Raw genomic sequence first — 243,793 nt, 5'->3', positions numbered from 1 at the left:
ACTCAATTCCTATTTTTTAGTTAATTTTTTAGTTATGATTATATAAACTTGTTTTATTTTTATTTTTATTTAAAAGAAATTTATATATAAAAATATATTAAAATAAATGATATTAAAAATACAATCGCAAATATCACGAAATTCTAAAAGCATATGATATTGCACAATTAATTTCATTTATAAATTAAGTATGAGAAAGTAAAATATAGATTAGCATTAATATCTAACAAAATAAACTACAATATTTGCTTGGTTTAAATTATTCTTATTATTTGTTCCTTATCAGAAATCACCTACCTTTAGAAATATTAGAAATGATAGATCAGCTTCATAATTATTTATTTTTTCACTTTTATTGAAGACATTACTTGAAGTACGAAATTGTTTCGAAAACCAAAATTAAAAAAAGAAATATCATTCATCAGAATCAAACCCACAAACCCACACCAATCCACACTACCTACCTTTAGAAACATCTAGCAAATGCCGATCATGTCACATAATTTTACATGACATTAAAAATTTTATATAGCAAAAATATTGTTTGCAAATATATTATCGCTGTTGGTTGAAACTCCGCCTAGTCGATCAATTATAATAAAATACAGAAAACTTGCAACTGTGCTAATGAACCATCATGTTTCACGTGACTATGTAAAATATTTTAATCGATATAAGCCACTACCTGTATTACTTTTACAATTTTTTTTCATTTCCGTCATGTTTTACTAGAGATTACTAGCGATTTTAACTTATTTAACTGGAATACTTGACTGAAATATTTATCAACAAAGTTCTTGCCAATATTTTAGATTGTAAAGTTTAACGTTATTTTAAAAGGCAAACTAAGTTTAATTATTTATATTAAGTATTGACTATATTACTATCAAGTAATAACTACTGATTCTTATTTCGCTTTATTATATAGATCTTATTAAATAAACAATATTTTTATATACAGCTAGAGATTATGTATAGATATTTATAACTATAGATAGATGCGTGAGTTAAGGAAATTTTTGAGTTGTTAGAAAGAGATTTGTTTCTTCCTTCAGAAATTAGAGAATTACTTGAATTGAGTTACAGAACAATAAGTCATTATGTTTTTTAAATTTTGTAATATCACAATTTCTTATAATTTTGATTTGAATAATTTTCGTTTAAATAGTTGGTGAAAATTTTATTTAATTCAATATTTTGCATACTTCATTCCGTTATCTGAAGCTTTTTTATACCAAATGATGGCTTTTTCAATATTTATTTCAGTTTCTTTATCATACTAATAATAATATATATGCTAAATTGTATTAATTACATCCATCAATAGATGATTGAGTGTACCATTTAAACGCCATATCGTAATCTTGTGATATCCCTTCACCATATGCATAGCAATATCTGCACTTCCTGATTCAGCATTTTTTAAATAACATTTAAATGATTTTTTATAATCTTGTGCTATTCAAAATCAATTATAATAACAATGACCCAAATTACACTGACCTTCAGCAGAACCATTTTTGGCTGATTTATAATACCACTCAAATGCTTTAAAGTAATCTTGTTCTATCTCTTCACCATATTCCCTATAAAAAAATTCTGGAAAAAACTCCGATAAATGATCATTTTTCTAGTTTTTTATTCCGAAGAAACACAGACACGTGATCATTTTTCTGAAAAATTTTTTATAGGGATTGATAACAGCATCCGAGCAATTGGATCACCTCTTCTAACATATTTTAAATAATTAATTGTAGCTTCGCTTTACTAAAATTTTATCGTATCTAAAATAATATCTTTATAATAAAAAAATGATAACAAATACTTTCCAATAATAATATCAAATATTTTATAATATATCACATTCATTATCAATATGTGTAGAATTTTGTTTTAAAAATTTTTCATTATTAATAACTAATAAATATAATTCTAATAATTTAACTTTATTATTAATATCACAATCAATACCATATTGATAAAAAAAAAAATTCCCAATTATACTAGAAAAATCAAAAATTCATTTTCTTTATGATTTTCATTAATTCTAAAAATTTTTTTAACCTTTTTTTTATAATTATTCTTTATCCACTCGATTAAAATTTTTTTTAAAATTTTATTAAAATTATTTATATCAATAATTTTTTTGATAAAAATTTCTTAAAAAATTCTTTTAAAAAATTTTTTTTTCATCATTGTTGAAAATATTTGATAATTTGAATAATTTTTTCATTTAAAAGATTTAAAAGATTTAACATTTTGATAAAATTTTAAACGTTTTACGAAATTGTGAAATTGTGTTTAAATAAAAGTAAGAATTACTAGCCAAATTAAGTCAACAACTGATTTTTTTGCACTCCCATGATATTGTAATATCACGTGATATTGTTAACGTTTGCCGAACCATTATTATTTTAATATTATATTATTGTACAAAAAATTTATATAATAAAAATTAGATAAGCACCTTATTAATAAAATAGATAAATACATATGTTAAAAAAATAAGAAAAAAAATTATAACGTTTTGAATTTAAATAATATCAATTAGATTAGTAAAACTCATATAACGACTACTGAACAATCCTTTCAAGGAATCAAACGTAAATATTTATTCAAGCTAAATTGGTAAATATAAAGTTTAAAGTGCAAAATATTTTTATATTTGCAGATCTTTTAAAAAAACCCAAAACCCCTGTAAGATAAAAGATACGTTGTACCGTTTCATATATAAAGCCGAATTGTTTTTATATTTTATACATTAAAATAATATATATGATATAGTGTAAATCGGAATTATAATTTGACCGTTTGAAGACAAAGTTTCAGTTTGTCCATTCAACATTAAATTGGTTCACAAAGATCCAGAGCAATACATAAAAAGGTAACAATACTTTATAGTCATACAAAATTAATGTGTAGATCCATCCTTTTTTGTATAATTCCAGGTGGTATTACGTAGTTCTGGCCCTGAAAAGATGCGTAGAGCTTACAGTAAATTAGTGCCGATCTCTCATTACCTACAGTATTTATATATCTCGGGTCCTGGTTCGCAACTTTTAAAAAAAATTTCAATTTCCTCGCCAACTTTCATACTTGCTAAAATGTCCAAGCAATTTTTTCCAAGTCTAAGTAAAAATTACATTGAAATTTTGAATGATGACGAATATTCTGATATTAATATTGAAGTTGGCAAAGATACAAATATGAAAATATTTCGTGCACATATGGTTATCCTGTGTTACCGTTCTCCATTTTTACGAACAGCTTTGGCTTCCAACAAAAAAAATGTCGATAATGGTCTCTTTAAATTGCCAAATATCTCACCAGAAATCTTTTGGATTATTTTAACGTAAGTTATATTTGTTATATTTTCAATAAAGTTTGATAATATTTTAACTTGACGTAAATTTATGTAATATAGATATATTTATGGTGGTATTATTCCATTAAACGAGCAAGAACCTTCAGAAATTTTGAAAATTTTGTCTGCTGCTGATGCACTTCATCTTAAAGAACTAGCTGATGATTTACAAGAATATTTAATTGAAGATAAATGTGAATGGATGGAACGACATTTTGAACTTACACATAGAACAAGTTTTCAATCTAATTCTTTATCGAGACTTCAGAAATTTTGTACAGATTTAATGGCTAAATCTCCTAAAAAAGTATTTAAATCATTTGATTTTACCTCACTTCCTGAAAAATCTTTAGTTCAACTCATAAGAAGAGATGATTTACAAATGAAAGAAGTTGAAATTTGGGAATATGTATTAAAATGGGGTCTTGAAAAGAATCATACACTTCTACCGGACCCTAAGACTTGGTCTGATAATGACTTCCAAAGGATGAAAAATACTTTACAACATTATTTACCTTCCATTAGATTTTTCAGTTTATCTTCTGATGAACTTGTACAAAAAATCGATCCATATAAAAAGCTTTTAGGTGATCAACTTTACGACGAATTAATTAATTCTCATATGAGTTCCAATAGTAAACCAAACGATAATATTTTGCTTCCAAGATATAGAAACATTGATGGAATCATTGATTCAACAATTGTAAATTTAAATATTGTTTCTTTAGTTTCAAGATGGATTGATAAAAAAGATACTATTAATAGTAATTTTTCATTTACAAGAGAGTTTTATTTGCCATATAAATTTAAATTACTATTAAGGGGAAGTCGAGATGGATTTACGCCTAAAAAGTTTCACAAATTATGTGATGATAAACTTTGTACTGTAACATTTATTAAAATAAAAGGAACAGAAGAAATTATTGGAGGATATAATCCATCAGTATGGAAATCAGCTGGTAACTATGGTAAAGCCAAAGATAGCTTTATATTTTCTTTTAAAAATAAGGATAACTTCAAAGATCCAATTTTAAGTTATGTAAAAGATTATGATCAAGCTTTATACTATAACTCTAATCATGGTCCCACATTTGATGATGATCTTGACATTTATGCGAAAAGTGGAAATAATAATATGAACAGTAGTAATAAAAAATATAATTTTATTCGATGTAAACAACAAAGTTATGAAAAAAAGATAAGAGATACAGAAGACAAATTTTCGATAAAAGATTATGAAGTATTTCAAATTTTAATCTGATAATGATGATTTAATAATATTATAAGGTATTGTGAACTTAGAAATGTACATCACTAGGTACTTTATTGGTTAATTATTGTCCGAAGGACTAAATCTCAGTATCACACTTTTTCCACATGATTTTTGTGACGCATCAGCCTCATTGACTTTTTTTGTCGCTTTTATCCCTTTTCTATTTTTTCTTATAAAATTTATTTATTGAATTACTAGCATATTTTTAACTACTATATTTTTATACAAATATTTATAGCATAGTTTTGTTACTTTGAACGAAGACTAAGTGAAATTGTTTAAAACTACAGAACTATAGAACTACTCTAGACATTTATTTTATTGAGTTATCTTACATATTTATGAGGTATAATTATATTTTGTAACAATATTAAGACGCGTTATGCATTTTTTATATTTAGGTGATACGCGTTTTTATATTTATTTAGATAATATGTATTGTATTTTAATTATGAAACTTTTTATTGAAACTTGTTAAAAATATGAGAATATAATTTTCTTAATATTCAAGCAAAATATCACTGTAAACGAAACTGATGCACCACAAAATCACATGGGTGGAAAAAGTACCAAAGAATCGTGACTTTGTACTACTAATCTAAAAATAGTAGATATCGATCGCAATGGAATAATATTTTTCCTTAGTATTTTAGTATTTTGGCGTGAATTCATATTATTCTTTTTTACTATAATTTATTATATTTTATATTTTATTTCTTTTTTTTATTCTATTTTATTACGAAAATAAAAATGCGTTCTTTATAAATTAAATATAAATTTATTGAAAAACTTTTTGCAACATTTGGAATATAAAAGTGAACTATCAAGTTTTAAAGAAGTCTTTTTTTTGACATTATAAAAATTTTTTTTATAATTATTAAATTATATACCCTATAAAAAATAAATGTCCAGAAAATGTCTACGAAAATGTCCGGAAATTGTCCAGAATAAATCTGGCATGTCCAGAAATTGTCCGGAAAATGTCTATTTTCTGCTACAAATTTGATACCTAAAATTTTGACATATCCGGACTTTGTCCAGAATATATCCAGAATTTGTCCAGTATAAAATTTTGGACAAATTCCGGACGGATAAACCTGGACAAATTCCGGACATAGTAAAAATTCAGATAATTTGAGCTGGACAAATTCCGGACATGAAAAAATTCTGGACAAATTCTGGACGCTACTTCCAAAAAAGGATAAATTAATTTTGTAGAAAAATGCAAAAAGCACAAGACTGACATTCATAACCTTCTTTGTCATACTAATTAAATTTGCTGAGCAGGCAAAAATACTATATATCTATGATATAAAACTTTAAGTTAAAAGCAATTATAATGATGGTCACCTGTTGATCATCTTTTTGTGCCAAATTTTATGAAAAAATATTTCAGGTCAATTTCCGGACAAATTCTGGACAAAATGAGTGTCCGGAAACGAGTGTGTTTTCGGAACAATTTCTGGACATGGTACCTGGCATTTTCTGGACATTTTCCGGACAATTATTTAGACAAATTTTCCGGACAATTTCTGGACAATTTCTGGACACTTATTTTTTATAGGGATAGTGAATAATATAAAGATTTGTAGTTAAATTTCTAAATAATGAAATAATTTATTCAGCTTATTTTAATAGAATAAATTCTATAGTGAGAAGGATCATAAAAATATTTAAATAAAATTCCTTTGTATTTTCTTTTTTATTAAAAATTATATTTTTTACTTTTTTTTTTCTTGACTAAAAAAACTGTGAAAATTTTTTTCCAAAGATAAATGTTCAGTTGTACAAAATAAATTTGATTGATAAAATTCACCAATTCACGTTACCGGAATTTTTTTGGCAGTTTTTTTACTTTTCTCTTGTTTTTTTTTATAAAATCATTCTCCTTCCAAAGTTATATTGAATCATTATAATTTTTTTTATCATGCAATCAATTAAGTTTTGACAAATGACTATTTAAGTATGAATGATTTTTATATTTGCAGTGATCGCTTATCCACTATATGCTCTTTCTCATAAAATAGAGCCGAATTGCTTTTATACTTTACTAGGAGTTGTAAAATTCGTAATGCAAATATTTATTCGTACAAAATATGCAAAACGTCATCGCGTGCGAACAGGACAAACTTCGCATGTGATCTTATTAGTGATAACTATGTTATTACACTCTAAACTAATAAACTTGTAAACATACTGTATAAAAATAAAAAATAAAAATAAAATAAACTTTTAAACATTGTAAATTAAAAATATCTTAAGTACAAAGTATTAAAATAGTAAGTCTAATTTACAAATATGGAAATCAGTTTGTCAGCTGATCATCAATTCATCATCGTCCAACATTAAATTAAATTGATGCACAATTTTGAAAAAATTTTTTTCTCTTTATTTTCTTACTTTCGCAATTGTAAAAAATGTCCACGCAATTTTTTTCAAGTTTAAGTCAAAATTTTATTGAAATTTTGAAAGATGATGAATATTATGATGTTACTATCGAAGTTGGAGAAGACCCTAATGTAAAAATATTTCGTGCACATATGATTATCTTGTGTTACCGTTCTCAATTTTTACGAAGAACATTGGCTTCCAACAAAAAAAATGATACCAGTGTGTTAGCTCACATTAAGCTATCAAATATATCTCCAGAAATTTTTCAGATTATTTTAAAGTAAGTTATATTTACAATAACTGAAAGTTCGTTAATGTTTTAACTTAACGTAAATTTTATGTAATATAGATTTATTTATGGTGGTATCATTTCTTTAAATGAACAAGAACCTTCAGAAACTTTAAAAATTTTGTCTGCTGCTGATGAACTTCATCTTCAAGAACTAGTAGATTATTTACAAAAATATTTAATTGAAAATAAAGTTGAATGGATGGAACAACATTTTGGACTTGTTTATCAAACAGGGATTCAGCGTAATTCGCTATTAGAACTTCAAAATTTTTGTACAAATTACATGACTAAATCTCCTCATAAAGTATTCAAATCATTTGATTTTATTTCACTTTCTGAAACATCTTTGGTTTCCCTCATTAAAAGAGATGATTTACAAATGAAAGAAGTTGAAGTTTGGGATCATGTATTAAAATGGGGCCTTGAGAAAAATCATACACTTCTTTCGGATCCTACAACTTGGTCAGATGATGATTTCAAAATGATGAAAAGTACTTTACAACAATGTTTACCCTTAATTAGATTTTTCAGTTTATCTTCGGAAGATTTCTTTCAAAAAGTTCGACCTTATAAAAAACTTTTAAAATGTCAACTTTATGAAGAGTTATTAGAGTCATATTTAAATCCTAATAGTGAACCAAATGATAATACTATTTTACTTCCTCGATTTAGAAATATTGATGGAATCATTGATTCAAAAATTGTTAATTTAAACATCATAGCTTTAATTTCTAGATGGATTGATAAAATTGATGTTAATAGTAAATTTTCTTATACAAGGGAATTTTATTTACCATACAAATTTAAATTATTATTAAGAGGAAGTCAAAATGGATTTACTCCTGAAAGGTTTCATAAATTATGTGATAATAAATTTTTTACTGTAACATTTATTAAAGTGAAAGGAACGGAAGAAATTATTGGAGGATGTAATCCATCAGTATGGAAATCAGTTGGTGACTATAGTAAAGCTAAAGATAGTTTTATATTTTCTTTTAAAAGTAAAGATAACTTCAAAGATTCAATTTTAAGTTATATAAAAGATCATAATAAAGCTTTGTACTTTTGTTCTAATTATGGTCCCACATTTGATGATGATCTTGACATTTATGTGGAAGATGGATATGATAATAAAAATTATAATTTTATTCGATGTAAACAACAAAGTTATGAAAAAAAGATAAGAGATACAGAAGACAAATTTTTGATAGATGATTATGAAGTATTCCAAATTTTAAAAAGAGATCATTAATATTGTAAGATATTATTTTAATTCGTGATCCGCAAAGGATCTGCAGAAAATGAGAATCTGGCGTGGCGTCAAATGAAAGAAAAAAAAATTATGGGAGAAATTTATTTTAAGAAAACAAATTATTTGAAACTTTGGGATGAATATTATGTATTAAAATATGTTGGAGTTGAATGGGTTAACATGAAGAGCATTACTTAGGCCGGATATCGAAATCATGTATGAATTTTTGCAGTTGACTCACGGAGAACGAATTAAATTTATTTAGTTAAAATAAAAATTGGATTAGTGGAATTAGTCTAAACATTTCAAATTATAGATTATAAATAAAAAAAAATAGATTTTTTATATATGGGACTCATAGTCATTTATGTAACTTCAAAATTAGAATTTAAACTACTTAAAAATGATTTGTAGCTGAGCTTATAGAAATGGTATCACTAGGTCTTTATTGGAAATTTTCAGCTGTACACCATACTAAATAAACGTGGTTAATAAAATTTTAGCTTTTGGTTAATGAATAAATTTTATAAGATTTTTACAAAAAAGTATTTGTTCGAAATATTAGACGATGTGCATATAATTAGTATAATTAAAGTCCAAAAATTTGTTAATAAATAAAATATCACTATAATTACTTCATGAAAAGTCGAGATAAAAATTGTTTATTATAGATTTTAAAAAGTGATCAATAAATTCAACGCTTTCTGTCAGTTCTTTCTTTTCATTTTAACAAATAAAGAAATTTCTTATTCATAAAATAATATTAAATTTGGTTTTCCTAAGTTAATATCATCATTAGTGCTTTTAAAATTCTTTAAAATATTCTTTATTATATTACTATCAACTTAACTTTAATTAATCAACTTCATAAATAACTCGAGCAGCCATTGTGACAATTTCAAGTGTGTTTACTGTAAATAAATGTCACTAGACATATTAGCTTGCATGCAATTTCACGTGAATATTAGTGACGTTAATCAGAACGGTGTTTAATCAGATTAAGGCCGTTCCAACGTGATTGTTTGTTTAACGTAGTACCTCACCCATATATTCGTTTAATCCATGGGATAAAAAATTTTAATAGCTTGCTTATTATTATGAAGGATGAGATATAATTTCTTTGATATTTTATTATTAGAAAAGATAAGGAGAATATATATATATATATCATGAGATATAAAGTATCCTTTATATTTTATTATCAGAAAGGTGTAAAAATATATAAGGTACAAAACTCCTTTTATATTCTATTATTAAAAACCGGAATTTTTCAGGTTAATATTAAAAAAATTGAGAACATTAGAACATTTAATTTAAATGTACAAAATATGTTTTAAAAAATTATTAGTATGTTTCGACACCACTATTATAGAAATTTTTGTTTTTTTATAAAACTATTCTTCTTCAAAAATTACATTGAATCAATATAATTTTCATAATAAGTATACAACCTATTAAGTTTTGACAAATGACTAACTAAAGAAATTATTTTATACTTGCAGTGCTTGTAAAAGACCTCTTATCCACTATGTACATTTCATATAAAAAGCCGAATTGCTTTTATATTTTACTAAGAAACGGAAGTGTTTGCACAAATGTGCAAAACGTCACGGTCGTCATGCGACAAACTTGCACGTGATTTTAAACATTTGACAAAGGTAAGTCTAATTTGCAAATATGGAAATCAGTTTGTCAGCTGATCATTATCGTCCAACATTAAATTGATGCACAATTTTGAAAAAAAAAATTTTTCTCTTTATTCGTTCACTTTGCACTTGCTAAAAATGTCCAAGCAATTTTTTTCAAGTTTAAGCCAAAATTTTATTGAAATTTTGAAAGATGACGAATATTATGATATTACTATCGAAGTTGGTGAAGATCCAAATGTAAAGATATTTCGTGCACATATGATTATCTTGTGTTACCGTTCTCCATTTTTACGAAGAATTTTGGCTTCCAATAAAAAAAGCGATAATGGTGTCTTAACTCACATTAAGCTTTCAAATATATCTCCAGAGATTTTTCAGATTATTTTAAAGTAAGTTATATTTACAATAACTGAAAGTTCGTTAATGTTTTGACTTAATGTAAATTTTATGTAATATAGATATATTTATGGTGGTATCATTTCTTTAAATGAACAAGAACCTTCAGAAATTTTAAAAATTTTGTCTGCTGCTGATGAACTTCATCTTCAAGAACTAGTTGATTATTTACAAAAATATTTAATTGAAAATAAAGTTGAATGGATGGAACAACATTTTGGACTTGTTTATCAAACAGGGATTCAGCGTAATTCATTATTAGAACTTCAAAATTTTTGTACAAATTGCATGACTAAATCTCCTCATAAAGTATTCAAGTCATTTGATTTTACTTCACTTTCTGAAAAATCTTTGGTTTCACTTATAAAAAGAGATGATTTACAAATGAAAGAAGTTGAAGTTTGGGATCATGTATTAAAATGGGGTCTTGAAAAAAATCCTACACTTCTTCCGGATCCTACAACTTGGTCAGATGATGACTTCAAAATAATGAAAAATACTTTACAACATTGTTTACCTTTAATTAGATTTTTCAGTTTGTCTTCTGATGAATTTGTACAAAAAATTCGTCCATATAAAAAAATTTTAAACGATCAGCTTTATGAAGAATTGATATGTTCTTATTTGGATTCCAATAGTAAACCAAATGATAATATTTTACTTCCAAGATATAGAAATATTGATGGAATCATTGATTCAAAAATTGTTAATTTAAACATCATAGCTTTAATTTCTAGATGGATTGATAAAATTGATATCAAAAGTAAATTTTCTTATACAAGAGAATTTTATTTGCCATACAAATTTGAATTATTATTAAGGGGAAGTAGAGATGGATTTACGCCTAGAAAGTTTCATGAATTATGTGATAATATACCTTGTACTTTAACATTAATTAAAGTAAAAGGAATGGAAGAAATTATTGGAGGATATAATCCAACAGTATGGAAATCACCTGATGGATGTGGTAAATATTTTGAAATCAAAGATAGTTTTATATTTTCTTTTAAAAGTAAGGATAATTTCAAAGATCCAATTTTAAGTTATGTAAAAAATTATAGTCAAGCTTTATTCTATGAACGCAATGCTGGTCCCACATTTGATGATGATATTGACATTTATGCAGAATATGATGATGATGAAGATGAAGATGATAATAAAAATTATGATTTTATTCGATGTAAACAACAAAGTTATGAAAAAAAGATAAGAGATACGGAAGACAAATTTTTGATAGATGATTATGAAGTATTTCAAATTTTAGAAAGAGACCATTAATATTATAAAATGTATTTAGTTAAACCGTTAAGGTAAAAATTAGAATTAGTCTAAACATTCTAATTTAATAAATTATAAATAAATAAAAAGGATGACTCCGAAGTTAAATTCATGTGAAAGTTACTTAAAATCGATTTTACAATGTTACACTTTGAAGCACGTCTGAAATGTGTGCCAGGTTGACGGCGCAGTGTGGCGCAGTAATTTCAAAAAAGATTTAAGTTAAAGATTTTCTTTTTAATGTAAAGTTTTCAAATTTACACATTAGATGTATTTTCATCTGTTATACAAAATTCACTTATAAATGGAAGGAGGTTTTAGAAGTAGATTTTGACTTTAGTATATAACAACCGATTTTATCGTCTTTGCCGATCATTTCCAAAATTGGATTTGTCGCAAGAACAGTTTTTGTTAAATAACTCGAAAATGGCCTTCTAAACCACCCGTATATGCTCTAAGTAAATTTGCAGAGCGGACAAAAATACACTTAATGCAGGAATTTAAAGGTTTTATTTTAAATAAAAAAATTGCAATTTAAATTTTTTTGGAAAAAATCGCTGCGCCACACTGCGCCATAACATCATAGCTTTAATTTCTAGATGGATTGATAAAATTGATATTAATAGTATTTTCTTATACAAGAGAATTTTATTTGCCATCCAAATTTGAATTATTATTAAGAGGAAGTTGAGATGGATTTACTCCTGATGTGTTTTATAGATTATGTGTTGATAAACTTTGTACTATAACATTAATTAAAGTAAAAGGTACAGAAGAAATTATTGGGGATATAATCCATCAGTATGGAAATCAGCTGGTGACTATAGTAAAGCCAAAGATAGTTTTATATTTTCTTTTAAAAATAAGTATAGCTTCAAAGATCCAATTTTAAGTTATGTAAAAGATTCTTTATTCTATGCATCCAATTATGGTCCCACATTTGATGTCGATCTTGACATTTATGTGAGAGGTGGTCAGGTGGACATGTTAATAAAAATTATGATTTTATTCGATGTAAACAGCAAAGTTATGAAAAAAAGATAAGAGATACAGAAGAAGAAATTTTGATAGATGATTATGAAATATTCCAAATTTTAAAAAGAGATCATTAATATTATAAGACTTTAATTAAATTTATTTAGTTAAAATAAAAATTGGATTAGTGGAATTAGCCTAAACATTTTAAATTTATAAATTATAAATAAAACTAAAAATTTAAAAATTATTCAAAAATGATTTGTAACTGAAGTACTGAACTTAGAAATGGTATCATTAGGTCTTTATTTGACTACACCATATATAAAGGTGGCTAATGATGAATAAAAAAAAAAATTTTAGATTTGTAATTTATTAAGAATGTTAGCTTCAGTTAATATATAAATTTATAACATTTTTATTAACAAAAAAAAGTATTTAAAAATTTGATTTTCTGGCTCTCACAATGTTTTAATGTTCTGTTAATTGATAATAAAATATTATTATAATTGTTTCATGGATTCATGGAAAGTCAAAACAAAAATTGTTAATTGAATAATTAATTTAACACTTTCTGTCAACTCTTCATTTTAACAAATTAAGAAATTCTTATTCATATTAAATATTTTTAAATTAGGTTTTACTCAGTTAAAATAACTATTAATGCTTATAAAATTCTTTTGTGTATGGACTGCTAGTGAGTTTTCAATTGCACATGGGTTTTGCATGAGCTGCGCATGGAATTTTTTACTACGCATGTGTGACCTCGTTCACGTTGAAATTAAAAATAAAAATAAAAAATAAAAAATAAATACTGCGCATGGGGTTTTTGTAAAAAACCTTGTCTGAGATTAGAATCTTTATTTTCTTTCCAAATCTCCCAAATAGCTATGTAAAGAGCTGAAATATTTAGCAACGAAGTTTATTAATGTCTTCTGTTTAAGACGGAAATACTCTATCTAACATCACTATTATTATAAAATTTTGGTCCAATAGGGAAATCATGCGCTTTTTGAAATGTCATACGATTTGTTTGAATAGGTAGTTTTTAATTTTGTGTACTGATTTTTTAGACTGATTTTGTGTGACTTTATGGCTAGCAGTAGATTCATAGCAGTTTTTTGGACATTTTGGTTTGTATATTATTGGATTTGTTTTTCGAGAAATTCAATAGGTTGTGATATTGCATTGTTGGTATTGAATTGTGATTCTTGCTGTTTTTTAATTGAATCATGTAATTTTTTTTGTTTGGTTTGTACAGTATATAAATGTGTAGGGACTGATTTTAGTATATAAGTTGTTTTTCAATATCATCGTTAATTTGAGTATTTAAGAAATAATATTTTTTCAAACAAGTTATTGCAATCTAAATGATTAATATGGCTCTCGGAGTTTAAATCAACCGGTTCAAAAAACTCAGCTTAAGAACCACAATGTTAAAGCTATTCTCCCTCTATCTGTATCAATTGAATAAAATAAAAACTACATTCAAGTAAATAAGGTAATAACAAACAATAATCAAGCTACTTAATAACTATTCTTCTTCCAGAATTCCGTTGCTCACTATCCTAGTCAAATTCACGTTAAATTTAGCTATTTTTTATTACTAATTTATTTTGTGTTCGTGTATTTTTTTTTTAATGGTAAAATGTGTGAAATTTATTTTTTATGATTGATATTCAAAAAATTCATGACTTTTTTTACATATAAATAAATAAAACAACAGATTTTTTAAAGTTTTAACAACAATAATCATGTTACTGATAAAGTAAGAATAAATTCAATATCTAAAAATAAATGTAAAAGGTCACGGTAGAAAAATTCATACATAAAACTTATAGTAACGCATCGTAATTATATCTATATTCTGTTTTTCATTTCTACCTTACATTTTTATTTTTTTATTTTTATTTTATCTGAGGTTAGAAAAAAATATTTACTATTTTAATCAAAAAAAAAATTAATTGTTTCGATGATAAAAATAATTAAAAATGTTGATTCGTAATTTGAAATATTTCATATTCTTCTAAAGAAAATTTATCGCTACTATTTCTGATCGGTTTATCATAAGAAATTTTGCTACAAACACAATTATCAAAAAAAGCTCCACGCAAAACAAGATCACTCTTTCCAAATGATAGGCCGTGACAAGTGTGATTAGATACGGCAAAATCACTGTCCAATACACGACTCAAAATATAATTGTTGATACTTTGATTTTTATCAAAAGAGAATATAAAACTATCATAAGTGGCGGCATAGACGCCACCACGTTTCCATTCAATCGGATTATATCCTCCAAGAATTTCGTTACTCTCCTTCACTTTAATAATAGTTACAGTACGAGATTGATTATCACAGATATTATGAAATGTTTTAGTTGTAAATCCATTACGAGATCCACGAAAAATTAATTTAAATTCATATGAAGCATTAACATCTAATCCATTAATCCATTTTCGAGATTAATCTAGCATGTTCTAATGTAATAATTCTTGAATTAATATTTGTAATATTGGCTGACCTAAATATCATTGGTTGGAATGTTACTTATACTTATCGATTGAGTTTCAATCTTTTCAAATGTCTGAGCTTCGGATTCAATCTCTTTAGTCTCCTCCGATTCTGGTTGATCAGTTGATTTGTGATCGTGATCCGAAAAAAGTTTTAATAAATCAATAAATAAATTCTCGGATAGAATCTTTCTATAAGGAAATACATTATCTAAAAATTCTTTTGAACTAAAATTATCGAACTTAATTAAAGGAATACATTGTTGTAAAGTATTTTTTAATGTACTAAAATCATCACCAGAAAAGCTTTCAGGATCGGAAGGAAGTCCTGGATTTTGATCGAGTCCCCATTTAAGAACATGTTTCCAAACTCGAACTTCATTCATATTAAGGTTATCATTTTGAATAAGAGAAATCAAAATATTTTCTGGAATCGAAGAAAAATTATTTGAATTGAATATCTTAACTGGTTTCTTTGATACAAGATCGTTACAATAATTTTGAAGTTCTGTTAAAGAATTATTTTCTAAACTTGTTTGATACATCAAGCTAAAATTTTCTATTATCCAGGATGTATTTTTTTGAATTAAAAAAGATTGTAAATGATTTACTAACTCTTGAAGATCAAATTCGCTGGCAGCAACCATGGTTTTAAAGAAAACTGAAAAATCATATCCTTCAGAAAAAAGTTTAAATATACCTAAAAAATTATTCATTTTTAGTAATTGTAATAATTTAAGATATTTATTTTATTATTTTGAAACTTATTACCTCAAAATTATTTGAAAAAATCCAGGTAAAATATTTGGTGATTTAATATGCGTCAAAGTTCCATCACTTTTATTTTTATCAGATAAAATTTTACGAAAATAAGGAGAACGATAACTTAATATATTCATATGAGCACGAAATATTTTTACGTATGGATCACTACCAACTTCAATTGTAATGTCATAAAATTCATCATCATCTAAAAGTTCAAGCAAATTTTGTGATAATTTTGGTAAAAATTTCATTATTATCTTTCTTTTTTATAAAGAAAAAAAGGAAAAATGAATTATTTGTTGGTCGAATTTATATTTTAACTTGTGCGACGTGAAAACGTAATAGCACATTTAACTGCGGATCACGGATACTCAGATTTTACTAAATACGGTTAATTAATTTTACAATTTGAATCATATAGCCATTTCCGAATATTCCCATTATTCCTCCGTGTCCTCCGTAAAAATTCCGTGAAAATGATACATTCACGGATATCCGTGTTAGCGAGATGAAAATTTCCATGATTTAAGGCTATAAATGATACGTTTATGGAAAAAACATGGAAAGATAAAACACGGATCAGATTTTTTACAGGGCGAGGTTGCACATTATTTTATATTGTAGTAGTTAAAGTAGGGCTACAAAATCATTGTTAATAATCGTTGTAATAAATTTGATTGAATACAAATTGAGATTTGCTAAGCATAGGCTCTATAAAGCATTAATATAAATAATATAAATTATAAGAAAATTTGAACTTGTCCGTAGCATTTAATTAAAAAAAAAAAAATTATTTTGTATTATCATATCTAAAACAATATTGTAATAATCTTATTAATTTATTAAGCACTCAAGTTCATCATTTTCCTATTTATTTGTTGACAAAATTACGGAAAGCTTTCGCATAATACAAGAAAATAGTTTTCATAATAATAAATTTATAATCTCCTAAATTATTTTTGACTGAAGTTATATAAATTACTTGACTATAATTTTACAAACTCCAATTATTAAAACTAGCCATTATAAGTTCAGAGGCAAAAACGTTATCATTTATAATTTTCAACGTAAATATCCACATGACTACCATTATTTGTTTTATATACATATGGGGCTGATTGAAAAATAAAGCCATTTAATATTTAAGTTCAGTTGATGGGTTCATTATATAACTGATGGGTTACTTATTGTCATTAGCATATAAAATTATGGGGGCTTTTCTGATCAACCGATATGAACAATGAAAATTTTATGATGTTATAATATAATACCTATTTGAATTTAACATGTTGCTGGCTCGTATAGATAAGAAATTCTATTTGCTCATTTAGATGTGAAAAAATGAAAATTTTGATATCTAGATACAATATTCCAGAAATAATTTTGTGATTAATGAGACTAATGATGACTTTAAGTTTATTGCAAGAGTTTTCGCATAGGCACTAATACCTGTTTTAACAGAGCAAAAAAAAACTGAATTATTAATTCAACTACGCCATAATATTGCAATCTGTCTCCCAATGCCCGATTAGACGACTAGTTTGATGGAATTCATTTCATTCAAAATCTTCCAAGATGAACTTCTGAAGCAATACCGTATCTTACAATAAGATCTTCTACAAGGAGTGAATTTTTAGATTTCTTCATGAAAACTTGAAAATAAAAATTCCTTATTTTTTAAATTTTATTGCAAGCGAATACATATTAGAAAGATTTCTTGAACGCTGCAAGCGAATAAGTTTTTTTTTTTTTTTTTTGAGTTGAAATAATAGAATAATCAATAAATATTAATGACATTGTAAGGCTAATTTTACGTCACAAATATGTTATGAATGTATAAGAAATACTTTTAATAAATTTTGGACTTGTGAAAAAAATTAAAAAAATGAATGAAATGAGCGAATGGAATACTAATGAATTCTCAGAGCTTGACGTGAAACTTTCCTTACAACATATATTATTAGAAATAAAGAAAAGACGGTTTAATCAATTTAAATAATTACAACTAGTAAGAAATATTTTATTTGAATATTATTTAAAATTTGACCACTGGAATTGTAGAGTATTATCCTTTCCCTATAAAATATTTTTCAGAAAAATGATCACGTGTCTGAGTTTTTTCGGGTTAAAAACTAGAAAAATGATCATTTATCGGAGTTTTTTCCAGAATTTTTTTTTATAGGGCTTTCATCTGTAGATCAGTTTGTAATCAATTATAAAATTGTTCATTTAATATAATTTACTCAGATTTTGTACAAAACTTTGTTATGGCTGAATTTAGCAATTTTGAATAAAATCACTTTTGCTTGATTTCTGAGTGAAGCTTATATACTGTAAATCTTCGAAACATACAAAAGTAATTTATGAATTTATTTTAACGAGATTTATCCGATATAACAAATAATGTTTACCATATCTTTCATAAGAGAAAAAGATTATAATAAATATTAAATGTAAAATACTGTATATGAAATTTTTTGTTTATCATTATGTTAAGGATAAAAGTCTAATTTAAATACTCTTTCATATACTGTATTTTGTGGTTACAGTCGATCCTCGATATATTATCGTGTCCAATCGATAAGATATAGTAAAGCATGCATGAATCGTTAAAATCGAAGATTAATACGGATATTTCTTAATATATATACAGCTAATAAGCTTATAACGAAGTAGGCTTCGGGCCAATTAGGTTTCCGTTATGAGAAAATTTGGTATAATGTGGTAAAATATACATACATTCATTTGTAAAACGTCATGATCATGATGCAAGGGAAACTGCGAGAGATATAAAAATCATCCAATAGATTAAAGTAGTAAGTTTTACTTATTGAAGAAAATTTCAGTAATCTTGTACATGCAGGAATAATATATATCTAAATTACAGTGTCAAGTCTTGGTTTGATCATACTTAGTTCCTTTCATATTCTATTATTCAAAATAGGATAAATCCAGAATTTTTTAAATTTAAGATCGAAAACAGAAATTCTGAAAACATTTAATTTCAATGTGTTTAAAAATAGTTTAAATACATTTAACCACTATTCGACCTTATTATTATTAAAATTTCTTACAATATTAAGTTAATTAAATAATCATCATGCAACCTACTAAGTTTTGGCAAATGACTATTTAAAGTGCGAATTATTTGTAAAAGTTCCCTTATCCAATATGTACCTTTCTCATACAAAAAAGCCTAAAAAAGACGTAACACTTTTATACTTTACTAGAAACCGGAAACAGTTGTAAAGTTCGTAGTGCAAATATTTATTTGTACAAATATGCAAAACGTCACGCATGCGAAACAGACTAACTTTGCACGTGATCTTATTAGTGATTACATGATTACATCAAGTGAAATTAGTTTGTCAGCTGATCATCGTCCAACATTAATATTGATGCACAATTTTAAAAAAAAAATTTTCTCTGTATTCGCTCGCTTTCGCACTTATTAAAAATGTCCAAGCAATTTTTTTCAAGTTTAAGTCAAAATTATATTGAAATTTTGAAAGATGACGAATATTATGATATTACTATCGAAGTTGGTGAAGATCCAAATGTAAAAATATTTAAAATATTTCGTGCACATATGATTATCTTATGTTACCGTTCTCCATTTTTACGAAGAACTTTAGCTTCCAACAAAAAAAATGATAGTCACGTCTATGCTCACATTAAGCTGTCAAATATCTCTCCAGAAACTTTTCAGATTATTTTAAAGTAAGTTATATTTATGATAAAGTTTGTTAATAAATTTAGTTTAACGTAAATTTGTGTAATATAGATATATTTATGGTGGTATCATTTCATTGAATGAACAAGAACCTTCAGAAACTTTAAAAATTTTGTCTGCTGCTGATAAACTTCATCTTCAAGAACTAGTTGATTATTTACAACAATATTTAATTGAAAATAAAGTTGAATGGATGGAACAACATTTTGAACTTACACATAGAACAAGTTTTCATTCTAGTTTCTTATTAGAACTTCAAAAATTTTGTATAGATTTTATGGCTAAATCTCCCGAGAAAGTATTTAAATCACTTGACTTTATTTCGCTTCCTGAAGAATCTTTAGTTTCCCTCATTAAAAGAGATGATTTACAAATGAAAGAAGTTGAAGTTTGGGATCATGTATTAAAATGGGGTCTTGAGAAAAATCCTGCACTTCTTCCGGATCCTACAACTTGGTCAGATGATGATTTCAAAATGTTGACATTGTTTACCTTTAATTAGATATTTCAGTTTATCTTCTGATGAACTTGTACAAAAAATTCGTCCATATAAAAAACTTTTAAACGAACAACTTTATGAAGAATTAATATATTCTTATTTGGATTCCAATAGTAAACCAAATGATAATATTTTACTTCCAAGATATAAAAATATTGATGGAATCATTGATTCAAAAATTGTTAATTTAAACAACATAGCTTTAATTTCTAGATGGATTGATAAAATTGTTATCAAAAGTAAATTTTCTTATGCAAGAGAATTTTATTTGCCATACAAATTTAAATTATTATTAAGGAAAAGTCGAGATGGATTTACTCCTAATGAGTTTCATAGATTATGTGATAATAAATTTTGTACTATAACATTAATTAAAGTAAAAGGTACAGAAGAAATTATTGGAGGATATAATCCATCAGTATGGAAATCAGCTGGTGACTGTAGTAAAGCCAAAGATAGTTTTATATTTTCTTTTAAAAATAAGAATAGCTTCAAAGATCCAATTTTAAGTTATGTAAAAGATTATAATAAAGCTTTATTTTATAGATCCAGTCATGGTCCCACATTTTTTACCGATCTTGGCATTTATGCGAAAAATGGACATGTTAATAGAAATTATGATTTTATTCAAAATAAACAACAAAGTTATGAAAAAAAAATGAGAGATACAGGAGACGAATTTTTGATAGATGATTATGAAGTATTCCAAATTTTAAAAAGAGATCATTAATATTATAGGATATTATTTAAATTTATTTAGTTAAAATAAAAATTCGATTAGTAAAATTACTAGCCTAAACATTTCAAATTTATAAATTATAAATAAAAAAATGAATATTTATATATGGGCTCATAATCATTTGTGCAACTTCGAAATTAAAATTTAAAAATTACTTAAAATGATTTGCAACTGAACTTAGAAATGGTATCACTAGTAGGTCTTTATTTGATATTTTCAGTACACCATAAATAAAAGTGGCTAATGATGAATAAAAAAAAAATTAGATTTGTAGACAAATTTATTAAGAATGTTATCTTTCAGTTAATATACATTTTATTAACAAAAAAAAAAGTATTTGAAATTTGATTTTCTGGCTCTCTCAATGTTTTAAGGTTCTGTTAATCAATAAAATATTATTATAATTGTTTCATGGAAAGTCAAAAAAAAATTGTTAATTGAATCAATTAATTTAACATTAACATGTTAATATCACATATATAGCTAATTATTTTTCAGAAAGTCATTTGAACGGGATTTTAATTCAAAAGTTGTTTAAATTACTTTATTGTACAGCGCGCAGGAAAAAAGCCAAGTTGCAACCTGCTGATATCAAATTACAATTCAGTTAAATACAATCATTAATAATTTAAGATAGTATTAAAAATACGTAATACAAACAGTAATCAAAATCAGCTTACTTTTAAGTATCATAAATTAAATGGAATAGAGCAATCTAAAATAAGGTCTTTAATACAATGCCATACTTCAATTAACCAATTCATAAGCTACCATTTTTATGCTAGTTATTTATTTGATTAATGTCACTAATATTCACGTGAATTGCATGCAATATCACAAGCGTGGCAGAATTATAATATGACTAGTAAATCATCTTACAGTTAACACCTTTTGTAAAACATTAGATTATGTCACAATGTCTGCAATGTCCGCCCGAGTTATTTTTAATCACTGTTATCATGATTGTTAATCTAATTAAACTTTGTTGTAAATGTATTCTGCTTGAATGTAAGATTTAATAACGCTATTAAACTTTATTTAGATTGATAATATTGATAATCTATTTCATTAATTTTCGCTTCGTTATTCAAAAAAATTTTATTTTTTAATTATATTACTTTAACACACAATTATTATATTATGAATTATTATAAACTTTGTTATGTTTGAAGTTACTCGCCATATAAAATCTTATTAAATTTTTGGATGTTAAAAAATATACACACAGGCTTTTTTCCATTCCGTTTAGCTCGTTTTATTTATCTTGGTCGTGGGATAGGAAATTTTTAATAGCTTGCTTGTCATTATGAAGGACAAGATATAATTTCTTTGACATTTTATTATTTCAAAAGAGTATCCTTTGATATTTTATTATCAGAAATGTGTGAAAAGATATAAGATACAAAATTCCTTTTATATTTTATTATTCAAAATAAGATAAATCAGGAATTTTTTTAATTTAAGATTAAAAACGCTAAGAACATTATTTTGAATGTGTTTAAAAAAATGATTTAAGTACGTTTAGCTACTGTTCGACCTTATTATTTTAAATTTCTTGCTGCTTTATCTATACCAATATTTAAATATAATATTGTAACCTATTAAGTTTTGACAAATGACTACTTAAAGTGCGAATTATTTGTAAATGTTCCCTTATCCGATATGTACCTTTCTCATATAAAAAAGCCGAAATGCTTTTATACTTTACTATAAACCGGAAAACTGTTATTAAGTTCGCAGTGCAAATATTCAAACTTTGCACGTGATCTTTACTAGTGAACAATATTTTGTTACACTCTGTGACTCTGAACTAAATCATTTAACGTCAGTCTGAAGGACCAAGTGTTAAATGGTAAGTCTAATTTGCAAATATGGAAATCAGTTTGTCAGCTGATCATCGTCCAACATTAAATTGATGCACAATTTTGAAATTTTAAAAAAAAAATTTTTTCCCTATATTCGCTCATTTTCGCATTTGTTAAAAAATGTCCAAGCAATTTTTTTCAAGTTTAAGTCAAAATTATATTGAAATTTTGAAAGATGACGAATATTATGATATTACTATCGAAGTTGGCGAAGATCCAAATGTAAAAATATTTCGTGCACATATGATTATCTTATGTTACCGTTCTCCATTTTTACGAAGAACTTTAGCTTCCAACAAAAAAAATGATACTCATGTCTTAGCTCATATTAAGCTGTCAAATATCTCTCCAGAAACTTTTCAGATTATTTTAAAGTAAGTTATAATTATGATGAAATTTGTTAATAAATTTAGTTTAACGTAAATTTGTGTAATATAGATATATTTATGGTGGTATCATTTCATTAAATGAACAAGAACTTTCAGAAACTTTAAAAATTTTGTCTGCTGCTGATAAACTTCATCTTCAAGAACTAGTTGATTATTTACAACAATATTTAATTGAAAATAAAGTTGAATGGATGGAACAACATTTTGAACTTACACATAGAACAAGTTTTCATTCTAGTTCCTTATTAGAACTTCAAAAATTTTGTATAGATCTTATGGCTAAATCTCCAGAGAAAGTATTTAAATCACTTGACTTTATTTCACTTCCTGAAGAATCATTGGTTTCGCTCATTAAAAGAGATGATTTACAAATGAAAGAAGTTGAAGTTTGGGATCATGTATTAAAATGGGGTCTTGAGAAAAATCCTACGCTTCTTCCGGATCCTACAACTTGGTCAGATGATGATTTCAAAATGATGAAAAATACTTTACAACATTGTTTACCTTTAATTAGATTTTTCAGTTTATCTTCTGATGAACTTGTACAAAAAATTCGTCCATATAAAAAACTTTTAAACGATCAACTTTATGAAGAATTAATATATTCCTATTTGGATTCCAATAGTAAACCAAATGATAATATTTTACTTCCAAGATATAGAAATATTGACGGAATCATTGATTCAAAAATTGTAAATTTAAATATTGTTTCTTTGGTTTCAAGATGGATTGATAAAATAGATATTAAAAGCAAATATACTTATACAAGAGAATTTTATTTACCATACAAATTTAAATTATTATTAAGGGGAAGTCGAAATGGATTTACTCCTGAAAGTTTTCATGAATTATGTGATAATAAACCTTGTACTTTAACATTAATTAAAGTGAAAGGAACGGAAGAAATTATCGGAGGATATAATCCAACAATATGGAAATCACCTGGTGGGTATGGTGAATATGGTAAAACCAAAGATAGTTTTATATTTTCTTTTAAAAGTAAAGATAATTTCAAAGATCCAATTTTAAGCTATGTAAAAAATTATGATCAAGCTTTTTTCTATGGATCCAGTTATGGTCCCACATTTGATGATCTTGACATTTATGTGGAATATGAAGATGATGAAGACGAAGATGATAAACACAAAAATTATAATTTTATTCGGTGTGTACAACGAAGTTATGAAAAAAAGATAAGAGATACAGAAGACGAATTTTTGATAGATGATTATGAAGTATTTCAAATTTTAGAAAGAGATTATTAATATTATAATTTATTAATGTATCATTTAAATTTATTTAGTTAAAGATAAAATTGGATTTACTAAAATTAGCCTAAATCATATAATGTTTTATATTTGATATTCTAATGTGATTCATGTGAAAATTATTCAAAACCGATTTTGTAGTTAAACTTAGAAATGTGTAACAGTGTGTTTATATTGGACATTTTCATCTATACTCCATAAATAAGATGGGTAATAAAAAAAAAATCAAGAATGTTGGCTTTAATATATAAATATTATAACATTTTTGAAAAAATCATTTTTCGAAATATTGTATATACTACGTGCATACAATTCTGGTTCATACAATTTTTAAGGATCTGTTAGTCGATAAAATATTATCGTTATTATAGTTTCCACACGAAAAGTTACGAAATTGGCGGAATAAACTTGTTTATTGTTTATTAGGGATTTAAGTGAATCAATTAATAACCACTTTCTGTTAAACTTGACATCTTAACAGATCAAGAAATTCTTATTCATGCTTCAAATATTTTTAAATTAGGGTAAATATTATCTCCTTATTTGTAAACTCTTAATACTGAAACAATTTGCTACGCACATCGCACATAAAGTCAAGATTTATTATATCGTATATATATTTCTATTTTTTTTTTCCAAAAAGGTCCTTTACAATGCGCAGAAAAAGTTATAAATAGACAAATCATTTGTTTACTTGCTAATAACTAATTACTTACTTTCAAGCAAATGTTATCTTGACGTAGATTTACAATCTAAGATGATATTTTAAATTGTATAACTGAGAAAAAAAATACGTAATAAAGCAGTAGTTCGGGATCATCTTTCAATTTTTCACAAAGATAAAGGCATAAAGCTATTTACTGCAATTTTTTAAAATTTTAATAAAATAAAAGCTATAAAGTAAATATTTTAGAAAAATAAATTCAAGTAAACTTTTTTTTTTTAACGCAAATGCTTCATTATATTAATTAAAGCCTCTAAATCACTATTTTTATTGTTAAAACTATCCGATGTAAAAATTGAGTTATATATATATTACATAAAACCCTAAACGTAATATAAATTTCTTGGAAATATTCAAATTTTAAAGAATTTAAGATAGCCGTTATTCATATTTAAACATTAAACATTTCTTTTTAAAATTTGAAATACTTCATATTCTTCTATTAAAAATAAATCTTCTGACTCTCTTATCTTTTTTTCGTATCTTTTTTGTTGACACTGACAATGTTTATAACTTTCTGAATCATTACTTGTACTCACAACTATTGCAATGTCATTACTAAATGCAGGACCATATGTACTGCGATAAACCAATGCATAGTCCATATTTTCTATATGACTTAAAATTGGGTTTTTAAAATCATCCTTATTTTTAAAAGAAAATATAAAACAATCCTTTGTTTTACCATTTTCAATATATTTAGTTGATTTCCATATCAAAGGATTATATCCGCCAATAACTTCTTCTGTACCTTTTATTTTAATAAATGTAACAGTATGAGGTATATTATCACATAATTCATGAAACTTTTTAGGAGTAAATCCATCTCGACTTCCCCTCAATAATAATTTAAATTTATAAGGTAAATAAAAATCTCTTATATGAACAAATTTGCTTTTTATATCAACCTTATCAATCCATCTTGAAACTAAAGAAACAATATTTAAATTTACAATTTTTGAATCAATGATTTCATCAATATTTCTATTTCTAGGAAGTAAAATATTATCATTTGGTTTACTATTGGAATCCAAATAAGAATTAATTAATTCTTCATAAAGTTGTTCGTTTAAAAGTTTTTTATATGGACGAATTTGTTGTACAAGTTCATCAGAAAATAAACTAAAAAATCTAATTAAAGGTAAACAATGTTGCAAAGTATTTTCCATAATTTTGAAATCATCATCTGACCAAGTTGTAGGATCCGGAAGAAGTGTAGGGTTTTTCTCAAGACCCCATTTTAATACATGATCCCAAACTTCAATTTCTTTCATTTGTAAATCATCTCTTTTAATCAATGAAACTAAAGATTTTTCAGAAAGTGAAGTAAAATCAAGTGATTTAAATACTTTTTCGGGGGACTTGGCCATAAATTCTATACAAAAATTTTGAAGTTTTAATAAAGAATCTGATTGAAAACTTATTTGATATATAGAATTAAAATACTGTTCAATCCATTCAGTTTTACTTTCAATCAAATAATTTTGTAAATAATCAACTAATTCTTGAAGGTAAAGTTGATCAGCAGCAGCCAATAATTTAAAAATTTCTGAGGATTCTTGCTCATTTAATGAAATGATACCATCATAAATATATCTATATTATGAAATTATATTAATAATTAACGTAAATTAATAAAAAAAAAAGTTAAATTCAACTTACTTTAAAATAATAATAAAAATTTCTGGTGAGATATTTGGTAATTTAATATGAGTTAAAATATTATTATCATTATTATTTTTATTAGAAGCCAAAGTCCGTCTTAAAAATGGAGAACGACAACATAGGATAATCATATGAGCGCGAAATATTTTTACGTTCGGATCCTCACCAACTTCAATAGTGACATCATAATGTTCATCATCTTCCACAACATCAATATAATTTTGACTCAATCTTGAAAAAAATTCTTTAAACATACTTTTATAAAATTTATAAATGTGAAAGGAAATGAATGAGGAAGAAAAAAATTTTCAAAAAATAAAAAAAAAACAAAGTATTTAATGTCGAATGATGATCAGCTGACAAATTGATTTCCATATTTTCCATATTTGCAATATTTGCACACTTTGTCATTCCTTGCCGATCAGCTTAGCCTATAATATTATACCTCTATAAAATTTGAATTTTAAAAGTATAAAATTACGAAAAAATACTGAGATAGGTCCCATTTATGAATGATATATTGATTTTTTTTAAAAATAATTGACCAAAATATTCTTTCAAAGTTTATTTACATTTTACGAAATCTACAAAATCCAAACCTATTGTAATATAGAAGAAAATATACTTGGAGAATATTTTTTCATACTTAATAAATAAACTCTAGGAATTTAAGTAATCACAAGATAATGACTATTGCATCGTGAATATCGTAATAAACAAAATAATAATGATAACATCTTTAGATAAACTAAGTTTTGTATTTTTAAGTCCTCGCTAGATTATTGTCCTGTTACTAGGCATCATTATGGGATCACATAATTCAAAAAGAACTTCGTTAGCAGGTCCAAGAGCGAGTAGCCGAGTACTACATTTTTGGAAACAAAGAAGTTTGAAACAAAGAAATTTCCATTTTCACAAAATAATCAGCAAACGTTATTATTATGTAATACCTTTGATGGATCCTTTCTTTGAAACTCAAAAGTCAGAATAATTCGTATGGTTAATTAAAAAATCCGATATTGAGTATTAATGTATTATTTTGGGAATTAACAAGTCGTAACTCACTTTTTAATTTGAAATAATGATTTAAATATAGCTGATAGGAGCATAGGAGGTGTGTATAAATTTGTATTCGATGCCTGATATATTCGCATTAATTATACTTTGTAAATATAAGGGTTAAATAATTAAGCTATTAGTAAATTTTAAGTATGTTTAATTATTCTTAATAAGTTCAAATTCGATATAAACCGATTGAGAGAATATTAATTAAAAAATGATCACGAAGTGATATTTTGGAATCTTTTCAAAATATTTTTTTTTTGATTTGAATTTGGTTAATTGAGATGAAATTATCATAATATTTTTGAACTGTGTGATATTTATATATTTTTGCATGATAAAACGTTGAAATATTATAATACAATGATATTTTCATATATATTATGCGTTGAGGGGCCTAAAAGCAAGATTTTTAAAGAACAATTTTTGCTTGTTATTTATTGTATAAGAAATTATTTCATTTTAAATCATTAAAAATAAATTTTTTATTATTATTAAGGTAAAAATTCCTTTTATCTTAAAGATTTGCGTACATACTAACGCTAATATTAATTTTTCTGATGTGATCATTTAAAATGAATATTTTCCAGAAAAGGCCGAAAAGGATTGGCTGTCTGGTACATTTAGTACATTGAAATATAGAGAATGTAAATTAAAAATGGTTAAATAATAATCTAAACGTCGGATAATCTTAAGATTAAAATGTTTTGAAAAAAATTGTATCCGAGTATTAATTCCCAAATTTATTCAAATTTATTTAGCAAAAGATCCGTTAGAAGATATTCGCGTGAAAAAAATTTTCAGTTATGTTTTTGTAATTATGACAATGTGACAAATGAGGTAAAAAGAAAGAAACATTCTGAAAAATATTTCTCAAGTATTTTAAAATTATAGTCCGAGTACGATTCTAATTTTTTTACCTTGTATCATGTGACTATAAATTAAAAATCTCGGGCACGTGACATAAAGTGTGACGTCTCAATTTTGACGCTTTAACTGAGAAGACTTTTAATATTTAAGTAACTTTGTAGTAAAAAAGTCAATAGAAACAAAATAAATTTTTTTAAGTTTTAAATAGTTTTATAATATTTTATTGAATAATACTGTGAACAATATAGAAAAATTTTACTTTATATATTTATGAAATAAAATTTTTTTTTTTTCTTTGTTTTTAAAGTTCTCTGTATAACTGATAAAATAACATATACATAACTAAAAAATATATAAGTTTGTGCTATTTATGCAAAAAACGTCAAAATATATAAAATTAATATATATAAATACTTTAATACTTGCTAAAACAAACTTTAAAATTTCAAAGAAACGTAAAATATTATATAATATATGTGATAAAAATAATAAAAAGAAATAAATAAAAAGAAAAGACAAAAAGACAGTATTTATATAATAAAGGTTTCCAAGGTTTTCAAAAAATAAAACGTATAAAGAAATAGATGAAATAGGTGAACGGATCACGTACCCGAGCTTTTTTTTGTTGGTTACATGGTTACACCGGGGAGTTTTAATGAATGTAAGGATCGCTACGCCGCAAATTTAGATTTAATTATATTCGAGTATGAGTCTATTTTTTTCTTCGCATATGTAACGGAATGTAGTATAACGACTTAATTTCTATGCCACAAATTTCGATTTAATAAGAATTATAGTAACTTTTTTCGTTGACGTTTCAATCCGTATTATAAAATAATTTGGCTATTTTAGTTAATCGAATATTAAATTATAGTTCGAGTACGACTCTTTTTTTTTTCTTGAACTATAAATTAATGAATGTATAGGCAAATTATATCGCAAAATTAAACCGGTTGCAGTATAACGACTCATCGCTACGCCACAAATTTAGATTTAATTTTTTTAATTTGATAATGGAATTTAATTTGGTTCTCATGAAAAGACTGCTATTATTTATTATTATTTCATGTCACACCAGGAAATTTTCCGTATAAAAAAATTAATTTAAAATTTGAATAATTTCTTCATGCATGGTATTTGATCCCCTGAATCTTCATATTATGGAATTCTAATAATATAGTCCTAACCCGAATAAGTTAGAGGAAATCCTTTTTAAAATATTTTTTCAACGGATATTTCTGAATATGTCCAGATAATGATTTATCTTTTAACCCGAAAAAATATCAAACAGGTTTTTCGGATCATTTAAACATCCGGAATTTATCAATTATATAATTTTTAATTGTTTTTTCAATCTATAAATTAATATGTATAAATAAATTTTTAATCTGGAAAATATCTTAAATATTCGTTTAAAAATCCGGAAATTTTCCGATCTATCTAATTCCGGTTTAATTCCAGACAAATATTAAATATCCAGTTCTGGGCAAAATTCGGACAAATACTGAATAAATAATGTTTTTTATATATTAAATTTTCCGAACTATTTAATTCCGATCTAATTCCAGACAAATATTAGATATCTAATTCTGGACAAATTCGGGATAAATAATGTTTATAATATACAGTAATTATTTAATAACTAATCGTATATTTAAGCAATTTAAATTATTTTATTAGCTCATTACCATACTACAGATGCAAGTAGACATTCTTTAAAAATACAAATTAAATTTTGCATGATTAAATTCTTATTATATTATATTTTGTTAAATATTACGAATTTACGATACAGCTAGTCCGAAGCATTAATATGAGGTCGGAATTCTTGGTGTTTGCCATCCGGGACCATAAGTAACCTGCGGTGTGAGTTGACCTTGTTTGTGCGACAGAAAAAAATAAATATTTCCACCACCATCTAGTCCATTTATGGTCTCCTCCTTTTTTCTCAACAGACGCGAGAAGAATTTGAAAAATGCTTTGTTACGTCACAGAACTACCCTATAAGTCAATATTGACGACAAAAGCATATGTTTTGAAGGGTTAAGGACTTTGCAATTCCGAGATCGTCAGGCGCAAAGCTCCATTGAGTCTGGCGAGGAAGATCTTCATGTGAAAAAGGTTTGAAAATTCCGTACACATGTGCTTTCATAGTTTTATTAGCATCATGGGACTTCTTTGACTTGACTGAAGAAAAGCTGTGAATGTCAGGTGGACCTGCTATGTGACTCGTGAAGTACGGGGTCGATAGCAATGACACAAAAAAGATTCCGCCTTTCGTACCAGCACCTGTGAAAATTGACGATAAGGACGAGGTGCATAACCAAGATAAAACGCAGGATGGGAATTATAGATTCGACAACAGGTAGTAATGAAGCCGTGCGTTGCGAGTATATTTCCCCAATTTCATCTACATTTCCAGAAGAATAACCAAGAAAGGAATACTATGGACCCCAATTCGAAATTGTGGGCGAAGAAGCGACAGGCCGAATCGACTACGCGATCAAGAAAGTCATAGATGTCGTTAATGAGGAGTTAATAGCCATAACCGAGGGTAAGCAAAAGGACCTGGCAGCGGGATTCATGCAGAACGTGATGCAGCTCGAGAGCTCTTAGTCTGTTACCAAGGAAAAGGAAAGCGTCTGCGGCGTTCGATGATGAATTCGATTACCCCTATGGGATCGTAACAGGTAAAGCTTTGCGAAGCCTGGTCCTGTATTCTTTTATTCATACTTTATCTATACTAACCCACTCTCTTTCAGTCTTGGACTGGTACTTCCTCATATATACACCGGAAAGGATCTATTGCTCGAAAGCCGACTATCACATAGATCTTACCGAGGATATTGTGGAAGACTTCGACGAGATGTTAAGAAGGTAATGGAGGCAATCGTTGGGCTGTTGAATGACAGGGCCGAGGTTGATGATTCACCGGATAGTAAGATTGTTAGGACGAAAAAATATATTAAGGAATGAGTATTTAATTTCCACATGTATTACGAGCGTGGACCTGGTATATATTTATTTTTCGTGTATTAATTAATAAAGCAAGTCTTTCGTTTCTCACACAACATTGAATAATTCCTGTCGTGTATAAAATTCCATAATGTCAGTTAGCGAACCCATCCGAGCTTGAAGTATTGAGACAACGTAACTCTGAGCTTGAGGCGAAGAACGTCGAGCTTGAGGCTAAGATTGTTGAGCTTGAAAAATGGAGGCAACGTGCTATTCTGAACGAGGAAAAGATTGACGAGCTTAATGCTGAGAATGCTGTCCTCGTGGATGAGATTTTCGAACTTAAAAGCGAGAATGCGAAGCTCAGGTGGGATCACAAGTCTACAGTCGAGGATCTAAAACGAAAAGATACAGAACTTGAGAACAGACTCGCGAAAATGGAACAGGTTCACTAATACCTCGCTTGCTCCTGCGGAATTTCAAGCAATATATTAACGTGCATTTTTTCTACTCCGTATTTCACCCTACTCGTCCGTATATAGGAACCCAGAGGCTAGGTATTACAGTATGTCTCTTTCCAACATTCGAAACCTCGCTTACAGCATCCTTGAAAAGCTAGGGGACGATATAGTGAATGATGAAGATTTTACAGAGCAAGGGACCTGCTCGCAATGAGAAAAAGATATCTTTCAACTAGTAACTTAGAGCATTCACTGTATTGCCATGTGCTCGTATTTTCCATAGGGAATGTATCGAATAACACGTCAAAGCTACTGCCCTGTCGCAGATTGCACCACATTATTCCTGAAGTCTGTGTTTCCTGAGCGAACATTTCCGTATCATCACAACCGAGTACTCTATCGATTGCTAGTAAGGTGAGCTCCCAACTTCAGTTAAATTCTCCTGTAATCCAAGAATAGGAGCGAGGATTGGAATTGGGTGTGAATAAGGAGGAAGTAGCAGTTTAACCTGACGGTGACAGCAATAGGAAGCGGACTAACGAAGCTACGGATTCTTCTCCAAGCAAGAAATCTAAGAAACATATAGCAGAGCGTCACCCGCATCTTGAAAAATCTTATCCGGGAGTTTCTTCCGACACTACTCGAATTTCCGATATTAAGGAAAGGGAAGGGCTTCATAAGAGATTCTGCACGTGAGGACGAGGGCGTCCGAACCTTTTTGACCTTTAATTACCAAGGCTGAAAAACGAAATGAAACGCACGCCTCGAGCCGATAAGGAGCTATTATTTTTTCGGAGAGGGACTAGAGAAGCGCATCGTCCACTATAGAAAAAACTAACGAGGAGCATGAAGCCTTAAAGAAGCTCTATGACGAGATTAAAGAACAGCTTCCCAAAGAAGTTACCAGAAACGCTCTCCGGAAGAAAGCAGACAGGGCGAGGAAGGTTTATGATCTATTTTTTCGTATAGGCGATGATAAGGAACAACGGATGATATACTGTACATCCAACGAACCAAAACGTTTTCTGAAACGTCCATTTGTGTTTAAGCGTGGACGATATCAAATATGTAGCGAGCCATGTTAGGAAGAATGTTGAGTGTAGCGAAAGGTATAGTCACGTGATGTTGAAATTCTTAATATGGCGCGTTCTCAAAGTTTAGCACTTTTTTATAAAGCATTACTCTATTACGCATAATAAAAAATTAATAAAGATTTGCCTATATCAGGCTAGTATGTCTAATCAAATGTATTACAAATTTAATTTTCGCACATCTCCGGCATATCCCGGAACTTCCTCGTTACACTCCCGTAACATAAATCATTAAAATCGCTGTAAACAATCGTAAATCAATTTGCAATATAGATACAGTGAGCGATGCTGAAGCACCAGAAAGTATCCATTTGCATGCACGCAAAGAATCTGGGCATCATGTTTCATCCCGATTACAATTATATTACTGATATACTCCCAGAAAGTCTAGTGATGAGGGCATACCATAGGCTCTTGTCTCATTCCCGCAATCCTATCTCTCCGATCAGATTTCCAAATAATGTGGCCGGATAGAAGGTTATTAGCGCCATACATTAGAGATTTATTAAACCTCATTAAACCAGAAACGCAAAACTATGAGATATAATAAAACATAATAAAGCATTGCGACCTCGAAGCTGGCTAGGTGATGAGGATGACGCTCTGCGTATTTCACCTCTAAAGTTTTAAGAAAATCAGATCGATATATCTTAGATGGCGGTCCAAGATACTTTGACAACACAAATTTTCACGTTTGAAATTGTATTTTTTATATGAGAAAGACTGATGATTTTTATCACATCTCCAGAGTAACTGGCACACCTAGTCCGATGACTTATCACACAATTTTTAACAAAAAAAAAATATAAATATAAATACTAGTTAATCATATGGGAGGATATCCCCAACACCCCAGTATCACCCAAAAACTTTCGCCCTTGCATGACGCTTAAATTATTAAATATTTATTGACTAAAATTTTGAAGTTATTTTATATTTAATAAACTTTGTATTTAATAAACTGAAACCATTTCCATTTTTCATTATGTATAAAAAAATTTTTTTGATTTGTGAAACTAAAGACTTGTTAATAAAGTTTATAAATTATGAAACATAAATAAATAATAATTTCACATGACTATTACAGACTAGCAGCTAGGTTACGTTGATCAGTTAAATATTTGATTGATTATATAGTTAATTAATTTTTTTCTTAGACTCTTGCATGGTCATTTAACTTCATATTTTCTTTATTTTATTTTATTTTTTTTTTTATAAGAAATATAATTTCAAATAAAGTATTATTTAATATTGAATATGTAAAATATATGTAAAAGTGTAAATTTTCTTAAATAATATATGAATAAGATTTTTAAATTATAAAAATATTAATTTAAAAAATATTAATTTATTAAGTTTTACATGAACTTTGTTTTATTGAAAAAAATTGAAAACAAAAAACGGTTTTGGTACGAAATCTCGAAAATCATTCGAACGATATAATGACTTGTCGGGATTTGAGATTTTGATTGTCAAGCGATCTTGTGCAAGTGGCTGTCGAGATTTTAATCGGATACCACAAAAAACATCATAAAAAATTCTCTGTCAATATTACATAATTAAACTCATATTTCGCATCACATATCCAAGCTTTCTTTAGTATTACAGAATAGTTCATAATTGAATCATTTTGAAAAACACAAAAACTGTTGCATATAATTATGAAATTTTTCTGAAGGAAATTTTTTGAAGATCCAAGACCAGAGCTCCATCTTAAGCTTTTTTTTTATATTTTATTTATTATTATTTAACTTTATTATTTTTATTTATTCAGATTATTATGAGTGATTGGTGATAATTAATATTTAAGTATGCAGATTACGAACAAATTTAATTTAATTTTTTTTTTCCTTTATTAGTGCTGTGCCCCAAGTTGACGATTGCCCCAAATCAACGATCGGCCTAAATTATCGGCCCATCTTTATAATGCCTTAAGAATTTTCAAAGCATTACCTTTCACATATAGTAATCATCGATGATTATCGTCAATTTGGGGCATATTGAGATTTGGGGCACAACATTAGTATTATAAAAAATCATACAAAATAATCAATTATAACAAGAAAAAATTTTACATGGAATAATATTTTATTATATAATAAGCTTTTACATTTGGATTTTCTGCAGAAAAGTATTTAGAACTTTTATCTTTATACAATAAAAAATCAAATCACGTGATTACGCAGCATATCTTACCGCATGATTTATAAATAATATGATTTTAACTGAAGAATGTAAGCACTTTAGTAATGTTTTTATATCGTGGTTTATAGCCGTCATATAATATGAAACATTTTCAACTAGTAATTTTTTCAAATCTATCATATTCAATCCACTCTAAGAGAATTTGAAAATTTGAATTGCTTTAAACTTTAAAGTAATGAATGCAATTTTCCCTTTTTCAATCTTTTTATTCTAAATTTGTAAAAATTCGTTAAATTTCAGATATTTATATAGATTAATATTGTACTATACAATAAAATCGATCTCATTAACAACGTTTTGTCATATGCATTATTTACTATAGAGCACTCCGAACCAGTGTTTGGCAAATGACTTGAAATGACAAATGAATTAAATGACAAGTCATTTGTCATTTGTCATTTGCAAATGACCAGCCATTTAAATCATTTGACCAATATTAAATATTTTGAAAGTATTTATTGTCCGGACCGAATGCGAAGGACTATATATGTCTACGCACTATGAAAAATGACCGATCACGTGCCCCGGAATTCCAAGGCGTTACGCTGTTAATCAGTAGAAAATTGCGATCACGTGAGTTTCTTTGTCCAGGAATTCCAATGCATTATGCTGCTAATCAGCAGAAAATTACCGGAATTCCAAGGCATTATGCTGCTAATTAGTATAAAATCGCTACCATTCTTGGTATATATTAACATCTTTATTTATTATGATACCTCGCTCCGGACTTACAACAGTTCCCGTTTCCTAGTCGATAATCTTATTTAACATGAAGTAAAGAAACAAAATATAAAAAAAGATCTTGTTTTATATATGTAAAAAAAAATTTTTTCATAGTGGCAAAAGATTTTCTTATCACGTGATTTATAATTTATATTTAACGAAAGAAAATTTAAAATTTAAACATTTTCGTTCGCTTTTCCAAATAATTTACTAATTTGGCAATTTCTTGCCTTAACAATCAAACTCAAATTTACTGACCAGCCAAATGAGTCATTCTAAGTTTTAAAATTTCTACATAATTAGCAGCCTTGAATCAAAATTATCCATATAAATTTTATTTAATTTTCACATTACTTGATTTATTTTAGCATTATAATTTAAAGTAAATAAATTATACAATCATTTATATAATGAAACTAAAATTAAAAAATTATACTATAAGTCAAAATTTGGATTATTTAGCTGAAATTGCTTTTTAAAATTTGACATTTAAATGTAATTTTTTTTATTGGCTTGTTTCTAAATTTGTATGAAGAATAACACGCACCATAACAACAAATTTAAATTAACCTAATGATATTATATATAATAGTTATGCAAAAATGATTTATGGAAAAAAAAATATAAGAATTGTTGCTTAGTATTTTCCTCAATTAGGAATTGTCCAATAATCTTACAGTATTATAAGACAAATGATCGAATGACAAATGATTGGTGTCATTTGCCATAATCATAAATCATTTGGCATTTGTCATTTCGCAAATGACCTAAATGACAAATTCCAAATGATTTATGATTATGACAAAAGATTATTAGGCAAATCCTTTGAATGGTCAAATGACTAGGTCATTTCCGAACAATGCTCCGAACAGGTGGTTCTGTTCGGGTTATTGTTAACCCGAACCGAAAAATTTTTTTGGGCCAGTTTGGTTCGGGTAACCTACTCTGACCTGACCCGACCCGTTTGACCCGAAAGTATTCGAGTCACTTCAGGTAATCAGGTGCGTGACCCGATTAACCTGAAGTTTATTATGAATAAAATGGTAATGCAACGTTTTTTAATTAAAATTTATTATCAAAAAAAAAAACGTTGCGAAGAATGTCATCCATTTATTAGATAAGTCATCAATTGTCATCTGCTATATAATTATGCAAACTTGCTTTAAGCCAAATATTAACCAAATTCAGAGTAAATAATCTTGTAAATTGTGTGACTCAAATTGTATGACTCAAATCTGTGGCTTACAATAATAATAAATAGAGACTTATGAGTTATTGCTTATGGTATCTTTTTTTTTTCAACATTTCAATATTTTTGTATTTTGAAATATGACACATCTCGTTGAAGATTGTCTTAGGATTATTTTTATTGAATTGAAATATGTTCCAAGTTCTTTATATTCATGTATTTTGGTGAATAGATTTTGGTGTATTATAGGAGTACAAATATTATGGAAAAACCTTATGAGTTACTTAAATCAAATAAAGTTCGTATAAAGAATGATAGATTTTCACAAATTATTAAATTTTTTAATACAATAATTGACTTATTACCAACATTTTCAAAAAAGATATTAATTGAAAATGATGTTGTTTCAATTTTAACTCCTTTTACAAATAAATCATTATTTAATTATGTTAGTTTTTCATCCGAAATTTCATCAGATCTTATCAAAGATATGGGGATTATGGTAATTAAACAATGTAATAGTTCTTATATTCATGAGCAAAAATATAAAATATTGGAACAAGAATATTATAAATTATTTATCAATAATTGTAAGAATATTAAATACTTTCGTTGGTGTACAACATTACCCTTATATCAATATCCTGGGGCATCAACTTGCTTTTCTCAACTCCGTACCCTTGTTATTACATGTAATCTAAGAGATAAATTATTAGAAATAGCGCAAATTTGTCAAGATATTGAAAATTTGAGTTTTGATGGAGATAATCCAGGATTAATCAAATTTATTGATAATCAAAAAAATTTACAATCACTTCACTTAAGTAGTTACTCTAAAAATAGTGAAATTAAATGTATACAATTAAGTGAAACAATAGAAAAAAAAGCAGATACATTAAAACGATTTACTTTATTTGATGTCTTGCTCTCACCAAAATTCTTGCCCTCATTAATAAATTTAGAGCAACTAAAGCTTAGAATTTATTCATCAGATCAAAATATGCAAGAATTGAAAAAGTATTTATTAATTGCTTCTTTTCCAAAACTTCAATATCTCGATACACAAAATTTATCACCTCATGGAGTTTGTAGGTTAATTGAAAATTCTCAAAACATTAAAGAAATTAATACATGGAATAAATTTTTGGGGGAAGAAGCTGTATATAATATAAAATTATTCAAAGTGATTGCTAAAAATTGTCCAAATATTGAAAGCCTACATTTTAATACCCATTTGAAAAATTTAGGTGGTGTGAAAGAAATTATCTTAAATTGTAATAAATTAAGAAAATTAGGCATTGATATAATTTATGAAGATGATGGTGATGATCATGAACGTGAAATTATTTGTGATGAAGTATTAAATTATTTATTAAATTATTCACCAAGAAATTTTGATGAATTTACCTTTAATAGAAATTGGAGATTTTCGGTTAATAATCTAAAAAAATTTTTTGAAGATTGGAGAGGTAGAAAACAAATTAAATTTATTCCATGTTTTAATGAATGTGTTCATTTTACCCAAAAGCATATTGAAATTTTACATAAATATTATAATGAAGGAGTAATTGATATAGATGCTAGTCTTTCATATGGTATGCACGATTATTAATGTTATAATTATACATTCTATTTTTTTTTCATTATATATTCTATTTTTTTTACTAATTAAGTTTTAATTAATAATTATTAATAAAATTGCTTGTCTTTATGGGAAGTTGTGTCAAAAGTACAATATATGTACTTAATTTATGCAGAAGCGTTATTATACAAGTAATTTTAAAATCAATAATATGTGGAATACACTAAACATGGTAAATATATCCCAATTTACCATACATTTTTCAAAAAAGTCATTTTGATCTGCAAACAATTTTTCTTTAAACGTTGTGTCCCTAACACATTGGGGTACAGTTATAAAAATAATATCTCATCTTTTCTCATCACTTTCATGAAAAATAACACAAGTAATATTCAAGCTCCGAATTACTTACGAAATTTAAAAACTTTATAACAATATCTTTAATGAAGAAATTGAAAATATACCTCGTTGATAAAAATATATTATTGATGTATAAATGCAATAACGACAGATTACAAGTGGTAAGCGTATCTGAAAAATTATCTATTCTAACATAAGGTTAGGCGTTAAACCACAATCACGGAATCACCAGAGACTGCTAAATAAAACAAAGTAACAAACAATCAATTTAATCATTTCAATAAAAACTTGATCACGTGACATTTTAATTTTGTGCAGGTGTTGCCACCGATTTACGTTAAATAAAGTGATGGTTGTGTTTGTTGTTTATGCGCAAAAGCAGTATGCCGATTAGATTTATGTTAATAATCACAAGAAAATGTCATTATTGCCATAATAAATTTTCAAGCAAATTTTTCTCAGTGTTGCAATAAAATAAAATTTATTAAGAAAATAAGTAACGTTAATTTATCTCTATTAGTAAAACTACCTGAGAATGCGGTAACTTATGCCGGGCAACTTTCGCAGGTCTTGGAACGGCTGCGGTTTTTTTTATATAAAATACCTTTCCATCCCACCCTCAAAATTTTTTTTAAAAAATTCCATCCTCTCTCTTTTGTTCCGTTCCTTCTCTTCCCACCTCATTTTTATCATTTCCTCTTTTTATTTCTGAAACTTCCGTATTTTGCAGTTTTCTTATCTCCTTTTTTTTGGTGTTTCAAGCACTGCGTGGAGGATATTTTTTTCAAAAAAGTTTCTTTTTTAAAAAATTATTTTATGGTTATTTTCTCTCACACACTGAGGAGACTTTATATTTGACGCATTGTAAGTTATTTTACGCGTTGTTGGAGAGAGAAGTCCTGTATTATTACCAACTGACTCTTTAAGAGAGAGCCCAAAAGTAGTCCTTTCACTTCGCAATCAAAGGTGGGTGCATTACTTGTATTTAAGAGGATAAATTTTATGTGTAATATGATGAAACAATATACTAGGCGTTTGAATTTTGAGATTGTGAATGTTGGGGATCGTTTCTCAACTTTTTATTCGCAACTTGAAAATGTGAGGATCGTTCCTTTCATTTTTTTAAATTTAAATTTTATTTTTTTATTTTAATTATATTTCAATAGTTTTCCGATTTTTCACACTGACTATTAAAATTGTATATTTTATGATATATTTTATTAATACCTCTTTTTAATTCGTCAGAAAAGCATATCAGTCTTTTTTAATATAACAATTTATTTAAAAAGACATACTTTCCATACATCAATTCTCCTTCGGACACTTTGTTGCAGTATAGAACCTTGCTCTAAGTAAACTCATCCTTAGTATGATTTACAGGTGAAAGTAGAAAGAGGTAAGAGACCTGTTCCTTACTGTTAACACATGCGTCATCTCAGGATACCGAATTATTATAATTTAATGGTTAAATTATAATGAGGGTGCCGCAAAATCTTCGCTTACATGGCAGGACCATGATAAGGATCCTTATACGCATATTTTAATGGAGGTTGGAGGAAAGTATGTTAAGTGGGGTGGTTGTATCTAATTGGCGGTCCCTAATAAGGGTGACGTTAAATTCCTTAATTCCTATTCGTTTTCTTGATAGACTATTTATAAATTTCTTTTTGCTAATTAATCGTTACAGTGATCCGTGTTACTCATACATCAGTGCTTTTTGATTTTGTAGGTATTTTCCTGATAATCAGCAGAACTCGGGTCAATTCAAGTCAATATGATTTAGACAAATCAGTAATTTTACTATATTTTTAATTTTATCGAAAGTATACACTTTCAGCATTTTTAATAAAAGATGTTACAGTACATTAATAGCTGTGGATTTTAAGCAAAGCAAATATATATATATATTTATATTAATTATTAAATGTTAATTGATAAAAAATTAGTAATAAATTATCTAATATTTGAAAATTTAAATTTTAGTAATTAATCTGTGAAAATGTGACAAGTTTTCTATTTGAAATAAATTAATGCTTCTCTTTTATAAATAATTAATTCAATAAATTTTTTTTATTCTTTTTTTTTAGAATTTTGAAACAGATGAATCGAGAATAATTTGATAACTTAATGCTTATTTTTTCATTTGATTTATTAATTAATGATACTTAGACTTCATTTTTTTTTATTCCTGAGAACAATCATTTATATTTAAAAAAATCATGAGAGTATTAAGAAGATAAAAATATTTCTAGAATAAATAAAACACAATATGAATATGCACTACTTGTTTTTGACGTTATATTTATCTCTAAAATCAGTTGGCTTATCATCAAATATGTATATATAAGTATATCCTTTATAAAAATATTAAAAAAATTTGGTGAAAATTCGGGTGAAAAATAAACATATTTAATATGTTACAGTACATAGGCGGAGAATGTAAAACCTATGTATATTGTATACTAAAATGATAAAAAAGAAAAAAGGGTAAATACTTTGATATTCTGATGTATAACTTTTAAGATGATAACATAAAATATTAATTAGGGATGGGCAAAGAAAGTAGAATAGTTATGGTGTTTGGTATTTTCACTTGGAAATACATCGTTACAGATACATTTATTTATTTATTTATTTTAACGAAGTCATTATTAGGAAATTAAGAAAAATTACAAAAAAGGAAAAATATCTACATCATATAACATTTAGTAAAGAACACGATCAAACTATACTAGAACATTAGGGACTTAAAATTTTATGTTCAAAAGAACTAGTATCTACCATCCTGTCCTGCACGCCCAAATAGGTTCACTAACCCGCATAACTACTACTATTCGTATAAAAAAACACGAAAAAGATCCGCATTGTGATTGGGCGTTCATTTATGTTTCTTAAAATTTCTAATAAGCGTATGTTCATTTTGTCAAACTTTTGTTTCAATCATTTAAATAAAGATAACAAGAAATCTTTATTAAAAAGGAAAAGTTCTATAGGCACTTACATTTAAAGTTACCAAAGAAATCATCATTATTCTGGCTTACCACTGTATAACAACTGCGAAACATTTATATACTGTATTTATTTTTTAAAAAAAACCCTTAATATGTATAAAGAAATAGGTTTCCTTTTCAACTAAAAATAATCAAAGAAAATTTTTTAACCATCACAACTGTTGTCTTGTGAAACGTGGTATGATAAAAATTTTTTTATTTAATGCTAGACCAGAAAAAAAATATATATATATAATTTTTTCTGTGTTTAATATGAATAATTTTTTAATGTGATATATAATATAATAAACATAAGTATATATTTTCCAAATATATAAACCAACTAGGCGTTTCGCCTTTGCTACTTCTACCTGCACCAAACTTTTCATCTTATTATTTTCGTCCACTACCTATGTAATAAATTTAATTTAAATGCTTTATGTGCTTTATGAAATGAGTGATACGAATAGTAGTAGAGTATGGTGGATGTGTTGAGTAGAGTATAACGTGGATGTGACATTATACTCAAGTGATAAATAAACACCTCGGCCCAAGCTCGGCCCAGCGGTTTAGCCGGATGTCTATTCATCACTTGAGTATGGTTCACACCCTTTATGTTACACACCGCTACTCTACTACTTTTCGTCTTACCTTTATGAAATTATGGTAATGATGTAAAGGTTTACTCTGTATCAGTTGATCAACCACTTTGGATGTAACTGATCATTTCCAAACTAGGGACGGCAATTTTCAGTCATCGGTCGGTCATAACACTGTCATAAGTGTAGGACATAAGCCCGTCATTATGATGTTTGCCACCTTAAGCTACAAAAACTAGTGTTTCGATCCAGATGGGGTTTAACAGATCAATCTGCGGTTTACTACGGTTTGGCAACGGTTTATTTGAGTTGGAGCTATAAGTTTGGCAAAACTAATAAAATTTGTAGAAGAATAATTTTTTTAAATCTGACAAAAATTATAGTTTGACAAAAATAATAGATAAATGTGATGCCAATCAACAGATCAATCTGTACGAAGCACTACAGTAACAAAAACAATCCTTTATTGAATGCAATATAATATCAATATATCCCGAGTTACATCACAAAATAAAGTAATAAAACTCTAAAATTAATCATTTATAAATTATTTCCTTATAAAATAGTCTAAAATCAATTTGCAATAACTTCCCCTTATTAATAATATTGATAAACCATTAATTAAAATAAAAAATGTAGCACTTTTCATCATAAGAAAAAGGCAAAAAGAATCGACCAATCAAAATTAAAGTATGTGGATTTAGTTAATTATTAAATCCACTCGAACTTGAAGTATATTTATACTCTATCATATGATGGCATAAGTCCCCATTGAATATGTGTGACCCATTAATACGAATAAAATATAAATAACAAAAATTCAACAAATAGTTTTATATCATTACGGACGTGGTACATTTAAAACACTTAAAATATTTATACACTTAAATTAAATATAATATTGCGCCCCAAAATTAATAATTTCACTAGGTAATTTCGGCCCTTACACCGGCCAACTGAAGAACTTTTAACCGACCGACCATCCTGACTGACGACCATCCTGACCGACCGTTTGACCAACGTTTGACAACTGTTTAATTGACTGTTTGTTAAAACACTTTAAAAAAAGCGTTTTTATCATTGCGAAACTACTTTTTTTTTATTAAAACATTTAAACGGTTCGCAACATTTTTATCAAATATTTAAAAAAATCGTTGTGAACTACTTTTTTTTATTAAAACATTTGAAAAAACCGATTCACAACGTTTTTATCAAAAATAATTAAAAAAAACTACTTTTTTTTTATTAAAACAAAAATAAAAATAATTAAAAAAAAGTTGCAGAACATTTTTATTTATTAAAACACTTTAAAAAAAGTTTTATTTTTGATAAAAACGTTGCATAATTATTTTTGATAAAAACACTTTATTTTTTTAAGTAAACCAGACCGATAACCGACCATGAATGACCGTTGCCATCCCTGAAATTTTTCTGATTGGTCAAATGGTCAGTTTAACGGTTATTCGGAAGTTTTTGACTGACCGATACGGTCATGACCGGTCATAATTGGTTAATGACCATGGCCGTTGTCATCCTAATTATGTGTTAAGAAATTTTTCTTTGTTTTACGATTTTGCTGTGCAACAATGAGGGCTTGATACAGTACATTTCAGATATTATTCCAAATATGCCGTCATACATGCGATGCTTCAATGCTTTTGCACATAATGTATTTTGCATAACAAGGGGTCAAACACGGGTCTCCAAAAAAGTAAATTTTCTATGATGATCATTTAATGTTGGGCAGAATTAAATTTAACAAAAAAACAGTAATTTGTTAAATAAATAAAAATTGACATTCAAAATTAACTTTGACGCTTTAAGTAAACTTGCGGAACAGACAAAAATATATATACTGCCTGTTCCTTTTTATTTTTACATAACTTTTTAATAAAGTCACGTGATACGTGTATAAACACCCAGTGTAAATTAAGAAATTTTCTTTCATAATATTATTTTTTCCAGTCAGAGAGAATTTTAATATATTTGTATAGTAATGGCTCTCAGTAATGATAAAGGTAATAATCATGTGTATATTTAATACAATTGGAATTCTAATATTTTTAAACAAATTTATAATATAATAAAACTAGTTTCTAGTAATATTGAATTTGAAGAAAGCAGCACTGAAGAATTAGAAGGAAGTGGCTCTGAGGAATTCAAAGGAAGTGATTCTGAAGAATTTGAAGAAGGTAGTATCAAGGAATATAAAGGTATATTGAATATGTTAAAATACTAAATTGTTTCTTTGTAAATACATTTAAATACTATCTAAAACTATTTATACCTTACATGATATACAAATATAATTTAAACTAACTATTATACACAAATATATTAAATAATTTAGCTCGTAAGTAAATAAATTATCTTATAATTGAACAATAATGGAATTACTTATCATTTTTTTTACATTTCATGCAATTAAATAATTTATTTCAATGATTAATATAATACTATAGTCAGTAAGTTATTAGTTATTTAAATCTTTAATTCTTTACTTTATTTTATTAATTTTACATAATATGCAAATAACTAAATTCTTTATTAATTAACTATTTAATAATTAATTGTATTACAGATGGTTAGTTACAATATCATATTATTTATTTAATATTCTATATAATTCAACTAATTATATTCTTTAATTAAATAACTAGATTGTAAGTGATATATTTAATTTACTTTTGTATTATATTTATATTTAACTAATAGTAATTAATTAATCATTCTAGGGTGTAAGTTATAGATGTTTATATTTCTATTATTTATATAATTTAAGCTAATTAAATTCTTTATTTAAAAATATTTTGTAATTTCTTTTAGTTGGTAAGTTATAAGTTATTTATTTAATTTTATTATTACTTATTTATATATAATTTATAAATTTAAACTAACCTAGATTCTTTATTTAAATAGATTGTAAGTTATAAGTTATTTATTTAATACTATTATTACTTATTTATATAATATTTACATATAAGATAAACTAACTAAATTATTTATTTAAAAATTTTTTTTGTAATTTCTTTCAGTTGGTAAGTTATAAGTTATTTATTTAATTCTATTAGTATTACTTATTTATGTCAGATATAATATTTGCATATAATTTTATTTTAATAATATAGGGAGTAAGTTATTTATTTAATTTGATTATTTCTTATTTATATAATATTTACATATGATTTAAACTAACTAAATTCTTTATTAAATAGATTGTAAGTTATAAGTTATTTGTATAATTCTATTATTGTTTATTTATATAATATTTACATATAATTTGAATTAACTAAATTCTTTATTTAAAAAATTAAGGGAGTAAGTTATTTACTTAAGTCTATTATTACTTATTTTTATAATATTTCAGTTGAATATAATTTAAACTAACTAAATTCTTTATTTAAATAGATTGTAAGTTATGAATTATTTATTTAATTTTATTATAACTTATTTATATAATATTTAAACTAATTAAATTCTTTATTTAAAAAATTATTTAATAATATAGGGAGTAAGTTATTTATTTAATTCTATTATTACTTATTTATATAATGTTTATATATAATTTAATTAACTAAATTCTATTTAATTAGATTGTAAGTTATAAGTTATTTATTTAATTCTACTATTATTACTTATTTATATAATATTTACATATAATTTTATTTAAAAAAATTATTTAATAATATAGGGAGTAAGTTATTTATTTGATTCTATTATTACATCATTTATATAATATTTACATATAATTTTATTTAAAAAATTATTTAATAATATAGGAAGTAAGTTATTTATTTAATTCTATTATTACTTATTTTTATAATATTTGCATATAATTTAAACTAACTAAATTCTTTGTTTAAATAATTATTTAATAATTAATATAGGGAGTAAGTTATTTATTCAATTCTATTATTACTTATTTATATAATAATTTAAATTAACTAAGTTCTTTATTTAAATAGATCGTAAGTTATAAGTTAATTTATCTAATTCTATTATTATTTATTTATACAATATTTAAATTAACTAAGTTCTATATTTAAATAGATCGTAAGCTATAAGTTATTTATTTAATTCTATATTACTTATTTATATAATATTTACATTCAATTTAAACTAACTAAATTCTTTATTTAAAAAGATTGTAAGTTATAATTTGTTTATTTAATTCCATTATTACTTATTTATATAATATTTACATATAATTTAAACTAACTAAATACTTTATATAAAATATTTTTAATAATATAGGGAGTAAGTTATTTATTTAATTCTATATTACTCATTTGTATAATAATATTCACATATAATATAAACTAACTAATTCTTTATTTAAACAATTATTTTGTAATTTCTTTTAGTTGGTAAGTTATAAGTTATTTATTTAATTCTACTATTATTACTTATTTATATAATATTTACATATAATTTTATTTAAAAAATTATTTAATAATATAGGAAGTAAGTTATTTATTTAATTCTATTATTATTTAATTCTATGATTACTTATTTATATAATATCTGCATATAATTTAAACTAACTAATTTCTTCATTTAAAATTATTCAATAATATAGGAAGTAACTGAAGTTATTTATTTAATTCTATGATTACTTATTTATATAATATTTGCATATAATTTAATCTAACTAAATTCTTTATTTAAAAATTATTTAATAATATAGGAAGTAGGTTATTTATTTAATTCTATTATTACTTATAATATAATATTTACGTATAATTTAAACTAACTAAATTCTTTATTTAAAAATTATTTAATAATATAGGAAGTAAGTTATTGATTTGATTCTATTATTACTTATTTATATAATATTTGCAACTAACTAAACTCTTTGTTTAAAATTATTTAATAATATAGGGAGTAAGTTATTTATTTAGTTCTATTACTTTTTTATATACTAATATTAACATATAATTTGAACTAATTAAATTCTTTATTTAAATAGATTGTAAGTTATAACTTATTTATTTAATTCTATTATTACTTATTTATATAATATTTACATATAATTTAAACTAAATTCTTTATTTAAAAATTATTTAATAATATAGGGAGTAAGTTATTTATTTAATTCTATTATTACTTATTTATAATATTTACATATAATTAAACTAACTAAATTCTTTATTTAAAATTATTTTTTAGGCGGTAATTTATTTATTCTATTAATTAATTATTTATTTAATATTTACATTAAATTAACTGAATTCTTTATTTAAATAGATTGTAAGTTATAAGTTATTTATTTAATTCTATTATTACTTATTTATATAACATTTACATGGAAATTTAAACTAACTAAACTCTTTATTTAAAAAATTATTTAATAATATAGCTTGTAAGTTATTTGTTATTTCTATTGTTGTATACTTTATAAATATTTATTTGTTAATTGAATCCTTTCTTATAAATTTCTGTTACTTTAGTTGGTAAGTTGTGAAATATAGGCATTATATGTATTTATACAAATACTAAAATATGTATTATATTAAATTTCTGTTTAAATTTTAGAGTAAGTGTTGAACTCAATCTTAAGTTTTAATGTAAGCTTTAATAATAATTTTAATTGTTTAAATTTATAGATTTGGAAAAAGTGGAAATACAATTATGGATAATTTTATTTTTGAAAAAAAATTAAAATGGATTCCCTATGATAAATTTAAAAATGTTGAATATCTTGATAAAGGGGGATTTAGTACTATATACAAGGCTAATTGGCTTTATGATAATAATGATAATGAAGTAATACTTAAACTTCATAATAATTTAAGTGAAAATTTAGATGAATTTTTAAATGAAGTATGATAATACATTGTTTATTTTTTTAATTTAAATTATAATTTATTTATATTAATAATGTATTATTTTTATTATTTTATAGTGGAAATATCATGAATATTGTTTAAGTTCATATGATATTATTTATTATTATGGGTTTACAAAAGATCCAGAAACTTTGAAATATATGATGGTAATTGATTATGCAAACAAAGGTAATTTAAGAGGAAACTTAGCAAGGATAATTAAAAGTAATTGGAATCAAAAATTATATATATTATTTGAAATTATTTCTGGACTTAATGATATACATAAACAAAAGCTCGTTCATTGTGATTTTCATGATGGTAATATTTTAAATCATAATGAGAGTAAAATTTATATTAGTGATTTAGGATTATGTAAACCTGTAGAATCATTTTTGAAAAAGTATAATATTTATGGTGTTATACCATTTATGGCTCCTGAAGTTTTAAGAGGCAAATCTTATACTTCAGCTAGTGATATATACAGCTTTTCTATGATTATGTGGGAGTTTACATCTGGGGTACCACCATTTAATAATAGAGCACATGATATTCAACTTAGTTTAAGTATTTGTAAAGGTGAACGGCCTGAAATTATTGAAAATACCCCACAATGTTATGTAGAATTGATGAAAAAGTGTTGGGATGAAAACCCATTAAAAAGGCCATCTTCTGAAGAAGTGTTAAATATTATTGAAAAATGGATTGTTTCTCCATATAATGTTAAAGATATTAATGAAGAATTAAAATACAATATTATGGAATTGATAAATGCACCAATTGGGCATAACAATGATCTTGCTACCGAATCTCATCCACAGGCATATTATACAAGTCGCTTACTTGGTTTTACTAGCAAACAATTGAATGAAATTCTTGAAAGTAGAGATTCACAAGCTTATTATTCAAGTCAATCTGCTAGTGGAAAAGTGAATGAAGTTCTTGAAAGTGAAGATTCACAAGCTAATGTAAAAGTGAATGAAATGCTTGTAAGTAAAGATTTGGATGATTGTATATTTAATTTGAAGTCATTAGGTATGTAATATATATAGTATATAAAAATAATTAATTATGCAAATTATTTATGCGAAATTAATTTTAATTATTATTTAGATATTAAACCAGATAAAAAAAACTATAAATTCTTATAAAAACACAAATAATTGGTTATTTTTTAAGTGGTATTTGATGTTTAAATATTTAACATAAATTGTTGTTTAGATTTATTTAAACACTAAGGCTAGAGTACTAGTAAATATTTTACAAAATTCTTAGTTTGTAATTTAAATAATTCCTTTTTTTATGTTTTATCTATATTTTTTAGGGTTATTTAAACACTAAGGCTTAAGTAGTAAATATTTTACAAATTTCTTAGTTTGTAATTTAAATGAATCTTTTTCTTAACTTACCTAGTAATTATTAAAAATAAATGATTAAAATAATAATATAAGTATACAAAATTATTTCCATTGCATAAAATTAATAAATAATATAAAATTTTTATACTCATTTCAATGTCTAATAATATGATTTAAATTTAATATCTGCAAAAATATTCTTTATTTTTTTAAGAATTATAATATTAAAACAAGACATTTCAACTAGGAATCATGCTGCTCAGTTTTTTGCAGTTTAGACTCAGTCTTAGCTCAGTTTTTTCATGCAAACTGAGGAACTAAGGTTTTTATATTGGTTTGAATCAAGTTTCTGAACTGGTTTAAAACTTTCTTAAACTCAATTTATAAATAGTTTATGTATTAAATTAATAAAATTTACAAATGTTATTAATTGCATAAACTTTGATTAATGGACTCATTATAGTAAAAAAATAAAATTCAATTAAATTTACTACATTTTTTTCTAATGTACTTTCAAATCCATGATTTTGCACACAAAGTTGCCTTGCTGTTTTTGGATTAAGACATTTTCTTGTTTTGGTATTACTAGTATTACCTGCTACAGAAAAGCCTGTTTATATGCTCGTTGCTTGTATAACTAAATAATCACACAAAATCTTAGCTAATACTCATGCGCTTTCCACCAAAGAAGCGAATTTTTATTTTCATCAACCTGTAATGCCAAATATCTATCCAACTCTTCTGGAATATTTGGAACAGAACTCATAGAGCTTGCTATAGAAGAATGTCTAGAAGTATCATCATGATTTAAATGACATTTTCAATCTTTGAAAATATTGATGAGGAGCAGTTCACAAAGGCATAAGGCACTTGACATTGCTATTAAGAGAAGTTTAACCTAAAGTTTGATCTGTATAAACTAAAACTGGCTTTTGGTTGAGAAAGAACTGCCAGCAAGCTTTCATAAAAATTTTGAATGTATATTGTTATGTAATGTATCACCATTATTATATCTCCTTTTTTTAAAGACATGTCACATATATTTATCAATCACATAAAAATTGAATCACATGACAAACCAGTTAGCCAATAACATGGATTTTTACCTACTACGCTAATCAAGATCAGAAACCCTATAGAACAACAAATAAAAAATAAAAAAATTGAACAAAATCATTATTTTATTAATGCTTAATACATAAACATTAAAATAAAATTTAATTCTTTATCTACATGTGAAAAAAATAAATCTTTTACTTTTTTATAAATTTAAAGGTCGGTAAAAAAAGTTCTTAAAGTATACTATGGAATATCCCAAAATCCAGATACAAATGATTACATTTTAGTTCAAAGCAATTTAGTAAATTTGATTAGTGGAAATGAAAAAATTGATGATTTCGTTTAAGAAATGCAATTAAAAATGGATGACTATTATGATATAATCTTTGAATGGATATCATACAATCAACATAATGAAATTAAAGAAATAGGCAAAGAAAGTTCTATTACAATATATTCAGCAATCTGGAAAGATGCTTTACTATCAATGTAGACTTTTTTGATAACCATATAAAAAACCTATCATAAGTATGTTATAAAATTCATGAGCGCCAACCTGCTATTATAGTGGTAAATATATTAAAACACTATGTCATATATGTATTATAACATGAATCTTACAATATGTTCTACATGGTTTATTTCGCATTACAATAGATATATTATACATAATTACAACATCAATGTTTTATATTTATAACATGTATATTATTATTAATAATTAATTAAATAATAAAATTCGTTAAATGTATTCCATATTATTTTTATTATGTAATCCTTCTCCTGTACATCTGTGTAATGAAATGCATTCTAGGTTGCTAATCAACAATTATTAACGGGTGAAGATGAAACCATAAATTACCATCAATACATCCATAATCTTCAATTTGAAACTTATCTAAAGAGCAGACCCAAAATCGAAGATGTTGCCTACAAAATAGACAAAAGAAGAAATGGTTAGATCTTCAAAGCAAAGTTAAAAAAAAGTTTCAACCTATTTTGAAACTTACTGATCATAATTTAGAAGTCATACCTACGAAAAAAGAAAAAATTATTAACAAAAAATAATTAAAATTTAGAAGTTTCGAGAACGAAACATATTTTGGAACTTACCGATAATTCAATCTACCGATATCTACAAAAAAAAAGGAGAAAAAAACCTTAAAAAAATTTTGTTTTTTTTAAAAAAAATCCAAGAAAAATTTCGATCTAAAGTAGACCTAAAAAAAAAAAAATTTTTAGTTAAAAAACCAAAAAAATAAGTTTTGAGCGAAACTTTTAAGCTTACCAATTGAAAATCAGCCGCACGTCACAATGTCACATGAGGGTGCCGATCAAAATAATTCAGGTGTCAGCGAAATGGAATAAGGTATGAATATTTCAGTCGTGATTGCATTTGCAAGAAAGTGACTCAGAGCTTGCAAAGCTAATATCTACTGATTAGAAATTCCGCACCGATATCTAAAAAAAGAAAAAAAATTAGAATAATTTTTTTATTTTAAAAAAAATCCAAAAAATTTTGAAGCATTCGCTTCAAAAACTTACCATCCAAAGTACCAAAGAAATAACCAAATCTAAAAAAAATAAAATAAAAATTAAACAATTTTAAAAAAAGAATTTACTGAAAAAGTTTGAAACAAAACACTTCAAAACTTCCCAAGAAACCAAGCCAAAGCTGAAGACAAAAATCTACAAAATAGACAAAAGAAGAAACAATTAGTTTCTTCGAAATTAAAAAAATATATTTAATAAAGTTTCGCTTCAAAACTTACATCTAAAAACCGAAGTTGATAACTTACAAAATAGATAAAAGAAGAAATGATTAGTTTCTTCAAAATAATATTAAAAAAAAATTTAAAAAATGTTTTGAAATGAAACTTCCAAAACTTACTGATCCAAAGCGAAAAGTTGAAGCTGATTCATATCTAAAAAAATAAAGAAATTAGAGATTTTTATTTAAAAAAAAACAAAAAAAAAAGTTTCGAAAGCGAAACTTACAAGACTTACCAATTAAAAGCACAATGACAAATCCTAAAAAAAATAAAAAAAAAAATTTTATTTTATAACCCAAAAAATAAGTTTTGAAACAAACGAAACTTTTGAAACTTACCAATTCAAAGCACCGATGATACTAAAAAAATAAAATACAATTTTTTGATTTTAAAAAAAAATCAAAATAAATAACGATAAAGTTTTGAAATGAAACTTTCAAAGCTTACCGATCTAAAGCAAAAGTTGAAACTGATACATAAAAAAAAAAGAAAAAAAAGTTTCAAAACGAAACTTTTGAAACTTACCGAAAAAAAGTTTATCATTTGCCGCACAGACTATAATTGACTAGTCCCGATCAGCTGATCCTTCATTTTGACTAGTATCAAAATGTGATGATTCATATGACCGATCGGCAAAATTTATTTAACGTAAGTTTTGATTAAAATGTATAGATAACATAATAAATTTTATCATATTATAATATTTGTGTAATGCATTAGATCTAAACAAATTATATCAACATATATATCAAAATAATTATTTATTAAGAAAAAACTTGACAATTATTATTTTGTAATGGTTTATTACATTATTATTATAATTCAAAAACCTGTCAATATTCATGTTAACATACATGATAACATGTATATATATGTCAACATTATGATTACATGGATGGTATAATGATTGTAAAATCATGCCAAAAAAATTGGCCTTGACAGTAAAGTGGTCCGTTACATTATAGTAATCAGTATAGTGATTATATGAGAAAACCAAATAGAGAAGTTACTTTAATATGTTTACTTAATTTAGAAAAACCAATTGATTTCATAATAAATGAGGTATTAAAATTTTTAGAAATAGTTTATATTTTTTTAATATTATATACTTATTTTTTTCTTTGTTTATATTTCAGGCCAAAAAATATTTAACAAGAATACTTGGTAAAAAAGTTCTTAATATATGGAATATCCCAAAATCCACAAACAAATGATTATAATTTAGTTCAAAGTAATTTAATAAATTTGATTAGTGGAAATGTAAAAATTGATGATTTTATTCAAGAAATGCATGATTATGATGATATAATATTTGAATGGATACCATATGATCAGTTTAATAATATTGAGGAAATAAGTAGAGGTGACTCTTCTATAGTATATTCAGAAATATGAAAAGATGGTCCATTAAGAATATGACGAAAATAAAGAAGTATATAATAGGGATCCAAATAGAGTAATTGCTTTAAAATGTTTATGTGATTCACAAAATATTACTAACAAATTTTTAAATGAGGTATGTAGATTCTTTAATCATTTGTAGTAGAAAAATTCTTTATCAGTTTAATTTTAAGCACAATACAATTATTCAATAAGTTAAAGAATATTCAATAAATAAAAGAAGTAATATATTTAATATATATGGAATATCTCAAAATCCTAATACAAAAGATTATATTTTAGTTCTTAATTATGCAAAAGACGGGAATTTTAATAATTGGATAAATGAAAATTATGAATATTTTAATTGGTATTAATAATGGTCTTAAAGAAATTCACTAAAAAAATATAATTCATCATGATTTTCATACAGGAAATATATTATTTTTAAGTATTATAGATGATTTTGGTAATGTATATCAATTTCAGACATGGAGAAGTCGAAACAAAGATTTATGTAGTTATGGAAAACCTTATATTCAAGCAGTAGATATCATTTTGTAGCAACTAGAAGACAACCTTTTAACAATCATGCACATGATACAGATATAGTTTTAGATACATGTGAAGGAGTTAGGCCTAAAATAAATGAACCGGAAGCACTAGGAAGTTATACTGATTTGAAGAAAAAGTGTTGGGATTAAATCCAAATAAAAGACCAATATTAATGAAGTAAATGAATTAATTACATCATTTCATAAGTCAAGAGCGGAAGAATATAGAAAAGGAAATCTTTCATCTGTTAAAAATTACCAAACCACTACTCATTCACAAGCCATTTACACATATCGATTACTTAACACTTTTACTGATTGTTTTGATTGTAAAATCTAAACTACTCAAATAAGATACAAATGAAACATATAAGTTTTATTTCTCACTTGGTTTATTTATATTTATATAATTGTTATTTTATAAAAAATTTGCAGTGCCAATGCAAACAGAACTGCAAATCGATATAAATTGTTTATTTTAAATAAAAAAAATCAGTTTGTAATTGGGTAATTGAATTATAAAATTATTAGAATAATTTTTATTATGTAATAAATAAAAAATATGAATTATTAATGCTGATATTTTTGTTTGTTATTCATTTGCAAATATATAAAGCTTTTATTTCTTATATAACAACATTGAATAAAATAACTATTGAAAATTGTAAATGATGATATTTTTTATAAAAACATAGTTATCATTTAAATGAGATAAAAAAGTTTAAAATTTTTGTCTTTTAATACAAGGTTATAAAATGTTGAAATTTTAGGGATTAACCTGCTTTACTTTGAGGTATTACTAATGTATAGTACATATTATTTAATCGATTAATTTTTAAAATCGAATCCCAATTCCAATTCTTTCTCTTTTAGTAATTTTTTCATTTCAGCGTGAATAAATGTATAATAAAAATAAATATAAAAAAGGGTGTACGTTAAATAAAATCAGCAAATTTGTAGTAAAAGTAATTTAGACTAAATTATAGTATACAGACAATATCCACCATTAATAATAGTAATATGGGCTATTCGTTATCCTAGTCCAAAAAATGTTGTGAATAGAGTGATTCTCAAAGTAATTATGGCATTGGCTAGTATATCTTATTAGTATAGATGAGCTTACAAAAGGAGTTACCCCATAAGTAACAGATTAACCAAATCTTCTAATAATTAATATATCAAAAGTAAAAAAATATTTATACTATAAAATTTATATAATGATTTATAATAAAGATTGATCTAATTGTAAAAAACCTATGGATTAATTATACTGACAATTTATCATGCACATGAATTCATTTTATTTATATGTACAAATGCATTTAAATGTGAGTTATAATAGTTTTATCACTTGTCAGATAATATTATTATTGCCGCAAATTATTTTTATGCACAATCTAAAATTTAGCTTTGATTGTTTAGTTAAGTTCTAAGTGCAAAATTAATATTATAATCTATTTTGGAAAATACTAAGAAATCTTTTTTGTTACGAGGAAAATAAAAGATTCCAGGTCAAATTTTCGTTCAACCTTTTTTGTTCTATTATTTATTTTTTTGAAAAAATAGAAACGTTTACTGACATTTCTTTTTGCAGATATCGTGTTTGGAATTTGTTGCATAACTTTACTTCTTTTTTCAATATTTTTTAAATAGAAACGTTCTTATTATGTATTGCTTTATAGATTTCAAAAGTAATTACACTGACTAAAATACCAAAATGGTAAGTTTCGTAACACTTATTGCGAAACTTCATAGCATATTTTAGTCAGAATTAATATAATTTTGATAAATTGATCTTTATAGATTAATTACTAACTATAGAAGAATGTTAACAATGTATTATTTATCCTTATTTGCTAAAATATAAATGGAAATATTTCTATAAACAAACTGTAAACATTGTATGTGCATTATTATTTTAGTTAACAGCAATAGTATTATTGTCTCAAAGTTAATAACATATTCTGATTAATCCGTCAATTAAAGTAAATTCTTTAAAGTAAAAAATTTTAAAGTAAAAGATTTCAATAAAATATAACATTAAAATATAAAATATAAAATATCTATAGTCTATTAGTCAAACTTATAGTTTAATATCATAATTGACATTTATATTTGATGAGAATATTAGAACATTTGGTAACTCCATAAATAGGAGTGCTTCTATTTAATAATAAATATATAATATTTATTGTACAGTACACAGTTTTCCTGAGATCTTTATCTGACATTGATCAAAAGCTAATATTAAAATATTTCATATTTGTCATATTTTTGCATTTTTATTATCTAAGTGAAGATTGTAAGATTATAAATATGAAAAAATCATATTTGTTATATTGATTTTGTCTAATATAATAGGAGTAAAGATGAAGAAGCATTTTTAGTGCACTTCTTTCTTCTCTTGACTGAGTAGATTTATGGTTTTCAGCATTGAGAATATATATATCATTTTTTTATTGATCCTTTAATTCTAGAGTGTATACTATGTTATATGTTTTTAATATAATATAAAAGATTCATACTAATAACTAGTATTAATAAATATGTATATAAATGTAAAGTATGATTATAGATTTATAATAGCTTCATTTTTTTACGAGAATTTAAGATGCAGAAAAATAAAAAAATTTTTTGAAGTTTGTGTAGTTAATGTAATAGATTGATTTTTTTTTTTTATGACTTGTAAAATAAAGTTATAATGAAGCTAAAAATGAAATATTCCAAGATATTATATGTAGAATGTTTCAATTAAGTGTTTGAGATACTTTGCAGGAAGTAAATCATTAAATCTTTTACAACTCTGGTTATTAATTATTTTATAGCTGATCATCTCCCAGTTTTTATTTTTAATTATTTTTCATGAGATTAATTATTATGAAATAGCATTGTAAGTTTTTGATTAGATGATTTCTAGTACAGTATTATCCTTATTTGATCGTTTTTCATATCGAGCTCCGATGGCAAGGTCTTTCTTTCACCTCGGATTAATTTTGAATAAAAAAAGCTATTAAATATAAATGTGAACTAATATAGAAATTTATGAGCCCTTTTTTCTTTTAATTCTTTAGTTGCCATGTCAAAAATCACTTGCACATCTTTTATTGTACTAAATAAATAAGTTATAAGTAAAATTGAATTATAATAATATATTTATCTGATGGGATTGTGTTTTTATTTTTTAAAAAAATTCTAAATTATCAAATTCTAAATTATCAAATAGTCATACTGCAAAATGTGATTGATTTTATAAGTTAATCTGACATTATAGTTCAACAAATTCTAACCATAATATGCGCACTTTATTAAGATATTATTTGAAATACTGAAAAGTGAAAATACATTATAAACCAAACTATATGATAAAGATGATTATTTTCCTAAAAAAAAAAGTAAATAAAATGCTATGCTAAATATGGATATGAATATCATTCTGATAAAACTTTTAGTCGTAAAATGAGATTATAATAAGATTTATTTTTTTTATTTTTAGGTTGTCTCCTTAATTTTATATATCATTTAGAATCTTATCCTTATTTTTGAAAAAATATAAGTTTCTATTAACGTGTCACAAATAGTTTATTATTTAAAGTTTAGACTATTTTCAATATCTATAAATAACGTAAATAACCCAATTGTTAGGGCTATTTTTAAAAAAATAACATATTTTTGGATATTAATGTATTTTTATAAATATATATTTTGATTATTTTACCAGAACAGAAATAATTTAGAATAGATTAATTATTTCAGTAAAGAATTATCTTTTAAATTATTAAACAGTATTATAAAGCTAATAATCAAATTTCCATAATTAACATAATTAAGTAGACTTATAATTTTATTATGACATATTATTGAACAGAAATGATACTTTATAGAAATATTAATTTTTAGCACGACAATGACGACATTTATTAGTGTCAACTTTTAAAGAAGAATACTTCTCAATTTATAACAAATATGTATAAATTTGCAAAGTATTTATAGACATGAAAAATTAAAGATTAGTTGAATAATAATTAAATATTCAAATATCATGTATCATTTAGATACTAAAATGTCAACTAATAATTCAATGAAAACAGATATAACAATGAATTCAATTTTAAAGAAGCTTTCTTAATTTATTACCAAATCAATATCCGTCATACTTCCTTAATAATAATGCCATTAAACGAAAAAAAGATTATTCAATATTTCAACTAACTCAATATAGAAATATTATATATAATTATTTTTACTAGTTCATTGGTTTTGTTATATGTAAATATTATTAAAAGCTTTTCTATGCTTTTTATTGATTTATAGTCGTATGATTCATTTATATCCTAATTACAATTCGTAAATTCTGATCCATATATGGAGTTAATAGAATTTTCTTTAAATCTTAATAGTAAATAATAGTCTAGATTATACACTATAAGAGTCTTTCTTCATAATATGAAATACTTCATAATCTTCTATTAAAAATGTATCATCCGTATTTCTTATATTTCTATCATAATGTCGTTGTTTACACCTACAATAATTATATTCTCTTGAACCATCACCATCTTCAACATATATATCAATATCAGTACCAAATGTAGGTCCATATTCTCTATTATAAAATAATGCAAAATTCTTATCCTTTACTTGACTTAAAATTGGTTCCTTAAAATCATCTTTATTTTTAAAAGAAAATATAAAACTATCTTTGGTTTCACTCCATTTGAAAGTTGGTTTACATGGACTTTTCCATTTTAAAGGATTATATCCTCCAATAATTTCTTCTGTTCCTTTTATTTTAATGAATGTAACAGTATGTGATATATTATCACATAATGTATGAAAATTTTCAGGAGAAAATCCATTCTTACTTCCTCTCAATAATAATTCAAATTCATAAGGTAAATATAATTCTCTTGTATAAGAAAATTTGCTTTTAATATCAATTTTATCAATCCATCTCGAAATTAAAGAAACAATATTCAAATTAACAATCTTTGAATCAATGATTTCATCAATATTTCTATTTCTTGGAAGTAAGATATTATCACTTGGTTTAATATTAGAATCTAAATAAGAACCTAATAATTCTTCATAAAGTTGACTTTTTAAAAGTCTTTTATACGGACGAACTTTTTGAAAAAATTCCTCAGATGAAAGACTAAAAAATCTAATTAATGGCAAACAATCTTGTAGAGTATTTTCCATAATTTTAAAGTCATCGTCTGTCCAAGAATCAGGATCTGAAGTTAAAGTTTTATTTTGTGTAAGACCCCATTTTAATACATGATCCCAAACTTTAACTTCTTTCATTTGTAAGTCATCACTTTTAATGAGTGAAACCAAAGATTTTTCAGGAAGTGAAGTAAAATCTAATGACTTAGAAACTTTTTCTGGAAATTTAGCCATAAAATCTGTACAAAATTTTTGAAGTTTTAATAATGAATTACATTGAAAACTTATTTTATGTGTAAGTTCAAAATGTCGTTCCATCCATTCAACTTTATTTTCAATTAAATATTTTTGAAAATAATCCACTAGTTCTTGAAGATGAAGTTCATCAGCGGCAACCAAAATTTTTAAAGTTTCTGAAGATTCTTGTTCGTTTAAAGAAATGATACCACCATAGATATATCTATATTACAAAAGTTTATGTTAGTATAAATTGTTTAATAAATTAATTAACGCTATTGTAATTATAATTTACTTTAAAATGATCTGGAAGATTTCTGGTGAGATATTTGGCAACTTAATAATAGCTAAGATACGACCACTATTCTTTCCATCAGAAACTATATTGAAAACTAAGGACCGTCGTAAAAATGGTGAACGGTAACATAAGATGATCGTGTGCGCATGAAATGTTTTCACATTTGGTTCTTTACCAACTTCAATAGCAACGTCATAATATTCATCATCTTCCAAAATTTCGATATAATTTTGACTTAATCTTGAAAGAAATTTTGTTGACATTTTTTTTTTTGTATTTGAGCGAGTGAGTAAACAGGTATTTTTATAGTGAATTTTGAGTAAACAAGTATTTTTATAAATTTGAATTTAATTTACCCATCTATTAAATGATTAAATGATCATGACGATGATCGACAATTTGCATTAATAATTGTTTTCTATTTTTCTTTATAATTATGTAAATACGTGGTAATAAATGAACAATTATATAAAAGTCGGCATAATTAATATATATATATAAAGTGACGTAAACCTGTGATGATCGCGCCACATTCGATTCTTACATAATAAATTGACGTTAAAAAGATGACATATTCGCACAGTGACGAAATACAGTATTAATGTCAATAATAAAACACAAGCACACAAACAACTACAACTAAAATAAATAGAAATCTTAAATAAAACCAAATGAAAAGTTCTGTATATTCTTTTACTAACAGCAGTTCTAACAGTTAAAGAATTTTTAAAGGACAAAATTATTATCGGTTAAATAAAAAGTTATAAAAGTATTGAACTTACTGGCTGAATATCACACTTGCCTTTTTGAAACAAGTTTATCTTTCATAATTCAATCAATATTATACATGTATATAATAAAATTCTAAAATGATCTTTTATTTAATATAATAAATGTCATACTAAAAGTTTACTATAGATTATATTTTATATATAAATGTATCAGCAGCTATAACCGCAATATACAAATAACCAAACCCATAATTACTACTTCCGTCATTTAATTAACGTTAAATCTCTACAATATATGTATTCAAATTATTCCTAATTGTTTTCTCTTTGTATTTGCTATATCTCACCAGTCGCTGTCTAATTTTATATACAGTATATTAATTAATTTATTTTGTTCGGTCGTGGTTTAATCGAAAGAGCATGTATTTGAGAACGTCACGTTATAGTCGTTACATCGTTACAATAATAGTTTAGATTTGTTGATCTGTAAGAGAGGACAAAATATTAAAATGGTAAGTCTAATTATGTCAGCTGCTCATTTGTTCAACGTTTAAAAGACCAATTTTTTTTTTGAAAAAAAAAAATTCTTTTTCATTTGTTTGTACTCACTTCAATACTTTATACTGTATATATACAAGTTCAATAAAAGAAATAAAAAAGAAATGCCAAAACAGTTTTTTTCGAAATTAAGTCAAAATTATATTGAAGTTTTAGATGATGATGAATATTATGATATTACTATTGAAGCTGGTGAGGATCCGAATGTAAAAATATTTCACGCGCATATGATCGTCTTGTGTTATCGTTCTCCATTTTTACGACGAACTTTGGCTTCCAATAGAAAGAATGATGATGGTAGTTTAACTCATATCAAGTTTCCAAAAATTTCACCGGAAAATTTTCACGTTATTATAAAGTAAGAGTTTATATATTTATGAATTTTACAAAAAAATTTTATTAAAATATTTCAAATATTTCAAATTTAACAAATTTAACGAAAAAAAAAAAAAATTTTTTTATTATTATATTTAGATATATTTATGGAGGTGTTATTTCGTTAGAGGAGCAAGAACCTTTAGAAAATTTTAATATATTGGTTGCCGCTGATCATCTTTGTCTTCAAGAGTTAATTGATTATTTACAAGAATATTTAATTGAAAATAATTCACAATGGATAAAACAAAATTTTGATCTTGTTAATCGAGTAAGCTTTCAATCTAATTCTTTATTAAACCTTCAACAATATTGTTCAGATTTTATGGCTAAATCACCTGAGAAGGTTTTTAAATCACTTGATTTTACTTTACTTCCTGAAAATTCTTTGGTTACACTCATTAGAAGAGATGATTTACAATTGAAAGAAGTTGAAGTTTGGAATTATGTATTAAAATGGGGTCGTGCACAAAATAAAACTTTGACTTCAGAAACTTCAGAAACTTCAGAAATATCAGAAGATCCTAAGGATTGGACGGATAATGATTTTAAATCAATGGAAAAAACCTTACAAAATTGTTTTCCTTTAATTAGATTTTTTAGTTTATCATCTGAAGAATTTGCACAAAAAGTTCGTCCATATAAAAAACTTTTAAAAAATAATCTTTATGAGGAATTATTAAATTCTTATTTGGATCCTAATAGCGTACCAAATGATAATATTTTACTTCCTAGAAATAGAAATATGAATGGAATCATTAATTCAAAAATTGTTAATTTAAATATTGTTTCTTTGGTTTCAAGATGGATTGATAAAATTGATACTAGAAGTAAATTTGCTTATGCAAGAGAATTATATTTACCATATAAATTTAAATTATTATTAAGAGGTAGTCGTGATGGTTTTACACCAAAAAAGTTTCATACATCATGTGATGATAAACCTCATACTATAACATTTATTAAAGTTGAAGGTACAGGAGAAATACTTGGAGGTTATAATCCTTCAGTTTGGAAAGATTCACGTCATGGTGAATATGGTAAAACAAAAGATAGTTTTATTTTTTCTTTTAAAAATAAGGATGATTTTAAAGATCCAATTTTAAGTCTTGTAAATAATATGGATGAAGCTTTATTTAATTGTAGTGATTATGGTCCTACATTTGATAATGATCTTTTAATTTGTTCAAAAGAAGATAATTCAAAAAATTTTAATTCTAGTAAATGTAAACAACGTAGTTATGAGAAAATGATAAGGGAAGCGGATGCGGGAAAATTTTCAATTGAAGATTATGAAGTATTTCTAATTATAAAAGAATTAGATGAATTAAATAATTAAATTTTATATATTATTAGTAAATTATTATTCTTATTCTCGTTTTTTTTTCATTTTTTTCGATTTTTTTTGGATAATAATTTTTGTATACATATTTTTATTCAATAAAATATTTATATTTGTTATATATATAAATTAATTTTGTGAATCAGTTATCTTTTTTTGCATGGATATAACGATAATTGCTTTGATTTAACGATACCCGCTTTTATTTAACGATACCCGCTTTTATTTAACGATACTCGCTTTTATTTAACGATACTCGATTTGATTTAGCGATATTTGTTTTTGATTTAACGATATTCGCTTTTGATTTAACAATGAGAGTAAAGAATTTATCTTTATTAATTATGTTTTCTAGATCTACGACGCAGCAATACATATTTTGCTTCATCGCACCTAGGATAAATCAATGATTATCATCATCCCATCAATGTCTTTGCCTTCAAATGGTTCCTGAGATCATTCAGCTCATATAGCACAAAAATAAGGAATAATAATATACCTGGGAAACAACATCACCGATCGAAGATATGTCTAACATGGTATCTGGCAAGATAGTTTCATCTTCAATATATCTCATGGACGAAAATTCTGATGATACTGATATCCTTTATACTAAAAATCCACTTAATTGAACTAATGTATCAGTCGCAAAATTTGTTCATGAATTTTGAATTATTTGTATAAATTCTGGTGTCTCACCTTGATAACGAAATCAGAAGTTTAAGGTTCACTATAAAAGATCCGATGTTGTTAATCCAAATTTCAGTCTTTAGGTATCCGGTACCTAAGATTTCTATCCAACGTTGTCATAAAATTGAGCCCTCTTAAAAGGTAATAATGACACCACCCTAACCGAGTTTGTACATTCCAAATTATCCTATGAAAAGCAATTTCTGTAGCAACAGTTTCTAACTTTCGAAGTATGAATTTTTAAGCTAGTTGATGTAGAGTTCAAATTTTTCAAGGTGTTTAAGATTGTTAAGATCTAATTCGGTATGGTCAGTCATGTTATACGGCATATTTGAAAATTTTGGAAGAAAAAAAAAACAAATAAAAGTGGTTTTAAAAAATTTAAGATTAAAATAAATCACCTTTTGCACCGTCAAATTTCCAGGGCTGAACCGATCTCTTTTAGTACGTAACGTAAAATTTTAATAGCGTGAACTGTGAAGCAACACGCAAAAACAAACATAAATCAAGTATACGACCGGGATGACATGATGACGCTTCTATCCCAACTCTACTTCTGTTTTTCGGCAATAATCTAGTTGAATAAGATAAATAAAATATAAATTCTACAGAAATAATAATCGAATATTAAATTATGCGATCAAGAATTAATTTAATCTAATTTTAACTTCAAAATAAAATTTGATAAATTATATATATGGAGTGGCTTGTGATTTGAGCCAGGTCTGCTGTGGCGCATACTTTCGGACAGCGGTTTAACTTGATAGAGCGCTCATCTTGGTTTGAGATATTGTAATCAGCGGTAAATTACCTTTTGTTGGTTGGTATGGCTATGATGATGAAAATCCGGTTTTGGCTATTTGCAATCGTCAAAGTTAAAATATACATTTATACATTTAAACCACATGTGACATTAGTGGAACGTTATCGTATTCTGTTCCTAACAATCGTCCAAAAGCTCGGAAATTGTCCAACAGTTTTCAGGTTTATTCGACCATAAGCTAGAAATTTAGGAAGACAATCGTAAAGTACGATCAGCAGAACAAACTACAAATCCAATACTTCTAGAATAAATTTAGAAATTTAAATGGCTTTCACAGTATCTTTCGAAAGTTCAATTTTAAAGTGGGGTCTGCCTTTGTGCGACTAAATATGGTTAGTACGACGGTACAATCTGAAATCTTTCCTATTTTAGTATAATATGAATAAAGGTCGGGGTATACGGGTAACCCGTTAAATTTAATGATTGAACTTTATCATTGTGAATGTATCAAGTGCGTTGTACGAGAGTTGCACGATCGTTTATTATGGGTTTTTATAACAATCCTTAAAAAAAAAAGATCTTATTATTTACCAAATTCGATTTCACATTAAAAATTTTAATAAAAAAAATGGAAATATTAAAATCATAAATAACTTTATTTAGATTTACAATATACTTAAACTTATTCAAGAATTCATCGACATGATTTTAATATTGAACAGTAATTATAGATAACCATAAATAGGATGATATAGTGATTGACGATACGTAACTATACCGTAAATAGTAGTTTATTGTGGTTTGATAACGCAGTTATAATTTATAAATTCATAAGATATAAAAAATGTATATATATACAAACTTTTAGCGTACGTTTAACGTTCATTTTTTTCTTTAAACAAATAAATAAATAAATTCGAAACTCCTATTTACGTTTTAAATAACACTTTCAAAAATGTCTAAACTTCCCGCTGATTGCCTCTTCGAAATTTTTGAATTTTTGGCAAATGACAAAGAAAGTTTATATTCTTGCTTATTAGTAAATAAACTTTGGAGTACTATTTCCGTAAGAATTTTATGGAGAGATAGTACGAATTATAATTTTCAAACGCTTAAAACTTTAATAAAATGTCTCCCAAACGAATCAAAAGAAATTATTTCCAAGACTGAAATTGATTTTTCAATCTCAATTTCAAAACCCATGTTTAATTACCCATCATTTTGTAAAATTTTATTAATTTGTGAAATTCATCGTAAATTTGAATCCCTCTTTCCTTCACCAGAAAATTTAATTAAAAATTATACTTTAATTGAAATATATAAATTATTTATGAATATTACAGAATTAAAAATTTTTTCAAGTATTAATCCTGAAATTTTTCATCATTTAATTCAATATTGTCATAATATAAAATCACTTACTATAGAATTTTGTGATAATACTATTTCTAATGGTTTAAAAGAATTTTTATTTTCTATTCAAAATAATTTAAAATATTTTAATATTATACAAGATAATCAATTCAATAATAGTCCTGATATCACAGATTTGATTTCCTCATTTACAACAAACCTTTATAATACTGTAAATGAATATCATTATTATGCAGATAATATTTCATTCTCATTTATTAAGAATTTCATTAATTTACAAGTACTTGAATTAGAAAATTATGATATAACAATAGATGTTTTTGAAAAATTATCAACTTTCATTTTTCCACATTTAAAAATTTTTAAAATTGATGTCAATAATGTGAATTATAATTTTGCAATAAAATTTTTAATGAACAACGGAAAGAATCTAAGAGAACTTTCTTTTTGTGAAATAATGGGAGAAAACGATAATTTATTAAATTTAATGATAGCAAAGTTTTGTGTTAATCTTAAAGTACTTTCTATTGGATTCTTTTATGATGAATTGGAGACATTTAAAATTATTTTAAACTCTTGTAAATATTTAGAAACTATTAAAATTTGGTTGGATGAAGCTGATTTATTATATGAAAAGGTAGCTTTGGAAACAATTGCAAATTATTCTCCTGAAAATATGAATAGAATAGAATTATTATACTTTCCTCGTCCTTACACGAAAAAATTACTTCCAGAAGAGTTAGATTCGTTTTTTATAAATTGGTCCAAACGTGTACCATACTTTCCAATCACTATAATTATTAATAGATTTCATCATACTAAAAGTTTAGATACTGAAGAAGAAAATTTGAATATAATTGATAAATATATTAGATCAAAAGTTATTAAGAAATTTATAGTTTCAATAGAAAAGGATGAAGGTGTTGTTGAGTGTTTCATTAGATCAGATGAATATTAGCTAGATAAATATAATAATATTGGTATTATAATGAATTAGATGGTAAATTATTTGTACTGTAAAAATAAATAACTATTATATGAATAAATATTATTAATTTATATTTTTTTTTAAAACCAGAAAATGTAATAACGTGTATAAATTAAATATAAATGTCAAAACACAAATACCTTATTCTTCTGAAAACTTTTTTGCACATAATGCTGGTCAAGGTCATCATAACGTTGATCAAAATCGATATATTTTCGGAGGAATTAGACAAATTATTTCACGTGACGCATAAATATCAATGATTTTCACGGCGCGTCGGCGCGACCAACTGGTAAACATGAGATAACCCAATCTCGAGCACATTTTTATTGTTGATTAATATTAAAATATATGTACTTGTCACAACAAAATAATTTAAATTCAAATTCCTTCTATCATTTAACATCCAAATATTTAATTTTACTGCTTAAATTTCATATTTTCATTTGGAAAAACTAAAAAAGGTAAATGAGAGTCGGTTCAAATTGATTGAATAATCATAAGACAAGTCGTTCATTCAACTATTATTTCATAATATTCATACTTCCTTTTTATTCTTTTACCATTGGTTAGTGTGAGTCATTCTCAAATCGACTTATTGTTCAATAACATGGCGAACGAAACTTTGTAGTTGATGCTCTTTATCGAAAATAAACATTTTAGTACTATTTTTAGACTAAAATTTCACCCATGTCTAATATATTTGTTTTAAAAAATGTGTGACAAACTTATTGGATTGATAGTTAAAATTTTGAAATCTCCCATGATGATCGTGTAATTATGTTTGTTTTGTTTGGATAGTATTGCTTTGAGTTTGGCTGTACAAGCCATTTTCATTTCTTTATCTTTGCTGAAACTTGCGAAATCGGGACTGTGATCTATACATTTCACATCCACAGGTTCTAAAAGGAAATTAGATTTGTAATTTTCGTAAAGTATAATGAATCTCTTGAGACAGCTGTTACACTTCTTAAAATCTCAAATCAGAACAAAATTATTAGGTGAGGCATCTTAAGAAACTTAATTACAACATGATTATAATTAACACACAAGTAATTGTTATATACAGATGAAATGTTCTTATCTGAGTAAGAAATATGAAATTAGGTGAACTAATTAATAAAAAATCACCTCCAAGAATTGAACTTGGACACAGCAATTGTGGAACCAACGGTGATGGATTTTGTTTGAGTTAATAAGTTATTAAGGAAAGAACTCAGCAAAGGAATGAAATAAAGGGTATCACATGTGAAGAAGGAAATCACATGAGATAGATCAAATGATCACAAGAAAGGTAAATTTTACAAGACAAAGGATCTCTCTGACACCAATTAGCACAGTGCAATGCTTCATGGGCGATGCAAATGATCCCCTTATAAAATTTATCTATCTAAGAATGGTCAAATGATCAAGAAAGGGTAAATTTTTACAAGACAAAGGATCTCTCTGACACCAATCGCTATGCTTCATGGGCGATGCAAACGATCCCCTTGTAAAAATTATCCATCTAAGAATGGTCAAGTAATCCCAAGTTGACCAAAGGGGAAAGATTACGTCTCCATGCTATATTTGGTAAGCAATGGGCCAAGCTACGTAATATAAGATAATTTATAAGCTATTGGGAGATTAAAAGGAGAATAATATTGAATAAATGGATTATGTTATAAAGTAAAGCATAAAAAAAGAGAAGAACACGAATTATAAAATTAAGAAAATAAAGAAAAGTAAGAAGAATTGATAATAATGTGGATAAGATATAAAAGAGAATTGATAAAGAGATAGATAATAATAAATTTTTGAAATAGTGAAATATATTAGAAATAGAAGGAAGAGAAGGGAGAAGTTTAAGAATAATAGTAGTTAAGAATTTCAATGAAATAAAAATTAAAACAATGATGTTGTTGAGGAGATTGGTATTTATGAGAATAATAATAAAAAGAATGTAAAAAAGTAATGGTAGATATTGAAGTAATGATAGATGGTGGAAAGTTTCAGGATTGTTATAACATTTGTTAACTGGTATTTCATTGAAAATAGTGGTGATAATATTTGGACAAAGTTGATAAGACATTTTGTAAATTTTGATATTTGAAAGAAATCTTGTTATTTGAAAAATAATATTTGAAATGAAATTTTGGATTTGATACAGTTGATATTGATATTTGAAAATTTGATTTTTTCCTTAAGGAAATTTAAGGGTATATATACTTGTAAAAAAATTTTTTGTATTACATAAGACACTAATTATAAAATAGATGATCAGTAACTTGTCATGATTCAAAAAAATAAAGATCATGTATGAGTCATATTTTGTTACAATAAGAATTAGCTAGTAAAATGATTAATAATATATAATTGTGGCTTATAATATATACTATCAATATGATTTACCCCTATAAACAAGTAACACTGATATATTCACTTATACATATTGGTTAATATATCATTTGACTAATATCCCTTAAAAAAATTTTTTCAGAAAAGTGATCATTTATCGGAGTTTTTTCCAGAATTTTTTTATAGGGATCTATTACAACAGAAATTATAGAAAATTTATTGATTTTATAAAAACTATTATCTTCAGTTTTAAAATTACCTTCATCAGGAACTTTAATATATGAAGTACTTTGTAAAATTTATATGATGTAAAATTACAGTAAAATTAAAATTAGGGAGTACTTGAGTACTTAGAATTATGCATAATAATATTTAGTTATTGTATTGTAGTTAGAAAAACACTTGTAAATAATATTTATAAATATGAGTCACATTTGTCATATTATTGATTCATAAGCTAATTGATCTGAAACTAGTACTGATAATGAATACTTATTATTTATAATATCGGAAAACTACATATTAAAGTAATATTAAAATTATTTTATCTAGAATATAAATTATATTGCTTGTATAAATTCGATTATAGAATTATAGATTCAATATTTTGCAAATACTCATAAAAATAAAACATTGAATATAAAAAAAAAAGTATAATTTACATTTTTCGTTAATTCTTATTTTAATTAAAAAATTTTACAAAAAAAAAGATGAGATTTTTAATTACGATTATCTTTGGAAATTGTATAACAGTACCGATTTTTTTGTAAAATAAAAAAATTAATTTAGTATATTACACGTGAAAACTGATTTTAAAAGTACGGATATTAAAAATCACTTGCTTGGATAAAGTTTTATCAAATCAATGTTATCCATTTTTTTTCTCTTGATAAAGTCTCTAAATTTTTTTGATAATATTTTTGACGTTAATCATGGGCTATAAAATTTAGGAATATACGTTTAAATCTTACTAATATTGTATGGTAGTCCATATTATGTATGTAAATAGTATAATAGCGAAAATGATAACAAATATACTGTTTTATTTGGTTATTTGGTATAACATTAAAAACTATAAAAGTGTCATCGGGATATCGGTAATATGACATGAGGTATCAATCCTATATGTAACTTATTTCCGACTATCTGCGCCAAAAATTGGTTAGATATCGGAATTGCAGATCATTAACATATCAGATCGCAATATAATAACATATCGTACAGATATCAAGTATATGATATCGGAGAGATACCTCATCATTCAACCCATTCAACCCGTGATAATATTGTCATTTACTGTAGTAGGAGAAGTAGAAAACGGAAATAATCCTCAAGCAAATGGTGGAGCTGGAGATTCGAAAAAAACAAAAGAGTTACAAGATGTTTACAACGATTTGTCTCCAGAAACGAGGACTTATTGTAATGGTCTTAGAAGCAACAAAAAAAGGAGGAATATTTGAAATTGATTCTAGCTGAGAGAAGTGTGGAAAACTAGTATGTTATATTTTATTTATTATTTTTTTTAAATTAGCCAAGCTTTTATCAATAAAATAGGTATTGGTCATTAATAATTTTTTTGCCAGTATAGCTGTTCTTTTTATAATCACCGGTCTTATTGCACTATTCAAAGGAAAATTGAATTATAATAGAACGTGTTTCCTTTGTATTCAAATAACTTTTTTATATAGTTCTATTAAACGTAAAATAGTAATCTTGTAATACGAATTATTACCATAGGAGGAAAGGGTACTTCATATAAATACTTTGAATCTGGAAGGTTCGCTCTATATGTGTTACTCGATGAAAATAGATTATCCTAATGGATTGTGAATATTAATGGAGGTCTCTCATTTCCAATCAAGTAAACTACTAAATGGCAAATCCATTCGATTCATTAGAAAACTTATACTTGACCATTTGGTACAGTCTTTATTGTGGCTGAATCACAACCGGAAGTCCATATTCCAATAATCCATGATTAAGAAGTAAAAGATGTCAGTTCCGCTTTGGTTAGTAAGAACGATTGTGGTACTTTAACATAGCAAGCGTTACTGATTACTTGTTGACGAGAATGTTAGAATTGAGTTTGTTGATTGAAACAGAACTATTAAAAGGTATTAAGCTTAAAATTATCACGAAAGTAATAACAAAAATTTTAGACATTATTGATATAGTTGTTTTAATAATAAATGGATGATGAGTGTTAATTCATACACTTTTATATATTAGTCCGTGAACTTGATAATTCAGAAACAATAAATATCCCTAAATTGAATTAATTGAAAAAATATTAGGTAAAGTTACCATAATATCTCTATATATATTTCCTATACCTTTCATATTTTCTTTCACCTAAGTTATCTTTCATCTTTATTTTAACAATGACTGATTATTACACTATGTAATCATTGAAATATAATGAATTGCAAAAAAATAATATTAAAGTTCGAAAGAATGAAAGTGAAGTATACATGAATGATAAAGTATGCGATCAAAAGACGGACCTACTGATTTCAAACATAGGTTGTTTAAGCGATACATTAAAAAGTGCATTTGAATTGGTAGATAAGCAGGCAGAAATCACAATTGAAATATTGGATCATATGAAACGTCAAGAGGCTCGGCTTAGTGAATTAGAAAGTCAAAAAGTTCGAATGGATCGTATAGAGGCTCGTCTATATCAACTAGAGTGTAAAATGAATAAAGTCGATTTTCTAAGTGACTCTAGAGATTGGGTTGGTATGTTTATGACAAACTTAGCAGGAAAGTATGGAGAGAGAGAATTGTTTGATGCTGAGACAGTTCTTGAGAAAGAAATGGATTTAACGGATCATGAGATTAAATCTATTCAAAGTTACATAATTATCTATTAAATATTGGAATGTCAACCAAAGATATCAAATTATTACGCGAATTGAAAGACAAAGCAATGAACTATTCCATAACAATGGGCAAACTTTAACAGAGGCTTTAAAGCGACTAAACGATCTGCTTCCAAACGACGTGGACAAATACAAGACTCCATTACAAAGAACTCTTAAGAAAATTGACACTTGGCACGGCACTTGGCGTAAATAATTTTTTCTTGTTGAATATATTGAAATTTTAACACTAGATTGTAAAATTTATTTTCGTTGATTGTTATAGATGCAGCTAAATCTTTAATGTTAATTAATTAACTTGCTTGTAAATAAATGCTTTATATTAAATAAAAAGATTTATTCGCTATTGCTTTGATTCTTCAATATTTACATTTTCTTGTAGATTATAATTTGGCTTGCATTCGTAAAACGTTCAAAAACGGCTGTTTTATTGTGTAACAAGCGAAACATATGATATTATCAAAGAAGTTTCTATGTTAATATACAGTACATTGATTATAAACACCTATTTTTTCTTGATTATCTCTTCTACATGACGTTTCTTATTTGCGGATTCATCACTACCTAATACCCTATCCTTGACAACCCACTATAACCTCCATCCTTATGCAACTCGGTCCGGTTCTTGAGAGTGTCTTCTGTTAGTGAGATTACACAAAGATTAAGAAAAATCCAAGTTAGTATTGCATAAACTTGAAAAATAAAAAACATCCCAAACCGAACTTTTCACCAGTCGTGACAATACCATATACATATTCATACTCATAGTCGAATGCTTCATCCGCCTTCCGCTTTTTCTTGAGCATGTTTATATTGATAATATCAGTTAGCACATGTACAGAGAGAAGAATAAAAAATCTACATTACTTACATCACATGAACTTTTACATTGCATAGATTTTTAGCCACTCCTTTACCCGGCTGGTTTTGCTTCCCTCAGTTATTCAAATTATTTCTTCGAATAAACCGTCTATGATTTTTTGATTGCATAATATACACGACCAGAACTTTCAGCACCAGTTACCATCATCTGAGGTAAGATAAGCAAATCTTATTTTTAATTTTATAAAATGTGATTGGTTTTACAACTGCTCAAATACTAGTATAAATATTTTTGTTTTGTTTAATTAACAAGATTAATAGGGTAAGAAATCAATCCTTTACCTATTCATTTTTTATTTAGGAATAATAAGTGTAAACTTGTCTTCTACTATATACTAAATTCTAATTAAAAAAATTTTTTACATTATTTATAATGTCTAATGCCTATTTTATATATAAGAAATACTTATAAAAGGGGTTAACTGTATATTAAAATTAAATATTTATTAATAAAATTAAAATAATACTAATAAAAAATTATATAAAATTAATAATTTTATAATATATATATGAATGGTTAAATTTTGTTTAAAATAATAGTAAAAATTTACGGATCCATTCATGGAAAATGTAAATAATTCGATAAATTCCGGAAATATGGAATATAAAAAACCTGTTTTTTTTTAGAAAAAAAAAATTATATAAAATTTTCAATTAAGCATATAATTTTAAAAATGCAGTGACGCAATAATTTATTTAAACACAAATTAGTTTTTTTACTTAAATCACCGGGGGTGATCATCACCGTTGGCCGGAATTATCAATTTTTACCGGAACTATATTTTTCAATGCTGGTCAATCGTCGTAATTTCAGTCACCGGTGATCATCACCCTCATAGTTAGAAAAATTCTATAATTAAAATGTTTGTAAATTTTATTAATACCAATGTAAATTGTTTGCAAATTTTATGCAAATTAACTAACGTTACTATATCATTAATGAAAGTTAAAAAGAAAATTTATTATTTTAGTTAGTTAAAGTAATATGTACAATATATTGCTAGATTACTAAATGATTCCTTATCTTCTAAAATTAGAAATAATTGCATTAAAAAAATTAACTAATCTCAAATTCATCTGATCGAATCTCAGTCAGGATTTTGGCTTTCAAGAATGGGATTCTGCATTATCGGGATTTTAGGTGCCAACTGTCGATGTTATGCTTTTTGGGCGACTTTTTTTACAGGGATTACATTATAATCATGAGAATATTTTCATGTCATAAAAAAATCTTTGCATACGCTAATTACGCTATACAAAATAAATAACAAATAAATCACTATCATAATTTTTAAAAAAATTAACAATATAGAATAATTTTGATATTATAAATTACTTTATTTGCTTCCTTAATATTCTTAATATTAAAATTGTCTATTGGTATAATTACTTAATAGTTAATAAATTTTGGTTACATTGAACTTTATGAAACATAACTATACTTGTTTTAAGACGCATTTCCAATCATTCAATTTGGATTTGGAAAGTATTTGGATTTTAAAATTCGTTAATTAAATTCAGCCAACTATTTTAATCCTACTTTAATAATTTAACATTTAAAACAATTTAAATAAAAAAAATTCAAAAACTTTATAATATGATAAAAAAAGAAAATAAAGCTAAGTAAATTATCATCTATATAAAAAACAATCATAAGAAATTAATTAGTTATCCACAGCGACAGTAAGTATTATTTCTTTATAATTTGAAATACTTCGTAATCTTCAATTAAGAATGTATCGCTTGTATTTCTAATCTTTTTCACGTAATTTCCTTGCTTACACCTGCAAAAATTATAATCTCCATGTTCTAGATATTCTCTTGAACTTCTAGCTTGAAATCGTATAACATATATATCAATATCACCATTAAATGTGGGTCCAAAATTAAACTTATAATACAAAGCTTTATCCCTATTTGTTACGTGACTTAAGATTAAATCTTTAAAGTTATCTTTGTTTTTAAAAGAAAATATAAAGCTGTCTTTTGTTATACCAAATTCGCCACGATTATGTGACTTCCAAATCAAAGGATTATATCCTCCAATAATTTCTTCCGTCTCTTTTATTTTAATAAATGTAACAGTAAGAGGTTTATTATCACATAATTCATGAAATTTATGAGGAGTAAATCCATCTCTGCTTCCCCTTAATAATAATTTAAATTCATATGGTAAATATAATTCTCTTGCATAAGCATATTTGCTTTTAGTATCTTTTTTATCAATCCATCTTGAAATTAGAGAAACGATATTTAAGTTAACAATTTTTGAATCAACGATTCCATCAATATTTCTATTTCTAGGAAGCAAAATATTATTACTTGGTTCAACATTAGAATCCAGATAAGATCCCAATAATTCTTCGTATAGTTGTTGTTTCAAAAGTTTTTTATATGGATGAACTTTTTGAAAAAAGTCTTCGGATGAAAGACTGAAAAATCGAATTAATGGTAAATAATGTTTCAAAGTATTTTCCAATATTTTGAAATCATCATCTGACCAAGTTGTAGGATCTGGAAGAAGTGTAGGATTTTTTTCAAGTCCCCATTTTAATACATGTTCCCAAATTTCAATTTCTTTCATTTGTAAATCATCTCTTTTAATGAGTGAAACCAAAGAATTTTCAGGAAGTGAAGTAAAGTCAAATGAATTAAATACTTTTTCAGGTGATTTAGCCATGAAATCTGTACAAAATTTCTGAAGTTCTAATAAAGAATTCGATTGAAAACTTTTTTGGTGAGTAAGTTCAAAATGTTGTTCAATCCATTCATATTTATTTTCAATCAAATAATCTTGTAAATAATCAACTAATTCTTGAAGAAGAATTTCATCGGAAGCGACTAAAACTTCTAAAATTTCTGAAGGTTCATGTTCATTTAATGAAATTATTCCGCCATAAATATACCTACATTATAAATAATTTATGGTAAGTTTAAAATACATATATTATTACTACAGTAATAAAAATTAGAATTTAACTTGCTTTAAAATAATCTGAAAGATTTCTGGTGTGATATTTGGCAATTTAACGTGAGTTAATATATTATTATTATTATTTCTACTTGAAGTCAAAATTCGTCGTAAAAATGGAGAACGGTAACACAGGATAATCATGTGAGCACGGAATATTTTTACATGTGGATCACTACCAACTTCAATTGTAACATCATAATATTCATCATCAGCCAAAATTTCAATATAATTTTGACTTAACCTAGAAAAAAATTGTCTTGACATAATTATATTTCTTTTTGAAAGTGTGAGAAAAAATGTAAGCAATTTTGTACCAAAAGCAAGTTGCAAATCTATTTACATGTTGATCCAAACAGTCATTCCAGATAAGGATAGATTAAAGGCATGTAAAACTTATTTGTATCACAGCCACTAATTCTACGTCTTGATTACAATCAATCTTTTGCATCTTTAGTAATACAAAATAAGGTCATATAAACGAATTAAAACACTTATTATTTACTTATTTAAACTCTATTAAGTATTAAGTATACTGCCTGGAAAGACAATAATTCATCATATATTATTGAATTATTAAATATATAATGCTATGTGTAGTAATTAAATAAAAATGAGGATTACAATTAGTCAAGTAAATTTACTTTTATTACTTTTATTATAACTATAACTAATATATCATCAGAATTGAACTTGGATCATAATAATTGTAAATGATTAAATATTTTAATCCGAATTTTAATGATTTAATTAATTGCCAATCCGACTAAAATTGTAAATATATTTTAGAAAATGTACTTGTCCAGATATCCTGATTCCTTACAAATCATGCAAAAATTCCCTATGAAAAAACAGCAAGTCGAAGAGGAGTTGTGTCGAGTTAACTAAAAAAGTATATTATGGTCTGAAATCGATATTGAGTATGATGTAGATAATAAAACTATACTTCTCTATTAACAAAATTAATAATAATATTTTCGTGTAAAACAAGTGGAGATAATATTTTTCTTTTGGATGAGTAACTTTATAAGCGAAATATCATGCGAAAATAATATTTCTTTTACGTGGAACAAGTAACTTTTTTGACTTTATTATCGACTATCAATCAGTTGCAGAAGAGTTTAATAAATTATACGATAATTATTTACTATACATACGCAGTAGTAGTATTTTACAAATCATATTGTGACGTACTATACTTTTTTGGTTGACCCGACAGTCCCGACACCACTCCTTTTCGTATTACTCATGATAATCGTTCATCTTGTACAAGTCTGTATGGAAATCATACAGTTTTTTGATATTAAATAGCCATACGATTTTGTTTAATGCATTAAAAATGACGTTTTAATTATAATAAACGTAAATACTGTATAGTTTTTTTTTGAATATATGGTATAATTTTTACATTATATTAATGTTTCAATTTGTGCCAATTATGTACGAGACGAAGCAATTTTTATCATAATAATAACTGTGCAACTAAATATTTAATTATCAAAATGAGATATTATCCCTAACGTTAATTCTGATAAAATTTTAAAATTAAATACATTGTTTATATAAATAACACACATGTACACATTTGAACTATAACAAAATACATATTTATATAAAAAATTTCATGCTATAAATATTGTAGATAATTAAAATGTGTAGATTTCTCTACATGTATATCATAGAAAAACATGGTATAACCATATAAGTTATCGATATGCACCTTAGTTATATACTTATTCATCATTTAAGCCAAAGGCATGGTTGTTTACAATTTGAAATACTTCATAATCTTCAATTGTAAATCTTCCTTCTTCATTTCTTATCTTTTTTTCATAACTCTTTTGTTTACACGAAGAATAATTATATTCTCTATCTTCCCTTGGTTCAATACCTCCCTTCATCACATACAAATCAAGATCATCATAAAATGTAGGACCAAAGCTATTTTTGTAATATATAGCTTTATCCATATTTTTTACATGACTTAAAATTAGATCACGGAAGTTATCTTTATTCTTAAAAGAAAATATGAAGCTATCCTTTGTTTTACCACATCGACCAGTACTATATGACTTCCAAACCAAAGGATTATATCCCCCAATAATTTCTCCCGTCTCTTTTATTTTAATGAATGTAACAGTATGAGATATATCATCACATAATTCATGAAATTTTTTAGGAGTAAATCCATCTCTGCTTCCTCTTAATAATAATTTAAATTCATATGGTAAATATAATTCTCTTGCATAAGCATATTTATTATTAATATCTATTTTATCAATCCATCTTGAAATTAGAGAAACGATATTTAAGTTAACAATTTTTGAATCAATAATTCCATCAATATTTTTATATCTAGGAAGTAAAATATTATTACTTGGTTCAACGTTAGAATCCAGATAAGATCCTAATAATTCTTCATATAATTGTTGTTCCAAAAGCTTTTTATATGGGTAAACTTTTTGAAAGAAATCTTCAGATGAAAGACTAAAAAATCGAATTAATGGTAAACAATACTGCAGAGTATTTTCCATTATTTTGAAATCATCATCTGACCAAGTTATAGGATCCGGAAGAAGTGTAGGATTTTTTTCAAGTCCCCATTTTAATACATGTTCCCAAATTTCAATTTCTTTCATTTGTAAATCATCTTTTATAATAAGTGAAATTAGAGAAGCTTCAGGAAGTGAAGCAAAATCTAGCGATTTAAATACTTTTTCGGGAAATTTATCCATGAAATCTGTACAATAATTTTGAAGTTCTAAGAGAGAATTAGATTGAAAGCTTGTTCGGTAAGTAAGCTCAAAATGTTGCTCAATCCATTCAAATTTATTTTCAATTAAATAATCTTGTAAATAATCAACTAGTTCGTGAAGAAGTAGTTCATCAGCAGCAGTCAAAATTTTTAGAATTTCTGAAGGTTCTTGTCCATTTAATGAAATAATACCGCCATAAATATATCTATATTATAAAAAAAAAATTATATAATAAATAAAAATGTTTAAAATACTGACTAAGTTATAATATGACTTACTTTAAAATAATCTGAAAAATTTCTGGTGAGATATTTGGCAACTTAATGTGAGCTACAACATCATTATTATTACTTCTACTTGAAATCGTTCGTCGTAAAAATGGAGAACGGTAACACAGGACGATCATATGTGCACGGAATATTCTCACATTTGGGTCTTTACCAACTTCAATTGTAATATCATAATATTCTTCATCTCTCAAAATTTCAATATAATTTTGACTTAATCTAGAAAAAAATCGTCTTGACATTTCTGTATTGTATTTAAGAAAAGAAAGAGGATTAAAATAATTTTTGGATTAGATGTAAGTTGCAAATCCTATTTAAATAAAATCAAAAGTTTGTATCACTGTATTACAAATATGGATAAATCAAGTATATGTCGATCAAAAAATTGATTCAGTAAAATCTTTAAATTTATTTTAAGATTCTATTTCAAAATAGAGTTCTTCCCAAAATTATGATATTACGTTATATTAAGTATTTTATAATGAAAAAATTCGAATAATGTATATATTGTAATAAAATATTTTTTTATTATATTAACCGGAATATAAATACAGCTTTTTCTTATGATTGTATCACTACTCAATAGAGATTTAGAAGGAAATAAAGCAGATATAAAATATAATCATTATTATCATTGTAACTAAGAGATATAAATGACAATTTTAATTGTGACATTTGGAATTAGAACTATACCGACAAAGTGATACTCTTATTATCATGTGAGAAGATAAGTATTGGCTAATTTAGCCAGGATTTTATTTTGTTAATTTTTTTTAGTATATACCATTTAATTACTCTTTATTTATTGTATTCATATTCTACTTTTTTTCCACATTTTTCCGCATTCTAATCGATTGATAAATATTATTATTGAATCCACTGGTCGAAGTGGGATGATTTTGCATGAAGTTTATCACCCATAAATAGCTGGTGATCTCAATTGCAATTAAGAAATCTCCATTAAATTTAATTTATAGATTGAAACGGTAACTCTTCTCCCCTTCCCCTTCCCCTTCCCTTTTTTCTCCCACTCCTTCCCCATTCCCTTTCCCCTTCCCGGAACCGTCTTTCAGAAAAACAATGGTAAGTTTCGAAGCGAAACGCTTCGAAACTTTTTTAAATTTAAATTTTTTTTTTTTTAATTCTTTGTTGTAAGGAAACGTTTCTAAATTTAGTTGATTAATTTATAATGCATAAATTCCAAAAAAATTTTTATTAAATTTAAATATGTATGTATATAATGCATATCATATATTAAAATTTAATTAATTGAAATGATATTTAATTTACTTACAAGCCATTTATTTGCTTATTATTAAAAGTTTAAAATTTTACTATATAGACGAAATTAAAATTTATAGGCCTACATCCTACCTGATAGAAAATCTAAAATTGTATCGAATATTCCCTATAAAAATTTTGAATAAACAATGGTTTTTATTATGAAAATCTCTGACGTGCGATCAATTTTCAAAATAAATTTATAGGAATTCTTATGACGAATCTTTTTAAGTAGAATCTTCGTTTGAATAACGCTTGAGACCTGCTGCTATCCAGACATCGATATATCCACGAATGCAATGACCTAAATTGAATAACAATATTAACGCCGACAAAGTTGATACTTGTATTAATTATTTCCGTCATTATAAGAGATATATTATTTTAATAAATAAAATCTTATCACCTGGCTACTAATTGGTATTTAGGATTTTTTCCGCCAGTTATAAATTGGCGGATCAATTAGTATATCTAGGATGATAAAAAAGTTATATACTAAACTAGATCAGTAAATAACTAATACATAAACGCGACACAAGCTTTTTTTTGTTGACGTTCTCATTCTTTCTAAACTTTTTTTATATAAAAAATGCAACAAAAACTTTGTTAAGTATATTTTTTGGTATTAATCTTTGGAAATGTAATTTATTACCATGGCGATTTATCACATGCGAATAATATTTAAACTGAATAAATGTTGGTGTTTTTTTCTCTTTTTTTTAAGGTGAAATAGATATGAAACGTGACATTTGTACAAAATTTCTCTGATGTAAATTTACTACATATCACTCCACTTCGACCAGTAGAATTTATTATGCAAAATCTGAGAGGTAAAGAAATTTTATATGATATTCTTAACTCCTTAATTTTTTCTAATATCATTAGCTTTATTTTAATATAATTTACCTAATTTAAATCTAAAAAAATGAATAGTATATTGCAAAATAAATAAATAAGCTAATAGTATATCCTTTTTTGCGCAAATACTACTATTATTTAATAAATGAAAATTCGTATACCCTTATATATTATGCTAATATTTTATATGATAGTATTGTTCACAGTCATTTTCAATTTTAAATTATCACCTGCATATTCTTATCGTCCCTAAGTCTTTGCACACAAACGCAAAACAAAAGAAAAGTATAAGCTAATAACCTATTCATCCAACTTCATATTTGAAATACTTCATACTCTTCTATTGTAAACCTTTCTTCTGTATCTCTTATCTTTTTTTCATAACTTCGTTGTTTACAATGAAAAACATTGTATTCTTTTAAACCATCTTTCTCTTCCACATATAACAGAAGATCATCATCAAATGTAGGACCATATGCATTGTGATAAAGTAACGCTCGATTAGTATCTTTTACATGACTTAAAATTGAATTTTTAACATTATTTTTACTTTTAAAAGAAAAAATAAAACTATCCTTTGTTTTGCCCCATTTACCAAAAAAATTACCATGTGATTCCCATATCAAAGGATTATATGCTCCAATAATTTCTTCTGTTCCTTTTATTTTAATGAATGTAACAGTATGAGGTTTATAATCGCATAATTCATGAAATTTTTTAGGAGTAAATCCATCTTTAGTTCCTCTCAATAATAATTTAAATTTATATGGTAAATATAAATCTCTTGTATAAAAAAATTTATTATTAATATCAATTTTATCAATCCATCTTGAAATTATAGAAACGATATTCAAATTAACAATTTTTGAATCAATGATTCCATCAATATTTCTGTATCTAGGAAATAAAATATTATCATTTGGTTCACTATTAGAATTTAAGTATGAATTCAACAATTCTTCATATAGTTGATGCTTTAAAAGTTTCTTATATGGGTGAACTTTTTGTATAAATTCGTCAGAAGATAAACTGAAGAATCTAATTAAAGGTAAATAATGTTGCAAAGTATTTTCCATTATTTTGAAATCATCATCTGACCAAGTTGTAGGATCCGAAAGAAGCGTAGGATTTTTTTCAAGCCCCCATTTTAATACATGTTCCCAAATTTCAATTTCTTTCATTTGTAAATCATCTCTTTTAATAAGTGAAAGCAATGATTTCTCAGAAAGTGAAGTAAAATCAAGTGATTTAAATATTTTTTCAGGAAATTTAGCCATAAAATTTGTACAATATTGTTGAAGTGCTAATAAAGAATTAGATTGAAAACCTGTTTGATAAATTAATTCAAAATATTGTTCCATCCACTCAGATTTATTTTCAATTAAATAATCTTGTAAATAATCAACTAGTTCTTGAAGAAGAAGTTCATCAGCAGCAATCAAAACTTTTAAAATTTCAGAAGGTTCTTGTTCATTTAATAAAATGGTACCTCCATAAATATATCTGTATTATGAAAAATTATATGATAAATATAAAATATTAATATACTGACAAAGATTTATGATAACTTACTTTAAAATAACCTGAAAAATTTCTGAAGAGACATTTGGCAGCTTAATGTGAGCTAAAATATCATTATTATTACTTCTACTTGAAATCGTTCGTCGTAAAAATGGAGAACGGTAACACAGGATGATCATGTGTGCACGGAATATTTTTACATTTGGGTCTTTACCAACTTCAATTGTAATATCATAATATTCATCATCATCCAAAATTTCAATATAATTTTGACTTAATCTAGAAAAAAATTGGTTTGACATTTTTGTATTGTATTCAAAAAGAGAAAGAGGATTAAAATAATATTTGGATTGGATGTAAGTTGCAAATCCTATTTAAATAAAATCAAAAGTTTGTATCACTGTATCACAAATATGGATAAATTAAATACAGTATATGTAATACTAGCTTCGCTTAAAAATCAAATAAACGTGTGAATACGGAAAATTCAAATTTATTTCAAGATTTTGTTTCATATAAAATTTAATTATATTTTTGATTGTATTTTTTTTTTGAATTCTTTCAAATTATATTAAGTATTTGTATTTTATAATGAAACAGTTCGAATGATAATAGCTTTCTTTTATGGTTTTACCTCTATGATTTGGAAGATAATACTGTAACTAAGAGATATAAATGATTTATCATTATTTATAAAATTCCTTTTTATTATAAATATGTGTTAAAAGAAGAGTATTATAAACTTAAACAATTTTAATGTTCAGTTCAAATTATGAATTTTATTAACAAAATTTGAGATGAAAAAGAACGTTGCGAAAACGTTTTTATTGATAATTTAATTATAAAAAGTTCTTATTTATTTTTTATTTAAATATAAAAATATTATTTAAAATTTACGATATGTATAAATACATTTTCTAAAGTAAACTGAATTTACAATTTATAATAATAAATAAATTTAAAAACTACATGAAATATGTTTGGATTATTAATTACGTAGACATATTTTACACATTTACATAAAATCCATGTTGAGTCCTTAAAATTATATAAAATAGTGTATGTAAATTTTATATAGAACTTTTTATATAAAACTCCTTTCACTGCTGTATAAAAAATAACAATTCTAAAGGTATGATAAAATTAAGATACTAAAAAATTTGCATAATTAACTCAATTATGGTTAAATAATATTTATTATAGATTCAAATGTCATGATTTTATAAATGAACAAGTTCAAAATAAATCACATTTTATATATTTTACATTTTATAGTCCTAACTCCCCTTTAAACATGAACTCTTGTTAATACACAATAAATGTGCCACAGGAAAGACTAAATCGCAATTTTATTATGAGTTTAAATTCATATAATTCATATTCAATATTCAATATTAATATTAATATTAATTTTCACACGTTTCATATGAATATTAATGTTGATAATGACAAGTAACCTCGGACAAATCATTATTTTGAAAAAATTACCCAAAAATCGGAAATTTATGATCAGCAAAATTAAATTCTAGCTTTATGCAGAAAAACAATTTAATTAATTTAATTTCTAACTAGCAGTTGCCCGTTGCTTCGCACCGGGAGTAGTAGTATTACTATATAATATTAAATTTTTAGTCACAATTAGAAGCTCACTTTGATTAATAATTAGATTATGAGAGTAATAAAATATAAATTAATTTAAATAAAATAATATGCAGGTAAATATTGTTATGTATCTATATAATTAAAAACAATCTCATCAAAAAAAATATTTTTATGTGAATTTTTATTTTTATTTTTATTAAACAGTAATAGTTAGCGAAAACAAATTTTATAAACATATCAAAAATGAAAAAGTAAAATAAAAAAATGAACTAAACTATCAGAAGAATCTACTTCGACGGTGGGGCAATTAAATACGAAACTATTAAAGATATAACCAACTACACCTAAAAACCATTTCTTTAATTAACCCACTACCTCCCATACACTAGCCGAAACTTGGTAAGTTGAAGCCCGCCCTGCAGAAGAAAGTAAAATTGACCCTATAAAATTATATAAATCAACTACTAAAATCTACGATGGCGCTACGAAATAAGATTAGTATAAAATTCTATTATATTTTTGCCAAAATAAATGTAATTTCTAACACTATCTAAAGAATCATAATGAATAATATTATTATTACTACTATTATTATTAGGTAATGAACGAACGCTTTTAAACTTTAATTTTTTCTTTTTAGTCAACCCTAACGAACGTTCAAATTCCTTCAGGTGCGAACACCGTGGAATCCAAACCTCTTCAAATATTTCATTGAAAATAAACTGTCTCATTTGAATCAAAACAACAGCAACATTTTTCTTTGTGGTCCAAGAATTCAACAAATCTGAAAGTGACATAGGTATAATTCCTTTAATAATGTCAATAAAAGTAAACACGTTAGGATCATATGATATATCCCATATATCAAGCGCCATAAGAGCATTGAAATCTTGTATATTATCATTATATTCTAATATCCAAGTCAAGAGATGATTAATAGTTTTATCTCTAATATTGTTAATGATATCATAATGACCACTACACGTCCATACGTGATTAAAGGTTTCATCATACAATCCACATATAGGGCACATCCAACCATCATATAAGTCAAGCAAAGATTTCTTCATCTGTTCAATTGTAGGAATTTCTTCAATTAACAAGTGAACTTTTTGAGCTTTCATTTTAGAAGAAGAAACAGAAGTTTCATTGTTATTTATATCACAATTTAAACAACTAAATGTGGATGTCCAGTCAACTTCTAACGTGCGATATTTAGAATTTCTATTCAGATTAATAAATTTTTCTAATCCTTTGTAGTTGCATAAATTTTTCAAAAATGAACGCAGCTTATTTTCAATAATAATACCATTCCAACAAGGAAGAACTTTCATCAAACAAGCGTTTCGTCTAAAAACTATATAGCGATCTTGATCAGTATGCGCAATTTTCGCCAAATTATCTACATAATTATTACCCAAATCATCACCATGAGCAGCAACCTTAAACATTTCCACATGCAAGTTCAATGTTAATATAATTCTACATAAAATAGCCCATAAGAAATTATTATTAGCCTTAAAGTATTCTCGTGAGGTTTGAGAAAATCTTGATTTCTTTAATGTGTTAAATTGTGTAATAACGTTAAGCGAATCTGTATTAATCCTAACTTTGCTATTTTTTGGAACAACGCTTAATGCTAAAAGGACAGCTAATAATTCTCCTCTATACGCAGAAGGCCATTTATCAATAGTAGAATAAAATTCGACATGAGGTATATCAAATAAATCACTAATCTGAGCGAACGCGCAACTAATATTACATTGTTCAGTACCTAATTCTATTAATGATCCGTCGGTATAAAACTCAAAAATATAATAATTGTTGTTGTCAAAAGGAGCTAATGTGCGTTGTATAATTAACAAATCATTTCTTGAAGTTGAAGAATCTAATAGATCCAAAATTATATTCTCTTGCAATTGTGGAGAAATCACGTGATTTTGCGTTAACGCTCGATGTATAATATCATATTTCTTTTTTGCAAAATCAAAAATATTAAAAATATTGAATTCTATTAAGTTTGTAAGTTGACTAGGCGCAAATTGAGAATCTGTTAATAAGGGTACTAAACATTCCCAGTCAGCAGAAAACGTACAAGGTGATCGTGTTGATAATGATGCATTAGCAGCACATCCATATTCCATACATTGATATATATAAGTATGTGTATCAGTACATCGAGACATATCAACATGAAAATGTTTAATAACAGGTCGTTGTGTTTCATCTATTCCTTGAATTTTACCAATAAGTACAGAGTTGAATTGTGGATTATAAAATGCTATTAAAGATCTATTCTTTTTAGTAATATCATATGATCGAGTCTCTTCCACATTATCAACACGAGCGCTAAATAATTGTGTTATATTATGATTCAAATGAACACCATCTAAAGTAATTAAAGATCTAATATCTGAATACCATTTAGTTTCTCTCCGTTGTGAAAAAATAGGAATATAAGCCTTAATAAGTATTTCTTTCCATAATAATAAACGAGATTTGTCACCCGAAATAATTTGATCTAAAAATAAAATTTTCTTTTCACGAAGTCTCTCCTTATGTTTAGAATAATATGCATTGTCTACCACATCTTCTAAAGGAATTTTACCACCTTTAATTGTTGGAAAAGTATTACTATCTAAATTTTCTAACGAAATATTATTATCATGACATAATAAAAGCATATTAAGAATATAATTATTTTTTCGTGTATGCGGAACACGATTATAAGGAAGTTTTTTTATCAATGGGCGTGATGTCCATAATTGGGCCTGTAAGGATTTTAAACGAATTTCAGTAACTTTTCCTAATAGACCATTGTCGTTAAGTTGAATACAAAAATCAGTAATCTTGGCTTGAAGTTGATTGTCGTAAAAATCTCTATATCCATATATATAAGGATTATCGAGTATAGCATTAGGCGCAGAACGAGCGAATTTTAATTTGTTTTTAAACATCCTTCTAAAAGGAATTATTAAAGATTCAGTTTGTGTTTTCGATAAAGCCATAACTTGTGACCAGTATTCAACTCGAGGAACGATAATTCTATTAAATATATATAAAATATGTTTATCAGTAATTTTCTTTTTATACATAAGATTAACTAAATGGTCTATTTCATTCTTGATCTTGAACATCAAATAATTTCCATCATGTTCAATATTGAAATACACTCCCAGAATACGCATAGGTTCGTGTGGATGTTTGGCTTTAATATTAATTTCTTCACGACCAAACTTGATTGAAATTTTGTCATTATAATTATGAGAATATTTACGCTTCTCAGTTGTAGTCCTTATCATAAGCTCAGACTTTTCTTTGTTAATTTGAATATCATTAAGACGATAAAATGTATCAGCGATGTATAACATTTTTTCCAATTTTGACTTTTCATCAGTAATCCATTGAGTATCATCCATATACGCCATAATGGAAACATTTTGTTGATTAAGAACACCTTCTTCTTGAACAACTGATTTTGATATACAAGAAATATTATATCCCAATTGTTGTTTATCAATTTCTGCTAAAAGAGGATCGTAATAAATACACCAAAGCAACGGTGAAATTACTTCTCCTTGATCAATTCCTGTAAGAACATCATAAGATGCAGTTTTTCCATATGCAGTGATTACTTGATTTTTTCTATCTTTAAAAAGTTCTAAAATGAGGGATGAAAAATCGTTAGGAATTTTAATTCTATCCATCGCTTTTTTGAGTTGAAAAATGTTCACACGATCATAAGCCTTTCCCATATCCTGAGAGAGTATCCATAATTCATTATTATTATCGATTGAATCTTGAATAACTTCATTCATAATCCTTATCGGTTCAAATGTTGATTGTTTAGGCAGACCAGCGAATTGATTTGCCTTTAATACGTTATTATCTTTCAAAATAATTGCTAAACGACGATTTAGCAAGGAAATAAGTGCTTTTCGAGTGGTTTCTAAAAGAGTAATAGGGCGAGAGTTTGATAATTCACAATTAAAGGGTTTAGGTTTAGCAATAGGAAAGACCGTCGCTTCTTTCCATTGTTTTGGTAAAAATCCTAATTCTATAATTTTACAAATTAAATAATATAAAATATGATTACAATCATCACTTAGATGTTTCAACATTTCATTTGACACGCCTGAAGGTCCTGTCGCTTTTCCATTAGATAGTTGTCGAATAATATCTAACCATTCATCATAAGATGGAGCGTCCATAATACTAGAATATATATTTTCGTTAATATGAGGCTGTGGTTTATATTGTTCTTTCCATCTGCCTTGTATTGGTTTCTTTCTATTAACAGAGCCCGCCACTGTTTGAAAATGACGATTTGTTTCTTCCAATATTTTTATGTGAATTAACACCCAGATAATCATTTGTCATAAATTTACAACAATTGTGGATATTTTTTATGTTGATCATTTGTTGATCATTGTCAAAAATTTTAACTCCGGCAAGAAATTTTTTGAATTTCAAGAAATTCTCTGTTGCCAATCATTCCCTAATTTACTATTGATCTAGCCATTTTGGTAAAAAAAGGTTCATTTAATCTTTAAGTTCTTAGTCTTAGTACTTAGTACTAAGTACTTAGTACAGTACAGTACATTGAACAATCATTATGGAAACTTTTTGCGCTGAGTTCTTCTGTGCTACTAAAAATCATTATTGACTTGATAGATCATGAAGAAATTTACATTTCTTACTTTTATGTTGATCATCAAAAAATTTTTTTACACGAACAAAAAAAATTTCTAATATTTTCTAGTGAAATTAATTAATTATTTTATTAGAAAAAAAATCAAAAAAAAAATGGGAACTATTTAATTTTAAGCAAAGATATTATTTATTTTAGCAATAAATTAAAAAAAAATTTTTTATTTTACGGGATAAAAAAATATGAACATTTTTAATTTTAATTTAACGTGGTAACACAGGCAATTAATTGATTTACGTTTTCGCATTTTTTTTATGAAAATTATTAATAAAAAACGTTTTTACAACATTTTTGTTAAAACAATTAAAAAACATTTACCTACTTTTTTTTAAATAGGTCACTTTTTATAATTTTTTAATAATAGAATAAATTGAGCAATTTTTATTAAAATAATAAAAATTTTTTTAATTTAGAAAAAGAAATTGGCCAATTTTCTATTGAAAAATAAATTTTTTTTTCAATTTTTATAAAAAAAATTGCCCAATTTTTTATCATAAAAAAACTAGCAGCTACTTACTGTTAATTAGCACCATATACCAATATATTATTATTAAAAAAAATCACCAAAAAATTTTATCATATTTATTGTCCTATAAAAAATTTTCTGGGTAAATTCCAATAAATGATCATTTTTCTAGTTTTCATTCCAAAAGAACTCCAATATGTGATCAATTTTCTAAAAATTTTTTATAGGATTGTTATTAAAAAAAAAAGAAACTTTTTTACAAATCTCATTAAATATAATCTATAGTTATAAAAAATTTTTATTAATGGTAACTAAAAAGAATCTTACTAAAACATTAATTATCTATTATCAATCTATCATTAATTAAATAGAAAAAAATCTTGGAAAATATTTTTCATAATGATCTATTACTAAAAAAAATCCAAAGATTTTTTTATATGCATCTATTAGCAATATCAATCAATTATTATTAAAAAAAATCTCAAATAAATTTATTATATCTGTCTATTTTACTACCAATAAATTTGTCATTAAAAAGATCTCAGAAATTTTTTTATACTAATCTATTGAATCTATTGTTATTAGAAAAAGTCCCAGGGAATTTTTTAGATCCATTATATTATACCAATTTATTGTTATTAAAAAAATCTCTAAATAATTAAAACAAATAAAAATATTAAATAAATTAGCATATTTTTTATTATTTATATATAATTAAAAATAATAACAATTACTCCTTCTTTTAAATAATACCATTATTTAACATTTTTCTATATGCAATTTTACAATTACTAGTATTTAAACAACTAAGGATATAAATTCATAATGATGGCATGTAAACAATTTACTCTAATCTAGTATTTAAAATATCATCAACTATGTCAATAGGATTAAATTCTATATTTCTTTATAGTATTAGGTATATTTAGTTCTTCACACAATCCATTTTCTCCATCCTGAAAGATTGGATTTTGTAAATCTATAAAATCTTAGTAGTAGTATATGGCGATGTGTTAAATTTCGAATTTAAAAAATTTAAAAGCAGTTTTCAAATAAAAAAAAAAGTTTATATTAATGTTAAGTATATTAAGTTTAAAAGTAGTTACAATTATATAAAGTCTAAAAAATATAAAAGTAATTACATAAAAAGTTCAAGTCTAAAAGTCTAAAAATTCCATATGGCAAAAGTCATTTATGGCACCATACAACAATGTGACAGGATGGTCGGGATGTTGAAAAAAATGACATAACTACCTAAGGTTCAAAAGTCTGCACCACTACTAAAAAACAATCATTAACTTAATAAGTTAATAATAGTCTATTACCAATCTACTGTTATTAAAAAAGAGTCTCAAGAATTTTTATTATATCTATTTATTGTCTACTGGTATTAAAAAAAAATTACCAAAACTTTTATCATATCTATTGTTATTAAATAAAAAAAAAATCACAGAAAATTCTATATCTATATATTATACTATAAAACCCCAGAAAATTTTTTTATATCTATCTATTGTATTATACTGATCTATTGTTATTAAAAAATGATTCCAAAAATTTTTTATACTTATTGTTACAGTATTGTTACTAAAAAAAATATCAGAACAAAGAATTTTCCATCTATTATATTCTGATAGAAAACTTATTTTACCAAATTATTTTTTTTTACCAACCTATTATATTAAAAAATTCCAGAAAATTCTTTTTTATACCATACTGATCTATTGTATTAAAAAAAATCCCAGAAATTTTTTTTGTATCCATTATACTATATTGATCTATTGACTCTAGTCTACTTCAGAATTAATTGATTGGCATTTTGATCACAAAAACTAAAAACTAACAAAAATTTGCGATTAAAGTTCAATTTTGAGCAGATGATTTATTGATCGTGATAAACTATTAACCAACCAATTAATTAGTATTTTGTTGTTTTTGTTTATTTCTGTCAGTATTATCTACTTGATCAAAACGATCTACGTTTTTGGTGGTTCACGTTGAACGGTCAGTTGGTCATAATTTTTAGTGTAACTGATCAAAAATCACGATCAAAAGTAGAAAAAAAATTCAGAAAATTTTTTTATATCTATCTATTATATATACTATACCAATCTATTATTAAAAAAAATCCCAGGAAATTTTTTATATCTATCTATTGTATTATCCTAATCTATTGTTATTAAGAAAAGATTCCAAAAAATCATTTATACCTATCTATTCTACTATACTCATCTATTTTTACTAAAAAAAAAACACAAAGAATTTTCTCTCTATTATGCTATACCAATTAATTTGTCATAAATCTCAGAAATTATTTTTTTACCAACTTATTGTATTAAAAAAATTCCAGCAAACTTTTTATATCTATCCATTATTCTATTGACTCTATTGTTAAAAAAAATCTCAAAATATATTTATACCAATCTATTATTAAAAAAATTCCAAAAAATTTTTTATATCTATTCATTTTACTATACCAATCTAATATAAAAAAAATCCTAGAAAAATTTTTTTATATCTATCTATTGTATACACTGATCTATTCTTATTAAAAAATGATTTCAAAACTTTATTAGTAAGTTTCAAAGCAAAAAAGTGCTTTGAGCTTTTTTTAAAAAATTAAATTAATATTTTTTTGTTGTTTATTTGAATTAATAAATACCACTTTCCTATACTAAACATATATTAACCAAATTAATTAATCAGCTATGATCAGTAAGATTATTAATATTATTATTGAATCAACCTCTAATTTTTAGCATAAATTTTATTTTCAGCATAAAACTCACAGATCCAAATGCACACTAATTTTTTATTAAAAAAAATGGATCATCAGATTTTTTAATAAAAAAATTGGTTCATTTTTATTAAAAAAAAATCAGTTTTTTTTGTTAAAAAATAAACATCAACATACCGATTTTTTTAACAAAAATCGTTTCATTTATTAAAAAAAAAATCAGTTTTATTAAAAAAAAATCGGTAGTCTATTTTTTCATTAAAAAAAACTGATATACCAATTTTTTTTGTTCATTTTTTATTAAAAAATGAAAAAATCATCAGATTTTTTAATAAAAATCATTAAAAAAACTGAAATACCAATTTTTTTTAATAATATCAGTTCATTTTTTATTAAAAAATGGATCATTAGATTTTTTAATAAAAAATTGGTTCATTTTTATTAAAAAAAAAACTAAGACCGATTTTTTTAAAATCAGTTCATTTTTTATTAAAAAAAATTGGTCTATTTTTCATTAAAAAAACTGATATACCGATTTTTTTCAATAAAAATTGGTTCATTTTTATGTATTAAAAAAAATCGGTCTATTTTTTCATAAAAAAAACTGATATACCAATTTTTTTTAATAAAATTGGTTCATTAACACAGATAATCATTCGCATATTTTCTGCAAAAAATGGATATTCCAATTTTTTTTAATAAAATCAGTTTTACTTTCATTAAAAAAAAATTGGTAGTCCAATTTTTTAATAGTTTTTTTATTAATAAAAACTGATATACTGATTTTTCTTAATAAAATCAGTATTATTTTCATTAAAAAAATCGGTAGTCCGATTTTTTAATAGAATCAGTTTTTTTACTAAAAAAAAAACTTATATACCGATTTTTTAATAAAATCGGTTTTACTTTCATTAAAAAAAAATCAGTAGTCCGATTTTTTAATAAAATCAGTTTTTTTATTAAAAAAAACTATATACTGATTTTTATTAAAAACCATGATAGAACGATTTTTTTATTTTTTTATTAATATAATCTGATTCGGACCTATCAGATCGGACACCAGTTCGAATCAGAACAAATCTTAATCCAATCCGATCTATGCGGAATCTTAGCTGTAATGCTGGAAAAATTTAGATCAGATAATCAGATCAGATAATTGTTTTTTACTTTGATGAAGTAAAATGGTGAGTCTCGTAATATTTTATTATGAAACTCTAATTTTTTTTCTAAAAAAATTTGAAACTTTTATTTTAAAAAACATTTTTACCATCTTATATAATATATTATAAGTATTTCAACTTGTAAAGTTACAGGTATTTTGTACAGTTAATAGTACACAAGTTTTTAAATTTTTTTTACTTTCACATATTGATTTTTTAACTTCAGGTTATAATTTCATCATTTTAGCCAAATAAAATCAACTTTCTGCAGGATTGAAACTACTTGAATATTAACTATCATGTATATAGGTGTAATACTTGAGAAAAAGTTGCATTTTTCTTGATGATATTAACTCTCTTTTCTGTTTTTTAATTTAGAGCGTATTATTTCCATTTTGGACAAATGAAATCGACTTTATTTATTAATTGAAAGTTGTTCAGGCGGGTTGAAACTACTTGAATATTAATTTTCATAAATGTAGGTATAGTACTTGATGAAATTGCATTTTTCTTGATGATATTAACTCTCTTCTCTGTTTTCTAATTTAGAGCGTATTATCACCACTTTAGTCAATGAAATCAACTTTCTTTATTAATTGAAAGTTGTTCAGGCAGGTTGAAACCACTTGAATATTAATTTTCATGAATGTAGGTGTAGTGTTTAAAGAAAATTGCATTTTTCTTGATGATATTAACTCTCTTTTCTGTTTTTTAATTTAGAACGTAATATCTCCACTTTAGTCAAATGAAATCAACTTTCTTTATTAATTGAAAGTTGTTCAGGCAGGTTGAAACCACTTGAATATTAATTTTCATGAATGTAGGTGTAGTGTTTAAAGAAAATTGCATTTTTCTTGATGATATTAACTCTCTTTTCTGTTTTTTTAATTTAGAACGTAATATCTCCACTTTAGTCAAATGAAATCAACTTCCTTTATTAATTGAAAGTTGTTCAGGCGGGTTGAAACTACTTGAATATTAATTTTCATAAATGTAGGTATAGTACTTGATGAAATTGCATTTTTCTTGATGATATTAACTCTCTTCTCTGTTTTCTAATTTAGAGCGTAATATCACCACTTTAGTCAAATGAAATCAACTTTCTTTATTAATTGAAAGTTGTTCAGGCAGGTTGAAACCACTTGAATATTAATTTTCATGAATGTAGGTGTAGTGTTTAAAGAAAATTGCATTTTTCTTGATGATATTAACTCTCTTTTCTGTTTTTTAATTTAGAACGTAATATCTCCACTTTAGTCAAATGAAATCAACTTTCTTTATTAATTGAATGTTGTTCAGGCGGGTTGAAACTACTTGAATATTAATTTTCATAAATGTAGGTTTAGTACTTGATGAAATTGCATTTTTCTTGATGATATTAACTCTCTTCTCTGTTTTCTAATTTAGAGCGTATTATCACCACTTTAGTCAATGAAATCAACTTTCTTTATTAATTGAAAGTTGTTCAGGCAGGTTGAAACCACTTGAATATTAATTTTCATGAATGTAGGTGTAGTGTTTAAAGAAAATTGCATTTTTCTTGATGATATTAACTCTCTTTTTCTGTTTTTTAATTTAGAACGTAATATCTCCACTTTAGTCAAATGAAATCAACTTTCTTTATTAATTGAAAGTTGTTCAGGCAGGTTGAAACCACTTGAATATTAATTTTCATGAATGTAGGTGTAGTGTTTAAAGAAAATTGCATTTTTCTTGATGATATTAACTCTCTTTTCTGTTTTTTAATTTAGAACGTAATATCTCCACTTTAGTCAAATGAAATCAACTTCCTTTATTAATTGAAAGTTGTTCAGGCGGGTTGAAACTACTTTCTTGATGATATTAACTCTCTTCTCTGTTTTCTAATTTAGAGCGTAATATCACCACTTTAGTCAATGAAATCAACTTTCTTTATTAATTGAAAGTTGTTCAGGCAGGTTGAAACCACTTGAATATTAATTTTCATGAATGTAGGTATAGTGTTTAAAGAAAATTGCATTTTTCTTGATGATATTAACTCTCTTTTCTGTTTTTTAATTTAGAACGTAATATCTCCACTTTAGTCAAATGAAATCAACTTCCTTTATTAATTGAAAGTTGTTCAGGCGGGTTGAAACTACTTGAATATTAATTTTCATAAATGTAGGTATAGTACTTGATGAAATTGCATTTTTCTTGATGATATTAACTCTCTTCTCTGTTTTCTAATTTAGAGCGTAATATCACCACTTTAGTCAAATGAAATCAACTTTCTTTATTAATTGAAAGTTGTTCAGGCAGGTTGAAACCACTTGAATATTAATTTTCATGAATGTAGGTGTAGTGTTTAAAGAAAATTGCATTTTTCTTGATGATATTAACTCTCTTTTCTGTTTTTTAATTTAGAACGTAATATCTCCACTTTAGTCAAATGAAATCAACTTTCTTTATTAATTGAAAGTTGTTCAGGCGGGTTGAAACTACTTGAATATTAATTTTCATAAATGTAGGTATAGTACTTGATGAAATTGCATTTTTCTTGATGATATTAACTCTCTTCTCTGTTTTCTAATTTAGAGTGTATTATCACCACTTTAGTCAAATGAAATCAACTTTCTTTATTAATTGAAAGTTGTTCAGGCATGTTGAAACTACTTGAATATTAATTATCATGAATATAGGTGTAATACTTGAGAAAAAGTTGCATTTTTCTTAACGATATTAACCCTTTTCTTTATTTTTTAATTTAGAGCGTAATATCTCCACTTTAGTCAAATGAAATCAACTTCCTTTATTAATTGAAAGTTGTTCAGGCGGGTTGAAACTACTTGAATATTAATTTTCATAAATGTAGGTATAGTACTTGGAGAAAATTGCATTTTTCTTGATGATATTAACTCTCTTCTCTGTTTTCTAATTTAGAATATAATATCTCCATTTTGACCAAATGAAATCCTTCCTTTTATTAATTGAAAGTTGTGCAGGCGGGTTGAAACTACTTGAATATTAATTTTCATGAATGTAGGTGAGTACTCGGCAATTTTCATGAATTTTCTTTTTATTTTTACTTAAGTAAAGTGTTTACTAATATTTGGTCCTCTTTTTTGTAAGTCCAGTGGTCTATTGGACTCCATTTGTAAAGTATAACCATTGAAAACAAAATTTTTTTATTTTTATTTGATAAACATTAAAGCTTATTTTACATATATCATTTTTAACATTTTTTTATATTATAATAAATGAATAAATGGAAATTATAAATATTACCCAATTAATAATTAATTTCATTATATTAAACAATATGGACAATTGGACATGATATAAATAAATTTGTGTTAGATTTGTATTAAATTTCATTACATATGAATATAATTAAATTTATGATGTACGTGCATGCATGATTCTTAAAATTTACTTTTAATTTAATATACAATTTTTTATAAATAATTTTGATTTTTTTTTGATTTTAAATGTAATATCTATATTTAAAACAATTAAACCATATGCATGAGACTTTTAACAATTTAAATCATGTATTATCAATTTTATTTATAAATTGATATTTTACAAAAAATAATAATAATTAATCCTTTTAATATTCTAATCATACCCATACATATATGTATATTTATTTATATATTAAAAACTCACTGTACCTAAAGTACACTAGTTTATTAGTCAGGAAATTATATTGAAAAAATTAATCTCAATAAACAAAAAAAAGTTCTCACTACATCGAAAAAAAACAATCTCTATAAACAAAAAAAGTTTTCATTACAAAAAACAAACTAACTAAAAAAAAATTTGTTGATACTAAAAAAAAAAATTTTTTACACGAATTTATTAGTCAGAAACAATATCATTGACTAAAAAAATCTCATCATCAAACATCAAAAAATTTGTAGGACATAGTTCTAATTTGATTATAGTTTTGATCCGATTTAAACTAAAAAAGAATAATAATATTCTTTTGGGTTAACCAAAAACTTTGATAAATTCCGATCCAATAAAAATATAATAAAAAAAGAATAAGAAAAAATTTTGGTTAAAGGGATAAAAAAAATTAATAAAAAAGATTAAAAAAGGTAGTTTCAGTTTTTACGGTAAAATCTGAAAATAAAAAAAAATTATTATTGTCTATCTAATAGAAATGATTAGTTGTGGTAACTAAGAGAGTGGTAATAACCGCTATTAATATACTTTTTTTTGTTAGTATTAATTTATTAGAAATCTACTCTCAAATCTTAAAGCAAGTAGTTAGAGTTCGAGTAAAAAAAAATCCAGTTAAAATTTTAATTAACCGGAAATGTATCAGTTTAAAGATTTTCTTAATTATAAATACGAAATAGATCGGACGCAAGAATATCACACTTTTCAATGTTACACAATTCAAATTATTTATATGGGTAATCTAAATATGACAATTTTTTTTTTAATTAGATAGATTTTCTTACATAAACATTCGAAATTAAATTTTAATTGGATACCTTTTTAAGAGTTTTGCTAACTTGCCCTGGTTAAATAACCAACCCCATAGAAGTAATTTTAAAATTTTCAAATCACATTTATCCTCCCACATCAAAAAGCTCGGGCATATGATTTTGCTAAACTATCCGTAACTTTGGAATCTATCTAGACGAAACTTATCCTCGGCTGGTATGAGTTTTTTAACCCTTTCTAACGTTTGAACGAAATTCTGAACTTCTTTATTATAATCACCAGTATTTGAAAATAAGGGCATGTGGAATGCCGAATGTGCATTGAAAATCTCGACATTTAGAAATGCGTAGGGACAATATTTGCCATTATAACTCTGTTTGTGTCCAAACGAAAGATTCTTGTGCAAATTTCCAAGAGAAACATGATCAAATAACCCGGGTTACCTTACCAGTTTGGAGCACTATTATTCCCCTCGGGATTAGAGGTTGGAACCGACCAAAAAAACCTTAACCGATTAATAATCGATTAATATTAGAAATATTAAAAAATTTTTTTTTGAACGCAGATTGCACCAAATTGTTTTTGATCATACATTTAGTTATAGGAAAGTCTTATTTATTATCATTATCATTAAAAATTAATACAATTTCGTCCAAGTACGTGACCAAAAATTCACAGCTCTGGGCCGCATTAGATAATTTGACCAGAATTATAGTTTGATAATTTTAATCGATTAACTGATTTTTTAGAAATTAACCGCCTTAATCGATTTATTTTCTAAACTCTACTCGGGATCATATGGTGATGCTCTTGTATGAAATAGTTTATGAACTGAATGACATAATTTCATTTTAAAATTATGGCATTATTATCCCCTGTTATACTCTTCATCATATATATGCAACCCGAAAATGCCACATATATTATATTATTTTTGACTGATCCATTGCAATATATATATGTTTTTTTACATTTTCTTAATTTTTCATTGATTTCTTGTAATCTTAATATAACTCTATTGTTAAAAAAATTATTTTCTTTTTTAATAAAATTATAATAAAACTTAAGATTTATCTCTTCCAATTCATATTTTCTAGCAATTTCATAAATTGAGTTGTTGGGTTAATTCTAATATCCATATCTTTTTCTAAAGCCATTTAAAATTATTTCTACTAGTTATATCTGGGATAATCATTGAATTACTTCTACCTTTACTTATTAAATCCAGACTAAACTGTTTATTTGTTATATCAATAAAATAAGTACTAAGTAGTTTCAGACCTGTAATAAAACTATGCAACGATTTTTTATAAAATATTTTGTAAAAAAAATATTTCGTAATTCCGAATTCCTATGACATCCATCACATTTTTTTTGTGATTATATTGCGTCTTTATTATTTACAACCTCAAAATGTTCGATAAATACAAATCCATTTTGTATTACTTGTAAAGATTACAAAACGATTTCCTGACATCCATTTTCCTGACGTAACCTTTTCCCTACATGACATTATCCTGACGACAAATGTCCCGAAAGACAAAATCCAGAAATCAAATTACGAAAAATGACTCACAAAAATACTGCATAAAAAAAAAAACTATTAATGAATCATCAACTAGTATTATTACGCAATCAAAGCCACTCATTATTAATCCTGCACGTTAATGTAATCATCATTATATTTAATTTGAATTTTTTACATTTTGCATTTTGAAGTTCTTATTGAAAATAAATTGAAAAATCGTTAAAGTTCTTTTGATTACTTAATTATATTGTCACATGATTAGTACCCAATGTACCTCTTTTTATAGTACCCCTCCTCTTATAGTACCCCAAGTACTATTCAATCTAAGTGGACTTTCTTGAATAGTACCGGGATGCTATATGTAGCGCTATACGGTAACTAGGGAAGAGTAGTCATTATGAAATCTGGAGCTGTTGAAAATGATACAATAATGTGAAAGGACAAACAGAGAAAAAAAAGCAAGCCATATTTAATACTTAATTTTGGTCACATCAAAAATTTTAAGAATAAAAATAAAAAATACTTATTGATGGTTGAAACTAAAAATATAATACATAAGAGATAGACCAACACAGATCAAAACCAATTATATATTGACTCAAATGACAAAATGGGATAATGGACATTTTGTATCACCTCATCTAAAACATAGCCTTTCACTACGCTCTGGACTATTAACTTAATAATTTTTTTTTTATCTAGATTTAATTTTTGGCATCTACAGTGGTGACTCGCTTTTATTGATGACTACAGTAGTAAGAATTTATAGTAATTTTCACATAATTTTAATCATAAGTTACAAAAGTAAATTTTTATTCGAAAAATAAATCATATATATAAAAATAAGCAATTTTGATAATATTAAATGTAAAAATACTATCATTATATTCTATTCATATAAGGTTTTTAGTTTTAGTTATATAGGATGTTAAAAATACATAAAGCCACATATCCATATATAATAGAAAGGAAGTACTGTTAACGATTACTTCCAAATTTTAAATTAACACTATACATTCTTATCAGCCCCCAAGTCTTGCATACAAATCAAAAAGTAGAACGAAAGAAAAAGAATAAATTAAGAACATATTCATCCAATAAGAGAGACAACATCCTCCTTCTTTATCATTTGAAATATTTCATAATCTTCTATTGTAAATATTCCTTCTTCATCTCTTATATTTTTTTCATAACTTCGTTGTTTACAACCAAAAACATTATATTCTTTTAAACCATCTTTTTCTCCCACACATAACAGAAGATCACTATCAAATGTGGGACCAAATCTTTTGTGATAATATAACGCACGATTAGTATCTTTTATATAACTTAAAATTGGATCTTTGAAATTATCCTTATTTTTAAAAGAAAATATAAAACTATCTTTGGTTTTACCATATTCATCAGATGATTTCCATATTGATGGATTATATCCTCCAATAATTTCTTCTGTTCCTTTTATTTTAATGAATGTCACAGTACAAAGTTTGTCATCACACAATTCATGAAACTTTTTAGGAGTAAATCCATCTTGGCTTCCTCTTAATAATAATTTAAATATGTAAGGTAAATATAATTCTCTTGCATAAGCATATTTGCTTTCAGTATCCTTTTTATCAATCCATCTTGAAATTAGAGAAACAATATTTAAATTAACAATCCTTGAATCAATGATTACATCAATATTTCTATATCTAGGAAGTAAAATATTATCATTTGGTTCACTACTAGAATTTAAGTATGAATTCAACAATTCTTCATATAGTTGATGGTTTAAAAGTTTCTTATATGGGTGAACTTTTTGTATAAATTCGTCAGAAGATAAACTGAAGAACCTAATTAAAGGTAAATAATGTTGCAAAGTATTTTCCATTATTTCGAAATCATTATCTGACCAAGTTGTAGGATCCGGAAAAAGTGTAGGATTTTTTTCAAGACCCCATTTTAATACATGTTCCCAAATTTCAATTTCTTTCATTTGTAAATCATCTCTTTTAATAAGTGAAAGCAATGATTTCTCAGAAAGTGAAGTAAAATCAAGTGATTTAAATATTTTTTCAGGAAATTTAGCCATAAAATTTGTACAATATTGTTGAAGTGCTAATAAAGAATTAGATTGAAAACCTGTTTGATAAATTAATTCAAAATATTGTTCCATCCACCCAGATTTTTTTTTAATTAAATATCCTTGTAAATAATCAACTAGTTCTTGAAGAAGAAGTTCATCAGCAGCAATCAAAACTTTTAAAATTTCAGAAGGTTCTTGTTCATTTAATAAAATGGTACCTCTATAAATATATCTGTATTTATATAAAAAATTATACGATAAATATAAAATATTAATATACTGACAAGGTTTACGATATAACTTACTTTAAAATAATCTGAAAAATTTCTGGAGAGACATTTGGCAGCTTAATGTGAGCTATGATATCATTATTATTATTTCTACTTGAAATCGTTCGTCGTAAAAATGGAGAACGGTAACACAGGATGATCATGTGTGCACGGAATATTTTTACATTTGGGTCTTCACCAACTTCAATTGTAATATCATAATATTCATCATCATCCAAAATTTCAATATAATTTTGACTTAATCTAGAAAAAAATTGGTTTGACATTTTTGTATTGTATTCAAAAAGAGAAAGAGGAATAAAATAATATTTATTGGATGTAAGTTGCAAATCCTATTTAAATAAAAATCAAAAGTTAGTATCACTGTATCACAAATATGGATAAATTAAGTATATGTAATACTAGTTTCGCTTAAAAAATCAAATAAACGGAATAATTAAATTTATTTCAAGATTTTGTTTCATATAAATTATTTTTTAATTATATTTTGAATTCTTTCAAATTATATTAAGTATTTGTTTTTTATAATGAAACAGTTTGAATAATAATATTATATTAACCGGAATCTAAATACAGCTTTCTTTTATGATTTTTTAGAAGAAAATAATGTAACTAAGAGATATAAATATTTTATCGTCATCGTCATTTGTAAAATTCCTTTTTATTATAAATAAATGTTAAAAGAGGAGTATGTATAAACTTAAACAATTTTAATGTTCAGTTATAATTAATAAATATCATTATTGAATTTTATTATCAAAATTTGAGATGAAAAAGACTGAGTAACGTAAGGAATTTCTCGATATCCGGCGTTAATGGAAGGATAATAATCTGGTAAAACCGGTTCAATTTCCTAAAATATATATATACAAAGCACACAAAATTTTTTGAGGATATGAGAATAAGAGCTGAGTCTCGACTAATGTAAAAATTACCTGACATATCGGAGGCATTGTGATATTCTAATTTTATTTTAATATCATTAGCTTTTTTTAGTATAATTTTTACCCGATTTTAATAATAATTTACAAATACATTTTATAAAAATGTGTCTATATAACTTAATGATATTTAGATTCTAGATTACCTCATATAAATAATTGCCTGCACCCAATTATTGAACGGTAGTTGTTATGAAATCTGGAATTTGTCACGTGGAAATGATACAATAACGTGAAAGGGCAAAGAAAAAAAAAGCAAGCCATATATCTAATTACTTTATTTTGATCCACTAATTTATTTCGGCATAACCTCAATGAATATGGACCCACATTTGATTATTGAAATTGGTCTACCTATAGTAAGATTTTTCAGTCTTTCATCTGAAGATTGTTTCAAAAAGTTCGACCTTATCAACATTCTGAGGAATTATTAAAGTTTTATATTATGGTAGTAAGTAAATGTTTCTCTTACTTTTCCTTCAAGTTATATGTGAATAGTAAACCAAACATTAATATTTTACTTCTTAGATATGGAGTTTCAAGATGGATTAATTTGCCTCTAACACCCAAATGTTTACGTAAAACAAAAAAATGTATTACCCTCTGATAATTACAGTATTAGGGCTTATAAAGTTTACATAAAATCATTATCAAACTCGTTATTCTTATTATACCGAATTTGAAAGCACAAATAATATTAATAATATTACAATATTCTATTTTAATCTGTAATTTTTATTTATGAAAACTTACCTTCTGTATCTCTACTTCCTCTCAGGACGATGTGATCGGCCCCAAAGCTATGTTCTTATAGGCTGAAATTTATTCCGGAATTTTTTTATTTCTCTTGGAATTTTTTAATTAATTTTTGCTATTTTCAACTTTTTTTTCAAACTAAAAAACTTTTTTTAATTAGTTTTTTATGTACTATGCTAAAAATTTAGTTCAAACATTAATTAAATTATTTTTATCGTTCTTTTTATATTTAAGCAATTACTTGAGAATTTTTTAATTCGCTCAAAATCTTTCTACATATATTTGATCATTTGACCAAAATTTTTTTGAAAAAATACAATTAAAAAAAGAAATAGTTAACGAAAAATATGATACACAGTTTTCTATCACGAACATCTTTTTATTAAAAAAATATCTTATAAGAATAGATTGAAAATAACATTCTTAAGGGAAATTGGAAATATAGAAAAAGTTAAAAAAGATATAACAAAAAAATAATTAGAAGAATCAAAATTTCGAAATCACTAAATGGCGAAAACTGGAATAATAAAATTAAATAATAATAGCGAATGATATTCGAAATGTTAAAATAAAATGGTTCACAAAAAAGAGAAATGAAAATTTTTATTTTATTTAATAATTAGGGAATTGCTAAACATTTCCTGGTTTCAGTATAGGTTCGTTACTCATCAAAATCAAGGCTCATTCCAACAACCAGTTCAACGACCTCGCTGATGATTTAACTAATCAGGCGCGTTCATTACCAGTACCGATCAAAATTAATCACAAAAATTAGAAAATTTTCCCAAATAATAACAGAAAACCTCACTTTAGATAGTTTTCTTGATAATAAATCTTTACAAATACTGTTACCTGTCATCTATTCACTGGCCACTCACTAAAGACTAACAACACAGACGAAATCTGCAGTGCTCACAAGTCGGCTTATGACTCGCTTAAGATCAAAAGCCTCAATCACATATTGCCGTGTGGTCAAACATTACCCACAACTGTATCTTTCTACCAGCATACCTTGCCCCATACGCTGCAAAGATCATCCTGATACCAATGAACATTTGGGTTTTTGTCTTAATCTCAGACCCTTTATTAATTTAACACTTCAACAACACAAAACTATATTAATCAACCTGTTAATCAGATTCATTTTGACCAGTGTCAATAACTTTGGTCTATTTACTCCAGTAGACAACAATACACATGTCATTTATTTGATTCTTCGCCAATTGGTACTTCAACACCTTACAAAACTGACTCACTCTTATATAAATAAACATTTGTTCATGCGTTAAGTTATTTTTGAATTCTTTATCTCTATTTAGCAGATGCTTTACCAACACATATTGCCCAAACACAACGATACTCTATAAACTTGGAAAAAATCTCACAATATCACCAAACAGAAAAAATGTCAATACAAACATAGAAAACACTCTAAACACAATGACACGACTCAACTCTTCTCTAATATTAGACCCAACAACATTAACACAACCCATTATGCCCCAGCCAGTATTTTCATCCCCGATCATGCCTGTGACTTATTACTCGCATGCTTGCGTGCAGCGTGCCTATACCATTGTGGATGGTTCTCATCACGTCGAATTATCTTCACTAAGGCAGATAGATCTCGTTTCTTTATAATAACTTATATATAGATTTATAGATGAAAACAATTTGTTTTTTGTTTTTTTACTTTTCATTCTTCTTTTTTTAGTTAGTTCCTCTTTCTTTTTCTTTTTCACAATGCAGGTAATGCCTAGTATTATTTTATAAATAATAGGCGGTACGGTCCTCACAAGAGTTGGGTTGTAGTTGCTTCTTTTGTAAGAGCGCAGCTCTCATATTTGTATAACTCCCGTCATTGTAAAAATTTTTAAAACAAAATAAAATAAAATATTTTTTCAGAAGGTATACAGATCAATATTTTCAATCTCTTGGAACACTAATTTCAATTAAACATTTATTACCATTTATTACAATTCATAAAATTTTAAAAAAAATTCAAATAAATCAACTTTATAGCAACTAATTAGAACATCATTAATATTTATATTGTTAAATGGGTTAAGTGGTCAGCAATCTCAACTGATTTTTAAACTTGTACTCTCAATGTTGCAATTAATTGAAGATTTAAGTTCATATTGTAACATAAATGATCATTGATAAAAAATGGGAAACTCCATTAACTCCAGGGAAGGGTGGTATGGGTTGCCAGCCAAATCCGCCACTGAAAATCCATTGGGGTTTACTCTAGTACTGGTTGCGTGTGGTAACTGATCAATAAAAATTATTTTACAACAATTAGTTGTCATGTATATATTTAGCAGCTACAGTATTTAAGTAAATAAGCACTTACACTGCCATTTGTAAAGTATATGGTATATGACAGTGATTTCAGGAGACACGTTCAATCCTAATATCCAATGTTGCATTAATACTGATACAATATATAGTAGTGTTTATATAGGAAAATGATCCTGCTAATCTCATTTGAAATAAAAATTTATTTAGAAGAAATAAAAGTTTAAGAAATAAAGTATAAAAAATTGTGTTCTATGAATTGATCTTGCTTTGTCTTTAATATAAATAAACCATTCATATTTACATAATATCCAATCATTCATATGAATGAAAATAATGTGTGGTGGAATAATTTGAATGGAGGTAGTTGATATTTAATAATCATTGATAAAATAAATGTAAATTATTTATAAAATTTATTGTGAAAGATTAGGATTTATATAGGACCCAGAAATATATATATAAGGGTCAGGTTTGAGTTTGCGTATTTTGAACTAAAAAGATCATGAAAATCTTTCCTTTTTTAAATAATTTTAGATAATGCCAGTCAGAATTTTATTTCCTATTATAGTAACCGACTGGCATTATCATAATTCCGGCCCTGAAAAAATGCGTACAGCTCCTAGTAAAAAATTTTTTTCATCACCTGACCCCTATATTTATATTTCTGGGACCTATTTATTATTACGAAATAAAATCAATTAGGTAATTGCTGAAATCAAAAAGTGAAGAAAAAAAAATAACATGTTTGCTTATTAACGCTTATATAATTTAATAGAATATCATGTGATTAATCATAATCCTTTTCATCTTGAAAAAAAAAAATGAATTTTAGTTAACTTGATTTAACTACCTTAAGTTCCTAAATAATAGGCTATGTTTTAAAATAGTTTTTGATTATTATTCCTTAGAAAATGTACTACGGTTACTTGATTAAAATATTTGACTTAATAGTTGTGTATATCTAATAATTAATTACGAAATTATTTGAATATTTGAATCAATTAAACTATAATGTGTGTAATATGCATCAAAATTTCCAGTTGTCAGAGAATCACCGATTTCAGTTCCCCCTTTTTTTAATTTTCATTTTTTTTTTCTTGTACCGATCTTTTACAAATGGTTCTTTCTTTTCAAACTTTCTCTTTTCTCTTTCGAATCATCTTTTTCCTTTCCTTTTTTTAAAAATTTTTCGTTTTTTTCTTCTTTCTTTTCTTTTTTGTTTTTTCATTCTTTTTCTGTTTAGATTTGGTTTTTTTTCAAAAACCGAAAAATTATTATTATTTTTTTTTATTAAATAATCTATTAAGACTTAAATTATTTTATTTCGGTCTTTTTTTTTAGACCATGTTATTAATTTTTTTTTGAATTTTTTTTTCGGTCTTTTTCCTTTTTTTTCAGAATTTTTTTCGGTACTTATTTTTTTTTTAAAAAAACCGATTTCTTTCTTTATCCTTTTTTTTTCCCAAATTTTTTTTTCTTTTTCTTTCAATTTTTTTTTTATTTTTTCTTCCTTTTCCTTTTCGGTTTCTTTTTTAACCCGATTTTTCTCTTTGTTCCTCCCCACAAATTCTATTTTTCGTTTTTATTTTTTCGATTTTTTTTTATTTTTTTTTCTGGTTGGCTTTTTTTCCAATCCGAAAATTTTTTTCCCCTTTTCCTTTTTCGGTTTGGTTTTTTTTCTTTCAAACCGAATTTTTTTCTCCGAATACATTCTTTTACCATTTAGGTTTGGATCAGTGATCAAATCAATGTTGCAATTGCCTTTTTTCCCGATTCTTAATAATAATAATAATAATATTTTTTTTGTATCAAGCTTAATAATAGACTAACATAATTACTTATTTATTTATTTTTTGCAACAATAGATCGTTATAATTAATTTTTCTGGGGAATTTTTCATATTAATTAGTGAGATATTTTTTTTTTTCTAGAGGATGTAATTTTTTTAACACTACAATTGAATTTTTTAAGATAAAATGATTTTTTTTGTAACAATGCACAGTACTGCAAAATTGTTTTGTGTGTTAAATTAAATTTGCATTTAATAATAATATTTCATATACTGTATAACACTTGCACACAATTCATTATTATTTGTATAATCATATAAACTGTAATTTATTACATTTATTTCCTACTAATGCCATCATAATAATAGTAAAAACTAGAACTATTCACACTGCATGGCAAATAAAATATAAGTGTGTTATTATTATTCTCTTACTTGATGGGCAAGTATCATTCATCCACGGCGCAACGCGACGGATTAACTAGTAATAAATATTATTATAAAAAGTCTTAAAAAAGAAAGAAAAACAGGGATTTTCAAATCCGAAGGTTTCATTTATCATAAAGTAAGAATTGGTAAAATTTAATTAATTTAATAATTCTGCATAATACATTTACTTTTGTCAAATTTTATTTTTGGAAAATTAATTTAAAAATTAAACGCTTTTGTAACTTGTTTTCGGAATTGTTCCCAAAGAAAAATTAAAAATGACCCGGCAGGGGGGAACTCTCCTCTGTCGATCCCTCGACAAAATTTTTACGAGGAGAAAAAATGGCTTAGGGAGTTCGGTGGTTATGAAAAGTTTCTTTTGGCACCAGACAAACACAACCAACTGTTTATTCTTTCTTTTGGGTACATTTTGATACCAGTTTCGTGAAAAGTTGATAAACAAAACGTTTAGTTACATTAAATTTTTCGGTTTTCGACTTGGTTTCTAGATAAAACACCCAGCAAAGCCAAAATGGTTTTCCTTTATCACAAACATAACCTCGACGATGACGATACGAACGAGTAACAAACAAAATACTTAGTATTATTATCTCTTTTCATGGTGGACTTTCGCAAACTGAGTTTGCGTAGAATAGGAGAAAATTATCATGTGCCTTTTATGGATAATGCCGGTTAAAATTTCATTACCCTTTTAAATCTTAATGAGGTATCATAAAAGTTTTACTGCTCGTATATATATTAATATTCTTCAATATAATCTCTTTAATTTATTAATTTATATATCATAATATATAATAAATTTTTACATGGCTACTCGAAATCAAGCTCGAGGCAGAGGTAGAGGCCAAAGTCGAAATAAAAATTCCAGTAAAGTTCAGTGTAAAGGTCGTAGTCAAAGTAAAAATCCTGATTAATAGAGGTAGTGGATAAAACAATAAATGAGTAATAATATTTTTTAATATACAAATACAAGACCCTCATTAATAGTATATTACACGAGATATACAAAAGCACTACTAAATTCGTCCCTATCTAAAGGTGGATTAAGATACATTTAAATTATTAAAGTAAAAGAAGAAAATCTTTTATTAATCCTAAAACACATTGGATGTTATTTATTCATCTTATAAAATGGTCAATTTCATATTTCTTTTTTGATGATTATAAATAAAACTTTATTTACTTTATTTACAAGGAAATGTTATAAGTTAGATTGAAATAAACTCTATAATCTACTGTGATATATTATCATATTGTTTGCTATATGACATAATAATATTTAACTTTTTTTTAACTTTTTTTTTTTACGCAAATACTATTGTTTACCATTTATGGTATTAATCTTTTTTTTGATTTTTTTTTTAACATCAGTACTGAAGATGCTAATAGTATCATTTTGTCATATATTGACTACTTGAGTGATTTATTCTCTTTTTCTATTTCTATAGTCTATACGCAAATTCAACACCTTATATTAAATAGTTAGAAAAACTAGTACCCTGACTTCTTTTTCATTGGTTATGATATTTAATATTGTAAATATACAATATTTATATTATACCAGATAGTCAGATACGAATTTACTATTATTTAAAATGCATCGTAATAAAAGAATATTACTATCGTACTGTATCCTTTCGATTATTCCTTTTCAGCGCTCAATAAAATCATTTTAAGTTAATTTATATTAAAAATGCGCAAGTTAACCATTATGAAAAAACATGTTAAAATATGTAGATTATTAATTACCTAACCGTGACTAAAAAAATTCTCAAGTTGTATGCAAATCAAAACATTTCGTGTAATATTTTTCTATGATGGCAATGCAATAGCGCACTTAACCTTCTTAACTCCAAATTACTATACCGCACTGCATCCTTTGTCAATACCCCATGTAAAGTATTGTAAAGTATCCACCATAAATATGTCAAATATATAATATTTTGAAAATTTTAAAAATCTGCATATTTCAATAGTTATTATAAATCAAAAGAAAAAAATATAATAAATCCTTCTGGTATTATTGTATCAGTTATACCCGGGGTATCTTGTGTAGTGCGGTATGATAATACTAATTTTATTTTTAATGCCTTGGTTTAAAGTTTTTATTAATATAATTTTCCATAATTTTAATTATAATAAGTTACAAAATATATTTTTATTGGAAAATTAAATAACATGTTACAAAAATAAGTAATTTTGAACTCATGTGTAAAAATACTCTCATATATTCTATTCAGATAAGACTTTTAGTTATTTAAGATGTTAAAATACATAAAGCTTTTAAAATTTCGCATATTAATATATCATGATAGGTAATACTGTCCACACGGTCACTTGCTAACATTATCTGCAGTTCTGCGCATTCTCATAAGCCTCAAAATATTATATACAAACAAGTAATTTAAATAAGTAAAAATGAAAGAAAAGAATAAATCAAGAATTCAAGAATATTGTATATTCAAACCATAAACAATACTAATCCTTCTTCATTATTTGAAATACTTCATATTCTTCTATTAGGAAGTTTCCTTCTGTATCTCTTATCTTTTTTTCATAAATATTTTGTGTACATTCACAATTATCATATTCTTTTGAATCATCATAATCATCATCCTCATTTACGTGCATATTAATATCAATATTACCAAATGTAGGTCCAAAATCATCACAATAAAACAATGCATGATCCATATTTTTTACATGACTTAAAATTGAATCTTTGACATTATTTTTACTTTTAAAAGAAAAAATAAAACTATCCTTTGTTTTGCCCCATTTACCATCATTATGCGATTCCCATATCAAAGGATTATATCCTCCAATAATTTCTTCTGTTCCTTTTATTTTAATGAATGTAACAGTATGAGGTTTATTATTACATAATTTATGGAATTTTTTAGGAGTAAATCCATCTCTAGTTCCTCTTAATAATAATTGAAATTCATATGGTAAATGTAAATCTCTTGTATAAGAAAATTTACTTTTAACATCTATTTTATCAATCCATCTTGAAATTAAAGAAACAATATTCAAATTAATAATTCTTGAATCAATAATTCCATCAATAATTCTATATCTAGGAAGTAATATATCATCATTTGGCTCATTATTAGGATCTAAATAAGAGTTCAACAACTCTTCATAAAGTTGAGGTTTTAAGAGTTTTTTGTATGGATGAACTTTTCGAAAGAAATCTTCAGATGAAAGACTAAAAAATCTGATTAAAGGTAAACAATGTTGCAAAGTATTTTCCATATTTTTGAAATCATCATCTAACCAAGTCATAGGGTCTGAAAGAAGTGTAGAATTTTTCTCAAGTCCCCATTTTAATACACGTTCCCAAAGTTCAACCTCTTTCATTTGCAAATCATCTCTTTTAATGAGTGAAACTAAAGACTTTTCATGTAGTGAATTAAAATCAAATGAATTAAATACTTTTTCTGGAGATTTAGCCATGATACTTGTACAAAATTGTTGAAGTTCTAATAAAGAATTCGATTGAAAACTTTTTTGGTAAGTAAGTTCAAATTGTTGTTCAATCCATTCATATTTATTTTTAATTAAATAACATATGTGCCGATTTTTGGAATTAGTCTAAATTAAGATTTTTATAAAAATTTAATATTTTAGTAAGATTAACATTACACAAATCAAAATTAAATATGTGTTACATATTTACGTAACTCAGATTTAATAAAAAATAAAAAAAATTTTTTTAATCAATATTCAAAAATAACGGTAATAACCACTTCTTTTTCCCCATCACTGCCCATCACTTTTCCATCATTTTTCTATTCACTTTTATTAAATATGACAAAAAAGTTTATAAGCAAATATAGCAGTTATTTTTAAGTGGTAAGTAAAAGAAAAAACTTAATATTTTATATACATAGATAAGACATATTTTTTCATAATTTTTAGCTTTAATTTATTGTTTTTTCTTTGTATAAAATACATGCAAATAAAAAATAATTATGATGTAAAATAGTTGTAAAATGAATAATAAGATATTCTTTTTTTTCAAAATAACTAATTATATATTTGTTTTTTATCTTTTAAAATTATTTTATTAGATTTATTCTACTAAAATCCTTAAATGGCAAATAAAATCTTTTAAATAAAGTAAAAGAATTTGGGATTCTCTTATGAAAGCATTTTTTGGTAAGAAATAAAATTTTCAGATCGGACTTTATGCAGGTGACAAAATCGTGCATTATTATTCCTGGAGATATGCTAACGTCATCATTTTACATTCATTTGAAAGCTGAGAATTTGCTCTATCGTAAGAATCAAAGATCAGGAAAATTGGATCACTGGATGAGGCGTAATTAACGATCAAAGTCAAATCAAATTTAAAAATTAAAAATAAATATATTAGACGTAATTATTCACAATCCAGTGATTCAATTCATTCGATTTTAGGCTTATTAGATAGACCTCAATTTTCTCTTTCAAATGAATATAATTTCATTCGTGTAGCTTGCATCTACAGGTATTTAATAAATTTTTTTATATCAGATTTTATCAAACTTATAAAATTTTATATTAATAATATAATTGATGATTCCTAAACATCTACATATATTAAACGAATTATTTTAAATTTATTTTAAAGATAAAAGTTGGCATCACCTTAGGGAGCAAAGATCATTCAAATTGAATCACTACATGTGAAGTAATTAATGATCAAATTTAGATAAAATTCAATAAATATACTGAACGTGATTACTGAACAACTAGTGATTCAATTCACTTGATTTTAGATTCATTAGATAGATCTCGATTTTCTCTTTCAAATGAATGTAAATTTATTTGTATAGCTTATTTCTACGAGGAATTATCAATGATTTTGTCATGAGAGTTATATTTGATCTTTTAAATTTTAATGATATCTTATATTAAAAAAAAATTAAAAATTATATAATTAATTAGTTTTTTTTGCATTATCTAGTATAAATTTATTATTCTTATATAAATGATAATTTATATTTGCTTTAATAAAATTATTTTTGTGTAAAAAAATTAGATTCCAAGGATCGGCCCATATGATCTTGTAAATAATCGACCAATTCTTGAAGAAGAAGCTCATCAGCAGCGAGCAGAATTTTTAAAATTTCTGAAGGTTCTTGTTCATTTAATAAGATTATTCCACCATAAATATAGCTACATTACAAAAAATTTATGATGAATATAAAATATAAAGATACTGGTAAAGTTGTGACATAACTTACTTTAAAATTATCTGAAAGATTTCTGGTGTGATATTTGGAAATTTAATGTGAGCTACGATTTCATTATTATTATTTCTACTTGAAGTCAAAGTTCGTCGTAAAAACGGAGACCTGTAACACAGGATAATCATGTGAGCACGGAATATTTTTACATGTGGATCTCTACCAACTTCGATTGTAGCATCATAATATTCATCATCAGCCAAAATTTCGATATAATTTTGACTTAATTTTGAAAAAAATTGTTTTGACATTTTTTGTAAGTTTGAGGAAAATGTAAGTACTTTGTTTCAGAAGCAAGTTGCAAATCTATTTATATGTTGATCAACAACTGTTATCCAAATATGGATAGGTGGGAACACGTGTAGAACTTTACTCGTATTACAGGTTTATACCACGTGTTGACATGTCGTCCTGATATCTTTTGCACCTTAATTGAATATGATATAATGACATACAAATATAAAAAAGCAATAAAGTAAATGAAATTAAAGAAAACTTGGCAACATTAACAAAATTATTATGCTTCATTATTTTCTCAATGATTTACCTTTAATATTAAGAATCTATGTATACCTTCTAGACGGTCCGACCTTGCTGCAAATAAATTATTTAGTACCTGGAACAAATTTTTTTGATTAATTCATTAATTTATCAGCATTTAATCATATATTATTGAATTCACTAATACATAGTATAATGATGGTCGTAAAAATTAGTAAATAAAAAATATGAATTCCAATTAATTTTGTGAATACATGGAATTAATTGAGTAAAATACACTTTTATTTATTTTAAATATTGGGTAATACATTTCATTATAACTACGATATCATTAGTTTTTTTATACAACTTATATCGTTTACTGTATCTAGTAAAAAATTGGATCTATATCAATCCTGATTTAATGTTTTATTTAATTGCCATTCTGGCTAAAATTGGCACATCTTTTAGATTACTTATTTTATTGAATATATGGTATAATTTTCAAAATATATTAACAAATTTCATGGTTTTAGAAATCGTGTACACCAACATGCAAAAGCATTTTGATGACAAAAACGTTAAATCGCATTTTCTCGCCATCCAGCGATATAAAAAGACAATGAAGTACTATTGGATTCAATGCATCTAATGGTGGTATTTTCGTATTTTCGTGATATCTGTTAATTGTAGAATGATGAAAGAGCTCATTAGATTCATCACAATAAGACCGCATTGAATGGTGATATTTTCATATCTCTAGCTTCAATAGATGAAAAGATATCAGCATTTTAATTTAGAGACTTTTGATGATAACTCGATCACAGAAATATAAAAATATACCATTCGATGCGATGAATCTAATAAACAACTAATCGTCATTCTATGATCGCTGGATGGCGAGAAAATGCTGTTTAATAGTTTTCAAAAGTGCCTTCCAATCTTTATTGGCAATTACATGCAAAAGTTAAATTATCCACAATTTTTATGCCGTTCATGGACGGATTGGCATTTGGCAATTAAACATTTCTAAAAACACATAAATATTATTTTTAAAATTTAAATATAAAATTATTGAAAATTACGTATATGTAAGCTTATAGAAACGCACTGTACGACTCACTGTATAGAATACAATACAAGTACATATTTACATTATATAACGTTCTTTCATTCAATAACTTTTACAAAACTCTATCCAATTATTTAAATATTGTAGATAATTAAAATGTATGCATGGATTTCCCTATGTATTACCATAGTAAAACAAATAAAACCATATGATAAGTTATCATTCAATCAATTGCTATGAGAAATCATAATATTAATCTTCCTTATTTACAATTTGAAACACTTCATAATCGTCTATTGAAAACTTTTCTGTAGTTCTTATCTTTTTTTCATAAGAATCTAGTTTACAAGAATGACCATCATAATCTTTCAAACCAATTTTCTCTTTCTCATATAACAGAAGATCATTATCAAATGTGGGACCATATCCACTATGATAATATAACGCATTATTAACAACTTTTACATGACTTAAAATTGGATCTTTAAATTCATTCTTGCTTTTAAAAGAATATATGAAACTATCCTTTGTTTTACCCCATTGACCAGAACTATGTGACTTCCAAATCAAAGGATTATATCCCCCAATAATTTCTCCCGTCTCTTTTATTTTAATGAATGTAACGGTATGAGGTATGTCATCACATAATTCATGAAATTTTTTAGGAGTAAATCCATTTCTAGTTCCTCTTAATAATAATTTAAATTCATATGGTAAATATAATTCTCTAGTATAAGCAAATTTATTTTTAATATCAATTTTATCAATCCATCTTGAAACCAAAGAAACGATATTTAAACTAACAATGTTTGAATCAATGATTCCATCGATATTTCTGTATCTAGGAAGCAAAATATTATTACTTGGTTCAATATCGGAAACCAGATAAGATCCCAATAATTCTTCATATAGTCGTTGTTTCAAAAGCTTTTTATATGGATGAACTTTTCGAGAGAAATCTATGGATGAAAGAATAAAAAATCTAATTAATGATAAACAATACTGCAAAGTATTTTCCATTATTTTGAAATCATCATCTGACCAAGTTGTAGGATCTGGAAGAAGTGTAGGATTTTTTTCAAGTCCCCATTTTAATACATGCTCCCAAATTTCAGCTTCTTTCATTTGTAAATCATCTTTTTTAATAAGTGAAATTAGAGAAGTTTCAGAAAGTGAAGTAAAATCTAGCGATTTAAATACTTTTTCCGGAGATTTATCCATGAAATCTGTACAAAATTTTTGAAGTCCTAAGAGAGAATTGGATTGAAAACTAGTTCGATGAGTAAATGCAAAATGTTGTTCGATCCATTCAGCTTTATTTACAATTAAATATTCTTGTAAATAATCAACTAGTTCTTGAAGAAGAAGTTCATTAGCAGCAATTAAAACTTCTAAAATTTCTGAAGTTTCGTTCTCATCTAATGAAATGATACCACCATAAATATATCTACATTAAAAAAAATTAATGATAAATGCAAATATTTCTAATATAAATAATATGAACAAGAATATATCTTACGTTAAAATAATCTGAAAGATTTCTGGTGAGATATTTGGTAACTTAATGTGAACTAATTTATCATTATTATTCCCTTTACTCCAAGCTATAGTTTTTCGTAAAAATGGAGAACGGTAACACAGGATAATCATGTGCGCACGAAATATTCTTACGTTTGGATCTTTACCAACTTCAATTGTAATATCATAATATTCATCATCGTCTAAAATTTTAATATAATTTTTACTTAAACTAGAAAAAAATTGTTTTACCATTTTTTTTATTATATTTTTAAAAATGGGAGAAGGCGGGGAAATGAATTGTTACAGAAAGCAAGTTGCAAATCTTTTTTTAAATGCTGATCAAAATTATATTACCAAATATAGATAAATTAAATATATATAGGGATTAGTATCTGCTTAATACATTACGGCATTACGCCAACACTATTTAAAGAAAAATTAAATGAATACAATCGTTGATTGGCTGATGAAAATTTAATACGTTATAAGAGTAATATTACTAAATTTTATGTTGCTTATTCAATAATATATATATATTTCTTTTATTATACTACACCTATGATAAAAAATATTTATGAATCTTTTAATTATTTAAATTAGATTTAACGTCAAAGTTAAAGAATTTAATTGATTGATTTACGTTAGGAGCAAGCAGAAGGTAAAATATGTTCAAATAAAATCAAAAACTTGTAGGTTCATTAAACTTACAATGTAAAATAAATATAAGAAGATATAAAGATACAAATAATATACATAGGCTTGAACTTAGGCTTCTTTCATTATGATTTGATATACTTCATATTCATTTCCTCTAAAATATTCTTCATCTCTTATCTTTTTTTCATAACATGTTTGTTTACACTGACAAATATTATATTCCCTCAAATCATTATTATTATTCACCATTAAACAAAGGTCCAAATTAAATGTAGGGCCATACCCATCGCAATAAAACAACGATTTGCTTATACATTTTACATGGCTTAAAATTGAATCTTTAAAATTATCCTTACTTTTAAAAGAAAATATAAAGCTATCTTTTGTTTTGCCAAATTCATCATCAAATGTATTCGAATATCTCCATATTAAAGGATTATATCCTCCAAGAATTTCTCCTGTTCCTGATACTCTAATGAACGTAACAGTGTGAGGTATATTGTCACATAATTCGTGAAATCTTTTAGGAGTGTATCCATCTCGGCTTCCCCTTAATAATAATCTAAATCTATATGGTAAATAAAATTCTCTTGCATAAGCAAATTTACTTTTAATATCTAATTTATCGATCCACCGTGAAATTAAGGATACAATATTTAAATTAACAATTTTTGAATCAATGATTCCATCAATATTTTTATATCGAGGAAGTAAAATGTCATCATTTGGTTCACTATTAGGATTCAGATAAGAATTCAGCAACTCCTCATAAAGTTGGGATCTTAAAAGTTTTTTATAAGGACGAACTTTTTGCACGAATTCTTCGGATGAAAGACTAAAAAACCTGATTAAAGGTAAACAATGTTGCAAAGTATTTTTCATTACTTCGAAATCATCATCTGACCAAGTCACTGGATCTGATATAAGCGTAGGATTTTTTTCGAGACTCCATTTTAATACATGTTCCCAAATTTCAATTTCTTTCATTTGTAAATCATCTCTTTTAATGAGTGAAACTAAAGATTTTTCAGGAAGCAATGTAAAATCCAACGAATTAAATACTTTTACTGGTGATTTAGCCATAAAATCTACACAAAATTGTTGAAGTTCTAATAAAGAACTAGATTGAAAGCTTGTTTGAAGAGTAATTTCAAAATTCTGTTTAATCCATTCAGATTTATTTTTAATTAAATATTCTTGTAAATAATTAACTAGTTCTTGAAGAAGGAGCTCATCAGCAGCAGTTAAAATTTCTAAAATTTCTGAAGTTTCGTTTTCATCTAACGAAATGATACCACCATAAATATATCTATATTGTAAGATTTATGTTAGTTTAAATTATCTAAAATATTAATAACATCTATAATAATAAATACTTACCTTAAAATAATCTGAAAAAGTTTTGGTGAAATATTTGGCAACTTAAAATGAGCTAAGCTATCATTCTTTTTATTTGAAGCAAAAATTCGTCGGAAAAATGGCGAACGGTAACATAGGATAATCATGTGTGCACGAAATATTTTTACGTTTGGATCTTTACCAACTTCAATTGTAACATCATTATATTCTTCTTCATCTAAAATTTCAATATAATTTTTACTTAACCTAGAAAAAAATTGTGTTGACATTCTTTATTTCGAGTCTGAGAAATATAAGTTGAATTGAACGATTAAAAGGAAATTTTTTATATATATAAGCGGATACCATGTGAAAAAAGAGTTTATGGAAAGATAAGATGTATAGAAATGGCTAAGTACGTTGATCTAGACTTAATTGGTTAGCAACGTTTATCACATAATTTAGTTAAAGTTGGCCAAATTTTAATTCCGGCCAGAATTAAGTTTATTTTTTATTTTTATCATATATATTTTCAGCAAGAGCGGCTGTTCCATCAACTATATCTTAGGTAAATGCTACTTTGTTACTTTAAAGGTACTATTTTTATTTGTTTTATACATATTATTAAAACCTTGAGATAAATTATTATTAGACCCTTCGCTCGCCTTTCAACTAGGTACGTTATTTCTTTCTTTTTATTTCATTTTATATTTTACCTTTCGCTAACCTTATTTTATTCTTTTTAAGTCCTTTGGCTCTTTGCAATTAAGGTGTGTTCAGTATTACATAGACGCGATTTCATGAAGTTTTTATTTTTTTTTATTTCGTCTTCGTCCCAAGTCTACCACTCACATCAAGACCTAGGACAAACTAAATCTGCTCTAGAGTGTCTTTTGCCTTATTATTTTAATAAGACTTCTGGTAGCCCCTGCAAGTTTTGTTCTTTACATTTCCTTCCTTATTAACCTTATTTTATTTTTTTAGATCCTTTGGTTCTCTATAATTAAGGTAGTGTTGGTTTTCATTTTTTTTTGTTTTTATTTTTTTTATTTCGTTTATTACATTTCGTTTCTTACTATGAGTTTTGTTTTTTACTTGGTTTTTTTCATTTTTTTTTATCTCTTATTGTTCTTTTTATCTTTTGTTGCTTTCATTTCTTGCTTGTTTCCAATTGTTGATTCGTTTTATTTTTACTATATTCCTTTCATATAATTATTTTCATTTTCTATTATTTTTCCATCTCAATTTTTATTTCATTTTCATCTCCTATTATTATTTTCATTTCTTTTTCACTCTCCCTTTGTTTCTTTCGTTCTTTTTCACTCCCCTTCATTTCTTTCGTTCCTTCTCACTCCCCTCTCGTTTCTTTTGCTCCTTTTCACTCCCCCTCGTTTCTTTCGTTCCTTTCCACTCCTCTTTCGTTTCTTTTGTTCTTTTTCATTTTTTTGTTGTTCTTTTTACTTTATTGTTCCGATCTTTTGTTAACACTTACTCCTTTTTTTATTTCATTATTAAGTTTCTGCTATTCCTGTTAATATTCAGTTTAAAAAAAAAAGCTAAAATAAAAAAAGGTTAAAACCAATGCTCTCCCAAATGGAAATATGATTAAGAAACTAAATTTTTTTCGTTAGTATTGCAAAAAAAAACAATATCCAACATTGATTAGGAACGAGTTATAATAAACACGGAATAAATCAGGCGCAGACATATCACGAGTGCTGAATTTTTTTGATTATTAAGCGATATAATAAATGTATCTGAAAAGCTTTAATTCCTCAATTGTATAAATATATTGCAAAATTAAAAAAAAAATTTTATTCGACCACATTAAAATATTAAATCATTTCTGCGGAGAAATTGCATCACGTGTCCGAGTTTCTTCGGAGTAAAAAAAAAACTAGAAAAATGATCATTTATCGGCGGAGTTTTTTCCGGAATTTTTAAGAAATTCGTATGTGGTAACAATTAAGAGTTTAATAGTGATAATGTAATGATATTAGTATCACATTTAATAAAATTATCAAGGTATAATAAGGAATGAATATTGTTAATGATACATATATTATATATTGTATTGTAAACTATACTGACTAGTAATCACTTTTTAAAATTTCCTTTTATGTTGAATCTTCTTTTCAGTATAGATCAATGTTATGCGTTTTTATCAAAGTCCAAACGAAAAATTCTTAATGAAACCAATTTTCAGGTGAGAAAAAAAATTTAACAATTATAAAAAATTGAAAATTTTTATTAAAAAATCAAAAAATGTTCTTAAACAAGAACAAAAAACTTTCATTTTTTTTAAAAAAATAATGAATTTTAGGCTTTTATTAGTAATAAACGTAAACTTACGGACTTTCTATCCTATTAAAAATGTCCAGAAATTATTTTATAAAAAAGTTATATTATTAAAATCCAATTTTAGAAATATATGAAGCAAGTGGATCAAAATGGATAGGTCAAAATCTATCTTTTGTGACAATTTATTTGTTGATTTTTGTTCCAGTTTATTTGTATTTGTATTAATGTAAATTAAATTCTGTACTAGTGTTTAGTATCTGTTTATTTTTTACTAATCAACTTTAATAACATTTAGAATATTGAACTAAAGAGTTTTTAATACATTTTAGCCCAAAGTTTAGCAATAAAAATTCATTCTAAAATATAAAAAAAAAAATATTATTTAAAATTAGGGTTGTTTTAGTTTTATTTTTTTGGTCAGTTTGTTTTGTGATTAACTTTGCTATTAAATGTAAAGTTGATAATAATAATGGTTAAAACCTATTAGCATTAATCAATAAATTAATTTAACTAGGTTGTGTCATTCTTATAGACCTATTAATGTTAAGGAATTTTTATACAGGAAATTTAGTTAAAGTTTTCTAATTTTTTGCTAGAAAAATTTAAGAGAAATAATATTTGAAATATCATTTATATGATAAATCAGGTACAAATGGTTAACTTTTAGAAGAGAAAATAAACAATGATTAATTGGTAATTTTAGACATACAAAAGCTCGGTTAATTTTCTCCTTCTAGTACATTATTATGGGAACTTTATTTATAAAATTGTTATGGATAGTAATAAAATTTCTTAAAAATTATTAATTATTAATGAATGGATATTTATTTTAAGATAAGTAATTTATAAAGCAACTTCCATCATTTATAAATTGAAAAAATATTACTATCTGTTATTTTAAATAACAACTAAAATACTAAATAATTAATAATTTTCATTCAAAAACCCATAAATATCAGTAGATAAATCAACATAACTTAGAACTTTAATATTATGTAACTTAAATTCCTTCACTTCATCTTTAAAACTAGACAAATCTACCCTTTTCCTACTACTAACATAAATGCAAGTATTCTTAATAGCCAAATATTTGACTCTCTTCTCCATCATAATATATTCTTTTATATAAGGTAAAATATCAATATCATTTCTATATTCTCGCATCATATTATTAATTAATAACTTTTTAAAGAATTTATCTTGAGAATTTTTTAAGAATACTTCAAAATCATTTGCTTTAATGTAATAAAGAAGCAAGCTTAAATATTCAAGTTTAGAAGGAAGTGTTTGTCCTAATTTTTGTAATATTAACTCGATATTATTAATATTTTGATAGTTCCCTACCCTGATCGAAAGATAATTAAGATTTTCTTTAATATTTAAAATTAAATCGAATATTAGAGAAGTAAGGCGAGTTTCAATATTATATAAATCAAGAAATTTGATATTTCTGCAATATTTTATAATTAATTCCAATAATTGTTGTTCATTCCCACATGCGAGATTTTCTAAATAATTTCCAGATTTTTGTAATAATGATTGTAATAAATCATCATGCAAATTCTCACGGTTGATAAGTAAAGATTTCAGTTTAAATGGTTTGGTTAAGTTAATAATTTGTTGAATAAAACTATTTAAAGAAGAACAATAAATGATATGAACAGATTCTAAAACATTCAATTTTTCAAATACTTTAACTAAATCAATTATACCATTTAAATTGATGTAATAGAAAATGATTGTATTTAAGGTATTTGAACAATTAGATTCTTTTGATAATAATAATGATCGATATAAAGATAAATTATCATAACCTAATAGAATTCTTTTAAGATTTTGATGTGGATTAATTATTTGCAATATACGATCATTAGTTAACGTATTAGAGCGTAAAATAGAAAATTTTAAATTTCCAATTTTGTTAATGAAATTTGGATTTTGTAAAATTGATTCAAGAATGTTATTACAATATTTGTTGTAATCTACCTTAATTTCAAAAGTATGTAAATTTGCCTCATTTTCAATAAATAATTTAATTAATGACATTTCAATCAATTCTTTAAATTCTTTAAATTCCAATACTGATTTCGAATCATTTCTATTATTGAATTTTGAAGTTTTATCATTAGCTTTTAACCATCTCACAATGGAAAGAGAAATTTTATACATGCTCAAATATCTTATAAAACTAGGATAATCAAAAAGTGTATTTGAAAGTAATAAATAATCAATAAATATATATTTATTTAATTGTGTTTTTAAATCATTCAAATTATACAAGTAAACTTCAATAAAATTATAATTTCCAGTAGGGATTGAAAATGGGTTTTCCCATAATAATGGAATTGCTAAACGACACCATAATCTATTAACTAAAACACATGAATGTAAAGTTGAATAATCATTATGAAAATTTTTGATGATTTCATATATTAATTCAGGTAAATCTCCTGAAAATATTTTTGAGCATGACATATTGTAAATAAAAAGTAGCGTATCATTTTATTGTAAGACCAAACTGAGTTGAATTTATATTCAATTTTTCGGAGTGGGTAATTCCGATATTGTCGCACAATTAATGTCAATAAATTGTGTGTAACAAACATGTTTAATAATCAGGCGCAGTTCATTAAAAAATGTATTATGCAGATCATGATATATTTGTGTATGTTTATCACGCTTTCTTCGACGATATTTTAAGTCTTTGAAGATCTTGTTATAGTATAACACCTTCTCAAACATTTTATTATTGAATCCTATTTTCCTTCGCTTTGTTTTTTTTTCATTTTATTAAAAGATTTTTAAAAAAATATTAAAAATTTTAAAAAGTTCCAGAACTAAAAGAAAGTTTCCTCATTTGAAAATGCACAAATCTTTCTGAATTATTCACGCATATTTTCAAAGCTGTCTATTATAGTATAATCACTAGTTAATTTTTACTGCAACCTGGGAACTATCCAGTAGGTATAACTACATTTGCATAATCGTGTAAATGGTTCCGATCAGAGGATAAAAATAAATTACGCAATTTTAGTTTGATACGTGAAATTTTAATTATGTTCAAAAAAAAAAATTATCTCAGATAAAAAAAAATACAATATAAATTAGATAAATTACGCGGTAAAATATAATAATTGTAAAAGAATAAATTCATTTTTCATTTAAAAAAAATTAAATTATGCGAAAAAAGTAAGTTAAAATAAATTTTTATTTGATTATTATATAAAAAATCAAGTATTTCTGGTATTTTTTGTAAATCATTTGATTCGGGAAAATGTCATGTCGGGATAATGTCTTTGGATATATTTCGTCAGGATAATACATGTCGGGAAAAAGTGCTTTTCCATTCAGGAATTTGTCTTGTCAGGAAATTGTTGTCGGGAAATCGTTGTCGGGAAAAGGTATGTTTCTTAAACATGTATCAGCAAAAATTTTACGTCAAAGAGTAAAAAATTTTGGTATATTACATTTTACATACAATTTGATTTTGACTTTTTCATAATTTAATTTTAATTAAGTTAAAGAGCGATAATTGTGCCTTTTTAGTAATATTGATCAATCATTTTAAGTTCCTTCTAAAGATTTCACAAATATGAATGAAATTTTGTGAAATCGTACATTTAAACTTAATTATTTTATTAGTGGAAAAAAAAATCTGGCGTATAACTAAAACTGAAATATATAAAACTTGTCCCTTTTTTGAACTCCGGACATGTTTAAAATTATTTCAGGGGAATTACCTGAATCATTATGTCAAATTATAAGGTATTAATTAAAAATTACCAGATTTGCAATATAAATATGATCTTCTAGGTAGAAACTTTTAGATTACTCTCTGATCGGCCGAAAAAAATTTTTTTTCAATATATATATTTTTTCTTTTTTTTTTGTTTTCAATATATATATATATATATATATTTTTTCAATATATATTTATTTTTTATTTCTATTTTTTTTTTGTTCTCTGTCTTTTAGATTTGGATCGTGTGTAATCAAAATTATTTGATTCGGAATTATGTGTAAAAAAAAGTTGCTTAATTTCGGAACTGTATGGCAACTTCAAATTTTGGATTCATTCAAAATCCTGAATTTGCCATAATACTGCCATAATTATAAAATTTTATAATCCTGAAATATCATAATTTCATATTTCATAATCCTAGCGAAGTTTGTTGATCTCGGAAAAACGTATGAAAAAATAGTCGTGATGATCGGCAGAAAGAGTCCCTTTTCAAGTCCAAGTTAATAAAAGTCATGCTTCTTCGTAGAACATTATTACGCCATATTTTTTTTCTTACCAAAATACGTTTTTTACTAAAAAAAAATTAAGGTTTGAAGTTTTTGGTAACTAAATAAAAAATAAACTAACGTTAATTGGATGTTCAATGAATTGATGCCATGATTGTTCAATAAGAGACTCATACGATTTCGTTGTACTTTTTTTATTTGTTTATTTTTTTACGCCCTTTAATAAAAAAATTAAGGTTTTCCTTGTAAAAAAAGTCGATCCTTTTTTTATATTCCATCTTTTTCTGTAAAAGGCTCATATTTCCGGAATTAATAACATTATATCCCGGAATTTATCGAATTATTTACATTTTCCGTGAATGGATCCATGAAAGGCTCATTTTTACGGAGTTTTTACAGAAATAATGGATAAAAATTTTTTATAGGGTTGACGTTTTTGGCAACTGAATAAAAAAACAAACTAGCGTTAATTGGGATAGTATTAATTAATCGGATAAACGGATATTTGATCTGCGATTATCCGATATATTTTAGTCTGTATCATCTAGTTTTTATTAACTTGGGTCAATCAATGATTTACCAGCGGGGATAGTCATCTAATATGATGATTTAAACTTAGTTTACTTAGTTTGATAATGCAGATTTTTGGATAAATTTAATATCCGTTTATCCGATAACTTAACGGATCGACACACTTAAATTGGGATGATCGATGAATAAAAGACTTGTGACGTAATGATGTACTACGAAAACATATAAGTCTTTGTTAACCAAATTTAGTATCGTACTTTATTTTTATTTAAAATCATTATTCATCGTTCTATAGTTCATAATTTTATAATTAATGGAAGTTCCTGTAGATTTTGGAAATTTGACTACTGGGAAGAAAATTATTGCAGAAAATTTTGCAAATTGGACCAGTGGAAATGAAATAATTGATAATTTCATTAGAGAAAAACAATTAAAATACGGTGATGTCGAAGATAATTCAGATGATGGTGAAGCAGTATTTGAATGGATACCGTATAATGAACTTATTGATATTAAAGAAATAGAAAATAATTGTTTTACTAAAGCAAAATTGAAGAATGGTTCATTACATTATAATAGATATAATAAGGAATGGATAAGAAGACCGTATGAAACTGTCATATTAAGATCTTTATATGATTTACAAAATGTAATAACTGAAGAATTTGCAAATAAGGTATTAATTTTCTTTATTAAATTAATTATAATGTTAATATATCATTAATTTGTTTTTTTTTTATTTTTGGTAGCTTGAATCATATTTAACTTATCCAGTTGAATGTTATGGAGTATCTCAAAATCCAGATACAAGAGTTTATATCTTAGTTTTTGATAATAAAATTTCTAACCATTATTGTAAAACATGTGGTAACGAATACGAAGGTAGAAGATATAAATGGTGCAAACAATGTCAAATAGATCAAATAAAAAATAATTTTACAAACTGGGATGATAGAATTATAAAACTTGATGACTTCATCCAAAACATGCAATTAATAATTAATAATTATAATGTATTTAAATGGATACCATACAATGAGTTTATCATTGTTAAAGAGTTAGGGAACTATACTTTAGCAATGTGGAAGAAAGATAGAAAAGTTTATTTAAAGCATCAACATAATTTACAAGAAAATACTGATGAATTTTTAAATATGGTATGAGATATTAGAATTTTTTTTAATAACATTCTGATTTTTATTTTGAATTCTATTTATTTAAATCCGAATATCAATATAATGTAAATTTTTTTTGATAGCTTGGATCATCTGTAACATCTAAAATAGTCATTGGAATATCTCAAAATCCAAATACGAAAGTTTATCTTTCAGTTTTTAATGATAAATATTTCAACAAATATTGTGAAAAATGTGGTTACGAATATGTGATAGATAAATGGTGCAAACAATGTGAAATAAATCAATTAAGAAATAATTTTATAAATTGGACTAGTGGAAATGTAAAACTTGATGAATTTATTCAAAAAATGCAATTAAATATTAATAGATCTAATGATATAATATTTGAATGGATACCATACAACGAGTTTATCATTATTAATGAGTTAGAAAACTATACTTTAGCAATATGGAAAAAGGGTCCATTATATTCTAATTATGTTGAAAAATCGGAAAGAAATTCTTGTGTAAAAGTTTATTTACGTAATTTACGAGAAATTACTGATGAAGTTTTAAATGAGGTATTAAAATTTTTCATATATTTTATTGTTATATATTTGAATCGTATATAAATTTTTTTTTTTTCGTATTTTTTTTGATAGGTTGAATCGTATTTAATAAATAAAGTAATCTTCGGAATCTCTCAAAATCCAGATACGAAAGTTTATCTTTTAGTTTTTCATATTATATATTTTGATAGGTACTGTGAAAAATGTGGTAACAAATATGGGAAATATGGATGGTGCAAACAATGTCAAATAAATCAATTAAAAAATAATTTTACAAATGAGAATGTAAAATTTAATGACTTCATTCAAAAAATGCAATTAATGATTAATGAATATAATGATAGAATATTTGAATGGATACCATACAACGAGTTTATCATTTCTAATGAATCAGAAAATTGTACTTTAGCAATATGGGAGCAAGATGTTATAAATTCGGTAAGAAAATCATATGAAAAAGTTTATTTAAAACATCTAGAAATCACTGACGAATTTTTAAATAAGGTATTAAAATTTCTATATATTCAATGTATTCTTAATCAAATATCAAATATAATATTAATTTTTTTTTTTCATATTTTGATAGATTGAATCATATTTAAATAATAAGTGTCTAGTCTTCGGAATATCTCAAAATCCAAATACTAAAGTTTATGTTTTAGTTTTGGATGATAAATTTTTTGATTATTACTGTGAAAAATGTGATAACAAATACAAGGATGGTTATGGTAAATGGTGTATACAATGTCAAATAAATCAATTAAAAAGTAATTTTACAAATTGGACTAGTGGAAATATAAAACTTGATAACTTCATTCAAAAAATGCAATTAAATATTAATAATTATAATGATAAGATATTTGAATGGATACCATATAATGAAGTTGTCATTATTAATAAAGAGTTAGGAAAACATTCTACTCTAGCAATATGGGAGAAAGGTTCATTATATCCTATTAAAAATGAAAAATTGATAAGAAATTCACATGAAAAAGTTTATTTAAAATATATGAATAATTCACAAGAAATTACTGACGAATTTTTAAATAAGGTATTGGAATTTTTATTTATTTAAACTAAATATAATATAAAGATTAATTTTTGATTTTTTGTATTTGATAGGTTGAATCATTTTTATTAAATAATCTAGTCTCCGGAATATCTCAAAATCCAGATACAAAAGATTATATTTTGGTCTTTAATAATTATTATATTGCTCATTATTGTTTAAAATGTGAAAACAAATACGACGAGAATGCTTATAATTATTGGTGTAAATCATGTGAAATAAATCGTTTAAAAAATGATTTTGCAGATTGGACTAGTGGAAATGAGAAAATTGATGACTTCATCAAAAAGATGCAATTAAAAATCAATAGATATGATGATATGATATTTGAATGGATACCATACAATAAGTTTATTGATGTTAAAGAAATACGAAATAGTGTCTTTGCTACAGCAATATGGAAGTATGGGCCATTATATTATAGCAAAATAAGAAAGAATTATAAAAGGGAATCAGATGAAAAGGTTTTATTAAAATATCTAAATAATTCACAAAATATTAATCACACATTTTTAAATGAGGTATGAAGTTTTTTTGAAAATTTAATTTAATTTAATTATTAATGATAATAATATATTGATTTTATATTTTAATAGATCTTATATTCAGTTGAGGAAAGTTATGGAGTATCTCAAAATCCAAATACAAAAGATTTTGTTCTAGTTTTTAAACTTAAATATTATTGTGAAAACTGTGGAAAAAAATACAATAATCAATTTGAATTAAATAATAAAAGTTGTATGTCATGTCAAACAAATCATGAAAATAACAAAATTAGTGATTTAATTCAAGAAATGAAATTAAATATTGATCATAATTCTAGTGATTCTGGTATGATATTTGAATGGATACCATATGATCAGTTTAATGATATTAAAGAAATTGGTAAAGGTGGTTTCTCTACAGTATATTCAGCAATATGGAAAGATGGTTTATTATCCTATTGTAATATAGGATATGGATTGAGTCTTGATTATAAATGGAAAAGAGAATCAAATACAAAAGTTGCTTTAAAATGTTTACATAATTCACAAAATTTCCTTGATGAATTTATAAATGAGGTATGGAATTTTTTTTATAATTTAAATATTTTTTAGCAAAAATAATAATATTTACACATTTATTATTATTCAATAGGTTAAAGCATATCCAAATCAAAAAATAGATAATATTCTTAAAATATATGGAATATCTCAAAATCCAACTACAAAAGATTATATTATGGTTCTTGAATATGCAGAAGGTGGAGATTTCAATAGTTATTTAAATAAAAAGTATGAAGTTTTTGATTGGTTTAATGGATTAAGTGTGTTAACTAATACTATTGAAGGTCTTAATAAAATTCATCAAAAACAAATGGTTCATCGTGATTTTCATATTGGAAATATATTATTTACAAAATTTACAAGATTTGATCAGTATCATAATAAAAATAATGAGTCTATTGATTATGTTGCATGTATTTCTGATATGGGATTATGTAAAAAAATTGATGATATTAATGAAACAAGTATTTATGGAGTTATGCCTTATGTAGCTCCTGAAGTATTAAAAGGAAATCCTTATACTCAAGCAGCAGATATATATAGCTTTGGTATGATTATGTATGTTATAGCAACTGGAAGGCAACCTTTTGCTGATTGTGCTCATGATGGGGTTCTAGCATTAAAAATATGTAATGGAATTAGACCTGAAATAAATGACAAAATTACACCAAAATGTTATATCGACTTAATGAAAAGATGTTGGGATTCAAATCCAGATAATAGACCAAATTCAATTGAATTAAAAGAATTTATTGACCTATTTTATAATTCATTAAATCAAAAATTTGATAAAAAGGAACAAATACATCATGAAACTGAAACCCAATTTAATGAGACACAAGAATATAGAAAAGAAAATTTTTTATCAATAAAAAATAATCAATCAACTACTCATACACAAGCTATTTATACATCTCGATTACTTAATTCTTTTACAAAAAATCTTTCAAAATATGAAGATAATTTTAATAATAGTACAGTAGAAATTATTGATTTTACAAGTAAGTTTGCTTGTTTTTTATTATTATACTATTTTTATATTTTGCTCACGATTCATTCTTTTTCTATATTATAGCTTAAAGTTATAAACAATTGGCTGTAAAATAATGGTTTGAAAATTTAAAGTAAAAGAGTATATTAAACTTCAAATAAATAACATAAAATGACAGTATAAATTGATTAGGCTTGTATCATATTCTCATAGTTTGTTGATTAAATTACTTTTAGGAATTTTATTATATATATTTTCTTTTCATGAAATTATTTATATCATTACTAATTTTTGTTTAACACTTGATTATAGAGTAATATGTAAACCTTTATTTCTTTACATAATAAAATCAGTTTGTAATTAAACAAAATTTTATTAATGATTAATAATAAACAAATACTATAAAAATGAATAAATTTAATTTCCATAATTATAAATTTCCTAAATATATTAGCAGAAATACAACGTTGAATTTCAGTAATTTTCAGAAATTTTTATTAAAATATTATGAATTTTATTGGAGACAGCAAAAATTTAAAGTTGATCATAGATTAACATGCAAATTTATTTTTATTTTGAATGAGAGATCTTTGATTATTTTTAATGATCATATTTTTTATGAAACTATTGAAGGGATTGTTAATAGCTGGTTATATTTTGGAATTAAAGATAAAAATTTTCAAAGAATTTGTAACTAATATTAAAGAGTTACCATGAACTGAAGGTTTATTTGGATACCCAGATGTGAAGTAGTAAGTCAATGGGAACATAATCGGGTATTACTAAAAATATGAAATGAATGGGAAAGTAATAGATCATTGATCACACATTATGGAGCTAGTGAAAAAGTCAAATGCAGATTTGTTACAAGGAAGTTTAGATAGATAGATATGTCAATATTTAGAGATCGGAGGAAAATTGAGAGATATTTGGTTTTCATCAGATTTATTGGATTTATAGACACATCATAATTTAGTGGTTTTTATAAGTTCCTGATATGTAGAAAATTATTCAATATTAGATTAGTTAGTAGTTTATTGACATGATACGATTAATTGATAGCCTCACATTTTGTATAAAATGCAAATAACCTTTAATAGTTAATTAATTCAATATAAACTATAGGTACAAAATTAATATATTATTCAGATATGAGCAAATTTTATGATATTTAATTATTTCTGTGTATTTTAGCCATTTAATAACAAAACCGTTTTTAAAATTAAAAAAAAAACATTTTGCTTTTATATCCCACCTGAGTGAATCTGAAGAAATTTTGTATCGTTACATTATACCTCATGTCTCTTTACATCATCTAATAAAGACAGAATTTGGATCTACATTTTCGGGGACATTTATTATGTCAAGTCACGTGATAAAAATTTTACTATAAGAAAAAAATCCCTGAATTTTGGTAAAACTACAAAATATAAAAATATCAAAGTAATTTCATATCTCATATACAGATCTTTACCTATTTAAAAGTAATAAAGTAGACATTTGACAAGTTTTTATTGCGTGTTTCTCCATATTATAGTAAGTTTTTTATTAACTAAAATATTACATGTTAATTATGAGATTAGAGATTAGATGTTGACTTTATATGAATAATAATACAAACTAACATATTTTATTAGATACGCAGTATATTGCAATCAGTATATAAATTTGTTATACTTACATCTGATTAATAAGAAATAGACTTTCAATATACTTTTTTTATTGTCCGAAACGTAAGTATACACACTTCAACTCCAAACTAGGGAATATTAAATCTAGGATCTTGTGTAACTATCAAAATGTCATTTTTGTTATTATATCACGCGTATTTAATTTATTTAGCTCTCAAGTTCACTAGTACACTCAAGAGCTGAGCTTATTTTTCGGTAATGTATACAATAAAAACTTTATACTAAAACTATTGTTAAACTATATATCAAAAATAAATTTAGCTTAAATAAAAATTTAACAAATTTATTTTTTTAATTAACAATGATAAAAGCTTTAATAATATGGGAATATTACACAATATCATAATATGTAATTAATTATGCAAGTATATTTAAGTTAATTATATGGTTTATAGGGAATAAATCATATTAACTATGTATTATAGGCCACAATTATACATATTAATCATCATTAAATCAATTAATATTACTAGTTTAGGTTAAATAACTTATAAATTAATTGTGACTCATAGATAATCTTGATTTTTTTTATCAATTTATTATTAGTCACTATGTATCTATGTATTCAAAGGAATATATATATACCCCAAATTTCCTCAAGAAAAAAATCAAAAAATCGAATTTTCAAATATCAATATCAACTGTACCAAATCCAAATTTCTTTCCAATAACAAATTTTACAATTTAATATTTCAATTCAAAATGTCTTATCAATTATGTGCAAATATTATCACTACTATTTTCAATGAAATTCCAGTCAACAAATGTTATAATAATCCTCAACCTATTGAAACCTCTCACCATCTATCATTACTTCAGTATCTACCATTACTCTTTTACATTCTTTTTATTATTATTCTCATAAATACTGATATCCTCAAGAACATAATTGTCTCAATTCTTATTTCATTGAAATTCTTAACTACTATCATTCTTAAACTTCTCCCTTCTCTTCCTTCTATCTCTAATATATTTCACTATTTTAAAAATTTATTATTATCTATCTCTTTATCAATTCTTTTTTATATCTTATCCACATTATTATCAATTCTTCTTACTTTTCTTTACTTTCTCAATTTTATAATTCATATTCTTCTCTTTTTTTATGCTTTACTATATAATATAATCCATTTATTCAATATTATTCTTATCTCCCAATAGCTTCAGTTATAAATAATCTTATATTACGTAGCTTGGTCCATTGCTTACCAAATATAGCATGGAGACGTAATCTTTACCCTTTGGTCAACTGGGATTGCTTGACCACTCTTAGATAGATAATTTTTACAAGGGGATCGTTTGCATCGCCCATGAAGCATGCTGATTGGTGTCAGAGAGATCCTTTGTCTTGTAAAAATTTACCCTTTCTTGATCATTTGACCATTCTTAGATAGATAAATTTTATAAGGGGATCATTTGCATCGCCCATGAAGCATTGCACTGTGCTAATTGGTGTCAGAGAGATCCTTTGTCTTGTAAAATTTACCTTTCTTGTGATCATTTGATCTATCTCATGTGATTTCCTTCTTCACATGTGATACCCTTTATTTCATTCCTTTGTTGAGTTCTTTCCTTAATAACTTATCAACTCAACAAAATCCATCACCGTTGGTTCCACAATTTCTGTGTCCAAGTTCAATTCTTGGAGGTGATTTTCTTATTAATATTAGTTTAACTTCTTTTTTCAGTTTTCTTTCTTCTTTTATAGGAGTTTCAGACGAAATTATGAACTAGATTTTAAGTAGAAAATAATTTTTATTTATTTTTAGTAATATTTTTAATATTACTTATTTTCTTTTTTCTTTCAGGAATTATTGAATTCCAAAATGACTCTAACCTATCTTGAATCTTCCTTTGGATACATGTATTTGCAATCCATGTCTTACTGCAATGGATCATGATAAAGAAAACCAACTATCTTTAAATTATCAACCACTGTTGCAAAGGTACCAATAATCACTTCAATCATCTATAGGCCCTTCATAATGATTTAGAAATTTTATATCATGAAGCTCGTGAAGAACTTAAATGAATTAAATTAAGTATGTAAGTATGTATGAATTTTTTTCATTCCACTTTAATAAAAAATTTTTAGTTTTAATTTCTAGTGAGAGAACTTGTTAACTTAATGAAAATTTTTTTATATTCTAATTTTTTATTTCAATTTTAATAAAAAAATTTTTCATAGCTCAATTTCTAGAGATAAAATCATTTAATGTCTAAAATTTTATATAAAAAAACAACACAAAGATAACGAAAAGTCAATTTATGTTCCTGAAATCATATATTATAATAATTCAAACAAATTACATTAGATAATTTTGTTCAAACTTTATAATATGTTGTAAATTTTGTAGTGATATTAATATAATAATAAAATACTAATAGTAATAAATATTTGCAAAAATTACGGTAAAAATCATTGTACCAATATTGATCAATATACAATATACATATTGGTATATAAAATTTTTTATAATATACTGATAATTCGATTTACTGATGATTTTTTCCCAAACTGGAGGTATCAGTATATTAAGGTCTGACTGTATTAACTTTATAAGTTTTGAGTCATATCCTTATACATAATACATGCACAAAATATTCATATCTGTAATAAGAATTGCTGATAACTGTACATTGCTAACTCTAATTACTATGAACTGTGAGTCAGTAATACTATGAACAGTCAACAACTATTTATAAAAATATATATATATATGACATATAATCAAAATGTTAAACTATTCTATCTGCTAGTTTTCACATTTGCAGATATACTATTATGTTAGGCTATATGTTAGGCTGTCTTGTTATAGGTGAAAAGAATGCTTTTACCATCAAAACTGACAAAGCCAAAACTATTTCAGAACTCAGAGATGACATCAAAATCTACAAGAAGAATGTATTTAAAACTTTTGATGCAAACCAACTTACATTATGGAAAGTCAATATTCCTGAAATTGAAATTAATAAATGGGAAATAAATGCAGATACCGACATTACACAAAAATTTGGAGCTATAGAGTTGGGATGATTTTGATACTATTGAAGAGCATTTTGGCACAAATCTTACTGCAAAATATATTCATATCATCATACAAATGCCAATGGCTCCGTCTGCCACTACTAGTAAGTGTCTTACTTCTCAAACAAGAAATCCACATTATCTCACATACTGTATTTTTTTATTTGATTAGAAGCCACTGTTGAAACACTTTCCATTCCAATGAAACGACAAGCTGAACCTCAAGATTATGATAGTAATCATAAACCTGTTAATCCTCATGAGAGAGAATTTTGGAACGAGCTTCATAAAGCTCAAATTGTTCTTAAATTTCCTGATAATGCAGACAAAAATAGATATACATCAGAACAATTATCTAAATACATGAAAGTTGAAGAAAATGAGATTGTGTTAAATGATAATGTGATGTTAAATTCACAAAATAAACTAATTTTTTGCGATGGTAGTCCTGTGATGGAATCAGAAGTAGTTAAAATAGATTTTGTAAAATTTTTACGCTTTCATAAGTCACCAAATGGAATAGTAAATGATATAGATTCTCAGGATATATTAATAAAGAAATCATATTTACAGATGATCGAAAAGATCGAACTTGATCGTGCTGATGGAACAAATGGGTGTGTTATAATCGGATCACCTGGCATTGGAAAAACACATTTTTCATTGTATTTAGCTTTCTATATAACTCGTCGATATAATTCTGATGATATTATATATGAACAGAAATTAAGAGAAAAATCACGTCTTTTATATATTCAACCAAATTATGGGGCTGTATCAATGATTGTACATCCAGAATTTGAATTTCCAGTGAGAGATTTTTTTTATATCGTCGATTCTGCTATTCCTGCACCATGGAATGCAAAATATACATTTTTGATCACACCTCCTAAATGTGATTTATGGCATAATTTTGAAAAAAATCATCCTAGAAAATATTATATCCCAATTTGGTCTGAGGAAGAAATCTTGGATGTTTGGAATTTGAAGCATAAGGATAAAATATCTGAGATCAGAGTTAAGAAATTAATTAAGAAGTGGGGTTGCATTCCACAACGAATCTTCTACCTGCTATCAAGCCACTCTATTACCACTTGAAATTGGCAAAATTTTGCCTATTTAGTTTATTTTTTGTAAAAAAACATTTTAAATATCTGTAGTATGAAATTTAGTAACTCGAATCTTACATACATAGTCTCTAATTGTAATATAAATAAAGTTATTAAAGATAATGGAGTGACTTAAATAATAATATTTCAGAAAAGTTATATATGTCGCTTTGCAGTAAAAAAGGACAAAACTACTGAAAAAATTCAAATTTTCTTTTATATGCCAAAAATATTCTAAATGCTATATTTGTTCAGATTTTATATTAACTCATTTTTTATTTTTTTTAGTAGTTTCATCCCTTCTACTGCAAAGCACTCATATGTCATTCCTAATGCTAATTTTACAAATAAAACATATGAACTTGCCTCGGCAGAAATAAGTGAGACTTTATATAGAAACTATAAACATTGTGCAAAAGACATAATTATTAATATAATCTGAAAACTTGTGAAAGGTGCTGGTGGCACTTTTGCTGAGAATTTTTTTGAACTTACAATCTATCAGACCACATTCAGTTTAGACATTTTAAATACCAGCAGCAATAGAAATTTTTATATCATCCTTAATTAAAATTTATTATTTCAATAAATGTTATATATTATGACTAGATGCAGTAAAATAATTTTCGCTCCTAAATAATAAAGTAAAACTATTATGCAAAATGAATCAATTGGTAAATGTTGCTTTACTACTAATAATAGTATTTGAATAGGATTACGACTTAAATAATTATGACAATTTCGTTAAAAGTAGTTGATTACATAAAAGGATCTTTACACTAATAGATTAATTATTTGTTAAACTCATAAACATTTCATTCATATCGTACTTAATATTTAATTTTCTTAAAATAAGGAACTGAGGGTTAAACAATATATTGAAACATTTTCAATCATAACAATTTACTATATCAGTACCATACTATAATTATTTCAAGAGGTTTTCTCTAATTTTGACATATTTCTTTCAATGAATACTCGAAATGAAACTGTTATTGCTTTGCAAAGATCATCATGTATATAGTACAGTACATACAAATTTCAACTAATTATGACTAACAATTATAATTTTAAATACTACTTTACTTTTGGTTATTTTCACTCTTTTTATATCTTTATACCAAAAAAAAAAAAATGTCAAAATTAAATGGTGATATTCTTTATTACATTTTTAATGATTTATATTATTCAATTAACAGAAAAGATAAACAATCTCTACATTCCTGTTTGTTGGTAAACAAACTTTGGTGTGAAGTTATGATTCCAATTTTATGGAGGTACCCTTATAAATATGTTTACAATGAAGAATCATTATTAATTATTATCATTTCACATTTATCAGATAATTCAATAAAATTTTTAAAAGATAAAAGTGCCATTGGAGCAAATTTTAAAAAGCAAAAACTTACTTTTAATTATATTAGATTTTGTAAATATCTTGATGATATTTATTATATTTTTTCAAATAGGTCAAGTTTATTAAAGGAAGAAATTTATAAGCTTTTTATTAGTGAATGTTCGTCTATAAAATCTTTGTGTATGGATATGTTAGATTATCCAATATATCAGTATCCAGGAGTAAATATTTCTCTTTCAAATTTATATGAATTAGATTGTAATATAAAAGAACAAAATTTTTATCATGAATTAGCACAAATATGCAGGTCAATAGAAAAAATTCGTATACTCATTCATGAACATGATGAACTTGATGGACTTGTTGAATTAATTGAAAAACAAAAACAAATTAAATACATATGTATAAGTGAAAGTGGTGAAAACAAAAAAATTGCTCAGGCTTTAGAGAAACATGCAAACTCAATTATTCTGTTCAGTATAGCTGTACGTACATCTTTTCTATATTTTCTCTTCCCAAAATTAATTAATTTGCAATTCTTAAAAATATATGATGGACCTCTCATTCATTCAAGAAGTAATAAACTATTCAATAACATGATAGATGAAAGCCATTATGATCTTCAAATACTTGAATTAAAATACGTATCACTTGATGTAGTAATAAACATTATCCAAAATACAAATGGAAATCTTTTGAAAGTTTATATTACTTTTGCTGATGATCGTAATAAAACAACAAAATATAATCAAGCAATTCACAAATATTGTCTAAATATAAAATATGTTACAGTGTATTTGAATATTAGAAAATATCTTTATAAAGTGCCAACACTTAGAAGAAATAGATATAGATGGGATATTTTCAATACATATAAATTTTTGAGTTCGATTAAATCAGCTCCACTCACTTTATATAAACAAAATTCTATTACCTCGTAGATATTTTGATGATGAATCAATAAAATTATTTTCTGCTAGAAGTAAAAAGACTTTACATTTTGATTATCATGATAGAAGGGAAATGCATAAATTTATTAAATATTATAAAATAATAGGGAGTTATTGAATGATACTATAATGATGATCTTTATTATAATTTTTGGAATCAGAAAATTATTGATTGACCCGAAAGAAATGAGTTGAGAGGGAAATTTTTTCTCTAGCTATGATAATTGATATTAATAAATACATAAAAGAAGTTATTGCATTTGATTATTATTATGAAATTATGAAACATTTTTGCTACAATAGCTGATATAATTCATATTCAGGAATAAAACAATAAATTTGTGTATATAAGATGATATAAAAAATTGTTTAAAGAAATTCTTTCTTAAAATCTTAATGATTTTACATTCCCAAATCTTAGAAATAAGCTTAAAATACAAACATTATAGTGAAAAAAGCATTTTGTAAACAAATGCTATGTTTTATATTTTATATTACTACTCTACACCTAGATCCTGATAAATTCTTTTATACTATTTTATATTTTATGACATACAGTATGAAGGAAAGAGAAAAAGTTTATATTACACACGAAGGAATGAGGAATCAGAAAAAAATGACGAGATAACTTATATAGTTTGGCAGGTCACAGTCACAATTACAAAAGCCACAAGCCACTAGTAAAAATTACCACTCGTCTAAAATTATTAATTTTTCAGAACTTGGCAATTTTCCCATAAGATAGTCATATTGCCCATAAGAAAATAAATGTTCGGAAAATGTCAACAATCAAGTAACTCGTGATAAAATTATCAATTATATTCAATAGTACACAAATTATTATCCCCTGTCGCACTAAGTGTCCGTCACTCATCATACTGATTTTTAAAAATTGCGAGCAATTAGCTGAGTTTATAAATGACTCATATAGATAGCCGGGAAATTACTGATTTTAGTTTATAATAGTTAAGTTTAAAATAGTTAATATTTAATGAGTGACACCAGGGGATTACCCATTTATTTCATGTGAAATCCCAACATTAGGGTTTTTTTTCCTTCGGGAAAAAAACTCTATTATTTCCAACTCCCCATGAAATAAATAATACTAATATTTACAATATATCAATATAAAAGAATTCTTTCTGAATACAAAGATCGATCATAAGGTTATTTGAATTAATTTCTCGATTGTAATTTTAAATATCCTAGTTACTATCTAAAAAATAAAATCTATAAAATTAAGAAATTAGTTTTTTTATCTAATGTCAGTCTTAATATATAATGTATTATTATTAAAATAATCATTTCAGGCAAAAACTCTCACATGTTTTATCCAAAGTATTTTTATTAAAAAATTAAACATTCAACTTTACGTACATCGAAGGTTAACATTTATGTCACATGATCGTGCGATGGCCGTGTTTCAATGTGGGTAGTGAAAAACATGCATAATATATATAACCTGTCGTGTGTTAGCGATAAGAGTTATCCTCCAATTTTAGTAATAAAGTATGAGAATAAAGAATTATTTATTTTTAACGTGTTTTACTTCATTTTTGATTTATGATTTTTTAAAGTTAACTTTTATTTTTTTTTTTAATGTTAACTTTTATCATTATGTGCAATGATGAAAATATCCTTATTTAATAATCAAATTAATTCAATCATGAAATTTTTTTTATTAATTTTATTTAAATCTTAAAAATAATAGGAAGATTATGACGTACAAAAAAATGAAGAAGCTACAGTAAATAAAAAAAATGAAAGATTGCAGATAGTTTGTAGAGTAAATGCATCTATTTAATAATTTTATAAAAAAAAAAAGAAATTTTAACTTTTGTTTGAATTTTTAAACTAAAGGATAAAAGAAACTGAAAAGAAAACAATAGAAAAAGATACAGAAAAGAGAAATAAGTGATTTAATTGTGATAATTTATTTGAAATATTGATTAAATCATCACCGACTGATTATTAATGAATATGAAAAAATAATTAAAATTAAAATCCTTTATATCCAATCTTTTATAATTAAAAAATAAACATCTTATGCTTTTACAATTTTATTCTTACAATAATAAGTTAAAAACAAAAGGATATAAAGTGGATGGAAAAAAAATTTTGACTATTTTAGCGGGAGGGGACGACTGGGGACGTGTTCTTGAAGATTTTGAATGGATTTAATCTACATACTGTACGACTGTACGTGTATTTTATTAACATGACAACATCATGATGAAACGATTGAAACGTCGCAATATGCAAATCAACTGCGCTACAATGTCGTACTCCAGATGTTCATCTTAACATTTTGCGCTTTTTTTATTAAAAATGTTCACAGGGGGGGCAGCATAATTTTGAAAAAAAAACGCGATAAAAGAAATACAATATAATAAAAGACACTTATTTCACTTTGTGAAATTATTATTATAACGTTTATAGGAAAAACCTGCTTGGAATCCCAAAAAAAGTGAATTTTTAAACATAATTTTTAATGAATCAATAAAGAAACATGATTTTTCAACTTACTTGTATAAAAAGAATTAGTAGACAATTGGATTTAAATAATTTTAAATAAAATTATTGATAGAATAATTAATCCTATTGATGAATAATTAAAAAATATCCAATCTTTTTATTAACGAAACCACATCTTTACATATCTCGACAATCTGAAATCCAAATACATCTTATTCCCGATCCGTCCAGATATTAAATTCCCTTAGTTTTATGCCTTATATTAAGTTATAATGTTTTAGATTGGTTAACAGAAGTGTTGAAAATTGAATTAGAATTTATTGTTGATATGTCCAAAAATAATTACGGTATTGATTGATAATTTCGGTTAATATTCGTTATACAACTATAATACCTTTTTTTATGATAGTCCAACATTTTACAAAATTCTCGTTTAAGCATGCTAGTAAGATTTCAAAATAAAAAAATAATAAATAAAATATTCTTCGAACGAATTTTTTAAATGTTCGATTCATATAATTTTACATTTATACTGTATATATTATTTTAAATTAAAATTGAATTGAATTGTGACTATATTAAAAACATTCACATTCAAATAAATTGATACTTTTTGTTTCCGGAAACAGAATCTTTACAAATAATAATTATATAAACATGTATAATTTATTAATTTTATCATAAGATTACAAGGAATTAAGCTACCAATTATACTGTTATACTATAACTTATAAATAAATAATATTTAATTCACTAAATCATCAACCTTAACTTTCATCGTCAATATCTATAGTACCTCATAATTGTATTGAATTAGACACTTCCAAGTCGATTAATTGAGAGTCACAAACTATTGAAACAATAAAGTTAATAATTATTTTTAAAGTTTTAAAGTAAAATAAAAATTTGAAAAATAGAAAATACCTTCATTATTAACATATGAAGTAATAATGGATGAATTAACGGGTTTTGATAATAAATTACTAAATGTAAACGCTCTACTGGTATATACAGCATCAGAATTCTTTTCATACGAAGTTGAGATGTTTGGTATTTCTTTATCAGCTTCTTCAAATGCTGCTTTGATTTCGTTTCCTTTATAACCGTATTCTTCGTTATTATCTTTATTACCTACAATAGAATCGTACCAAAAAAAAAATATATTAAATAATTCTTTGGTTGTTGGTCTTTCATTTGGATTAGCATCCATGCATTTATAAGCTAATTTTTTATAATATTCAGGAGTTCCTTTTCCAAATTCTGGTCTGAGTCCATTACATATGGCTAATGCTAAATTTAAATCATATTTTTTATTGTAAAAAGGTGGTTTTCCTGATGATAATTCAGCCATAATTACACCTAGACTATAAATATCGGATGATGATGTATATGGTTCTCCGTTTAAGACTTCTGGTGCAATATATGACATTACCCCATATACTACTTTATCATCTGATTTTTGTTCATCTGCTGGTCCAGATAATCCAAAGTCTGAAATAAAAGTACTACCAGTTTGTAAAATATTCCCACTATGAAAATCTTTATGACAATATCCTAATTTATGTAAATTTCGTAGGTCCATGAGTATACCAGTTAAATATTTAATTTTATCTTCCCACATAATGTTGTTAAAGTTATTTGAAAGAATACTTCTCAAATTTCCTTCATCAGCAAATATTATAATCATCATAAATTCTTTAGTTTCTGGGTCTTTAGTAAATCCATAAAATTGTAATCCACTTTTATTAGCAATTTCCCAATGTATTTTAAGCTATATTTTAATAAATTTAAAATAAAATAATTTAATATTTAAACACTAAAATGAAATTAATTAAATAAGATACAAAATAGTATATAAACGTACTTCATTTAAATATTTATCTGACATATTCTGTGATCCATTTAACCTTTTCAAAGCGACTTTTATTATAGGATTAGGATTAAACTTTTTCCAACTTCCATCATCATTTTTACGATACTTTGATCTACCATCAATCCAAGTTGCAGAGTATACTTTGGCAAATCCACCTTCACCAATTTCTTTTATATCTGTAAATCTATCAAATGGTACCCATTCAAGAAAACCATAACCATATTTTTCGCCCCATCCAGCTGGCTTGCACATTGTATATCTTATAAACTTATCAATATCAGAATTTCCACTGGTCCATCCTTCTATTATTCTAAATGGATCACATTCTTTACACCATAATTCTTCAATAAAGGGTTTATTACAATATGAACAATTTGTGTGATTAAAATGTCCACCTGAGATATTTAATTTACTAAATTCGGTTTCCATTATTAGGTTATTTTCGTAATATAAATATAAAAAAAAGATTTTTTTTTTTTTGAACGGGAAAAAAAATTTTTTTTATAGAGTTACTAAAAAAAGGATATTTAAATCGGAAATTTACTCCGATCATTGTTAATTTGTTTTCGGGCCGTATTTTTTCCGATTCATTGATCTGCATTACCGCCCTTAATATTTCGAGAGTCGAGACATGTCCCAAAATTCTTAGTTATAATTGAATATAAAATTATTTATAATTTTAAACTAGTTTATATTAGTTTATTGATGAAAGTAACAGTCGATTATAAAATTAAATTAAATTTGAAATAAAATAATAAAATTTCAGACAACCTAGTAACCAATTTTCCCGTTTCATTTCTAATTTAAACCTAATTTTCTTGTTGTGCATTTATGAATATTGTAAATTTGAAATAAGAATATTTAATTATTATATTAACATATTTTATGAAAGAAAATAAAAATTACATAATAATTAAAAAATGAATTATCAAATTTATACGGGATGTCTAAACCTAAGTTTTACATTTTGTTTTACATGTTTATAAAAAATCACTATTATGATTATGTCAATATCATCATAATTTAAGCATTGGTTCTTTTGCTCCTTTGTTATTTTTTTTTTATTAAAACTTTGTACTCTTAATCCTATAACAAAAATGTCTATTGGAACAATATATTGTCAACATTTTTCTTTTAATAATCAAAATTTTTGCTAATCACTTGATTATTTTTTTTTGTTTTATATCGTCTAATCAAATGATTTTTTATTTCTGTCCGCATAATAGACTTCTAAATTAATCATCACTTTACTTTAAATGGTAAAGTACAGATAGTAATAATGTGATGGGACGATACTTAGTAATTGATTTTTGACATTTTATAAGGAATCAATAACAATGGAAACAAGTTTCAAGAAACAAAATAGAAAAAAAAAAGAAAGTCAAACTTTTGATAGAAGAATTTCCAACAATTGAAACAAATGAAAAATTTCTTTGCCTTCATTATACAATAATTATTTATGTCCTTTATTTCAAGAAGAGGAAGAGAATATTTACACACCACAGTTTAACAATATTACGTATAAAAAAATAAACGAAATGTTGATAGAAAATTATTATTTTAACATACATATTTCGAATGATATTATATGTATGATATAAAAAAATAGTTCACATTTGGTTTATGAAAAGAAATTTTTAAAACTTTTAGTTTGTTGTTGGTGATAGCGTACTATGTATTATGATGATTTTTAGTAATCACCACAGTCCACACAGTTACATAGTTATTAATAAGCCCACATTATTTGCATTTGCGTAGAATGTCAGGGTTACTTATTCGATCTTTCAAAAGAAATTGCGTTATATTGATAAAATATCTCATAATAGTTTTATTCCTTGAGGTAAATTTAAAGTTTTGTGTTTTGTGTATGGTTTTATTATTAGCATTATTCACGATTTATTATCTTACTTTTCTTTAGTTTAATTTTATCCGATTAACTTGGATGAAACACAATATGATCGTAATAAATGCAAAAGAAAATTATTAATAAGCTTCACAGTATTTTCGTTATGAGAGATTAAGTAGATGTACTGCCATAATAATAAAACAAACTAATTGGAAACAATGTTATTAAAATGGAACGAAAGATAAAAATAACTGAAATTAAAACATGAAAAGATAAAAAAAAAACTATAAATATTATCAGACAAAAAAAGTTTATGTTATTAAAGAGACAGATGGTCTTACATTACAGTCTTTTCTGGTCTTTGTGGTTATTTGTCACGTGATACAAAACGTCTTTTGAAATATAGGACCAACCTTTTAAGGCTGGTGGTTTTCAAATTCTTTTTAATAATTATTTTTTTTTTTATTTCCTAAAGAAAATATTCTTATTGTCAAAATAGATTAAATGTACTCTTCCTTTTTGCTCTTGCAATAACTTATTCGGATCAGCGTATAAATGATTCTATAGGATTCTTTTGAGAAAAGTAATAAATGTGTAGATCATTCCTTTTTTGGCGTAATTCTCGATCTCTTGAGTCTTGACTCTTGTTACCTATTATTGGCTTCGGTAAACTGGAAACTTCGGGCGAAACATACATTTAGGTATTCAAGAATAAGTGACAGGGTCATTCCTTTTTTGGACAATGCCAGACGTAATTCTGGTCTCTTGTTACCTATTTATATATTGCTTGGCTTCGGTAAACAGGGAACTTCGGCGAAACATACATGAATAAATGACAGAAATAATCATAAACAAAAAGTTATCATTGAATGAATGTTCATGAATATAAAGATTTTTTTTTGTTTTATTTAAATTTGTTCATTAAACATTACGTTATTCACCTTTTTATAAATAATCCCTAAAATTTTGTAAAGAAATACTTATAAAAATCACAAATGATATGTTTTTCCCATACAAAATAAATTATAAAAGTAATATGAAAAAATCCTATGCCCGTGCAACATAAGTTTACACCGTAATTAAGTTTATTAGTTAATTAATTCTAAGTTTGCAGCGTAGCGATAAATTCGTTATACTACAAAAAGATTTAATTGTTATGAAAATATTTTTTATGCTTTACATTCTTTAATTTTCACTTGAATTAAAATTTTGATTAATTATATATCATTTTTTTTTTCAAAATATTTATTATATGAATTTTTTCCCATCAGTTATACTTTGCATACTTCAATTACTTCATATACTTCTTCATATTTTTCAATCACGTTACCACATTGGGTTGACTTCCCTTTTATTCTTTCAAACTTTATACCATATATCTTAAATATTGATGGGTTAAATTATAGTACATATAACGTTAGGATTAGAAATCGAAAAAATATTGACATCAATTGTATTTTTCATTTTTTAATTTAATCATTTACAAAAAAATAAATTATTTAATTAATAGAGTTATATGAAAGCTAGCGATATAAAATTTTAAATATGTGATTTTTAGTGTTCATTTTATCACACATTAAAATTTTGAGTAATATTATATTTTGTATGTTTTTGAGCAATTTTGTCCAAGTAGTGTATGTTTCTCTAGTATGTAATAAAATAAAATAAATAAAATAAAATAAAATAAAAAATAGATGAATTAAATAATTAATTTGGGTGTCAAATATAACTAAGATATTTTAATTTCAACCCTTGTCACATGTATATTAGGTTTCAAATTTTTGGTATGAGTTTAATGCCTGGAATCCTGCTGGATTGATCATTGTTCTAGTCCTCTTTAGGATGCTGTTTCGTTTTGAGGAATGGACTCAAAATTTTCTACAATAATTTTCTACACTTTTTAAGCAGACATCTAAACCGTCCTGATGACTAACGAAAAACAAAGTATCCGGCTTGTTCTCTTTAATAGTCTTCCACGACTTGGCATAAGCAACCCCACAATGTTGCTTATGCCAGCGAGCTTTAACCTGTGAAAGACACCAGTAATTCTAGTGAGATCATTATTCATTAAAGCAGTTTGAAACTCCAGGAACTTTTGCTTGATATCTTTTCTTATTAATTGCAGTCCTCGAGTTTCCAATGACCAGGATACCAACGGGTATAAATATCTCAAAGCTTATACGTTCAATTTATGAACGAAATCGTTAATTCTTCTCCAGATTACGATAAATATTTACATACTCACTTACCTGTTTAATACTTAATTTTTGAAAAAAAGCTAAAATAATAATTGAACATGTTAATTATTTTTTTATTTTTTTTTTTGAAAAATAGAATTAAAAAAATATACATATCTAATGCGAAGTTTCGATCAGCTTTGCTGTGTATATAAAAATTAATTACTTTGCGAAAGATCTCTTTGGATTATAAATATCTATCCAAGGATAACGATTCCCCGTTTTGCTTTGAAAAATTGAAAAAAAAACCGTGCTGGTCAAGGTAAAACAATTTTAGATGAAATTTATCAAAAAAAAAAATGAATGAATGAATGAATAATAAATGTTTATTTTATTTTACTTTTTTTTTTTTGTTTTTTGGTGTTTTAATTCGTGGTAAATTCACAGATCATGTGTAGCACATATTTTACATTATATGATGATTTTTCACATATTCTATTATAAAGTTACATCCCAATTTTTTTTTATTATATTGTCTACGGTGATAAAAAAAATTTCTTAATTAAAAAAGATCCTAAGGCTAGTTTCAAGAATTTTTATTAGTAAAAAATCAAAAATTTAATTAAAATGAGAGAAGTTCTGTTATTCAATTTATTAATCAATTTTTGAAGAGAAATTCTTGCGACTCAAAAAAAAAAAAAACTCTGTAAAACGAGGTAAAATAATCTTTTGTAGCTGAAAAAATTTAAAATTTAAAAGTAATACCATTTATATCAGATTTTGTAGGTTTATACTTTTTTATACTTTTTCTATACCGATGGAATAATTGAATCGGCGTATACACAATACCGATGAGATAAAATGTAAAACTTGATCAATCAGCTAAAAAAATATGCTTTGTCAAACTTATAAATCTAAATCATCTTTACTAAGAATTATTTTTTGATTGTGTAATAAAAAATTGTTTACCAAGGTTTGAAATATTTGCCTGTTTCTGTTCTTATAAAAGCGCCTGAGAATTCAGTTTCTGAAAGCCAATTTTTTTGCAGTAATAAAAGTTGTATGCGTTATTACTCTGTTACAAAAAGCATTTACGAATGTATGTGGTAATTTTATCAAATGATTGATCGAAATTCGATCACGTTAATTGGTCACATGTAACCGATCATGTGATTAATCAATTATTTTAGAATTTTTTTTTTTTTTTTTTGGTATAACGCGTTTTACTTAAGCGTATTAGAGCAGTAGTATATAATAAATACCTTTTATCTACCAAAACCACTATATTTTCTACTAAGAAATTTATAATTTAATATTCCCTATCTCTTATAAAAAGGAGCTTAACAACTGTCATTATTAAGTATACCAAGATCTACAATGATGTAAAAAATAAATTATTTGTCCTTATTATTTTCTCTAAAAGTTTTGTTATTTTGTGTTCTAGTATGTTGTTGATTTTCTCTAACGTCTCATATTCTATGATCATTTGTTCCAATTTGCTTTCTTCCGTTTCCTTACCTATTTTCCCGTTCGTTTCTCTTTTTTTGATTTTAATTTCTTTTATTTCACTAATACGTTTTTTCTTTTCTTCGTCGTGTATCCTTATAATTATCGTCCACATTTCCTCTCTATCTATATGTTGTTCGTTTATTTCCAAAAGTCTATCGTCTACTCTTTCTGCAATTATTTTCCAGTCTTCAGATTCTAATTTAACATTTTTTGGTTCAGCTTTCGTTTTCTTGAAAAATTCATTTCTATTTAATCCTAATTTTTCTTTGATTTCAAATTTAATTGTTAGTGCTTTATGGTCAGTCTTGAAATCTTCTATTTCTAATATTTCATGACTTATAATTTTTCCTAGAATGCCTTCGCTCGCGAAAATATAATCTATTCTGGACGATGTTTCTCCACTCTTCCAGGTATCTAGTATATCTTTCCCTGCTAAACATTCGTGAACATCTTGTAAATCATGATTTTGGATTGTCGTTGATATCGGTTTTTGTTTTTTCTAGTTCTTCGCTGATTCGTTGAAGTCTCCCAGAATTATCGTCTCTTGATCCATTTTTAGTGCCTCGTTAATCCAACTTGCTATTTTCTTTTCTATGTTCTTCGTTGCTTCTTTGTCATTATTTGGGTTGTATACACCTATAATTTTAATTCCTTTTGTTTTCCTTTGAATAATATATCGACTTTGATCACGTGACCATATATACGTCGGTGATAGGGTGTCCAGGATTTGACGTCGTGATGGCCCAAAAATCAGGCGTGAAAAATCACAAAAATCGTGAAAATCGTGATCCATAATTTCAGCCAGAATTACCATAATTTCAGCCAGAATTAACATAATTCCGATTATGAAAAACTTTTTAATAATTTATATCCTATACAAATTTTATTTATTTATTTACAATTAAGTAATAAATTTATACATTTATATTATTCATAAATCATCAATTCATTATTATAATCATCATTATTACTAAGATTAAAATAAAGAAAATTAAGCATTTGAATATTTTCTTCTTTAAGCGCTACTCTTCTATCTGATAAAATGCTTTTATAACTAGAAAAACTACGTTCAATATCTACACCAGATACTGGCAACCATATATATATTAAAGCCAGTGAACTAAGTTCTGGTAATATATGTCTTTTACCTCGCCAATACAAATCCAAATCATCAAACTCTTCAATAGATTCATTAAGTCCACAGTAAATAGCCCATTCTTGTATTAAAGTATCAGTAGGAAGATAAAATTCTTTGATAATTCTATAATTTTCCATATTATGATTAGATGAATTAGATTGAATAAATCTTGGATCAAAACATTGTATTGCTTTGAAAAATAATAAAGCTGGATGATGAGATATATGTTTCTCACATTTTTCATTTGCCAATATAAAAGCTCTAGAAAATAATGAAACAAAAGATGCAATATCTTGATTTTCTTCATTTAATAATTGGAATATTTCATTTGAAATTGGAGGATTCCTGGTTCCTGATGATAAAAAAGCTTGAAGAGATACTATTCGTGAATAAACAAATGGAGCTATAGCCTTGTTTCTTATTTTAAAGAATTCCAAATCATTGATTAATCTAAATAAATAAAGTATTATATTAGTAATATTATTATAAAATTATTAAATCCATTAAATTCACTTACCTTTTGCTATTATATGTAATAAAATATATAAATATTTTAACACAAAAAACATGGCTTCTGTTTTGACAAAATGTGTAAAGATCTCGAACAGCTTTTGAATCATGATTAATAGAATATTCTGCAGTAACAAAAGTTATTAAATGAGAATATAAAGGTTTAATCCAACATAAAAATAAAAACCATGAATTCCACCTTGTTTTTCCCTATAAAAAAAGAAAATTCGGAATCTGTCCTGAAAAGTATGGAAAATGTCCGGAAAATTTCCGTGCGTCCGGAAAACATTCAGAAACGGTCACGTTTTGGAACACTTTCCGGACGCACAAATTCCAGACATTTTCTTGACACTCCAGAATTTGTCCAGAATTTGTCCAGAATCGAGCATCCAGAAAATGTTCCAAAACATGACCGTTTCCGAATGTTTTCCGGACGCACGGAAAATTTCCGGACATTTTCCATACTTTTCAGGACAAATTCCGAATTTTCTTTTTTTATAGGGTTTACTGGTAGGGGTGCTAAAGTAGGTGATTCAATACCATTTTGTAATAAATGCTCCTTCCATCAAATTTTTCTTTGTGAATTATAAGTAAATATCGATTTAAAATTCATAATTAATTTGTCAACCAATTCAAACTTTTGAAAGTTCACCCATGCTTCACCAATTAAATTAAGGATATGCGCTAAGCAACAATTGTGTTTTAAATTTGGTAAAAAGGGAGATAAATTTGAATACGCCAATTTCATGTATGAAGCGTTATCAGAAATAAAAAAAATAATATTTTCATAAGAAATATTATAAAAATGAATTGTATTCATAACAAATTGTGAAATAGATGAAGCGTTAACATTAGACAAAAATTCTGTTTTAGCTAATTTAGTTTTATTATCAAAACTAAATAATATACTAACAGCATGCCGGCCACAACGATCTGTTGTTTCATCAATTGTCAAACAAATAATTTTATTGATGACATCATTTTTCAATTTTTGGAGCGCTATTTCATATGATAATGGAAGATATTTCTCACGAAGTTGATTTGCTCCAGTAATTAAGCCCGCTATAAACAAAAATATATTAATAAATAAAAATAAAAAAGGCAAATTTGAAATTGAAATATCAGAAAATACATACCATTTTTACAATGATTTAATAAAAATGGTTTTAATTTCTCAATTTTTTCCAAAGGAATGTCTGCATAAGTAAATGCTTCCACTATCTCTTTATTAATTTTTTCTCATTCATTTAGTGTATTTTCAAAAGAAGGTAAAGTTCTTTGGATTAACAAATTAGAATTATTCTTGTTTTTATTATTAAGGTGTTTTAATGTTTTAATATGTTTATCTACAGAGTTCTTTCTTTCATGATCAATTTCTACATTGCAAAATCGACACCATAGTTTGTTTTCTTGTACGATATAGTTTTCACGATACTCGGCACTTTGAGACAAACGTATGTGAGGCGCGACCATTTTATTAAAAATGACTAAGCGAAAAAAAAGAGATTATCAATGGTTATTGTCGGCGATACATTCACGATTTCACGTGACTTATAGTGTCTAAATAGCCAATCATATTTGAGTATCGCGAAAATCGCAAAATTTTGGCCAAAATCGCAGTATCGCAAAAATCGCAAAATTTTGGCCAAAATCGTTATAAAATCATGATCGTCAAATCCTGGACACCCTAACTGGTGCATTATCATCTTGGAAATATGCTCTAATTCTGTTTTCAACTCATCAATAAAAGGCAGATTATTTTTGAAATCTCAATATATACAGAACCCGTTATTTTGCCAGAAACTTGAATTAAAGTCCGGTCCTTAAAATTATATAAAATAATGTATGTAATTTTTTTATAGAACTTTTCATATAATTTACATAAAAAACATCTCCTTTCACTGCTGCTGCACAAAAAATAACAATTCTGAAGGTATGATAAAATTAAGATACTAAAAAATTAACTCAATTATGGTTAAAAAATATTTATTATGAATTCAAATGTCATAATTTTATTAGAAATGAACAAGTTTAAAATAAATCACATTTCATATATTTTACATTTTATAGTCTTAACTCCCTTTAAACATGAACTAATTTTAGCTGATCTGGTCGTTCAACAAATTTTCAATCCGGTTAAACAGATATCCGGCGGATCAACAAGATTGCAGTTTACCGGTTCAGACCACTAATTTAGAATACTTGACCGAATTTGTCCGAATTGTAAATGTTAAAAATAATAAATAAATTTTATATATGGCACAAGCATCATTTAATAGTAAATTAAATGCAATAGCAGAAAAACTTTAAAATAGCGGATTCTGTTATGTTGATCATCCCGTTTGTATTGTTATGCCAGCAGTTCTTGAATGCTTATAAAAATAAGCGTATATGTATATGGTAAGCAGAAGGAATAACAAATAAAATAAATGTTAATAAATGTTAACAAACGCGTAGTGAAATAAATTATATAAAAACACTAATAAGTATATCACTGTCGATCAATTTACGAAGGTGACACGAATAAATAAATGTAAATTCAATCAAATGCGAATACGGTAATGCACACACTAGCATATACACTCAGACGCAATTATTGAACAAAACTCTAAAATAATAACTTCTTTTAATAAATGCTTTATTAAATTTTAGACACATTATCTGTTTTTACATTGACTTGGAACACATATATTTATAACAATAAAATCTATGCTAATCATGTTTAATATATTGTATAAATGCTACATGTTTAATAAGTGTTATATATTAAATATATTAAATATGTGCTATATGTTCATGTTGCATATGTTAAACATATCGTAACATTCGTAACATGATCGTCGGTCACATGATCATTCTATTAACAGTCTGTGTGCATATCACTTACGTAACTTGTTAAACCAACTTTGTCAATAAATGGAAATGTGTTTGTTTCAGCATTACTTTTTTTCACAATTCCTTTTGTTTCTTTACAAAAATGCAACAAGAGTTATTTTTACCGGTTTTGAATAATCTTGAAAAATTATTTTTGTCAAAAAAGGATTATGATGTTATTATAAAAGCTGGAGAAGATAATGATCAAAAAGAAATTTACGCTCATTCAAACATTCTTCGCTGTCAATCAGATTATTTTGATACAGCTTTTTCTTCTAATTGGGCTGAAAAAAAGGATGGAAAGTATATTTTTAAGAAACCAAATATTTCGTCACATATTTTTGAAATTATTATAAGGTATTGAAAATTTTAATTAAAATTAAAAACATTATTATTTATTGATAATCTAAAATCTTATTTAAAAACGAAATCTAGATATTTATATTGTGGTCAATTAGATTTAAATGTCAAAAATGGGCCAGATACCTTAAAATTGTTAGTCGCTACAGAGGAACTTGGGTTGAATATACTTGGCGAATATATCCAAGAATTTTTAATTAAAAATCAAAAAAAATTTTTACAAAATGATCCTATTGGAATTCTTGAAGTTGCTTTTCAATATGAAACTTTTACAACGTTGAGAGATTATGGCCTAGAAGCAATCTGTCAAGAACCAAACATTTTATTTGGAACTGACAAAATAATATCACTGCCTGGACAAATCTTGGAATCATTACTTAAACGAGACGACCTTGTACTAGATGAAATTGAAGTATGGAATAATTTGATCAGATGGGCTCATGCACAACAACCTACCGTTAACAAGGATCCTTCCGAATGGACTAAAGATGAATTAACTTTAATGGAGAGGACGCTATTGAGATTTATCCCATTAATTAGATTTCATGATATTACCTCTGAAGAATATTATGACAAAGTAGTACCATATGATGATTTGCTACCAAAAAAACTAAAAAACGAGATCTTGAAGTTTTACTTGGTTCCACATGCAAAACAGATAGGATCTCTACCATCAAGAATTGCTGTTAATACTATTGATTCTGCTCTTATAAATTCAAAACATTTAGCATTATTTGCAGGTTGGATAGACAAAAAAGACAAATCTTTGAAAATGATTCCTTATCAATTCAATCTTATCTTTCGTGCTAGTAGAGATGGCAATACAGCAGCACCATTTCATAATAAATGTGATAACAAAGGAGCAACTATTATAATTATTAAAATTAAGGGAACTAATCAAATAGTTGGTGGATATAATCCGCTTGATTGGGAAGGGAATGCTATCTACAAAAATACTCAAGATAGTTTCATATTTATTTTTAACGATTATAGAAATATTAATACGGGTAAAATTGGAAGAGTAACTGATGCTTCTCATGCTTTGATATGTAATCCTTATTGGGGACCAGTTTTCGGGCTTAACTGTTGTGATATGGCAATGTACCCTGACAACAAAAATAATGAGTGGAGTTCTAATCCAAAATCCTATCCTAATCTCAATATTCCAGGGAGTTTTGAAATCGATGATTATGAAGCTTTTCAGGTGGTTAAAAAATAGATTTTAACATGTCAAAAAGGACAAGCAAGTTTTTTCCATTTAAAATTAACAGTAATACTAATATCATAGTATAATAAAAGCAAAACATTAAATTAAAGGAATTAAAAAAAAATGTAACATATTGATTTTTGTTATCATGTTAATTCTAAATATTTTATCTGACAAACTGTTAACCAGCTAAATATTTTTTTTTTTCGTTGAAGTTATTTGCATAAGAATGCTAATTCAGAGTGAAATAATTTTTTATTTTTAATAGTACAGTATGACGAACATTTATCTAATTATTGCTTTAACTGCGATCACTTTAACAAAAATAGGAAATAATATTGCACTGATAAATACTAAATTTAATACAAATATTGGTTTTCGAAATTTCGAATATGAAAACAAATTTGTAAGTTGAGTGTATTAAGTCCATTCGAAGTTTTGGACTCTAAAAATATATAATAAATGAAGCAGAACGCTTGATAGGCGTAAATTATCTACAAGCACGTGATATAGTATATAACGTGATTAATCGATTTTGTTATCAGTTATTGTCACGAAAAAGCAGTCAAATTTGATGAACATCACTTACGTAATCCAACTTTGTCAATAAATGGAAATGTGTTTGTTTCAACATTACTTTCTTTCACAATTCCTTTTGTTTCTTTACAAAAATGCAACAAGAGTTATTTTTACCGGTTTCGAATAATTTTGAAAAATTATTTTTGTCAAAAAAGGATTATGATGTTATTATAAAAGCTGGAGAAGATAATGATCAAAGAGAAATTTACGCTCATTCAAACATTCTTCGCTGTCAATCAGATTATTTTGATACAGCTTTTTCTTCTAATTGGGCTGAAAAAAAGGATGGAAAGTATTTTTTTAAGAAACCAAATATTTTGCCACATATTTTTGAAATTATTATAAGGTATTGAAATTTTTAATTAAAAATTAAAGAAATTTTTTGTTTATTAGTAATCTAAAATCTTATTTAAAATCGAAATCTAGATATTTATATTGTGGTCAATTAGACTTAAATGTCAAAAATGGGCCAGATACCTTAAAATTGTTAGTTGCTACAGAGGAACTTGGTTTGAATATACTCAGCGAATATATCCAAGAATTTTTAATTAAACAAAATGATCCTATTGGAATTCTTGAAGTAGCTTTTCAACATGAAAATTTTACAACGTTGAGAGGTTATGGCCTAGAAGCGATCTGCCAAGATCCATACATTTTATTTGGAACTGACAAAATATTATCATTGCCTGCACAGATATTGGAATCATTACTTAAACGAGACGACCTTGTACTAGATGAAATTGAAGTATGGAATAATTTGATCAGATGGGCTCATGCACAACAACCTACCGTTAATAAGGATCCTTCAGAATGGACTAAAGATGAACTAACTTTAATGGAGAGGACACTATTGAGATTTATCCCATTAATTAGATTTCACGATATAACCTCTGAAGAATATTATGACAAAGTAGTACCATATGATGATTTGCTACCAAAAAAACTAAAAAACGAGATCTTGAAGTTTTACTTGGTTCCGCAAGCAAAACAGATAGGATCTCTACCATCAAGAATTGCTGTTAGTACTATTGATTCTGTTCTTATAAATTCAAAACATTTAGCATTATTTGCAGGTTGGATAGACAAAAAAGACAAATCTTTGAAAATGATTCCTTATGAATTTAATCTTATCCTTCGTGCTAGTAGAGATGGCAATACAGCAGCAGCATTTCATAATAAATGTAATAACAAAGGAGCAACTATTATAGTTATTAAAATTAAGGGAACTAATCAAATAGTCGGTGGATATAATCCGCTTGATTGGGAAGGGAATGCTATCTACAAAAATACCCAAGATAGTTTTATATTTATTTTTAACGATTATAGAGATATTAATACGGGTAAAATTGGAAGAGTAATTGATGCTTCTCATGCTTTGGTATGTAATAATCAATACGGGCCAATTTTCGGGACTGGCCATGATATAATAATGTATAATAATAATAATAAATGGAATTCCAATCCAGGTTCCTATCCTAATCTCAATATTCCAGAGAGTTTTGAAATCGATGATTATGAAGCATTTCAGGTGGTTAAAAAATAGGTTTTAATATGTTAAAAAGAACAAGCAAGTTTTTTCCCATAAAAATTAACAGTATGTACTGATATCATAGTCATAGTATAATAAAGGCAAGACATTAAATTAAAGGAATTAAATAAAATGTATTGTTAATTCTAAATATTTTTTATCTAACAAACTGTTCATTAGTAACCAGCTAAATATTTTTTTTTTTTTCGTTGAAGTTATTTGCATAAGAATGCTAATTCAGAGTAAATAAATTTTTTATAGTATGACGAACATTTATCTAATTATTGCTTTAACTGCGATCACTTTAACAAAAATAGGAAATAATATTGCAAAGATAAATACTAAATTTAATACATATATTGGTTTCGAAATTTCGAATATGAAAACAAAATTGTAAGTTGAGTGTATTAAGTCCATTCGAAGTTTTGAACTCAAAAATATATAATAAATGAAGCAGAGCGCGTAAATTATCTATAAGCACGTGATACAGTATATAACGTGATTAATCGATTTTGTTATTGTCACGAAAAAGCGGTCAAATTTGATGAACATCACTTACGTAAACCAACTTTGTCAATAAATGGAAATGTGTTTGTTTCAGCATTACTTTCTTTCACAATTCCTTTTGTTTCATTACAAAAATGCAACAAGAGTTATTTTTACCAGTTTCGAATAATTTTGAAAAATTATTTTTGTCAAAAAAGGATTATGATGTTATTATAAAAGCTGGAGAAGATAATGATCAAAGAGAAATTTACGCTCATTCAAACATTCTTCGCTGTCAATCAGATTATTTTGATACAGCTTTTTCTTCTAATCAGGCTGAAAAAAAAGATGGAAAGTATTTTTTTAAGAAACCAAATATTTTGCCACATATTTTTGAAATTATTATAAGGTATTGAAAATTTTAATTAAAAATTAAAAAAAATTTTTGTTTATTGGTAATCTAAAATCTTATTTAAAATCGAAATCTAGATATTTATATTGTGGTCAATTAGACTTAAATTTCAAAAATGGGTCAGATACTTTAAAATTGTTAGTCGCTACAGAGGAACTTGGTTTGAATATACTCAGCGAATATATCCAAGAATTTTTAATTAAAAACCAAAAAAAATTCTTACAAAATGATCCTATTGGAATTCTTGAAGTTGCTTTTCAACATGAAACTTATGCAACGTTGAGAGATTATGGCATAGAAGCAATCTGTCAAGAACCAAACATTTTATTTGGAATTGACAAAATAATATCACTGCCTGCACAGATATTGGAATCATTACTTAAACGAGACGACCTTGTACTAGATGAAATTGAAGTATGGAATAATTTGATCAGATGGGCTCATGCACAACAACCTACCGTTAATAAGGATCCTTCCGAATGGACTAAAGATGAATTAACTTTAATGGAGAGGACGCTATTGAGATTTATCCCATTAATTAGATTTCATGATATTACCTCTGAAGAATATTATGACAAAGTAGTACCATATGAGGATTTGCTACCAAAAAAACTAAAAAACGAAATTTTGAAGTTTTACCTGGTTTCACAAGAAAAACAGATAGGATCTCTACCGTCAAGAAATGTTATTGATTCTGCTCTTATAAATTCAAAACATTTAGCATTATTTGCAGGTTGGATAGACAAAAAAGACAAATCTTTGAAAATGATTCCTTATGAATTTAATCTTATCTTTCGTGCTAGTAGAGATGGCAATACAGCAGCAGCATTTCATAATAAATGTAATAACAAAAGAGCAACTATTATAGTTATTAAAATTAAGGGAACTAATCAAATAGTTGGTGGATATAATCCGCTTGATTGGGAAGGGGGTGGTATCATCAAAGATACTCAAGATAGTTTTATATTTAACTTTACCGATTTTAGAGATATTAATACGGGTAAAATTGGAAGAGTAACTAGCGCTTCTTATGCTTTGATATGTAATCATCAATGGGGGCCAATTTTCGGAAATGGACATGATTTATCAATGTACCCTGACAACCAAAATAATAAATGGTATTCTAATCCAATGACCTATCCTAATCTCAATATTCCAAGGAATTTTGAAATCGATGATTATGAAGCTTATCAGGTGGTTAAAAAATAGACTTTAATATGTTAAAAATAACAAGCTCCATTGAAATTAACAGTAAATACTTATATCATGTTATAATAAAGGCAAGACATTAAATTAAAGGAATTAAAAAAAAATGTAACATATTGATTTTTTTATTTTTTTTTATTTTATTTAATGAACGCTTACTGATGTTCATTCTTATTTTTTGTAGTTTGTTTTTTTGTTAATTCTAAATATTTTATCTGACCAACTGTTAACCAGCTAAATATTTTTTTTCGTTGAAGTTATCTAATTATTGCTTTAACTGCTATTACTTTAACAAAAAAGGAAATAATATTGCACTGATAAATACTAAATTCAATATACATACAGTATCATGTTGGTTTTCGAAATTGTAAATTGGGTGTATTAAGTAGTCCATTCGAAGTTTTGGACTCAAAAATATAAAATTTATTTATTTATAGGCGCTAAATTGGTATAATTATCTACAAGCACGTGATACAGTATATAACGTGATTAATCTATTTTTTTATTGTCACGAAAAAGCTGTAGATCTGGATAATATAAGTCAAATTTGATGAACATCACTTACGTAACGTGTGAAACCAATTAATCAATAAAAAGGAAACGTGTTAAACGCGTTTATGATTACAAAATCAATTTCTTTACGCGATTTCTTCGTACCTTTTTACAAAAATGCCAAAAATGCAACAAGAGTTATTTTTACCGATTTTGAGTAATCTTGAAAAATTATTTGAGTCAAAAAAGGATTATGATGTTATTATAAAAGCTGGAGATGATGATGATCAAAAAGAAATTTACGCTCATTCAAACATTCTTAGCTGTCAATCAGATTATTTTGATACAGCTTTTTCTTCTAACTGGGCTGAAAAAATAGATGGAAAGTACGTTTTTAACAAACCAAATATTTCGCCACATATTTTTGAAATTATTATAAGGTATTGAAAATTTTAATTAAAAAAATTAAAAAAAATTTTTTTTTTATTTATAATCTAAAATCTTATTTAAAATCGAAATCTAGATATTTATATTGTGGTCAATTAGATTTAAATGTCAACAATGGGCCAGATATCTCAAAATTATTAGTCGCTACAGGGGAACTTGGGTTGGATACACTTGGCGAATATATCCAAGAATTTTTAATTAAACAAAATGATCCTATTGGAATTCTTGAAGTAGCTTTTCAACATGAAAATTTTACAACGTTGAGAGGTTATGGCCTAGAAGCGATCTGCAAAGATCCATACATTTTATTTGGAACTGACAAAATATTATCATTGCCTGCACAGATATTGGAATCATTACTTAAACGAGACGATCTTGTACTAGATGAAATTGAAGTATGGAATAATTTGATCAGATGGGCTCATGCACAACAACCTACCGTTAATAAGGATCCTTCCGAATGGACTAAAGATGAATTAACTTTAATGGAGAGGACGCTATTGAGATTTATCCCATTAATTAGATTTCATGATATTACCTCTGAAGAATATTATGACAAAGTAGTACCATATGATGATTTGCTACCAAAAAAACTAAAAAACGAGATCTTGAAGTTTTATTTGGTTCCACATGCAAAACAGATAGGATCTCTACCATCAAGAATTGCTGTTAATACTATTGATTCTGTTCTTATAAATTCAAAACATTTAGCATTATTTGCAGGTTGGATAGACAAAAAAGACACATCTTTGAAAATAAATCCTTATGAATTTAATCTTATCTTTCGTGCTAGTAGAGATGGCAATACAGCAGCAGCATTTCATAATAAATGTAATAACAAAGGAGCAACTATTATAGTTATTAAAATTAAGGGAACTAATAAAATAGTTGGTGGATATAATCCGCTTGATTGGGAAGGGAGTGGTATCTTCAAAGATACTCAAGATAGTTTTGTATATATCTTTAACGATTATAGAGATATTAATAGGGGTAAAATTGGAAGAGTAACCGATGCTTCTCATGCTTTGATATGTAATCATCAATGGGGACCAATTTTCGGGTATAACTATGATATAGCAATGTACCCTGACAGCCAAAATAACAAATGGTATTCTAAACCAAATTCCTATCCTAATATCAATATTCCAGGGAGTTTTGAAATCGATGATTATGAAGCTTTTCAGGTGGTTAAAAAATAGATTTTAATATGTTAGAAAGAACAAGCAAGTTTTTTTCCATTAGAATTAACAGTATGTACTGATATCATAGTATAATAAAGGCAAGACATTAAAATAAAGAAATTAAAACGTAACATATTGATTTTTGTTTTCTTGTTGCATTATCCATAATAACGATATAACGTGTAAAACGGGTTAAATAACCGATAAATACGCCTATTATTAAGGCAAACTTTTATTTATGTAGAGACTAACTATTTAAGGAATTATATGATCTACAAATTATAGAAAAGTGGAAACGTTTTGCTTAAAAACAAAGAAAAAACAAAACCAAAATAAAGAATGAATTGATAATAAATTGAACTAGGAATAATGATGTAATTTAATTAATATGTTTCGGTAATTCACACTCTAATATACTGTAGATATTTTTTTCAAATGAAATAATTCCTGACCCCTGAACCCTAACATTTTCTACCGAAATAACATCTTACGAAATCTAAAACGAATGATTAATTGAAATTAGATATTTCTTATTGATTTGGTTACATTAATTTTTAATAATCATTATTAGTACACTAAAACCTTCCAGAATTCACAAATCATGCCACGCAAATTAATTACAACTTACTATAAATTTTTACATATTCATCAGGTACCAGGACCAACCGTTTCTCTAAGACCTTGTAAGATGTCATAAATTAAACCGACGTCATAATGTTCGCCTTTAGCATAAAAAGTTGGTTGTCCACTAGATATTTCCAAAAATAATACGCCAGGGCTTTGCGAACAATCATTTGCGAATATCCGGTAAAATTTTTGCAAGGGTTTCTTAAGTTTTTGATAATCGAAGGAAGCGACCTTAAAAATGAGGGAAGAATATAGAAAGAAATTAGTATCTAACATTAAAAATAAAAGAAATTGATAAATCTAATTAGAAAATTTATTAAAGATACGTGAAATTTCAAACAAATTTCAAAGATTTCAATTTCGTTTCACAACACATTATTAAATCGAATACCTGATTGTACCTATCTGACGAATAATATCCTATCTGACGAATGGCACCTTATTTCATATCATCCGTAATTTCTTTTATTTTCTTTTGCACATTCAATTACTGATTTTTTCCGACGGGTTTTCTGATTATGACATCACTTTAGTTTTCACGCTTTGAGATACCGTTTACTGCGATGTCTCGTACGAATCATTGCTCGTTTTATTAGACATCAAATTTCCCTGAACCACTCTTTTATAATCCCTAAATTGTAAAAATAGAAGATAATTTCTTCGTAAAAACGTTTTATAATTGTTTGTGTTATATATAAATTTGAATTCTCCGATATTAAATGCGTAATTATATAAATTTTATACTTACAATTCGAAACCCAATGTAAATTCAAGGATTTATCACAACGACCGTCAATAGAAATCACCCAATTAACTCAACCGTGTGAAATATTCATCCAAACAAATTTCTATTGTATCTAAAAAGAAATTTTTATTAAAAAAATGCCTTGAATTGACAAAAATAGATTCTGGTTTATTTTTTAAAAGAACACATAATTACCTAACGTTGTATTGTTTCCAAGTACAAACATAATTTCATTCCCCACCTTTCTTTCCAAAACAAGGATGTCAATTCTGACCAAAAGTAGACTTTTCTATTGACATGTTTTTAAAAAAATAATTGACCCGATAAAGTATTTTTGATGGGCTATCACTTGATAATCACTACGCGATAGAAGAAAAGTGTTAGAAACGTGAATTCAAAACAAATTATCATATGATGAATTTCTTTTTCTTAAAGATGTTTCACACGTTCAAAACTTACTATTAAAATAAAATTGAGACCGAATTAAATTATTCGAAATTGTTTTTACACAATTTTTTCTATCCCTGAATTCATGAATTTTTTTTTTATTTTTTTTTAAAAAAAAATAATATTTTAGCCATATGCAATACAACTTGTTAAATTATGAATAATAACGTGTAAATATTTCGTGGCTACCATTTAATAGAAGCGAAAGAAAATATTAAATGTTCGTTACCTTTATTATCCGAGAAAAAAGACTTGCTATGATACTCAAAATGATAATATAACCACTATAACCTTTCGTACACTATAACCGTTCGAATAAAACCTTGACGATAAGAAAATTGCCGAAAATTTTGACTTTCAAAATTATTGTCAGGAGACCACTTTAGACCGGAAAAAAAAAAGAATTATGAAGAAAAGATAAATAAACAAATTACACTAAATTCATTGAAAGTATACCTTTGTCTTTGTATATTGAAATACGTAATCACGTAGTAAGACAGGGGAACAAACAAATATTACTCTAACTAGTCATATAAAGTTAAATTCAAAGGCATTGATTGTCCAATACAATTTTACGTGTCAGCAGTGTCACGTATGTACTGTAGCTATACAAAGAGATAATTACATATAAGGCTTTAATAAAAAGCTTTCAGATGTTCGTGCCACAAAAAAAAAATTCATAAAATCATTTCTATTTAAAGACATAAATGAATGAAAAAAAAATTAAAGTTAAATTAAAAGAAAGACAAATGCCATATCTAGATAGAAGAAACGTACCGTTTCTTTTAGTTCATATGATATTTGCACATTCATTCATTCATAATATTCAATGAACATGTTTCATTGCTTCATTGTCCTTTATTGTTCAAATGTTCAAAGCATTCATTCTGAAACACTTAAATCATTTTAATTATGCGGGTACATGAATATTTTCTTTGAATTCTCCTTAACTCCGTATCCAATTATAATCATGTCCTGTGTTATCTATGTAACAACATATAGACGGGATAAACCAAAATAATCAACATAATAATGATAAAATTGTATAAACCAAAGAAAATCATACTTTAAAAGTTTTTTTTTCACAATGAGTTAAATCAATAACAATATGTATCATTTAGAATATCAAAAAAGGAATATTTTAATAGGATTTATTTCAAATTTTAATTGTTTTATTCTTGTGTTATATAAATAAAAGAAAAAAAAATTTTTTTCTTTGATTTTAAATTTTAAATTAATAAGAAAAAAAAATTATTTTTAAAATAAATAAAATAAATCAATTTTTATAACCATTATATATGATTTTATTTTGCATATCGCAAAACACCGTTAAACTTTAAAATACGATCAACTATACAATAAATTTTTTAAAGTGACCCAAGATGGATAAGAAATGGGCCTAACTCGATTTGTCACAAAATAGGAGAATCACGGGATGACGTCGGTGATGTTGGATGTGTTAATTTAATGATAATTATGATGATGTAAACAAAAATAATAAATGCATGCTAATTTGTAAAATGGGCGTGATGTTTTATGTGTAATTTGGGAATTATTGGTAATTTTCGGGATATTTTAATATAATTTTATAATATATATTTTTATATATACTGTATTTTTGCAATACATTTATATAAAGATGTATTGTATATATACTTTATATGAAAAAAGAAAAATATTTTCTTATAAATACACAGGCTTTTTACTCTAAAAACGAATAAAAAAAAAATCATATCAATAATTTTTCTTCTGATAAAATCAACTCAACATCTATTACTTATATTAAATCAATTCATAGTATAATACATTCTCGAAAAAGTATTCCAATGGAAAAGACGGGGCTCGACTGGAAAAGAAAAAGAAAAAAAACAGTGTCGTGTATCCGTGTATCCGCCTGAGAAAATGCTTTGGTTGGTATTTTTCTAATAGTTTTGCTTAAATATTTTTTTGGTATACCTCTCAATATTTATCTTTCTTTCTTTGAACTTGGCATTTTTAGTCGTTGATTATTTTCGTTTGAATTTTTCAACAACAAAGCAAATCCATAAGTTTATTTAAGCTATAAATGTCACCTGGGTCAGTGTCTAAATTTGGCCCGGGTTTGAATCTTCACTCCGCTTTTCGTTTAAAAAGAGATTGATGAATTAATTCGAAGTTGTGAGAACAAAGAGATTGATGAATTGCATAAAGAGATTGGTGAATTATTAAAGAAATAAAGATATTGATGAATTTTTCAAATAATTCCCAATTTCTCTTTATGTAAAAATAAAGAGATTGATGAAACGTCACCTCACGATTAATATTAAATACATAATTATTAAATAGTTTTATTTTCTTGTTATTTTTATTATTGTGCGAAACATTTAGAAGTAATTCTTGTATCTTTATTTCCGTGAAACATTAAAATTCAATAAAAAAAATATTTAAATTTATTTTCTAATATTTATTTTTAACGAGTATGTGTACAAATGACATTGCACGTGATTTATTACGCACCAGATCTGAATTTTTCTATATATTAACATTTCTTGTAATAGGAAAATCATTTATTTTGTTACTTTTGTTTTAGATACTAAGTGTTGACTAAATATGTTTTATTTTCAGATTTCTGTGTATTATAATTACATAATTACAGGTATACTTGCCGTCGGAATTAATTACGGCATATGAAGCTTATACTGTAATATATTGAATCGCCGTAATGCCGTAATTATTTAAAAATATACAAAAATTACATAAAGATAGTAAATATTTTTTTTTTTGATTATGCCGTAGATAATTTGTATCTATAATGTTGATATTTAAATGGTAAAATCCATATTTCGTAATGCCGTAATTTCAATTCGGCAATTTCGACGGCACCTATAATTACAGGACGATTACCGGACAAATTGTCCAATCATCCTGTAATAATTTTATTTTTGTCCAAGGAAATATATGTCTACGCAGTATGAAAAAAATCGATCATGCCGTCCGCCACGTGATCGTTACCCAATGAAATCGCAAATTTTAGTTTTTCGCTCCGGACTTACAACGGTTCCCGTTTCCTAGTATTAAGTAATTTGCATGAGGAAGCAGAATTCTGAAAACGGCGATAAACAAAATTAAGATTTAATTTAAGAATCCAGTTTCTAATCCGGATATACAAAGTTACATTTGCACGTGGCTTATAATTGAAAGTACAGTACATTTAAACTTCGATGTACCGATACCTTATATAAATTTTCATTGTACCGGCATTATATACTGTATATATACATGTCGAATAACCACATTAACTGTTAAGGTCTAATTTACGAAGTAACATGCACGGATTGCACGCAGATACTTTTCTTTTATAAGCCGTTACACTAGTATTATTTTGGCCAGCGTTTTGACGATTATGGCTGAAGTTATAAAATTAAAAATTTTTTTTGAATTTTTTGTCAGAATTGTCAGAATTAGAATTTTGCTTTATAACATATGGCGGATTTGGCCAAAATTAACGTTAATTTTGGCCAAAATGATCGACATTCTGATCATCAAGTGAGTCAAATCCGCCCATATGATGGCCATTGACCATATATACCAATAATCTGATATACTTTATAGAATAAATATTGTAAAAAAGTTCTTTTTTCTTAAAATTTTTGACAATTACAGTCAGATCTCGATAACGAATTTCACGATAAAACGATTTTTTAAGATTTGTCTTTATATCCTTAACTTGTTTATCAGCTTGTAACACATGCTTTTGATTTTTGTTTATACTTAATTGATGGATATTTTATCACTTTTAGGGTCATTTAGACCACTTTTAACCATCAACTAAGGTAGTTAATGGTAACATTTGACCACTTTTAGGTCATCTAGACCACTTTCAAACATTAACTAAAAAAGTCAAACTTTTTACTAGGTTATACAATTATATGAACATATAAATCGCTATATCAAACTTATGAACTATTTTTTTCATTGAACCGAAGGGTTCGTTCTGATTGTATTATTTTTCAAAAATAATATGTGGCGATTAATTTTTTTTTTTCACTCAATTAATTCAATTAATTCAAATTGCAATTGATTGATTTTTTTCTTTTCGCAAAGGTTGACAAGGTTGACTCGATTAATTCAGACATATCAATTATTTGAGATTGATAATTTATTTAACTTAGGCTAAAAACCGTGATTTCCGCCAGAATTAAGAATTAGTTATTTTAATCCAAATATGCAAAGTTATCAAGTGACATTGTACACGTGGTGCGCTCGTAAAATATTTATTTATTTAAATAACTAGGTAACGGTGACCGTTAAACGTCCGAAACAGGCGTCACGCTGCATGTTTTTCTAAAGTGAAATCTTATTGGTGTTATATTTTGCAACGATTTATAAACATCACGAGCATAACGTCTTTCACGTTGATTATGAGTTTCATTTTCTCTAATTTTGCGTTTTCTAAGTGTTTCAGGATGAATAAATACAGGCTGACTATCCATTTTATATTTTTAATTTATTATTTGAAGATTTTAATAAATTACACAAGATATAAGTCATTTATTATATTGTTTCGTTATAATTAATGAATCTTAAATTACATGAAGAAATAATTTAAAAACAACTAAATTTATTATATACATCTTATGAAGGTTATACTAAAGTTTAACAGAGTCTAATTTTGATAGTATCGAAATTATTTTTTTACTTTTATTTTTAAAATGTAGAAAAAGACGGGGATCATACGGGTTTGTGGGCCGAGAATAAGTATCGAAATTAATAAGCTAATATTATAAAAAGTATTAAAGTTGTTATATATAATCACGTGTATATACAGTAAGTCACGTGTGGGACAGTGCGAAAGTCCTCCGCTCCGCTTCGGACAATAGAAAATAAATTTAATTGAATAGTAATCGCATAAAAAAATTCGGTAATGAAATATTTTTATAACTGTCTGTAAGTACAAACTGGATAGAAAGGTAAAAAAAAAAAACAATTTTATTTTTTCCTTTAAAAAATTTTTCTAAAATAATTGTCATTTACAATTGTCATTTTTAGAAAAAATTTATAAATTCGCATGTAGTGAAACAATTGAATTTTCTCCTGAATCTCCTGAATCCCGATTAAGTTTAAAAAATTTTTTAAATCCATTTTCATGTATTTATTTGTTATTTTTTTTTAATCGATCTAAATTTGGATAACAAAATATGTGAGTGTCGCCATGGTGTCGCAGCGGTGTCGCAGTGGTGTCGCCTAGATATTTTTATGATTTTTCATGATTTTTTAATTTAAAGATTCATTATGAAATAATCCTACTACTAAGAACTACCACTTCCTTTCCTTCTGTTAATTTTCGTACTAGGTATAATGAGGTATAATGATATAATCACATCCATAATTCCAAAAATTAAATAATCTCGAAAATCCACAATCTCAAAATAATTATCCTGACAGTTTATTATTTATTAGTATAAAATTATTATTATATATGATAAATAGTTCAGTATCAAGTTTATGCACGACTGCACGTAATATTATTTTTATTATAATAATCTCCTTATAATGTCCTCAATTGAAAGTAACAAATATAGTTAATTATATATACTATGAGTAAACAATTATAAAGATTGTATGCAATAAAGATTGTATACAAATAAATCCCTTAATAAAAAAATTGTTATTGGTTTTATAACCAAAATTAGATAATAAAGTTTTTTAATATCGGAATCGAAATTGGGACGGATTGATAATTTTTTTGGGCAAAGTTAAACTAATAATATCGTACTCAATACCCGTGAAAATTATTCAATTTTCATGTGTAATTTAGGATTCAATTAATTCGGATATATCCGATTTTTTATTTTTAGACAAGAATAATTCGGACATATCCGGTATCTTAGATAGAAGGAGACGACGCACAACCTAGTCACGTTGCATATCCTTATTAATTTTGACTAAAATTATAATTATTGACCTGATTATTGTAATTTTGGCCAGAATTAGGATTTCTGGCCGGATATTTTGGATATTATTTGATGTGTTACACTGTTACACTTGCCAATCGACATTGCACATGTGGTTCATGGTAAATCATTTTTAGTTATTTTCTCGTAAAATAATAGAATATATTTGTTTAAATAATAAAATATATTAGAAAATCAATTTTAATTTGAAATATTTAATTGGTATATAAAAAAAAAAATTTCGGAAAAATTTTTTGTTAAATGAAATTGAAATTAAATGAAATTCTTTTTTAATAAAAAGCTGTAAAAGGTAATAATAATAATAATAATAATAAGGTAATATAATAAGGAATTATTTTTCCCTAAAAAAAAAAAAATTAATTTACATGTAGTGATAAATTTTTTACATGTAGTGAAACAATTTGAATTTTTTCACCCGATTAAGTTTAAAAAACATTTTATTTACTCCGATATTAATTTTCCATATATTTATTTGTTTTCTTTTTTTATCGATCAAAATTTGGATAACAAAAAAAATATGTGGTGTCTCCTTAAGGATATTATTTATTTTTTTTTTTTTATGAAAAAAGATTTTCATGATGCAATTTTTTAAGGGGATCTACTACTCAAAAAATCTCAAAATGACATAATCCCCTCAATCCATTAATTCCAAAAATCCATAATCCCGAAAATTAACTCAATCCTGATATTTTTTAATATTCCAAAAATTATTTATCCGAAATTATTGTTGCATATGATATTATGTAATGAAAATCGTTCAGTATTTAAGTTTACGTAATCTTAATTAAAATTCTTATAATGTCCATAATGACTCGCAATCTTTTTTTAGTTTATAAAAAAATAACAGACAAATATATTATTTTTATTACAAAGAAAGGTTGTGTCAAATAATCCGATAATAATATGTTAATAATTTTGTTTTTTCCACAAAATAATAATAACTTTTTATATCGAGATTCTATAATGAGGAATAATAAAATTTTGAGATTGTAAACTTTTTTTTGGGATAGTGAATTTCAGAATTATGAATGTCGGGATTATATTGTAGATTATATTGTACAGTTTTCTTACGGTTTCTTAGTTTTCTTGCAGTTTTCTTGCAGTTTTCTTATTGAGGATTTTAACCCCCCACATTAAGGGTTCGAATTTTTGACGGATAAATAATTTATTGACTGATCATTGAGTTAAACAAATGTTATTTAACAACACAAATTTCATGGTGTAATTTAGGAATTCGATTAATTCGGTTATATCCGATGAAAATTTAACGATAGAAAAAAAAGGAGTATTGAATATTGAGATGCATAACCGTAAATCATGTGTTATGTCACTTTTGTTACTTTAGCGGATAATTCTTAATTCTGACTAAAATTAACCTTATTTTTAGATTTCGGCCAAAAATCAAAATTTGGTTAAGAATCCAGATTATAATCTGGAATATCGGGAGTTACACTGACATTACACACGTGGCTTATTATTGTTTATATTACAACACCAAGATCTACGTTTTTCTATCCTTCAAAACAAAAAGGTACGTCATTATTAGATATTTTTTCTCACAGGTTCATTATAATTTAGAGTTTCGATTAAAATCGATTAATTTCAAATTTCAAGTTTTTTATTCAAATTAAAAATCGGACATATCACGATTAATTTTAGCGTTTTTTTTTTTTATAGTTTCGAGTTTATCTATCAAGTCAAAGTAAGAATCCAGATTATGATCCGGATATTCCGGATATGCTAATCAAAGTATCTATCTGAATGATATCTCATGATTCGGAATATCGGATCGAATCGTTAAAAATTTTTCAAGTATTTGTACAAGTTAAACTTGAAACTATTTATAATTAATTTTTCATTTTTTTCTCATACAAAAAAAAAAACTTTTTTTTATGATATTTATGATATTTATGATATTTTTATGATATTTTTATGATATTTTTATGATATTTTTATGATATGATACTTTTTGTAAATAACGCCTCGAATTATGATATTTTATGATATGATGCTTTTTGTAAATAACGCCTCGAACATTTTATTGGTGACATCACATTATCTCCATGTTTTGGTCATATTTTGGTCATGTTTGGCGTTATAAAATCAAATTTCATAAGTTAATTTGGGCTAGAAAATATTTGAAACGTTTAAGAAAAAAAAAATTTTAAGGTTAGATGATTTTATTGTTTAAAGTTTCGATAAATTTAGGATTTAAGATTATTTAAGTTATAGGGGTTGATGTAACAGGTTCAGACTTTCAGACTTTCAGTGTCTAACTTCAAACTAATCTCAAATAGTTTAGTCCATTCCCTCAAATAGGGAGCTCAGACCCACTGGGGCTGTTACGCTCTTTTTTGTCGTCATCACGTCTTTCCATATTTCATTTAATTATTCTGAATATTTTTTTTCGCGGGTGCATATAAAAATAGTTTAACAAGTTTTTTTTAAAAAAAAAAACCTTATTTTTATTCAAAGTAATATTTACTTTCCGAAATATATACTTTTTGGTATACTATTTTCCGACAATAAAAAAATAAATCATTACCTTTTGGCGTATTTAAAAGAAAATCTTTTTTAACGATAAACCTTTCTAGCAATAAAATAGCATTTTACTCATTTTACTGCATGAAAATGATCACAAAAAAAAAAAAAATAATAAAAAAAATCTGGTTTAATAAAGAATACTATAATATATACTAAATCTATCGGAATTATAATATATCCGGTTCTTCCCAAAGTTGGATACATTTATAAAGGAAAAAGATATTTTTATTTTTTTATGTAGTGCAAAAAAAGAAAAAGTAGTGCAAAAAAGAAAATATTGTAAAGAAAAAGGTAATTTTTATCGTGATCCAACTTTTAAGTGTTTTGATAAACTTTACATAATTTACATATGTTATTTATTTTTCATAGAATTTCTTTTTTAAAACAATCAAAAAAAAAAAGATGGAATCAAAAATAGTAAAAATCACGTGTAACGAAAAGTTTAACGAAGGTTTTATGCAAGATAAGCGAGAGTCTTTCTTAAAATGAAAAAAAACGGATTTATATCGTTAAAAACGGATTTATACCGAAATGACGGATTTATACTATTAAGGAAATTCATTATAAAGCAAATCTTAAGTAATCTTAAGTTTTACAATCAAAATGTATACATAAACCTTTTCTTGAAGAAAAAAAAAAAATATGTCATCATCTAATCATCAAACAAATTCAAATTAGGAATGTTTGATAATGGTATATAATTACTATTTTGATCATTTGATTTATTTTTTCTTTTTTTTTGTTTCTTTTAACAAAGAAGAGAAGTGGGACGAATAGTTTGTAGATCGTACCTTAATTTTCGTCTTTCAATAAATTATGTCAAAAATGTCTTTTCTCTGTGAAACGTTTTGTAATATAATAATAAATTTACACAGCCTTCTTTTCTTTACAGTATCTTCTTTACAGTATATTTCTTTTACAGTATCTTCTTTTACAGTATTTTTCTTTTACAGTATATTCTTTTACGGTATTTTTCTTTTATAGTATCTTTCTTTTATAGTATATTCTTTTACAGTATATTCTTTTACAGTATATTTCTTTTACAGTATATTCTTTTACAGTATAAGGAAAAGAGATCTTTTTTTTATTAATGAAAAAAAAATAATTTTTTTTTTTTTTTTTTAAAAAAAAAAAATTTGTTCCTATTACAAAAATGTATCATTATACGTCGGAGTTATTTACAAGAAAATTTTTTTTAAAAAAAATAGTAATCAACTAATCTCATAATAATGCAAATATATATATATAATAAAAAAATAAAATAAAAATAAATAAAATCCCAGAAAAAAGAAACAAAAACCCGTATATATAAATATATACAAAACAAAAAAAATACAAATACCTTTTTTTTTTTTATTATTATTATTATTATTTATTCATCATCATCATCATTCAATAATAAACGAATTTTACTAGAAATTACAGGTTTAAATAATTTAGGAAGTGAAGTATGCATCGCATGATTCTTATTATTAGAGGGAATTAAAGGGGGTAATTTAAGAGCAGGATTATAATGTTCTTTTAAAAGAATATTATTACTTAATTCAGGGGAACCGGATAAACCGGATGAACATAAATTAGATGATGATAACATTGGATTTGTAAAAGTAACATGTTCAATACAAGGTTCAGTAGTAGATCGACTATTCCAACTAAATAAACCCGGTAATTCCTCTTTCTTCGTTCTCATAAAATTATTATTATTATTATTATTATTATTATTATCTTGGTCATCAAAAGAGATTATGTTCCATTTCTCTCTTTTTCTACGACGTGGAGAAAAAGATTTTGGTAACATTTCACAATGAATATTAAAAGCTTCCCTTGCTAAACGTCTATATTCAGATTTAACCACTTCATTTTCTTTTTCCCAAGATTGAGATGCCATGGAAGAAATCACAGTCATTGGTAAATAATAACCTTGAGAACGTGCAGTTTCAATAAAAACCTTACGATAAATTATAAAAGCGTTAGGAGCCCTTGTACGAAGCTTTTTTTGACTTAAATCATCCTTAGAATCCTTTGAAGTATTAACTGGAGAAATTAGATCGTGTGGATCTATTGTAGGAGGAAATGGTGGTCGTATCAAAGGAGTAGGAGAATTTATTAATTGACTGGGTAAGGATGGATTATTTGAATTTATGAAAACACAAGCACGTGAAGTTGAATGTCCAATCATTTTTATTGTTTATTAATTATTATTAATTATTTATTTTTATTTTTTATTTTTTTATTTTTTTTTAAAAAAAAAATTTTTTTTCCCAAATTTTTTTTTGACTATCAAAAGGAAAATTTTGTTTTTCATGGAGCATATTTATGTTTTTTTTTTCATGAACTTTTTTTGATCAATGTTTTTGTTTACACAAAAAATATAAAAAAAGAATAGGACAGAACTGGCAATGAATTTCTATTATTTGTAAACTATAGGAACTTAATTATTTCTTAATTCGTCGTATATTGACTACCGTAAAAAAAAATAAATAAATATATATATATATTATTAATAAAGTTTGATTGTGGCTATGCAATGAAATAACTGCGACTTTCAAACTATACTTGTTTAAGTAATCGCTCCTGAAAAAAAATGAAAAATATTTATACTATATATTATATTTACTGTACGTATATATATATTTATATACATATATTATATATTATATATGTATATGTAATATGTAATATGTATATGTATATATAATGTATAATATGTATAATATGTATGTATAATAAAATAAATATTTAATAAATGATTTAAAATAAGAGAGATCGATTGATTGTTAAAATGAAATATGTTTATTTAAAGTCTTGATTTGTTTATTATATTATCTTGTATCAAATTCCTAAATTGATATAATATTAAATTATATAAAGGATAAATCAATTGATAAATCTGGTTAAAACAATTTTTTTATTCTTTTTGATTCTATTGAAAACTTTTTTTATTCTATTATTTTTTTATTTTTACGGTAATCTTGCATTAAAATGATTTCACTTTCTTGTACTTTTTAAGTATTTTCGATATATTAAGTATTTCGATATAAAAAAATAGAATTCTTTTTTTGACGTTCCGAACTTTCCGAACATTATCGACGTGTAATAAATAAGGAATTTTTATAAAAAAAGATTTTTTTTAAAGATTTTTTAAGGATTTTTAAAGATTTTTAAGATTTTTTAAAGATTTTAAAAAGATTATTTAAAAAAGGAAAAAGTAAAAATAAAAATAACATAAAAAAATTAAAATTAAAATATTAAAAATATTAATAAAAAATAAATAAAAAATAATAATAAATATAAAAAAAGTAAAAAAAAAATAAATTTTTTTTTAAAAAAAGATAACGTGTAATAAAATATAATAATTAATTTTTTTTATTATATAATTTTTTATAAATTTTTTTTTTTACTATAAATTCTATAAATTACTATAAATTACTATAAATTACTATAAATAAATCACAATAAAAAAAAACGAATTTATTTAAAATAATCTTTTTTTTTTATTTCCGATGATAGTAAAAACGCCACTTAATTCATATGCTTTTCATACTATCAATACCAATAATATATTTATTTATTTTTTTTTTTTTTATTTGAAAGGTCATAATCGGCAAAAAAAAAAAAATTTATTGTATTTTTTTTTTTATTTTTTATTTTATAGGCTATTTTTCTTTGTTGAAAAAAAAAAAAAAAAAAAAAATTTCACGTAAAAAAAAAAAGGTGACACAATAAAAATTTAATCATACAAACAATTTCCCCATTGCACTTTTAATAAACAAATAATTGTAATATTTAGAAATATTCTTATTTCTATCACGAACGTAAAGCGTGTCAAAAGATCACAAAAATCACAAAAATAATCAATCTGGTTATGAGTTTCTCTATTTTTTATTTCCTGATATGATTAATATTGATTGATGATGATTGTGATGTTGCGTTATGCATCAATAAAGAAATATATATGTATACTGTGAATAAAGTGTATATAAAAAATATGTTAAATATATTATTTTATTATATTTTTACTATATTATATTTTATTATATTTTATTATACAAATATTACATACTACACAACTACATCTTCCTTTTGCTTTTTATGTTTCCATATGTCCGATGCGCCAAATGATTAAAAATTTCTGAATATGATATATCAATGAACGTATATCAGGCGATTAAAATTACAGCCAATCTGAAAGTAGGAGACTAAACTGAACGAGGTTTTATTGAACGCCAAACAATTTTTCTTATTTCAATTTTTCCCACAAATATTTAATCACAAAAAAGTATTATTTAAATGTTCCGAATGCTTTTTAACAAATCTTCACCTACTACGGCTACTAATCCGATAGAATCATTACTTTATTTAGTAATTCAATTTTATTTGAGTAATTTACACCTGATTACATTAATCGCATTATGTTCTAAAGGATTTACACTATTAAAAACGATTAACTTTTACCGAGATTCTAATTTTTGGGATGTTGTATTACATGTATTACCCGATGATCCGTTTACCTTTTAACTTTTAAAGTGCCATGTTTTAAAAAAAAGGGGAAGAGTAATGAAGATTATTTTGATGTACTTTTATATACATACAGTACTTTTTGATAATATGCTTTATATATATATATGCTTTATGTTGGTTATTTTGAAAATCAGAATATTAAAAAAATATTCTTAACACGTATTAAATGGTATCTGACGACATTGATTACGTAATTTTACCGAGTATATTTCACAAAATTCCCACAATTACCAATTTTTAAAATGTTGTGTTACGAGCACTTCGGTAAATTAATAATATCCGTTATGCAGGGATATAGCCAATATCAATCAATTTATTGCGTAAATAATTTTAAAATTTGAGTACAAAATAATAAAATGATTTTTTTTTTTTTTATTATTGATGAATATAAATCAGATGCTGGTGTCATTTGTATTACAATTTTAGTTTATCGAATCAAATGAATGAATTTCGATCATGCTAACGATTTTTAAAAAGACGGAAATTTTTTTTTTGTATCTATTGTACAAGTAGTATTAACTTATTCTGTAAGTGGTATTTACTTATCGTGTAAGTAAAATTTACTTATTGAGTAAGTAGTATTTTACTTATATTTTACTTATTGTGTAAATAGTATTTACTTATATTGTGTAAAAGTTGTAGTGCAAATAGTATTTTTTAAATAACAAGGGTTATACTTTGTAGTTGGACTAAACTTTATTGTTATTTGCTATTTATTATTTCCATTATTATTATTCATTTATTATTACTTTTGATTAAATAAAGCAACATATATAAATAAATAATTTGATAACGTCATCTGATTTGTTAGAAAATCTAGTTATTTATTTAGAAAAAATATGTATGAATAAAAAATAAAAAAAAAAATTGTAGATTGAACTATTTATGGAATTTTAGAATGAAAATTGGTTCTATGATAAGAACATATACGCAGAATTCTAATAAAGAAATTTATATATATTATTATGAAACAGGAAAAAAAAAAATAAACAGGATTTATATTGTAAGGTTGAGTGAAACTATTTAATACATGATAACGTGAAACTATTTTTTTAATATATTTTGTATATTTTGTATATATTTCAAATAAATTAAAATTATTATTATATAAAAGTAATTTTCATATGATGAACCTGAATGGATGAGTGATTATTATTATAATAAATAACAAAGTGACATGATTAACAAAAAGTGTTTCAATATCGAGAAAATAACATCCATTGATATCATTGATATTCACATATATTAATTATATTTGATATTCATTGATTATATCAAAGATTTCATAATTTTTTTCAAATACGTTTCAACTTGAAATACAGTACAGAGATCTGATACATAAGGGAAGTTGAGAAACGTAAAATATTACGTTAAATATAAATAATAATAAAATATATTGAAAAAGAAATGTATAAAATGTATAAAATATATTTTTTGAAACCAAACCCATAAATGATCAATTATTATCACATGATTCAAGCCCCAATACCCAATAAATATTATCTTAAAGTTTTAAGAACTTCTCAAAAAAGATCAATATAGAAAAAAAGAATTTTCTTTTCAATTTAATAAATGTTTCACCTCAAAATGAATTAATAGGGGTCAAAAAAAAAAAAAAAAATCATCAAAAAATATTAAAAAAATATTATATTATAATACGTTATATAAAATTACAATATTCAACAGTATTATTAAGGTTCTCTGATCGAAAAAAAAAAAATATTTCGATTTTCGTATCACTTAATCCTTATTTGGTAAGAAAAAATTTTGAAAGAACACAAATACCTACAAATACTACAATTACCACAATATCACAAAGTTCCCAACAACTAAAAATTTATGATTTATAGTACAAGATTACACGACAATTTATTTTGGTTACTTAAGGTATGATCGGATTTACATATATTGCTTATTAACCTTACTTTTTTCGTCGACCAATATTTTTTTATTAAAGCCTTTTATTTTAAATTTATGTTATTATATTATTAAAGAATATTTTTTTTTAAATATTTTCTTTTTCTTTTTTCTTTATAAAAATTCAAATTTTCTATTTTTAATATTGTATCAAATGTATGTGTGTTCAATGGGAATATGTTTCAAAATAATAAATAAATTTCTTATAATGTTCTTGCATCTGAAACTTTTTTTTTTTTTTTTTTTCAAGAGTCGAATCAAAACATTGATTTTTTATTGGTTCAAAACTTTTTTCTAAATATATTTAATGTATTTTGATTATTTGATTATTTGATTATATATTTATACCTTTTTAACCTTATTCAATGACGAAAAAAAGTTTAGATCAAATAGATAAAAAAAAAAAGAATGTAGAATGTTTTATATATTATATATATTTATATATGATTTATATTGAACACATGAACATGATCACGAAATAACTATTTCCTTGGCTTTTTTTACTCTATATTAGTAAATGAAATGTAAAACCTGTTATATCTTATACATACATACATATATATTCTTTTATTTTTATTTTTATTTTTATTTTATTTTATTTTATTTTTTTTGATTGATAGATGAAAAATCGAGAGATTATCAATTAAATCGAAAAATTATTTGGAAAAACCGAATCAATTTTTCTTTGTTCAATTTTTGAAATATTTTAAAAATATTTTTTTCTATTATGTTCAAGTGTTGGTTTTGTATGGTTGTACTTTGTAATAAAACTTTAAAGAATTTTAATTAAAACTTTTTAGCCACAATGGCTGAAAAACAATCCCATTTAAAAGATTATCATTAAATTTACCTGATTTTTTTTTTTATTTTATTTTATTTCTCATATTTACGTTACCCAAGCCAGTTACTTTTAATTTATAATAAAAAAAAAATTTTTTTTTTATGTGTTTTATTTGAAAAATAATTGAGAAGAGGCGTAGTTGAAAGATGATGGTACCCTATGCAAATATGAAATTTACGATTACTTATGATTAGTTACTCAATTTATAAAGAAAATACATAACGTCGACCTCTTGCGATAAAGAATTCGCAGGACCCATTAAAACATAAACTTTTGATAACTTACGATATTCTACTGTAAAAAATTAGTAACGTCGTCCTCTTGCGATAAAGAATTCACAGAACTCATTAAAACATAACTTTTGATAACTTACGATATTCTACTGTACGTCGACCTCTTGCGATAAAGAATTCGCAGAATTCATTAAAACATAACTTTTGATAATTTACGATATTCTACTGTAAAGAATTCGTAACGTCGTCCTCTTGCAAACTCCAATTAAACCTTATAACTTTTGATACCTCACGATGCGTCGACTGTCGACTTATATTTTATTGTAAAGAATTCTTGCAGAACTCGACCAGGTGAATTAAAACCTCACAAATTTGATAACTCACGATATTCTATTGTAAAGAATTCGTAACGTCAAAACTCGACCAGGTGAATTAAACCTTACAACTTCGATAACTTACGATGCGTCGACTTATAACTTGCGATAACAATAACTTATTCTATTGTAAGGAAGCAAAATCGACTAAAACCTTATAATTTTTGATAACTATGACTTATTCTATCGCAGAGTCGACCAGGTGAATTAAAATTTGATAACTTGCGACAACTTGCGTTAAGTTATCCAGTTATAAGGAATTCGTAGCGTCGACTAAAAGGAATTCGTGAAAAGAAGCAGACCAGAACAGTAAAACCTTGTAACTTTAATGACTTGCGATAAATACGACGCAGAGCATACTTCGTAAAAAGAGGCGGAACCGACTAGGTGAATTAAAAAACTTTATAACTTTTGATAACTTTTGTTAACTTACGAAAACTTTCGCTAAATTATCCATTTATTCAATTATTCAATATTCAATTATTCATTTATAAGAAATTCGTAAAAATTGACGGAGCAATTAATCAAATTCGTAAGAAAAGGTAGCGCAGACCAAAAAAATAATATTGAAACCTTTTAAAAAGCGTTCCAACAATTTTTATTTCAAAAATATATACATCAAACAATTAAAAATATTAAATAAAAAATTTTATTATTTTAATCAAAAAATTTTTAGACGTGAAGAAAAATTTCTGGCTAATGTTCATCTATTACACGGTTCCTTGATATATACGTTATATTTCCGCGGGATGAAGTACAGTAATTTCCGTGTATCAAGGTTTTTTAAACAGGAACTGATTTTTTTAATTAAAAACGTCAGACTTGACATTTTTATAATTAAAAAATCAAAAAAAAATGATTTTTTTAATTAAAAACGTAAAATTTAACGTTCTTGTGATTAAAAAATCAAAAAAAAAAAATTGATTTTTTTAATTAAAAACGTCAAACTTGACGTTCTTGTGAAATACTATACATATTACTCTTCAAAATCAGAGATTTATCGGTATGACGGTTATTTTCGGTATTATCGGTATTTTTCAGTATCATCATCTTGAAATAATTTATTTTATTCCCTCCAAGTATTATCCAGTTTTTTCAAGTATGTTCAACGTTAAAGTATACCCACGCCCAATTTTATTCACACCCAAGTAATATTCACACCCAATGTTCACACCATGTTCACGTTCACGTCAAAGTATGTATATGTCTAAATATATTCATACCCTACATTTAATTAATTTAATGTCAATAATGAATGGTTTTACTAAAAGTGATTTACCCCTTTTACTCCGCGATGATCTTTTTTTAGATCTCATGGGCCAATTTACGAACAATTAATCGTCATTTTTTTAAAAATATTTTAATTTTAATAATAATAAAAGAATCATTTGAGGGAATATTTCTAATCGTAGCATAATCTAGAGTGCGTAAGAGGTAATTTGACGTGCGTAAGAAGTAATCGTAGGGTAATTTTAGCGTGCGTAAGAGGTAATTTAGCGTGCGCAGAAGATAATTTAAAGAAGTAATTTAATGTGCGTAAAGAAGTAATTTAACGTGCGTAAAGAAGTAATTTAACGTACGTAAGAGATAATTATTTAACTTGCGTAAAAAAGTAATTTAGCCTGCGTAAGAGGGTAATTAGATGGAGTAGCGTTTATAATGTTTATAATGTTTATAATGTTTATAATTTAATTAATTTAATTAATTTAATTAGTTTAATTCACATTTTCTTTTTTTTTAAAAAAATAAAAAAAAGGATATTCAAAAAAAAGGATATTCAAAAAAAAATTCAAAAAAAAAAACTGATTGAATATAATGAATATAATGTAATGTAAGAAGTTTAATTTTTAACGTACATTAAAAGATAATTAGATGGATGGCGTGACTAGTATGAAAAAATTATGTCAGCAAGATAAAATAAGTTAAACAGAAAAATAAGAATAGTAAAATGATAACAAAAAATTTATTTTGTTTAACATAAAATATTATTCGATTATACGTTATTTACTTTTATTAAAAAATTTTTTTTTTTATTTTTAAAAAAGGTTATACATATTTTAAATGTTTTCTTGATATGGTATAATAATGAAGTTTAATAATTATGTAAACATTAGATGCTCAAGTCCCTAATCGAATTATGTTTAAAAGGTAACGTAACATAAATTTAAAATAAATTAAAAAATGAAAAAATGAAATCACGTGAAGGTATCAGATGATTTAAGTTTATTAACCGGTGTAACCGTTGATAACCGTTGTAACCTAAAAAATTTTTAAACCAATTAAAATATATACTTATATATTTTATATAAATGTACATATATGACTATTATAATGGAAACATTGTAAATATTTAAATAATAATAATAATAATAATAATAAATAATAATAATAATAATAATATTACAGTGTATATATTACTTACTTTTTACTTTATAATATATTGATTGTTGTAACCTGTTATTGTTTTTTTTTTCTTTTTAAAAGGTGTATAAGGTATATTTGGTATTTCATTCACAAAAATTTATTTACCGTATGGAGAAAAAGTACCGATCGATCCGTATCCTTCGGATCTTCCGATTATTCATTAGCGGATTATCCGATTTTTCGGATCCGGATTACCATCCGGATAATTTCCTTAAAAAATATTAGAATTATTCTTAATCAAGATATGGAGTTTTTGTTTAAGCGACTAAAAAATCACAACGGTATAAAAAAAAAAAAAAATTTTTTTTTACTAAATTTAATATATATAAAAAAAAAATGAAAAAAAAAGAAAGATCCAAATTACCTAAAAATTATCAGGCGTTTTTAAAATAAATAAAAGATATTTTAATTTTAAATTCATTCAAAAAAAAAAAAAAAAAAAATATTTTTTTTTTATAGTTTTATTTTAAACAAAATTGAACTTTTAAATCATTGAATGAACCCAAATTTAAAAGGTTTGTTTAACCTTCATGAGAGAATTAACAACAATAGAAAAATTCAAAGGGGAATAGGAGCCGAAGTGATTATGATTAATACTAGCCACTTTTTAATAAGTTGATCATGTGCTTTTATTATATAATTATCAAAAAAACGTTTCAATTTCGATGATCGTTTTTTTTTTTTATGTTATCAATCTCAACTCATAATAAATCGATATCACATCTTTTTTAACCGTAAAAACTTTTTCTCCGAACTGTACTCCATACTCAAAAAATTCTTTTTTGTCAATAATGTTAATTAATAAGAAATATGGTTTTAAATATCAATATTTTACAAATTTACTTTCATTTGATGGTATTTTAGATATTAAAAGAAAGAATTCTATAATATCATTAGATAGATTAAAAAAACATCAAATTGATACGAAATATTTAATTAAAAAATTAACCAAAACATCTTATAATAATAATGAGGATCAATATAATGAAATTAATTATGATGATATTAAAGGTATCTTAATGGATTTTCATATATTACTTGGAGTTGAAAAAATGGATATTACATTAAAAAAAATTTTAGTTGTAAATTATATCGAAGGGGATGATGAATTTATATTAGGTAACGATTTTATTAGAGACTTTGATGTGGAAATTGAAGATGTATATGATAAACAATTATTACGTCAATTAAAATTTACCGTACAATTGAACGAAATTGATGATTATATCCATAATGATTTTGATAGTAAGAAAAAATTTATATATATATGTTTTTTACAGAGATTAATAACTTGTAATTAAGCCATACTTACCATACTTACCATACTTACCTTACTTACCTACTTACCTAAACTTATTTTATGTACCAACGATTACAAAGATATAAATGATGAAGCAACATCAAGTATATCTGCTGGTAGTAATGCTGTAAGAAAAAGAAGAATGAAAGAAAAAAATGTTGACGATCTTACACATCATGATGATGCTTACGCTTCTTCTGCTGATAATGTTGCTGAACAGAATAATAACATAAATTCTCGTACTTCACGTACCTCAACGTTGAAAAATTTTGTGGAAACAGTAAGAAATACATTCACAAAACATTATTATTGCATGATCGTGGCCTTTATTATTTTTTTAGGTACTATTAGTAGTATACCTGATGAACGTTGTAAATATAGTATTGATAGAACAAATTGGATAACTAATGAAGATTGTGAAGTTAAGGTAAATATTTAAATATTGTATTTCTATTGATTTATCATTATTAATTATTATACACATTCCCTATAGTGTCTATCAAAAGCGTATCATCTGATTTTCAAAGATGATGTAGATTGGCTTATAACGTTGGAAAATGATGCTGCTTCACTTAATACTTGTAAGTATTTTTTGATCATTATTTGATGGTTTCATTCTGTTTATTTATTTGCACACTTTTTACTTTAGCTTTAACAAGTACAAACGAGCGTTGCTTAAATAAACTAAAAAGAAAAAGTCCAATTTATGACTTGGAACTAATATCGGATAATATGTATAATATAAGGGCCTCTTATAAATCCTTATTAAAATATTATGGAAACGACTTATGGACACAGAGAGAACGTCATATAAAAGATATTAAAACCATTGTTGAATTCTCACCATCTGATTGGTTATTATTCTTCATAAATCAAAGAAAAAAAAGAATAGATTATATTAACAAATTATTTTTATCAATTTCTGAAAATGATAAGAATGAAAATTTTGTTAATATGATGGAAGATATACATATTGAATTAATAAATATTATTGATGATATTAAGAAAGCATTGGAGAAACAACAAAGCGAAGATAATATTTTTGATTGCTTAGATCTTTTGATGACAGAATTAAATTATGCTAAGTTATATACTGAAAAATTGAGAGAAAAAAATATAATTATTAATCATATTTTTATGAAATTGAAGGTTGATATTATAAAAATTTTAGAGAAAAGAAATTTTAATAATGATGAGATTGAAATCATTAATCATTTTTTAGAACAAGAACAAATTAATCGTAATATATTTCTTGAGAATATTTAAAATTAAATAAAATCTTTATTTTTTTGTTATCATCATAGTATAAATAAAATATTTACAAAAAAATTCACAATTTTGATCATCATTAATTAAAATGGTTATCTCGGTTCGCGTAACCTTCCGGATCGGAACTTATAATGAAAAGTTTCAATAGATTAATGAATATTTTTTAAAAAAATACCGAAATGATCGAATTAGGCTGTTGATAAATTTTTAGAATTTCAGGAGAAATTATACAACTTTCAATCTGAAATTTCTCGTGTCACATATTACCATCTAATTTTAATTTTAACCTATTAGTAGTATTCTATGTAAGTACTGGTATGCTTACTATGTATAAAAACCAAACCTTCAACAAAAAGTTATTTAATAACAAATACATTTAAAATATAGGTTACCGTTGATTGATTATTTACTGTTATCTCTTTGGAGCCGCGGATCGCTCAGATAACGGAGCCGCAGACCCCCCAAGTAGTTCATAGTCGGAAAAGGCTAGAGGACAGGGTGCTGATCTGGTCAGGGTGTTCATAATTGGGTCGAGCTATGAACAGAACTATGAACAAAACTTTTATCCGAATTTAACTCCGTTACCACCAGTATCAGATGATGATTATAAAAAATCATATAATAATGACAGTGACTTACCCAAAAATTTGACTATATCTAACAACATAATGACCCGTTCGCAATAAGCCTAACCTACCGCGCACATTATGTACCACAACTAACAGCTAATTCGCGCACAAACATTAGTCCAAATAAACGCCAACCTAATTTAATTCCTTGCACAGGTTGTCATAAACATACCCCGTACTATATACGTCCCAAGTGTGTTCTGGTCTCCAAAACTCAAGAACTTAATTAAGTTCCATATATACTCTTCAAGATTCAAGCCAACTCACGTGACTCACGGTAAACGTTTCGTTTCCCACCAAACCTCTTCGGGTTCTCGCGCATACAACATCTTTAAACAACGTTCCAACACGCCTTTCGGACAAAATCTACCTATTTTCAACACTGTTAGCGAGGTCGCAACTCTGCCTCCTCAAATATTAATTTAGATCCTCCTCCTTCTTTTTTTATAGAAAACCTTCTTATTGGTCACTCGGACACAATCAATTTGTTAATTTCTTTATCACATACGTTTATTCAACACAATTCATTTTCCTTTTTCACAGATGGTTCACTCGCCAAAAAACAAAACACCGCTATTAAACACCAACACACAAATGGGCTTTGCTGCAGGGTCCCCTCATTTACCACCTATTATATTCCAACGCTCAACAGCATTTAACTCTTCTTCCACTAATACCGTAATGAATTGAGTTGTCTAATGTTCATTTAATTCATCTATTTCATTGTGTAGCTCTTTGTTAACGTCTTTTCCCTTTGCGTTGTTGACTTGCATTCCGTTGATTTATTCGTACAAATCTAGTTCGTATATGTCACATTGTCCATGTTAGATTCTATATTTATTAAATATCTTGATTGTTGTACTTTATCAAAAAAGCTGAAACTTATGCCATCCTTACAGCCATTTTAACCTGCCCTTCTGACTCAACTCTACACGGACTCAAAAAACTTCATCGACACTTATCACAAAATTTCAAACAAATTATTATCGACCAGACGTAACAATCACAACGCATGGAGATTAATCGAGAAACTCGTTTATGCCAGATCATTAAACATATCTTTTACAAAAATTAAAGAACATTCAGGAAATGAATATAACGATCTGGCTGACGACCTGGCAAATCACAAATCAAGCTCGATCACAGTCACCTATTGAAATCAATCCAACCAAAATACCAGATTCGCTTATGACTCCGTTATGGGACTCATTAGGACCAATTGATCGCGACGTTAGAAAATTTTCTCAACATGTCACAGAATGTTTTACTTTCGATATCTTTTAAAAAACAAACCACTGCAAACATTGTTCAACAAATTTCCAATTGGAATCTATTCACTGGCCTCTCACCAAGGATTGGCTTCACTTCAACAACAGATGATATTTGTAGCGATTGCAAAAGCGCTTACGAGTTACGACTCTTTCAAAATTAAAAGTCTTAATCACATATTACCTTGTGGCGACGTCCTACTCAAACATTATCCCCTCCTTTACCCAAAAGATGGTATACCTTGTCCTATCTGCAGCCAGCATCCTGACACTAATGAACATTTGGGATTCTGCTATAACCTAAGGCCTTAATCAATACTACTATACAACACCACAAAGCTATTCTTATCAGCTACTTATCGATCACGTTTCGAATAATCGTTTAATCAAATTTATCCCCAATAGCGTCAATAGGTTAAGCCTTTTCACACCAGTCAACGATAACTCACAATATTTACTTGGTGCTGCACCAACTTATTCCTCAAGATCTAGTGGAGTAATCAGTTCTTATACTAACACGCGGTCACGCGTCACGTGATCTTTAGATTTTTCACTTCTTTACAACAATTATATCAAGAAACTTGAACTCGACATAATTCCTCCCTTCATAACTGGGAAAAAGCACACAACGTAACCAAACGTAAAAAACGTTACTACAAACATCGTCGTCGCACAGAAAAAGCCAAACACAAGCAATCGTCACACAATAAAACACAACCATGCACGCAACCAAATCATGCTTCATCCTCTACTCCCGTTTCAATATCGTGGCCACCAGCTTCGCCTCCTTGGTACGATCCTGTTAACGTCTAACTACCTCCACTCGGGCGAGTGGACCTTTCTTTTACATTATAATTCATACATAGATTTTTTTAGTGATAATACCTTATTTTTGTTTTATTTTTCTTTTTTTCTTCTTATTATAATTTAGTTCCTTTTTCTTCTATTTTTTCTCACAAATCACATGCGTTTCTGTTAACTATAAATAACAGGCGGGCCGATCCTAGAGAGTTAGGCTTTATACTGGTATCGGTGTAGCGTAGTAGTTTCTTTTGTAAGGGCTCTGCTCCCAGATTTGTATGGCTCCCGTCATTGTTTATATTTTTTAAAATAAATAAAATAAAATAAACAAAAAATTTGACTATGTATATAAATACTTTGTGAAGTAATGGAGAACGGTGTTGCGTCTAAAAGAGAACACTTTAGAAACGATGATATTAGAGAAATTGCACAGAAAATGAATGAACATTTGATTAGCTCTCCACTTTGGCCCAAATCAAATATCCGATCTTACTCTCTGACGAAATTTCAATCTTAGGATGGGGGACGCTAGATATATACGGTAAGATTTGTAAGAATTGTTTGCAATTTTTTCACGAATAAAAGTTACTTTCTGCCGCATGATATTAGACTTGTCTCAAATCTAAATCTGTAACGGATGCGTCTTGCACTTCTATCTTTACTTTTAAGTTGTAATTCTTATTATTAAGATCATATTTGAGAAACTTAAAAATTGGAAGTCAGCGTAAATTAAAATGAAAATATCTTCGATGCGATGAACGTAATTGGAAACTGAGTATGAAAGTTTTGAACAATGCCTGATGCTTTATATATTCAATCTTGACTTAAATATGGCCATGATCATCTTTATGAATTAAGTGAATCGAGAGCTTTTAGATCTGGCTACCATGGTTTACATATCCGTATAGATCATTAAAATAGCAATATTCACGAAATTTATAACTCTAAATCATGAAACTTATTGCAGAAGATACAGATAAAAAGTTACGATACATTCTCCGAATCCTTTCCCCGAATCGTTCATTTTGTCGAAGGACATTTCGCCGAAAATATTAGTGATTAACATAATTCCTTAACCAATACAAAATGTTTCGGAAAATTTAATTTTCCTTTACTGTAATTAAAATAAAACAAACAAACGCAACTTATAATATGTAAATAATTCGTTTGTCTTATAAAAAAGAAAAGGAAAATTGAAAAATTCAAAATCTTCGATGAAATGTCCCTTCGCCGAAAAGGATTCGGAGAAATGTCCTTCGGTAAAAATGGTCATTCGGTAAAATGTCCATTCGGGAAATGGTATTTCGGCGAAATAGCACTTCGGTTTCGGCGAAATGGACTTCGGTGAAAAGTCCAGATACCCGGATAAAGTTGTTTAGAGGTCGTGGTGTTTGCATATTGATATTTTTTAAATTTTGCATATTGATATTTTAAGTTCTACAAATTAAAATCTAATGGTAAGTTAAAACTCATGTATTTATTTCTTATTATCACGTAAACCACTTTGCAATGTTGAATTCAATTTTTCGGAAGTGCCTTGCAGGTTAGATGGCTGCACGTAAAATATATTCTTGATGGGATCAGGACGCCACATGAAATGTACGTTACATAACTACAGTACTATTTACGACAAGAACAATTATTTAACTTTCATTTTATCGAAATACCATTTTACCGACATAAAAATTAACCGAAATTTTATGGTGCAGACTATTTTCAATTATTAAACCTTCAGGAAATTGCTTGAACTTTTATTGTAAAATTTATTGTAATTTCATCAACTAACTCAACTAGCTGAGCCTCACTCCTTACTGTGCTTTAATTTTGAACGTTCGACGTTATGCCATAAATATTTTATTGGCAATTTTTACCGCCCGTTTCGTGTTTGAACGACAGAAGGCCAGAATCAACCTGATGTAAATAACGTCACAAGTATGTTATTTCGCCTTATTAAACCTTATTATCGTTCTCTTGATTTTTTAAGGGAATTGTTCATAGCATTCGTAATAAAGAAAAATTTGCTGCTTTTAAAAAAATTGTAGGCTTATATAACTTTCAAATTTCAGTAAGAAAATCAATAAATAACGTCCAATTTTGTTTCATACGATAATAAAGTATTATTACTTGGTGAAAATCTTATTACGATTGAAATACGAAAAATATAAAAATAAATTTTTGTACTGTTTACTTTTATACTTTAATAAATTGACTTACAATCTTAGTAAAAAAAAAAATAAATTAAATTATACATAGTAAAAAATAAAATAATTAAAAAATATATAGGATATTTTCAAAGCAAAATTTCATAATCATGTCAATATTACATCGATCATGTCGGCAAAATGGCCATCGGCAAAATAGTGATTTGTTGAAAAATGTGATGTCCCAGCAAAGTGAAGTCGGTAAATTTTATGTCGGTGAAACAGGTGTCTGTAAAATGGGTGAATACGCTATCAAAAAGGATCTTTTGTAGTTTAGGCAAATCCATTGAAAAATATGCGATTTTTACTAAAAATGCTTCGGCCCAACAAATACGTGTACGTGTTCAATGTTTGATTGATTTTGTAATAGATTGATTCATATTAGAAGATGAAACGTCACTGGCATGCTTGTGGCAATCATGTGGCTTTGATCACATGCTAGTGTCAGATTTTCTAAAAAATATCAGTATGGTCCTATTTGGCTGCACAAACTAGCAGTAGATTCTCTATTTACATGAGTAATTTTTATTCATAACAACAAGCTATTATATCATTATCAATCATTGGATATAATATGATATATTTTTATAAAAGATTTTGGTATAACTATAATGGTATTACTGTTACAATATAATAAAAAGAAAGTATCATAATACAAAATATTGGTGTAACTGTGAGTAATAATGAAAAATATAGAAAGATTAGTATAAAATCAATATGTGTCATATTTATTAATTTTTTGTAAGATCCTTTTTTTCTTTTAAAAATAATTTATTATTAGAATTTTTTCTATCACCGGGGGCAGTATTGGGCAATTGGACAAGTTTTGGACAAGTTTTTGGACAATTCTCTTATGTCCAAAAAAACCTTTAAAGTTAAAAATTGTGTCCAAAACTCATCACCAATGACTGAAATTATGATGATCGGCCAGCATGAAAAAAATATAGTGCCGGTATAAATTGATAATTCTGGCCAACGGTGAATGGTAATTTGAAGTAAAAACTTATTACAGTAACACCCCTATAAGTGCACCCTCTATAAGTGCATTCCCTCTCTATATGCACTCCATAGCTTGGTCCCGAGCTCGGGACTTAGAGCTAAGTGCACTCCCTCTATGTTCTGCACGTGCAAGCAAATCTTAGTCCCGGGTATATTAGAATACCCTCCATAAATGCATACACGTGACTATTGCAAAATTTTGACCAATCATTGATAACGGTTAATTTTTAAATTAATTTACTTTATCAATTTAGAAGTGAAATCATGGCGAACTATATAACACTATATAACAGTAAACTTTTATTTTGTAGTTACAAGCAATTACATTTGACTATGAAATTCGTTAGTACCAACTACTTTAACATCATCAATTAAATTATAGATGAATTGGAGTAAATTACAAGTGTGTGAACATCTTGATCAAATATCCCAAATTAGTATAGCAAGAAGATTTTTTTTTTAAGGAGACAGTATTTACGAGGAAATAGCGCATGTTAATATGTAAACAAACCCCCATTGTTAGATTCTGACGTTCTAAATTAAGAAAAAAGGACAATGATTTCACCATTATATAATAACATTGAAATCAGCCGTATGCCCCTAAAAATGTCTCTTAAAAGAACAACTCTTACTGAAATTCAAAAGCACGAACTTTGTGTTTACGCTCGCGATAATAAAAGAACCCGGTCTCAGTATGTTGGCTGGATTGAGGAAAAATGGAGTGTTAAAGTTAATGAAAGCACCATTACTCGCATCCTACAAACAGCAGAAAACCGACTTAATTCAGAACCTATCAGCCCAAATTCAAAGCGGCATAAGTCAGTTACCTACCCAGAACTTGAGCTTGCGCTCAAGGAATTTGTTTTAAATTATCAGCATCGAACGGTTTTAAGTGATGCAATACTTATAGAAAAAGCCAAAATGATTGCTGAAGGACTAGGTATTCCTCAAAATGCATTACAGTTTTCTTCAGGATGGCTCCATAAATTCAAGGATCACAATGGAATTCGCCGACGAAAGCTTGAAGGAGAAGCATCATCTGCTGATGAAACTGCTATCGCTAATGCTTTACCTCTATTAAGAGAACTTTGTTCCAATTACCCTCCCGAAAGAATCTATAATATGGACGAAACTGGATTTTTTTACAGGTAAATTTGGTAAATCTTTAGTTGAAAAAATTAAAATTATCGTACTTATCTACTTGCATATTTGTAGGCTAGAACCAGATCGTACACTTGCGACCAAACGTCTTGCTGGACGCAAAGTGAACAGAGAACGCCTTTCGATTGCATTATGTGCAAATGCTGATGGGTCACATAAATTAAACCCTTTAATAATTGGAAAATTTGAAAGACCGCGTTGCTTTAAGAATATAAGAATTCAAGCAATGCCTATGATATACCGTCATAATGCCAAAGCCTGGATGATCACATCACTCTTCCAAGAATGGATTCGGGAATTTGATCGTCAAGTTGGTCTAAAGCATCAAGGACAACGTGTATTACTTCTCCTTGATAATTGTTCTAGTCATAAGTTAGGAGAAATTACCTTACGATACACTGATGTTCATTTTTTGCCTCCAAACACAACTTCAAAAATACAGCCCATGGATGCTGGAGTAATTATGTCCTTTAAACGATACTATCGTCGGTTTCATGTACGGTGGTGTATCATTATGAGATTTGCATGTGCATGTATTTGTTCTTCCCATTCAAATCTAACTATTATTTTAAAGTTTGATGCTGCAATACGTAGAGACAGGTAACCGTGCAGAAGATTTGCGCATGGATGTCTTACAGGCAATTCGTTATATCATCCAAGCCTGGGAAGAAGTTGATGCTGAAATAATTCATAACTGCTGGCATCACACAAAGATTCTTCCCGATGCAAATGTAAATTTGAGAAATATTTCAGAGAATATTCGACAAAATGAAAATTTGACGCTTAATGATCTCGCAGATGCACTTCAAGCCCTTAATCTTCCCTATCCAATGCAGGTGGATGAATTTCTTAACATACCTGAAGAAAATGTTGTTTACGAAGTTCCAAAAGATGATCAAATTGTTGAAGAACTCGTATATCTCTTTAAGAATACTGATGAGGAGAATATGGATTTAGAAGAAATGGATGATAGTAACGAAAGTCCCATTATTAGTGCTAGCACTGCAATTTCTTGCTTAGAAACTGTACGTACATTTCTACTTCAGCAGGACAACGCGGTGAGATCCCCCAATTCCCTCTGTCATCAATTTACAGAGTTGCCACATCGAACGGGCATTCCCATGGTCGAACGAACGAATAAACGAACGAACGAACAATTAAACGAACAAGCTAATAATCAACGACATAATTAACAAACAACATAATCAACGAACAACATACAACATTCTTGGTTCACGACATAAATAGCGTTAGTAATATAAAACGTCGAATGATATAAAATAAAATTTAACTTCTCTAAATTTTCCCAAATTATATCCACTTTTACCTTTAATTTCAAACTTCGATAGCTCTCGCTACGAATTATTACTTTCCAAAAGTGTATATTTAATTCATCTTAAAATTTCCATTTATTCAATTAAAATTAATTAAGCAAACATTAATTAAAGTTTAGGGCGAACCTATTACCTTTAATTAACATTAAACTTTACTAACAAATAATTAAAAAAATAAAACTTATATTTTTATTGAGTTCTGTGGATGAGAACTGTGGAATTACCTTGAATTCCGTTCTCTATATATACAAACTTTATACTTCTTTCTATTCTATCTATATACTATCTTTTATATTCTTTTTACATACTATGTTCTTTTTACATATTATCTTTGAACTATCTTTCTAATATGCTATCTATATTTTAAATACGCTATCTTTTAATATGCTATCTTTATATATATGTTATCTTTTTATATATGTTCTTTTTAATATATTATCTTTTATGTTCCATCTTTTTGCTATCTTTTTATATTATCTCTTATAATATCTTTGTATAATCTTTTTATATTATCTTTTATAATATCTTTGTATAATCTTTTTATATTATCTTTTATAATATCTTTGTATAATCTTTTTATATTATCTTTTATAATATTTTATGTTCTTTAATCTTTCTGACATTATTTTATATGTTCTTTCAATCCGCTTTATGCGTTTTGCTTGTAATCTATCTTTTGTGGCTTATAATTATTCTTTCTAATCGTTCTTATTGTTAAAGATTGCTAAGCCCCAATTGATCGACTCTATTTATCCTATTGGTTCTTTGTCAATCATTTGATAAATATTACATCATGTAGATCATTACTCTTCCTAAATGTTTATCCTTTTCGGCTAATTATTTATCCATCCACGCCAATCCATAGTTAATTTGTTCGTTCTTAATATTTGGAAATTACCTTTGGTGGTCGTATTTTATCATCTTTTCGTACTTGATATTCGGCCGTTTACATTATCCCCCTCTTCGCTATTTGTGACCTCACAAATAACTTTGATAGAATCGAACTCGTATCTCATTCATAATAATTTTAATCGAATCGAACTCGAGTCTTATCGAATACCTCTTTTCCTTTAATTACTATTTTTGGTGTAAATCTCCCTCGATCATAAAATTTCTTTAACCATTCTCCATTTTGTGGTGTCTTTAGTATTCTTCCGTCCAATTCTTTGAGTTTATAAGCCCCATTTCCAAATTCTTCGTGAATTAAATATGGTCCTTTCCATTTGTTCTGTAATTTTCCAGACCATTGTTTTTCTCTCCACGCTTCATATAATAATACTTTTTCTCCTATTTCAAATTTAGGTTTTCTAATTCCTCTTTTGTCATGTTGTTGTTTTTGTCTCTCTTGAGCTTCTTCCACATTTTCTTTCATTTTTCTTCTTATTACTGGTAGCTCCTCAATTAGTATTTTTACTCTATCAGCTAATGTTATCTTGTTTTCATCTTTATCTAATGGTAGTTTCGCTCCCCTTCCGTATGTTGCATAAAAAGGTTTAATTTTTGTTGACGATTGCTTTCTTGTTCTATATGCAAATAATACAGATGGTATATGTTTATCCCAATTTTCTTCTCCTAATTTGGCTAATCCTTCGCATAAAGTTTTATTGAATCTTTCGACCAAACCATTTGTTTGTGGCCTATATGGTGTACTTAATCTATGATTTATCCCACATCTTTCTACTAATTCTTCCATCATTTTATTGTTAAAGTGAGTCCCTCTATCGCTAATTATTTTCTTTGGACATCCATGTCTACAAATTATGTCTCTCCAAATAAATTCTACTACCTCTTTTGCTGTAGCTTCTTTTAGTGGTGCGGCCTCGGGCCATTTTGTAAAATAATCCATTGCTACTACAATATACTTATTTCCCTTTTCTGTCTCTTTTAATGGTCCAACTATATCTATCCCAATCATCTCGAATGGTCCATTTATCTTTATCGGCATTAATTCGTTCTTTCCTCCTGGTTTTCCTCTCATTTGACAATTCCAACATGTTTTTACATATTCTTCTACGTCTTCTTTCATATTCTTCCACCAATAATTTTCTTTTATTCTGTCTAATGTCGCTTCTACTCCAAAATGTCCTGATAATTCGTTATTATGCATTATGTACATCAATCCTTCGTATTCATAATCCCTGATTACTCTAAATTTGTTTTGTCCTTTTACTCTATATAGAATTCCTTCTTTCAATTCATATTTATTCTCCTTTTCGATATTGTCAATTATTCTCTTGTAATTATCTTCTTCCATAATACCTCTTTAATTGATTTCGCTTCTAAATTTGTTATTTTCGTTATGTGTTCTGTATTTTTAGTTCTGTGCTCTTCTCCATTTCTCCACCTCTTTAAATACTTTTCTCCAACTACTATTGTCATTTTTAACTTTTACTCGACTGTATCTTTTGGTATCTTTATACACACTTTGATTTTCTTCAAACATTTTAACCATGTCCAAATATTCATCCTTCTTTAATGTTGGATATGATGATTTTTCCGTTTTCTTTGTTTCTCTTCCAATGTAATTTTTCCAACATACGTCACCATCTTTTTCTAAAAATATCACTATTGATTTATCTATCGTTTCTTTCAGTCTGAATATTTCTTTTTCCATCTCATGATTTCCATGTGGAGTAATTAATCCTCTGTCAAAACTTTTCGTCTTTTGGTAATAATATTCACAATATGGTGATTTGTCTAAAATTATTATATCTGTATCTTCATCATATTCTAACATTCTTCTATTTATTTGTTCTACTACTTCTTTTCTAAATTTCCATTCTGTATCCATCTTTGATTCGTGAAATTCATCTTTGTCTTTTCTTCTTCTTTTATAAGTATTGAATCTTACTTTTAATCCTTGTTTTTCCCATTCTTTAATTAAATTTTGTACTATACTTGTTTTTCCTAATCCATCTACTCCGTCGATTATTACTATTTCTGGTTGATCCTCTACTATCTTCAATAACCTACTTAATGCGTCGGCATTCGTGTTTTCTTTTCCCGACCTATGTATTACTTCAAAATTATATTGCTGTAATTCCATCACCCATCTTGCTCTTTTTCCTTTTGGTATCTTTGCATTCATTAATCCTTTTAATGCACTGTGATCTGTTATTACTTTAAATTTTCTATCGATTAAATATTTATGAAAATGTTGAATTCCCCAAACTATTCCTAAACATTCCAATTCTGTTATCGGATAATTTTCTTCTGCTGGTAATAAACTTCTACTTGCATATGCTATTACTACTTCTTTTCCTTTTTCATCTTTTTGACTTAATACTGCACCTAATCCTTTTCCTGATGCATCTGTTATTAATAAAAATTCTTTCTTCCAATCTGGATGTCGCAATATTGGATATTGTATTAACTTTTCTTTCAATTTTTCAAACGCTTCTTGTTGTTCTCTTCCCCAAATGAAAGGTATTCCCTTCTTTCTCAAATCACTTATTGGTCTTGCTATCTTTGAAAAATTCTTCACAAATTTTCTGTAATATGAACAAAGTCCTAGAAATGATCTTACTTCTTTCACTGTTGTTGGTGCCTTCATTTCTTTTATCTTTTCTATCTTTTTATCGTCTGGCCTTAATCCATCATTTCCTACTATATGTCCTAAAAATTCTATGTTTCTTTCCAAAAATCTACATTTCTTTAATTTTATTATCAAATTATTCTCCCGTAACTTCTTTAATACTTTTTCCACATGTTCCATATGATCTTTTAAATTTTCCGAATATATCATAATATCATCGATATATACTACCACAAAATCGTTTATGTATTCTTCTAATATTTCATCCATTAATCTTTGAAATGTTGCTGGTGCATTCGTTAAACTGAACGGCATTACATTATACTCAAATAATCCTTTCGAACATACAAATGCTGTTTTTTCTTTGTCTTCTTCTTTCATTTCTACTTGATTAAATCCTGCCGCTAAATCTATACTTGAAAACCATTTTGCTTTTCTGTATTTGTCTAACAATTCATCCATTCTTGGTAAAGGAAAACTATCCATTATAGTTATCTTGTTTAACTTTCTGTAATCAATACAGAATCTATATTTTCCCGTTTTCTTTCCTGCTAACGTAACCGGTGAACTCCATGGACTTTTTGATTTCCTTATCCTTCCTTGTTTTAACAATTTATCCACTTCTTCGCTTATAAATTTTGCCTTTTCATCTGTTTCTTTGTATCTTCTTTGCTTTATTGGTTCTACCCCCTCTTTTATTTTTATCTCATGTTGCGCCGCTTTCGTTCTTCCTTCTATCTCCTCGTCATATTCCAAAATATCTTGGTATTCTAATAGTAATTTTACCATATTTTCCCAAATTGGTTCTTCTACTTTCCCTATACTTAGTTTTTGCATAAATTTTCCACTTGGTTCGAGCATCTTTTCCGTCTCTCTCTCTTCAGAGCCAAGACTTTCTATTTAAAATTCTGGTGCATTTTGAATACCTCTCCTTCATCGTTGCTTTCATATTCTTTGTCATCCTCGCTCTCCTCACTTTCATATATTGCTTCTCTTTCATATCCTACTGGAATCGTTATTATTTCTCCTTGTTCTTCTATTCTTAAGGTATGATCTTCAAAATTTATTTTTGCATTATATAGCTTCCATATATCATTTCCCAAAATTAGATCCTCTTCTTCTGAATCGATTACTTCAACTTCTTTTAGTATTTCTAATTCATCTTTGTATCTCAAAGTTATATTTGCCTTTCCTAACGCTGCTATCTTTTGCCCATTTGCTATTGTACATCTAAATTTACTTTTTCCAAATATAGGTATATTCAATCTTCTTCTTAATTTATCTGTTATCACGCTTACTGCTGCTCCAGTATCTATTATTACATTCACTAATTGATCTTCAACTTCTAATTCTGTTCTCATTGCTGTAGTTCTTTTTTCTTCATTTTTCATAGTTCCCACCGAGTGTAGTCAATTTTTCTCATTTACGCTTCTTGGCTTATATGTTCCTTCCCTCAATTGCTTATGATATTTGTTATTCCCATTTATTAATTGTCCATATGTTATATTCGCTCTACAATTTTTCACGTCTTCCACAATATCATAAGGTGGTATTCCGTCAGTTAATCTTGGTCCATATTCTCTAGGCTTTCCTGTTTCCGATGGCTTTGTTCTAACCCATTCTCCAGATTCATCTTGTCGCATTCCGGGATAAAATACTTTGCCTTCTTTTGTGAACATTGGCTTATAAAATTTTCCGTCCCTTGTCATAGGTCGATGACCATAATTATAATTCTCTGGTCCTATCGGTCTATCCTCATTTTGTTCAGTTCGTTCAGGTGTATACCTTGGTGTCATTATACCACTTGGTATTTCTCTATCATCCATTCTATTTCCTGCTTCTCTTAATTCTTCTTGTAAATTTCCTCCTTCGTCATTATTTTTATATCCCACTATTGGATTTGTCCTTCTTGTTTGTCTTCTTGTTTTTACTGCATTATCTTTTGCGTACAATTCATTATGATAATTTAATTCTCTATCTTCATAATCATCGTAATAACCTTGTGTATAGTACATTCCGTTATATTGTGGTTCCTCGTGTCCATATTCATCATAATCATATTCTTCTTGATCATAATACTCGTCCATCATATTTACTCTTGCATTCCTTTCTTCAGGACAATTATTCTTATAATGCCCTACTCTATTACATCTGAAACATGTTGGTACCCTTTTTTGAAATGACTGATTTCTTTGAATTGGTTGATTTCTTTGTATTGGTTGGTTTCTTTGTGGCAATCGCCTATAACTCTGACTCGCTAAATTTCTTAATCTTTCATTCTCATCTTCTAACATCTTAATTTGTAACTTCGCAAAATTGTCCGCTAATTCATCTACACTTACCCCTTTATTATTCCTTACATTCCCTTGAACAATAGGTTCTTGTCTTCTTTGTTCATCATTAATTCCTTTTGGTTGTACTTTATCTGTTAATGCTTCTAAACCTCTTTCTACGTTTTTTGCTATCTGAAATGTTGCATTTAGATCTGCTGGATTTCCCATTACTACGTCTTTAGTAAAGTCCGGTTTTAATCCTCTAATAAAAATTCTCTTTTGCTGATTTGCTGCTACTGCTGCATCACCTCCCGCTCTCTTTAACATATACTTAAATCTCGTAAGGTATTGAGTTACATTCTCGTCTCCCTGTCTAATCTTTTCTAATTGTTCTAGCCATCTATCTTTAATTTCATCACTTGCATACTTTCCAATTATTCTTACTCTTAATCTTAAATTATGATCTCCATTAACATTCCAATCGACAATATTTACTCCTTCAGTCTTTAACCAATCTGCTGCTCCTCCCATTAATTTCGCTTTTGCTAATCTAAATCTCTGTGCGTCATCATTCCCTAAACCATTCGCTGTAAATGTCTCCTCAAATTTATCTGCCCATTCTTCTGGATCTTCTCCACTGGTACCATAAAATGCTGGTATTTCTACAATAGCTCCTCTATTTGCGTTTAAATTTCCTATCGCATTAGTATTCGCTTGAACTTCTCCTTGTAATCCTGTCAATGTTACTGGTGGTAATACTAAATTGTTCCAATCTGCCCCAATATCATGATTATACATAGTATTCATTAATGCTCTTAGATCTGCTCTGAGTTCATCTCTTGATGCTGCCATTGTTATCTTTGGTTTTATTGGTGGTACTGGTGTTATTGGTATTATAGGTACTTCCTTTGATTTTTTATTTTTCTCTTTACTTTTTGGTTTTTTACTTGAGCCAATTTCGGGTCCTTTTATATCCTCTTCCATTTCCTCTTCGTCATCTGTTGGATTTTCTTTTCCAACATCTTTCTCGCATTCTATGCAAATTTCTTCTCCAATTTTAAATTCTTTCTTTAATCTTTCAATTTCACATCTTTCGCATTCTTTTGTATTTTCAACTCTCCATTGTAATATTTGTTCATCTAATTCTTCATCTTCAAGATTCCATATTGTTAAATACTTCTTCATAAATTCGTACGTTGTTATTATCTTTGCGGTTACTCCAAATTTTCTTATTCTTTCAATTTCTGTTATTTCTACATCATATCCCATTCTTTTCAAATCCATTCTAATTATTTCTTCGAATATCTTTGTCGTTTCTGTTTCTTTAACATTATTAGATTCATTAGATTCCTCATCCGACATTTCTTCATTTCTACTAATCGGTAAATTTTCTTCTTCCCCATCATCTGTTTCTGTTATAGTATAGCTTCTTGGTGTGTCATCACTATCTGTTTCATCTATATTTAATTGTTCAAACCCCCTAATCTTATCATAAACTTTTTCAATTACTTCTTTCACAATTCCTCCACCACGACCTTTTACGTACATTGTGTTCAACATCGATCTAATCTTTTGTTTGAACGCCTCTATTTTTTCTATTGACTCATCTTCTAATTCTGCTTCCTCATACAATATATTTTTGTATTTCCTAATAACACTATCTTTCCATTCTATAAAATCTGATATAGCCACTTTATGCCATTCATAAAATTCCCTAAATCTTATATTTACATCCCAATCTTCCAAAATATAGCCGTATCTTATTAATTCTTCATTCCCTATCAATCTGTCCATTGTTTCATCTTCTTTGTCATTTTCTATACAGTCTCTCACAATCACTATTATTATTATCTTTAATCCTTTCTCTCTCAATATTGGTTGTTTCAAGTATCTTATTGATTCGACCATTACATCTAATGCATCTCTAGTCCTTCCTTTTGTATAATTATTTCTTTCTTCACTATCTATACTTAATAAATTTAATAACGCTCTTATAGTTTCTGCGTTATAACCTTTTATCGTATATTCAAATTTTTGTAATATTCTCCAAAATTTCTTAAAAACTTCTGGTGTATCTCTCATTGGATAACATATTTCACATGTTATATTTTCTCCTCTTAATTCGTCTATATCTACATTTCCGATATTTTCGTCATGTCTTAATTTGTGGTTCTCGTAATCAACCCTCCAAGTTTCATACCATTCCATCGTCGTAATCGTTCATCCAGAATCTTAACTAAAATCTCACCTCCTTTTATATATTTATACTTCACTCTTATCGTTTCTATTTTCAATCTTCTATGTTTCTATTTTCAATCTTCTATGTTTCTATTTTCAATCTTCTAAACATTCTTTCATCTTTAAATAGATTGCTTCTTTCAATCTTTAAATTTCAATTTTATATATTTACTACGCCATATTCTACTATTAATTTTTACTGCGCCTCAAAATTTCAAAAATTATTCTAAGTCCACAATCTCCTCAGGCTGTGGAGGTTTTTTACTGCGCCATAAAATTTATCTTTTATCACCGATATCCGTAATTTCACATGTCACAAACTCCAAAATTTTCATAACTTTTAGAGTTCGCGGATTTCCAATCTTTCTTATCGTCCACATAAATCCTTCCTACTATATATTCTATATTATGTAAATTAATCTATAGTACACATAATGTCGTTCTTTTCAGATAAATGTCCTTCTTTTCAAATAAATGTTCTTTTTCAGATAAATATTCTTTTTCAAATAAATGTTCTTCTTTTAAATAAATGTCCTTCTTTTAAATAAACGTCCTTCTTTTCGGATTTTACTCTATTATTAAATACTGCACGTAATGTTCATTATACGGCTCGTTAATGTGTAAATATCCTTCTATTTTATCTTCTTTTAACGGAACATTGTAATGAGAGCGTGAACTAGGACACTACACCAGGAACCTTCATCTGAAATGTAGCCTAGGACCTGTAACAATACGACGTATCCGTTTTTTCTTCCTTCGTTGGCCGACTCGTCTCTTAACGGGTGAATCTAACCTTCCAAAATCCAGTTTCAAAAGTCATCAGCTATCCATAAAACTCATCTAAACCAACTTATCTTTCCTCAAATTGGTGGACCTATACTGGGCTTATCTCTATCTTTTTCCCATTGGGTAAAAGCATGATAGTTTACAGGTTTGTCCTATTTTATCCATTCAATGTTTCTTGATAGTAGGTGTCTTTACAATTTTCATTCCCCGTTCCCAAAGCAATTTGCGCATTATTGAGCTGGGTATCCAGATTTGACGTAACCCATACGTTATAATCTTTAATGTCGAAGAATAAAAATTTTCCAATTTCGAGCATTTATCCAAAATTCAAACTCAGAGGTAACCCATACCACACAGATGAACCCCGGATAATACATTGGTGTTCTCCCATTATTAATCTTTATTCCAAAATTCATCTTTCACTTCCACATCTCCTTATGAAATTTCTCAGGTACTTTATTCCCGAAAGAAATATTCTTGTGCTTTCTATCAATTAAATGATTACTTGCACAACAACAAACTCCAATCTTTCACCTTTCCAAGTTTTTAACTCGATTAAATCCTTATTGATTTATTGGTTCCTTTTGAACTTGTCAAAACCTGAAATCTAAAAATAAATTCTAAAATAAAATATTGATTAATAATACCTATCAGTGACTTACTAACGAAATTAAATTTTCATATTAATAATCATGTGATGATAATCATTTCCTTTCTCGGAGCATGCACCATATGAGATCCCCCAATTCCCTCTGTCATCAATTTACAGAGTTGCCACATCGAACGGGCATTCCCATGGTCGAACGAACGAATAAACGAACGAATGAACAATTAAACGAACAAGCTAATAATCAACGACATAATTAACAAACAACATAATCAACGAACAACATACAACATTCTTGGTTCACGACATAAATAGCGTTAGTAATATAAAACGTCGAATGATATAAAATAAAATTTAACTTCTCTAAATTTTCCCAAATTATATCCACTTTTACCTTTAATTTCAAACTTCGATAGCTCTCGCTACGAATTATTACTTTCCAAAAGTGTATATTTAATTCATCTTAAAATTTCCATTTATTCAATTAAAATTAATTAAGCAAACATTAATTAAAGTTTAGGGCGAACCTATTACCTTTAATTAACATTAAACTTTACTAACAAATAATTAAAAAAATAAAACTTATATTTTTATTGAGTTCTGTGGATGAGAACTGTGGAATTACCTTGAATTCCGTTCTCTATATATACAAACTTTATACTTCTTTCTATTCTATCTATATACTATCTTTTATATTCTTTTTACATACTATGTTCTTTTTACATATTATCTTTGAACTATCTTTCTAATATGCTATCTATATTTTAAATACGCTATCTTTTAATATGCTATCTTTATATATATGTTATCTTTTTATATATGTTCTTTTTAATATATTATCTTTTATGTTCCATCTTTTTGCTATCTTTTTATATTATCTCTTATAATATCTTTGTATAATCTTTTTATATTATCTTTTATAATATCTTTGTATAATCTTTTTATATTATCTTTTATAATATCTTTGTATAATCTTTTTATATTATCTTTTATAATATTTTATGTTCTTTAATCTTTCTGACATTATTTTATATGTTCTTTCAATCCGCTTTATGCGTTTTGCTTGTAATCTATCTTTTGTGGCTTATAATTATTCTTTCTAATCGTTCTTATTGTTAAAGATTGCTAAGCCCCAATTGATCGACTCTATTTATCCTATTGGTTCTTTGTCAATCATTTGATAAATATTACATCATGTAGATCATTACTCTTCCTAAATGTTTATCCTTTTCGGCTAATTATTTATCCATCCACGCCAATCCATAGTTAATTTGTTCGTTCTTAATATTTGGAAATTACCTTTGGTGGTCGTATTTTATCATCTTTTCGTACTTGATATTCGGCCGTTTACAGCGGATGAGTATATAAGTTAGTGGGAAAGATTGAAAAATTTTTTAGGGCCAAAAAAAATAGTTTAATGCGGCAAACTGACATTAACACATATTTTCACTAAATTTTTGCAAAATATGTTGTTTTATTTGGATTTGAGTTTAATAAAAAAAATTTAAAAAATTTTTTGTCGGAAATCTAATTGTGTAACAAAATTTATTTTTCTATTGGCTGTTCTATAAATGCACACCCTCCCTAAGTGCACGTGCATAGTCGGTCCCGAGGTGCGTGCACTTAGGGAGGTGTTACTGTATTATCTCTAAATCAAGTTACTTTCTTGTAATCAATGCATAATTATTAAAAAGATGCAATATCAATAAAGATGATGCAATAATATTCGGTATCATTGAAAATGGAGCAAAGGCAATTTTTTTTTTATTTAAAGACCTACAATTTGCCAAATATTTCTTATTTTATTTTTTTTTGAAAACCAAAAATCAATATTTTTTGTTGTAATTTTTTTTTATTTTTTTTTTACCTTTCATTACTTCTTCTTCATCATGACACTTCTTATGAAGATGAAAATGGTTTTAATCAGGCCATTGAACTTGCTGCTGAGAGTTTAGCTAATGACAATTTGGTGTTGATGGTATTTTAAATGGCTTGGAATTGGGTGCTGTAGAAACTCTGATTATTTGGGAAAATTTGGATATTACTCATTATATTTTGATAGTTCTGAAGTCATTGTCACCATGACTTAAGAACAAGAAAGATTAAGCTCTTTACACTGATAAAGAAACAGGCTTGGAAAGGACTTTAGAATCAGTGATATTCTGAAGGACCATGACAGTAGGGACCACATATTAGGCAGTATGGTATCAATTTTTCTCTAACAGTGGTATCCTGAAGGACCATAACATTAAGGACCACTTATGCAAGGTTATTAAACTAGTGGATGTTTCTTATGTAGGTGAAAATGGTTTTAATCAGGCCATTGAACTTGCTGCTGAAGGCACTCAAAATATGAAAGTAAGTTGGAAGATGAATTACAAACCATAATAGTTGATACAAATCATCAGATAATTTTATTCTTTTCATTTGGAAATAGTGAAGATACTTAAAATTTGAAAATAAGTCAGATAGTAAATGAATCACAAGCCATAATGGTTCATGATAATAATGGATTTTGATGGTTTTGTTGTATAATATAAATGTAAGTTTACATTCTAACAATCATAGCAAAAATTATGAAAATAATTTAGATACTGATACAATTTATACCATCGAGGAAATTTACTGTAGATAGCATAAAATTATGGTTAACTAGCGATACCCATCTTCTGTTAATTGATGTTAAAAACTAGAGTTGCAGGGTTGAAAGTTGCATAATCTTTGTGAATGACTTCTTGTTCAAGAGCATGGCTTTTATAATGAGTTATAGGAGTCACTTAGAATTTCTAACAAGAAATAAACCAATTGCTAGACAGGCAGTTGCTATTGTCTTACACGTGAAACTCAGGAAGGAATCGCATCCTTTATAGCTTCAATTTTTCTTCACCAATTTCATGAATTTTTTTGAAAATATTAAGATGCAAGTTTTTACTGATATATTCAAATATATTTTCCTTGATATTCATCATAAATAAGGTTGGTCATCGGTCCTACCGGTCCTACTCGGTCCTGGACCGGTCGGTCCCAGGACTTGTAGGACCGGACCGTGGTCTTGCACCCGAAGACTGACCAGTCCTCTTAAAAAAAATACAATAAACCACATGTCAATCAATTAATATTTTACATTACTTAATTTCAGACCTATTAATCTATTTTACTTATCTATAAAGATGATTTAATATATTGAAAAGTATTGTATAGAGGAATTTTATGTATCATTACTAATTATTAATTCCAAGTGTATACTGGTCTTCATATAATAATGATTTTTTATATTAAATTTAATGCTAAAAAATTTTTTTATTTGCAAAAAAAAAAAAGAAAAAAGACCGATCGGTCTTAAAAAGACTGCGGTCCTTAAAAAGACCGACGGTCTCATTGTATGTACACTAATACAGACTGCAATCCTACACCAAGACGGACCAGTCCGACGGTCCATCTTTTTAAGGTGTTGTAAGTAGTGCCACCACTAGCTACAAAAATTAATACTTTATTAATGACAAAATACAATAATATATCCTGAGTTCATGCTTGATTGATAATAATATTAGTAACATATAATAAAAAAATCATTCTAAATTAATATAATTCCTATAATTAAACTGCGATAGTAGCTTGCTTCCCCCTTTTTTATCAATACTCCCAATAACCTTTAATTGAGATAATTAAAGTGGCGTCTTTTCATCATAAGAAAAGCGCGAAAAGAATCGAAATAACTAAACTACAATGTAAAAAATTAATTTTCTGTAAAAAAAAGTTCAACCCTCATTTCTGAGTCAATTTCGGTAGTGCTTCGATCCGGATGGGTTTTTAACGGATCAATCCACGGTTTACTACGGTTTGGCAACGGTTGAAGCTATAAGTTTGGTCAAAATTAATAAAATTTGTAGAAGAATAATTTTTTTAAATCTGACAAAAATTATAGTTTGACAAAAATAATAGAAAAATGTTGTGATGCTAATCAACGGATCAATCCGGATCGAAGCACTAAATTTCGGTCATTATTAATACTTTCACGTTACTATTGTTACCATTGTTCAACTAATAAATCCCCTTTTTCCTGATTTTCCCACTATTCAATCCCTAAAATCTCCAATTTGATTTGCATCACTTTCCCTCATCTCCGACCTCCTCAGTTGAAATAATCTTCCTATATTATCCCTTAATTAACTATTTTCGTTACAATTCCTTAATTCGCTACTTTTATTATAATTCCTTTTTAGTAATCCTTAACTTAATACTCGTGACCAATTGAACAATATTCTTCCCCTTCATAACTAAAAATAAAATAAAATTATAAAAATAATGTCAATAATAGTTTAACGTCGATTACGGACGCAGTACATTTAAAACACTTCAAAAATTTATACGTCTAAACTAAATATAATACTGCGCCCACAATTAATAAATTCAGTGTAAGACCGTAGGACCACGGTCTTTTTTAGGACCGATGACCATCTTTAATCATAAACTCCAAAAAAACTATAATCAGGAAATTTAAGAATATTACACTCAACAGTATGCATATCTTCCATATTTTTTCGCCAACCTTGCATTGTTGAAGTAACATATATTAAGTCATGTTGTTGACAGCAGATACCTTCATTAGTGTTTTTATCTTCAATTGGCTCTGAAAGAAATTCACCCATGGTTTTTTTTACAATAATTTTTAGTTTAATAACTTTTCGTTTTGTCATAAAATTAAATCGTAATTGTCCGGAGCGAAGCGAAGGACTATATATGTCTACGCACTATGATGATCTATGGAAATAACGTGTAAATTTTCAATCACGTGAGTTTCTCTGTCCAGGAATTCCAAGGCGTAATGCTGCTAATCAGCAGAAAATTACCGGAATTCCAAGGCGTTATGCTGCTAATTAGTAGAATATCGCTAAATCTTTATTTATTGTACCTCGCTCCGGACTTACAACGGTTCCCGTTTCCTAGTAGTTATATTGCAGATGCATTAAAGATTTTAAACGAGTAACGAGTCATAAAATACAAGGTGGAAATGTAGAATAAGATATTTTATCGAATAAGGAATATAATAGGGCAAAGAAACCATGTAAAAGTAAAGAAGTTTTATATTTGGAACAGTTATCAGAGGCGGATTGTTTAAGATTAATGAAATGGAAATATTTCTGTATGGAAAATAACAAGAGTATTAAAGGAAGAATACCAAAGTGGTTTAAAAGTTTAGAGAATAAAATAACAATAGAAAATAGTAGAAATTTAAAGGAAGAATTTGAATAAAAATTTCTTAAGGGGTAGGATTAATATGAGATTATTTGATGAAGATTCCAAGGGTGGTAAGGGTGAAATTATAACGTGAAATGAAAATGATAATATAAGTTTTTTATGGTAAAAAGAAATCACAGAGTAAGAAATTCAAAAGGATTAGTTATCGCTTGATCCTAGAATCTGATGTTAATGATAAAGATGTATCACCTAGATTGACTAAATGTAAAGGAAATATTAGGAAGAAAAATGCGACAGATGAAACGTGTATTATTTATGATAAATAATTCTAAAAGTAGCGTTATTAAAAGACGCATGGATTAAACCTTTTGAAACTTTTAAGTAATATAAGAATGAATTAGTAAGTAAAATTTTAATAGAAAAAAGATAGATGAAGATTATGATCAAATCGATAAAATAGATAAATTAGTAAGGATATTAAACTGTTTTGAAAAATAATTTGATAGAAAGAGGCAAAAAAGATTATTTCGTAAAGAATAAATTTTTAATTATAGCGCATAAAACAATCAAAAATAAAATGGGAGGTAAATGAGAAAGTAAAGATCTAATTTCATGGATAATTAGAGAAGATTTAGATAATGACAATAACGAAATTAGAGTAAATTTAATTATTAATCAAGGGATACAGTTAGTGACATATTACATGGATTAATAATGGCGGTCCTATTGCTAGATAATAATAATTGTTTATACACAAAAAGTGGAATCTATGATTTTTAATTTTATTAATTTAGCGAGTAAAGAAAGAGGTTGGACGAACGTTATTTTACGGAACTGATGTAGCAGATTGGTTAAAAAGAATGAATATAACATTGGGGTATTTAATAATAATGAATACTATGTTAAAGCTAATAAAATTAGGATTCAATTAGTGAATTATATGAGTTCGAATGAATGATTTCACACTGGATAGTTTTCCTGATTGTTCTATCATGATAAACGGATTATTAGTTAACGAATTCGAGCTGTATTGGAACAAATTATTAATTTAAGAAGACTTTAGAGAAATGGGGTAAATTGAAAACAATTGCGAAGTATAAAAACGAGATCTTAAATAGTGAATTATTAGAGGATTTATTTTATTATAATTTCACTTACGAATTGGATTGGAATAAGTCACTATTTTTTGTTAGCAATTTAAATAATTATTGTAAACAGCAAACATGCGATCAAGATTCATTAAAACGTGCATATAAATTAAAAATCTTTTGAAAAATTTCTGACATATGCTATTTTGTTCAAAAGAGAGGTAAATATGATAGATTCCGAGATATGTATACGATGTGAAAAAGAATTTGAGGATTGGGATCATATTTTAGGAGATTTCGATCAAGCAGCGATAGTGAGAAATGTAAATATAGCCGTTACAAGTATTTTATTTGAAAAATCATCAATTCTATTGGGTAAAACAAGGGAATGTAAATTATTAAGAGGCGTTTATAATAATGGATTCAATAAGATAACAAATGATAAGGAAGAGAAAAAGATGATTTTTAGATAAAGAGATGTGAGGAAGTAGCTGAAATAGAAAGGAAAAGAGGAATTGGTAAAATAGACAAGAGAAGTAGGATTGATATTATTGATACCTCTAAGTATTTTAATATGTAATCTATTATGATTCAGATAATTAATAAAATGCGTTACTAATTTTTTTTTTTAAAAAAAAGGTATACTGTATATCGTCGTCTTCTGATGCGTGACCAGTCAATTTTTTATTTTCATCTATTCTTAAAGTAGTTTTTTTCCCTTTAATATACCCGTTTGTCTACTTCTCTTTCTTTTTTTTTTTTAATTATTTTATTATCATATTTTTTTTATAAACTAGTCTTCAGACTAGAGGTCTGCATTGACTCCTATTTTACAACCTGATCCAGCCCGCACTTGGAAATTAACTTAAAGTGCCCAGCCCGGTCCAATCCAGACTTAATATATTAAAAACTAAATATATTAAAAACCCAGCCTGGCCCAATTGCTTGGTCTGAACCTGGACTATTATTATATCAATTTGTTCATTTTGTTGTAAAAACAAAAATCGGGCAACTTAAATTTTGACCAGTTTAATTTTGGCCGGAATTAAGGCGATTTTGGCCAAAATTACGAAAATCCAGGTAACAAAAATCATGTGCTGGTCTGGAAAGAAAATTTGCCAGCCCAAACCCAGATCCGGGTTTGGGCTGGATCTGGTTTTCAGGTTCCAGATCCCTCTACTTGATTGTATTTCTAAAGAAATCTTGCATAATACCTGGGTTACACAAAAAAAGACCCGGATTTTATCCGGATTGATCAGGATTCTTATCTGGGTCAAATAATCCGGATGATCCAGATTGGATTTACAACTGATCGACAACAATTCTGGCCAGTATTCATAATGCCGGCCGGAATTAAAAATTCATGTAACCTTAAAATTTTCGTGCCATTATGCTTAGCCAATAAAAAATTTTTTACCCGGTGGCTAAACTATTTTTCCGGTGTCACGTAATATTAATTTCGGCCAGAATTACAAATTTGGCCAAAATTATCTATAAAGACCGCGAAATTTTCATAATTCCAATAATCCAATTTTTATTCAATACTTTTTTTTAAAACATTTCATATTATTTCAGCATTGTCTCAGACTATTGTTTAGCATTTCTTTGTATAAACTATAATTATGAAATTTTTGATAAACAAGATATTTTTATATACAGCTAAAGATTACTATAGATAGATGTGTTGAGTTAGTAAGGCAATTTTTAAAATGTTAAAATGAGGTTTGTTTCTTCTTTCAAAAATTAAAGAATTATTTGAATCAAATTATACAACACTAAGATTTTAATTTCTAAAAAAAGTTATTATAATTATATAAATTTTATAGTATCTCAATTTTTTGTAATTTGATCTGAATAATTTTCCATTTAAAAATAATAATTATTATTTCATTGTAAAAAAAATAATAATAAAATTTTTTTTCTTTTGAACATTTGAATGTGAAAAATGATTCTTTGTTTAGTAAATTATTACGTTTTAAACTTCAGTTGACCAACATGTAATGCAAGTATTTTTGGTGTTTCCACTTTTCAGTATTTGAAATTTTGTCTATGATCGCACTTTAATGAAAAAAAAAATATACTTATTTCTATAATAATTTAATTATATAAAGTTATGGTGCTATGCAAAAAAATTTATATAAAGATTCATCCAGATTCTGGTTTAAACCGTATATTTTTCATCCGGATTATAATCCAGATGAAAACCGCAAAATCTGGATATCCAAAAAAAAAATATCCAGATCGATCTGAATCGATCTGGATATGGATTGAAGCATTAGACTAGGCCCATTGGCTAAATGGAAATTACTTGATTTATTTGATGAGTCTTTGGAGGCACCAGTTTATGTTAGTTCAATGATAAATTTAGACTAAATTTGTTATTAAACAAATAATGTTACATTGTTACAAAATAAATAATATTATATGATTGTTAAATATTATAAATTACTACATATAATGGGTTTAATGCTAAAGTTAAAACATAAAAAAATAAAGAACTAAAAATTTTTTAAAAAACCACAAATCACAGATAATAGCAATGGTGTAACACCAAAATGCTGAATTTTTCTGGCTAGCATTATAGAACACATGATATAATTCTAATTGAGCAACAGCCAATTCCTATTTCCAATCAAATCAACTTTGGCCGTCAATTTTGATTAAACTCACTACAAATTGGCTTGGGCGCTAGTGCTTCGATCCGTGCACAGATAAAACCGTGGTATCCGGATATCCGAAAAAAAAATAGCTGTCCGGATACTGCGGTTTTATCTGGATAGAAAATATCCGGTTTGAACCGTTATCCGGATAAAAAAAATTATAAAATATTTTTTTTAATCATTTAAATTACCTTATTTATTGAAATTATTATCTATTAAATTACCATTTGTTAAAATCATAATCTATCTCACTAAAATTACTAGTAGAATATTCAATGGTCGGTAGTAATTCAGGCCATCTATAATGCCAGCCAGAATTTTGTGAAATTGATATTTGTCAAGAGGCAGCAGTATCCGGCCCAGCTTAACAAAATTTGGGATTTTTGTAATTTTGGCCGCCATTATATGTTTGGCCCAAATTACTGTTGATCCATGATTTAAAAAAAAAGATTTTTTCTAATAGTCAGGCTGAATTGATTAATTTTATGTTACAAAATGGTATATAAATATAATAAAAATAATTAGTTTATGCCTAATCTTCCATTATTTTACGATTTTAATGTGTTTTTATATTTATAATAATGTATTTATTGCAAAATTTTACGTTTCTCAAATTTTCAAAAAATTGACATAATTCAGGCAAAATTCGTAGTGCCGGCCGAAATTAAAATTTTATTTTATTTAAAATTAATAAAATGTCACTAATTTCGTTAAAAATATTAAGTCAAAATTTAATTAAAAGTTAATGCCACTGATATTATTTGTTAAGATCGATCAATGAAAAAAATTATTTATATATAATCTTATCCGGGTTTCAGTTTCTATCCGGATATATCCAGATTTATATCCAAACCGGATAATCCGGATAAAACCCGGATAATTTTTTTAATTTATCCGGATAACGGTTTCTACCCGGATTGAAGCACTATTGGGCGCAGCCAAATCCCAGCACAAATATTATCTGTCATTTGCTCTACAAAATGACATGATGATATATGACATATTATTTAGATCATTTGTATCATTTCATATCACTTCAAAACACTGCTGTTATTTATTACTTAATTAGAGCAATGTGAAATAATGCAATGTTGCAATGCATTCTATTAAGGGTTGAAAACCCTAATGGGTGGAAAGTTTTGAATTTAGGGAGATTTGAAAAGAAAATAAAGATTCTAATTTCAGATAAGATTTTTTATAAAAAACCCATGTGCAGTAAAAAAATCCCATGTGCAGCCCATGCAAAACCATGTGCAGTTGAAGACTCACATGCATTCCATACATAGATATAAAAAGTGTAATTCAATAGTATATTTACTTCTAATGAAATTTGATTATTTTTTACTTAATAATTGTAATAAAATAATTCATCTTATGTTAATGTTAATGTTAACATTAATGTAACATATTTATTAGAAAATAGAAAGAGAAGTCAATTCTACACAATTTTGTTCATTTATATTTGTACTTTTATTATATTTTTAATTATACAATGCCATGTTAAAAATTGTAAATAATTTTTAATATTTTTTTGTTTTTTTTTTACTTTTTTCAAAATGAAAAAATTTAAATTTTAATATAATAATTATAAATTACATGATACAGTAAAAATCACCACAGGTGAATTTCACCTCTGGTGAACGTTAAAATAATACTAAAAATAAAGTCAACACTCAACAATATAAATTAAATCAATTAGCCAATGAAATGAGTATAAAAAATTTTATATTATTTATTTTTAATTTATGCATTGGAAATGGTTTATATACTTATATTATTATTTTGATAATTTATATTTAATAATCGGAAAAGTTAAAAAAAAAGATTTATTTAAATTACAAACTAAGAAACTTGTAAAATATTTACTACTCTAGTCTTAGTGTTTAAATAATTCTAAGTAAATAAAAAGAGAATATAAAAGATACTATGCTATGAAAAAAGGAATTATTTAAAATTTTAAATTAATCTTGCAAATATTTTACTACTCTAACCTTAGTGTTTAAATAAATCTAAACAATTTCTGTTAATTGTTTGACTCAAAAAACTATAAATTCTTATAAAAACACGTTATTTTTCATCTGTTTAATATCTAAATAATTGAATAAATAAAATTAATTCACATAAATAATTTGCAAAATCAATCCTTTTTATATACTATATTGCATACCTAATGACTTAAAATTAACTATATAATCATCCAAATCTTTACTTACTAGCATTTCATTTACTTTTACACTTGCTTGTGAAACTTCACTTTCAAGAATTTCATTCAATTGTTTACTAGTAAAATCAAGTAAGCGACTTGTATAACATGCCTGTGGATGAGATTTAGTAGTAAGACTATTGTTATGCCCAATTGGTGCATTTATAAATTCCATAATATTGCATTTTAATTCTTCATTAATATCTTCAACTTTCACTTCATCTGGACGAAAAATCCATTTACCAATAATATCCAACACTTCTTTAGATGATGGTCTTTTTGATGAATCTTCATTCCAACATTTTTTCATCAAATCTACATAACATTGTGGAGTATTTTCAATAATTTCAGGACGTTCACCTTTACAAATACTTAAACTAAGTTGAATATCATGCTCTCTATCATTAAATGGTGGTACTCCAGATGAAAATTCCCACATAATCATAGAAAAACTATATATATCACTAGCTGGAGTATAAGATTTGCCTCTTAAAATTTCAGGTGCCATAAATGGTATAACACCACAAATATCATATTTTTTCAAATATGATTTTACAGGTTTACATAATCCTAAATCACTAATATAAATTTTATTCTCATTATGATTTAAAATATTACCATCATGAAAATCACAATGAATAAGATCTCGGCTATGTATGCCATTAAGTCCATAAATAATTTCAAATAACATATACAATTTTTGATTCCAATCTCTTTTGATTATTCTTGTTAAGTTTCCTCTTAAATTACCTTTGTTTGCATAATCCATTACCACCATATATTTCAAAGTATCTGGATCTTTTGTAAAACCATAAAAATAAATAATATCATATGAATCTAAACAACTTTCATGATATTTCCACTATAAAATAACAATATATTAATATAAGTGAATTAAATTATAATTTAAATTAAAAAAATAATAATATATTTTCATACTTCATTTAAAAATTCATTTAAATTTTCACTTAAATTATTATTACATTTAAGGATTACTTTATTATCTTTATTACCATAGAACCAAATAGCTTTGTATATAGTACCAAATCCTCCTTTATCAAGATATTCAATATTTCTAAATTTATCATAAGGAATCCATTTTAAATTTTTTTCCCAAATAAAATTATCCATAATTGTATTTCCACTTTTTCCAAATCTATATATTTAAATAATTAAAATTATTATGGAAGTTTTTATTAAAAATTGCATTAAAATTCAAGATTAAAATCAATACTTACACTAAAATTTAAATAGAAATTTAATATAATATATATCTTAGTTTTTATATAAATATATATAATAATAACTCATATTTCACAACTTGCCAACTAAAGTAACAGTAATTTTATATGAAAGAATTAAATTAAATATTTATAAAATATATAACAATAGAAATAACAAATAACTTACAAGCTATATATTATTAAATAATTTTTATAAATAAAGATTTTAATTAGTAGTTTAAATTATATTCAATACTATATAAATAAGTAATAATGGAACTAAATAAATGACTTATAACTTACGATCTATTTAAATAAAGAATTTAGTTAGTTTAGTTAGTTTAAATTATATGTAAATATTATATAAATAAGTAATAATAGAATTAAATAAATAACTTACAATCTATTAAATAAATAAAGAAATTAGTTAGTTTAAGTTATATGTAAATATTATAACAATAAGTAAATGATAGAATTAAATAAATAACTTACACCCTATATTATTTATTTTTCAAATAAAGAAATTAGTTAATTTAAATTATATGTAAATATTATAACAATAAGTAATAATAGAAATAATAAATAACTAACCATCTACAAAATATTTTTTTAAATAAAGAAATTAGTTAGTTTAAATTATATGTAAATATTATAACAATAAGTAGTAATAATAGAATTAAATAAATAATAAATAACTAACCATCTACAAAATAATTTTTTAAATAAAGAAATTAGTTAATTTAAATTATATGTAAATATTATAACAATAAGTGATAATAGAATTAAATAAATAACTTACATCCTATATTATTTAATAATTTTTTAAATAAAGAAATTAGTTAGTTTAAATTATATGTAAATATTATAACAATAAGTAATAATAGAATTAAATAAATAACTAACCATCTACAAAATAATTTTTTAAATAAAGAAATTAGTTTGTAAATATTATACAAATAAGTAATAATAGAATTAAATAAATAACTAACCATCTACAAAATAATTTTTTAAATAAAGAAATTGGTTAATTTAAATTATACGTAAATATTATAACAATAAGTAATAATAGAATTAAATAAAATAACTTACTCTCTATATTATTAAATAATTTTAAAATAAAGAATTAATTTAGTTCAAATTATATGTAAATATTATAACAATAAGTAATAATAGAATTAAATAAATAACTTACTCCCTATATTATTAAATAATTTTAAAATAAAGAATTTATTTAGTTCAATTTATATGTAAATATTATATAAATAAGTAATAATAGAATTAAATAAATAACTTATAACTTACGATCTATTTAAATAAAGAATTTAGTTAGTTCAAATTATATGTAAATATTATATAATAAATAAATAATAGAATTAAAAAATAACTTATAATTACCACCTAAAAGAAATTACAAAATAATTTTTCAAATAAAGAATTTAGTTAGTTTAATTATATATAAATATTATATAAAATAAGTAACAATAGAATTAAATAAATAACTTACGCTCTATATTGTTAAAAAATTTTTTGGATATTTAGTTAGTTTAAATTATATGCAATTATTATATAAATAAGTAATAATAAATAACTTACTTGCTACATTATTAAATAATTTTTTGAATAAAGAATTTAATTAGTTTAATAAATTATATGTAATATTATATAAATAAGTAATAATAGAATTAAATAAATAACTTATAACTTACGATCTATTTAAATAAAGAATTTATTTAGTTTAAATTATATATGTAAATATTATATAAATAAGTAATAATAGAATTAAATAAATAAGTAACTTACACTCTATATTATTTCATAATTTGTTAAATAAAAAATTTAGTAATTTTTTAAATAAAGAATTAAATTATATGAATATATCATATTAATAAAATTAAATAAATAACTTACTCCCTATATTATTAAATAATTTTTTAAAATAAAGAATTTAGTTAGTTTAAATTATATGTAATTATTATTTAAATAAGTAATAATAGAATTAAATAAATAACTTACACTCTATATTATTTAAATAAAGAATTATTTGGTTAAAATTATATGTAAATATTATATAAATAAGTAATAAAATAATTAAATAAATAACTTATAACTTACCATCTATTTAAATAAAGAATTTAGAATTTAGTTAGTTCAAATTATATGTAAATGTTATAGAAATAAGTAATAATAGAATTAAATAAATAACTTACGAACTATATTTATATTATTAAATAATTTTTTAAAATAAAGAATTTAGTTAGTTTAAATTATATGAAATAAGTAATAATAGAATTAAACAAATAACTTACATTCTATTATTTAATAATTTGTTAAATAAAGAATTTAGTTAGTTTAAATTATATGTAAAATATTATATAAATAAGTAATAATAAAATTAAATAAATAACTTACGAACTATATTATATTTATAATTTTTTAAATAAAGAATTCAGTTAGTTTAAATTATATGTAAATAAGTAATAATAGAATTAAATAAATAACTTACGAACTACATTATTTTTATAATTTTTTTAAATAAAGAATTTAGTTAGTTTAAATTATATGTAAATATTATATAAATAAGTAATAATAGAATTACTTATAACTTACTAACTAAAAAATAATTTTTAGATAAAGAATTTGTTAGCTTTAAATTATATAAGTAATAAAAATATAGATATTTACTATAACTTACACCCTAATATTATTAATTAATTATTAGTTAAATATAAGTATTATACAAAAGTATTTACTGTAAATTAAATATATCACTTACAATCTAGTTATTTAAATTAAGAATATAATTAGTTGAGTTATATAAAATATTAAATAAATAAATATGATCTTATAACTTACCATCTGTAATACAATTAATTATTAAATAATTAATTAATTAAAGAATTTAGTTATTTAAATATTATGTAAAATAAATAAAGTAAAGAAATAAAGATTTAAATAACTAATAACTTACTGACTATAGTATTATATTAATCATCAAATAAAATTATTTAATTACATAAATGTAATAAAAATGATAAGTAATTTTATTATTATTCAATTATAAAATAATCTACTAACTTACGAGCTAAATTATTTAATATTATTTTTATATAATAGTTAGTTTAAATTATGTTTATATCTTATGTAAGGTATAATTATAGATAGTACTATTTAAAAATAATATTTTAATATTTTAGCATGTTTAATATACCTTTATATTCCTTGATACTACTTTCTTCAAATTTTTCAGAGTCACTTCCTTTGAATTCCTCAGAGCCACTTCCTTCAAATTCTTTAGTGCTGCTTCCTTCAAATTCAATATTACTAGAAACTAGTTTTATTATATTATAAATTTGTTTAAAAATATTAGAATTCTAATTGTATTAAATATTTATACCATACATATGTTATTACCTTTATCATTATTGAGAGCCATTCCTATATAATATTAAAATTCTCTCTGACTAGAAAAGATAATAATCTTATTAAACGCCTTTATTAGTATAGGTATTTATATATATGGGAGGTGGTCAGTAGAAAAGGGGGAAATCCAAATTTTAGTCAAAATTTTTTTTATCAGTTTACTTTGCCAATCATGATCATGGGAACAAAATTAGCTTAATAACCAAAAATCTTAAAATTTTTGAATTTCCCCCTTTTCTACTGACCGCCTCCCATATGGTAATAATATTTATGCAAAATGCATTATGCGCAAAAAATGTTGATCATAATCATAAGTACAAGCATTGCATGTATGACAAACAAATTTTGCACATTCGGAATAATAACTAGAATATCTCCGGACAATAAAAATTAAAACATGCATGGTATAAGGCTATTAATTTTTGATAAATTATATTTATACGATAGATATTTTATTATTAAAACATGATGTAAAGTATTGATGAATACGATCGAATAAATTAAACATGGTGTAAAGATTATTGAATTGTATTTTTAACCACATTTTTTAGTTGTGACCATAAATCAGGTATTACATTACGAAGGATGCGAATAATGAGAAGGCTGTTATGGTTTATCATGGAGTGAACGATCATGTCAAGGGATGGCAACGGTTATGATCATAACCGTTTAACCTCCATTTAACCGACCGTTTGACCAACCATATAACATTTGACTGACCATTTTTAACCATTTGACCGACCACTTAACCAATTATTTAAGTAAAATGGTATAATCATCCGTTTAACCGACCGTTTAACCAATTTTTAACCAATCATAACTGACCGTTTAAATTTCTATAACCTATTATAACCGACCATAACCGACCGTTGGCATCCCTAATTATTCATGTGGTGCGACCACAATTTTTTTGTACTTTAATTTACGTTAGTCATATCCACCGATCTGCAGAATCGGCCTAAATCATGGATTTAATATTTTAATTTTGAAAAACGTGATATTTGTTTCACAGCCCCCTAATTTCAATTGCGTTACATGTGCGGACTGATAAAAAAAAATGGAATCTTTACCCTTAAAGACTCCTCCTTAATCCTCCTTAAAGTTTACTTTGAGTTTACTTTTGAGTTTACTTTTTACTTACGTGAAGTTCGATGGGTTTTTAACGTTACGATGTGTTTATGATATTCATGTTATTTGTATATTAATCAATATAACAATAAATATAATAAGTTATTATTTTACTGTTTTTAGCATGTGTTGAAATAAAAATTCTAAAAGCTTAGTATTTTAAGCAAAATTTGGTATGATTTTATTTGTTTATTATAACATATAGTATTTGAAGAGTTTTAAGTGATACTAATATTTTATCATTATTTATTTTATTATAGTTGGGTAAAATATTTGGGATAATAGGTGAAGAGCGTGTGACCTTTTTAACTTTATCAAGAATAATTTTTATTTTAATATCGTTAGAATCACCTTAATAAGAGCTTTATTTTGGTATAATTTCATTTGATTTGAATCATAAATTACAATTTTTTTTTGAAAAATATATTACAAAAATGAATAACTAATATTAATTCTAATTTTATTTAGATTCTTAAGCATAATTTTGTTTGGTTTAAATATTAGGTTGCCAAAATTTATGAATTTTTTGAAATCTCACGTACGCTTATTATACAAATATTTATGCACGTGAGTGTATTGTCCATCCAATCATTTCTATAATTTTTTTTATCTTTATATCATTAGTTAAAGAACAATTCTTAGCAAGATTTTTTTTTTCCACATAGAAAAATTATTATTTTACTTTTAATGCAAATAAATATTAGAGATTTGATAAAAATATGCAAACTTTTACTTGAGTTATCATTGTCCGTTGTTTAAAATTTATGTCAAAAAGGCGTGCTTAAGCTTATAATTTCGTTAATACTTGAGCACAATGACATCGCTATCTGATCAAATTGAAAGAGATGCTTGAGAATGGCCTATATATACATGATATAAGTTTATTTAATCAATTATCTAATATAATCAGCGAGTTGAATCAACATGACAGTAATTACAAATTTTTAGTCTATTCGTTCAATGCGCCAATCTTTAATTATTACTACAATTATTAGATCCTATAGATATTAGTCAATAATGGGAAATTTTTAAAATCTTTTACTGCGACAAAAATATCAGTAACAAGAATGTATTCGAGGTTGAACCTTTTGAAATATAAATGTAGATTTTGGGCAACATTATGATGACTTTGGGCCAGCATTGTGCGCAAAAGGTGATAAAGGTGATACTGATTTTCGGAAGAATACTTACATTATGTTCATTCTTTTTTTTTCGTTTGTCATTAAATTTTGTTCAACATTTCTTTTTTAAAGATATAATTACAATATTTCTTCAAATTTTTTATTTTTATAACAAAAATAATTTATCATCGAATTCATAATAATAATATCAACACTAGGAAATACGAAATTTATGTAGAAACAGTGTATGCTTTATTGGAAGTTAAATGATAACTGATTTATATTTACAAGGGACGATTTTTTAGGTATTTGTAAGAAAAAGGTCAAATATCCTTCGTGATATTTATCGAAGGACATTTATATAGAGAATTTTCATCTCTTTTTCTAATAAATTTCTTTGTATTTGAATATCTATGATCGGTGTATCAATTTAATTATAACAATATCACTTTCTACAGTACGCGAAAATACAAAATAACGAAAACTAATATTATGTTATAAAAATCAATAAAGCGTACAATGTCATATATTTTATTTATAAAGAATATAAATATATATAAAATAAATAAACTATAAAATATCTATGTAAAGAAAATGAAAGAATTATATCGTAATTTATATGTAAATAATAAAAAAAAAATTATTTCTCTCTTTAATGTTAAGATTCACATCGCAAATCAACACAAATTAGCATACTAGCATACTGTATATCGTCGGAAATGAAATCGGTAAATTTCCGCGTAAATTTACCTGATGACATTCTCCAAATAAAACCCACCCATTTCTGTTAAAATTATAAATTTCTTAATAACATTTAATTTAATATATTTGTTAATTATATTCATATTTTCTTCATTAGTATCTAAGCTTTCAGTAACATCAAGTCTTTTAATAATTATATTGATCGGAAAGTATGGTAAACGTTTGGTCCAACTTATAAAAAATGAATCTAACACTTCTGGATGTAATTTTTCCGTATAAGACTGATGTCGATATAATAATTCTATTCTATTCAAATTTTTAGGAGAGTAATTTGTAACCAATTCCAATGCTATCTTCTCGTTTAGTAAATCGACTTCTCCAATCCAAAGTTTAATAAATTCTAAATGTTTGCAAGCGTTTAAAACAGTTTTCAATGACTCCAATTCATTATTTTTGAACCCAGTAGAAAGAATTTTAAGATTAACACAAAACTTTGCTATCGCTAAATTTAATAAATTATCGCTTTCACCTGTCATTTCACAAAAAGTAAATTCTTCCAAGTTCTTTCCATTATTTTCTAAAAATTTGATTGCTAATTTAGTATTAATTGTATAAATATCAATTCTTAAAATTTTTAAATAAGGAAAAATAAAATATGCTAATTTTTCAAAAACATCTGTTGTATCAAAATGTTCTATTTCGAGTAATTGTAAATTGGTAAAATTATTGATAAATGAGAATGAAACATTAAAAGTACTATAATAAAATTTGTTTACAGTATTATAAAGTTTTGTTGTAAATGAAGAAATCAAATCTGTCAGGTCAGGACTTTTATCAGATTGTATAATATAAAAATATTTTAAATTTTTTTGAATAGAAAATAAAAAATCTTTTAAACCATCCGAAATAATATTATCACAAAATTCTATAATAAGTGATTTTATATTATGACAATATTGTGATAAATTATAAAAAAATTCGGAATTAATATAAGAAAAAAGTTGTAATTCTGTGATATATTTTAAACAATTTTCTGCTCCAGGGAATGAAGTAAAATTTGTATTTGGAAGATTTTTATGCAATTGAATATCTAATTTTTTTAAAGAAGAAATTTGTTTCATAAATAATTTTAATATTTCAATCAAAATTATATAATCTCTAATGAAATATTCTGGTGAACGAACGAGGAATTTAAATTTGAGTTGAATTTCATAAATTGATAGAAATTTACAAAATGATGCGTAATTAAACATAGGGTTTGAAATTGGAAATGGATGAATAATTATATTCTTGGATATAATTTTTTTTGATTCGTTTGGAAGACATTTTATTAAAGTTATAAACGTTCGAGGACTATAGTTTGTACTATCTCTCCATAAAATTCTTACAGATATGTTACACCAGAGTTTATTTACTAATAAGCAAGAATATAAACTTCTTTTATCATTTGCCAAATATTCAAAAATTTCGAAAAGGCAATCAGCAGAAAGTTGAGACATTTTGAAATTTTAAAAAAATTGAAAACTTTTAGCGAAGTGAAAGGTTTTTAAAATGTAATTAAAAAGTTTTGATTTTTTTTTTAAAAAAAAAAGTGACCGTTAGGCGTACGGTAAACGGTTGCATATATATATATATCTTGAATTTCAACTGACTGCGTTATCAAATTCAATTATATATTAAATACTATTTAAGGTTTAGTTACAATGTGAATTACGTCAATCAGCCATATTATTCTATTTATGGGTTTCTATAATTACGTACTCAATGTGTCGATGAATTCTTTTTTCTTATTGAATGCATTTTTGAAAAAAATTACAGTAAAAGTATGTTACAAATCTAAATAAGTCATTATTATTAATATTTCTATTGTTTTTATTAAAACTTAAACCTTTGTTCTCAAAGTAAAATCGAATTTAGTAAAAAATAAATACTAAGAGTCCTTTTTTTAAAAAAAGTTTGGTTATAGAAACCCATAATAGACGATCGTGTAACATGTGCAACGCACTTGTTCAATGTAAATGATTAAAAATAAGCACGGCCTTTTTTACTAATCAGTACTAAAATAGGAAGTTGTACCGTTGTACCAACCGTATTTTAGTCGCACAACCAGTTGTTAATAGGTAGGAGTATTGGATTTGTAGTTAATTCTAAGGTTGCTGGCCATATGTAATATAATTTCGAATATTTCGTCCGTACCGTCGGTATGTGACTAGGTGTCCTGTATATTATGAAATCAGCTGTAAAAAATTTTAATCCGGATTTTTATCCGGATTTTAATCCGGATAAAGGATCGAAACCCTACATTTCATATTTAATCAATTATGTTTGGTTAAATCGTTGATTGGAAGTTGACTTACAACCTGCTTGTGCTGAACTTGATGTATCTGGGATCCATTGCAGAGGGTGATCATTTATATCTAACCTGTACATTGCAATATAATAATATTTTTATAAAATAGGTTTCTCTCGAGAAAATACAGTATACGAACGAAAGAAACACTTTCTGATCCAAAATCAGGATGTCGCGATCAAGTTGTTGCGGATACTGCAAAAAATGAAAAATTGGAAAATTTTAGTTTATAATATCGGAAATTTAATAGAAGTAATTATTTATAATTTATATAAAGTAATTTTTTTTTTAATTGAAAAAAAATTTTTTTGAGGTTACTTTAAATTGGATTAGACAATTATTTTTTTTTATTTTTTTTTTAGACTGACGCCTGAACAGATGGCAAGGCTTGTCGCGTTATCTAAGCTACCCGAACCATTTCCTCATTCGGTTAATAATAAGATTGATAATTATAAATGGAAATTATTAAATTTAAAAGTAAATATACTTTTATATTTTGAAAAAGTATATGTATAATTATCACAAAAATATGTTTTCAATTTTATTATTTAATCCCTATAAGAAATATGTATACGGAAAGGATACGTTTTGTATACATTTTATGTACGTTTCTATAGATTCCGTATACAAATTCCGTATATTTAATAAGCAATTCATTTTTGAACATTTTTTAAAAAAACTAATGTATACGGAAAAAATCAATCATGCGGAATGTATACGGAATTTTTGAACTTAATATTTTTAGAAGATAATTTTACAAAAATCCCGTATCATAACACGAGATCACGTGATTGTTATATTGTTTTTTATATAAACCCTTACTTTGATGAGTTTGATCTTCCGATCTTCCTTTCTGTCTTTCCTTTCCTTTCTCTTTTCTCGTGTCTAATTTTTCTAAAATTTTTTTCTTTCTTCGTCACCCCCCTTTTAAAAAAAATTTTTTTTTCGTACCTCACTTTAAAAAAGTTTTTTTTTCGTCACTCTCCCTTAAAAAAAAAAATTTTTTTGATTTTATTCTTTTATTCCCACTCTTCTTTTTTTTTAAAAAAAAATTTCTTCTTTCTATTTCTATTTCCTCTTTATAAAAAATTTTTTATTTTTCTAACTTTGACGTCCTCCCTTTAAAAAAAAATTTTTTTTAACTATCCTAACTTCGTTACCCCTCTTTTTAAAAATTATCACAATTCTTTTATCTCACTTAGACAATAAAACACAATCCTTCTTAAAAGTAAAAGATTCATTTGGTATTCCACGTCGAACAACTTTCAATTATTTATTCTTTATTCCCCTTTCTTTTTTATTTATATTTATCCCTTTTTTTATTTCATAGGCCAGCAGATTTTTTTTTGTGAGAAGATTCAGTTTTTTTTTTCTTTTTTGTAGATCAGTTTGGGAGTCCTTTCCTTTTTGTAGGATGGTTCAGGATTTTTTCTTTTTTAGGTCAGTTCAAATTTTCTTTTTTTTTTTGTAAGTTTGGTTCAGATTCTTTTCTTTTTGTAGGTTGTTACAGTTTTGTTGCTTCAGAGTCTTCTTTTTTTGTAGGCCAGTTTTGGATTTATTTTTTTGTTTTGGTTTCTTTTTCATCACACGCTTCATAATTCTTTTCTTTTACGTAGGTCAGACATTCTGGAGTTCTCTTTCTTTTTTTGTAGGAATGCTAACCTTTGATGACTTGGACGATTGCAGATACTATATGAGGGGGGGGTTTGTTTCCAATTAAGTTAGACGTTCTTATGTTTCTTTTTTTTTTGTTTTTTTAGGTTGTTTGACTCCAAATGAACCTGAACTTATAGATAATTTTGGTTGCAATAGGTGGTTTTAATAAGGAGGGAATTTTCATAATGTATTTGTATTTTGTTTATTTTTTATTTTTTATTTAATTTAATAAAGTAAAATTAGATTTATGAAAATACAATTATAGTAAACTGTAATACAACTAGTAAATTCAGTGACCAAATCGTATAAATTTCGTGATAAAATCAATGATCAAATCATGTAAATTCCATATGAATCCCGTGCAAATTCCGTATCCAAACCGTATTTTTAGTGATACGGAATTGTGCAATTTTCCGTATCCTATTATGATACGTTATTTCTAAGGGAAAAAATCGTATAAAAACTTTATAAAAAACGTATCCAATTTTTTTATAGGGAATAATAAAGTTCCGTTCTACTGTACGTCTCTATAGGTTATTCTTCTATATACAATATAGCTAGCTGATACACCATACAAGTCGTCCAATCCAAATTTATTTTTTTAATACAAGTACCTTTATCAAATTAAATTTACATATCTAATTATGTTCGTACTAAATGATTTTAGTTAAAATAGTCAAACTCATTATACAATTTATCATTAACTAGGATGTTACAATTAATTGAGTTACTTTAATATTGAACCCTTGGCATATTCTTATTACTAAATTCTTATCATGGCTTAAATGTACATAATTATACTCAAACTATAATGAGTATAAATATCAGCAGCCTTTGTATAGTTTGTCCTCTTAAAATTTCAGGAGCTATACAAGGTAAAACACAATATATTTTACTTTTTTGCATTTTCTGAAACAATGTAATTTGCGAGTTTACCTAATCCCATATCTGTTATATCAGTTATAGCAGTATCATTAATATATTTCCAATATGTAAATCTTAATGAATTAATTCCTTTCATGAATACGTTCAAGTCCAATTATAATATCATAAATATAATCGATCTTTCTTTCTTTTTTTAAAAAAAATTAGTAACGCATTTTATTAATTATTTAGAATCCGAAGATTACATAATTTTATAAAATACCTAGAAGTATTGATAATAAATTATCAATAATCTTATAACTATTTAAATAATTGAATCTAAATTATTGTTCATTGGTCACTAATCTAAAAACTAATAATTTTTTGGATTTTACTAATATTTTCATGTGTTTTGTATTTTTCTAGCTTTAAATTGTGGGACACACTAAAAATAAAAATTTTAATAGCCAAAAATTCTTCACTTGACTAAACTAATCTTCAACCTTTTTCCAACGAAAATAAAATACAACCTTATTTTCAAATTTGTTTACGTCATTGAACGTTTATTATTCGCAATCAGAGTCGTCTCTTTGTCCCTGAACTGTCACTACGTGTTTATTATTTTCGTTCAATTTTTCGGTTTCTGATTCCCAACTTTTTCTCTTTGCTGGTTGAGTCTTCTTTCCCACTAATCTTTGCAATACGTTTGCTAAATTCCGAATTTAATTATTAAATTTTTCGACCACTTCTTTACTCGGTACCGGGGATACCTTAGGACTCGTTAACGCATCTACAAATTGTTCATCCTCCGAATGGGTATGTGCTTTTATAATCGATCTTTCTATTCCAATTTAATTTGATATATTCTTTATCTAAATAATTTCGTAAACTTCCATTTCCGCATAATTTAAAACTGTCATACAACTTTTTGTTTCTAATCCTGAGTTATTCCATAAAATCTAATAATAAAAGCATTGTTTATTTTTCCTTTATTATGTAATGTAATCTATATTAAATAAAAATAAAACAATATATTAGCAAGATTATCTTAAATATCTTAATTATAAAAGCATCGGAATAATTAATAACTAAGTCATGTTTTTTATTATATCTATTATCCATCATCAAAAAAGCTCAGGCACGTGATTCAGTACACGTGATTTGGTAATTGGTATATATGGCGCAGTTCTGATAGTTCATAATTCCCATCTATTTTTAAAATTCGTATTATTTTTTTTGAATTTTTTTGCGTAATAAAAAAAACAAATTTTTTTTTTCACTGATCCTCTGTTTTTGACGTACCTTTTTTATAAACAAATTTGCAAATCTTTTTTCTTCCAATTTATTATTTATTTTATAATTTTGTAATATAACAGAAACAATATAAAGCATGACAACGATACTATATAGAGTTATGATGTAGTGGGACACGTGTACGACTTGTTTAACTTCAAATCATGGTACCTTATTAGTCGACAGTGAATTGTTTTTTTATAATTAATTCGAATGTTATAATTGCTCAATTTGAAGCACCAACTACTTTACTAAACCGTAATTTGTCTAAAAATCAGGATTTGTTTGAACATGATCTCATTTGATATAAATCAAGTTATAACAGAAATTCTCACTAGTTTGTTCACTTATATTTTGCAATAATAAACGTACAAATCCTGTGTGTAAATTTTCAAATTATGTTACGATTTCTTTGGTTCACGTGACTCACGTGATTTAGAAATTCAATGACAGTTCAGTATGCCGCATTTTACGGAGGTACGGCAGGTATCGCGGCAGATGTCGCAGCAGGTACAGCAGGCACAGCAGGTGTTGCGGCAGTAGCGCCTGATTGTGACAGGTGTGTCGTCGGGCTGGTAGTGTTCTCCGCCTGGGCCTCACAGTACCTATCTGCTCCCTCGATACCAGATAGCGTTATAAGCCCCCTACAGGGGCGGCTATCCCTAGTTCTGTCATATATATACCAAAACCTATAAACTAAGGGAAGAGAGAGGAAAAAGTTAGGGAGAGATATTTATGTCTGAAATTTATGCGGTTTGCGAGACACTAGATATGAAACACGAAAAAAAGACTCGTTCAATATATTATACTTTATTTAACGCCGGAGACATACAGTAGAAGATATTACATCGCTACTACGCAACATTTTCAAGTTCGTCTACAAAATCTCTAAGACTCCCGATCACCTCCTCAGCACGAATAAGTTTGGTTTTATTATAAACATCTCTTAGTCTAGAAATAACTCTTTCGGGATCCTTCGACTTCAGCATCCACTTCGCCAACGGTTCCAATTCACTGAATTTTTGTTTATACTCTTGCTCTTTATACGTAAAAGAGAACAAGGGTTCCCAATTTTCATCAATTTCTACAACCTTGCCGTCAAAAAGAAGTTTTCCTTCCTTAAAACGCAAGGTATCATCAACTTGAATTTTATTCTTTTCACATAGTTTTCTTAGCAATTTTCCGGATGGTTGCCTGCCAGCCTTTCGAGATGGTGAGTCCGCATTATCTCCTACTGCCAAACTATCCATCCTCGTGGTCATATTTTCGACTTCGCTGTCAGTCCCGCTAGTATATTTGACGTCTATAGCAGAATAAGGTCAGACACATGGTGATAAGAAAAAAAATAATAAAAACGTTTTCGTCTGTTTTACTCACTTGAGAGGACTTCTGGCTGTCCACTCTTTATCTCATCAATTATTTGTAAAACATCTTTTGTCGGTCCCAACTCTAGCCCACGAGAGTCAAGATCATATCGAGTTAATCCTAGAAAATGCCTACCGGAAACCCGCTCTTTTTCAAGAAACACAAGAGCACATTCGTCTATGTAAGGCACTGCCTCTTTTAAACGTTGAACAAGAGAAGGCGTATTCAAGGTCTTAATTTCTTCGACGGAAGGAAATTGTGAAGCCATCTTTTTAGTGGAAGGTACAGTTTCTTCGCATACGAACAAATCCATCCTTGAAGATATAATCGTATTTATATTTCAAATTCCAAAGTACCCCCTTTCCCACGATAAACCTGTTATACGTTGCGCACAAATACGCCTTCAGACAAATATGGTCCCTTTGTCAGGTTAGATCGACACTCTCAAAACATAATACGATCCCTTTCTGTCGTACACCATTGTAAAATGTTGTCAGATCGCTGCGGTTAATGACTTAGGAAATAATGTCGTCACTCATTATTTCCTCAGCCAACATTGTTAGACGTTTCGCAGGTCCAAACTTCAGACTTATTTCTCTATATTCTATCAAATTTAAAAGGAGGAACGCTTCTCCATCAATCCCCTCCGCTCTAAGTATATCGTAATCTTCTTGTATAAACTCCAGGTTCTGCTCCGGATTCCATCTCTGCAGAAACAAGATAAGTTCATTCGTTGTATACTCTGCGACATCTTCAACCCCACGAAAAAATCGGCATACGTAAGCCTGTCGCACAGAACTACCGATTTCGGTAAGGTATATCCGATGTGATCAACACCCGGACTAGCTGGAGCTAATCTTTTCGAAGGAATTAATAAACGAATTGTCGATATGTTGTGACTGCTTCATAAGCTTTCGAACTACACCATGATTGTATTAAATTAAATACTTTAATCAAACTAAATTTACATATCTAATTATGTTCGCTCGTATTAAATGATTTTAGTTAAAATAGTCAGGAAAGATATAAAATGAGAAAAAAGGTGTGAAAATAAAAACAAAAAATTTATAAATCAAGGTCAAACTCATTATACAATATATCATTAACAGAGTATATAGTAAAGTAGTATGAGTTATTCAGCGATATTTGGTAAATTAAATTTGATTGGTTGATCTGGGCTCCGCAGGAGCCCGAGATCGACTTTCCTAGCGTAACCTGAAAAAAATGTCACGAAATGGCCGGCATTACGCAACTTGACTGAAATTAAGTGTGGCGCACTTGTGACGAATAATGTGTGACGAATAAGTTTTTACCTATTCGAAAAAAACTAAGTCCCTCAGATACTTATAGAAAATGGAAACGCAGTGGGGTGTGACGGTTGTGACAAAAAAAGTCACGTGATTTTTCGTGACATTTTTTTCAGGTTACGCTGGGAAAGTCCCCGAGATCAACTGATTCAAGCTACCTTTAGGCAGCATTTGTTATTCGGCTCGAAGTGCCGAATAAGTGATTTATCCGGTGTAACCATCAAACTTTTTTAAACTTTACCTGTACTCATACACATGATATTCTGACCATCATCAATTATAAAATACTGGATAATTTATTAGCCATATATAGGTACGGTATGATCTAATTAATCATCCATTATCATTATAACATCATTTTTTATATATTTTTTTGTGCGACGTGAAAACGTAGCACATGGCAACTACCCCTAGAGCACCGTAACGAAAAGTTACAGTCACGTGATTTTTGGCCCGCATTACGGCTTAATGCACTAACATGTGAAAATAAACAGTGACAAATAAGGTGTGACAAATAAGATTTCACTTACTCGAAAAAACGTCCCTCAGATAAATATAAAAAATAGAAACGCAGTGGGGTGTGACGGATGTGAAGAATAAAATTGCAGTCACGTGACTTTAACTTTTGTTACGGTGCAACTGCACATGGCTGTTGTACCCGTGATAAGTCACGTTGCCACCGCAGTCTTATCAAAAGAATACTTTATAAATAAATAAAATAACATGCTTGGTTTATCATAACTAAAATATATAAAATAAAAATAAATTTCCTGACTTTTCATTAAATCCATTTTACTTTTCAATTTCGATTTTTCCAACTTTTGACTTTAGTCAACCTTGAACTCTGAATTATATTTTTTGTCAAAAATATTATTTCCAACTATTGAAAAATATGTTCTTCACGAAATTCCTTCTTTTTGATCTTCAAATCTCTTTCCAAAAATATCAAGTTCTCGATCTTAGTTCCTTTCTCAATAATCTAAATATAGAACCTTATTTTCATAGTTATACATCGCGGATGTAACACTTGTAACATTACACAATTATAATAATACTAAAAAATTTATACATCTAATTTAAATATAATACTGCGCCTACTAATTACTAAATTCACTAGTTAAGTCACGGCATTACACTGTCATGTAACTGCGGATTACGTAAATTCTAAACACAGTCAATCAATTTTTACAATTTGAATAATTTAAATAAACAATTTTTAAGGAAATTTGGAAATCTAGAAAATTTACTTGATTTTTAAAATGATGGAACCGCAATTGGAGGTCGCATACGTGACAAATAACATTCAAACGATCATTTTACTAAAAGAAAAGTTACAAAAAAGGGATAATCAAAATCACACTGATCATGAGTAAATTTCACGATTAATAATCCTCTTTCATTCTGGAATCTTGAATATGGGAAACCAGGATACCGAGGTATTCGAATCCTATAATTCTGCGTCCATGTGGATAATAGGAATAAGGCCATACCAACTATAACCAGGACCTAGAGTAGTACTCGGGTAACATCTAGGATAGTAAGGATAGTATCCATGAAATCTATGTATATGTGTACGTATTTAAACATTAGTAATAAATCGTTAAGAAATAACGATTTTGCCAACTTGATAGTAAAATAGTACCCGAATTGAGCTTCAACATCATTATTATCGTCTTCAGCAGGATTTGGTGTGAGCGCAGATTTTGGAGCTTTGGATTTGACATTTTTAATGGAGTCAATAGAAGAATTTTCAGAAAAGGAAAAGGATTAAGGAAACAAGTTGAAACGATTTAATTATTTGGTTTTTTTTTCTGTTTATACACGAAGCTGAAATTTTTTGGAAGGTGAAATTTTACATTCTTTGTTTTAAGTAGATTTCTTTTTTTTTTAATTTGATCTTTTTTCGACACTAAAATCATATTTTGATTAGTGATTTTATCAAAATAAAAATTAAATTAGTTAATTAAAGCTTTATCTGTTTATCAATGTTACGCGATTCTGCACAAAAAAAATCTAACTAACGTTTTTACAGATTTATTTTACAGATTTATGGAATTACAAAAAATAATTATCTCTTTTTAGGTTTAGCATTGAAACCAATCCTTTATAATGATATCACTAAAATGAAAATAAATCAAAAAATAAAAGCAAAAAAAGATCACCTAAAGAACATGGGCACGATAAATTTAATTAGTATACGTAGTACGCAGTACTTACGCCTCTATTATGTAAGCCATCCTAGATTTCCTGCAAACGTCTCGCTTAATTTTTTTTGTATAATACTATTGAATTGTGAATGTGAATGAATGAATGATGCTTACAAGGTCATCATATGCATGAGTAGCTAATATTGAATGAAAAGTTTATAAATATAGTACTCCTACAACAGCAGCAATCGAACAGTTTACTTACATATATTGTGTTTTTGTATCCAACAAAATAATAAAGCTGATGTTGTATTATCAAAATATGGTGAAAAATTGCCTAAATTATTTGGCAATTTAGAAAGGTCTAAAGCATCATCAATTATATTTCGTTCCTATACACTTTCATTTTGTAACCGTTCTAACAAATAATTTATTCCATCAGATGAATCTTTGTGAATATTATCAATTCATTAGGAATATCCTCATTAGTAGATGAATTTGCTCTTCGAGAATGGTTTAGTATTGGTTCCTTGATAGTTGAATAAATCAGATGTGAATTAACTGTATTACCAATATAATCATTATCGAGAATAATGATTTCGAATAGTGAAGTATCTTTATAACTAAATTTTTTACGTAACATATTAACAAAGGGCCTAACCAGTTAATATCAAAAATATTTTAAAAACTTTTTGCTGAAAATTGTACCGATTTTTGATTTTATTTTACTAATACATTTAGTCGAAAGAAGATTATTTTCCATCAATACCATTATTATAAAACTTGAGTTTGGGAACACATGACTGAAATTACCGTCTCCGGGACGCATTAAGTAAATCTGACCAGAATTATGGAATTATGGTCAAAATAGTTTTAACTTTTAACCGATGTCTTAGCTGGTTAACCGTTCTTAACCGGTTAATTAACCAATTAACATTAACCGGTTCTAATCTCTATAACAATGAGAGATATTATTCCAAATGTGCAAAATTTGTTCATTTTTCCTTTTTTTTTTAACTTTTGTAACGCATTTCATTTTATTAAGGATAGAAAATCCAAATACAGAAATATCTAGAACCATACGTGCAACACGATATGGCTCTATAACAAAAGGAATCTATCCTACTAAATCAAAACAACAAAAAGAAAAAAACAAGATAAATAAAAAAAGATCTTACCTCTACACACTATTCCTAACTAAATCACTAACTATCTCTATATCTATTACAAAAAATTAGAACCACAAAGATACGACATAAGAAACACTTGCTATGTCTAGACAAAATTCTCCACTGACTAGCGTATAGCCAGACCGGATCCCACGTCTAATCCCTGTAATCCCAAACGTCCTACAAAATCAGATAGTTAGTACCAAAACCAGAGCCTTCTAATTTATTTCTCGAAAAAATTTTATCTTGCAAGCAAGAGACTTGAGAATAAAGTTTCTATCGTCCTCGTCTTGGCACGTGATTTACTGCGGATATGGCTGATCTCTCCTCGGATAAAATTTGTTGCCGCAATTTGTTCCACAATAAATGTTCCTCGCTGAATCTTCCGTTGCTACTTTTGGATTCCATCCGCGTGCTAAAATTTTGTTGCGCCGAACGAAAAAATTTGCGACGAAAAATTCCCAAGAAACCACTATAAATCAAGCCTTTCGATCTATACTCCACTACCCAAAGGTTAGTTTTCTTTGTATCTTTCCAAGCTTCTGTTATCACCTTCTCACAACGTTTTGTTGGAGCAACACCTTGCCCTATCAACATTTTTGCGCATAATGCATTTTGTATAAATATTATTACCTATACTAATAAAGGCGTTCCAGTCAGAGAGAATTTTAATATTATATAGTAATGGCTCTCAATAATGATAAAGGTAATAGCATATGTATGGTATAAATATTTAATACAATTAGAATTCTAATATTTTTAAACAAATTTATAATATAATAAAACAAGTTTCTGGTAATATTGAATTTGAAGGAAGCAGCACTAAAGAATTTGAAAAAAGTGGCTCTGAGGAATTCAAAGGAAGTGACTCTGAAGAATTTGAAGAAAGTAGTATCAAGGAATCTGAAGGTACATTAAACATGCTAAATATTAAATTTTTATTTTTATACCTTACACCATATATAAATATAATTATATTATTATTATTACATTAAATGATTTAGATCGTAAGTTAATAAATAGGTTATCTTATAATTGAATAATAATAAAATTACTTATCATTTTTATTACATTTCATGTAATTAAATAATTTTATTTAATGATTAATATAATACTATAGTCAGTAAGTTATTAGTTACTTAAATATCAATTTCTTTACTTTATTTTATTTATTTTTACATAATATTCAAATAACTAAATTCTTTATTTAATTAATTATTTAATAATTAATTGTATTGCAGATGGTAAGTCAAGTCATAATATCATATTTATTTGTTGTTATTTTATATAACTCAACTAATTATATTCTTAATTTAAATAATGAGGCTGTAAGTGATATATTTAATTTACAGTAAATACTTTTGTATTTAACTTATAATTATTTAACAATACTAGGGTGTAAGTAAATATCTATATTTCAGTTCTATTACTTATATAATTTAAGCTAAATTCTTTATTTAAAAATTATTTTGTAATTTCTTTCAGTCGGTAAGTTATAAGTTATTTATTTAATTCTATTATTACTTAATTATATAATATTTACATATAATTTAAACTAACTAAATTCTTGATTTAAAAAATTATTTTGTAATTTCTTTTAGTTATTATTTTTTCGCTATAATATCATTTTTTATTTCAAGATGAAATTTTTTTAACCATGATTTTTAGGTGTAAAATGAAAAATATCTAGTTTGAGAAATAACTTGTCAATAAAACATTTTTATCCCTGATTATATTAAAAGAAAATTAAATGTTTTACATTAAAATAAAATTTTTATTATTAAGTTGTAAAGAAAAGTTGAGTATTATTAAAAGAAAATCAGGATGGTAGTCAACTTTACAGTATAGTCTAACATAAATTGTCTTATAACATGTAACGCGTCTTTTATAAGTTTGCGTAAAAGATGTAATTTAACTTATTAAAATTCTGAAATGATATTGGTTAGTGATTTTGACGGACTGATATACAGTTTAATTATACCTTTTATGTCAAATATTTTTTATAACACAAGCCACTGATTTTATTGATGCGCAGTTTAAATTGTTATATGGTAATAAAATAATATGTAAGTGATGACTCATAATTATCTGATATTTAAATATAGACTATTACAGTTTAATTGTACTTTTTATATCAAATAAAATATTTTTTTTGCTTACAAACTTATACTGTAATAATTTTTTGTTATTGATGTATTGATGCGCAGTATAAAGTATTTTTTTTATTAAATCAATTAAAATATCAACAATAGACTATTTTTTACTATTTTTCTATTTTTGCGAGTCCGCAAGAGTTGTTTACAGATATTAATATCATTTATACTTTTTATATGAAAAGCTTGTGCAACAAAAAAAATATTTATACAGTCCTTTTTTCTTTTTTTTTTTTTTATTACACATCCTCTTATTCCAAACATCCTCCTATTTTACACATACACATCCACTTATTCTTTTTTAGAGAAAGGTACCCTTTTTTCGCGCAAATAAATATTTTTATTTTTTTTTTACGCGAAAAAATAATATTCTTCCTTTCTATTATTCTTGAGAAAGGTAACAAACTTTTTTTTTGCACATATAAATATTCTTATTTTTTTATTGCGCAAAGAAATAAATATTCTTTCCTCAAATATTTTTATTTTCATATACGTATTTTTTTTCATTCATTCAAATAAATATTTTTTTTTTACACAAATAATTGTCTAGGGTATACCATTTATTCCAAGATCAGGACAAAAAATGTTGAACAAGAAATGAGTATTACTCCTAATATATCAACATAGAGATAAAGTCTAGAAAGGTGAGAAACGTTAGACTAGACTAACCTACTCAAGTGAAGTCAACCAAAGGATAACATCTCTAAATCATTGTCATCAAGACCCAGGTTCTATAACAAAACCAACAGGAATTTATTTATCACATTTGGTACATTTGGTGAGTTATTGTGTTTAAATTTAAAAAGTTTGGGCTTTAATTGCAATGAAGGCTTTTTTACGATTTAGTTCATGGGTCTGCTCACGTATGTATATGTCTAAGGTTTTCCAAATTTGCTTATAAGCTTATTTGTCGGGATTCTTTGTGAGTCTAGATGAAATCTGGTATATGTGCCTGAGTAAGCGTGAATGAGCGTTCTGATATCAGCCTAGTAATTCAATAACTTATTTATCTGAGTGATCATAGGATAACCTTTCTCTTTATTCTAGATTATTATTCTCCTTGCACAAGAAATCGGATTTAATTTTATTTATCTCATTTGGTACATTTGGTGAGTTGTTGTGTTTAAATTTAAAAAAGTTTAGGCTTTAATTGCAATGAAGGCTTTTTTACGATTTAGTTCATGGGTCTGCTCACGTATGTATATGTCTAAGGTTTTCCAAATTTGCTTATAAGCTTATTTGTCGGGATTCTTTGTGAGTCTAGATGAAATCTGGTATATGTGCCTGAGTAAGCGTGAATGAGCGTTCTGATATCAGCCTAGTAATTCAATAACTTATTTATCTGAGTGATCATAGGATAACCTTTCTCTTTATTCTAGATTATTATTCTCCTTGCACAAGAAATCGGATTTAATTTTATTTATCACATTTGGTACATTTGGTGAGTTGTTGTGTTTAAATTTAAAAAGTTTAGGCTTTAATTGCAATGAAGGCTTTTTTACGATTTAGTTCATGGGTCTGCTCACGTATGCATATGTCTAAGGTTTTCCAAATTTGCTTATAAGCTTATTTGTCAGGATTCTTTGTGAGTCTAGATGAAATCTGGTATATGTGCCTGAGTAAGCGTGGATGAGCGTTCTGATATCAGCATAGTAATTCAATAACTCATTTATCTGAGTGATCATAGGATAACCTTTCTCTTTATTTCTAGATTATTATCATCAAGGTTCTCCTTATACAAGTAATCCACCATATATTCGTCTATAAATTCATTAAAAATTTCCACGTATTCTTCATCATTATTCTCATTTTGGTTCCATCATCAATTCAAAATTTGACTTATTAAGTAATGTCATATCTTTTTCAATCATTTAATTTTTTTTTATTATGTAATCTAAACCATGGAATTTTCTTCATCCTTCATTTTGGCCCATACGGGTGATGCTAATTCCATTGCTAGGGTGTGTTCAATTTTTTCTACTTCACAATGCATATCATGATATGCCTCCGTAAAACACAGAAAAGCATTTTGGAACATTTTTTTAGCGGACTTTATTTTTTTTTGACGTGCCATTATTTTAAAGAGATTAAAATATTAATCCTGTAATTCTTGTAGTTAATTCTTTTTTTTTAATAAAATTTTCTGAATGATTATCGTTCGTAACTTATTTGCTTTTATAATTCATTTTTTCCAAGTAAAATATTTCCAAAAGAGCATAAAAATAAAAATTATTATCTCCTTGAAACGCATTTAGAACTGAAAAGATTCTTTTTGAAAAGCACTAAGAACCGCAAAAAGGTTCATTTTTTTCAAGCTTACATCAAATGATGTTAAATAAATTAATTATCAGAGTAAAAACAACTTCTTTAAGAATCATAAGCGTTTTTTATTTTACATGTGAATCATTTGTTTATTGTTCATTTGTTTAGCTAAAAAAGATAGATTAATACATTTTTTTTTATCCTATAATGATAATTATTTACTTATTCATTTTTATTTTATTTTATTTGTTATTATTATTATTCGATTTCATGGCATCTGTAACAATTGGAAGAATTTATATAAATTTGACTTGCCCATTATTGCCTTTTCTAAAATTATCTATGGCGGATGTGGCTTGCTTACTTCTACACATATCGATATTAAATTACTCGGATCTTGGGTGTGGCTGGAATAAAAACCGATTCAATATTTTAATCCGGACACTCAGTCAAACACCCCAGCCAAATGATCGACATAGTTTATAAGCTGGATGTTCGTGCGCTAACTTATAGCTTATAAACTGCCCATGGGCATATGTAGCCCACGGGATCTGATTGGTTCAGAATGAGGACAATAATGTCCCCGTAATTATGGACTATGTTGCGCCTTCAGTTTAAAAATGAGGACAATAATGTCCTCGTAATTATGGACTATGATAGTCCTTCAGTTTAAAAATGAGGACAATAATGTCCTCATAATTATGGACTGTGATAGTCCTTTAGTTTAAAAATGAGGACAATAATGTCCTCGTAATTATGGACTATGAAGTGCCTTCAATTTAAAAATGAGGACAATAATGTCCTCGTAATTATGGACTATGATATGCCTTCAGTTTAAAAATGAGGACAATAATGTCCTCGTAATTATGGACAATGACATGCCTTCAGTTTAAAAATGAGGACAGTAATGTCCTCGTAATTATGGACTATGATGCGCCTTCAGTTTAAAAATGAGGACAATAATGTCCTAACGTAATTATGGACTATGACAAACCTTCAGTTTAAAAATGAGGACAATAATGTCCTCGTAATTATGGACTATGAAGTGCCTTCAATTTAAAAATGAGGACAATAATGTCCTCGTAATTATGGACTATGATATGCCTTCAGTTTAAAAATGAGGACAATAATGTCCTCGTAATTATGGACAATGACATGCCTTCAGTTTAAAAATGAGGACAATAATGTCCTCATAATTATGGACTATGATGTGCCTTGAGGACAATAATGTCCTAACGTAATTATGGACTATGACAAACCTTCAGTTTAAAAATGAGGACAATAATGTCCTCGTAATTATGGACTATGATGCGCCTTCAGTTTAAAAATGAGGACAATGTCCTCATAATTATGGACTATGATAGACCTTCAGTTTAAAAATGAGGACAATAATGTCCTCATAATTATGGACAATGACATGCCTTCAGTTTAAAAATGAGGACAATAATGTCCTCATAATTATGGACTATGATGTGCCTTCAGTTTAAAAATGAGGACAATAATGTCCTAACGTAATTATGGACTATGACAAACCTTCAGTTTAAAAATTAGGACAATAATGTCCTCGTAATTATGGACTATGATGCGCCTTCAGTTCAAAAATGAGGACAATGTCCTCATAATTATGGACTATGATAGACCTTCAGTTTAAAAATGAGGACAATAATGTCCTAACGTAATTATGGACTATGATAAACCTTCAGTTTAAAAATGAGGACAATAATGTCCTCGTAATCATGGACTATGATGCGCCTTCAGTTTAAAATGAGGACAATAATGTCCTCATAATTATGGACTATGATGCGCCTTCAGCTTAAAAATGAGGACAATAATGTCCTCATAATTATGGACTATGATGCGCCTTCAATTTAAAAATGAGGACAATAATGTCCTCATAATTATGGACTATGGTAGACCCTTCAGTTTAAAAATGAGGACAATAATATTCTCATAATTATGGACTATGTTGGGCTTTAGTTTAAAAATTAGGACAATAATGTCCCTATACATCATGGCGGATTTATAGAATACCCAAAAATTTGTCTGTCATGTCAAATTAAATAAATATTAGATGAGGTATTATTTTAGTCATCAAATTTCTATTTAAGTCCCAAATTTATTAGTGAACAGTCAAAAATGAGTTCTAAAAAATTTTTTTGTACCTTAAATCTTGCATCTAACCAATTTTCCCATTATCTAACCAATTATTTCAGTATTAAAGGCACATCATTATTTGACATTTTTTAGGAAAAAGCTTAATGTTTTGGTAAGTCAATTTTGATTTCTGAGGGCGCAGCAGGATTTTTGCCAAATTTCATAAATCCGCTGCAATAAATGATGGACTATGATGGACTTCAGTTTAAAAATAAAGGAAAAAATTATATAGTGGAACGGAAAGTTCACTATGACGAGCTTTGACTGTATAACTTTAGTTGCTTATTTAAATTTTTTTTTTACTAGCTAGTACTAGTATTTTTAATTATCCAATCAAAATTATAGTCCAGAGTTTAAGTATTAAATAAGTTGCAAATTCAACTGTAAAGTTCTTTAATTAATTGCATATGGTTTAATATATTTAATTTCAATTTTTATATAATGATAATATACATGATTTAAAATGTACAATTAGCTTACTGGTATATAATGAATTGGTCTGTTCTGTTCTGATCCAGTCTGGTTTTAACAAAACTAGTCTTTTAACTAGAACTGGATCAAATCAGCCTTTGAGCCATTTTAAAGATTGTTCTTTAGACTGGTATAAAACTGAAATTATTTTGCTATATGTATGTAGCTTTGACTTAATCAGAAAGACAATGAAATTATCAGTCATAACTTAACAGTCATTATTTAATTATATCTAATTTGTAATAAACTGATATGAAATTTGAAATATGAAATTTTAATATTATATGATAATGAAATTAAATCATTTTATTGGATGAAAAATTTATAACCTTGGATTAAAGACCATAATAACCAGTTCTAGAACTGGGGAAATTATTTTATTACCAACTATAATGCTAACTATTCTACTATTCACTCAAATTATTTATCTTAAAATATATGTTATTTAAATTACTTAATATCTTTTTCTTATCTTCAGTACTTAAATCAGAATAATTACAGAATAAAACATCTTCAGGCCATCCTATTATAGTATATTTAGTTTGGTTATACCAATTTTTATAGGGTATTCTTTCTTTTGTTATCAAATCTATAATTAATTAAGTATAATTATTATTAACTTTCCATTATATTTAAAATTATAATTATTACTTACTAAATTTCTCTTGTAAATATTTTCTAACTTTATCACGTGCATTCTTACTATTTGGACATTCTTTATCAATAATAGATAATTGATCATCTGCACTTTCTATCATAGTTATATCCTCTATATCTTTTTGAAATGTAACTTGTTTAATAATTTCATTTTTAGCTGATACAGAATAATATAAAAAGTTAGTTAATTTTTATAACATTTGTATAAAATAATATTATTATACCTGATTTTTTTAAACAAGAAAAATGATAAAAACTGTTATGAATTTCGTCTAGTTTTAAGCAGGACTTGTAAAATTCTTCACCAACTGGAGTTCCAAAATAAGAGATGTTCAATTCTTTGCTTAAAGGAATCACAAGTGTCAAAAATTCTACATCACAGGTAATTTGTAAAGTTCGATACTAGAAATCAAGCATTTAATAATTAATTATATAGAATTTTATATTTTAACTGATAATCTAATAATATATATACATACCAATTTTCTAATTTCACAAATTTGTTTATTTAATTCAGCTTTGCGAAGTCTTATACTTTCTATTAATTTTGGTTCTTTATTGAATCTATTTTCAGATAATTCTTCAGCTCTGTTTTTAAAAGAATTCAATTGTTCTTTATTAAGCAATGCATATTCTTCAGCACATTGTTTTTGAGCTCCTGGAGTAGTAACTTTAATTTCTAGTAAATATATAATTCTTTTAATAAGTAAATATTTTATGATAAATTAAACCAATAATATTTATAGAACATACTATTTTTTTTGAACCATTCAGTTTGAAATGTATTCCATGAACTAATACTGCGAGTCTTTTTTGGTGCTGGTTCTCGATTATCTTTCATGATACTCTATAATTTATAAAAAATTTGGTCAAATCAAAATAAATTATTCTTTGAATTGTATTCAAAATTTTTAACCTTTATAAATGCTAGCTCAAGTTGGCATTCATCAGATAACATTTGGATTTCTGCATCATGTTTTTGTTGTAAAGCAATAATCTTTTCATATTTTTCCTGTGTAAGACCTAAATTAAATTAATTAACTTAAATATAAACTGAAAGTATAAAGTATTTTAATATTTAAAACATTATATTGTAATTACCATCGCCTTTTTCTTTGAAAAGTTGATCACTAAAAGAATCAGATATGAGATATTAATACAAGGTAAATAATTTTTAAACAGTATATCAAAAAAACTTTACGTTGAAATATCCATTATGAGATGGGTGTAAAGAGATTAAATGATCAAAAAGATGAAAAGATTGTGATGAAAAAAGCATGAAAATGTTATTTTAATTGGCTGTCAGCTATTTTGATCAAGAATTATGATTGGCTAATAATCACCTGAAACAAACAAACAATCATTTGTACAATAAATAACGAAAAAAATATGATTCAAAGTTTTGGTGACATACTTTTAATTACTAACTTATCAAATTGCTTCTCTTTACTGAATTTTTAGAAAGCTTACTTATTCACTGTTAGGGTATTTAACTCATTACCATTTCTAATATTTTCTCATTTTATTTTTTTAATAATTTTACTATTTTCTGAATTTTTTTGTTTTTATTATTTATACTTAACTCCTCTGTTTCTCTATCACTTCTTTTATCCTTCTCTAATCAAGAATCCCCTTATCTTTTAATCCAATTTACCTATGCTTTGAGACTTCTCAGAACTTACTACTTCTTGACATCTCATTTTCCAAATTTTTTCATATATATACGTCAAATATAAGTCACAACATATCTTCAACATCTTTGAATCATCTACTTTACAATGTTTATATTGCCAAATCTTGATGTTAGAAAGTCCACGCATTATCTCATATAGTAAATTCTTAATGTAAATAATCTTGATTTAACATTACTATGTTGTAAAGCTTTTCTCTTTCTTTATTATCTTCTGTAATTACATTGACTGCATCTATCCATAAATTAATAGAAGAATCTTGTTACAATGCTACTATATAGTAGTATGATCCCATGTTTCTGTTTCTTCATTACATCTTATACATTTCTCTGAAGAAGTTCCAAAAACTTTCCTTTGATATAATATTTCATATGTTGGCAATGTTTAAAGAAACTTTTTGATCCTAAAAGCTCTAATTTGAGTATCCATCGCATTAGTTGATGATTTTGATACACTTGTTTCATTACGAATTATCATAAACAAAATTGGCCAATTGATGTTAACTTATATTAGTTACAAATAGCTGTTCTAATTATTTTAATAACATAATTTCTTTCTTATTGTTAAGACTACTAAGGTCTTTGGCCCATTTCTATAACAACCTTCCATATTTTATTTTTTAAAAAAAATTTGCACTGCATTTCTTTATTAAACAATACCATAGATATACATATTAACGTCAGAAATACCTAGAGGCATGTGAAAAAGCACATGACCCTATAGCAAACCAGTCTATTTAAATACAAAGAGCATATATAATTATATATACCTGAGCGTGCAAAAAGAACTAACAACAATATATAATCGATGTCACTCAACCCAAAAGAAACAATACAAAATAAAAAAAGAAAAACAAAAAACTTTCACACATAACATATATAAAAACTCTAGACCTAACAGAAAACTAAAATTTAACTAAAGTAAGATTACAAGTAACTTCCATTATACGGAAATGTGTTTAAAACCAAACGAAACTTTCATTAGTGACCACTCGCCCAGAATTATCACACCTCTTTTCCAACTTCCATCACCTATAATCCACTTATCCCTTTTTTTTATTTTTTTAATTTTAATAATGCATTTATTATCAATTACAAAAAGATTACATAAAAAAATTTTTAAAACACTAAAAAATAATTAAAAATTTTAATTATCTTCTATAACTAAAAGCATTTTATACTAAAAAATTTTTTTATACTAATTTATTTTAATACCCCCATGATTTCGTAATTGATATACCTTCCATTATTTCTAATATTGTTTTCTATATTTTTTCTTTATCT

General features: G+C 26.0%; 41 protein-coding genes across 43 annotated transcripts; 18 read left to right on the top strand and 23 right to left on the bottom strand.

Moving 5' to 3' along the window:
• Nucleotides 1-3,104: 3,104 nt before the first annotated feature.
• On the top strand, nucleotides 3,105-4,625 carry OCT59_029146 (uncharacterized protein; the record flags this gene model as incomplete). The annotated part of the gene is made up of 3 exons (XM_066141810.1): nucleotides 3,105-3,352; nucleotides 3,425-3,558; nucleotides 3,718-4,625. The coding sequence occupies 3 exons, from the start codon at nucleotides 3,105-3,107 to the stop codon at nucleotides 4,623-4,625; spliced, it is 1,290 nt and encodes a 429-aa protein (XP_065994517.1).
• A 2,429-nt stretch (nucleotides 4,626-7,054) lies between these two features.
• OCT59_029145 (uncharacterized protein) lies at nucleotides 7,055-8,572 on the top strand (the record flags this gene model as incomplete). 2 transcript variants are annotated; one of them, XM_066141799.1, is made up of 2 exons in its annotated part: nucleotides 7,055-7,308; nucleotides 7,378-8,572. In XM_066141799.1, 2 exons carry the CDS (start codon nucleotides 7,055-7,057, stop codon nucleotides 8,570-8,572), a joined length of 1,449 nt encoding a protein of 482 aa, XP_065994515.1. The 2 variants fall into 2 exon arrangements, with proteins under 2 accessions (XP_065994515.1, XP_065994516.1); XM_066141800.1 differs by lacking the exon at nucleotides 7,055-7,308 and having other exon boundaries at nucleotides 8,001-8,023; nucleotides 8,101-8,572.
• Nucleotides 8,573-10,356: 1,784 nt separating this feature from the next.
• Nucleotides 10,357-12,007, top strand: OCT59_029144 (uncharacterized protein; the record flags this gene model as incomplete). The annotated part of the gene is made up of 2 exons (XM_066141788.1): nucleotides 10,357-10,610; nucleotides 10,680-12,007. 2 exons carry the CDS (start codon nucleotides 10,357-10,359, stop codon nucleotides 11,893-11,895), a joined length of 1,470 nt encoding a protein of 489 aa, XP_065994514.1. The 3' UTR covers nucleotides 11,896-12,007.
• A 2,848-nt stretch (nucleotides 12,008-14,855) lies between these two features.
• Nucleotides 14,856-16,030, bottom strand: OCT59_029143 (uncharacterized protein; the record flags this gene model as incomplete). Its single annotated transcript, XM_066141783.1, has 2 exons — nucleotides 14,856-15,310; nucleotides 15,421-16,030. The coding sequence occupies 2 exons, from the start codon at nucleotides 16,028-16,030 to the stop codon at nucleotides 14,856-14,858; spliced, it is 1,065 nt and encodes a 354-aa protein (XP_065994513.1).
• Nucleotides 16,031-16,073: 43 nt separating this feature from the next.
• OCT59_029142 (uncharacterized protein) lies at nucleotides 16,074-16,399 on the bottom strand (the record flags this gene model as incomplete). The annotated part of the gene is made up of 2 exons (XM_066141779.1): nucleotides 16,074-16,083; nucleotides 16,155-16,399. The coding sequence occupies 2 exons, from the start codon at nucleotides 16,397-16,399 to the stop codon at nucleotides 16,074-16,076; spliced, it is 255 nt and encodes an 84-aa protein (XP_065994512.1).
• Nucleotides 16,400-19,605: 3,206 nt separating this feature from the next.
• On the top strand, nucleotides 19,606-21,110 carry OCT59_029141 (uncharacterized protein; the record flags this gene model as incomplete). Its single annotated transcript, XM_066141769.1, has 3 exons — nucleotides 19,606-19,868; nucleotides 19,933-20,337; nucleotides 20,393-21,110. 3 exons carry the CDS (start codon nucleotides 19,606-19,608, stop codon nucleotides 21,108-21,110), a joined length of 1,386 nt encoding a protein of 461 aa, XP_065994511.1.
• Nucleotides 21,111-23,104: 1,994 nt separating this feature from the next.
• OCT59_029140 (uncharacterized protein) lies at nucleotides 23,105-24,638 on the top strand (the record flags this gene model as incomplete). 2 transcript variants are annotated; one of them, XM_066141760.1, is made up of 2 exons in its annotated part: nucleotides 23,105-23,358; nucleotides 23,423-24,638. In XM_066141760.1, 2 exons carry the CDS (start codon nucleotides 23,105-23,107, stop codon nucleotides 24,636-24,638), a joined length of 1,470 nt encoding a protein of 489 aa, XP_065994510.1. The 2 variants fall into 2 exon arrangements, with proteins under 2 accessions (XP_065994510.1, XP_065994509.1); XM_066141759.1 differs by lacking the exon at nucleotides 23,423-24,638 and having other exon boundaries at nucleotides 23,105-23,362.
• A 1,125-nt stretch (nucleotides 24,639-25,763) lies between these two features.
• OCT59_029139 (uncharacterized protein) lies at nucleotides 25,764-27,284 on the bottom strand (the record flags this gene model as incomplete). The annotated part of the gene is made up of 2 exons (XM_066141751.1): nucleotides 25,764-26,961; nucleotides 27,028-27,284. The coding sequence occupies 2 exons, from the start codon at nucleotides 27,282-27,284 to the stop codon at nucleotides 25,764-25,766; spliced, it is 1,455 nt and encodes a 484-aa protein (XP_065994508.1).
• Nucleotides 27,285-31,302: 4,018 nt separating this feature from the next.
• Nucleotides 31,303-32,474, top strand: OCT59_029138 (uncharacterized protein; the record flags this gene model as incomplete). The annotated part of the gene is made up of 8 exons (XM_066141743.1): nucleotides 31,303-31,327; nucleotides 31,398-31,428; nucleotides 31,505-31,516; nucleotides 31,579-31,652; nucleotides 31,725-31,839; nucleotides 31,933-31,975; nucleotides 32,076-32,363; nucleotides 32,460-32,474. 8 exons carry the CDS (start codon nucleotides 31,303-31,305, stop codon nucleotides 32,472-32,474), a joined length of 603 nt encoding a protein of 200 aa, XP_065994507.1.
• A 5,374-nt stretch (nucleotides 32,475-37,848) lies between these two features.
• Nucleotides 37,849-39,198, top strand: OCT59_029137 (uncharacterized protein; the record flags this gene model as incomplete). The annotated part of the gene is made up of 1 exon (XM_025330526.1): nucleotides 37,849-39,198. One exon carries the CDS (start codon nucleotides 37,849-37,851, stop codon nucleotides 39,196-39,198), a length of 1,350 nt encoding a protein of 449 aa, XP_025174566.1.
• A 9,550-nt stretch (nucleotides 39,199-48,748) lies between these two features.
• Nucleotides 48,749-49,988, top strand: OCT59_029136 (uncharacterized protein; the record flags this gene model as incomplete). Its single annotated transcript, XM_066141735.1, has 3 exons — nucleotides 48,749-48,940; nucleotides 49,023-49,134; nucleotides 49,570-49,988. 3 exons carry the CDS (start codon nucleotides 48,749-48,751, stop codon nucleotides 49,986-49,988), a joined length of 723 nt encoding a protein of 240 aa, XP_065994506.1.
• Nucleotides 49,989-52,382: 2,394 nt separating this feature from the next.
• OCT59_029135 (uncharacterized protein) lies at nucleotides 52,383-53,725 on the bottom strand (the record flags this gene model as incomplete). The annotated part of the gene is made up of 11 exons (XM_066141732.1): nucleotides 52,383-52,395; nucleotides 52,476-52,497; nucleotides 52,800-52,823; nucleotides 52,908-52,936; nucleotides 53,008-53,051; nucleotides 53,135-53,156; nucleotides 53,254-53,287; nucleotides 53,370-53,393; nucleotides 53,486-53,493; nucleotides 53,582-53,603; nucleotides 53,701-53,725. The coding sequence occupies 11 exons, from the start codon at nucleotides 53,723-53,725 to the stop codon at nucleotides 52,383-52,385; spliced, it is 267 nt and encodes an 88-aa protein (XP_065994505.1).
• A 4,897-nt stretch (nucleotides 53,726-58,622) lies between these two features.
• Nucleotides 58,623-61,231, bottom strand: OCT59_029134 (uncharacterized protein). The gene is made up of 2 exons (XM_066141728.1): nucleotides 60,767-61,231; nucleotides 58,623-60,694 (listed from the first exon to the last, which is right to left on the bottom strand). Exons 1-2 carry the CDS (start codon nucleotides 61,030-61,032, stop codon nucleotides 59,482-59,484), a joined length of 1,479 nt encoding a protein of 492 aa, XP_065994504.1. The 5' UTR covers nucleotides 61,033-61,231; the 3' UTR covers nucleotides 58,623-59,481.
• A 931-nt stretch (nucleotides 61,232-62,162) lies between these two features.
• Nucleotides 62,163-63,772, top strand: OCT59_029133 (uncharacterized protein; the record flags this gene model as incomplete). Its single annotated transcript, XM_025311147.1, has 2 exons — nucleotides 62,163-62,416; nucleotides 62,533-63,772. 2 exons carry the CDS (start codon nucleotides 62,163-62,165, stop codon nucleotides 63,770-63,772), a joined length of 1,494 nt encoding a protein of 497 aa, XP_025174562.1.
• A 2,411-nt stretch (nucleotides 63,773-66,183) lies between these two features.
• OCT59_029132 (uncharacterized protein) lies at nucleotides 66,184-67,560 on the top strand (the record flags this gene model as incomplete). Its single annotated transcript, XM_066141718.1, has 1 exon — nucleotides 66,184-67,560. One exon carries the CDS (start codon nucleotides 66,184-66,186, stop codon nucleotides 67,558-67,560), a length of 1,377 nt encoding a protein of 458 aa, XP_065994503.1.
• A 3,602-nt stretch (nucleotides 67,561-71,162) lies between these two features.
• Nucleotides 71,163-71,387, top strand: OCT59_029131 (uncharacterized protein; the record flags this gene model as incomplete). The annotated part of the gene is made up of 1 exon (XM_066141711.1): nucleotides 71,163-71,387. One exon carries the CDS (start codon nucleotides 71,163-71,165, stop codon nucleotides 71,385-71,387), a length of 225 nt encoding a protein of 74 aa, XP_065994502.1.
• A 1,011-nt stretch (nucleotides 71,388-72,398) lies between these two features.
• OCT59_029130 (uncharacterized protein) lies at nucleotides 72,399-72,800 on the top strand (the record flags this gene model as incomplete). Its single annotated transcript, XM_025311146.1, has 1 exon — nucleotides 72,399-72,800. The coding sequence occupies one exon, from the start codon at nucleotides 72,399-72,401 to the stop codon at nucleotides 72,798-72,800; it is 402 nt and encodes a 133-aa protein (XP_025174561.1).
• A 2,581-nt stretch (nucleotides 72,801-75,381) lies between these two features.
• OCT59_029129 (uncharacterized protein) lies at nucleotides 75,382-76,929 on the bottom strand (the record flags this gene model as incomplete). Its single annotated transcript, XM_066141694.1, has 3 exons — nucleotides 75,382-75,752; nucleotides 76,014-76,597; nucleotides 76,676-76,929. 3 exons carry the CDS (start codon nucleotides 76,927-76,929, stop codon nucleotides 75,382-75,384), a joined length of 1,209 nt encoding a protein of 402 aa, XP_065994501.1.
• Nucleotides 76,930-78,395: 1,466 nt separating this feature from the next.
• On the bottom strand, nucleotides 78,396-79,992 carry OCT59_029128 (uncharacterized protein; the record flags this gene model as incomplete). Its single annotated transcript, XM_066141685.1, has 2 exons — nucleotides 79,697-79,992; nucleotides 78,396-79,623 (listed from the first exon to the last, which is right to left on the bottom strand). Exons 1-2 carry the CDS (start codon nucleotides 79,945-79,947, stop codon nucleotides 78,396-78,398), a joined length of 1,479 nt encoding a protein of 492 aa, XP_065994500.1. The 5' UTR covers nucleotides 79,948-79,992.
• A 2,166-nt stretch (nucleotides 79,993-82,158) lies between these two features.
• Nucleotides 82,159-83,667, bottom strand: OCT59_029127 (uncharacterized protein; the record flags this gene model as incomplete). Its single annotated transcript, XM_066141681.1, has 2 exons — nucleotides 82,159-83,347; nucleotides 83,417-83,667. The coding sequence occupies 2 exons, from the start codon at nucleotides 83,665-83,667 to the stop codon at nucleotides 82,159-82,161; spliced, it is 1,440 nt and encodes a 479-aa protein (XP_065994499.1).
• Nucleotides 83,668-88,883: 5,216 nt separating this feature from the next.
• On the bottom strand, nucleotides 88,884-89,340 carry OCT59_029126 (uncharacterized protein; the record flags this gene model as incomplete). The annotated part of the gene is made up of 2 exons (XM_066141673.1): nucleotides 88,884-88,916; nucleotides 88,987-89,340. 2 exons carry the CDS (start codon nucleotides 89,338-89,340, stop codon nucleotides 88,884-88,886), a joined length of 387 nt encoding a protein of 128 aa, XP_065994498.1.
• An 11,738-nt stretch (nucleotides 89,341-101,078) lies between these two features.
• OCT59_029125 (uncharacterized protein) lies at nucleotides 101,079-102,612 on the bottom strand (the record flags this gene model as incomplete). Its single annotated transcript, XM_066141668.1, has 2 exons — nucleotides 101,079-101,979; nucleotides 102,362-102,612. 2 exons carry the CDS (start codon nucleotides 102,610-102,612, stop codon nucleotides 101,079-101,081), a joined length of 1,152 nt encoding a protein of 383 aa, XP_065994497.1.
• Nucleotides 102,613-105,483: 2,871 nt separating this feature from the next.
• On the top strand, nucleotides 105,484-105,684 carry OCT59_029124 (uncharacterized protein; the record flags this gene model as incomplete). Its single annotated transcript, XM_066141662.1, has 1 exon — nucleotides 105,484-105,684. The coding sequence occupies one exon, from the start codon at nucleotides 105,484-105,486 to the stop codon at nucleotides 105,682-105,684; it is 201 nt and encodes a 66-aa protein (XP_065994496.1).
• Nucleotides 105,685-111,064: 5,380 nt separating this feature from the next.
• OCT59_029123 (uncharacterized protein) lies at nucleotides 111,065-112,045 on the bottom strand (the record flags this gene model as incomplete). Its single annotated transcript, XM_066141658.1, has 1 exon — nucleotides 111,065-112,045. The coding sequence occupies one exon, from the start codon at nucleotides 112,043-112,045 to the stop codon at nucleotides 111,065-111,067; it is 981 nt and encodes a 326-aa protein (XP_065994495.1).
• Nucleotides 112,046-113,507: 1,462 nt separating this feature from the next.
• OCT59_029122 (uncharacterized protein) lies at nucleotides 113,508-114,104 on the bottom strand. The gene is made up of 2 exons (XM_066141653.1): nucleotides 113,821-114,104; nucleotides 113,508-113,752 (listed from the first exon to the last, which is right to left on the bottom strand). The coding sequence occupies exons 1-2, from the start codon at nucleotides 114,072-114,074 to the stop codon at nucleotides 113,593-113,595; spliced, it is 414 nt and encodes a 137-aa protein (XP_065994494.1). The 5' UTR covers nucleotides 114,075-114,104; the 3' UTR covers nucleotides 113,508-113,592.
• Nucleotides 114,105-115,388: 1,284 nt separating this feature from the next.
• Nucleotides 115,389-117,148, bottom strand: OCT59_029121 (uncharacterized protein; the record flags this gene model as incomplete). The annotated part of the gene is made up of 2 exons (XM_066141650.1): nucleotides 115,389-116,822; nucleotides 116,895-117,148. 2 exons carry the CDS (start codon nucleotides 117,146-117,148, stop codon nucleotides 115,628-115,630), a joined length of 1,449 nt encoding a protein of 482 aa, XP_065994493.1. The 3' UTR covers nucleotides 115,389-115,627.
• Nucleotides 117,149-117,661: 513 nt separating this feature from the next.
• Nucleotides 117,662-119,181, bottom strand: OCT59_029120 (uncharacterized protein; the record flags this gene model as incomplete). The annotated part of the gene is made up of 2 exons (XM_066141643.1): nucleotides 117,662-118,862; nucleotides 118,934-119,181. The coding sequence occupies 2 exons, from the start codon at nucleotides 119,179-119,181 to the stop codon at nucleotides 117,662-117,664; spliced, it is 1,449 nt and encodes a 482-aa protein (XP_065994492.1).
• A 2,850-nt stretch (nucleotides 119,182-122,031) lies between these two features.
• OCT59_029119 (uncharacterized protein) lies at nucleotides 122,032-123,667 on the bottom strand (the record flags this gene model as incomplete). Its single annotated transcript, XM_025327297.2, has 1 exon — nucleotides 122,032-123,667. One exon carries the CDS (start codon nucleotides 123,665-123,667, stop codon nucleotides 122,117-122,119), a length of 1,551 nt encoding a protein of 516 aa, XP_025171988.1. The 3' UTR covers nucleotides 122,032-122,116.
• Nucleotides 123,668-135,240: 11,573 nt separating this feature from the next.
• On the top strand, nucleotides 135,241-135,492 carry OCT59_029118 (uncharacterized protein; the record flags this gene model as incomplete). The annotated part of the gene is made up of 1 exon (XM_066141635.1): nucleotides 135,241-135,492. The coding sequence occupies one exon, from the start codon at nucleotides 135,241-135,243 to the stop codon at nucleotides 135,490-135,492; it is 252 nt and encodes an 83-aa protein (XP_065994491.1).
• Nucleotides 135,493-135,559: 67 nt separating this feature from the next.
• OCT59_029117 (uncharacterized protein) lies at nucleotides 135,560-136,581 on the top strand (the record flags this gene model as incomplete). Its single annotated transcript, XM_066141631.1, has 2 exons — nucleotides 135,560-135,587; nucleotides 135,656-136,581. The coding sequence occupies 2 exons, from the start codon at nucleotides 135,560-135,562 to the stop codon at nucleotides 136,579-136,581; spliced, it is 954 nt and encodes a 317-aa protein (XP_065994490.1).
• Nucleotides 136,582-137,726: 1,145 nt separating this feature from the next.
• Nucleotides 137,727-138,890, top strand: OCT59_029116 (uncharacterized protein; the record flags this gene model as incomplete). The annotated part of the gene is made up of 1 exon (XM_066141624.1): nucleotides 137,727-138,890. The coding sequence occupies one exon, from the start codon at nucleotides 137,727-137,729 to the stop codon at nucleotides 138,888-138,890; it is 1,164 nt and encodes a 387-aa protein (XP_065994489.1).
• Nucleotides 138,891-142,171: 3,281 nt separating this feature from the next.
• Nucleotides 142,172-143,676, bottom strand: OCT59_029115 (uncharacterized protein; the record flags this gene model as incomplete). Its single annotated transcript, XM_066141618.1, has 4 exons — nucleotides 142,172-142,224; nucleotides 142,299-142,505; nucleotides 142,965-143,145; nucleotides 143,239-143,676. 4 exons carry the CDS (start codon nucleotides 143,674-143,676, stop codon nucleotides 142,172-142,174), a joined length of 879 nt encoding a protein of 292 aa, XP_065994488.1.
• An 18,171-nt stretch (nucleotides 143,677-161,847) lies between these two features.
• OCT59_029114 (uncharacterized protein) lies at nucleotides 161,848-162,797 on the bottom strand (the record flags this gene model as incomplete). Its single annotated transcript, XM_066141610.1, has 5 exons — nucleotides 161,848-162,057; nucleotides 162,218-162,227; nucleotides 162,401-162,457; nucleotides 162,647-162,683; nucleotides 162,767-162,797. The coding sequence occupies 5 exons, from the start codon at nucleotides 162,795-162,797 to the stop codon at nucleotides 161,848-161,850; spliced, it is 345 nt and encodes a 114-aa protein (XP_065994487.1).
• A 9,842-nt stretch (nucleotides 162,798-172,639) lies between these two features.
• On the bottom strand, nucleotides 172,640-173,798 carry OCT59_029113 (uncharacterized protein). The gene has a single exon (XM_025320166.2). It carries the CDS (start codon nucleotides 173,693-173,695, stop codon nucleotides 172,889-172,891), a length of 807 nt encoding a protein of 268 aa, XP_025171978.1. The 5' UTR covers nucleotides 173,696-173,798; the 3' UTR covers nucleotides 172,640-172,888.
• An 8,704-nt stretch (nucleotides 173,799-182,502) lies between these two features.
• OCT59_029112 (uncharacterized protein) lies at nucleotides 182,503-184,475 on the top strand. The gene is made up of 4 exons (XM_025320165.2): nucleotides 182,503-183,071; nucleotides 183,207-183,553; nucleotides 183,620-183,707; nucleotides 183,776-184,475. Exons 1-4 carry the CDS (start codon nucleotides 182,618-182,620, stop codon nucleotides 184,390-184,392), a joined length of 1,506 nt encoding a protein of 501 aa, XP_025171976.2. The 5' UTR covers nucleotides 182,503-182,617; the 3' UTR covers nucleotides 184,393-184,475.
• Nucleotides 184,476-208,741: 24,266 nt separating this feature from the next.
• On the top strand, nucleotides 208,742-208,987 carry OCT59_029111 (uncharacterized protein; the record flags this gene model as incomplete). The annotated part of the gene is made up of 1 exon (XM_025328856.2): nucleotides 208,742-208,987. The coding sequence occupies one exon, from the start codon at nucleotides 208,742-208,744 to the stop codon at nucleotides 208,985-208,987; it is 246 nt and encodes an 81-aa protein (XP_025164855.2).
• A 4,241-nt stretch (nucleotides 208,988-213,228) lies between these two features.
• On the bottom strand, nucleotides 213,229-214,508 carry OCT59_029110 (uncharacterized protein; the record flags this gene model as incomplete). Its single annotated transcript, XM_066141587.1, has 4 exons — nucleotides 213,229-213,263; nucleotides 213,342-213,692; nucleotides 214,128-214,239; nucleotides 214,317-214,508. 4 exons carry the CDS (start codon nucleotides 214,506-214,508, stop codon nucleotides 213,229-213,231), a joined length of 690 nt encoding a protein of 229 aa, XP_065994486.1.
• Nucleotides 214,509-221,015: 6,507 nt separating this feature from the next.
• OCT59_029109 (uncharacterized protein) lies at nucleotides 221,016-222,470 on the bottom strand (the record flags this gene model as incomplete). Its single annotated transcript, XM_066141581.1, has 1 exon — nucleotides 221,016-222,470. The coding sequence occupies one exon, from the start codon at nucleotides 222,468-222,470 to the stop codon at nucleotides 221,016-221,018; it is 1,455 nt and encodes a 484-aa protein (XP_065994485.1).
• Nucleotides 222,471-227,921: 5,451 nt separating this feature from the next.
• Nucleotides 227,922-228,812, bottom strand: OCT59_029108 (uncharacterized protein; the record flags this gene model as incomplete). The annotated part of the gene is made up of 2 exons (XM_025312146.2): nucleotides 227,922-228,437; nucleotides 228,512-228,812. 2 exons carry the CDS (start codon nucleotides 228,810-228,812, stop codon nucleotides 227,989-227,991), a joined length of 750 nt encoding a protein of 249 aa, XP_025164852.2. The 3' UTR covers nucleotides 227,922-227,988.
• A 4,586-nt stretch (nucleotides 228,813-233,398) lies between these two features.
• Nucleotides 233,399-233,719, bottom strand: OCT59_029107 (uncharacterized protein; the record flags this gene model as incomplete). Its single annotated transcript, XM_066141565.1, has 1 exon — nucleotides 233,399-233,719. The coding sequence occupies one exon, from the start codon at nucleotides 233,717-233,719 to the stop codon at nucleotides 233,399-233,401; it is 321 nt and encodes a 106-aa protein (XP_065994484.1).
• Nucleotides 233,720-240,569: 6,850 nt separating this feature from the next.
• OCT59_029106 (uncharacterized protein) lies at nucleotides 240,570-242,034 on the bottom strand (the record flags this gene model as incomplete). The annotated part of the gene is made up of 8 exons (XM_025312320.2): nucleotides 240,570-240,751; nucleotides 240,818-240,976; nucleotides 241,044-241,221; nucleotides 241,299-241,498; nucleotides 241,573-241,666; nucleotides 241,736-241,842; nucleotides 241,921-241,949; nucleotides 242,021-242,034. 8 exons carry the CDS (start codon nucleotides 242,032-242,034, stop codon nucleotides 240,570-240,572), a joined length of 963 nt encoding a protein of 320 aa, XP_025189792.2.
• Between the last annotated feature and the right edge of the window lie 1,759 nt (nucleotides 242,035-243,793).

This window comes from Rhizophagus irregularis, chromosome 9, assembly GCF_026210795.1.
Source record: "Rhizophagus irregularis chromosome 9, complete sequence".
NCBI classification, from domain to species: domain Eukaryota; kingdom Fungi; phylum Glomeromycota; class Glomeromycetes; order Glomerales; family Glomeraceae; genus Rhizophagus; species Rhizophagus irregularis.
The sequence above is the reverse complement of the archived record's forward strand: the minus strand, read 5'-3'. Positions and strand labels throughout refer to the sequence as shown.

Excerpts from the sequence above, each read along its gene's own strand:
- OCT59_029112 (XM_025320165.2), top strand. The coding sequence starts at position 182,618 with ATGTTAATTAATAAGAAATATGGTTTTAAATATCAATATTTTACAAAT. Across the intron at positions 183,554-183,619 it reads ATGAAGATTGTGAAGTTAAG|TGTCTATCAAAAGCGTATCA; the intron begins GTAAATATTTAA and ends CATTCCCTATAG. Across the intron at positions 183,708-183,775 it reads TGCTGCTTCACTTAATACTT|CTTTAACAAGTACAAACGAG; the intron begins GTAAGTATTTTT and ends TTTTTACTTTAG.
- OCT59_029122 (XM_066141653.1), bottom strand. The coding sequence starts at position 114,074 with ATGTCAAAACAATTTTTTTCAAAATTAAGTCAAAATTATATCGAAATT. Across the intron at positions 113,753-113,820 it reads ATCTTTCAGATAATTTTAAA|CTATATTTATGGTGGAATAA; the intron begins GTAAGTTATGTC and ends TTTGTAATGTAG.
- OCT59_029113 (XM_025320166.2), bottom strand. The coding sequence starts at position 173,695 with ATGATTGGACATTCAACTTCACGTGCTTGTGTTTTCATAAATTCAAAT.
- OCT59_029134 (XM_066141728.1), bottom strand. The coding sequence starts at position 61,032 with ATGTCAACAAAATTTCTTTCAAGATTAAGTCAAAATTATATCGAAATT. Across the intron at positions 60,695-60,766 it reads ATCTTCCAGATCATTTTAAA|ATATATCTATGGTGGTATCA; the intron begins GTAAATTATAAT and ends TTTGTAATATAG.